The following is a 278,613-nucleotide window of genomic DNA, read 5'->3' as shown; positions in this document are numbered from 1 at the left end:
GGAGCAGTTCCTGTCCCCACGCCCCTCAGTACCCTCCCAGGTGCAAGGGGCTGCCCCATGGGCCAGTTCAAGTCTCTGTCCCCACAAGACATGAAGGCTTTCAGGAGGGCCAAGGACGCCTTGGTGAGTCTCCCCACTGCCCCACCTGCTGTGGGCCAATCTCCACCCTCCCTCTGTGGGTTACCATGGTCCCTGGGCTCAGGGTGGACCTGTGCCCTCCCCTCCCTGGGCTGCCCTGCACTTTGGCACAGTGGGCTGAGTCCTGCTGTTGCTGCATTGGACTGACTCCTGTTCTTCTGCAGTGGAGATGCCTCCACCCTGCTTTTGGAAGTTAGCCCCCCTCCTTATGTCGTTAGTCTCCCTCCAATCCCACTGCAGGGGTCTACCCTCAGCCCTCCCTCCAGCTGTGCACTCACCCTGCCCTTGCTCTCCAGGAGGAGTCACTCCTGCTGAAGAACTGGAGCTGCAGCTCCCACCCACTGCCCAGGACCCGGGACCTGAGGCAGCTGCAGGTGAGTTGGCAGAGTGAGGTCCAGCCCTGCCCTCACCTGGCTCCTTCCTGGCTTCTTCACCTCTTCTTCTCACTTGTCCCCATATTGACCTCCCACCCTGTCCCACTGACCTGTTCTCATCAGCCCACATTGGCTGTGTCCTCTCACCTGTCCCGACCTTGTCCCTTTACTGTTCCTTCCTCAGTCCTCCTCACCTGTTTCTCCCTCATATCCAGCTCTCACCTGTCTCTCCCCTCCTCAGGTGTGGGAGCGCCCAGTGGCCTTGGAGGCTGAGCTGGACCTGACACTGAAGGTCCTGGAGACCATGGCTAACTCCACCCTGGGGGACATACTAGACCAGCCCCTTGACACGCTACACTACATCCACACCAAGCTTCAGGCCTGTGTGAGTGCTCTGGGCCCCTAGGCCATGTCTGTGGGCTCTGACTCCACCCCTACCCTGTAGGTCTCCTTCTGTCCAGGCCCTGCCTCACATACCACCCTCCTCTGCCCACAGGTCTCAGCCCAGGACACAGCAGGCCCCAGACCCCGAGGCTACCTCCACCACTGGCTGCACCGCCTCCAGGAGGCTTCAAAGAAGGTGAGTGACCAGGGCGTGACCCATGTCTGGGGACAACTGGGTCTCAGATCGTGGATAGTCACTGACCCATCCTGTCTTCCTCACAGGAGTCCCCTGGCTGCCTTGAAGCTTCTGTCACATTCAACCTGTTCCGCCTCCTCAGCCATGACCTGAAATGTGTCGCCAGTGGAGACCTGTGTGCCTGACCCCGAGGCCCACCCTCAGGCTGCCCCATCAGGAGAGTTTATTTGTGCACGTGACACTGTTCTTAAGTTATTCCCAGCCACCCACTATTTATGTACTTGTGTGTGTGAATTCTCAAACTCAGACTCGATAAAATATTTATTTTTCTACTTTTTCTAATAATTTTTTCAATAAATGATAAGAAAGACATGCCTCCTGTGCTGTGAAACTGCATCTGTGTGAGGACTAGTTTTCTCTTGCTGCTGGAACAAGGCACCCCAACACCGCCTCTGAAACAGCCCAAGTTTATCATCTCACAGCTCCCGGGTCAGAGCTCCGGGTGGGCTCTGCCTGTGTCTCTAACCTGGGCCCCTCAGGGCTGGAATCCACGCCTGGCCAGTGGGGTTCTTACACCGAGGCCTGGAGACAGTGCACCTCCAGCTGAGGCAAACTGTTGGCAGGATTCTGTCCCTGGCTGTCGTCACCCTGAGGTCCCCGTTTCCTGCTGGGTGCAGGGCTCCTTCTCAGCTCTGCCAGCCTCTTTCTGGTCCTTGCTGCTGGACCCCACATCTCAAGGCTGGTGGCAGTGTGTCAGCGTCTTCTCGTGCCGGGAATCCCTCTACCTTCCCCTTCTGCCCACTTTCTCTTCTACTTCCAGGTGGAGAAAGCCTGCTGCTTTTTAGGACTCATGGTTTAGAGGAGGGCCTCTGGGCTAAACCAGGACAATGTTTCTATTTTGGCATCTATAAGGGTTGGTTACATCTGCAAAGTCCCCTTGCCACATCACATGGGACAGTCACAGGTTCCTGGGATTGGGTTGGGTGCTGCATTGGGCTGACTCCTGTTCTTTGCAGTGGCGACACCTCCATCCTGCTTTTGGAAGTTAACTTCCTCCTTATGTTATAGTCACCCTCGCATCCCACTGCAGGGGTCTAACCTCAGCCCTCCAGCTGTGCACTGACGCTGCCCTTGGAGTCACTCCTGCTGAAGAACTAGAGCTGCAGCTCCCGCCCACTCCCCAGGACCCGGGACCTGAGGCAGCTGCAGGTGAGTTGGGAGAGTGAGGTCCAGCTCTGTCCTCCCCAGCCCTGCTCCTCTGGCTCCTTAGTGTCCCCTTCACGTGGTCTCACTTCTCCCCATCTCCTTGCCCTCTTACACAGTCCCCCTGACATGCATGTCTTTCCCTCACATGCCCGCATTCTCTGAGTTCTTTCACCTGTTCCCTGATGTTTTACCTTTAACTGTTCTTTCCTTAGTCCCCCTCACCTGTTCTCTGTCGAAGATAGCTCTCATCTGTCTCTGTGTCCCCTCCTCACGTGTGGGAGCGCTCCGTGGCCTTGGAGGCTGAGCTACCCCTGACACTGAAGTTCCTGGGGACTATCACTAACTGAACCCTGGGGGACAGCCTGGACCCCTGGGTCGTTGCCAGGAAGCCCCTTCAATTCTGTGCCACATCCAATCCACACCAAGCTTCAGGCCTGTGTGAGTGCTCTGGGTTCCCAGGCTATGTTTATTGGCTCTGACTCCCTCTTATCCCCTGGGTCCTTCTTTCTCCCAGGTTCTACCTCACACACCACCCTCCTCTGCCCACAGGTCCCAGCTCAGGCCCCAGCTGGCCCCAGGCCCCCAGTCCATCTCTGCCAGTGGCTGCACTGCCACCAGGAGGCCCAGGGAAAGGTGAGTGACTGTGGAATGACCAGTTTGGGGGATAACTGGGAGCCCAGATGATGGCCAGCCACTGTCCTGTCCCATGTTTCTTACCAGAGTCCCCTGGCTGCCTTGAAGCCTCTGTGACATTCAACCTCTTCCGCCTCCTCACCCGTGACCCGAAAGGTATCACCAGTGGAGACCTGTGTGCCTGACCGGAGGCCCACCTGCAACCTGCCCCAGCATCTTAGATTTTATTTATGCATTGCTCACTTTTATTAGTTTATTACCACCCATCCACCATTTTTGCATTGATCTGTATGAATGTTCAAACTCGTACCCAATAAAATGTTTCTGTTTTTACATTTTGTACAAGTGGTGCAAATAAACAGTGAGAAAAAGATACTGTTTGTGCAGTGGGGTGTGTGCGTTTCATGTGCATTTGAATTTCTAGGGTTGGTTCGGAAGAGTCTAGGGTCTGACTGTTGGGTCTGACTGAGGGTCTGTCCTCTTTGGTGCTGACCCCATGGACCATCAACCAGTCCTATTTACCCCCAAATACCTCTTTTGACGTTCTGTGAGTCTCTGGCTCTCGGCTCTCCCCTCCTGAGCACGTCTGATTTCTGAGGGATTTGGGGAGTCCGGGTGTCCAAGTTCTCAGTTACAGTTCCATGCCACCTAATCACTGGAACAGGTTTTGCTAAAATTATTTCTAGATGAGTTCAAAGGGCAAACTAAGAGGGACTAGAAAAGTTGCAGAAGGATTGTGTACGTCGTAAAGGGTCTGTGTAAGTCAAAGAGTGTTTGCATAAGTCGAAGAGGGTTCATGTGAGTTGAAGAGGGTCCACGCAAGCTGAAGAAGGAATGTGCAGAGGAAGAAAGCAAAAAGAGAAGGAATTGAGGGAGTCCAAAAAAAGGTGAGAAAGGATAAAGGAAAGAGACATGCAGGAAGAAAAATCACTGGAGAGGAATTCTCGAGAACTGAAATGGGAATGGAAAAGGAAGAATTGAGGAAGAAAAAGAAAGGCGCGTAGAGAGGTGTAAAGCCAACCGATCATTTTAATGACGAGTGAAAAAACCAATAGCTCTCTTTGATTTTCCAAAACCAATGGTTATTTCCCAGTAGAAACCCAGGGATAATTAGACAGTGGAGAACAAATTAGTAGGTTTCTTAGTCTGATATACTTTCATTTGTAATTTTAAGTGTTATCGTAAAATTTATTACAGAAAAGCAAGTTTCTTTGTCAATTGTAATCAGCCCTATAACCATGTCATTTAAAATATTTTTGAGGTCAGTTAGAGACTCTCATTAGTTTACTTTAGTGAATCTGCAAAAGTGTTACATTATCTGATTTATTCTAAAATATGAATTTATGAGAATGAATTTTTAGCTCAGACCTTTGGAATAGATGGGGATTTGTGAGGCTGGGGGGAATAACTCAGTTCACAGAGATGCTGGCAGATAATAGATATAAACAGGAATTTACCGTAGGACTGAATGAACTGAGGGTAATTATTGTTTTGTGACTTTGTTCAAAATACTGCTAATTAGAAAAACTTGTTTGATTTCTTAGAGCAATTTGGTAAATTCTAACCATATTGATACACTTATATTTTTCTTTCTACTTGATCCCTCCAGAATTTAAAAATTCTTAATGAGTATTGTTATTTTCATGGCAATACGTTTATTTGCATGAACTCAGTAGGAATCTGATTTCTTCCAGTTTGCAATTGTGGTTTTATTAACCAAGACTTACTGGCATGTCATATCTCAGAGAGATATGCTTAGACTCTGGATGTGAAAAAACCTTCAAGAAATAAAGGCCGACTTTGACCCTGGCTGGCATAGCTCAGTGGATTGAGCATGGGCCTGCAAACCACATGATCGCGGTTCGATTCCCAGTCAGGGCACATGCCTGGGTTGCAGGCCAGTTCCCAGCAGGGGACTCATGAGAGGCAACCATACATTGATACTTCTCTCCTTCTCTCCTTCCCTTCCCCTCTAAAGATAAATAAATAAAATCTTAAAAAAAAAAGATTGACTTTGAACCCAACAAAGGCCTCTTGGAAAAATGGCCTGGTACCTTGCTTTATTCATATGGTCCATGGCAGTCTTTCCAGGTAAGAAACAAAAGTTGCTTTTTTGAGAGATGGCAAGGAAGAACAAGACATTTTGGGGACCTGGAGAACTTGAGGAATTTACCAAAACCTCAAGGTTTTGCAGTCAAAGGCTTATGGCAACTGTGTGGCTTAGCTTCTCTGCCCTGCGGAGTTCAGTAAAATTCAATCTGAAAATTGCTTGTAACATTCCAGCAAAAAAAGATTTAAGAAAACCTACACGATTATTGCTATTCCTGTTGTGTTTATACAAATAGGCCAAATTGAGACTGGACTTAATACAGTAAATGAATTGGTCTTCACTGGGCTCTAATTAAACTGGGGATGATTTTAGGAGAAAAATTGTGTTTCAGTAAAATCCATAATACACGGTTATGAATAATAAACCCTAATTCAGTGACATGGCCATAAAATTTTATTTTCACCTATGAACGAAACTGAATCCTAGTTTTCGGAAACATTTTCACCAAAACCTTCTAACTTCCATAGGAATGAAAGAAAAATTGACAGTGGGGATTTGTCACAGTGGAAAATCGTAACGGGGGCAAGTCATAACCCACCCACGATTCTTTTGACATTGTTCCTCTAAGTACTAATCCTGACTAATATGTAGCTTGTAGGCGAACAGCATGTTTGTACAAGATTCCTAGGAACAAATTCAAAAGATATCGATTTCAACCTTCACGCATCCCAGCTCTGGGAGATTTGCTGACCTTCATCCCGGGAGCCAGGATGACATGAAACCAGGATAATGAGAAGCGGGAATGATGCACACGGGGACCATCCCTTGCCTCATGGGAATGGACTGTGCTCGTTTGCTCGTAGAGAACTTTTCAACTCCTTCGCTTGATCTCTTTGTTCTGTTTTCCTCTCCATCCTCCCTGAAACCCCTGCCTCTACTTAGAGGAAGAGATGGGCTTTGAGACCAGACTTGCCCACCTTCCAGGTGGCTGGCATTTGAAAATAAGCCACCTTCCTCTATATCAGCGCCTGCCTCTCGAGTATTGGCTTTCACAGCAACAGGCAGCCACCTGTGCATTCAGTTGCAGGATGATGGTGAGTTTGACCTCCGTGAGGGAGAGATACAGGATGTGTATTTATACCTTTCGTGGAATAGGCAAAACATACGCAACACAATTACCGCCTCACCTGACATGTGGAAGTATGTCAGGAATCGTAAGTAGGCGATGTGGTTGCGGTGGTTAGAAATGTAAGCTCTGACGACAGAGAGATCTTGGAATTTCGATTTCTGCTCACTGAACCACTGTGTGACTTTGGGGAAGTCACTTAAACTTCTAGTTTTCAATGAGTAAAATAGTTATAACTTCCTTCCCCAATGGGTGGCTGTGTGAATTAAATGTGGTAAATCATGTCAAGGGCTAAGGCACAATTTTTGGCACAAAACGGGACTCAGTATTAAACCAATTAATCCTCATCGAAAGCTCTAATCTGTGAACTGTCAGATACAAGAGGAAGCTTTATCCCTTTCTAAAATGGATAAAAGAGACACAGTTGTTGCCAGCCACACAAAAATTTCTCACTTCCTTCCTTTTGGCAGAGCCCCTCCCCCACACCATTCCTGGTGAATTTTGAGTGGCCTAAGCCAATCACAGGATTCCCATTCTTCCTGGTAAGGACGTGTGTGGGTGTGACTATGTGACTGTACCAGCCAGGGTCCCTGCAGGAGACCAATGTCACCATCAGATGGGGTAAGGGACTTATTTAAGCAGCACTGGACAGATGTGGGCATGGGTAAGGAACACCAGCACAATGAAGCAGCCCAGGCCCAGCAAACAGCCAGAAGCTATTAGCCTTCCTAAACCAGAAAGGACACAGCAAGGAGTGGCCACTACTTGCCAGGCAGAGAGATTCTGCCAGTGCACAGCCCAGGAGGGAAGGAGGCGGGAGAGTACAAACAGTGGACGAGAAGAAGGGGTTCTGTGGAAAGGAACCTCACAGGGGGATCTGATTGTAAACTCCTAACTGGGGAGGTCAAGGTGGGCAGTCACGCCCCAGGCCTTCAACTTCTTTCGGCAGAGGCTTGTAAGCCAGCTCTGTCCCGTTTTTCTTGTGCATCCAGCTTGACACACCTTTGAGATGTCAGAAGTAACACCCCTGGAAGGCACAACCACCCTTAAGAAAGCTCAGAATCTTGTTAACTGGCCTGTAATCCCATCTTCACTGTGCTTTCTCCCACCTTCAGGTGATCTTCCTTACATTCACACCTTAATTCCAGAAACTGCAAACTGTCATTCTCTGCAGCATTTGAGATCTTGGCATAGATCTTCATTTTGGCTCAGAGAGATTCTTATCAAGAATCTTTGCTGTTAACAATACCCAGCTGCTCATTTCCGCGCCCCCCCCACTCAGTGTTCTGCTAACGCCTCCCACGGGCTGAACCCAGCTGGGAGAGAGAAGGCAAGGGAGTCCCCGCTGGTGTCCAGATCCCTGGACCTAGGGCAGAGCAGACAGTGACTGCAGAGGGAAGGAGACAGCATATGCACGAGGATCCCATGCTGGCTAATGAGGGGGAATCAGGCTTGGGGGCGGGGGGTGCTCAAGAAAGCTTTTGTGTTGATGCCTGTGGCAGGCTGCAGAATGGCTCTCCAAAAGATATCCATGTCCTGATCCCTAGAACATGTAAATGTCACCTTATTTGCAAAACAGGTCTTGGCAGAAGTGCTTGAATTGAAGATTCTGAGGTGAGGATAGACTGGATTATCGGTGTGAGCCCCGAATGCCATGGCCAGTGTCACTGTAAGAGAAAGATAGAGGGAGATAACATACACAGAAGAGGAGGAGGCCAAGGCTGCAGGGATGGGGCCGCAAGCCAAGGAGCGCCACCAGCCACCAGCCACAGGGAGAGGAAGGGAACAGGTGTCCCCCTAGTGCCTGCAGAGGGAGCATGGCCCTGCTGGCCCCTCATTTTGGCCCAGTGATGCTGATTTGAGACTTCTTGTCTTCAGAACCGTGAGAGAATACGTTTCTGTTGTTTTATGCCACGGAGTTTGTGGTGATTTGTTGCAGTCACCATGGCATATCAATACAATTCTAGGTCATTTTTGCAAAAAAGGGTCCATTATAGAGTGTTCGGTGTCAGGAAGGCTGAACAAACAGGCTGTGTGTTGACCATTTAGGTACAACTTCAAGAGCCAAACTATAAACCTGGGCTTTTGTCAGGCCCACTTCCTTTCTAGTGAGAAAGACTGACTGGAACTTTAAGAAGATACACTCAGTTGGTCTATGGGATGAGGCTGGGCTTGTGGATGGTCTCACACTCTAGGCTATCACAAGAACCCTACATGCAAGAACCCTTCAGGAAGTCTCTGTGTTCTAACTTCCCCTCCCCTTGTCTTCCTTTTCCTTCTATAAATATTCCTCCTTCTTGGCATGCAGTCCAGAGTGCGTACGTGGCTGTCAAATCTACATGCACTGGGTCACAGCACTTTCGTTTTCCCAAATAAGTCCTTGTTAATAACAAAACACCTAGGCAATATTCTTTTTCAGTTGACAGCAGGATCAGGATCTTGACGGCACATTAGGAAGTGGCTTCTACCACCATGAAGAGGGAGGCAGCTCCACCAGGAATTTGTCACAGTTATGGGACAACTGCCACCAGGAAACTGCTGTAATCAGAAAGACCACCACAGAAAAGTCGACCCTTCCACAGCAGTAGAGTCAGGAGCACAGCCTGCAGGGAGGCTGAAAGGTACGGTTTTTAGCTTTTCAGTGCCAACAAGCAGGAAGGCAGACAACAGGGAAGCTGAGATGGATGCTGGGCACCAACCCAGCACAGCCCAAGCAGGTCTCCTGGTTGTCAGAGGAGACACCAGTACTCCCCCGCACGAATGGCTGGCATTGGTAAGATTGAGGGCGCACTGGAAACCTTGTGCCCTGGCACATGCTGCCAGTTTGGCTCAAATAAACTCATAAAAATTTTCTACAGGTTTATATGTTTCTTACACTGTCATTTAATTGGCATAGCTGGCAGGATTCCGAATAAGCCCACCCAAGGTCACCCTGTGGACCCGGACCTGGTGCTGGGTACAAGCAAGGGCCCATTGTACCCCACTGGCTCTCTGCTTCTCATGGGGTGAACTCGGATGACTTTCTCTCAGAATTGTGGGCCTCCTTGCTTTAAGTAGCAGACCATGCCTTTATTTGAACTGTTGTTAGAAAATCCTGTATTTTCTGGTAGCTCACTGTGAGCTCTTTGAACTTCCTGATCACCAGTGCTTTGAATTCAGTATCTGGTAGTTGACTTGCCTCTATTTCTTCTAACATTCTTTCTGAGGTTTCCTCCTTTCCTTTCATTTGGGGATTGTTTCTTTGTCTTCCCATTGTTTGTGAGACTCTTCATGCAGCAACATTTTTACTGATATGTCCCCTAGAGCAAGGGGCATAAAGGGAAGAATAAACAAATGGGATCTCATCAAAATAAAAAGCTTCTGCATGGCTAAAGAAAACAGTATTAAAATAAAAAGAGAACCAACTGTATGGGAAAGCATATTTGCCAATGATACCTCAGACAAGGGTTTAATCTCCAAAATATACAAAGACCTTACATGACTCCACTCTAAGACAAGAAACCCAATTAGAAAGTGGGCAAAGGACTTGAACAGACACTTCTCCATGGAGGACATACATAGGATCCAGAGACACATGAAAAGATGCTCAATATCACTAGCTATCAGAGAGATGCAAATTAAAGCTACAATGAGATACCACTTTACACGGGTCAGAATCACCATCACAAACAAAGCAACAAACAACAAGTGTTGGAGAGGTTGTGGGGAAAAGGGGACCCTAGTTCACTCTTGGTGGGGTAGCAGACTGGTACAACCACTCTGGAAAACAGAGAAAATGAGAAAACTAAAAATGAGTCTGCCTTTTGACCCAGCAACTCCACAGCTAGGATTATATCCTAAGAACCCTGAAACACCAATCCAAAAGAACCTATGCACCCCAATGTTCATAGCAGCACTATTTACAATAGTCAAGAGTTGGAAGCAACCTAGGTGCCCATCAGTAAATGAATTGATCAGAAAACTATGGTACATATACACAATGGAATTCTATGCAGCAGAAAGAAAGAAGGAACTCCTACCCTTTGCAACAGCATGGATGGAACTGGAAAGCGTTATGCTGAGTGAAATAAGCCATGCAGTGAAAGACAAATACCATATGATCACACCTTTAACAGGAAGCTAAACAACAAAACAAACAAGCAAGCAAAATATGACCAAAGTCACTGAAATATAGAACAGGCTGACAGGGACCAGAGGGGAAAGGGAAGAGAATTTTCGGGGAAAAAGGTAAGGATTCATGGGAACAAGTATAAAGGACACACGGACAAAAACTAAATGGGGGGGCAATGGGAGGGAGGTGGGGAGCACTGTGGGGGGTGGGCTGGGATGGGAGTAAAAGACTGAAAACTGTACTTGAACATTAATTAAATAAATAGAAAAAATGAAAAAAAAGAAAAAGAAAATCCTTGAGGTGCATGAGGGATGAGAATAAGAGGGAAAAACAAAGATTGAAAGCAGCAAGAGCTGGAGTTTAACAGCAACTGGACTAAGAACTCTGTGGGATCTGTGTTCTCTGGGTCACACGGTGTCCCACTGCCACCGTGTTCAGAGCCTGGCACCAAGTAGGGCCTCAGTCGATATTTTTGAATAAATGAATTAAGTCCTTTTGGAGGAAATTTTTTTGGGGTGCTGACTGGGGTTCCCTTCTTATCCTGGACGTTTCTGTGTCTCCACATCATGCTGGAACTTCAGCAGCCATCTTGGGACCAGAAGGGTCTGAGAAGCAGCCAGCCCTCTAAGTCCAGCAGATCTGAGAGGTGGAAGCAATCTAAGCTCTCCTTACTTCCTTGATCTTCTAAAATGCACTATCCTCTCTCCAGAGCCACCTACATTTATGAGTTCTTAATTGTGACAAAATGCACTTCCCTTCATGCTTGAGCCCAGGTGAGACAGGGTTTTCAGTTATCTGCAGACAAAGTCATGCTTTGTCTTTGTCTGGTGACTTGACACATATATTTTCTCTGTAGAAACAGAAGGGCCTTGCATGAAAATAGCGTAGTTCTTTTATGTGGACATTTATCAGTTTGTGTCTGTCCATGCACTGGTCACTAGAGACACAGTGATGATAAGACAGACCCTTCTTTGTCCTCATGGAGCTTCACATTATTTCTCTTCATCCCTTAATATCTACTTAGATCCCCTATTCCTCTGAGAGGCCTTCAGTGGTCCCACCAATGTCATGTCCACCACTCTTTCTACACACTTGGTGCATGAGTGTATGGACTCTTGGTTAATGTGGACTCTGGGCCCTCAGTGCATCCCATTGGATTCCAGTTTCAAAGACCCAGGTGTGGACTCTGTTGGTATCAGAAATATACAATTAGTGGCTAAAGGAACTGACCAACAACTACTGTGAGGCCATCACCCCTGAGGTGGGACATTATCTCAGGGGATTTCCTGGGAGAGGGGATCCAACTGCCCTCAGACCCATCATTAAGAAATGTCTTCTGAAAGCATTTGGTCTGTTTATTCAATAAACATCTGCTAAGCACCTACCCAGTGCCTGGCCCTGAACAGGTGGCAATGGGACACAGTGTGACCCAGAGAGCCCAGGTCCTGACCTCACAGAGTTCCCAGTTTAAGTTGCTCTTAAACTCTAACACTTGTTGTTTTCAATCTTTCTTGATTATAGCAATTCAGAAAGTGAGTAATGGTTCCTCATGGTTTTAATTTACACTTCCCTAATGACTAATGATGATGAGTGTGGTCTCATACTGTCATTTGCAATCCATATATCTTCTTTGGTGAAGTGTCTGCCCAAAAGTTTTGCTCATTCTAATTGTTTTTTTGTCTTATTATTGAGTTACAAGTTTTAAAAATATATATTCTGGATAAGAAGACTTTATTGTATTATTGTGTAAATGTACTATAGTTTTCTGATCCACTTATTTACTGATGGACACCTAAATTGCTTCCAGCACTTGGCTATTGTAAATTGTGCTGCTAGCCCTGGCTGGTGTAGCTCAGTGGATTGAGCGGGGGCCTGCGAACCAGACGATCGCGGTTCGATTCCCAGCCAGGGCAGATGCCTAGGTTGCAGGCCGGTTCTTTGCAGGCCAACTACCAGCAGGGGACGCACAAAAGGCAACCATACATTGATGTTTCTCTCCTTCCCCTCTAAAGATATATAAATAAATAAAATCTTTATAAAAAAAATAAATTGTGCTGCTATGAACATTGGGGTGCATAGGTTCTTTTAGATTGGTGTTTCAGGGTTCTCAGGGTATACTCCCAGCAGTGGAATTGTTGGGTGAAAAGGTAGTTCCATTTTTACTTTTCTGAGGAAATTCCATACTGTTTTTCACAGTGGCTGCACCTGTCTGCAATCCCACCAATAGTGTACTGTGGTTCCCTTTTCTCCACGACGTCACCAGAACTTGTTGCTTGTTGACTTGGTTATGATATGGTCATTCTGACTGGTTGGAACTGGAGAGTTCCAACCAGTTATGAAGTTGGAACTTCATAAGAGTTCCAACCATTATGCTAAGTGAAGTAAGTCAGGTGGTAAAAGACAAATACCATGTGATCTCACCTATAAGCAGAACCTAATCAGCAAAACAAACAAGCAAGCAAAATATAACCAGAGACATTGAAATAAAGAACAAACGTGCGCTAACCATGGGGGAGAGTGGAGGGAGATAACGGGGGAAAGAAGGGAAGCGGGCATCAGGAACATGTACAAAGGACACATGGACAAAGCCAAAGAGGGTAGGATTGAGGGTGGGAGGTAGGGTTGGGTGGGGTGGGGGAAAGTGTTGGCGGGAAAATAGAGACAACTGGATTCAAACAACAATAAAAAATGTATTATATGTAATAAAATATATACTAAATATAATAACATATCATTTAAAAGTTAAAAAAAGGCTTTATTGGGTCATTGTTTTACGATTATTTTCTCCCCACTTATGGCTTGGCTTTTCATGTCTTAACCTTGTCTATCTTACCTATAGATTTATTGAGGTATAGTTGACATACAATAAACGGCACATATTTAAGTTTCCAATTTGATCATTTTTCAGATCATGTATCATTTTCAGATCATGTACATTTTCACAGATCATGTATCTGTGAAACTATCACCACAATCAGAATACCAAACACGCAGTTGCCCCTAAAGTTCCTCATGCTACTTGGTAATCCTTCTCTCCTGCCCTTCCTTGTTTATTTACCTACTCCTGAAATAAGCCAGAATGGGGCCACATCCTCTGTGATGCTATTTATAGGGCATTATGGAAAAGACAGAATGGTAGGGACACAAGTCAGACCCGACTGCTAGGACATCTTCTGGGTGGGCCCACCCTGACCCCAGAACCCCCTCAGGTTGGGCCAGTTATGCCTCTACAAGTTGACAGTGACATAAATGGAGATCACGAGGGAGGGTAAATGCCCACCTGTGGGGTTTTTTTTTCTCTTATTTTATTAGTTTTCTATTGCGGCCATAATAAATTACCACAAATTTAGCAGTTTAAAACAGTACAAATTCATTAGTTTACAGTTTCCATACATGAGCAATTTGGATGGGTTCAACTGGATCCTCAGCTGAGGGGCTCACAGGCTCAAATCAGGGTGTTGTCAGGGTCTGCCTTCCCTGCTTGTAAGCTCTGGGGTACAATTCATTTATAAACACATCCAGGTTGTTGGCCAAATTCTTCCTCCTCCCTGGGTGTCTGGCACAGATGGCTTGGATTTTTAAAAAACTATTTAAAAATTATAGTTGACAGCCCTGGCTGGCGTAGCGCAGTGGATTGAGCACAGGCCTGTGAACCAGATGATCGCGGTTCGATTCCCAGTCAGGGCACATTCCTGGGTCGCAGGCCAGTTCCCTGCAGGCCAACTCCCAGCAGGGGATGTGCAAAAGGCAACCATACATTGATGTTTCTCTCCTTCTCTCCTTCCCCTCTAAAGATAAATAAATAAATTTTAAAAAATTATAGTTGACATACAATATTGTATCAGCTTCAGGTGTACAATGTGGTGATTAGGCATTTATGTATCTTACAAAGTGATCACCCTGTTAATTCTAGTCCCATCTGACACCATAGATAGGTACTGCAATATTAATGACTCTATTGCATATGCTGAACTTTGCATCCCTCTGACTATTTTTATAACTGGTATTTTGTCTTTTTAAAAATATATATTTTATTTTTTAAAACGGGATTTAACTGGGATTACAGTTGTCCCATTTTTCTCCCTTCATTCCCCTCCCCCCTGCAGACCCCTTCCCCCACCCCCCCTTTAGTTCATGTCCATGTGTCACAAGTTCTTTAGATTTTACACTTCCCATACTATTCTTGCCCTCCCCTCTGTCTATTTTCTACCTACCGTCCATGCTATTTATTCTCTGTACCTTCTCCCCCCTTCTCCTCCTCCCACTCCCCTGTTGCTAACCCTCCATGTGATTTCCATTTCTATGTTTCCACTCCTGATCTAGTTGTCCTCTTGGTTTGCTTTTGTTTTAGGTATGGTTGTTAATAACTGTGAGTTTGCTGTCCTTTCACTGTTCATATTTTTCATCTTCTTTTTCTTAGATAAGTCCCTTTAACATTTCATATAATAGGGGCTTGGTGATGATGAACTCCTTGAATTTGAACTTATCTGAGAAGCACTTTATCTGCCCTTCCATTCTAAATGAAAGCTTTGCTGGATAGAGCAATCTTGGCTGTATTTGGATTTCATGACTTGGAATACTTCTTTCCAGCTCCTTCTTGCCTGGAAGGTCTCTTTTGAGAAATCCGCTGACAGTCTGATGGGCACTCCTTTGTAGGTGACTGTCCCCTTATTTCTTGCTGCTTCTAGAATGCTCTCCTTCATTTTAATCTTGGCTAATGTAATTATGATGTGCCTTGGTGTGTTCCTTTTTGGGTCCAACTTCTTTGGGACTCCCTGAGCTTCCTGGATTTCCTGGAAGTCTATTTCCTTTGCCAGATTGGGGAAGTTCTCCTTTATTATTTGTTCAAATAAGTTTTCCACTCCTGGCTATTTCTTTTCCCCTTCTGGTACCCCTATAATTTGGATATTGGAACATTTAAAGATGTGCTGGAGATTCCTAAGCCTCTCCTCACTTTTTTGAATTCTTGTTTCTTCATTATTTTCTGTTTGATTGTTTCTTTATTCCTTCTGGTCCACTCCATTGATTTCAGTCTCAGTTTTCTTTTCATCATTATTGGTTTCCTGTGCATTTTCCTTAATTTCACTTAGTGTAGCCTTCATTTTTTCATCTAATTTGTGACTAGAATCAACTAGTTCTGTGAGCATCCTGACCACCAGTGTTTTGAACTGTGCGTCTGATAGGTTGGTTATCTCTTGGTTGCTTAGAAGTATTGACTCTGGGGCTTTGAGCTGTTCTTCTGTTTGAGCCATGTTTTGGTCTATTCATGCCTGTTACGTATGAGGGGCGACAGCTTAGGTGTTCACTGGGGTGGGTCAGCTCAGTCACTGGGTTGTGACTGGAGGTGGGGTCATACAGGGAGCTATGACATTTTTTTCTGTGCTCTCTGGAATTTCAGTTCCCTCTGCTGCTTCCCACAAGCAAATTTGGCTCTTCTGGTGTTGGTTTCTGGGTGAGTGGGCTTGTGTTCATTCTAGGACCCTGTGGGTCTCCCCAGTGAACTCTTCTGTGAAGGTAGGAGCCTCTCCTGGAACCTCAACCACCGAAAGCTTTCCCGATTGGTGCTTTTAGGCTTTATTTTTCACCATTGGGGCCCTGGGTTGTGTGGTCTGTCTCACTGACCATTTTGAAACCTGCCTGGTTTCTCTGTGTGCAAATGTGAGTCCGCAGTCAGCCAGCTGCCTTGGGAGGCTTACTGGGTTTTTGTCGGGTGACTGCCTGGGTCTCCAATCACTGTCTCCTACTGCCAGGACCCCTCTCTGCTGGCCGCTGACTCTGCTCCTCTTACTGGTCTGGATGAATGGTTCATTGTCGGACTTGGGTACAGTTCACTTTATGTGTGTGTTTTTGTTTCTAAATCTTTGTTGTCTTTAAATTTGGTTGTGCAAGGAGGTACAGTATTTCCACCTACGCCTCCATCTTGGCTGGAAGTTATAACTGGCATTTTGTATTTCTTAATCCTTTTTCCTCTTTTCCCCCAGCCCCCACACCCTCCCATCTGACAACCATCAATTTGTTCTCTGTATCTGAGTTTGTTTTGTTTGTTCACTTATTTTATTTTTCTTAAATTCGTTTATTTATTTTTAGGCAGAGGAGAGGAGAGAAACATCAATGTATGGTTGCCTCTCATGCACCCCCTACTGGGGGCCTGACCTGGCCTGAAACCCAGGCATGTGCCCTAACCAGGAATCCAACCAGTGACCCATTGGTTCTCAGGCTGGCACTCAATCCACTGAGCCACACCATCCAGGGCTATTTATTTTGTTTTTTACATTCCGAATATAAGTGAAACCATATGATATTTTTCTTTCTCTGTCTGACTTACTTCACTTAACATAATACCCTGTAAGTACATTCATGTTGTCTCAAGTGGCAAGATTTCACTTTTTTTATAACTGAGTAATATTCCATTGTGTATAAGCACTACATGTTCTTCACTCCTTCGACAATTGGTGGACTACCATACAACCCAGCAATCCCACTTCATCTACCTTAAGAAAACAAAAACTCTAATTTGAAAGATATACCCACCCCTATGTTCATTGCAGCATGGTTTACAATAGCCAAGATATGGATGAGACAGGTCTTTACGCCAAGTGGCTGCCTGCATTCCTTCTCATGATTTCCACACAGCCCCGCCCCCTGCCCTGCAGCCCTGGGTGGAACTCCTCTCCCACTTTGACTCTAACTTCTCCCTCTGTTACAGCTCTCTGACTCCTGGAACAGAAAGTCCTGTGTTTGGAGGGGCTTATGTGATTATATTGAGCCCACCACTGAATTCAGGATAATCTCTGCATTTTATTGTCTGAAACCTTAATCACATCTACAAAGTCCTTTTGCCATGAAACATGCTTTTGTCACTCGCTTCTGTCTTCTCACCCACCCAACAATTCTCTCAGACCTTGCTTTATCTTTCAGACAACCTGGTTTTGCTCATGCTTACCTCAGCCTCTCCAAGAATCGAGACACCCATATTTGGGTGTGAACATGTTGCCTACCACACTTATTATTGAGTGTTAGAGTTCTTCATATGCCCTGGATTCAAGTCCCTGATCAGATATGGGTTTTGCAAATATTTTCCTAGTCTGTGGTTTGTCATACTACTTTCTTAACAGTGTCTATCAAGAGAAGTTTTTAATTTTGATGAAATTCACTTCATCAACATTTTCTTGAATAGTTTGTGTTTTCTGCATCCTATCTAAAAATTTCCTGCTTAACCCTCAATCACAAAAATTTCCTCCTAGAAGCTCCATAGTATAAAAATTTATATTTAGATCTCTGGTCAAAATGGAGGCATAGGTAGGCACACTGTACCTCTTTCCACAACCAAAATAATGACAACAATAAACTTAAAAACTAAAAAAACCCCAGAACTGACAGAGAATCAAACTGTATCGATCCAACACCAAGGAGTTAGAGAAGAAACATTCATCCAGACATGCAGGAGAGGCAGAGGTGGGCAGCTGGGCAAAGAGGACTATGGGTAAGTCAGTGGCTCAAGGATGTTGTGGGCAAGGCAGCTGGGGGTTTGGGTGGTCCCACATATGCATGCGGATAAATCAGGAGGAACAACTGGGTAGTGAGACAGACTGTACATGTAACTCAGGGTTTCAGAGCAGGGAAATAAAGTCTCAAAACTTATGACTAAAAAATGAATGGGGGTTTAGGCAATGCGAAAAACTCCCAGCCTCACAAGAGAGTTCATTGGAGAGACCCACAGGGTCCTAGAATGGTACACAAATGCACCCTCCCAGGAATCAGCACCAGAAGGGCCCAATTTGCTTGTGGGTAGCAGCAGAAGTGACTGAAAGCCAGTGGAGAGCTGAGCGGCATTGTTCCCTCTCAGATCCCTCCCCTATACACAGCACCACAATGCAGGGACTGTGGGTTGCCCTGCTCTGGCGAATACATAACGCTCCACCCCTTGCTGCATAACAGGCATTTGGAGACCAAAAAAATATGGCCCAGATAAAAGAACAGATCAAAGCTCCAGAAAAAATACAACTAAGCAATGAAGAGATAGCTAATCTCTCAGACACACAGTTCAAAACACGGGTAATCAGGATGCTCACAGAAATGGTTGAGTATAGTAGGAAAATACAGGAAAAAGTAAAGGCTATGCAATATAAAATGAAGGAAAATGTACAGGGAACCAACAGTGACAAGAAGGGAACCAGGACTCAAATAAACAATTTGGACCAGAAAGAAAAAATAAACAGTCAACCAGAATGGAATGAAGAAACAAGAGTTAAAANTATGGCCCAGATAAAAGAACAGATCAAAGCTCCAGAAAAAATACAACTAAGCAATGAAGAGATAGCTAATCTCTCAGACACACAGTTCAAAACACGGGTAATCAGGATGCTCACAGAAATGGTTGAGTATAGTAGGAAAATACAGGAAAAAGTAAAGGCTATGCAATATGAAATGAAGGAAAATGTACAGGGAACCAACAGTGACAAGAAGGGAACCAGGACTCAAATAAACAATTTGGACCAGAAAGAAGAAATAAACAGTCAACCAGAATGGAATGAAGAAACAAGAGTTAAAAAAAAATGAGAAGAGGCTTGGGAACCTTCAGGACAACTTTAAATATTCCAATATCCAAATCATAGGGGTGCCAGAGGAAAAGAAGAAGAGCAAGAAATTGAAAACTCATTTGAAAAAATAATGAAGGAGAACTTCCCCAATGTGGCAAAGGAAATAGACTTCCAAGAAGTCCAGGAAGCTCAGAGTCCCAAAGAATCTAGGCCCAAGAAAGCATACACCAAAGCACGTCATAATTACATTAGCCAAGATGAAAGATAAGGAGAGAACCTTGAAAGTAGTAAGAGGAAAGGAGACAGTTACCTACAAAGGAGTTCCCATTAGACTATCAACTGATTTCTCAAAAGAAACCTTACAGGGAAGAAGGGGCTAAACAGAAGTATTCCAAGTCATGAAAAGCAAGGACGTCCATCCAAGATTGCTCTATCCAGCAAAGCTCTCACTTAGAATGAAAGGGCAGATGAAGTAATTCCCAGATAAGGTCAAGTTCGAGGAGTTTATCATCTCCAAGCCCCTATTACATGAAATATTAAAGGGACTTACCTAAGAGAAAGAAGAAGATAAAAAATATGAACAGTAAAATGATAGCAAACTCACAACTATTAACAACCAAAGCTAAAAAAAACAAGAACAAAAACAAACTGAGCAAACAATAGAACAGAAACAGAATCACAGAAATGGAGATAACCTGGAGGGTTATCAATGGGGGACTGGGAGGAGAAGAAAGGGGAAAAAGTTACAGTGAATAAGCAGCGTAAATGGTAGGTAGAAAATAGACAGGAGGAGGTTAAGAATAGTATAGGAAATGGAGAAGCCAAAGAACTTATGTGTACAACCCATGGACATGAACTAAAGGTGAAGAATGCAGGTGGGAGGAGGTGTATGGGGGGAGGTGAATAAAGGGGGGATAATGGGACAACTGTAATAGCATCATCAATAAAATATATGAAAATAAATAAATAAATTTTATATTTAAACATATAATTCATTTGTGGTTAATTTTTTAAAAATATTTTTTAAAATTTATTTTTAGAGAAAGGGAAGGGAGGGAGAAAAGGGGGAGAGGAATATCAATGCATGGTTGCCTCTTACATGGCCTCCACACTGGGGACCAGGCCTGAAACCCAAGCATGTGCCCTGATTGGGAATCGAACCAGTGACCCTTTGGTTCCCAGGCTATTTCTCAATCCACTGAGTCACACCAGCCAGGGCTGGGGTTAGTTTTTGTATACAGTATGGGGTATGCTATAAAAGGTTTGGTTTGTTTGTTTTTATACAGATGCTTGATTTTTCCCACTCCTTTTGTTTTCCATTAAATTACCTTGACACCTTTTTCTAAAATCAGTTGACCATACACAAACGAGTCTGTTTCTGGACTCTATTCTGTTCCACTAATTTACATTATTTATCTGTCACCAATGCTACACTATTTTCTTGATATTTCTAGCCCTATTGTAAGTCTAGAAATCATATGGTGTAGATATTTTAATTTTTTCTTTTTCAAAATATTTTTCTTTGCTTTTCATGTAAATTTAGGTATCTGTGAGTTTCTTCAATTTAAAGGAGCATCCTATGCTTTTGAGCATCCTATGATTTATTTAGTAAGAACTGATATCTTAACAATTTTGAGTCTTCTGATGCATAAAAATATATATCTATTTTTGGATCTTCTTTGATTTCTCTCATTAATATTTCTTAGCTTTCAGCATATACATCTTGCACATATTTTGTTGGAATTATTCCCAAGTATTTCATATTTCTGATGGTACTTTAAGTAGAACTTGTATATTTTCAATGTTTAATTGGTAGCACATAGAAATATAGTTAATTTTCAAATAATGATCTTATTCTCTGTGACATTATTAAACTTATTAATTATAATAGCTTTTTTTTGTAGATTCTTCAGGATTTTCTATGTAGATGTCATATTGTCTGTGAATAGGCAATTTTTCTTCCTTTCCAATCTGCATGCCTTTTTCTCTCTTGCCTTACTGCACTGACAAGAACCTTCGAATGATGAGTAGGTCTGATGAAAGTGGACGCCTTTGTTTTGTCCCCAATCTTATGGGAAAATGTTTAGTTTTTTACTGTTAGGTATGATACTGATACTTCCTTATACCCGTACCCTTCCTTGAATGTGGAAATGATGCCTGAAGTTATGACAGTCATTTTGGTACTAATAAGAGAAAATCTGTTTTGACACACGGAGCCACTAAACTAAAGCAGCAGCTGTCTCCTCCAGATTTGTTGTTACGTGAGGGGGGAAAAGTCCCTACTTTGGGATATTCTATTTCTTGCAGCCAAAGGTGTTTCTAAGTGACATAGTCAGTGATTGCCAAGGATAGGTGAAAGCCATCAACTAACTCAGATAATTTGGGGTTGACTAGATATCTAGAATCAAATGGCTATTTAAAATTCTATGTGCTTCTGGCACCATTAGGCTGTTAATATGATGTGAAAAAAATCAAAATTTTGAAAAGCATATTTTGGTTACATGTGTATTGTTTTCTCTAAGGAAATTGCCCCTCTTCCCAGTTATCCATTCCATGAGGGCAATCATCAATATAATAGATATAGATATAGATAGATAGATAGATAGATAGAGAGAGAGAGAGAGAGAGATTTTAAGGAATTGTCTCACATAATAATTATGGAAGCTGGCAAATTCAAAATCTTCAGGATGGACTGGGAAGCTGGATACACTGGTAAGTGACAACGTTGCAGTTCAAGTCGACAGACGTCTGGCAAAATTTCGGTCAGTCTTTTGTTCCGTTCAGGCTTTCAACTGATCAGATGAGCTAATCACAGGATGAAGGGAAATCTACTTTACTCAAAGTCCATGATTTCCATGTTAATCTCATCCAAAAACACCCTCGCAGAAGCATCTAGAATCATGTTTGGTCAAATATCTGGGCATCATGACCCAGCCAACTTAATACATAAAATTAACCATCACAGTCAGTGCCTAATTCTTACTATAAAATTCTTTTCTGTTTAGAATAGCTAGAGCAGTTTATTTCTCCTACAAATGAACCCCGATGGATATAGACATCAATCTTCTTGCAAGATATTTTAATTACTTATCTTTGCAACATCTCTTTGTTAAAGTTGAAGGGAGTCGGAGAGGTAACCTGTGGCGAGGTCTGGGCTCAGGTCCCAGATCTGCCAATTACTGGGTCTGTGACTGATTGGATCATCTAACCTCTCAATACCTCACTTTCCTTGAATATAATGATAAAAATAGCACCTGCCTCACAAGGTTATTAAAAATATGCAGTTGTTAAATACCTAGGAATTACTTAGAATAATTCTTGGCACATCATCAGTGCTCAATATATGTTAACTCCCTTCACTGTTGTTATCACTTCTCAGTTGCCCTGAAGCTTCATCATACACTTGAGCTTAATTGTTTCTCCAAACACTAGGATATATGGGCTCAGGTCAGTCTTTCCAAGGAATTCTAAACCAGGAGAGGGAAAAGGCAATAGGAATAAGGAAGGGAACAGAGCTAGGCAAATAGATTCAGACTGTAGGGGAATCTAGCTACCAAAAAAAAAAAAAAAGATTTCAAGAAAAAGAGCAAACAGACTTATTTCTATATTATTGTCAAACAACACCAGAAATACCGGGAATTTGTCTTCTTGATGGGATATTTGGGCTGTTTATATTAGATCCATAGTTGATACTTCAGAATCCTCCAGGCATGTTGTAACCACCCACGAAATCACTGATTCAGATAAGGATCGTCCCTGGATGCTAAAACATTTGGGTGAAAAGGTACTGAGAAACAGGACATTCATGCGGTCTCTAGGATCATTCCATAGCTGGCGGATGTAAAGGAAGGCAACCTGTACAGTGGAGAAACCTAGTGGACTCCACCTTAACCCAGCCTCTGAAAAGAGACACACTGACATCCAGTTCTCGCGGATGTGATGCACTGAGAACACAGCATCATCCGTGGATCACTCCTGGCGTAAACACTGAACCTGAATATTAATCGTGGGGAAAGAATCCGATAACTCCAAGCATATTCTACAGAACAATGGGCTTGGGTTCTTCAGAATGTCAATGTCATAAAAGAAGAAAACAAAACAAAGGACTGCTCTGGATCAAAGGACAGAAAAAGACGACTTTGGCGTCTAAATGCAATGCACAGTCAGTCCTTGGCTGTAGTGGATCTTAAAAATATATATTTTTGAAGAACGATTCTATTATTGGTATAACTGGATAAATTTGAATGTGGAGTACATTTTAGGTAATATAGTGTTGATAATGTTACTATAATGTTAAAACTTTGGAGTATTGTGACTTGTGTAGCAGAATGCCCTTGTTTTGAGGGAATTTCATAGAAAGTATTGTGGTGCTTGCAACTTTTTTTCAAGTAGGAGAGAGAGAGAGGGAGGCAAAGGTTAACACTCATGTATGTAGGTGAGGGGCAAATGAGTGTTCATTGTACTAACTTTTCTGTAAGAGTGAAAATTTTTAAAATAAAAAATTGGGAGTAAACCAATAAGTATTTCTTTTAAAAAACTTCCATAATGTTCAAAAACTTACAATGTTTTTTCTGCACCTTGGAGTACAGCCAGGGGTATATTTAACAATTCGTTCAGTCCTTATGGAGTGCCTATTGTGTGCTAGGCACTGAGTAAGTAAACAGTGGTGAACAAAACACAAAAATCCTTGTTCTCATAGAACTGGCATTCTAGTGGAAAATGCTTCTCAACCTGACATTTCTGGTATTTTCCACACTGGTACCCTCACCATCTGGCTATAGGTGTGTGGCAAAGACGACCAGTCTGTATTCATGCTCCACTTCTTTAATAGCAGAACCTTGATTTAACTGCAGGTGGCAATTCACTCAGCTAAAAGATATTTACCAACCTTCTTTGCAGCTAAGACAGCTAACACAAAAAAAGCTCATGTCATTGGGTGGGGTTTCAGGAAAGTTTCTTAAAGAAAATAGGCAGCTGGCAGGTGCCTTTATGCCCTTGATTCCTTCCTGCTTTGAATATGGCTTGGGCTCAAACAGCCCCAGTGAACCAAAAAATAATCTTTTTAAAAAAACAAACAAAAATCCTTTTTATATATGGAATATTATTTTACATCAACTCCATTAAAACCAAAATTAATTTGCTGTACTCAGGTTAGGTGGCATAATGGTATTCGAGTTAAGCCGGAAGTCACAGGATTTGCACATGCATATGAATGTAATGCAAACCCTGAGACACGAAGCATTCACAGTCATGGGTTAGCTGCTGTTCATTTAACAGTAACTGCCAAGATAAATTATTTTGTGAAAAAAGCAACCCACCTTTTGGTCTCATTTACAGGCATCCAACATTTTAGTTGATCAATGAATTCTATACATTTATTATACAACATACTATATTAAAGAATAAAAGATAAGGCTTGCAGATGTATTTTAGCAGTTATAAGAATAAAACCCAAGGGCACAAACTTTTAATGCTTTCCATATAAACTTCAAAAGCACTGTTAAATTGAGACTGAGAGGCAACAGAAATCCGCTGTTAAACCAGAAGGTTTGTCTTGTCAAATTTATAAAAAACTCAATTCAGAGTTCATGCTTCAAAAAGACTGCTTGTAACATTACAGTGGATGTTTATGGCAAATCAAATAATGAAATTTCTGACCTACTGCAGCAGTGACCATCTAGAAGCTGTATTCTGTTACAACAGAGTATTACAATGTGGAGTTCAAAACACAATGGACAGGGAGAAAGGATGAAGACTTGGGTAATAAAAACCAGGACTTCCAGCCAAGATGGAGGAGTAGGTGGAAACACTGTGTCTTCTCACACAACCGAATTTAAGGACAGCAAAGATTTAGAAACAAACAAACAAAAAAACCCCCAGAACAGACAGAAAATTGAACTGTATGGAAATCCGACAACCAACCATTCATCCAGACTGGTAAGAGGGGCAGAGTCAGCGGCTGGTGGAGAGGGGTCCAGGCAGGAAAAAATGGTGGTTGGCAGACCTGGGTACAGGGAGAAAATGAGCAGCCCCAACCCTGTGAGGCACGCAAGGAGGTTGGCTGACCAGGCGGTCACAATTTGTGAGCAGATAAACAAGACAAAACCAGGCAGTGAGAGAGACTGAGCAAACCAGGACCCCAGCAATGGGAACTAAAGCCTAAAACCACCAATTGAAAACACTTGTGGGGGTCGAGGGGCTGGGAGAGGCTCCCACCCTCACAGGAGAGTTCATTGGAGAGACCCACAGGGTCCTACAACATACACAAGCCCACCCACCTGGGAACCAGAACCAGAGGGCCCAATTTGCTTCTAGGAAGTGGCAGAGGGGACTGAAATCTGAGACACAGCAGAGCAAGTACCATTGTTCCCTCTCTGACCTCGCTCCCACATACAGCATCACAACCCAGCCACTGGATTGCCCCACCCTGGTGAACACCTAAGGCTCCACCCCTCATACATAACAGGCATGACCTAACCAAAAAATTATAGCTCAAACACAAGAGCAAATTAAAGCCCTGGAGCCAATACTTCTAAGTGACCAAGAGATAGCCAACCTATAAGATGCACAGTTCAAAAACCTGGTGATCAGGATGCTCACTGATTGATTTTGTTAAAAATTAGATGAAAAAATGAAGGCTATGCTAAGTGAAATGAAGGGAAACGAACATGGAACCAATAGTGATGGAAAGGAAACTGGGACTCAAATCAATGAAGTGGACCAGAAGGAAGAAAGAAACAACCAAACAGAAAAGAATGAAGAAACAAGAATTCAAAAAAAAATGAGAAGAGGCTTAGGAACCTCCAGGACTTTAAACATTCCAACATCTGAATTATAGGGATACCAGAAGGGGCAGAGGAACAGCAACAAGTGGAAGACTTATTTGAACAAATAATGAAACAGAACTTCCCCAATCTGGCAAAGGAAATAGACTTCCAGGAAGTCCAGGAAGCTCAGAGAGTCCCAAAGAAGGTGGACCCAAGGAGAGACACACCGATGCACATCAGAATAACATTAGCCAAGATTAAAATAAAAGAGAGAATTTTAGAAGCAGCAAGAGATAAGGGGACAGTCACCTACAAAGAAGTTCCCATCAGATTATCAGCAGATTTCTCAAAAGAGACCTTACAGGCAAGAAGGAGCTGGAAAGAAGTATTCCAAGTCATGAAAGGCAAGAACCTACACCCAAGATTGCTCTATCCAGAAAAGCTTTCATTTAGAATGGAAGGGCAGATAAATTGCTTCTCAGATAAGGTCAAGTTCAAAGAGTTCATCATCACCAAGCCCTTATTATATAAAATGTTAAAGGGACTTATCTAAGGAAAAGAAGATAAAAAATATGAACAGTGAAAGGACAGCAAACTCACAGTTATTAACAACCACACCTAAAACAAAAGCAAACTAAGTGGACACCTAGATCAGGAGCAGAGCCACGGAAATGGAGGTCACATGGAGGGTTAGCAACAGGGGAGTGGGAGGAGGAGAAGGGGGGAGAAAGTACAGAGAATAAGTAGCATAGACGGTAGGGAGAAAATAGGGGGAGGGCAAGAGTAGTATGGGAAATGTAGAAGCTAAAGAACTTATGACACATAGACATGAACTAAAGGGGGAGATTTTGGGGGCGTGTGCAGGGTGGAGGGGAATGAAGGGGGGAAATAGGACAACTGTAATGGCATAATCAATAAAATATATTTTAAAAAGAAGAAAAACCAGAAGAAGTCACCTTGATTTACTTAACATTATTCAGTAATAAGTGCTTGATGATTGCTCAATTTTATGTAACTTAGGAACATTTTTATGAAAAGGTATCTCATTACTATCTGACCCCTTTCCCTCCCCTTAAAAAATAACTGCATAGAATCAAGAAAACCAAGAGCAGGCACTCTGCAGTCAGAGGTTTATTTTTCAAGGGAGTTTAAAGATTGTTTGGAGTCTTGTATGTATGCAAGGTTTTCTCTTCAGAATATTTTCAAATTATACATCATGAAATAGTTTTTAACTTAGGTTGTCTCCCCATCATCAAATGTTCATTGTGGATGAAATTTAACATCTTGCCTGTGACAGTCCTTTATTTTAGGATTAACTGTGCTTAGTTTTGAAAAGTCTCCATTTTCTAACAATAATTTAAAATAATCTCTAGCCCTGGCTGGTGTAGCTCAGTGGATTGAGCGCGGGCCTGCGAATCAGACGGTCGCAGATCGATTCCCAGTCAGGGCACATGCTTGGGTTGCAGGCCAGTTTCCGGCAGGGGCCAGTTCCCTGCAGGGGATGCACGAGAAGCAACCATACATTGATGTTTCTTTCCTCTCTCCTTCCCTTCCCCTCTAAAAATATAAATAAATAAAATATTTTAAAAAATAATCTCATTTATGATTTCTATTTATACATTCATTTCTGACTATAGTTGACCAAATTTAAGAACCATTGAATTTACAGTGTGATTTTTTTAAACTTCAAGGGACACCGCTGAAAATGAGTCAGGTGGTCCACACATCTGAACCTATGGCCAGTCACCACTGGAACAGCACCATGGGAATGGAGCCCCTTTCAACACATTGATCTCAAGAACTATGCTTGACATTAACATCTTCTTTTTTATATATATTAATATAGGCAAACTGGTATGAACTTGTAAGGTAAAAGTGAGTCTACAATTCCTAAACTAGAAATGATTAAGCATGATTAGTCACTGCAGAGTCTTTCAAAATTCTGGTTTAATATTTCACAGCAAACCAAACCTTTCTACTTGATAGAGGAAAACAAGTAATTGTACCAGACCATGATTTTGTATTTGTGCACACACCACACACACATACAACAATTCTGTCTTTGGTGGTTCAGTTACAGGAAAAAAATAATATGAAAATCTGAACACTGCTTGCAAAGAAACTGTGAAATAGTGGTCAAGAGTAGCATTGTCTGTGTGCTTTTCTCATTTAATTCCATTTATAGGTCTATATTTTAAATTAAATTAAATTTAATTTAAAAATTAAATTAAATTAAAAACTTAAATTTAAAAATTTAATCTTTATTGTATTTTTTCCATTATTTTTTAGTCCTCTTATAGCCCCCTCCCCCAGCAACTACCATACTGTTAACCATACCCTCTTTTTCCATTTAGCTCAATCCCTCCACCCCCCTCACCTCCCCCCACTAGCTGTCATCCTGCTCTCCATCTATGAGTCTGTCCCCATTTTCCTTGTTAGTTCAGTTTGTTCATTAGATTCCACATATGAGTGAAATTATATGGTATTTGTCAAAGTTTAACATTTAATCCAAAAGATTTTTTGGCCACATTTTGAAATAATCCAAACCTCTTCCAGCCATTATATGTTCAATCCTGATCTTGCTCACAGCAGTAGCATCCACTTATTCAAATGCCCATGAGCTTTTTCCTTGGTTTAAATCATTAGACTTTTGTGTTTTCATAAAAGTTTGGGGGCTAAATTAGTCATCCAATAACACCAGATAGTTGAGGGGAAAACATGTCATTATACATTTCCTAAAAAATGCAAGGCAAAGAAAAAGACAAAATACATACCCCCAAATCCCATCCTGTTTTCTCATTTCCTCATCCACGTAAATAATGGCGACCACATCTGTGTGCAAAGTACTCAGGTAATGCAGAGTGCTCTCCAGGAAAGGTCCTACTGTGTGATAGTTCAGTGCTGGTGGTTTCATGTCCACTGCCTGCCATGGACATTCCACCAGGAAAAAAGCCTAGCATGAAAGAAACAAAAAAGAAAACAAAACAAGACAAAACACCTCTCGTTTATAATAGAGTGCCTTTTTCAAAAAACTAGAAAATTAGATAGCCTGAAAGCTTAACTAAAAATTCAAGCCACAACTAATATCACTCTGCAATTATCAAATGCCAGCAAACTATTGGGTTTCCATGGAGGGGGCAAAACAAATTTTACTTAGAATGACATAGAAAGCATCAGCAGACCAAACACTGAGAGGAAGAATGCAAAAAAGAAAGAAAAAAATCAAAGAAAATGTATAAGAGTTTATAACAATTCATTTTAAAGGCACAATTTTAGTTTGTTCATTTGCACCTATATTCAAATTACTACAGCTTTTCAACATTAAAAATAAACCCTTATGCCTTGCACAGTGGAAATGACTAGCGACATGGTGCATGTCTATATGCCCAAATAATTGTAAGTTTCATTATTTAAAGTGCTAATATTTGGGTAAACCAAATTACATTTGGCATGTGGTATAACTTTGCAAAGTTATAACTTCCACTCTTTTCCAAAAGTTCGTCTCCACAACAATAAGGTGAATTCTGGCAAAATTTACTTATGGTAACAGTTGTCCTGTCTTGTTTTCTGAAATGCTACATTTGAGACCAAATAAAACATAATTGGTTCATTTGAAAAAAGGAACTAGAAATATGGCACAAAATTATTTCTACAGTGTGTTTTGTAGAAATAATCTCTAGGAGAAGTTGCTTCTTTTTATACACATATACAAAATTTACACATAATCACAGTGAGGACATTGGTAAATACACCAATCTGTAGTATAAATACAAACTACAAAGCAGCTTTCCAAGAGAACAATGCTTACACAGCAGGCAGAGCTGGTCCTTTCAATAGCAAACACCAAAAATGTCCTTGCAAAAGCAGACAGTGCAAGAAAAGCAGCCTGCACTTTAATACAAACAGCAATTTATGGCTAATGGTTGACATAACTGTGGGACCCGTAACTCTTGTGGTGCTATGCATACAGTCCTAGGACATCTGTTTGTTTTTCTACCACGTCACAAACTTGTCCAACAAAACTGGCCATGCTCCATCTTTCTTATAGTCCCTGAGGTCAAGATTAATTGTTTTGCTAAACTCTAGTACATTGCATCACTGGTCTTTGATAATAACTTTGTATTTTGATTGCTCTAACAATTGGTGAAAAGCTGGAAAAAAGGGCCAGATTTTTCCTAATAACAGTCCCAACATGCACTTGGCAAAATATATGTCTCCGCTGTGCTGGCCCTTTTCCTGTGCAAAGTCAAAAACATATCTGTATATAAGTTTAAAGTTTGTAGAATCACTTAATAATGACCTTAAGCAATCCAAAGTATTTCCAAGTGTTACTGTTGTAACACATTGTAGAGAAGTCATTCTTTTTAACCACACCTGGAGAGTAAAGTAACCGGTATTTTGTGCATCCAATTTCCAAGCTTAAACAAGCATACCTCCATTTTCTGGTTCAATGCCAATGTCTTCACAAAATTTTGCCATGCCTTCAGGACCTGCATCATCAGTACCTGCATATTCATAGAACTACTCTAAGCACCTCTTTCTTGATAAAGATTCTTCTTCAGTCTTATTCTGGTTGAATCCTATTTTATTTTTAATACATTTTATTGATTATGCCATCACAATTGTCCCATTTTTTCTCCCCTTTATTCTCCTCCACTCTGCACCCTCCTCCCGCAAGCATTCCCCACCTAGTTCATGTCTGAGGGTGATACATGTAAGTTCTTTTGGCTTCTCCATTTCCCATACTATTTTTAACCTATCCCTGTCTATTTTCTTTTCTTTTTTTGACATTAAACTTTATTTATTGTTTTTAAAAAAGTATTTTAAAGTAGTTTTTATTGATTACTCTATTACAGTTTTCCCCCTTTATCCCCCCTCCATCCAGCCCTCTCAACCCTCCAGCTTTCTGCCCCCTCTTAGTTCATGTCCATGGGTTGTACATACAAGTTCCTTGAGTCCTCTGTTTCCTATACCATTTTTTCTCTCCCCATCTATTTCGTGCCTACCAATTATGCTTCTTCTTCCCTGTACCTTTTTCTCCCTATTCCTCCCTTCCCCCTCTCCACTGAAATCCCTATGTGATGTCCATTTCTCTGGTTCTGTTCCTGTACTACTGGTTTGCTTAGTTTTTGTTTTCATTGTTTTTCTTTTCTTTTAGGTTCATTTGTTGATAGTTGTGAGTTTGTTGTCATTTCACTGTTCGTAGTTTTGATCTTTTTCTTAGATAAGTCCCTTTAACATTTCATATAATAATGGCTTGGTGATGATGAACTCCTTTAACTTGACCTTATCTGGGAAACACTTTATCTGCCTTTTCATTCTAAATGATAGCTTTGCTGCATAGAGTAATTTTGGATGAAGATCCTTGCCTTTCATGACTTGGAATACTTCTTTCCAGCCCCTTCTTGCCTGCAAGGTTTCTTTTGAGAAATCAGCTGATAGTCTGATGGGCACTCCTTTGTAGATAACCGTCTCCTTTTCTCTTGCTGCTTTTAAGATTCTCTCCTTATCTTTCATCTTGGGTAACTTAATGATGATGTGTCTTGGTGTGTTCCTCTTTGGGTCCAACTTCTTTGGAGTTCTCTGGGCTTCCTGGACTTCCTGGAAGCCTATTTCTTTTTCCAGATTAGGGAAAAATTTCCTTCATTATTTGCTCAAATAAGTTTTTAAATTCTTGCTGTTGTTCTTCTCCTTCTGGAACCCCTATAATTCGGATATATTGGAATGTTTCAGGTTGTCCCAGAGGTTTCTAAGTCTCTCTTCACTTTTTTTAATTCTTATTTTTTCATTCTGTTCCAGTTGGATGTTTATTTTTTCCTTTTGTTCCAAATCGTTGCTTTGAGCCCTGGTTTCCTTCCTATCAGTGTTGATTCCCTGAATATTTTGCTTTATTTCATTACGGGTATCTTTCATTTGTTGACCAAGCTCAATCAGTTCTGTGAGCATTTTGATTGCCAAGGCTTTATTTTATTTTATTTTTAAAATAATTTATTTATTTATTTTTAGAGAGAGGGGACAGGAAGGAGAAAGAGTGGGAGAGAAACATCAATGTGTGGTTGCCTCTCATGGGTCCCCCACTGGGAACCTGGCCTGCAACCCAGGCATGTGCCCTGACTGGGAATCAAACCAGTGACCCTTTGCTTCACAGGCCCATGCTCAATTCACCGAACTACACGAGCCAGGGCAAGATTGCCACGGCTTTAAATTCTCCATCTGATAGGTTGGCTATCTCTTCATTGCTTAGTTCTCTTTCTGAAGTTTTGCTCTATTCTTTCATTTTGGCCATATTTCTTTGTCTCAGCACACCTGTTAAGTTGTAAGGGGTGGGACTTAGTTATTCACCAGGGCAGGGCAATCCTCTTTGCTGTGATGCGATGCTGCCTGCGGTGCAGTCTGTCTTGCTCCCCAGTTGTTCCTCCCAATTTATCCACACGTAAATGTGGGACCCCTGCTCCAAGAGCTGCTGCCTCACCCAATCTGCCAGCCACTGCCTTGCTTCAAGTCCTCTCCACCCCTCCTACCAGTCTGGATGAATAGTTCTTTAACTCCTTGGTGGTCAGACTTTCATACAGTTTGATTTTCTGGCAGTTTTTTTTTTAAGTTTGTTGTTGTCTTTCTTTTTCTTGTGTGAGGAGGCAAAGTGTATCTACCTACACCTCCATCTTGGCTGGAAGTGAATCATATTTTCTACACATTCTATCATGTCTACTTTTCTTAGCAGCTAAATCATCTCCAGGGAAAGGTCTTCTCTTTTTCCTTGGTGGCGTGTCTTTACTAAATAAGTCTGAAGAACTTCAAGGCCACAGGCTTCCTGTTTGGTGATCATCTAGGCCAATGTCTTTTGGTAGATTTAGCTTATTAAGGGTGTGTTTGATTTTATGGATATTTGCCAGTATTGAGAGATGAGAATTCAGCTAAAAATTGACAGCAGCAGCATCTCAGTACATTTTCAGACAGCTCACACCCCACTAGCTGCCCAGGATCCCACATGGAATCCTCACTGGCTTCAAGAAATAATCTTGAGAATAGAATCCAGGGACTGAGATTGGCAGAGCAGAAGGCTGAAAGGGGCCTGGAATCCTGGTAATCCTTAAATACTAGTCCTACCTCTGGATTAGTTTTACATGGGGGGAGGGAATAAACCTGTATCTAGCAGCAGCTCTGTGTCCTAACAGTCAAATGTCATTCCCAACAGACAGGAGAGCAGTCAGGAACACCAACAAATTAGCCAGGGGTAATGGGGGAAAGTGGTAACAATGGCCATTGTTTACCGAGTACTATTACATACCTGGCATTAAAGTATTTTGCATGCATTAACTTATTTAATCCTTACAACAACCCCATGAAATAGGTGAATATCAACCCGTTCTACAGGTGAACACACTGAGGTAAAGAGCAGCTGAGTCGTTTGGCCAAAGTCACAGAGCTAACAAATGATAGAGCCAGGCCATCTGACACGTGAGCCCATTCTCATACAGCAATCTACACTCCCTTGAAAACAAGGGGGAGCCCCAGGGCACGGTTATGGGCTTACCTGGGCAGCCCTGACAATCCACTCCTCCCAGAAGTCTCTGTGTAGTCTCCTCCCACATTGACAGTGGCTTGGCCATTTGGCTGGCTTTGGTCAATGGGGTATTAACATAGAAACTTGATTAGTGCTTGTGTACTGGGGCTTGGGTACTTGAAAATGCTCTTACCACAAAAGGAAGCCTGGCCAACACTACTGATTGAAGGCCACCAGTAAAGACAGACGCAGCCATGAAGCACCTCAGGTTCCCCAAGCACCCAGCCAGCCCACCAGCTGACTATAGCCTTCTGAATGAGCACAGGAGAGATCAGGAGAAGAAGCAACCACTGAGTCAACATTGAGAATCTCGAGACATAATAAAACTCCTGTTTTTATCTAACAAAGATCAGGGTCATTTGTCTTGAATCATTGAAACAGGTCAAGAAATACAGGAAGTGACCTCAGGAAACACATAGACAAGAGACGATTAAATTCCCCAACCATTTGTTGTAGGCCCCAGGGAAAGCTAGGCAGGAAACAAAAGGTCATCAGAACACCTAAGGAATCAGACATCCCTGCCCTTGAAGAGCTGACATTTCCTGGTCCCAGAAGATTCCCTTCCAGGCTTTACCGACCAGATGCATCCACAGGATGCTGGATTCCAAAGTGAGCGCAGGCTTCCCAGCAGTGATGGCCTCCCCACCACAACACGATGTTCACTAAGGACCTCCTTCCCTCCTCAGAAGAGGAAACACAAGAAGCACCCACTGCAGAGCCCTGCTTCCTACTTCATGGGTGAGAAAGCCCAGGACCCTGTAAAATCACCACCACTGTCAGCCATGCTTAGACGGTAGTTATGTGTGTTGGCTGCTCCACTGTCCTGTCGGCCTCCAGGAGGAACAGCAAGGCTGGCAGGGGATGCTCCTCGAGAAGGAAGCAGCACTAAAGCACCTGAATCAAGGTGAGCGGGCCACCATCCCCGTAAACACATTTTGTATTCAAAAACAAAGTGAGTCACAATACCCATAAGAAATAAAAACGTACATCCACACAGAAACTTGTGCACAAATTGATGAACACAAATGTTCATGATGGCATTACTTATAATAGCCAATGAGTGGAAACAACTCCAAAGTCCATCAGCTGATGAAGGGATAAACAAAATGTGCTATAGCCATATAATGCAATATTATCAGCCATAAAAAGGAATGAAGAACTGACACGTGCTACAGCAAGGATGAACCTTAAGACATTATGCTAAGTGAAAGAAGCCAGACATACAAGACCATGTCTTGTATGAATGAATTTGCATGAAATGCCTAGAATAGGCAAAGCCATAGAGAAAGAAAGTAAATTAGTGGTTGCCTTCGGCTGGGTTCAGGGAAGGGGTCAGAAGAAATGAGGAGTGACTGCTTAAGCATATAGAATTTCTTTTGGAAGTAATGAAAATATTCTAAATTTATTGTGGTTGTGACTTCACTACTCTGTGACTATTTAAAAACCCATTGCATTGTACACTTTATTTATTTATTTTTACTTATTTGTTTATTTATCCTTAGAGAGGAAGGGAAGGAGAGAGGGAGAGAAATATCAATGTATGGTTGCCTCTCGTGCACCCCCTGCTGGGAACTGGCCTGCAACCCAGGTATGTGCCCTGACTGGGAATCGAACCACAATCCTTTGGTTTGCAGGCCCACACTCAATCCACTGAGCTACACCAGCCAGGGTGCATTGTATACTTTAAATGGGTGACTTATATACTATGTGAATTATATCTCAATAACGCTGTTACCAACTATATATATTTGTATATATAATATACCAATTATATATATATAATACATACATTTGGTAATATATAATATATATGTATTATATAATATATATTATATAATATATAAATTATATATAAAATATATTTGCTGTATATATATACAGTGTGTGTGTGTGTGAAAAGGAAATGTGATTATAAAATATGTAAGGCAGAGTTAAGAATGAAGCCTGGCTTTTCCTTACAAATCCTTTGATCTTGATTAAGTTGCTTCACTTTGCTGATGCTCAGTTTTCTCATCTATAAAACTGAGATAAAAATAATACCTACTTCATAGAGTGATTGTGAGAATTAAATGAAGCAAATAACAGTAGCTGGGAGATAGTAAGTCCTCAATAAATGTTCAGTGTTGTAATAGAAAAAGTGAGACTTGGCCTGTGTAGCTCATTTGGCTGGGGTGTCATTCATAGACCAAAAGGCCATGGGCTCAATTCCTGATCAGGGCACATGCCTGGGTTGCAAGTTAGGTCCTAGTTGGGGTTCCTGTGAGAGCCAACTGATTGATGTTTCTTTCTCACATCAATGTTTCTCTCCCTCTCTTTTCCTCTTTCTAAAGTCAATGAGCATGTCCTTGAGTGAGGATTTGGAAAAACAAAAAACAACAGTGAGCCACAAGAAGTGGCCACAAAAATGGAAGCCAGCTGGTGGATTCTGAAATAGAAGACTCTTGTTCTTTGGGGGAGATTGTGAAGGAGCTTCCCAGAGTCTGGTCCTAATCCCCAGCGGTTCTCAACAGCCAATAGAGGGAATGCCCCCACTCCCCAAAGAGGCCCTTGTGGTGTGTTTGGGTATTACACCAAGTTATTAGCTTAATAATCCACCTCTCTGCCCTCTCTGATAATCTATGAGAGTCCCAATGTCTTTAACAGGATGTCTGTACTGCTCAAACAAGCCACTGTGGATTCTGCTGTTTCCATCTAAGAGCCCTGATGGATATAGGTAGGAAGGGGCTTGTTCAACAGACAGCAATGAGGCCATGTGGTGGCGGAGGGGGAGTGAAGAAGGAGATGAAGTTAGAAGGCTTGAAGGGGCCAGACCTCAAAGGGCTGTGTACGTCATGGCAGGGAATTTAGATTTTATTCTGAGTGAACTGGGAACCATGAGAGGAATTTGAATAGAAGTTGGACATAATCACATAGTCTCTGATGGTATGTGGAGAACATATTAAGCAGGGGGGCAACCAGGGTGCAGGTTGCTGTGACCATTTAGGTAACCAGGATAGGGGTGTGCAGAGAATGAGGAGTGAATCTGGAAACACTTTAAAAGTACAGCTAGCAGGATTTGCAGATAAAACTGAAAAGTGTGTGTGTGTGTGTCGGGGGGAGAGAATGAATGAAGTTGATCAAGGATGACTTAGTGGGTAAACTGAAGCCTCAAAAATGCATCAGCAGAAAACGGAGAACAATACTTACTGCACAGGATCATCATAAGGAGTCCATATAATTGTGGGTATAAAGCACTTACACATTTATGAACCACTGTCATCATTACTTCTTACAGAGTTTTTGAGAAAACTCATCCAAGCCCATCTTCTTTGCTCTGGTCCCCCCAAATCTTATGTGTGTGAGTCTCCCAAGATTTCAGAAAAGGCCTCTCCCATGCTCCAATTTCTTCAAAAACATCTGCCCTCTTACAAGAAAAACTGGAGTGACTCAGGGCAACTTTCTCCCCACCCCGCCCACCATTCTGTGGGTTCTAAGGACTTGCTGGTCCACAGGTCTCTTCCCGGAAATCCAGGCTCTCTGCTCCAGCCCACCTTTCTGTTTCTCTTTCAAATTTAGTTTCCTATCTGTCATCTCCTGGCCACTGGCTACCTGGACTTCCCCAGACTTGCCCAAACCCCGCGGCAAATTCCAAATTTAGGTGATGTATTTGTATTACTTACATAGAATGAGATAGTCCCCCTGGCCAACCCAGCCCTTCACAGCCTTTACTTACTTTACAATCATGAGGGGAACTCTAAATATAACAAAGTCTGGGCTGTAGTCCCAGAGATGTGATTGGTCTCTTAAGTTTACACTCTGTTAGTGGTTCTCAGACTGTCAGATGTATCCGAATCAGTGGTGCTCTTGCTAAAACGTAGATTGCTGGACCCCATGCTCAGGATTTCTGACTGGGTAGCACAGAACATTTGCATTTCTGACAAGTTCTCGGGTGAGGCTGATCCCGCTAGTCCAAGGCCCACACTTTGAGAACTGCTGTCCTGTACCAAGAGGCAGTGATATGTAATGATTCAAACTCTTGCTCCTCACGTGACCCACAGGTCCTTGGCATCACCTTGGGAGAGTGTTAGAAATGCAGAATCTCAGGCCCTACCTGCAACTTCCTGATCTGGAGAGCATTATGCTAAGTGAAATAAGCCAGGAGGTGAAAGGCAAATACCATATGATCTCCCTTGTAAGTGGAACCTAATCAACAAAACAAACAAGCAAGCAAAATAGAACCAGAGACATTGAAATAAAGAACACACTGACAGTAACCAGAGGAGAGGTGGGAGGGGATGATGGCGGGGCGAAGGGGGAAGGGTTGTCAAGGAACATGTACAAAAGACCCATGGACAAAGCCAAAGTGGGGTAGGATTGAGGGTGGGAGGTGGGAACGGCTTGGTGGGGGGAGTGGCGGTGGGAAAATGGAGACAACTGTACTTAAGCAACAATAAAAATAAATAAATAAAATTAGTTGCTTAATTAAAAAAAAAAGAAATCAACATTTTAGCAAGATTCCCAGGAGATCTGTACCCATGTTAAAGTTTAAGAAGCACGGGGTTCAATCCCAGTTCTGCTGATTGTATTTTTATTGTCATTCAATTACAGTTGTCCCCATTTTCCCCCCATTACTCTCCTCTGACCTACTCATCCCCCACCTCCCACATTCAATACCCACTCCACCCCCCACCCCCCTTCGCTGTTGTCTTTGTCCATGGGTCCTTTATACATGTTCCTTGGCTTGATCCTTCCCCTTCTTTCCCCCATTATCCCTCTCCCCACTCTGCTCTGGTCACTGTCAGTTTGTTCTTTATTTCCATGTCTCTGATTCTGTCTTGCTCACTTGTTTTTGTTGATTAGATTCCACTTATAGGTGAGATCATATGGTATTTGTCTTTCATCACCTGGCTTATTTCACTTAGCATAATATTCTCCAGTTCCATCCATGCACTTGCAAAGAATAAGAGTTTCTTCTTTCTTCCTGCTGTGTAGTATTCCATTGTGTCAATTTACCACAGCTTTTTGATCCACTCATTTACTGATGAGCACTGATTAGGCTGTTTCTAGCACTTGGCTATTGTAAATAATGCTGCTGTGAACATTGGGATACATAGGTTCTTTTGAATTGGTGTTTCGGGGTTCTTAGGGTATAATCTCAGTAGTGGAATTGTCAGGTCAGACAGCAGTTCCATTTTTAGCTTTTTGAGGAAATTCCATACTGTTTTCCACAGTGGCTGCACCAGTCTGCATTCCCACCAACAGTGTACTAGGGTCCCCTTTTCTCTGCAACCTTGCCAGCACTCGTTGTTTGTTCATCCGTTCACGGTGGCCACTTTGATTAGTGTGAAGTGGTATCTCATTGTGGTTTTAGTCTGCATTTCTGATGGCTAGTGATGCTGAGCATCCTTTCATGTCTCTGGGCCTTCTGGATGTCCTCCTTGGAGAAGTGTCTATTCAGGTCCTTTGCCCATTTTTTAATTAAATTATTTGTCTTCCTCATGTGGAGTTGTGTGAGTTCTTTATATATTTTGGAGATCAAGCCTTGTCTGAGGTATCATTGGCAAATATATTTTCCTACACAGTTGGTTCCCTTTTCATTGTGCTAATGTTTTCTTTAGCCATGCAGAAGCTTTTTAATTGGGTGTAGTCCCATTTGTTTATTCTTTTCTTTATAACCCTTGCTCTAGGGGACATATCAGTGACAATATTGCTGCATGGAATATCTGAAATTTCCCTGCCTGTGTTCTCCTCTAGAACTTTTATGGTGTCATGACTTACATTGAAGTCTTTTATCCACCTTGAGTTTATTTCGGTGCATGGTGTAAGTTGGTGGTCTAGTTTCATTTTTTTGCATGTAGCTGTCCAGATCTCCCAACACCATTTGTTGAAAAAGCTATTTTTACTCCATTTTATGCTCCTGCCCCTTTGTCAAATGTTAATCATAGAGACATGGGTTTATTTCTAGGCTCTCTATTGTGTTCCATTGGTCTATGTGTCTGTTCTTATGTCAGTACCAGGCTGTTTTGATTCTAGTGGCCTTGCGATATAGTTTGATATCAGGTATTTTGGTACCTCCTAGCTTCTTCTTTCTCAAAATTGCTGCAGATATTCAAGGTAGTTTATGGTTCCATATAAATTTTTGAAACATTTGTTCTATGTCTGTGAAATACACCATTGGTATTTTAATAGAGATTGTGTTGAATCTATGAATTGCTTTGGGTAGTATGGACATTTTGGTGGTGTTAATTCTTCCAATCCATGAACAACGTACATGCTTCAATTTACTTGAAGACCTTCAATTAATGTCTTTCTTCAGTGTTATGTAGTTTTTTGAGTACAGGTCTTTTACCTCCTTGGTTAGTTATGTTTCTAGGTACTTCATTTTTCTTGTTGCTATAGCAAATGAGATTTTTTTCCCTATTTTCTGTTTCTCATATTTTATTGTTGGTGTACAAAAATGTCTTCAATTCTTGAATATTGACTTTGTATCCCACCGTTTTGCCACATTCACTTATTAGGTCAAGTAGTTTTTTGAGGGAGTTCACATGGTTTTCTATGTACACTATCATGTCATCTGCAAACAGGGACAGTTTCATTTCCTCCTTTCCATTTTGGATGACTTTTATTTCTTCTTCTTGTGTGGTTGCTGTGGCTAGAGCTCCCAATACTGTGTTGAATAGAAGTGGAGAAAGCAGACATCCTTGTCTTGTTTCTGACCTTAGTTGGAAAGCTTTTGGTTTTGCCTGTTGAGTATGATGTTGGCTGTGGTTTCTCATACATGGCCTTTATATATTTATTTATTTATTTAAATATATTTTATTGATTATGCTATTACATTTGTCCCATTTCCCCTGCTTCATTCCCCTCCACCCTGCACACCCCCTCCCACCCACATTCCCCCCTTTAGTTCAGTCCATGGGTCATAAGTTCTTTCGCTTCTACATATCCCACACTATTCTTGCCCTATCTCTGTCTATTTTCTCCCCACTGTCTGTGCTACTTATTCTCTGTACCTTCTCCCCCTCTCTCCTCCTTCCACTCCCCTATTGCTAACCCTCCATGTGGTTGTGTTCCTGTTCTAGTTGTTTGCTTAGTTTGCTTTTGTTTTAGGTGTGATTGTTAATAACTGAGTTTGCTGTCATTTCACTGTCCATATTTTTTCTCTTCTTTTTCTTAGATAAGTCCCTTTAACATTTCATATAATAACAGCTTGATGCTGATGAACTTCTTTAACTTGACCTTATCTGCCCTTCCATTCTAAATGAAAGCTTTGCTGGATAGAGCAATCTTGGATGTACCTCCTTGCCTTTCCTGACTTGGAGTACTTCTTTCTAGCCTCTTCTTGCCTGTAAGGTCTCTTTTGAGACATCAGCTGACAATCTGATAGGAACTCCTTTGTAGGTGACTGCTTCTAGGATTCTCTCCTTCATTTGAATCTTGGCTAATGTAATTATGATGTGCCTTGGTGTGTTCCTCCTTCGGTCCACCTTCTTTGGGACTCTCTGAGCTTCCTGGACTTCCTGGAAGTCTATTTCCTTTGCCAGATTGGAGAAGTTCACCTTATTATTTGTTCAAATAAGTTTTTCACTTGTTGCTCTTCCTCTTCCCCTTCTGGTACCCCTATAATTCGGGTGTTGGAACATTTAGAGATGTCCTGGATGTTCCTAAGCCTCTCCTCGTTTTTTTTTTTTTTTAATTCTTGCTTCTTTCTTCCTTTCTGTTTGGCTGTTTCTTTCTTCCTTCTGGTCCACTCCATTGATTTGAGTCCCAGTTTTCTTTCCATCACTATTGTTTTCCTGTGCATCTCCCTTCATTTCACTTAGCATAGCCTTATAATTATCAGCTTCCCTGTTGTTTCTAATGTTCATTCAAGGTTAGAACACTAAGCAAGGCTGAAACCTGTCCCTAGGGCCCCAGGAGCCACAGAGATGTCAATAAAAGTGTAGAAGCAGACTGAACTGGAAATGTAGACACCAAGAAAGAGACCAGAGCCTGAAAACAAGACAGCATCATAGAGCTAGATAGAGACTGAGACCCAAGAAATCGAAAGCTGAACACAGTCACTCATTGTAGGAGAAGCCTGGCTTTCCCACCTACAAATCCTTTGACCTTGAGTAGGTTAATGCTCAGTTTTCTCATCTACAGAACTGGAATAAAAATAATACCTCCTTCATGGAGTAGTTGTGAGAATTAAATGAAGCAAATAACAGTAGCTGGGAGATGATAAGTGCTCAATAAATGTTCGGTTTTGTTGTTTAAAAAAAGCAAGTTCTGGCCAGTGTGGCTCATTTGCTTGGAGCATCATCCCATGAAACAGAAAGTCCCAGATTTGATTCCTGGTCAGGGCACATGCCTGGGTTACAAGTTATGCTCCTAGTTGGGGTTCCTGAGAGAGGTAACTGATCAATGTTTCTCTCTGACATCAATGTTTCTCTCCTTCTCTTCTCCTCTCTTTGAAGTCAACTAGCATAGCCTTGAGAATTTTTAAAAAAGTGAACCACAAGAGGAAATGGCCACAAAAATAGAGTGTAGTCAGCTGGTGGTTTCTGCAATAGAAGCCTCCAGTCCTTTGAGGGAGATTGTGAAGGAGCTTCCTGGAGTTTGGTCCTAATCCCCATAGGTTCTGAGCAGCCAATACAGGGATTTCCATCCCAACCCTGGGGAGGCCCTTGTGGTGTGTTTGGGTATTATTCCAGGTTATTAGCTTTATAATCTACCACTCTGCCCTCTCTGATAATCTATGAGCTTCCCAACGTCTTTCACTTGATATATGGTGTCAGATGGTACGAGACTTATCAGGAAGATCTCTTAGTAAGTTATGTAATGTTAATCACTGGGTTTGAATCCCTGAAACTAATATAATATTGTTTGTAGAGTGTAATTAAAAATAAAAGGTTAGTTAGAGACAAAACAATTATGCTTTCGGTATCAAGTCTAAAAACTCTGCCTAACCCTAGTCATGAAGATTTTCTATGTTCTCTTCTAAAAGTGTACACTTTACATTTTACATGAAGCTCTATGACCCATGTTGAGTTAATTTTTGAGTAAGGTATAAGGTTTAGGTCCAGGTTCATATTTTTGCCTGTTGATGTCTAATTGTTCCAGCACCATTTTCTGAAAATACTATCCTTCCTTTATTGAACTGCTTTTGCATCTTTTGTCAAAATCCATTTGGCCATGTTTATGTGGCTCCGTGCCTGTATTCCCTATTCTGTTCCCTATTTCCTATCTATGTATGTGTCTGGGCTTTCCCCAGACCCACACTGTCTTGATTACTGTTGCTATCTAATAAGCCTTGCTATCAAGTAGTATGGTTCTTCCAACATTCATTCTTCTTTTTAAAAATGATGTTTTAGCTGTCCTAGTTCCTTTCCTTTTGCATGTAAATTGTAAAAGAAGATTGTGTGCTTAAAAAATAATGTTGTTGTGGTTCTGATAGGAGTTGCATTGAATTATAGACCGGTTTGGTGATTTCAGCATTACAGTATGTTCCTATTTTTATTTAGGTTTCCTTCGATGCCTTTTATCAGGATATTATAGTTCTTAACATACAGATCCTATTTACATTCTGTTGATTTATACCTAAAAAGGTTTTTTTTAGCAATTAAAAATGGTGTTGTATTTTCAACTTTAGGTTCAATTGTTTATTGCTGGTGTAAAGAAATGCGATTTATTTTTTATGTTCACTTTGTATCTTGTGTACTTGCTAAACTCACGTATTGATTCTAAGAGTCTGTAGTTTTCTGATTGTTTTTTTACATAAACCTCCATTCTATCTACAAATAGGAAGCTTTATCTTTCCCCTTTAACCAACAAAATTTCCCTTTAAGTTTTTTTAAAATTTTATTTATTTATTTATCTTTAGAGGGGAAGGAGAGAGGGAGAGAGACGTCAGTGTATGGTTGCCTTTTGTGCATCCCCTGCTGGGAGTTGGCCTGCAGGGAACTGGCCTGCAACCTGAGCATGTGCCCTGACTGGGAATCAAATCCCTTAAAATTTTTATGCCATTTATTTGTTTGTTTATTCTTTTGTACTGCTTAGGATATCCAGTATTATGTGAAGTAAGAGTTGTGAGACTTCACACACATTAGGATGGTTACTATTTAAATACACACACACACACACACACACACACACGCACACACAGAGTCCTGGCCAGGTGGTTAAGTTGGTTGTAGCATTGTCTTGTACACCAAAATGTTGTGAGTTCTATTTACGGTCAGAGCACATACCTAGGTTGTGTGTTCCATCCCCAGTAGGAGTGCATATGGGAGGCAACCAACCGATGTTTCTCTCTCACATTGATATTTCTCTCTCTCTCTCTCTCTATCTTTTTTTTAAAGATTTTATTTATTTATTTATTTATCTTTAGAGGGGAAAGAGAGAGGGAGAGAAACATCAATGTATGGTTGCCTTTTGTGCATCCCCTGCTGGTAGTTGGCCTGCAAGGAACCAGCCTGCAACCCAGGCATGTGCCCTGACTGGGAATCGAACCGTGATTGTCTGGTTCGCAAGCCCGCGCTCAATCCACTGAGCTACGCCAGCCAGGGCTTCTCTCTATCTATCTTTATTTCTCTGTCTGCCTTCCTCTCTCTCTAAAATCAATAAACATATCCTTGAGTCAGGATTTAAAGAAAAACCACGGAGCACAAGAGACAGCAAGGATGTAGAAGAACTGGAATGTAAAACGAGAGCAGCCACTACTTGAGGAACCACTATGCAGTTCCTCAGAAACTTAAAAATACTATGTCACCCAACAATTCCACTTCTGGGTATATGACCAACAAAAGAATTGAAAGCAGGCTTTCTAACAGATATTTGTGTGCTCATGTTCAGAATAGCATTATTTGCAATAGATCAGGGGCGTCAAACTCATTTTCACCAGGGCCCACATCAGCCTTGCAATTGCCTTCAAAGGGCCGAGTATAATTTTAGGACTGTGTAAATGTAACTACTCCTTAACAGTTAAGTGAGAGCTTGGTGCTGCCAACAGGTAGAAACAAGGTGCCAGGCTGGATATAAAAATGTGGAGGGCTGGATCTGGACTGTATGCCTTGTGTTTGCCACCTGTGCAATAGAAAAAGATGGAAACAACTCAAGTGTCCATTGACTAACTAGTCAATGGATAAGCAAAATGTGATAGATACATACAGTGGAGTATTATTAAGCCTTAAAAAGGAATGAAATTCTGACATGGCTACAACGTGAATGAAACCTAAGGACATTAGACTAAGTGAAAAAAGCAAAAGAACAAATACTATATGATTTCATTTATATGAGGAACTCAGAATAGTCAAACTCATAGAGATGGAACATAGGAGGGTGATTTCTGGGGGTTGGAGGGAGAGAAGGGATGGGGAGTTACTGTTTATAAAATACAGAGTTTCAGGTTTGCAAGATTAAAAAAGTTTTGTGGAGGTTTCCAGTCAAGATGGTGCCGTAGGCAGACATGACTTGTCTTTTCACACCACCACATCAAAATTACAACTAAACTATGGAACAACCATTACTCAAAAACGTCAGAAATAGACTTGCATAGAAGTCTGACAACTATGGAATTACAGAAACCACATCCACTTAGACCGGTAGGAGGGGCCACAGATGTAGGACAGGCTGGTCTCTTGTGTGCATGTGGTGGATAAAGATTCAGGCAGGATACCTCAGGAGGGAGGAGCCCCAGCCCCACACTAGGTCCCCTAGCACAGGGTTCCAGGGCCAGGACAGTAAGTCCCCACAACTCTGGCTGCAAAAACCAGTGGTGATTGAGTCAGTGGAAGCAACTTCTGGAGCCCCAAGCAGTTCTTGAACAAACCCACACATGAACTCACCTACTCAGACTCACTCCTTCTGAGCCCCAGTTCTAGGGTGGTAGCTTGAAGGGCACCACTGGCATATTGTGAGAGGCTAAAGTGTCTGGCATTGGGGTAAGCAGAAGCTATTGTTTCTTTTCTCAGCCCTCCCTCTGCAGAACCATGAAACCAGCAGGCTGGTGCCATATTTGAGACTCCATCATCAGGCTAACGTTGCTTGACTCACCATGGAGATCCTCAGAGACACTGCCCCACCCAGCTTACAGGCTCAACCAAATTGCTTTCCCATATGAATAACTTGTCTTGGCTCACACTTCACAGCTTCCTAAATCCTATCAAACAAGCAACAGCTGGCCTTGGTGAGCTCCAGGCTGGGCATTACCAGAAGCCAGATTAGTTACACAGGTTGGCTTCACCTGGGGAATCTCCAAGCCCAGCACAAGTATCAGCCATCTGCAGATTTCTTTATAGATCAGGCAGGGTGGCCCTGGGCAAAACACAGGTGGGGCCTGACCTTGTCCTACAACACCTGGGAAACCCCAGGGCTAGCACACCCAGTGGACAGCTATAAAGCACTTCAGAGTACCACCACCCAGACTCTGCACAACTGATCCTCCATGGAGAGTGGAATTTTATGGTCAGTGGTCACAGCCAATTTTTGCAGCTTACTGGCCTGGGTAAACTCCTCTCATTGATCTTCCAATAGCAATCAAGGCTCAGCTATAAGAGGAAGGTGTACTCAGCCCACATGTAGGGCACACCTGGAGTATCCAGCTTGGGTGAGAAGGGAGGCTGTGCCACTGGACCGTGAAGGACACATACTATGTTAGGTCACACTACCAAGACACAGAGTCAAAGAAGTTCCAGCTAATACATAGAAATGAATACAGGGTGGCTGCCAAAATGAGGAGACAAAGAAAGATGTCCTAAATGAAAGAACAGATCAAAACTCCAGAAAAAGAACTAAACAAAATGGAGATAAACAATCTCCCAGATGCAGAGTTCAAAACACTGGTTATAAGGATGCTCAAGGAACTAAGTGAGGACCTCAGCAACATAGAAAAGATCCAGTCAAAAATGAAGGTTAACACTAATTGAAATAAAGAACAATTTGCATGGAATCAACAGTAGAGAAGATGATGTCGAGAATCGCATCAATGATTTGGAACATAAGGAAGCAAAAGTCAACCAATCAGAACAATAAGAAGCAAATAGAATCCAAAAAAATTAGGATAGTGTAAGCAATAGCTGGGACAACTTCAAGAGCTCCAACATTCCCATCATAGGGGTGCCAGAAGGAGAAGAGAAAAAGCAAGAAATTGGAAATCTACTTGAAAAAAAATAATGAAACAAAATCTCCCTAACTTGGTGGAGGAAATAGACATGCAAGTCCAGGAAGCATAGAGTCCCAATCCAGTTGGACCCAAAGATGACCACATCAAGACACGTCATGATTAAAATGCCAAGGGTTACAGATAAAGAGAGAATCTTACCAGCAGCAAGAGATAAGCAGATAGTTACCTGCAAAGGAGTTCCCATAAGACTGTCAACTGATTTCTCAAAAGAAACTTTGCAGGCAAGAAGGGGCTGGCAAGAAGTATTCAAAGTGATGAAAAGCAAGGACCTTCAACCTAGACTACTCTGGCAAAGCTATCATTTACAATTGACAGGCAGATGAACTGCTTCCCAGACAAGGTGAAGTGAAAGGAGTTCATTGTCACCAAGCCATTATTACATAAAATGTTAAAGGGACTTACTTAAGAAAAAGGAGAGATCAAAACTATGAAGATTAAAATGACAACAACTAGCCCTGGCTGGTGTAGCTCAGTGGATTGAGCATGGGCTGTGAACTAAAGGGTCACCAGTTCGATTCCCAGTCAAGGCACATACCTGGGTTGCAGGCCAGATTCCCAGTGGAGAGGCACCTAAGAGGCAACCACACATTGATGTTTCTCTCCCTCTCTTTCTCCCTCCCTTCCTCTCTCTCTAAAATAAATAAATAAATAAAATCTTTAAAAATAAATAAATAAAATGACAACAACTCACAACTATCAACAACTGAATTTAAAACATAAAAACAAACACAAACTAAGCAAATAAGCAGAACAGGAACAGAATTATACGGGAATCATTTGGAGGGTTATCATCTGGGAAGGGGAAGGAAGAGAAAAGGGAAAATAGTACAGGGATCAAAAAGCATAGTTGGCAGGAACAATATAGACAGGGGGAGGTTAAGAATAGTATAGGAAAGAGAGAAGCCAAAGAACTTACATGTACAACTCATGGACATGAACTAAGGGTGGATTGCTGGAGGGAAGGGGGGTACCAGAGGGGCAAAGGGAAAAAATTGGGACAATTGTAACAGCATAGTTAATAAAATATATTTATTTTTTAAATATTTTGTTTATTTATTTTTAGAGAATGAGGAAGTGAGGGAGAAAGGGAGAGAAACATCAATGTGTGGTTGCCTTTTGCACGTCCACTACTGGGGACCCGGCCTGCAACCCAGGCATGTGCCCTAGACTGGGAATGGAACCAGGACCCTTTGGTTCACAGGTCCACACTCAATCCACTGAGCTACGCCAGCCAGGGCAAAATATACTTTAAAAATAAGTAAAAGAGCCCTGGCTGGTGTAGCTCAGTGGATTGATCGCGGGCCTGTGAACCAGACAATCGCGGTTCGATTCCCGGTCAGGGCACATTCCTGGGTTGCAGGCCAGTTCCCAGCAGGGGACTCACAAGAAGCAACCATACATTGGTATTTCTCTCCTTCCCTTCCTCTCTAAAGATAAATAAATAAAATCTTTAAAAATTAAAAAAATAAAAATAAGTAAAAGAGTTTTGTGGATAATTCCCCCCCTTCATTCCCCTCCACCCTAACACTCCCTCCCCCACCATTCTCTTAGTTATGGTAAAATACATATAACATACAATTTGCCATTTTAACAATTTTTAAGTGTACAATTCAATGACATTAAGGACATTTCAAAATATTGTACAACGATTATCACTGTCTGTTTCCAAAAGTTCTTCAACACCCCAAATAGAAACTATGTGATGGGAGTACAAGACAGAAAACTGTACTTGAATAACAATTAAATAAAAAATTTTAAAAAATTGAAATAAATAAAAGAAACTATGTACACATTAAGCAATAACTCCCCCTTCTCCCATCCTCCCAACCCTAGATAACACTGTTCTACTTCCTGTGTCTATCACAGACCAATCCTATGTATTTCCTGGAAGCACAACAGAACCATACAACGTTTGTATTTTTGCACCTAGCTTATTTCACGTAACATAATGTTTTCAAGGTTCATCTGTGTTGTAGCGTGTATCAGAATTTCATTCCTTTTTGTGGCTGAATACTGGACACTTGGCTTTTTCCAACCTTTGGCTATAGTGAGTAATGCTGTTATGAACATAGGAATAATATCTTTTTGAGTCTCTGTTTTCAACTTTTCTGGGTATATACTGACCTCTTATGTATTTTTTCTTTTATGTATTTTTATTGCTGGATATAATTTGCTAATTTTGGACGTGGATTTTTTTACTCTACTCACGAGGAATGCTGGTCTACATTGTCCTTTTCTCTTTTCTTTCTTTATTTTTGTTCTGTCTTTACTTATTTTTGGAATGAAGGTAAATCTGGCTTCATAAAGTGCATTAGAAAATGTTGCCAACTCATACCATTTGGAAGAAGTTGTGAAGAACTGATGTTAATTTCTCCCTAAATTGATGTTTGGTGGAATTCTTTCTTGGAATTTTTTAAATTGCAGATTAAATTTCTTTAGTAGTTAATAGAGTATTCATATTATCTATTTCATTTTAGGTGAGCATTGGTAGTTTGTGGTTTTTGAAGAATTTTTCCATTTTGTCTATGTTGTAGAATGCATATGTACAGAATTTTTGTAGTTTTCTCTTCTTTGTTTTAATGTTTGCAAGGGATATAGTGATATCTTCTTTTTAATTCATGTTAGTGGTCATTTGTGTCTTTTCTCTGCTTTAATTCTTTCATCTTGCTATAAGCTTATCAATTTTATTAGTATTTTCTAAGAACTAGTTTTTTTATATTTTATTAGTTTGGTTATTCTGTTTTTTTCAATGATTTCACTCTTTCTTATTTCTTTCCTTCTGTTTGTTTTGGGTTTGTTTGTTCTTCTTTTCCTATTATTTGAGGTAGATGCTTAGATTATTGATTTAAGAACTTTTCCTTTCTCAAGATAAGTGTTGGGTGCTTATAAATTTCTAAGCATTGCTTTTAATTTTTTATATGGTTTATTTTTATTTTCCTTCAGTTCAGGGTATTTTTTATTTGCCTTGAGATTCCTGCTTTGACGCATAGGTAGCTTAGGAGTACATTGTTTAATTTCTAAGTGTTTGGAGATTTTTCTGTTGTCTCTTTGTATTGGTTATATAACCCAGGATGTGGTCTTATTGTTGAATGTTCCATACGTACTTGAAAAAAAATGTATACTCTACAGTGTCTGGGTAGAATGTTCTGCAAATGTCAACTAGATCCTGTTGGTTGATTGTCCAGTCTACTATATCCTGGCCAATATTTTTTGTCCAGTTATTCTGAGAGAGGGATATGGAAGTACCTAGCTATAATTGTGCATTTTTGTTTTCCTCCTTTGTATTCTGTTGGTGTTTGCTTCATGAATTTTGAAGCTCTATTATTTGGTGCATACATATTTAAAATTGTTTTGTCTCCTTGACACATTGAGCCTTTTATCATCATATAGTGTCTTTCTCTGTCTCTGATAATTTTCTTTAGTAATTTCCTCAAGCCTACCTTATCTAGTACTTGTATAATCCAACTTCCTCTTGCTTGTTATAAATACTTCTATCCGTTTATTTTTAACCTACCCATATTCTTATCTTTGAAATAAAGTTTCCTGTAGACAACATATGGTTTTTATAAACATATCCTGCCATTCTCTTTTTACATGTACATGTTCTACATTTAATGTAATTGTTGATCTGTCAGCATTTAAGTCTGTCATCTTTTTTCCTTCTATTTCTTTAGTTTATTTCTTTATTTATTTATTTTTAGAGAGAGGGGAAGGGAAGGAGAAAGAGAGGGAGAGAAACATCAATGTATGGTTGCCTCTCATGTGTCCCCTCCTGGGGACCTGCTCTGCGGCCCAGGCATGTGCCCTGACTGGGAATCGAGCCGGCGACCATTTGCTTCACAGGCCCATGCTCAATCCACTGAGCTACACCAGCCAGGGTTCCTTCTATTTCTTTTATTTTTCATTCTTCTGTTTCCTTTCTCCTGACTCCCTGTGGATTCCCTAAACATTTTATAGTGTTCCATTTTGTTTTATCTACAGTGTTTTTGACTATATATCTTTGTATTTTTTTAGTCTTTGCTCTAGGATTTCAATGTACATATGATTTATCACAATGTGATAATATTGACATATTACCACTTCACATAAATTCAGGAACATTATTGCTATTTAACTCCTTTTATACTCTCTGTTTTATAAATATATAAATATCTTTTTAAATACATGGAGAATAATATCAGATAGTAGTATAATTTGCTTTCAAAAATCTAATATTGTTATTAAAATGAGAAGAGGATATTTTATTGTATTTATCTACATGTTTCCTCATTCCATAAGCCTTTCTTCATTTCTAATGTTTTAGGTTTCCTTTGGCTTTAATTTTCTTTCTGTTTGAAGAACTCAAGCAATTCTTTTAATACAGATCTACTGGTAACAAATCCTCTTAGTTTTCTTCACTTTAAAATGTCTTTATTTTGCCTTCTTTGCTGAAGAATATTTTCACTAGATAAAGAAGCCTGGGTGGATAGTTCTTTTCCTTTAGCATTTGAAAAATGTGCCACTCTCTCCTGGAGAACTCCACTGTCAAACTATTGACCCTCTATAAAATGTAATGTGTTGTTAATGTCTGGTTCCTTTCAAGATTCTTTCTTTGTCCTTAGTTTTCAGAAGTGTGTATAAAAAAGGGGAGGCCCACATGGCAGGCCTGATAAACTCAGAGACCAAAAAGTAACTACAAAAAATGGTCTGAACATAAAACTGTGAACTAAAAGCAGATCATGGCAGGTAATCACATCCCAGGCCTATATCTTCCTTCACAAAGGCCAATCTTTACATTGAGTGAGCTTGTCTATTATTTTTTTGCATCTAAGATACCTTTGGATAAGATACCTTTGGAATGTCAGAGTGATCTTCTTTTCCAAACCCCTCAGGGCGACACCCACTGTCACCCTCACTGTTATCTTATTCCTCAAATACCACCTCTATGAACTGTAAACATTTATAATTAACTGTACTGTACCCACCAATGTAGAATGAGTATGTGTCTTATCATGTATTTTCCTTCTTATTCAATTCCAGAGATTTCCCCTCTTTGCTTTCTCCTTCCTCCCTAATCTACCATCAATGGATTTCTTGTAATCTTTATGTCTCCTCCTTTGATTCTAATGTATAAAATAAGCTGTAAAACTGACATTCTGCAGAGCATTTTCTCAATTTGTTGAGAATTGGCTTTCCAAAAATTGTCATTATTTTGGCTCAAATAAACTCATATAAAATTCTCCACATGTTTGGACATTTCTTACACCAACAGAAGTTTGGTTATGATGTGCCTGAATATGGACTTTTTTGCATATATCTTGTTTGGGATTTATTCAGCTTTTTAAATCTGTAGGTTTATATAGTTTGTCAAATAGGGGATATTTTCAGTCATTACTTCTCCAAATATTTTTCAGACCCATTTTCTTTCAGTTTCTCTTCTGGAACATCAGTGATGTGAATGTAAAATCTCTTGCTATCATTCCAAAGATCCCTGAAGCTCCTTTTGTTCTGCAAGTTTTCTTTTAATCTTTCAAAATCAACTTATCATTTGTGCAGACTTCAATCTATGTACTCTCTGTTGTTCAGATGGGTTGATTTCTATTTCTATTATGACAATCACAAATTCCTCTCTCCTCTCCATTTTTTTCTGTTTACTGAGTTTTATTTCAGTTATTGTATTATTTAGTTCCAAAGTTTCCATTAAGTTCCATATTTCTTTTGTTGTTAATGATACTCTCATTTTTTTCATTTGTTTTCAGAGTATTCATGATTCTTATTGAAGCAATTTATTTTACTTTATTTTGACCTAATTGATTGTTGCTTTTTATCAGATTTTTTTATTGTTGTTCAAGTACAGTTGTTTACATCACTTTCCCACATCCCACTTATCCACACCTCCCACCCTCCATCCTATCCCGCTTTGGCTTTGTCCATGGGTCCTTCATACACGTTTCTTGATTGCACTTCCCCTCCTTTCTGCTGTTATCCCTCTTCCTGCTCCCGTTAGGTTACTGTCAGTTTGTTCTTTATTTCAATGTCTCTGGTCATATTTTGCTTGCTTGTTTTGTTGATTGGGTTCCACTTATAGGTGAGATCACTGCCTGGCTTATTTTACTTAGCATAATGCTTTCCAGACCCATCCATGCCGTCGCAAAACAGGAGCTCCTCCCTTCTCTCTGCTGTGTAATATTCCATTGTATAAATGTTCCATAGTTTTTTTATCTATTTATTTACTGATGGGCACTTAGGTGCTTCCAGCACTTGACTATTGTAAATCGTGCTGCTATGAACATTGGGGTGCATAGGTTCTTTTGAATTGGTGCACCAGGGTTCTTAGGGTATAATCCCAGCAGTGGAATTGCCAGGTCAGACAGCAGTTCCATTTTTAGTTTTCTGAGGAAATTCCATATTGTTTTCCATAGTGGCTTCATCATTCTGCAATCCCACCAACAGTGCACTAGGGTTCCCTGGATGCTATACCTTATCAAATGTTTTTTTCTACATGTTTCAATATGACCATGTGATTTTTTTCTTTCCTTTTGTTTATGTGATGTATTACGTTTATTGATTTGCCAATATTGTACCATGCTTGCATCCCTGGAATGAATCCCACTTGATCATGGTGTCTGATCTTTTCTGGATGTGGTTTGCCAGTATTTTGTTGAGGATTTTAGCATCCATGTTCATTAGTGATAATGGCCTGTAATTTTCTTTCTTTGTTGTGTCTTTATTTGGTTTTGGGGTTAGGATGATGTTGGTCTCATAAAAAAAAGTTTGAAAGTCTTCCCTCTTTTTGGATTTCTTGGAATAGTTTGAGAAGAATCGTGGTCAGGTCTTCTGCAAATGTTCAATAAAATTATCCTGTAAATCTGTTTAGCACAGGGCTATTGTGTCCCAGGAGGTTTTTTGATTACTGCTTCAATTTCACTAACTGATATCAGTCTATCGAGGCTTTCTGCTTCTTATTTACTCAGTTTTGGAGGATTATATGTTTGTGCCAAACATATAATTGAGTGCCAAAATAATCTATTGAGGCTTTCTGCTTCTTATTTACTCAGTTTTGGAGGATTATATGTTTCTAGAAATTTGTCCATTTCACCCAGGTTTTCCAATTTATTGACATATAGTTCTTCATTGTAATTTCTTACAATCCTTTGTTTTCTCTTGTATCAGTTGTAATTTCCCCTCTTTCATTTCTAATTGTATTTATTTGGGTCCTCTCTTTTTTTTCTTGATGAGTCTAGTTAAAAGCTTGTCAATTTTGTTTATCTTTTCAAAGAAACTTCTCCTGGACTTATTGATCCTTTGGAGTATTCTTTTAGTATCTATGCCATTTAATTCTGCTCTGATCTGAATTAATTCATTCCTTCTACTTGCTCTGGGCTTTGTTTGTTGTTGTTCCTCTAGTTTTTGTAGTTGTAGGGTTAGGTTATTTATTTAAAATGCTTTTATTTCCTTTAGGTAGTCCTGCATTGCTATGAACTCCCCTTTCAGAACTGCCTTTGCTGTGTCCCATAGGTTTTGGGCTGTTTTGTGTTCATTTTTATTTGTTTCCAGAAACTTTTTGTTCTTCCTTGATCTCATTCTTAACCCATTCATTGTTTAATAACATGTTATTCAGTCTCCATGTATTTGACTGTTTTTGAGTCTTTTCCTTGAGGTTAGCTTCTAGTTTCAAGCCATTGTGATCTGAGAAGATGCTTGATATGATTTCAGTTTTTTTAAAAATTTGTTTGGGTTTGTTTTGTGTCCTATCATGTGGTCTATATTTGAAAATATTCTACGTGGATTTGAAAAGAACGTATATTTTGCTTCTTTTGGGTGAGAGTTTCAGTATCTCAGTTAAGTCCTTCTGAGCTAGTGTGCCGTTCAGTGCCAAAATGTCCTTGTGGACTCTTTGTTTAGAAGATATGTCTGTTTTTGACAGTGGGGTATGAAACAGCCCTACTATGAGTGTGTTGCTGTCTATATCATTTATTTACATATAATACAAATGCCCTATTAACAGTTGAACATTATCCCCTGGGACCATGTGGCCCACCTAGACATTCAGGACCCAGGTGCCAACTCAACGCAGCCTACAAGCTTCTCACTCTGACTCCAGAAGGGTGAGCATGTTACCCTCATGCACAGGGCCTTTCATGTTGTGGGTGATGGAATGGCTCATGTTGTCCATAAATTCCACATGTATCTTCATGCACTGTCCCTGCAAGCCAATCCTGCCCAGCACCTTGGGGACCCTGGCTAGCTTAGTAGGTTGCACACGACTCGTGTCCATGATGGCAGCAGTGGTTCAGTGGAGAGGAGTCCTATATCTTTCTTGAAATCCTCCAAAATTTTCCTTATATATTTGGGTGGTCCCATGTTGGATGCATGTATGTTTACAATGTTTATAGTTTTCTAATGGATCTTAGAATTAAGAAATGACCTTGTTTGTCTCTTTTTATGGCCTTTGTTTTGAAATCTATTTTGTCTGATATTAGTCTTTCTGCCCCAGCTTTTTTTTTCCAACCCTCCACTTTCAGTGCATGTAGGTCTTTTGTTCTGAGGTGGGTCTCTTGTAGGCAGCATTTATGTGAGTCATGTTTTCTTATTCATTCAGCTACCCTATGTCTTTTGATTGGAGTGTTTAAGTAATTTACATTTAACGTTACTACTGAAAGGTGTTTATTCATTGCCATTTTTTCCTTTTGCACTTGTGTTCCTCTCTCTCTTACTCTTTTTCTTCATCTTCTTAAAGCAGTCCTGTTAGCAATTCTTGCAATACTGGTTATGTGGAGAGTATTCTTTTGGCCTTCTTTTGTCTGGGAAGCTCCTTACTTAGCCTTCCATTTTAAGTGAGAACCTTGCTGGGTAGAGTAGTCTAGCTTGCAGGACTTTGGTTTTCATTACTTGGAATATTTCTTGCCATTCTTCTGGCTTGGAGCTTTTCCACTGAGAAGTCAGCTGCTAGCCTTATTGGGGCTCCCTTGTATGTTACTTCCTGTTTCTCCCTTGATGCTTTTAAGATTCTCTCTTTGTCTTTAGTACTTGGCACATAATTATGAATGTGTCTTGGAATTGGCCTCTTTGGGTTCATCTTGACTGGGACCCTCTGTGTGTCTGGAACCTGCATGACTTTTCCCCTCTCTGGGTTAGGGAAGTTTTCTATCATTATTTGTTCAAGCAGATTTTCTATCCCTTGCTCTTTTTCTTCTCCTGGTACTCCGATGATTCGAATGTTGTTGCATTTCATGTTGTCCTGAAGTTCCCTTAAGCTATCCTCATGTATTTTTAGTCTTTTTTCATGCTGTTGTTCTATCTGGGTATTTCTTTCTAACTTGTCTTCCAGCTCACTAATTCTACCCTCTGCTTTATCCAGCTTGTTTGTAATTCCTTCTACTGTATTATTTTTTATTTCAGGTGTTGTATTCTCCATTTCTTCCTGGTTCTTGTTTATAGTCTATCTTCTTTTTTGTGCCATTGTAGTTCCCACTCAGTTCCTTGTAGTTGTCACTGAGTTCCTTGAGCATTCTTATAACTAGTTCTTTTAAATTCTATGTCTAACAGGTTGCTTGCCTCAATTTCATTTAGCTCTTTTACTGGAGATTCTTCCATTCCTGTAGATTAGGGGTTATTTCTTTGTCTCCCCATTTTAGGTGACTCTTTTTGTTTGTTTCTGCATCTCAGGGTGCACTGTTTTGCCAGCTATCTTCTTGGGGTGAAATCCTGTAATAGGAGTTCTGTGGAACTCAGTGGTGCAGTCTTTTGATCTCTTTGTCTGAATGCTCTAGGGTTGCCCTTTGTTCTATTTGTGTGGACTCTCTTGTTGTACTTGGGCTTTACCTGTTGGTGGATTCATTGTTTTTGGGTTCTTGCCTCCAGTGGACTTACTGATAGTCACAACTCCCACCTTGTCTCGTATGCTGTTGTACAGGTGTTGGTTAACAAAGCAGTATTACCAGACAACTAAGCCTATGCTAGCAAAAAGAGCCCCCCTACCATATCAGCAATCTCAACTGCAATTGAGTAAAGATTAATAAAGTGAAGAGAGATTATGGATATTATAAGATAGGACAATGGGAATATGAGATGACTAAAAAAGGGGGAAATGTTACTGAGTGGTAAGAGGAAGGAGAATTGATAAGAAAGGGAGAGTACAAAGTTTAAAATGTAAGTAAAACATGAAAGGGCAATGGGAACAATGGTATAAGTAGAGGGAAGAGTAAACTATGAGGTTTGAAGTAAAATTGAAAAGATACTGGATGAATGGGAGCAAAATTGGAGAAAAATCACATCAGGGTCAATAGCAATGACACTTGAATGAAGTTTGATAAAGGTGGAATGGGAACAAGAATATTGCACAAGAGCAAAAAGTGAATATAAGATGTCTACAGTCAAGAAAAATGATTTTGAGAGGATGAGGGAAGCAAACTAATAACAGTAAAGGGTTGCCCTGGCTAGCGTAGCTCAGTGGATTGAGCGCGGGCCTGTGAACCACATGATCACGGTTCGATTCCCAGTCAGGGCACATGCCTGGGTTGCAGACCAGTTCCCAGCAGGGGATGCAGAAGAGGCAACCATACGTTGATGTTTCTCTCCTTCTCTCCTTCCCTTCTCCTCTAAAGATAAATAAATAAAATATTTTTTTTAAAAAGAGTAAAGGGTAAAGCCCAGATTGGGGGTGGGGGGGAGAGAAAAAGTGAAATAAAATTCCTCACTCAACTGATGAGGGGCAGGGGGAAGGCAAAAAGGAGTAAGTCAGGGGAAGAGTATTCTATGGGATTTAAAGTAGAAACAAATAGTGAACAAAAGGAGCCCTATTGGAGAAGTACAGCAATAACGGTGGCATTTTGCCCAACTAGCCACTGTTTATAAAAGGTGGAAAAGAAGTAAGACTCTTATAAGAGGGGGGAAAGAATGTGAGCTGCCAAGAAAGAAGAGCATTTATGTGAGGTTAGATGGAGGAGAAATAGTGAGAGTAAGGGGTAGGAAGTCAGCATAGTGTGAGAGCAAATAAGTTTGCCATAATAATAATAAAGCTCAGAAAAATGGTGAAATGTATTAAAACCAGGGAAGAGTGCTGTGTGGGATTTGGAATAACAATAATATGATAAAAATATACAATCTGAATAAGAAGAATAAAAAGTAAAAGACCAAGAGTAGTGAGTTATTTGAAATACGAGTGAAGTGAAAGAAGAAAAATTAAAATGCAATATGAAGGGGAGAAGAAAAACTGAACAAGAAAACAGACTAAATAAACAAAAAGAAGAAAAATTTGTTTAAAACATGCAAATTCTGATTGTGGGCAAGGAGAAATTTGACTCAGCTGTTGGTATTCACCCTCTGACTTCTTTCTGGATCTGTCTCTGGTTTTCTCTCATGTCCAGGTCTCACTTTTGTTTAAAAAAAAAAAGAAAGAAAAAGCCACCTGCTGATTGTTAAGCTTGCCCAACCAGTTTTGCAGACCTTCCAGGCCCCTGCATGCAGTGGGCGGTTGGCCTCTGTCTTCCTTTTCCTGTGGTTTGGCAAGGATGGGGGTTCAGCCTGGGCTAGAGTAATCACAGGTGCCCGGTTTCCAGTCCACGACCTCAAGCACTGTGCTACCCGCAGCCTCCGCTCCACACAGTTGCTCTGGGCTAGTGCTGATAAACCACCTCGCACTGCACCCCTTTGATCAATCTGTGAGGTGCACTGAGTGGGAGCACATCACGCTCACAATCCTCCCTCCTTGATAGCCGGGCAGATACGCATCTGTGGTCCTTGCCCAGTGCCCCTTTTAAAAAAAGTCTCTGGGTGCTGCTGCTGCTCAGAGCCACTGTCCAGCTTTCCACACACTTCTACTGTCTGGCAAGCCCAGGGTCTATCTCAGTCATGGCCAGTCACGGCCCACCTCTTCTCCCAGCTCCAAGTGCTGCCAGAATCCCCCCTGCTCTCTGGCACTGTCCCAGCCAACGACCTCTGCCCCAGCTTGGGTGCACCACCAGCTGTGTTTGTGCCTGTGTACTTCCCCCTGCCCCGACCTGTGACTTTACATGTTCAAGTCTCTCATGGCGTAGGTCTGCGATTTGCCTGCCCTGGAGTGGAGCCATTAGGCCGCTAACACTGACCCGGCTGTGCTCTGATGCTGTCCCCACAGCAGCCACAGTTTCTGGCACCATGCAGGGGGGTTGTGGGGGTTCTTTCCGCATCTGTCTATAAAACCTCCTTCCTGCCTGTTTTGAAGCTCCTTCTGCACACTTTGGCTTCCAAACTTCATATCAGCTAAGATTCTGTTGACTGTTCACTTTGTTCTTCAGAAGATCAGCTAAGTGTCCCAGTTGGGCGCATGAACAACTGGGCTCAGCTCCTACCTACTTTGCTGCCCTCTTCTCTCCAGTCAATGAAGTATTTATCAGCTTTCCTACATTTGTCCTTTCAGGGTTCTGGTCTCTACTGATGAATGGGCAGCACTAGGGTAGCAGGTCATTGGCCACTGCAACTAGTCCTGATGTCGGCCATGGTGTCACTTATCTGGTTTTGCTGCATTTCTGGACCTGGAGCTGAACCACAGCTAAGGCCTAGGTGTTATCTCTAGTGTGACCAAAATTCTCTCTGTACTTAACAGACCTGAGACGTGGTCCTTAAGGTTATTGGGCCCTGGCAGGTGTGGCTCAGTGGATTGAGTGCTGGCCTGTGAATTGAGGTGTTGCCGGTTTGATTCCCAGTCAGGGCACATGCCTGGGTTATAGGCTGAGTTGCTGGTTGGGGGTGTGCGAGGGGCAACTGATTAATATATCTCTCACACCTCTCATACATCGATGTTTCCCTCTCTCTCTCTCTTTCATTCTCCCTAAAAATAAATTAATTAAATCTTTCTTTTAAAAAGGGTTATTTGAGCCCTGACTGGTTTGGCTCAGTGGATTGAGTACTGGCCTGCAAACCAAAGGATTGTAGGTTCAATTTCCAGTCAGGGCACTTGCCTGGGTTGTGGGACAGGTCCCCAGTAGGGGGTGCATGAGAGGCAAACACACATTGATGTTTCTCTCCCTCTCTTTCTCCTTCCCCTCCCTTCTGTCTAAAAAACAAATAAATAAAATGTTTAAAAAAAAGGATTGTTTGATGTGTTGCAGAACCTCATTGTCCTACGGGCTTAATGATTAAGGGAGTGATTGTGCAAGGGCTTGCCTGGGAGTCATATGAGGCTGTTCTCTGGCCCTTCTTTCTCCTCTAACAATATGCCAGGGGAGGAAAGGTCATCCTGAGGGTGAGGTCCCAGCCCAGTTTTGCCCACTGCTAAGTACCCAGGGCTTTCCACCCTCATGACCATTTCTATTCTGCTCGTATCTGTCTAACCGCCTAATGTATATATACACGCACACATACATACACACACAGTGGTGCCTTGGTACTCATTAATTCGTTCCAGTGAGTGGCAAGCAAGTGACCACTGATGAAGCATTTTCTCTTGTGGGGTGGTGTAGTGGTTCATATAAGTTCTAAAAAGTATGAGGAGTGGTGAGCAAGCACCAGGTGCTGAAAAATCTGTTGATTTTTCTTGTAAAAATATGACGAGTACCAGATTTTATGACAAGTACTGAGGTACCACTGGGTATGTGTATGTGTGTGCACATATACATATATATAAATGTGTATTTGTACATAAAAAGAGAGGTTAAATATATAATTCTTTTGTTTCCTGGGTTCAGAGGCATGGGACCAGTGGAGTAAAAATGGCCACATAGGATCCTTGGTGGGTGGGGATTAGAAGGGACAGAGCCCCAGCCATGGTTTGGGGAACCTGTGAGCTGGGCTGTGTGTCTGAAATGGCCAAGTGGGGATGGGAGCATGGTCATCTCAGGGAAATCACAGCAGCTGGCTTTCCCCAGAGTGAGAGTCTCAAGAGAACCAAGCAGAAGCTGCCTCAACCTTTTCTGACTCAGGTTCAGAGGTCAGGCAGCACCTACAGTTACACATGACCCACGAAAGCCAGCCCAGATTCAAGGGAAGGGGACAGACCCACTTCTCAGTGTGGAGAGTGTCAGACTTTGAACACTTATCTTTAAATTACATAGTGTTTCCCCTCTAGTCACTTAGTATTTGCATTTCTTTCACATGCAGACTTCACTCATCTTTTCCCTTAATCTCAAAAGTACCATCTATTTTGCACCAGGTTCACTGACAAGGTTCTGGACCACATCAACTCAATTAGATCCTGTGTTGAGGAGGCTGTGCCATTGGGGTAGATACAGGAACTGTCCGGCACTTCCGGAGAGAGAGGGAAGCAGGTGCCACCATGTGGGAGAGCAATAGATGAGTACTCAGACCTGCGCTGCCCTTTCCGGTAGCCACCAGCCACGAGTAGCCATTCACTTAAAGGAGAACGAAAGAAACTGAACATTCAGTTCCTCCATTGCACTACCAGGTTTTAAGCACTCAACAACCATACATGGTTGGTGGCTACTGTGCTGGACAGCGCAAATGTAGAACACTTCCGTCATCGCAGGAAGTTCTGTTGAACAGCCCTGACTAGACAATACAAGTGCAGGTTTGCGCTGTGGCCCAGAAATCCTATCCTGAATACACACACACACACACATATTCAGGAATATATATAAGATATCTACCTATCTATCTACCTTAGTTTGGGGATCCTATTGCTAGTATCCCCAATACTAGCAATTGAGGATTTGATTCCTGAATAGGAATATGTATATATATTCAGGAATATATCATTCATATATATATATATATCTTAGTTTGGGGTCTCCCAAAAGCATGCCTTGAGCCAAGGATACAAGTGGTTTATTTGGGAGGTGACCCCAGAAAGCAGAAGTGAGTGAGGAAATTGGGATTAGAAGAGAAAAAAAAGCCAAAAAATAGTGCAGAGTCTGGACTACAGGGAGGCAGGTGAGGTACCTAAGGCACTTGCCTGAACCTGAAAGTGAGGGCCTCCTCAGGTTTTGAACACAGACACCTTGGCTTTTCTGCCCTAGTCCCTGCCTCCAAAGGTCACTGCTATGAGGAACTAGACCTGGCCATTCATACAAGGGCTCTCCAAGGACTTGAGGAATCATGGAGAACACACCTCAGAACTGACCCACTGAGGAAAAGGGGAGCAGAGTTTGTTTCCTGGCTCCCCACCTACATGGATGTAAATTGCCTTTGAGGAATTAATCCTGGTGCTTCCGACCTGTTCTGCAGGCAGACAGGAGAAAGAATTCGAAGGAGAAGCAGAACAACACCAGAGCACGAGGTGGGAAGCTATGGACGTGTGTGGGAACTACCTACCATGTCTACACGCAAGTGAAAAAAACAAGCTGAGGGAATGTGGTGGGGGGGGGCACCAGCTGGGGTGCTCTAATACACCCTAGAAAATTCCCCGCAGAGAGGACGTGTGTGAGCCTTATACTAATGGGGAGCTGAAGGCAACTGAAGTGTGCCTCACTGGGGAACTAGATAAGAACAAATAAAACTTGGGTTGGCCAAAAAGTTCATTTGTGTTTTTTCATAACATGAAAGACACATTTTTTATTTTCACCAATAACTTTATTGGTTTGCATAGTTTGAGTATGTTGGCTGCCACCTTCATAGTACAGCATTGATTGTTCTCCATTAATGCCTCTATTTGATCGCTATCCACTTCCACTGGTCTACCTGACCGCAGAGCATCGTCCAGTGAGAAATCTCCAGCACGAAACTTCACAAACCACTTCTGACACCTTTGATCAGCCACAGCCCCCTCTCCATACACTGCACAAAACTTTTTCTGCATTTCAGTTGCATTTTTACCTTTGTTGAAATAATAAAGCATACTATGCAGAAATGTTGCACTTCTTCCACCTTCAATATTAAAATAGCTACACAAAAATTCACCAATTTTAATAAATTTTTAGTGCATGCCGATATGACAGCCATCACAATACAATCTAACAAAATTGTTTTGAATGAAGTTAAAGCCAACTAAGCGCTCCTAGAGCCGTTGTATGGGACACAGTGCAGCCGTGGGTGGCAGAGAACTCGTGCACACAGCTATATAACACCTGAGAAATGTACTGCTAAGGTTTTCTTTTTTAAGAAAGAAATAGCCCTGTCTGGTGTAGCTCAGTGGATTGAGTGCAGGCTGCAAATCAAAGGTTCAAGTCCTAGTCAGGGCACACGCCTGGGTTGCAGGCCAGGTCCCCCGTGGGGGCCATGTGAGAGGCAACCACAACACTGATGTTTCTCTCCCCCCTTTCTTCTCTCTCACTTCCCCCCTCTCTAAAAATAAATTAAAAAGAAAGAAAGAAGAGAATAAAATTTATAACACAATCCTATTGATGTAAATTGGAAACACATATATGCACAAGATTGCAAATTATAAAAATACACCTTTGCAGCTATATATCAAGTGCATTAAAATGGGTACCTGTGAGGGGAAAGGATGGGAGTGGGGATTGGGCATGATGAGGGGGGCGGGCAAAAACCCAGAGGGTCCCTCAGGGGCCTGTTGTGATTCTGTTATAGCTGAAGGGTATGATTTATAATTTTCTGTACTTAAGAGCCAAGAAAAAATAAAGTAATGAAAACTAAGGGCCCACACATCAGAGCAACTGTCTGCCTGCTACACACATATTATTACCATGGCGGAGGGGGGCGGGGGGGCGGGATGGAAAGTGGCGGGGGCTGATAGCAAAGCAACCAGACTCCGCCTGCCTTCTGCACGCCCTCCTCAGGGTCTTCGCCCCCCGGCAACCCCTCCCATCCCCAGCAAGCACTCTTCACCCCGGTGAATGAGGAGCTCCCCACCCCGTCACGCCACCCAGAGGGAGGGAAAAGAGAGTTAGCTGCCTGTGACTCACAGGGCTCCCCAGCTTCTACTCTGACCACGTGCAGAATAGGGGGTATGCACATGGGACTCCATTCAAAGCCCAGCTCTGCCGTGAACCAGCTGGGGGACCTCAGGCAAGTCACTTTGCCTTCCTGTTCCTCAGTTTCTTCATCGGTAAAATGGGGGATGATCCTGACAATAACTACAGTGGTCGTCTAATAACCGTGTTTCATTCAGTCGTTTCGTCATAATGGTTGTCGATGGAAAACAAAGTTGAGCCCCCGCTGGGGTCACTGTCTCTGGGGACACAGCAGGTTCTCCCCACGCCTGCACGGGTTTTCTCCAGGGACAGGGATTTCCTCCCACAGCCCAGAGATGTGCTTATCAGGTGAATAGTCGTGTCCCACCTGAGTGGGAGTGAGTGTGTGAGAGAGGCCCCGCCATGCAGTGCTGCTGTCCTGGGTGGGCACTGCCCTCTGCCCCAAGGGGCCAAATGGGCTCTGGCCATGCCACCTGGGGCAGAAAAGAGTCTGAAAAGATGTTATCTGGCCCATTTTTATGAATCTTTCTGAAACGATGTACAGCTCACATTTTATTTTGGTGTTTAATATTAGAAATGCTTTGGGTCTTCATTTAGAACTTTGGGGATGTCTTGTGACCAGAAACTTGCTGTAGGAACTTAACTCTCATGTATGTCAATCAGCCAGTGGTCAGATAGGTTTTGTTATATGACTTACAAGAACCTATTGAGGACATAAGTGAGGACTTCCTGCACTCAGGGATGTTTGGAGCGTGAAGTGAGTTAGTGGAACACGCTTAAACCAGTGGAGGAAGCTCCCTGTCTGGCACTCAGGCATCCTCACCACCATACACCCTGGCCAGTCCCTGCCCTGCTGGACAGCTGCCCATCCTTCTTCTGGCCACAGCCTCAGTTAGGGGCTCCCCAAAGTCCCAGGAACTCTTAAACTAGGCTCGGGGATTTCTCAGGGTCCCTCTTGGGATTGATTTCAGTTTCTGTTTCTTCCTCGTAGAGCACTGGGCTCACCTGGCGCTGCCCACACCTGTGAGCTCACCTGGCTCAGCAGCGGGCCCCACCCACTCATGCCTTTTCAAGTTGCAATTCCATTTGCACATTACACACATTGGCCATGATTGCTCATTTAGCGTGGTTAAAAAGCGGAGCCATGCAGCAGGGGAGGCAGTCGCAGGTGGGCCATGGCTGCAGTGTGGTTCCTGATGATGGTGGCCTCAGGCCTGGGCTTGGCCAGAGCGGGTCCTGTCCCCGCCTCCAAGCCCCACTCAACAGGGAGGGGCTGTGATGTTGGCAAGTTCGAATATCTGCTACCAATGGAGTGGAAGGCCTTCAAGAAAGCCAAGGATGCCTTGGTGAGTACCTATTGGTTTTCTTTTTCTTAACAGAGGTACAAATGATATACAACATTATATTAATTTGAGGTGTATAACACAATGATTTGATAATTGTATATGTTGCTAAATAATCATCACCGTGCCTAGTTAACATTCGTCACTGTACATAATTACAGAATATTTGTTCCTGTGAGGAGAACTTTGTTTGAGGGCTTGAAGCTAATCCTCTTGTTAAATTCCCTTATTAATGCTAATAGTTTGCCATAAATTAATTTAGTTTTCCCCCAAATAGAGATATTTAAATGCAAATAACTATTTTATTCTTCATTTCTTTCTTTATACCTCTTATTTATCTCACCTTATTAAACAGACTATAAGTCCAAGGTGTGTTGAATCGAAGTGTTAGTAGTGAACTTCTTTGTCTTATTCCCAAACTGAGGGAGAAAAGTGTTATTTCGCTATCCACTCATCTGTCGACGGGCACCTAGGTTGTTTCCATATCCTGGTTATTATAAGTAGTGCTAAGGTGAACATGGGGTGCATGAGTCTTTTCAAATTAGTGGTTTGGTTTTCTTCAGATAAATACTACATATGGAATTGCTGGATTGTATGGCAGTTTTATTTTTAATTTACTGAGGAAATACCATACTGTTTTTTATACCGGCTGCACTAATTTGTAATTCCACTAACAGTGCACTAGGGTTCCCTTTTCTCTATATCCTCACCAGCGCTTGTTGTTTGTGAACTTACTGATGATAGCCATTCTGGCATGTGTGGTGATATCTCATTGTGGTTTTAATTGGCATTTCCTTGATGATTATTAATGTTGAGCATCTTTTTATGTCTGTTGACCATTTGTATGATACCATTTGGAGGGTGTGACCCAGTTGGTTGGGGTTTGTCCCACAAAGTGAAGGGTCGCCCGTTCGATTCCCAGTGAGAACTCATGCCTGGGTTGCGGGTTCAGTCCCTGGTCAGGGCACATGCAAGAAGTGACTGATCGACGTGTCCTGCATCAGTGTGTTCCTCCCTCTCTACTATCTCCCTTCCCCTCTCTCTAAAAATAAATAAAATATTTCATTTTTTTAAAGGAACTGTCTATTCTGATCCTCTACCCATTTTTTAATTACATCGTTGTGGTGAGGGCAGGGCTGTTGTAAAGTTATCTGAGTTTCTTATATATTTTGGATCTTAACCCGTATTGGATGTATCATTTGCAAATATCTTCTCACATTCAATAGATTATCTTTTTATTTTGTTTAAGGTTTCCTTTGCTATGCAAAACTTTTTAGTCTGGTGTAGTCCCACTGTTTTTTTTCTTTTGCTGCCTTTGCCCAAAGGTGATATAGCCAAAAACATACTGCTAAATCAATGTCAAAGAGTTTACTGCTTATGTTTCTTCTAGGAGTTTTATGGTTTCAGGTTTACATTTAAGCCTTCAATCCATTTTGAATTTATTTTTGTATGTAGTATAAAAAAGAAGTCAAATTTTATTTTTTTGCATGTATCTGTCCATTTTCCCCAACACCACTTATTGAATAGACTGTTTTTACCCCATTATATATCCTTGCCTCCTTTGTCATAGAATTATTTACCATGCAGGTGAGGATTTATTTCTGGGCTTTGTATTCTATACTATTGATCTCTATATATCTAATTTTATGCCAATACCCATTTCCTTTTTTAAACAATATATTTTATTGATTATGCTATTACAGTTGTCCCATTTCCCCCCTTCATTCCCCTCCACCCTGCACACCCCTCCCACCCACATTCCCCCACTTTAGTTCATGTCCATGTGTCATAAGTTCTTTAGCTTCTACATTTCCCGCACTATTCTTGCCCTCCCCCTGTCTATTTTCTAGCTACCATCTATGCTACTTATTCTGTGTAGCTTTCCCCACCTCTCTCCTCCTCCCACTCCCCTGTTGCTAACCCTCCATGTGATCTCCATTTCTGTGGTTCTGTTCCTGTTCTAGTTGTTTGCTTAGTCTGCTTTTGTTTTTGTTTTAGGTGTGGTTGTTAATAACTGTGAGTTTGCTGTCCTTTCACTGTTCATATTTTTTATCTTATTTTTCTTAGACAAGTCCCTTTAACATTTCATATAATAAGGGCTTGGTGGTGATGAGCTCCTTGAACTTGACCTTATCTGAGAAGCACTTTATCTGCCCTTCCATTCTAAATGAAAGCTTTCCTGGATAGAGCAATCTTGGATGTAGGTCCTTGCCTTTCACAACTTGAATAATTCTTTCCAGCCCCTTCTTGCCTGTAAGGTCTCTTTTGAGAAATCAGCTGACAGTCTGATGGGAACTCTTTTGTAGGTGACTGTCCCCTTATCTCTTGCTGCTTCTAGGATTCTCTCCTTCATTTTCATCTTGGCTAATGTAATTATGATGTGCCTTGGTGTATGACTCCTTGGGTCCACCTTCTTTGGGACTCTCTGAGGTTCCTAGACTTCCTGGAAGTCTGTTTCCTTTGCCAGATTGGGCAAGTTCTCCTTTATTATTTGTTCAAATGAGTTTTCCACTTGTTGCTGTTCCTCTTCCCCTTCTGGTACCCATATAATTCGGATGTTGGAACATTTAAAGATATCCTGGAGATTCCTAAGCCTTTCCTCATTTTTTTTGAATTCTTGTTTCTTTATTCTTTTCTATATGGTTGTTTCTTTCTTCCTTCTGGCCCACTCCATTAATCTGAGTCCCAGTTTTCTTCCCATCACTATTGGTTCTCTGTGCATTTTCCTTCATTTCTCTTGGCATAGCCTTCATTTTTTTCCATTTAATTTGTGACCAAAATTAACCAATTCTGTGAGCATCACCAGTGCTTTGAACTTTGCATCTGATAGGTTGGCTATCTGTTTGTCACTTAGTTGTATTTGCTGTGGAGCTTTGATATGTTCTTCTGTTTCAGCCATTTTTTTTGTCTTGTCACACCTGTTATGTATGAGGGGTGGTGGAGCCTTAGGTGTTCACCAGGGCGGGGCAACCCAGTAGCTGGATTGTGATGCTGTATGTGGGGGCGAGGTCCGAGAGGGAATAATGGCGCTTGTTCCACTCTCGTATTTCAGTCACTTCCCCTACTTCCTCCATGTAAACTGGGCCCTTCTGGTGCTGATTCTCCTGTGGGTGGGCCAGTATACATTCTAGGACCCTGTGGGTCTCTCCAGTAAACTCTCCTCTGAGGTTGGAAGTCTCTTCCTGGGCCTCAGTTTCCACAGGGTGTTTTCCATCGGTGTTTTGAGGCTTTATTTCCACTGTCTCGCTCCCCAATTTTGCCTGGTTTATCTGTGCACAAGTGTGGGACTGCCCAGCCAGCCGTACACCCTGTGCGCAGTGCCTCCCTTCACAATCACCACCTCACTGGGTCTGCCGGTTGCCACCCCAGGCCCAGGGTCTGCCAGCCACTGCCTGCGCCCCCAGGGTCCACCCTCTGCTGTCCACCCTGTGCCCGAGGTGCCTTTTCCCTGGTGCCACCACTTTTTGTGCTGCAACCCCTCTCCATCCAGCTGCCAGACTCTGCTCCACTGGTCTAGATGAATGTGTCTATTTTAACTCCTTGGTTGTCCAACTTCCATACAGTTCAATTTTCTGTCAGTTCTGGTTGTTTCTAAATTGTTGTTGTCCTTATTTTGATTGTGTGAGGAGGCACAGTGTGTCTACCTACACCTCCATCTCGGCCGGAAGTCCCCAGTACCCATTTTCTTTTGATTATTTTTGTTTTGTAACATGGTTTGAAATCGGGGAGCATAAAACCTCTCATTCTGTTCTTTCTCAAGGTTTCTTTGGCTATTTCAGGTATTTTGTGGTTCCACGTAAATTTTAGGATTAGTTGCTCTAGTTCTGAGAAGGAAACTATTGGTGTTTTAATAGGAATTGCACTGAATCTGTATATTGCTTTAGTCAGTAAGGACATTTAACAATATGAATCCTTTCAATCTCTGAGCATGTCACATCCTTCTATTTATTTGTATCTTCAATCATTTTCTCCAATATCTTATAGTTTTCAGTATACAAGTCTTCTACCTTTTTGGTTAAATGTATTCCTATTTATTTTATACTTTTTGATGCAATTGTAGTTGGGATTGTTTTCTTACTTACTCCTGATCATTCATTATTGATATATAGAAACACAACAAATTTCTGTTTGTTGATTCATATTCTGCAACTTTATGAAATTTACTTACTTCTAATAGTTTTTGGTGTGTTATTTAGGGTTTTCTATATATAGCATTATGTCATCTACAAATAATGAGAGTTTTACCTCTTCCTTTCTGATTTGGATGCCTTTCCTTCCTTTCTTTTTTAAATTTTTTTTCCTGTCTGCCTGCTGTGGCTAGGGCTTCAAATACTATGTTGAATAGAAGTGATGTTAATGGGCATCCTTGTCTTATTCCTGATTTTGGCAGAAAAGTTTTCAGCTTTTCACCATTGAGAACAGTATTGGCTGTAGGTTTATTATGTATAGCCTTTTACTTTGGTAAGGTATGTTTCTTCTATATCCACTTTGTTGAGAGATTTTATCATAAAATACCCCTGGGATAAATTCCACTTGGTCATGGTGTATGACCCTTTACTGTATTGTTGGATTCAGTTTGCTAATATTTTGTTGAGGATTTTTTGTATCTATGCTCATCAAGAATATTGGTCTGTGATTTTTTTGGGGGGGTAACATCTCTGTCTACTTTTTTTTATCAAGGCAATGCTGGTCTCATAGAATAAATTTGGAAGTTTTGCTGCCTCTTTATTTTTTTGAAATAGTTTTAAAAGGGTAGGTATTAGTTCTACTTTAAATGTTTAGTAGAATTTAGCTGCAAAGAATCTGGTCCCAGAGTTTTATTTGTTGTGAGATTTTCTGTTACTGCTTCAATTCTATTGCTACTAATTAGTTTTTTAGATTTCATATCTTTCTGGTTCAGTCTTGGAAGGTTATAGACTTGTGGAAATGTATCCACCTCTTCTAAAGTGTCATGTAACCATTCATATTTTATTTTTTAATTTTTAAACCCATTTCTAGAGAGAAAGGAAGAGAGGGAGAAAGAGAGGAAGAGAAACATCGATGTGTGGTTGCCTCTCATGTGTCCCCTACTGAGAACCTGGCCTGCAAAACAGGCATGTGCCCTGACTGGGAATTGAACTGGTGACCCTTTGGTTCACAGGCTAGCACTCTGTCCACTAAACCACACCAGCCAGGGCCTACTGTTGATTTCTTCTAGTATATTTTCCATTTTGGTAATGGTATCCTTCAGCTCTTTTGGGTTCTTTATTATACTCTCTTAGTCTTTGTTGAAGTTCTCCCTGAGGTCTTCTACTCCACTCTTAAACTGGTGAGCATCCTTATGACCATTTCTTTTTATTCTTTATCAGGCAAATTACTTATCTCCATTTATCTTAGGGTTTGGGGGGTTATTCTTCTTGTTCCTTTATTTGAAAGACATTCTTCTGTCTTCTCTTTTGGTTTTAGTTTCTATGTTTAGATGAATTAGACAAAATAATTATCTTTCTCAGTCTTGAAAAAAATGTACAAGAAACCTTGGCATAGACTACTGGTTTTGGTAGATCAGCTGGAGCCAAGAAGGTGCCTATGGCATCCAGGGAGCTAGCCTACTGAGATGGAGCTGCTCCAGGTGGGGAGGACAGGTGCATGTGGTAATGCCCCGTTGATCCTGCTTGCTCACTTTCTCTGGGGGAAATAGGCTCCATGCAGCGTTCCTTGGAACATGGAGCAATGAGCCTGCAGGTAGGACAGAGAACCCAAATGAAGTTTCCACTTGCCCTATCAGGATGGAGAGGGACATAACTCATGGAGCTCACTGGGCACCTCCAATCCTGGAGAGTTCCCATAGCTCCCAGAGAGCTCCCAGTTTCCCAGCCTTCTCTACTCAGTCTCTTTCTCTAGTTTGTTGTTCAGAAGCTGCTCAGTCAGCCATCAGTTGTGTGTCAGGAGTAATTGCTCCTTATATAGGTGTATATTTCAATGTGGTCCCAGGAAGGGAAGAGTTCAGCATGCTCCTGCACTGCCTCTGATTGGACCTGTGAGCTCCTGTTGTTGTAGACTGGGCCCTAACCCTCCTGCTTCAGCCAAGCTGCAGCCCTGCTACTGTGGGCTAACATCTGTCCTCCTGCTGTAGTGTAACCTCTAGCTTTTCAGCTATGACTCATCGCTACCTTTCTGCTGTCAATTAAACTCAAGTTCTTCTGCTAGACCTTCCTCCTTGCTGCTATGGTCCAGCCTCCTACTGTGTTGTGCTCTGACCTCTGCTCTTGCTCTCTAGGAAAACTCACTGAAAAACCAGAGCTGCAGCTCCTGCCTCTTCCCCAGACCCTGGACGCTGACACAGCTACATGTGAGTTGGAACTGAGGTGCCCTTACCCTCTCCTGGACCCTCTCCCTGCCTCCTTAAGTGGCCCCTCACCTCCTGGATCTCACCAGTTCTTCCCTCTCTCTTGTCTCTCCTTGCATGTCCCTCCACAAGTGTTCCCCTGGCTCTGTTCCTCCCCTGGGTCCCTTTTAGCATTGTTTTGCCTGTTCCTCACACCTCCGCTCTTACTTTCTTCTCATTTCTATCCTCCTTTCTCTCCCAGGTCTTTGCCCCTTGCCCTGCCCAGTTTGTCACTGTTGATTCTCAGTAGTGATTCCCGGTTCCCCTCTCACCTGTTCTCCTGGCCACTGACTCCCACCTGTCCCCCTCGTCGTCATTGTTCTTCTACTGATCTCTTCCCAACCTACACTCCTCCTTCATCTACCCTTCTTACCTATGCATCTAATCTTCCCCTTCTCACCTGCCTCCATAACCTGTTCTCTTCTCATCTGTCCCCATCCCTTGTCCCTCAAACCTCTGTGACTGACCCCCATGGGTCATCTTTCACTTGTCCCCATTTCACTTTTTCACCTGTCCCCTAACCTGTCTGCTCCCCTATCTTTGTGCCCCACCTGTATTGTTTTCACCTACATCCTTCTTTATGTATTCCCTCTCACCTGACCCACCACTTGTCCCCCTCACATGTGCCTTTATCACTCGCCCTCCTTCCCTACCTGAGCCTTCTTGCTTACCTTTCTCACCTTTCCACCTTACCTGCTCCCTTATCTGTGCTTTTTCACTCCAGGTGTGGGAGCGCCCTGTGGCCTTGGAGGCTGAGCTGGCCTTAACACTGAAGGTCCTGGAGACCGTGGCTGACTCCACCCTGGGGGACATCCTGGACCAGCCTCTTCACACGCTGCACTACATCCACTCTGAGGTCCAGGCCTGTGTGAGTGCTTGGGGACTCAGGCCATGTCTGTGGTGTATGTCCCCAGCTGTCCCAGGCCCTGGTCACACAACACCCTCCTCTGCCCATAGGTTTCAGCTCTGCCCACCTCAGGCTCCAGGCCCCTCCTCCAGCACTGGCTTAACCAGCTCCAGAGAGCCCCAAAGAAGGTAAGTTGTTGGAAGGGAGGATGGATGCCTGGGATCTGGGTACAGGGAGGGGCTGAGGATCTGGGTAAGGGGATGCCTGGGATCTGGGTAAGGGTAATGTTTGGGCAATGGGAAACCATGTTCTCATCTCTCACAGGTGTCCCAAGAGTGCCTTGAAGCCACTGTCACATTCAACCTCTTCCGCCTCCTCAAACAGGACTTGAATTGTGTTGCCAGGGGAGATCTGTGCATCTGAGAACGTGGACCCACCCCCAGCTCATCTGGGAGCCCAAAGCTTATTCATACACTAAGCCCCACCCCTGCCTTAAGTTATTTCCATCCGTCCCTTATTTATGGAGATGTAGCCCTGACTCAGGTTCAAAGGAAATATTTGTTTTTCTGCTTTTGTACAATATATGTATATGTTCAGTAAACTATAAGAAATTGGAACTTCCATGACTAGTGAATCCTTGAGTGTGTGTGTGACTGTGTGCCTGTACTGAGCACGGATGTCTGTGTGGTGCAGGTGAAATCAGTGACTGGTTGTGTATAATTATGTGTGCCGGACTTCTGGGACTGTGCGTATATGTATCCAAAAGAGTGTCTACATGAACCTGAGTCTAACTGGATGTGCATAATGGTGTATTTATGCCCACATCTGTGCAAAAGTGTGTGTGTACATGCACAGGTTTATATCTCTCTCTGTCTCTTCCTGATTGTGAACTGAATATCTCTCTTTTCCATATGGACCTAGGACAGAAAAAGGTCTATACCAGTCAGGATGCTTTACATATAATAATAAAAATCAAAAACCAAACTCAAATAAGTACAACAAAATGAGTTTATTATCACACATAAAATGTCAGTTGGCAGGGAAGTTCTAAGACTCCTTCTTTCATTCACTCAATAATGTCATTGGGACACCAGATTCTTTTCCTTTCTTTTGACTGATTCTTGTTCTGGTTACCTCATGGTCTCAAGATGGCACCCACAGCTCCAGCTGCCACATATAAACAACATCCTCCAAGTAATAACAGAATACCCCGAACAATGGAGCAAAACAATAACCATCTTATTACACTCACTGATTCTGTGGGTAACGAATTTGGACCAGGCCCAGTGTGGACAGCTGGCCTCTGCTTCACAAAGTTTAGGGCCTTGATTCTTCCTCAGTTTCTAGAAGCAAAGGAAAGCATTCACAGAAACTCCCTGTGGGATGTACTGGCTTGTCTCGTCGGCTAGAATTTAGTCATAAGCCAAGGTCTAACCCAATCACTGGCAAGGAAGATGTAACTACAAAGATAATGTTAGACTAATCAAGACCCCTCTCTGAGGCTAAGGGAAATGTGTCCCAGGGAGAGTGAGTACCTAAATGAATTTTAGAGTTCAGTCAGCAGGGGAAAAGTGAGAGATGGACCTAGGAAGCAGCCTAAAATGGCATATGGAGGTTCCAAGGTGATGAATCTCTTGCAGGACTGAATGCAGTGGCCCCCCAATGGGAGCACTGTTTCTGTTGTTAAAATACTGAAATGCTTTCATAACAGTTGTCAAATAGCTATTTCCCCAGTCCCCCTAAGCAAACCCACCTGCCCCCTGAAGCCCTTACACCTCCCCATGATTCGGAAATGAGAGAATTATGACTTCCGGCCAAGATGGAGGTGTAGGTGGAAATACTGTACCTTCTCGCACAAACAAATTTAAGGACAACAAAGATTTAGAAACAAAACCAGAACCAGAACGGACAGAAAATTGAACTGTACCAAAGTCCAACAACAAAGAACCATTCATCCAGACAGGTAAGAGGGTGAAGTCGGTGGCCAGCAGAGAGGGGTCCCAGCAAGAAAAAGTGGTGGTTGGTGACCAGGGCGGGGAGGAAACGAGCTAACTGAGTAGGGTATGTAAGGCGATTGGCTGACAGTGGACACACATTCGTACGCAGATAAACCAAGCAAAAAAAAAAAAGGGCAGTGAGAGACTGCACAACCCAGGGCCTCAGCGATGGGAAATGAAGCCTAAAAGAACCAACTGAAAACACTTCTGGTGGTTGAGGTGCTGGGATAGGCTCCCAGCCTCACAGGAGAGTTTGTTAGAGAGACCCACAGAGCCCTAGAATGTAAACAAGCCCACCCACCTGGGAACCAGCACCAGAAGGGCCCAATTTGCTTGTGGGAAGCAGCAGAGGGGAGCAAAATCCTAGAGAGAGTGGAACAAGCGCCATTGCTCCCTCTCTGACTCTGCCCCCACATACACTATCACAATCCACCTACTGGGTTGACCCACCAAAATAAACACCTAAGGCTCTGTCCCTCATATGTAACAGGCACAATCAGACCAAAACATTATGGCTCAAACAGAACAGATCAAAGCCCCAGAGGTAATATGTTTAAGCAATCAAGAGATAGCCAACCTATCAGATGCACAGTTCAGAACACTGGTGATCAGGATGCTCACAGAATTGGTTGATTTTGGTTGCAAATTAGGTGAAAAAAATAAAGGTCTCACTAAGTGAGATGAAGGGGAATGCACAGAGAACCAATAGTGATGGGAAGAAAACTGGGACTCAAATCAATGGAGTGGACCAGAAGGAAGAAAGAAACAACCAAGCAGAAAAGATGAAGTAACAAGAATTCAAAAAAATGAGGAGAGGCTTAGGAACTTCCAGGACATCTTTAAACATTCCAACATCCAAATTATACGAGTACCAGAGGGAAAGAGGAAGAGCAACAAGTGGAAAGTTTATGTGAACAAATAATAAAGGAGAATTTCCCCAATCTGGCAAAGGAAATAGACTTCCAGGAAATCCAGGAAGCTCAGAGAGTCCCAAAGAAGGTGGACCCAAGGAGTCATACACCAAGGCACATCAGAATTACATTAGCCAAGATGAAAATGAAGGAGAGAATCCTAGAAGCAGCAAGAGATAAGGGGAAAGTCACCTACAAAGGTGTGCCCATCAGACTGTCAGCTGATTTCTCAAAAGAGACCTTGCAGACAAGGAGAGGCTGGAAAGAAGTATTCCAAGTCATGAAAGGCAAGAACCTACACCCAAGATTGCTCTATGCAGCAAAGCTTTCATTTAGAATGGAAGGGCAGATAAATTGCTTCTCAGATAAGGTCAAGTTCAAGGAGTTCATCATCACCAAGCCCTTATTATATGAAATGTTAAAGGGACCTACCTAAGAAAAGGAAGATAAAAAATATGAACAGTGAAAGGACAGCAAACTCAGTTATTAACAACTACACCTAAAACAAAAGCAAACTAAGTGGACAGCTAGATCAGTAGGGGAGCCCCAGAAATGGAGATCACATGGAGGGTTAGCAACAGGGGAATGGGGGGAGGAGAAGGGAGGAGAAGGTACAGAAAGTAAGTAGCATAGTGGGGAGAAAGTAAACAGGAGGAGGGCAAGAGTAGTGTGGGAAATGTAGAAGCTAAAGAACTTATGACACATGGACATGAACTAAAGGCGGGGAATGCGGATGAGAGAGGGTGTGCAGGGTGGAGGGGAGTGAAGCAGGGGAATGGGACAACTGTAACAGCATAATCAATAAAATATATTGAAAAAAGAAATGAGAGAACTATTGCCTGAGAAGGGGTTGGGGGAGGTGTTCCATGATCTGCTCCCATGTGTGGCCAGTGTGCATTCTAACAACAGTGTAGTGGGTAAATACTTTGCTGGCATCTCCAGCTCATGTAGAGTATGTGTCTTTGAAAACTGGCCACCAAGTCTTTGACATTCCTTCCTTCAAAAGGTAGAGTGAATGCTCTTCTGTCATTGAACATGAACTTGTGACTTCATTCAATAGAGTGCAGTGGAAGTCAAGTCATGGGATTTCCATCATCGAGTCCACCTAGCACTCTCGGAACACACATTCCCAGACTGCCCCCCTGGGAACCCACCCTGCCTGCTGCAAGAAACCCAAACCACAGGGAGAGGCCACAGGAGCACACTCTGGTTGGCAGTCACAGCTGAACTCAGCTTCGTGGTCATCCCAGCTCAGTAACCAGACACGTGAGTGTAGAAGCGTCCATGATTCTGGCCATCTTCTCCACTGTGCCGTGATCAAGTTCCTGACCCACAGAACCTGGGAGCACAGTAAAGTAATTTTCGTTCTATGCCACTAAGTTTGGATTTTTATGAGGCAATAGATAATTGCTAAACTGTGACAGCCACCGGCCCATCACAATCCCTCATGAGCTGTATCACAAGAAATTTATTACCAAGAGTGACCCACTGAAGTTTCTGAGTGGTTGAACATTACAGGGGCTTCAGAATCATCCCCATAATTCTATGACTGTCACTCCTTTGCATTCTCATGTTTTCTCAATTAGGGGGTAAAGGTTGGAGTATGGCCATGCACTGGAAATGACATACAATTCCACAGCCACTCCCACGGCAGTGTATGGATTGTAGGTGTCAGAACCCCAGTTTGGTTGTGAGTGGCAAGGTACCCAGCACAGGGCATAAAATTATTCCCTCTCCTTCACCACGTGCTTCCCATGCAGACTTCCTTGCAGTTTGGAGTGGCTTTAGGATTTAACAGCTTCAAAACTAAGTTAATGTATGTAAAGAATAAACCAATTGGTTAAGCCTCGTATATGTATTTATTGCTGTTACTCTTATTATTTTAGAGTTTTTTTCTTCTTTGACACAAAGAAAACTTCCATTTTCCCCTTCCTTCCTACTTAGTTCTTTGGTATGAGGATGTGAAGCGTGGGGCTGTGGTGGCCATTTTGTGACCTTGAGGCAACAAGCCTACAACCTGACTCCATCCTCCGGGAAGGCAAAACTGAAGGGTAGGAAATGGGCCCTTGGTGACGTCAATAAGCCATTACAACAAACCTCCAAACCCCCTAATTCCAGAATTCTTATTAAATAAGAACAAAATATCTTCAATCATGTTAATTGGGTTTTCTGTTTGCAGCCAAGCGAATCCTCACAAATCCATCTTTACGTGCCCAGCACTGAATCCAGAGAATGTGGTCAATCAATGCTTGATTAAAAAAAAGTTTGGCTCATATAGGACATGTCTGACTTTGGGCAAATGACCCCCTTCAATATGAGTGCCATAATGGAAATGAGATTGCAAATCTCCACGTGGAGAAGCAAAGGTCTAGCAAAGAAATTCTGAACTGTATACATTTTGGGTTTTCCTGCCCCACCTCCATTTCTCCTGCTAAAGCCCCCTCTCCCAATCCTTCATTTGGGTGGACAGAGACTCAGACTTGCTCAGTCAGAGCAGTCCATGGCAGATCACAGCAGCAAGCCTTCCCGAATCCTCCCTCATGACTTTGCATGAGCTGTTTCCCCTGCTTGGAACACACCCTGCCACTCTCCACCACCGCCATGTCTTTACTTGGCTCATTTCCACTCATCCCCTAAGTCTCAGCTAATACCACCTCCTCTTCCAAACACCCTTCGGAGTGGTCCACTGGGATTTCTACTACTTTTACAGGCCCAACAAACTTTCATGTCTGACTTTGCTGGTGAATTTTAGGATCAAACATATGAAATTGCCAATAATTTGCCATTTCTGACCTACAAAACTGGCAATTTCATATGTTTCAACCAATTTTTATTTTAGCCACCCTCCTTCCCCAGACCCCCAACCCAGACACCTGAATACTGAGGGCCAAACCAACCCCTACCTGGCCAGTCGAAGCATTCCATTCCATGCTGCATTCCATTCCATGCTGCAGCCAGTGCAAGGGTGGCTGGCCTGAGACACTGATTGGGCCAATCCGAGCCCTTCCCTGGGATTTTTTTTTTTTTTTTTTAGACAGGAGATTTTGCAATTTTCCCACTGGGCTACGGTGCTGGAAGCATTAAGTCTGTGCCTGCAAATAAATGTCCGTTCTCCCAGCACACACAGTTGGAGAGATAATATGCGCTGAGACGGTGAAGTGAGTAGGAGAGTGCCTTGGTGGGGTTGAGTCTGAAGTCCAGTCTCTAAGGCCAGGTGCCTTGTAGCTTTACCTTAAATCATCACCTTCCTACCTATAGGAGCCAACAAACACCTGCTTTCTATGCCTCTTCTGTTAAGCTATGTTCTGTCACTTGCTACAAAAAGGCTCTGACTAACGCATGTCCCTGAACCTGCAGGTGGGATCGGGCAGCTCCTCTGGGCTCCCACAGTCTCCTTTTCTTCTCCCATCACGGCTGTTTTGTCATCTGTCTGTCCGGGAGGGCTGGGACTGGGTCCGTCTTGGTCAGTGCCATCCACAGTGCCAGGCACAAACCAGAGGCCCGAACACTCCTCCTGGAACATGCCATGCCCTCTCTCACTGGTGTACCGGTCCCTCGGGTTTAAAGCTCTTCATTTTGAAGGAACAAGCACACCGCCGGTGCTGATTCTCTGTTCAATGAAGGGCCTGGGGTTACAAGAGGAGGGAGGTGGTGGGTGTCCTCCAAAGGGCTAAACCAGGGACTGTGTGGGCCCCACATATGTCCATGGATGGGTGTCATGTTCTGGGATGGCAGTTCCTGACTTCGTTTTGAAGGCAGGCGCACCCCACTCCAAAGCTGGGGTTTCCACCAAAACCAGACCATATGTGCTCACCGCTGACAACCCTTCATTGTCTTCCCATAACTCTCAGAACAGACTTCACTCTTTTTTTTCTTTCTTTTTTTCCCTGTGGTGCCCACTTCTCCCTAAAATCTTGACTCTTGATCACAGTCCACGAGGTTCTGCACAATCTGCTCCCCGTTCGCCCCTCCCACCTGCTCTCCCCCACCGCCCCCCACTCCAGTCCAGGCACACTGCCTCCGACACACCAAGCACAGTCCCGTCTCACAGCCTTCGCACATGCTATTTCCATCGCCAGGATGCCGTTCCCTGGCTCTTCCCACAGTGGGTTTCTTCAGCTCCAATATCACCTGTGTTCACCCACCCCCACTAACCTGAAGCAGGTCTCTCAGTCATTCTGTCCCACCAACCTGTTTTCACTCCTTCATTCATTTCATGGCACTGATTTATCACCAGATGCTCATGACATGTTTACTGCTTGTTTCCTGTCTCCCCTCAACAGGCAGGGGTTTCCTGTCTTGTCTGTTTTGTCCAGTGCTGTATCCCCTGCACAGGACTAGGTACACAGTACATGCTCAATTAAACTTTGTCAGGTGACTCAGAGACAACCTAGTCAGACGATTAGGTGTGCACAATTTGGAGGCAGTAAACTTTCCAGTCACGGCTCCGCCCTTCACTGGCTGTCTGATCGTGGGCACCTTCCTTAACCTCTGAACTGTTTCCTCACCTGGAGAAGGTGCAGAGTACAAATGCGATCGTGCTTACTATCTGAGTGACTTCACTTCGTGAGCGTTATGTGCCCAGTGCTGGGTTGCATGCTCTCTTTTCACACATCAGGGAGGGTTTGTGAGCTCAGTGCCTGGTGTGTGAGAAGCCCTCAGTGCCCAGGAGTCGTGATGACTGAAACAGATAAGTGTGGCTGGGTCACTGGGTGAGGGAGCCTCCTGGCCTGTGATTCTCTGGTGCCTCTGTCCTTGCTGCCTCCCACCCTGTTTGCCCAGATCATTCCCCTCCCTCCTGCTCTGTTTCTATTTCTGTCTTTCTCTCCTCCTCCCCACGCCTCAGGGGGCCTCAGACTGGCATGAAGCCTCTTCCTTCTACTCCAGGATCAGAAAGTTTTCAGTGCAGGGCCCCCCAACCAGAGTTCGGGAGCCCCGCAATCAATTTTCCTTCTCCAACCACTACCTTACCTTACCCCTCCCCACATCATCCTCTGTGCCCCCAGCAAATCCCTCCCCCACTTATGATCCCTCCTATTCCAGCCAGAACAACCAATGAGCTCTTCCCCTCATCCCCTCCCTCCCCAGGCTGGCTCTGGACACTGGCGCTCAGCCTGAGGTCTTTGGGGCCCTTCCCCAGCCCCACAAGCAACATCCTGCAGTGGTAAGGAACAGACAGACACTGAGACCCAACTGCCAGCTCCACACTTTCTTGGGGATCTTTGGGCAAGTGACTTCAGTCACTTCTCCCTGGTTCAGATTTCTGCCTGTAAAACGGAACCAAAGATATCTTACCTTGGACAGTTGCCCAACCCCAGACAGATGAGCTGGGCTTAGCACAGCGCTGGAGTGGGGAATGAGCATTCACTAGCTGCTCAGCAGTGGCATTCTGTGGTTAAGAGGACAGACCCAGAAGTCAGGCTGCCTACCTGTTCAAAACTCAGTTTTGCCACCTTCTGGTTCTGTGACCTTGGGCACGGTGCTTAACGCTTCTGGGTGTCAATTTCCTCATCTGTGAGGTGGGATAACTGTAAATGTTCTAGGGTTGTTGTGAAATTTAGTGATTTAAGTTTTTGTCACATAGTAAGCACTCACTAAATGTTAACTATTATCATTTTATTATTTCCCACCTCTAAGTCTCTCAGAGGATAGGAAATTGTCTCCAAGTCTCCCTGGTCCCAGTTAGCCATCCTTCCTTCAGTCTCAGTCGTTATGGTATAATCCAGGTCATACACACACCCCGCAGCCCCCCAGACACAAGGACACACACAGACATCAGCAGAGGGCCTCGGACACAGAAAAAAGTTTAATTCTGCTGCGGCGGAGGGTCCTGGCTCCGGTATGGAGGAGGACTTTGTTTTGGACTTTGTTCATGTGGGGATTTATTCTGGGAAAGAGGAAGGAATGGGGAGAGTCTGGTCCTTCCAGTGGGACCTGCCCGGGAGAATGTGTAGTGGGGTTAGGTAATCGGGAGAGACCTGGAGACAGGACAAAATATGAGAGGGCATAAGGAGAAGAGACGATGGAGCAGAGGAAAAAAGAGACAAATAGGAAGGAACAAAGACATAAGACAGAGAAGACAGAGGCGGATCAGTGACGAATGATGGGGAACAGAGAAAAGGGGGCCCCAAGCCAGACCCGACAGAACCAGGGAGGTGAATGGGGTGGAGGTGGGGGCTTTGGAGGCCGCCGCGGGACAGAATAGGATCTAGTCCAGCCAGATACAAGAAATGGGCCCCTCGCCCCCGCCCCGGGTCCCGGGCGGGGGGAGGGGGCTCGTGTCTCAGTGCTGCAGTGTTGGTGGGACCCTGCCCCTCCCCGCGCTTCGCTGTGTAAGGCACCGGCTCCAGCGAGGTCCGCGAGTGCGCGGGGGAAGGGCAGGAGTGGGCGAAGAGTCTTTGGGGGAGGAGACCCTGGTGGCCTGCCCCGTAACTGCCCAGGACAAGGGGGCGTGGCCTCGAGCCTTAGACCGAGGCAGCAGCGCCCCCTCCAGGGAGGAGAAGGACCTGTCTCCCACCCAGTCAGAGAGGTCTCGACGCTGTGCTTTCTCCCCCAAGTCCTGCCCCCGCGTCCAGACAGCTGGGCGTTTGTCCACCGCGCCCAGGCGTCCCGGCGCCCGCCCGCCGCTCACACGGTACTCTCCAGCATCCACTCGGTGCTGGCAAAGGCCAGGCGTGCCCTGGCTACACCCAGCCCCAGGTCTCCGTCCTCCCCGGCCGCGCCCCCTCCAGCCACGTCCAGGTGTGGTGTGGACCGGTGGCGCTTTGTCCGCCGGGCGCGGCGCGGGTAACTGTGGCTCTGGAACAGCGCCCCATAGTCCCCGTCGAACGAATAGCGCTGCTGAGGCCTCGGCCGGGCCGGGGCTCCCCCAGGAACCAGAGCTAGAGTGGGAGGCGCCGAAGCTGGCGGCCCAAGGGCCCCGGAACGGCTCCTCCGAGGACCCACTGCGTCCCGAGACTCCCCCCCGGAGATTTCCTCCGAAGGCAGCAGACACAGCGAGGTGACAGAGCCGCCCAGGGAGCGCCCCAAGGCCGCCTCCGGCTCTGCGGAAGTCATCTCGACCGTCATGGCCTTCGCTTCGACTGCGGCCACAGCCGGCGTAGCCACCTCCCGCAGCGCCTCGTAGCGGTCTTGCGGTGGCGGGGGCAGGGCCTGCGGCACGCCTGCGCCGTTGGTCTGTGAGCACACGTGGCTGACCCGCGGGGGCGACCTGAGGCCCTTGACGCGGCGGCCGTCTCCGTCGCCATAGACCTTGTAGCGGATCATGAGCAGAACGATGAAAACGAGGACTGAGGCGACGATAACGCCCCCGATGGCAATGATCATGGTGCCACCCAAGAAGTGGGCCCTTAGCGGGCGGCAGGGCGCCGGATCCCCAGCCGTGGTAAACTGCACACAGCCCACCACTCGCGTGGCTGGCAGCGCCGTGGCCCCGTCGTCATAGACTGCCAGCACACATAGGTCGTAGGCTCGGCCCGCTGCCAGATCATTCACCAGGAAGGTCTGGCTGGTGGAGGGGATCATCCTGCGGGGGGTGGAGGGATCAGTGAGGGGTTAGCTCCACTCTGAAGGAAGCCATTTCACCTGCACGCCCCACCTGTGGTGACCAGTGGGGGAAACCAAACCACGTGTCCCTACCTGTTTCACATTCTCTACTGGGACAACAGCGGCCACTCAAGCAAGAAACGTCCAACCTCTCAGGATCATGGCTACAGGCCACACCCTTCATGTGTGTGCCTTGCCCTCAGACCACTCCCCCCCTCCACACCCTCTCCATAGGACAATATGTCATTCATGTTCCCTCATCTACATATCTTAGCCCCAGCAGGAGAGGAGTGCTATGGCTTTTATGTCTTCCCCTCAAGGGACATGATCCTTTTGCTGTGTCTCACCATAGTAAGGACAACAACTACCATCCAAGGTCTCTCATCTATACATTTCCACCCTTTAAGAGGCCCTATTACTACAGGCCACTCCCACTACCAGCATGCCCTAGTGGGGCAACAGACGCTTTCCTAGTTCCTTTTCTTTTTTAAATTTGTATGTATTGGTTTGAGAAAGAGAGAGAGAGAAAGAAAACCAATTTTTGTTGTTCCACTTATTTATGCATTCTTTTTTAAAGTTTCTTTATCTTTAAAGAAGAAGGGAAGGAGAGAGGAAGAGAAATATCAGTGTATGGTTGCCTCTTGTGCACCCCCTGCTGGGAACTGGCCTGAAACCCAGGCATGTGCCCTGACTGAGAATCGAACCGTGATCCTCTGGTTCGCAGGCCTGCACTCAATCCACTGAGCTACCCCAGCCAGGGCTGGTTGATTCTTGTATGATCCCTGACTGGGGATCAAACCTGCAAACCTGGCTTGTCTGGATGATACTCCAGCTGAGCTACCCAGCCAAGGCCTCTAGTTCCTCGTTTCTACAAATTCCTGCCCCTTCAGGGAAACCACAGTCCAGGCCACTCCCTTTATTGGCATGCCCCACCTTCAGGTAAACACATCTAGCTGCATCTGTCTTCTTAGACAATTCCCAAGCCCCTCTACATGTTCCCGTGCCACACTTCGCAGTGGCACACTGGGCAAGGGTCCCCTGCTGTGCCTCTCTGCATGTCCTGAGACTGCTCTGTATGCATCCCACCCTGTGCTGGCACAAGCCACCAGATCACACCCCCAGGTAGGTCTCATCTATCACTGGGCCAAACGTAGCCAAGCAAGCATACCCTTTTGTGGCTCTGGGCATCTGCCCTCAAACTAGGGGCAATGCAAAGAAATGGTTAAGCTGACAAGTCTGGGGGCCAAACTGCCTGGATTTGAGTCTCTCTTCAGCCACTTGCTAGCTGTGACTTTAGACAAGTCTCTTAAACACCCTGTGCTTCATTGCCTCCCCGCCCCCACCCCCACCATGGGATGTTAAGAATTAGCACATCACAGAGATGATGTGGAGTGTGAAGGAGTTAACATACCCAAAGCCTGGCACTTCATAATTTCATCATGACTAGCTTGCCTCCCACCCTGTGTTGGCCAGTACCCTTTGCCGTGGCTCACACTCTACTGCCAGTTGTACCCCTCCCTGTCTATCAGACCGGCCCCGCCAGGCCCTGCCCCTTCAGGTACACCCTTCCACTCTGTTGGCCATGCCCAGCCTTGGCTAACCCGGGACTGGCTCATCCACAGGGAGCTGCACTCCCAGCACTCAACCTCACAGGCTCTCCCCTCCTCCAAAGGCCTTCGTGGGGCACCAGAGACAAGGCCCGCCTCTTCATCTGCATGGGGCCATGATGCAGGAGCCCTACCCCCTCTGAGAGGCCATGCCCCCATCTCCATCGGCCTCTTGCCTCTCAAAAGGCCACCTTTCCTCCAGGCCACCTTTTGGTCCTGAAACCCACTTCAGTTGTCCCACCTCCTGGAGGTTCCCCACCCCCCGCCACCACCAAGAGCCACCCTCCAAGCCAAAGACTTCAAGTGAGGGTCTTAGCCCCTCAAAAAAGGCCCATCCACTTCTCCAGCTCTCCCTTTGCCTTCCATTTAACAGATCACCCCCAGCCCTTCCCTCCCAACCTTGGTCCCTAGGCTGTGTCTTCCTTTTCCTCCCGTTTCCCCTCTCCGAGAGACTTGGATTCCTCTTGTTCCTTTCCCTAAAAAAAAACAGTTGCTAGGGGCTCCCCCCTTTTCAAGGACAGAGGCTGGCTCCTTAAGAAAGCTTAAACCCATGTGTCTCTAATTGGCTGCAAGACCCAAGCAAGCAGCTGAGCAGGCTTCTGATTGGATGTCACCTCTGCCCATGGCAGCAGTGAGGAAATTAACCCCTGTAGCACCACAGCACAGGCATCTGCAATGGGGGACAGAGGACTGGAACTGTGGCCCTCGGGGAAGGGAAGAGGCCCCAGGTCTGTGGGCCTGGCTAGGGACAGAGGGCCACCAACATCTGAAAATATGCAGGGTCTGGGGGCCTGCAAACCTCCCTGCAGCCCACTATGTAGTGGCCATAGGTTTAAGAGAAAAAGAAAGCAACAGAGAGGTAGAGAGTCACAAACCAAGAGTTATTTACAGAAATGCGTTATCCGTCTCCACTAATCCCTGCTTTGCAAACGGTAGGTGCTCAATAAATGTGTGTTCACATTAAAAGGGCAGGGTTAGGAGTTAGAAGGGTCAGAGCTGGAATCCCAGCTCTGCCAAACTTTCTGTGTAACCTCGGGCAAGGGACTTCCCCCACTGTGCTTCAGTTTCCCCATCCGTGAAATGGGAGGGGGACCATTGTCACTGCACAGCAGAGCTGAAGAGATCAAATGAGGTAGCATCCTGGGTGGTGCCTTATCAAGGTTTTTGTTGTGTCCATTCATTTGCCCTAATGTTTGTAAAACTGGGCCGGTGTCTGATGTACCTCGGTGGCCCCAGGTCCAGTATGGAATCTGGCACGCACTAGGCGTGTATTCGGTGTCTGGTAACCAGACTCTAAAATGGAAGAAAATGAGGATGACAGAGACAAGGGAAAAGAGAGGCATTTCCTCATTCAGCCAACAATGGGAAAGTGCCTACTGTATACCAGGGCTGTGGCCGAGCGAACCCTGGGAAAGGTGAAGATGGAGGCCAAAAGGCAGGCTTTTTGGCGCAGGTCTAAGCACCCCCAAGAGCCAGGGCATTCCCAAGGGAAGTCAAACACAGGATTAAGCATTCAGCAGGTGGTCTGCAGTGTGCGTGAGGGAGACAGCTAGGGAAAAGGAGAGCCATTCACGAAGCCAAGAACCACTTATCAAGTGCCCACTGTGTCCCAGGTCCATGGCTGTGAGACATACTTAAAAAGCTACCAAGATGACAGACAGTGCAAGGCCAAGGCAATAAGTCAGCGTGTGCCCAGCACACGGGCCCAGCACAAGGCAGGGGCTCAGGGACTAACGAGGGCAGGAAGGAGAGAGGGGACAGACAGAGACAGATGTGAACGTACGAGAATAAGAGAGATGATGGGAGAAAGTAACTTTTTAAGTCTGTCCACACCATACGAGTCTGTCCACACCTGGACAATGGCTTCTAACGCAATGGACAGTGAAAATAACATATCTATATACTTTGGTTTTCTGTTGTATAATGTACCCAATGTGCTAATACAGTAGCACTGGCATATAATTTATGAATATAAATGTAACTGTTAGGGCCCTGGCTGGTGTAGCTCAGTGGACTGAGCACAGGCCTGCGAACCAGAGGATCGGGGTTCGATTCCCAGTCAGGGCACATTCCTGGGTTGCAGGCTGGTTCCCTGCAGGCCAACTCCCAGCAGGGGATGCACGAAAGGCAACCATACATTGATGTTTCTCTCCCTCTCTCCTTCCCCTCTAAAGATAAATAAATAAAAATCTTTTTAAAAAATTTTTTTAAATAAATAAATGTAACTGTTAAACACACATGGGTGTGTGTATTTCATGCTCCAAAATGTTTAACTGGCAAGGTCCACAATCAAACACCTTTGGTGAGCAAGGATGTGGCTCATGAGTCCGAAGGGCGTAGAGATGGTGCTGGGCAGGGTCACTGTTCAAGCCCAGTGCCCAGTCTGGCTCATGTGGGTGCTTAACAAAGATTTGCAACATACGTGAAAAACAGAAAGAGGCAGTGAGACAGGAATAGAGACAGAGGGAGATAGGGTAACTCTGCATGGCCATCTAGAACTATGGCTGAACAAGAAGGCCAAGGAAGTGGGCAGAAGGGAGGGAGGGTCCTTGGGAAAGGACGCAGCCCTGGGACTGAAACACCTACCTGTAGACTAGGGAGTCGTCCGCGGAGCTGTTATACTGGACTTGGTACATGCGGATGCCGGGCACCGGTCTCTGCGCTGGCCAGCGGATGAGCACAGAGCTGGACGTCAGCTCCGCTGCCACCAGCCGGCGCTCAGCAGCCGATTCGTTGGCACCAGGGCGGCCGGGCGTAGCAATGTCAGAGGAGCCAGGCTCAGTGAGAGGTGGTGGGGCAGCCGGCGGGGGCGCCATTAGAGGCAGAGGCACCACGCACACCTCCACGGGTGCTGTGGCTTCCCCAGCGGCATTGGAGGCAATGCAAGTGAAGGTGCCGCTGTCCCGCAAGGTGGTGATGGTTACATCCAACGTCCCATCCCCTCGGACCCGGGTCCGGCTGGAGTTCCCCAGCAACCGCCCGTCAGGTGCCACCCAATGCACCACCGGCTCTGGGTCACCCACGGCCCGGCACCGCAGGCTGACCGCCTGGCCCTCCACCACCAGAGTCCGGCCCCCCGCCTGCCGTGTGATCAGCGGGGGTTCACACAGGAACTCCTCTTCGGGGATGGACCAGAAGTAGCGATCAGTGAGGTGCTCAGGGGTGGCACATGTCTCCAGGTCATCCTCTCTGGTCAGCCGCCGGAGCCAGAGCAGCTCACAGTTGCAATGCAGGGGGTTGCCACCAAAGCTGACCGTGAGTGGCGTGGGCGGCTTGGGCCCGGGGCCTTGAGACCTCAGGAAGAGCCCATCGGGGGGCAGTTTATGGAGGCGGTTAGAGGTCATGTCCAGGCGAACCAGTTTGTGAAGCTGAACAAAGGTACCTTCCGCGATGTGGTCGATGAGATTGTGGTCCAGAGTGAGGGTGTTCAGGTTCACCATCTGGCCTACGGCCTCCCAGGGCAGGGCCTCGAGGTTGTTGTAGGACAAATCCAGGTCCTCCACGGTGGACAAGAAGGCATCGAAGGCCGCCGACTCCACCCGGCGGATCTGGTTGTTGCCCAGGATCAGGTGGCGGAGGTTGCCCAAGCCGCGGAGCTGGTCACCACGAACCTCGGCTAGTCGGTTACTGTCGAGGTGCAGGGCCCGGAGGGCACGGAGGTCAGCAAAGGCCCCGGCTGCCACCTGGCCGATGGTGTTACGGGAGAGGGTGAGGTGCACCAGGCTGGTCATGTTGGCGAAGTCTCGGCGGCGGACTGCTGCGATGAAGTTGTCGGTGAGCCGCAGCTCCACCACACGCCGGTCGATGGCAGGCGGCACAAAGAGCAAGCCGGTCTTGGCGCACAGCATGGTCAGTGTGGGCGCCACGTTCTGGCAGATGCAGCGGCCAGGGCAGGGCTGGCCACGAGATGCCCCCACCCAGAGTAGCAGCAGAAAGGACAGGGCAGCAGGTGGTGGCGAGAGCAGCGCTGAGAAGGGGCCTGGAGCCATGGTGCAGTGGGAGAGCAGGAGGAGCAGACGGTAAGACCTGAAGGAGAGGGAAACGGGTCACCCAAGCCTAGAGCTTGCTTGCCAGGCTGCCCTCCCTGGGAGGTTCTGCGGGGAGTCTGACCCAGCCCCTCCCTTCCTGACAACGGGGTGCGAGAGGGCAGCAGCACTGACCATCAGTCGCATGCACTTGTGAGCAGAGAACCGCATCTCAATCCTGCTTGGTGGATTACCACTGTCCCACCCCTGAGGGTCCTGTCCCCATCTCTGCCCCTCCTCTAGGGCAGGGGTGCCAAACTCGTTTTCCCATCCGCCTCAGGGTTGCCTTCAAAGGGCTGAATGTAATTTCAACTCCTTAATGGTTAAGGATTAGTTACATGTAACAGTCTTAAAATTGTTTCGGCCCCTTGAAGGCAACCACCAGGCTGATATGGCCCCTGGTGAACATGAGCTTGACACCCCTGCCCTAAGGGCTCCGAGATCTCTCATAGTCCCCAACCAGAGGCGGGACGCGCAGCCCCGCCAGGGCCTGCTAGTGCCCACTAAACATTCTGAAAAATCACTGCTAACTAGGATTTCAAAGCCATATTCCCTGGATTCAGATTCCAGCTCTGACACTTACTAGCTGTGTGACCTCGGGCGAGTGTCTGAATCTCTCTGAATCTCGGTTTCTTCATCTACAAAATAGAGATAAAAAACAAGCCTTACCTTTGTGAGGGTTAAATGAATCAATACCCATGGTGTACTACTGAGGAACGGTGCCTAGCACAAAAAATGCGTTCAATACATGTTAGTAGTTATTATTAGGGTCATCAAGCACCCGTTACATGCCAGGCATAGAAGTATGCACTACCATTAAAAGCAGGTACTTTGAAATTAGACAGACTCAGGTTCAAGTCCTGTTTCCCCCACTTGCTAGCTCTGTGACCCCAAACCAATGATTTCCCCTTATTAGGTCATACTTTCCTGTTTTGTAAAATGGGATAATTGTACCTTCTTCACTGGGTTGTTGCAAGAGTTCAGTGAACTCATTTATGGGGACCCCTAAGCACGGGGCCTGGCACACAGTAAGTATTCAACAAATGTTAAGGATAACAGCCCCTACCCTCTATCAGAGGCAAAGGATGTCCGGAGGTGGGAGAGACCGAGAAAACCACATCAGTCTACCTGCTCAGTCTTTGGAAGTCCTCCTCGGAGCCTGGTTTCCTCCAGGGCTCTCTGAGTCTCCCAGAGGAGACTTTTGTGCTCACATCAGTGGGCACACACAAGGTCCCATAAATGCTCATACACACACACACTCACACACTAATGCTATGCCTCTGCTCCAGGCAAAACCTTCCAGCAGGGATTCCCTCGTGGCGGCTGCAGCCCACGACATGTCAGCTCCCATCACAACACGGGATGGGTGGGGGGTGAAGAGGAAAGGATAGGAGGGGGGCGTCCCTGAGAAACTGTTTTCACCCCACCCTGCACCCTGGTCTCTGCTGGCCCACCTCCCAGGAACCTGCAGTTCAGGGCTGTGACCTGATGTGGCCCTGATCCTTCAGCCTGTGGGGAGGGGGGATGTACCTGTGGAGGGGAGGGACCAAGAGTGTCAGAGAGAGAGGTGAGAGACAGCGAGAGACAAAAGCGAGGGAGAGATGGACCGGCAGAAACAGAGGCAGACTGAGAGAGAGGAGAAAGGAGAAAGGATCTAAAAGAAAGGTGAAGAGACAGAGAGCAAGAGGCAGAAAAAATGAGTGGAGGAGACAAGAAATGAAGACTGAGACATAAAGATGAAGAGCGGACGAGAGAGAGTCAGAAAGAGAGGGAAAGAGGGTTATAGAGACAGACAGAGACTGAAGGAGACCGAGACCGGGCTGAAGAGAGAAAAGAGGCAGGATCAGGGTACCCAACCATCTCTGAGGCCTCTACCGCTCTGTCTTGCACCTCCTCTGGGACACTGTATTGGGCAGAAAACCCTGGCCTGGAAGGAAGAACTCCTGAGTTCCAAGCCCCTGCACTACACCTACCTGGCTGTGGGGTATCTAGGGCTCAGAACCCCGATCTACAGTACAGAAGTACACAGCTCTGCTTCCCACAGCCATGGTGGGACTCAAGTTGAAGGAACAACACTAGCGATAAAAGAGCTAACGTCTATTGAGAGGCAGCGCGGCACTGCGGGATAGAACCTGGACCCGACTGCCCAGGTTCACCCCCCAGTTCCCTGCTGCATGACTCTAGCGAAGTGACTGCCCTTCTCTGTGCCTCAGTGTGTTCCTCTGTGACATGAGGGCAAAAAAGAGCACCTACCTCATCCGGTGGTTGTGAGGGTTAAGTGAGATAATGCAGTGTAACGTGATTAGAACAGCTCCTAACAGAGTAAACAGCACATGTGTCAGCTGCTATTATTATTAGCAGTAGTAGTAACTTTTTTTCCTCTCGCTCTCTCTCAGCCACCAGCAGACTAGACCACCAGGAGATCGTCCCATGTACACGCACATGCACACACAAAATGGTAAACCACACTCATGCCGTTCCCCAAATGCATGGGTCATTTCATGTCACGAAACTCTCTTGCACCCTTTACTGATGTCATAAGGAAACCCCTCTCTCCTGACCACCTTACCCCTCCTAAGAGGGGATGCCTCCAGGCCTGAGACCCCTCCCCCGGCCACCTGCCATCCATGCCCTGGCTCTATCTACCATGAGGCCTTACCCAAACATGATGATCCTGACTTTGTCACCACTCCACCCCCAGCCTTGGGTGCACCTGGCCCCTGAAGACATTGCCATACCCTGCACTTACGAAGCAGGGCTCCAGGCCTCCAGCAGGCTCAGAACAAAACCAACCACTTTGCATCTCTCTCCCCAGCCTGAGGCACCCCACTCACCTCTCTTCAGGGAGTCAGGGCCTGGGCCAGTACCTGCAAAGGAACAAAACGACCCCGTTAACATCCTTCTGGTCTCTCTCTGGAGACCTGCCTCGGAGACCCTCTCAGCCAAGGAAGTCCCTGGTGTGATCACACTCTCACCACTCCTGCTTCTGGCTCTGTGTACTCTCAGGTGGACCCAGAAAGTCATCTCTGGAAACCAAGGAGTCTTGACCTCAGGACTGCTCACTCTCCAAAATCCAGGAGTCCAGGACTTTAGCTCTTTGTCCTCTGGGGTTTCAAAAGGCCAGTGACACCGGCACCCTCCTCCCTCAAGGCCCCAGAGTCTGAGACCCCACCCTTCTTGAATCCTTCAGACTCAGGAGCCCAAGCCTCAGTCCTGTCCATTCTCAAGACCCAAGAATTGGGCCCCACTCTTCTCCTTCAGATCCGGGATTTGGGGCCTCCTTCCAGAGTTCATATCCCAGTCCCCCAACTCCAATGACATAAGTGGTACTAGGGAAGGTTCAGAGGTTGCCATGTGACATCACTGTCACACCAGTACACACGGATGTGTCAAAACTCACAGGGGCCCACAACCCAAGTCTCTATGTCTGGATTTCCACGGACACATCAGCGTGATCTCTGTGCCCCCCCACTCCCCGTACCCCACTGGCTCTTGGCCTGCGATGTGGCACACTTGTGTGCATGGACCCCTGGCTGAACCCCAGCATATCACAGTTCATGCCACATGGACCCCAACTCACTGGGCCCAGAAATAAGGTCAGCCTTGTGCCAGGGACACAGGCATGTGTGTGCACACAATCTTGCACATATATATGTTTGAATGTACATAACCCTACTCCTGAGAGACCAACACTGACACATAAATGCAGTCATAACATAGACAGACACATACCCTCAAGGCTGACACACCTGCATACAACCACACATGTACAACATTGACTTCTTGCACATTCACACACAAAGATGCACACAAACAAAAACTCATGTACCTGCCTTCGCAGAAAACCAGCTACATGCACCTACAACAGATATCTCTTGCATACTCACCAACACACAGAGGCACACACATATAACAGATATTCACTTGCACAATCAAAGATACACAGGTACATGCTCTTTAGTGCCCAAACACACTCAGACAGCTTCACATATACCCATGATGCATAGTCACAACGCTGATATAATCCTACACCAATAAGTGCAATATGCACACACTAGCTGATACACACCTCACACACGTACACAGAACCACAAGCATACATGTAGATGCTTACAAGGCTGATACACACTCAAACAAGCACACAGGCACAAAAGATCTACCTTTGCAGAGAGACTCCGAGATGTTAACTCATAACAGACACATGCTCACACAACAGCCCTGTACAGGATTTACACACTTACAAATGCACACAAAATACTAAACTGCACTGACATGTCAACAGATTCACACTCACACACAGACATGGGCACACATCTCTCCCAGCCCGAAGGCACCCTTGCCCCACCTACTTCGGAGGCCAAAGAAATCCTAACATCCCTCATTCCCACCACCATCCCCACCCTCACCACCAGAGCACTAGCTAGGGCCAGAGGTCAGAGTTCAGCAAGTCGGGTCTCAGAGGGTGGAGGAAGCTGAGTCCTAGAGCACCGGTCCAAGGCAGTCCTCTCACCGGCGGCCCAAAGTTCCCCCAGCCCGGCCATCTGGATGCAGGCAACTCTGGCCCTATCTGCGGAGATCTGGCCGATGTGGGGATTGGGGTGGGGTGGGTGGGGAAGGGCCGGGTCTGCGTGCCTCCCCTCGGGCCCATCTGTCCATCCCTCAGCCTCTCATCCCTCCATCTGTCCACCTACCAACTGCCCATCCCCCCCCACCCAGCCACCGGGAAGGGGAAGACATGGCCGTCTCCCCCAAGGACCGCTGAGAACCCCCCCTCCGCCGCCCAGTTGACAGGGACCCAGGGAGCGGCAAACTCCCTTCCCCCAAACCCACACAGAGGCCTGGACCTACAAGGCTCTGAGTCCCAGCCCTCCCGCCCCCCCTCCCGGCCCGGAACCTTACGTGGACGCACAGACACACACCCTCGGAGACATACAACCCGCAGACACACACGCAAAAATGAACACCCGAACGGGCACACCCGGCTACACAGACCCTCAGATGGACATCCAACCCGGGCACAAACACCAAACACAGCTAGGCGAGCACACACACTGGATGGGGGTGAGGGGACCCACACCTGGGCACACAACCCACGCACACACACCTGCACACAGTCCCTCCGATGGGCACGCACCAGCCCCCCAGAACACAGCCGGAGGGGCAGCCACTCGGGGGCACACACACGCACGGCCGGCCCCAGCACCTCGGCCCGACCGCCGGCACACACCCGGATGGCCACACAAGCAGCGCCGCACACGCCGGCGCCGGGCACACACAGGGCCGCGCGAGCGCACGCCCGGCCGCCGCAGCGCCGCGGACACACACTCACAGGCTCGCGCGCTCACACCCGCGTTCACACCGGCGCCCCCTCCCGCCGCCTCCCGGGCCGCTGCGGGCCGTGCTCACCCAGCCCGCGGGGGCCCCGGGCCGGGCCCCGCCGCCGCCACCTCGCTCCGCGCCATGGTGGGGGGAGGGCCGGGGGAGGGGGCGCGGTGCTGCGGGGCCGCCTCCCTCCCGCCTCCCTCCGGAGCCGCCGCCGAGCTCCGCCCTTCGCGCCGCCCGCCGCCCGAGCCCCGCCACCAACCAACGCCGCAAGGGGGGAGGGGGCTCGGACAGGGCCTGGGGCCTCCGCAGACCCCTCTCCGCTGCGGAGCCGCCGGCCCGCCCCCGACCTCTCCCCAGCCCCACCTCCAACCCCGCCGGCTTCCCGAGAGACCCCCCAGACCACGCCCCGATTGGCTGGGCACCCCGGACCTCCCAACGGAGACCTGGGATCATGTCCCAACACCCAGGGGACCTCAGACCATCCTTCCTTACCTCCTTTAAGCATCCAGAACATGTTCTACAGCTACTCCAGGACCACAGACCGTGTCCTACTCTCCTTGGTGACCTCAGACTCTGCCCCACAGCCCCTCAAGGACCCCAGACCATATATCCCAGCATCCAAGGGGATTCAACCACCCCTTTCAGGGACACTAAATCATACCCCACCACTCAGGTGGACTGCCCAGACCACACCCATCCCCCAGGGACCCCAGACCATATGTGAAAACCCAGATCGTGCCTCACTCCCTTTGGGGACCCAGCCCATGTCCTATAGCTACCTAGGGCCACAAACCATATCCTGCTCCTTGGGAACCCCTAGCCATGCCCTTCTCCCTCTCAGACCTCAAACTATTCCCTAACTCCCAGTAGGGATTCCAGACTATGTCCAAGTTCTAGGGGGCCCAAATACGTCTCTTGTCCCCATAGGAAACCCTAAATTTCCCTCATGATCCCCATTAGACCCAGGCTGTTCTCTCCTCCAAGGCACTCCTTGGTTTCCAGAATCCCTGATGTGCCCCAGATTCCTTCCCATCCTCCCCACCAGTCTGACCCTCCTCGGGGACCCTGCCTCCTCCCAGTTCCTATTCTCTCTCTTGAGCTCTGCAGAGCCTTCCCCTTCCCTGTGACTTCAGTGAGCCCAGGATTCATTGCTCCTCCCTTGTCCAGACCCGTTATCCCAACTCCTACTCAATGAGCCCTGGGCCGTCCCCCAAGTCCCACTGAGGATCTCAAGCCATTCTTCACCTCTTTCTGAGACAACCACTGTGCCCCTAAACCCAGAAAGCCTTCACCTCAAAATCTGTTTTATTGCCGTCCCCTAGATCCCTGGAGGCCCAAGCCCTTAACCATTTTGGATCCCACTGTATCCAGGTCCTCCCCCAAACCCCTTCTCTAAATTCTTCCTTTCCGTGTCAGCACAGGAAGCCTGCCCTGCTCTGCAAATCAAGGGCACCTCTGCAGAGCCTTCCTCTTGTGAACTTTGGGCCCCCTCACAGCCATTAGCTACCCCCTGCCTACTCACAATCCCCCCACACACACGTACCAGTCTTGTCTCCAGGTCCCACCCCCCACCCTGGTTCCTGGTGCTACCGGCCAGGGCACGGAGGTCCGGGGCTGGGAAAACAGAAGTGGGAGACTTATAACAACAGCAAAGCTCTCCAGCACCGCTCATGCCAGGAATGCTTCTAAGGCTCCATTCACTCTTCACAGCAGCCAGATGAGGTGTCATCACTATCTCCATTTTACAGAAGAGGAAAATTGAGCCTTAGAGATGTTTAGTCGCGTGCCTAAAGCCACACACACACACACACACACACACACACACAGAGTAAGTAGCAGGACAAGGTGGAAGTGAAGGAGAAAGAGGGTGAGGGCCGGCCTGGGATGGAAAAGGAGGGTGAGAAGAAAGAAGTAAGAGAAACAGAGACACACAGAGATGAGAAACGGAGAGGCTGCGCCCGGTCAGGGGCAACCTCACTCACAGCATTTCTGGCCTCGTGAGCTCCTGTCCTCAGGCCTGACCCCTCTTGTCTTTGGCCTCGGGGATGGCTTTTCTATTCCTTCGACACACCAGCTCATTCCAGTCCTTGGGTAGTTGCAGTTATTCCCCTTTCATGGCTGATTCCTTCTTTTCATAAAAGTCTTCATTCAAATGTAATCTCTTCAGAGAAGCCTTCCTTTCCCACCTCCAGTCCGCACGCCCGCCCCTACTGATGGTACTGAGGTCTGCAAATTACTTTGAAATACACACAAAATAAGATGGGTTGATGGACGGATAGATGGGTATGCGATAAAGCAAATGCAGTGAAACGTTAATGGTGGAATCCAGGTGGTGGGTATATGGGTATTCACTGTAAAATTATTTTGACTTTGCTGCATGTTGGAAATGTTTCAAAATAATGTTGGGAGAGAAAAAAAGCAGGAGGACTCTTCTAGAGATTAAAGAGGCAACCAAAAATAGCCCCAGCAGGTCCCACCACTCCTGGCACATCACCTCATTTGATTTCTCTTGTAGCACTTACCATTCTCGATAATGACCTTGTTTGTTTACCTACTTATTGTTCACTTATTTATTTATTGCTTACTGTCCAGTCGTTGAAATGTAAGCCTTCTGATGGAAGTGGTGTGGGCACCAATTTTCTCCAGTGTTTAAAAGGCCATTTGACCCCGGTGGGTGCTCAGTAAACGAGTGTTCTTGAATGCCTCTTGGGGAAAGGACCTGGGGGCCAGTCTACTACGGGCTCACTGTAGAGACCGCACTGAGGAACGCGCATGCTCGCAGAGCCTGAGGTCATTAGAAGGGGAGGGCTATAAGCCAGCAGCTGGGCTGTGCCCCGTAAGGTCAGGGGGTGTGAGTTGACCTGGAAAAGAGGGCAACCAGTGGAAGTAGATAGTGTGATTATTTCCCAAGGGTCCTAATTTCTGCCCTCGACCTATCTCATTCTTTCACAATTTAACAGTTGCCCCTCAACCCCATCTCTAAGACTCCAACCAAAAGCAAAAACCCCAGCCTTATCTGACCTAAGCAAAGCCTCTCGGTTCTAGGTCCCACCCTGAAGCCTAAGCCCCACACCATAGACACCATCTTAAAATGTATAATATTCAGACTTTTAAAAAAGATTTTATTTATAGACAGAGGGAAGGGAGGGAGAGAGTCAGAGAAACATCAATGTGTGGTTGCCTCTAGTGCACCCCCTACTGGGGACCAACTCAGGCACATGACCTCACTTGGAATCAAACCGACGACCTTTGGTTGGAAAACCGGCACTCAATCCACTAAACCACACCAGCCAGGACTGGACTGTATTCAGACTTCTTTAGCTAGCTGTACCCCTGCCCCTTCTCAGCAAAAGCCCCACCCTTCTATTTTAGGCTCCACCCCCTAAGCAGCCAGTTTTCCCGCCCAGACACTGGGCCCTCCTGTCAGAGCTCCACTCTCACTCAGCTCTGCCTAAAATGCAGTCTCCACCTTTGCGACCTAAGCCCTGCTTATATTCTAGGTTAGCTCCGAGAAGTGCTCAGGAAAGCCTAGCACCAGGACTCAAAAATTAGGGAGCCTGGGTCTGTGGGACCCTAGAGGGGAGAGGTTGGTGAAAAGAGGGGAGGCAGTCCCTGGTTTGTACCGCCCCTGGAAGGAGTGGCCCCAAACCCAAAGCCACACCCCAACGTGCTGACTTTTTATTGGATAGTGTATTCTGTTCTGGCTTCTCTGATTGGTCTCTCCATAATACTTCTTGTCAAACCTACTCTGCATTGAGCTGCTCCCTCAGAGTCACTCTCTGATTGGTCCTTGCTTTCCAAACTTCCTGCTCCTGATTGGGCAACTCCGTGCACACGCCTCTTTCTGATTGGATTGCTTGCAATCATAAGCCTGGATGCCGACAAAAGTTCAACAACTGGGGAGGAGGTAGAACTAGGTGGGAGAGGAGGAAGAGGAGACGGTTCCCTTAATCCCCTGCCTAAGAGAGGGACTGGCCACTGGCCACAGAATAGCCTTAGGTAAAAGTTCTAACGCTACAGAATCCTAGCTGTGGGACTTAAGGCAACCATGTTTAGTTCCTGTTTCTTCGCCCGTAGCGGATAATGTACCTTCTTCATGGGGTAGTGTAAGGATTAAATGAGTTAATACCTGTAAAATACTTTTAGAAGTGCCTGGCACCTAGGAAGCCCTCAGTCAGAGGGTTAGCTATTATTAATTTTATCATGTAAGCGCACAACCTTGAACAAGTCTTTTTTGCCTCTCTGACCTCTGCAGGCCAGAAATTGCTTGACCTCTTAATTGAATGACCTTTCCTGTCCCCAGCAGAGTGAGGTGGTTCTGGCTGGGAGGGCTAGGGAAGGACTGGAGCTAGTGAGGGGCAGCCCAGGCCTGAGGTCAGTACCACTGTTACCATGGCAACAGCCACCTCTCCAAAGGGAACCTGGAAAGGGGGGGGGGGGGGGTGGAGCTCCTAGATTCCTGAATCTGGGGGTTGAGAGAGGAGCTGAGACCCGGAGACACAACAAAAGAGTGATTTATCTCTGTGAAGACCTGTATGTATCAGAATTTTCAGAGCTCAGAACACTGTTGATGCTCAATCAATGTCCCTCAGAGATGAGAAACAAAGAGCCTGAGGGAATCAAATGCCCAGAGATGCCAGAAGAAAGAAGACTCTCCGGACAGGGACAGGTAGGATGCCCCTTTCCTCCTCCCTCGACTTCATACCCCTCAGGGGCCCACTAAGGATCGTGGATCCTCCTTGTCTTCCCCAGCCCTCGGACCTCAGGTCTACACAACCACCCAAACCACCCACCCCGGCAACTCCTGAGCCCCTGAAGCAATTAAGTTTGATATTTCAACAACTTTTCGGCCTTTAAATTCTTTTTGCTTCGGGTCCGAGAAAAGTAGCAATTGGTGCAAGGTACTGCCTGCTAGTCCCTAGAGCTGGGATGGGAAGGGAAGAGGGGAAACAGGCATTCTGCCTCCTTGACTCGCAGGAACCTAGGGATCCTTGTTCCTCTTTGGAGTGGCCCCTCCATGAGTTCAAATATTTCTCCAATTCCTCCAGGAGACCGGGACTCCCCCATACCCTCCAGGAAACCCCACAGGCTTCTTTTCAGAGAAGTACCCTCCTGGAATTCAGTGGGTATCCACTTGGTCTGCCTGCCCTCTGCTGGCCGAAGGCTGGTACTGCAGGGACTGTCAATAGCGCCCAAAATGAGAAACAGAAACCGAGCCACACAACAGGTCTCTAGTTCTTGTATTTTAATTTCTTTAGGGTCTTGAATGTTCAGATCCTAGGAGTCAGAGTCCCCAGTTACTTTGGGGACTCAGACACCAGGAACTCATCTTCCCCAGCCCAGAGATCAACGGAAAAAGGACAACTTCTCTTGGAGCCAGGCCTCGGTGAGGTCATCAGTGGTGCGGATTTCAAACACCTGGGCAGGGAGTGTTCTCATTATAATCCACTCAGGAACTGAGATAGCAAGGACTCCAGCCCCTTCCTCCCTCATACCAGGAGTCCAGGCCCCCAGACCCCTCCTCCCTCAGGCCCAGGAATCCAGCCCCTGAACCTCCTCTGCCCTCAGACCCAGAAGCCTAGACTCCAAGACCCCTCCTCCCTAACACTGTGGGAACCTCAGCCCCAGGCCCAGACCTTTGTGAGCTCTGCCGTTTGTACCAGTCTGTTTTTACTGCCTGCATACATCATCTGTTGTTCGGGCTTGCAGCCTGCATGAAAAAGAAGAGAAGGGAGCGTAACTGGGGGACCCTGGGGTGTTCTCTAAGGCTCCAGTGATGTTCTGCAGGCCCTGGAGTCTTCTAAGGGTCCTAGGAGCTGTTCTAAGGAGTCTCAGTTTCCAGTTTTGTCTAGGGGCTTGAGATTATTCTAAGGGGCCCTTGAGATGGTTTATGATGGGCCAGGCAGGAGTTTCTGGGTATGAGGAAAAGATGGGTTTACTTACACGTCTCAGGACCCAGAAGGATGGGTAGGTTCTTGAGGAATCTAAGCCCCCAACTTCCGTCCCACTGCCCTCCCCGTATTCAGACACCACATACTCCACTCACTCACGTTCTTACCAAGTCACACACACGCTTTCACACATACTGCACTCGCAAACACACTCTTACACACACACACCCCCACACAGAATCTAAGACCGTGTTCTCAGGATGGGTAGAGCTGTGTCTCACCCACAGGGCTGGAGAAGATGAAACACAAGGGGTAGGACACTCGGCCGTCTGCATGCACATACTTGTAGCTGTAAACCACGAACCTACACCAGTGAAAGGAATTCAGACTCAGGACTTCAGCCTGGAGCCCAGGCCAATGCCCATTCCCTGAGTCTACAACCTTGAAATCTGCCTGAGTCTAACAACCTAGGGTTAACAACTGAGACTGAAGGTACTGACCTCAAAAACAGTAACTGATTAAAAATGACAGCCCTGGCTGGTGTAGCTCAGCGGATTGAGTGCGGGCCTGAGAACCATACCAGTCAGGGCACATGCCTGGGTTGCAGGCCAGTTCCCAGCAGGGGACTCACGAGAGGCAACTATACATTGATATTTCTCTCCTTCCCTTCCCCTCTAAAGATAAATAAATAAAATATTTTTTAAAAAAAGAAGAGACAAAAAACAATGATACTAAGTGCTAGATAGAACTACCATATTATCCAGCAATTCCACTATATATATATAAAATTCTGACATTAAAAAAATTGGAATCTCGAGGGCCTTATACCAAATGAAATAAGTCAGAGAAAGACAAATACCATATGATCTCACTTAAATATGGAATTTTGAAAAAACAAAACAGAAACAAACAAACAGCCAAGCTCATAGATACAGGGAACAGGTTCGTGGTGGGCAAAATAGGTGAACGGGGTCAAAAGGTACAAAAATCCTGTTCTAAAATAAATAAGTCATGGAGATCTAATGTACAGCATGCTGGCTATAATTAACAATACTGCATTGCCGGGCCTGCGAACCACACGATCGCGGTTCGATTACCAGTCAGGGCACATGCCTGGGTTGCAGGCCAGTTCCCAGTTCCCGGTTCCTGGCAGCGGATGCATGAGAGGCAACCATACATTGATATTTCTCTCCCTCTCTCCTTCCCTTCCCCTCTAAAGATAAATAAATAAAATCTTTAAAAAAAAAACAGTACTGCATTGCATATGTGAAGGTGGCTAAGAAAATAGACCTTAAAAGTCCTCCCAAGAAAAAAAAATGTGTGGTGACAGATATTAACAAGCCTTATTGTGCTGATCGTTTGGCAATGTATACAAATATCAAATCATTATGCTGTGCACCTGAAACAGTAATGACATATACAGTAATGTTATATGTCAAGTATGCCTCAATAAAAACATTTTAAAAAGAAAAAATGGCGTCCAAAAATAGTCGGTGCTGATTTGACACACAACAACCTTATGACGTGGGTGCTCTCACTATCCCCATACTACAGATGGGGAACCTGAGGCCCAGAGAGGCGAAGTCACTTGCCCCCAAGGCTCATGGGTAGATTTGAACCCCGGAAATTTGGTGCTAGACTGTAAGTACTCAGCCACTATGCAGTTTCTGGGGAAACTGAGGCCCAGAGAGGCGAAGTCACTTGCCCCCAAGGCTCATGGGTAGATTTGAACCCCGGAAATTTGGTGCTAGACTGTAAGTACTCAGCCACTATGCGCTCTAGAACCCTGGGCTGAGACCAGGCTCCACTACGCAACTTGCCAAGCTCAGTGCAACATGGAAATTTGGGGCCTCTTGTTCAAAAGGCAGAAGAGATGCTTTCCCCTTTCTTCCGCCTGTCTTGGCTCTGCTGTCTTGGACATGGGGACTTTTGAAGGGGGAGTGCACATGCTTACAAGCACACCCTGGAACTGGTCATTCTGGGGGTTTCTGACCCTGACCTTCCATGAATCTGCACTCAAGCGCCCTGCCTGGGACAGAGGGCAGCAGCCATCACTGGGCAATACAGGGAACCGGTCCAGGGCCAGAGGTGGGTGGGCATGTGAGCCAAGGGAGGGTCCAAGCCCCGCACATGCTCTGTTGTCCCAGAAGAATCCACACACAACATTAATTCAAAAATAAAACTGTAAAGAATCTCCAGGCAGCAGGCAGCTGCAGAGCATTATCTCCCACGTTCGAGGTTCCCTTCTGCGTGGGGGGCCCTGCGGACGGAGCTGGTTCCGGACGGGACGGAGACTCAGAATCCTCAGCACCCAAAATTCATCCCTGGCAAGATGGAAAATCTAAACAGACCAGTTACCATAAAAGTATCAAAGAGGTCCTCTAGCCCTGACCAGTGTGACTCAGTTGGTGGGGTGTCGTCCCACAAAGTGAAATGTGGCTGGTTCGATTCCGGGTCAGGGCACAGACCTGTTGTGGGTTTGGTCCCGGTCAGGGTGCATAAGAGAGACAACTGATGGATGTTTCTTTCTCACATGAATGTTTCTCTCCCTCTCTTTCTCCCTCCCTTCCTCTCTCTAAAAATAAATAAAATCTTTTTAAAATATTTTATTTATTTATCTTTAGAGGGGAAAGGAAGGAGAGAGGGAGAGAAATATCAACGTATGGTTGCCTCTCATGCGTACCCAGCTGGGAACTGGCCTGCAACCCAGGCATGTGCCCTGCCTGGGAATCGAACCGCAATCGTGTGGTTCTCAGGCCCACGCTCAATCCACTGAGCTACGCCAGCCAGGGCAAAAATCTTTTTTTTTTAAGTTTAAAAAAAAAGAGCTCCTCCACACCCAAAAAGCACCAGGCTCATGCAGCTTCACAGGGGACGCTCCCAAATCGTTAAGTCACCTCATTTCTTTTTTGCCCAAAGTATTGCCCAGCATTAAAAAAAGAGGGATTTCTTTCTTTCTTTCTTTCTTTTTTTCATGAAGCAAGTGCAATGTTAAGGCCAAAACCTGAAAAAGTTTGTATTTTAAAAAAGCAAGCTCTAGCCCTAGCTGGTGTGGCTCAGTGGCTTGATTGTCTGCCTGCGAACCAAAGGGCTGCCAGTTCTATTCCCAGTCAGGGCACATGCCTGGGTTGTGGGCCGGGTCCACCGTTGAGGGCGTACAGGAGACAACCACACATTGATGTTTCTCTGCCTCTCTTCCTCCCTCCCTTCCCCTCTCTAAAAATAAGTAAAATCTCTTTTTTAAAAAAGCATGCTCTAATGTCACATATGATTATCAGTGTAAAATTCTGCAATAAGATATGAGTCTATTGTACAAAAAGTCCTAGGGTAAGAACTCTTGGCAAACCCAGAGATCCCAAGCAGACCCTCAGTCTCCACCTCCATCATCACCCCTCTCCCGGTGGCCAGAGCCTCCCGTTCCTTGTTCCTTCCCCCAGGGTACCTTGGCTGTCTCTCTGGCAACTCCATTTTCAGTTCCTCTGGAGAAATGTTCTGGGGGGTAGGGGGAACCAGAAGAAAAGAAAATACTGCCATTAAGCATGCATTTACTATGTACCAAGACACTGGTCTAAGTAACACACATGGGTTAACTCATGGCGCTCTCCCACCGGCCTGTGGGCTAAGTCCTGTTATTATCCCTGCTTTACAGGTGAGCAAGCTGAGGCCCAAAGGTATTAAGACACTTGCCTAAGATGCACAGTAGCTCTGAGCAGAGGAGTTCAAACTTGAATCTGGGTTTAAATCATAACCGCTTCATTATACCCTCTTTCAGAAGACCTGAGGGAGGGACCCTAGCGCCTGGCCAATCCCCCTCCCCCGTCAAACAGCCTCAGTCTCCATATCCACTACCCGCAAATCCTTATCACAACACTGTGAAGTAAGCCTCATTATCATCCAAATATTACTGATACAGGGAGTCCAAACGAGGGTGAGGTCTACCCTTTTATAAAGGATTTCCACTAGCTCTTTGTTAATTTATCTGGAAATTCTTTCATTTAAGTGCCAATAAAGTATTATTACCAGCATTATCATTTTATTGAGTATATGCTAAGTGCCAAGCCTTCTTCTAAACCCATTACAAACATTAAATCATTGAATCTACAAACCCTATGAGGTTAGTACCCTTCACGTTGCCATACGGGCAACGTCTCTTGCCTAGGGTCCCAGCTGAGCTGGGACTTGACCTCCAGTTCTGTCTGACTCCCAATGCCAGGTTCTTAATATCAGTTCCAGACCCTTGGGCCTCCCACTCCCACCCTGTGCTTCTTGGAGGCCCCATCCACCCCTCACCTGAAATTCTTCCTCCAGCACCACCATCTGCCGGTCCTTGTCCACCTTCACTGGGGAGGGAGGGCACACAGGGGTCAGGACACCCCTTCCAACTCAGTGACTCTAGCCAGCCCTCCCCATTGGTCCCCACCGCCCTCCTGTCCTTCCACAGGGGAAAATGACACTCACTTATTATGGCTGCATTGTCTGTCTCTTTCCGAAAGCGAAATTGCCTCAGCTTTTCCTTTAGCTCTGGGTCCACCTCGCACACCACCAGGGAGTCAGACTACAGCAGAACCCAAAAAGAGGTGAGCTGGCCTGGCCTCAGCCCCCGCCCCCGCCCCCTGCCCAAGCCTCAGTTTCTCCATCTACTAATGAGAAATGCCTTGATAGCCCATACAAGACCTTTGTGCACAGGAGGAAAAGGCATCCTTTCCCCAAGCAGATGCTGCCCCTCACGAGAGCACACACACGGGTTGCAGAGCAGAGGCCAGGCTCCAGCCCTCCCGAGGGCACCCTTGGACAACAGCCGAGGAGCCCCAGGGATGCTTGCCTGGGACTAAACCCGGAACTACAGTCTTGCTTCCCCCAGCCTGGTCCTTTGCCACAGTGGGGGACTTCCCAGCCTCTGACCTCCAACCCACAGCCTGACCTTCACTCAGGCACCCTACCAGCCCCAGACCCACCCATACGACCCCTGACCCTCAGACCATGACTTTTCTGTCCACAGGCTTCTTCTTTCTCAGTTCCGCTGTCTTTTAGGGGTGGGGACCAGGGCTGGGGGAAGGAGGGCGGGGTGTAGGGTAGGGGAAAGGTTTTATCCAACACCACATCCTGTTTATGCCCATTCTAGGACAACTGTTGCAGAGGACTCCTCCCCCTCCTTCCTTCCCCTTATCTACAGGACCTCCCAGCCTTTGCAGTCACCTAGACTGGGGTTTGACTGCTGCCTTGCTGTGTGACCCCAGCTAAGTAACTTTACACCTCTGATTCAGGATTACTGTGAAGATAAAATAACTTCACATGTCTCCAGGCATGGTGGACATGTTCAATACACAGTAGGTATCTCCCCTCCCCCAGGAAGCCTTCCTGGATTTCCCCCCAACTAGAATATTAAAACTCTAGAGCCAAAAAGGGGAGTTGCTGGTCAAACTACCACCTATTGTGTTGATGGAGAAATGGAGAAGAGAGAGAGGAGACAGACACCACAGCAGCGGGATAATGGTGATTTTTTTTTCCTTGAAGTTGTTTGGCCTCATAGGCTTTATAATGGGACCTACAACAACGGTGTTCGTCTTGTCAAACCAGTACCCCCTTTTTATGAAGAGCATTTTGTATTACTTCCTGTCTCATCCTGAGATGAAATTCCTAAATAATGTACCCTACTTATACACATAAATTTTTTGAAAAATCAATATAATGTTCTAAGTGCCATATAAAGGAGAAATGAAAAAGAAGTAGTTTATAGGAAAGCCCCATGTATTTCAGTGAGAAAATACAAGCAAACAAGAGCATTGTTGCAGATTCCAGGCTCATAACAGCTTCTTCCCTCCGTGGTGGACAACAAGCCTTTGTTGACCCCTCTTCTCCGCACTGGATCCCACCATGACCTAGTCAAGGGCGTCGCTGCAGCTGTTCCCCCTCTCCCTACGTCAGCCACATTCCTATCTCCACTGGATCTTTTCCTCATATAGGCAGTGTTATTTCTTCCACCTTAAAAACTAAAAACCGCCCTGTCTGGTGTAGCTCAGTGAATTGAGCGCAGGCCTGTGAACCACAGGATCGCGGTTCAATTCCCAGTCAGGTCACATGCCTGGGTTGCAGGCCAGTTCCCCGCAGGGAACTCACGAGAGGCAACCATACATTGATATTTCTCTCCTTCCCTTCCCCTCTAAAGATAAGTAAATACAATTTAAAAAAAAAACTAAAAACCCTATCTCCTGCGCAGCCACTGCCCATTCATTTCCTTCCCTTTTCAGCAAAGCTTCTCAAAAACATCGTTTACACTGCCTACCTCCAATTTGCCCTCCCAATTTCCTTCTCCTCTGCCCAGCAGACTCTCACTCCCGTCCCTCCCCACCAACAGGGCCACCAGTGTGACCTGTATGGTGCTAGGCCTGATGGCCAATTCTAATTCTCCACCTGACACCATCCATTGCTCCCTGCACTCTGAAACATTTTTCACTTTGCTTTCGGGACACCACCCTCACCAGGTTTTCCTCTGACTCCTCTAGCTGCTCCTCATTTTGACAGTGGGGTCCCAGGTCTCAGTCCTTGGTCCTCTCCTCTTTTCCATCTACCTTCCTCTATTTCTGATCCCATCAGTCTCTTGCCATTCATAAGAGCTACCTTGTTTGTCCACTGGGCATCTCCCTGAACGCTAGACTCACATCCAGTGGCCAACGCGACATCTCCACCTGAATGCCCTGGAGCCATCCTTCACCCTGCTCTTTCCTTTGACAACATACATCAGCTCAGACTTTGTAAAGGGAACCAGAACCTGCCCACTTCTCCCCCACTATAGCCCACACCCTAGTCCTGACACCTTCATGTCCTTCCTGAACACTTCAAGGAGAGAGAAGTCCCCTCCTTTCTCTCTCTCTCCTCCACACTGTTTCCTTGCTCCCCTCTCCCCACACTCTATTCTTCATGGGAGTACCAGAGAGACCCTAGTAAAACCCAAGTCAGTTGACATATCTCCTCTCAAAACCCTCCCACGGCTAATCCTATTATTGGGGTAAAAGCAAACGTCCTTACAGTGGTCTTTAGAATTAAATTATACAGCCCTGGCTGGTGTGCTCAGTGGATTGAGTGCCAGCTCACAAACCAAGGGGTCACTGGTTTGATTCCCAGTCAGGGCACATGTCTGGGGTGTGGGCCAGGTCCCCACTGGGGGTGCATGAGAGGCAACCACACATTAGTGTTTCCCTTTCTTCCTCCCTTCCCCTCTAAAAATAACCTTTTAAAAAATTATCTGCCTTTACCACTCCTCCACTACCTCTTGGACCCTGTCTTTCACCTCTTTGCTCACTTCAGTTGCATTAGCCTTTGTGTTTCTGTGAATGATCCTGCCCCTGGGCCTTTGCACTTGCCATTCCCTCTTTCAGGAACCCTCTTTCCCTCATGGTTCACCCCTTCATTCCTTCAGATTTCTGTTCAAATCCCACCTGGTGAAAGCTCTTTTGCTAAAATAGTACTGACCCCATTTCTCCATCCCCTCAGCTTGTTTCATTTTTCTCCACAGTACTTATCACCATGTTAGATCATGTTTATTGTTTGTGCCCCTCCCCAGGAATGTGGGCTTCATGAAGACAGATAAGCTTTGTCTGCATTCTTCATTGATGAAATTCCAGTAACTTGAGCAGTGCATGCACATACAAGGAGGGGGACACCCCAAAACACAGAATTTATTAAAAATTTTGTATTCTTACATGTTTAAACTTCAGTCACGCTCCAAGTACTCTCCATTTGATGTAATACACCTATTGAGATGGTTTTTTCTACTGCTCAAAAGTTTTTGAACTTGTCGATTTTGATGCCTTTTAGTACTTCTGCCATTTTTGTTTCACCCCTTCCACTTCGGCAAAACGTTTCCCTGTGAGGACTTTTTTCATCCAGGGAAACAAAAAACGTCACTTGGGGTGAGACTGGGTGAATAGGGAGGGTGGGGCAAGGAGGTCATGCTGTTTCTCGTCAAAAACTCATTTCTCGTAAAAACTCAGTGCATTGAGCGTGGGCCTGCAAACCAGAAGATCGCGGTTCGATTCCCAGTCAGGGCACATGCCTGGGTTGCAGGCCAGGTCCTGGCAGGGGCCAGTTCCCAGCAGGGGATGCATGAGAAGCAACCATACATTGATGTTTCTCTTCCTCTCTTCTTCCCTTCCCCTCTAAAGACAAATAAATGAAAATAAAAATAAAAATAAAAATAAAAATAAAACCTCAGTGCAGTGTTGGCAGGTGCGCTTATAAATCACCATCATGAAATGAGAAAATGCGTTGAAGAGCCTTCAAAAAAAAAAGCTCCCAGAGGCCAAACACTGCCTCTCACAACAATACAGTTGGTACACTGGTGCATATGGGTTCCTAGAACACTCACCTAGCAGGGGAAGCCTGTTCTACAAAGGGCCTGCGCACTAGAAAATTCCAGCAGGTTTTTGGGTCTCCCTTGTATTAGGTACATAAGAAAAACTGTTAAATGAGTAAATAAAGCAGCATCCATGGAGCACAATCACTCTATATGATGTGAAAGTTTTTGCCTCAATGTAGGGGCTAGTAGACGGAGTTTGTGCCATCCCCCACCCTGGCTTGAAATGGCCTTTCCACACAGCATCCATGATGCCACACTTTCCTCGTTTCCCTCCTCTCTGCTGCTCCTTCTCAAGAAATCGTTGTCCATTTCTTTGCTCAAATCTTCCATGTTCCCTTTTTTCTCAGTGTCCCTGTCTCCATTCATATCCCTCATACCCTCCCCAGGCTAGGTCACTAATTCCCACAGCTTCAATTACCATCTTTGATGATCCTCAGATCTTGGTTTCCAGCCCAATTTCTCTCTTAAGCTCCGGACACAGGGGCTGCGCAGACTCCTGGACCCTGCTGCTGGGTGGCCCACACTGGGCTCAGAATCTTCAAAACCTGTATCTTTCCTGGGTCTCCTTCTCAGAAATACCCCCCAATCTCCCTATCTCCCAGCCAGAGGGCCTTACATTAGATATCCCCCTCTTGCCGTCTGCAGCCAGCCAGCCCCAGAAAGGGCCAGCTAGTTCAGCATCCTGGGCTTTTCTCCCACCCGTACTTCCTCCCCTTCCCACGGTTCCACTCTGGTGCAAACGCCCCTTTCCCATCTTTGATGATTCCTTTTACTCACGGCCCCCCTTTCTCTTCCCTCTAATACATAAGCCAGAGACATCTTCCAAACCCCCAACTCACCGTGACTCTTCCCAGCTCGAAGCCTTTCCACGGCTCCGTAAGTGCCCAAGAGACAAGTCCAAACTCCCTCAAGTGGCCAAACATCTGGCTGCAGCTCATGTCCCACCACTCTGTCTTGAACTCTACACCTCCACTGCATTTACTGAGTTCTTCTAACAAGCCACGTCTCAGTCATCTGAGGGCCTTCTGAGCGAATACCCCGATTCTAAGTTCACCCCGAGCCAGGGAAGTTCGTGAATGAACCAACAGATAACAACAGCAGGAGCAAAAAATCCCATTTATTGATGGTTTCCTTTGTGCCCAGCGCTTTCCATGCATCGTCTCTTTCAATCCTATTCCATTTGAGAGAGTAAGCTACAGGCTCAGATGGGGGTGTGCTGAGAAAGCAGAGACTCCAAAAGCCTGAGCGCCAACCTGGACAGTCTAGTGCACCGACGGGCCAGGGCTTTAGGCGGGGCTCATCAAGAGGTGGGCAGCTGGCTTTGAACGCCAGAATGAAGAATTGTGACTTAGCGCGAGGCCGTTGAGCTATGTGCGCACGAGACTGCCCCCTGCGGGCCAGGAGGCCCAATGCTGGACTCCGCCGGGCCCGTTGCCCGTAGCAACGTTGCGCGCGCCCCGCCCCTTTCCCTCCTGACCGACAGCCCCGGGATCGACCAATCCCACGGAGCAAGGGGCGGACCTCCTGGCCCTTATCCAGCCCCCGTCGCTCTCCTCGCCTCCTGGACCCGGCCTTCCTCTGCGCTCACTGCCCGCCCTTCCCGCTGCCCTCGCCGCCCGTTGGTGGTGTGCGATTCGTCACTGCGGTGTCTGCTAATGCTGGCGCGCGGCAGCTCCGCCGGGGCGGGGCCAGGGGCGGTGACGCACGGCGCGGTGACGCAGCGCGACGGCGGCAGTGGCGGCGGCGGTGGTCGGTGAGGGAGGAGGGAGGGGAGCTCGCGGGCTGGAGAGGGGGCGACGGCTGTGGCGGTGGCCTGAGGAGGCCCGAGCGGAGGCGGCGGCGGCCGAGGCGGTGAGTCGCGGGCAGAGTTGGGCGGTTCCGGGGCAGCGGCGGGTCTGGGCGCTCGGGGCTCACCTAAGGGCGCCCCAGGCCGCGCGGGCGGCCCCGCCCCCTCAGGGACCCCGAGCCACGGGCGGCGGCGGGCTCGGAGCGCGGGCCTGAAGGGTCCCGACCCTTGAGAGGAGCCCCTATTCCGGTCCTCCGGATAGCTTTCACAGTCCACTTCAGAAGCGTCCTTTCCAGATCCCCCTCACACCCTCGGGATCGACCCCGCCGTCTACCTCAGACACCTCCTTGGAGGGCGGTCCCCGGCGACCTCAGAGACCCCCTGAAGGCCCCAGGCCATCCCTCCTCCAACAGACCCAGGTCTTCTCAGGAGCCCACCCCTTCCATTCCCACAGGCTTATCCAGAGATTGTCCCATGTCTTGGAAATTCACCTCAGAGAACCGTGCCCAAAATCCCCATCTTCCTTCTCTTTACAGAAATATTCCCCTGTCCACTTCTCGGGTATTCCAGCAATATGTGTCAGGTGTCTTCTCCCTCTGAAACCCTGAAAACCTCCTTCACGGTTTTCCTCAAATCCCTTCCAGACCCGGACATTCCCGAAATCTTCCCCAGGGGTTGATTTTGAGACTGGGCACAGCCCCCCAGTCTCCCACAGACTTCCCTCTCACTTTCACCCATATACCAAAAATCACCCTGGAGATTTTTCCACTCAGAGCCCCACATCTCAAAACCTCTGACCCCAAATCCTTCAGAAAGCCTCTGATGTGCCCTGAAACCTTCCTTAGAGACTCCATGAAATGTATGGTGGACTAACTACTCTTCCACATTCTAAAAGCTCCTTCCAAAACTCCCAAATCTTTCCTAGTAACCCACACCTAATGTCCCAAGAATTGCTTCTGAATTGAAAAGATTTATGGTTTTTCTCTATAACTTCCCCCACCCCTTCTAAACCTACTTTTAACTGAATTTTCTAACATCCTCCTCACGACCACTGTAAACCCTGAGACCCTTTTCAGGACCTCTCTGAGGTGCAGTTTTTCAAAATCTCACGTCTTCTCAGAGACCCCAGCAATCTCCTTGAGCTCTCCTAAGGTGTGCCCTTGAAATCCCTCCCAGAGGCCCTTCAAACCACCACCACCATACTCACACACACACACACACACACACACATACACACACACTCTGCGGAGCCCCTTGAGAGACCTCTTGCCTTACTGAGAGACTTTTCCTCCCTGGGCTCTCCCTCACAGGTTCACTCAAATCCTCTAGAACCCTCTGTAGAAAACCCCCACTGCCAATCTTCCCTCAAAAGAACTCTGAGCTCCTGCTCTTAGAAAGTCCCAGAATTCTTTCTGAAAAGCCCTCTACCCTGACATTCCCACATTCCCCTCAGAAGACCAACCTTCCCCGTATATCCTTTTGAGGATTTTCCTCAGAGGTTTCTCCTCATCTGAGCTCTCTAAGGAGTTGTTTCTAAAAAAGACCTCTGTCATCCTGCCCTAGTGCATCTAAGATCTCTCTCAGTAGACCATACCTCCCAGAGACCCTTCAGAGAATTTTCTCCAATATTGCCCTGCATTAACAACCCAGCCCCCAGCACTTAATGAGATTTCCTCAGAACTCTCCCTCAGATTCCTCCTCTTACATCCCCAAAAAAACTTTATTGAAAGGGGACATGGGGCCTCTTTTTAATTTTTTTTATTTATTTATTTTTAGAGAGAGGGGAAGGGAGGGAGAGAGGGGAAAAAACATCAGTTGGTTGCTGTCAAATGCCCCCAACTGGGGACCTGGCCCACAACCCAGGCATATGCCCTGGCAGCAACTTTTCGGTTCACAGGTCAGCACTCAACCCACTGGGCCATACCAGTCAGGGCTAGAGCCTGTTGAGAGGGTTGTCTGAAGGATGTTGGGGGCCCATGACAGGATAATGGGGGAAAGAGGCTCAGATATGCAAAGGATCTCTAAATTGACTCCAGAGGAAAAAGAATGGAGGAGATGAGAGGGCATAAACAGGGGTTCTAAAAGGGGTAAAGCTGATAAGGTCCTGAATAAAAAGTTTCTCAGGAGACACTCTCACCACTTGAAATCCCAAACCTCAGAGGCCTTTCTTTCAGACCATTTTTCTCAGGTTCTATCATCATAGACCTCCTCCTGCCTCCAGAGATACCCTTAACACCTCCTTAGAGACTACTTGAGGACTCCCCCCACCCCCATTTTTCTGTCAGAAGCCTTCACCTTCCTTTTCCCCTATAGTAGAGGGTCTCGTGTGGTCCCTTGACTAGCATCATCTGCATCACCTGGGAACTTACTAGAAATGCAGATTCTTGGATCCTACCCCAAATCTACTGAGTCAGAAAACCTAGGTATCAGGGCCAGTAGAATGTTTTTAGGAACCCTCCTGGTGATTCTGGTGTATGCTCAAGTTTGAGAACCACTTTCTTATAGGAAGATTTCCTTTTTCCCGCAGAAAGCCCCCAGAAGATGCCTCAGGGTATAAATCTGTTCCCTACTCTCATTTTCCTGGGAGTACCCTTTGTGAGGTACCCATCCTCCAGAAAGAGCCCTTACTCTCCTCCTAACTTCGCCACAAAGTTATCACACCTGAGCATTATTTCAGATTCTACTTCTAAATGATTCCTTTTCAGATCTGCCTTAGCACTCTCTCCTTCTGGCTTCCCCTCCACACCATCCTCCAGTCTGCAGTGCTTCTGCTTCACATTGCTTCCTCCTTGATTACACATGTACATCTCTTCTCATCTACTCCTCATCTGTCCTTCTCCACATAGGCACCCTCCCCTTAAGGCACCTGCAAGTCTTCATTCTCTGTCTTACTGCCCAGAGCCCTTCATTGTGCTTCTTAGAGCACCACTCAGCTTCTTCCTTGTAGTTTTTCATGTACTTGCCCACTTACCCACCCTCCCTAAGCTGGGAGTTTGGAAAATACTCTGGATATGTCTTATACCTCTCTGAATCCCACAAGGTGGGATCATCTCTCTGTAAGTTATTGGGAATCATTGGCTCATTGGCAGTTCTTCTTGTGTTTGGCTGGAAATCTCCAGGTTTCTCAGATCTCACTCCCCATTCAGGTTCAACATACCTTCCCACACCTTGTTCCCATCTCCCTCTCTTCTCTCTACCCAGCCCTTTTTGCCTCTTCTCCAAGGAGATGCTGTCTGCCTCAGCTGCTCCTGTCTGTGGGGCTTTTCTTTGTATTTCCTCCTGATTCGAAGCTACCCCAAGTCCTATTCCTGGTGACTTGCCTCATCCCATCCTGCTTGGCTTCTCAGCCCTCCACAGGACTCTCAGCTTTCTTTAAGGGATTCTGTTTCTTTCTGGGGTCAAGAAGAGGAAACATCACGGTGTAAATACTGGGGCCTGCCTTCAGGGAGCTCTCAGTACAGTAAAGAGGTTGGGCAGGTACACAGCGCAGAACATGAGGCACAAATTTTATGGTGTGGAAATTCAACAATAGAGAAGGAGCACTTTATACTTCATAGAAACGAGGTGTTTGGGCTGGATGGTATTCTACAGGAGTTTGGACAATGCTGAGTAGCCTTCGAGGCAGAGGAAACAGCTTATGCAATGGGTTGAAGACAAGAAGGTATCTTCATCTTTTCACCCATGACATCTCTTCTCTTCTCCTAAAGAATAGAGATAAAGGAAAAGAGATCTTCCATCTGCATTGTATTTGCTAGCTGCACTTTAATGAGCCAAAAAGTAATAATAATGACTACTGTTCATTGAATTATTATTATTTGCCAGTCACTGTTTAAGTGTTTTACATGTATTAGCTCATATTCACAGGACCTATAAGGTAGGTAAACTACAATTATCCTCATTTTGAAAAGGATGAAATTGAGAACAGGTAGCCCAAATAGAAGCTCTCTGGTCCCTGTCTGTCCCAAGATGATAGTGTCTGAAGTCAGAGTTAGATTTTCTGTTCTGATAGAGTTGGGAGCAATGGGGCATTGTAATATAGTACTTAAGTGTGCAGACTTTGGAGCCAGACAGGATTTGCATCCCGCATGTCACCAGTTTTGTGACCTAGGACAAATTACTTAACTTCACTGGCCGTCATTTTTTAGTTAAAAAAATGAAAATAATAATAGTAATATCCTACTTCATAGAATAATTCTAAGGATTAAATAAATTAATACATATAAAGTACTTAAAACAATGCCCTGCACATAAGTTCTAAGTGTTAGCAAAAAAGAAAAAGTTCCTATCAGCAAGGATTCTAAACACAGAAATGGTAGAACCTTAGCTCAAACTAGTTTAATCAAAAAAGAGAATTAGCCCTGGCTGGTGTGGCTCAGTGGGTTGAATGCTTGCCTGGGAACTGAAAGGTTGCTGGTTCAATTCTTGGTCAGGGCACGTGCCTGGGTTGCAGGCAGGTCCCCATTTGGGGATGTGCGCAAGGCAACCGATCAGTGTTTCTCTTTTGCACTTAGAGATGTTTCTCTCCCTCTCTGTCTCCCCCTCCCTCCCTCCCTCTCTTCTCTCTAAATAAATAAAATCTTTAAAAAGAGAGAGAGTATTAATTGATTCATGTTACTGAAAAGTCCAGAGCTAGAATGGCTTCAGAACTAGCTGCATCCAGTTTAAACAATGCAGTGATCTCTCCCTGTTTCTCCACTGACTTAGCTTCATCCTCTGTGGGTTTCTGCTTTGTGGCAAAAAAGACGGCCCTCAACAACCCCAGGCTCAAGTCCTACCTCTTAGCAGGCTCGGTGGAAAGGAGAATCTTTCCTGAGAGTCCCAGTTTGAAAAGTTTTTTTCCCTGAAAAAATGTGAGATGATTACGGAGATCCTTAGTGACATGTTTTAGGCTCTTTACCCTGGAAGTATCTCTCTTGCTGAGCTAGATAAAATTGATGACCTTTCTGAGCATTGATGATAGTCTTTCTCCTTATTGTTCGCCTAGCTCTGATCTATGATTGTTTTGATTTAGAGAGAGTATATGGCTGGTCTGACCCATTCAGACTTTCCTTTGGGATCTCACTGGGAAAGATAGAAGTGAGATGACTGGCTTGATTGGGTGGTAGCCTCAAGGGAGAGGAATCCAGCAGTACTGGTGTTCAGTTTCCTACAATCAGCTTTGGGTTTCCAGGGCCCAGAACTTTGGAATATAGTTAAGTAATGAGTAGAGTTGTTTTGTTTTGGTGTAAATTTGTTGAATAGAGTCTGGTTGAGGGCAAGTCACAGAACAGCAGTATACAGAGTGTGCAAATCTCAAATGTCTCTAGCAATTAAACTACTTGCAGAGATACTTTTCTAGATAATGGAGATACCACAGTATATGAAAAAGTCAAGGTCTTGGATCTCATGAATCTTATATTCTGATGAGGGAGAGAATATATAAGCAGATACAATTAGATAGCTATATATGTGCTGTGAAGGAATTAAAACCGTAATGTGAAAGAGAGGGTGAGGATGGCCACTGTACACAGATAGTCAGAGTTGGCCTCTTTAAGGAGTGACAGTTGAGCCTGGTTACCTGAAAGATGAGAAGGCCTCAGTTGTGGACGATCTGGTAGTGAGGCACCCTAACCCTAGCATTGTTACGTGTGGGGAAAGGACTGCTGCAAGGTGGGGAAATTTTTCACAGATATTTATTGAGAATCTGTTAAGTTCTAGGTGCTAATGCTAAGAGTTGAAAATGTAGCAGTGAACAATACAGCCACAGTACTCACTTCCCTCATGGGTCTTATAGTCAAGGAATTTCTGGAGGACATGTGGCCTTTGAAGACCTTTTGATGATGGTACCAGACCAAAGACTCCTTCATACTGGGGAGATGAATAAGTGTGGGGCACACATATACCTAGATCTGATTGATAAGAAGGAACCAGCCACGTGATGATCTGGGGAAGAGCATTTCCGGTGGAGGGGTCAGCAAGTGCAAAGCTCTAAAATGTGTTCAAGGAATAGCAAGGAGGCCAGTGTGGCTAGAGTAGAAGTAAGGCAAGAGGAGCAGAAGGGTTAAGAGAGGTTGACAGAGGCTACATGAGAGGATTGGAAAACTATTGGAGGATTTTTAAAGCAAGACAGCGACATAATCTGATTTTTTTTTTTTTTTAGAAAGTTCACTGGTTTCTGCAAAGAAAAGGAACAAAAATGGAAGCAAGAGACAGGTTAGGGGGGACTACATTTATCCAGATGAGAAAGGATAGTGATGAGTATAGTGTTGGTGGTAAAAATGAAGAGAAGCTGATACATTTTGGGTATAGAGAAATCAGAACTTGATGATAGCAGTAAAGAAAGAGGAATCCAGAATGATGATAACTCTTTGAGAATATTTATGCTTCGCAACTCTATGAGAATAGGTATTATTGTTAAATACATTTTATATATGAGGGAACAGGTACAGCAAGGTGAAATCATTTGCCCAAATTAAGGGCGGTAATAAGTGGTAGGGTTATATTTCCAACCCAGGCAGTCTGGTCTCAGAGCCACTTAAGTTTTGGGAAAGAGAAGAGGAGGGCATGTTTAACCAACATTAAGACTGAAAGAGTTGTTAGCCCTGGCTGCTGTGGCTCAGTGGATTGAGTGTTCTGCAAACCAAAGCATTAATGGTTCGATTCCCAATTTAGGGTACATGCCTAGGTTGCGGGCCAGGTCCCCAGTACGGGGCATGTGAGAAGGAAGCACACATTGATGTGTCTTGCCCTCTCTCCCTCCCTTCTACTCTCTAAAAATAAATAATTAAAATCTTTTTTTTTTAATTTATAAAAAAGAATTATCAAGATGAGATGATTAGCCCTGGCTGGTATAGCTCAGTGGATTGAGCACATTCTTGGGTTAGGTAATAGCATACATGTTTTTTGTATATATTTCAGGAGTTTCTGAAAATACGGGTTGGTTTTTACACAAGAGAAGTTGGACTGCCTTGACTTCTGACATTCAAGTGTTCTTTGGTCAGGATAGTGAGTTATCCTTAGGTAACTAGTCTATTACCTTGTTCATGAAGTGTGAGTTACACAAAGGCCTAGGTGGGTGCTGTAGAAGGTCTAGGAATGGGCAGGGAGGCTAATAGGAATTCCTCTTTTATCCAGAGATATTGGTGTTAAAAGGATGTACCCCTTCAACCCAACTTTCTATAGCATTATTCTCAGGAACAATCAAGAATTCCAAAGCCATACTGCCTGGCCTTGAAAATCTCAGCTTAGATGTGTGCAGCCTTGGATAAGTGACTTGGCCTTCTACAAGCCAGTTTTTCCATGTGTAAAATGTGGATATTATATACATATACATATGCGTATATATATATAAGGTAGATATAGAATATATAGTTTTAGATCAAATGAGCTCACTAAAAGCTATTAGCATAGGGTCTGGGACCTGATACTTAATGTATAATAATATTGAAGACATGCTAAGCATCACGCTAGGCATTTTTCTATACATTTTTTCATTTCATTCTTACAAGATTCACTAAGGAAGAAACTGAGTTATTTACCCTCTGGATCAACACAGCAAGTATCAGCAGGAGAGCCCCGATCTCAGGTCTGGCCGACTCCATGGTGCTGCTCTGAATGTGGAGAGTGGACTTCCAAAGGTGCCTCCTGTCTGTGGGGCACTTCTTACTCTTCCAGGCCAAGGAAGGAGCCTAGTGGGCACTTTTCCTGGAACCTTTTAGGCAATTTTTGGCTTCATTTCCTACCCTGCAGGATTGGTAGATGCTTCCCAAGAAGGTTACTTGGTTTCTCAGAGACCAAATATGCCAGCAGTATTGTTGGGCTTTTTGAGACACTCCGCTATAGGGGTTCCACTCTCATGTCCTCAGATGCAGGGAGTCATTTTTGGTGACTTGGAGACAGAGAGACCAGAGCAGTGGTGAATTGTCTTATATGGGAGGAATCAAGGCTTTTTCAACCTTAAGTGATAGAAACCCAACTCAGATGGGCCAAAAAGAAGTTTATTGGTCCATGTAACTGAAACATTTTCAGGCTGGGGAGGGGCTTCATGCTTGCTGTTTCCAGGTCTTCAAGTGTGAATAGGTCTCCATTTTTTTCACCTAATTTGTTGATTCTGCCTTCATCCCTGCTAGCTTCATTCTAAGGCAGGCTGTCACTGAGAGGTAGCAGAGGTGGCAATCAGTAACATTAGGAGATGTGTAATCTGAGCAGCCCTAACCAAGAACTTATTTCCCCCAGTAGTTCCAGCAAAAGTTGAGGGAGGACTTTCCTTGTCTCTGCTTTACTCTGTGTCTCCTCCTAGATTCAAGAAAGGCAGTTAATTCTCCAAAGGAAACTTAAGGGATTGGTACTAGGAGGTAAGAATGGATATTTGGCAGTCAGATCCACCAAAATCTACCACAGGAAGATGCTACCACAGTAAGATGCCTCAGAATAGTCAGTGTGATGCCTCTTCACCAGCCCATCTCACCAGCCAGGTCTTCCTTTCTCACTGTAACTGGCTCTTTGATGGAAGAAGGCCGTTTGGTCCTTTCCATTTATCATCCAGACTAGCATCTTTCTGTCCAGAGCATAGGGACCAGCATCTTTCTAAACAACCAGCATCTTTCTCTCCAGAGCATAGGGACCCTTCCTTTAGGGCTGATTTTTATTTCTTCTAATAGTACAGTCTTAAAACTGACTGGTAACCTAAAGCCCCAGTATTTGCTAAGGACTATCTGACCTGTCCCTAGGCACTAGATCCTTTTTTCAGTAATGTTTCCTGAACAGTAAGGGTGACTTGAAAGTGTGAACCAGAGAGGCCTGAGGGAGGGATAATTATCGTACTTCCTGTCTTTTCCCAGTATATGTCTATATGGTTAAAGGACCACAGGCTACAGGCTTTGTTTGTTCTGTATAGTGGCTATTTTAATGTGAATTAATTTCTAACATTTAAAAATAGGGGATTTTAAAAAAAATAAAAATAGGGGAATCCTATTTAAAATTCCAGATTTCTGTCTCCTCTTTAAGAAAAAAAATCTTAAAACCTAACAGCACCAGACCCACATTCCCACGTGGCAGCAGTTGATTAGAGCTAAATTGTGACTTCTCCCTTTAGACAGGGTATGTGGTTTCTAGCTCATCGTAATTTTCACCAGCCTGCTATTTAAAACTTGGCCTTGTAAAGCATGTTTGAGACCCTGCTCTGTCCCAAGACTTTCTGCTAGCATTTGACTTGGGGAAACAAGCTGGGTTAATGTTTAGTCAACAATTTATTTGGGGGAGACAGTGATGTTGCTTAGGGAAAGTAACAACTTAATAAAAAGAGTTTATGGAAAAGAGTGTGCACAACTTTGGTCTGTTTGTGGGTTTGGTCATCCTTTGCAGTAAACGCTGTTGGCATATCAGACCTCCCGTCACAGATGTTCCCTCCAAAATAGTAACATGTCCTTCTATCTTACTAGTTGCCACCCAGTGAAGGAATCCTTCCCACTCCCAAGGGATGTTCTTTCAGCCTCCACTTGACCACTTCCAGCAGCCAGAGAGCTTATTACTTCCTCACATGGCAGCCAGTTTCATTCTTGGACAGACACATTATTTTAAAATTTTTCCTTATGTTGAGGCTGCTGTTGTATCCTTGGGACTAAAAGCCACAAAATGCTGGGACTGGGAAGGGAAACAGATATTTTTTCACTTCTTGTGAGCTACCACTTACCCATCCTGCATCCAGGGGAAACACTGATAATCACTCATACTACTCTTTCTCACTGAGCCAGAAAGTGGAATGTACCTTTAAACATTTTTTAATTTCTTTAAAATTTATAGAAGATGTGTTCACTTACAACTGTGAAGTAGTAAAAAAATATGTAAAGAGTATTAGTAATTGCTCCTTCTCTCCAAGGTAGTCAGTGTGAATAGCCTTAGGGTATATCCTTTGTACATTTCACTATACACACATACACATTTGTGTAAATATATTCAGATATAAGATATATTATGGTTTTCGTGCATGACTTTTTTTTCTTTTTACAATTATGACATCACATTGTACATATTACTGTGCAGCTTATGGACATCCTCCAGGTCAGTGAAGATCAAATACTATATTAGAGATTAAGATGTTTTTTAAAAATTCTGACAGGATCAAGCATGTTTTTAATAGCTAAATAATAGCCCATTCTTTGAGAGGTGCCCCTGTTTATTAATTATTCACCATTGCTTCATGTCTTCAGGATCCTTCTAACCACAGTACTCCAGGCTGCCACTGCCAGTCAGTTGGAATTAGCCTGAGAAATAAAACCTGTTTTTCGTGTGCAATCCAATCTAGCTACTTACCTCACACATTCTAGAGAAGAGAAGCAGGCGGGCTCAAAGATTAAAGTGAATCCATGGCTGGGGCAAACTAAACTGAATTTTCTTGACTTTCAACATTTCCTATGTCCCATGATGCCTCTCACATAGAGCTGTTCGTCCAGGTTCTTCTCTGGAGTAACTAAATAAATCTAATTCCTTTTCTGTGTGATACTCCTTCAGATAGTCAAAGTCAGCTATGCAGTTGCTCCTGAGTCTTCTCTTCCCCAGAAGAAATTTCTTCAGTGCCTTCAAATTTTTCTCTTAGGATTTTCAAATCCCTTTGCCATCCTGTGGTCCACTTTTTTGTCTTCTCCCCCAGGACTGTAGAAATCCCAAGTGTGATTTTCATGCTCACCTTTTTTATTCATTCATTCGTGAACACATATAATGGCACCTTCTGTGTGCCTGTCATTATTCTAGACACTGAGCAGCAACAGTATAGCTTGTATTTTGGTGGGAAGAGAAAAACAACAAACAGAAATAAGTGATATTTGAGGGTGTTGAACTAGATAGAAATGGAATACTGTTAACATAATAGAGTGACTAAGAGCGAGACTCCTTAGATTGGTCAGGGAAGATCTCTCCAAGGAATTGACATGGAGTTGAGACCTAAGTGACAAGTAGGAGCCAGCCATAGATAGGTCTGGGGCAAGAGGATTCCATTAAATAAGAAAGGACTAGGTACAAGATGAGGTTACAGAGGCCACAGGAGTGTTGCAGTGTCCTGTAGGACAAGAAAAGTTCAGGTTTAGTGTAGATTTTATTTAAGTACAATGGGAAGTCATTGAAGAATTTTAAGCCAGGGAGGCAGCATTTAATTTCCCTTTTAGGAAGATTTCTGGAAGGCCTGTTTAACTTGGAGCAAGGTTTCATTTTTCCTCTACATTCGCTTCCTAAGTCCAAAGGGACTGGTAGCCAAGCTGATTTACTCTGTTCAGGTGTCCCACAGGGGCTTAGTGAGGTTAGTCACAGCCATTGTCAGGTGTGCCTCACAGCCCTCCTCAGCAGGAGCATGGAATTTCGAGGAGATAGCAGTACCTCCCTAAGACCTGAGGTTCAATGGGTCTTTGTATGGAGTTCTCAATCCTCTTGGCAGCCAGAGGAGGATGGAGTTGAATGTGTTGTGGGGATGGAGCCAAGGGCACTGGTTGCAGGAAAGACAGACAGGAAATGTGATTGAAGACCTAGAGCTGGGACACTTAGAAAAAGGTTTTAGAGTAGTGTCCAGAAACCAGTCAACTGAAGAACAGGCCTGTTGTCTGCCCGGTTGACATAGCTTCTCTGTAGCTCCTGCAAGAGAAGAATTTGGACACTTTCTTGCTTGAGAGTTTTGACTTCTAATATGTCCCCCTTGTCCTCAGGTTGGCATTCTCTTGGCTCTTCCGTGTCTCTAGATTACAACCTTGGATCTCTGGAAGCCAAAGGGACTTCTCAACCCAGAAGACTTGGGTCAAGATTAGTCTTCAGAGGAATGAAGAAGAGGACTGGGAGAGATTTCACCTCAGAGTGTAGATTGATGGGATCTTAGACATTATAGCTGCACCTTTTCTAGAGTGGGTGAGCTACATTGGAGGAGGTGAGATCCCTCCAGCCTATTGGGGATCTCCAAAAAGGCCTCTGTCCACACGCTTACCCTTAGGCACCCAGACAATTACTCATCAGAGAGCTATCCACATACCTGAGATCTCTGCTGGGGTTACTACCTCATTACCCACCCATATTAGTTAGCTTTGTGAGTCTTAGCTTGAAATGGTATGAAAAGTCCATAGGGTCCTTTTAGCAGGCGATCAGTCACTTTGTTCAGCTCTCAGAGGAGGTAGTCAGAGACCACTAAGGTCAGGGCATGTGCTTGCGGTCATATGCCTGCTTAGTCAAGTAACCTGGGGCCAGGTTTCCATTAATTCAGATCCTTTTCCTGTAATGTATAGCCTCTCCTATTTCCCATTTCTGGAAAATCTTACCAATCTACTCTCTGCCTTAAATCCATATCCTTTGGCCCTGTGATAGCCAGGCGTGAGGGGCAGCATCCTTTCCTTTGTCTAGTGTAGGTCTCTCTCTGAATCTGAAGATTGGAGGGAGAATTGGTTTAGTATCTGTTGTTGGCTTCACCTTTCTCCCAGGAGCTCTGCAGAGGCCTCCTTACCCCCTCAGTACCAGGTCAGTTCTAGCCCTTTCATTCTATCTGACCCCCTTGCTTCCTTTTTCAGGAGCCTGGAGAGGCGTGGCTGGACCAAGACCTCCCCCGATGTGAGCAGGTTTCGTCCTCTGCCCACCACTTGTTGCTACCACGCCAGGGACCATCCTCAAGCCCTGGCCTTCAGGGAAGAGGTAACAGGAGCCCAGAGCCGAGACCATGTGACGGCGCTGGCCCTTGCCACCGCCGTCCCCCCCACCCTGGCCCCAGGCCTGGCACCATGATGTTCCGAGACCAGGTGGGCATCCTCGCTGGCTGGTTCAAGGGCTGGAATGAGTGTGAGCAGACAGTGGCCCTGTTGTCGCTTCTGAAGCGGGTCACCCGCACCCAGGCCCGCTTCCTGCAGCTCTGCCTAGAGCACTCCCTGGCGGACTGCAATGACATCCACCTGCTGGAGTCAGAGGCCAACAGTGCTGGTGAGTCTCCACCCCCAGAGGTGGGAGCAGGAGGGAGACCTGGAAGAAGAACACCTGTCAGATGGCTGAGGAGGCCTACCCAACAATGGTGCTAAGAAATGTGGGCTCTAGACTTGGGGAGTCCCTGAGGAACCATCCCTGACCTCCCAAGTTATCATGGGTCTCCTGGGGCTTTGTTGCCAGATATCCTCAGGCATGGAATGAGAGGTTCCTATGGGAGGGCAGTACAAACTGGAAACTACCCATAGCAAAGGAAGGCTCACGTAGGGTAGCTTCTCTGAGCAGCTCAAAGGAACAGACTAGTCATTACTTATGAAAAGAGGATTGAAGGTGAGCATTAATTCATTTCTTAAGCTCTAGGAAATTAGAACTAGGAAGGTATTTTAGAATTGTTTCAAATTTATAAGTCATCTTATACTGTCTTTAATACCTGAAAGATAAGTTGGATTTAAAGCATAAACAACTTCAAGAAAGTTTTTAATTTAGATATAGTTCATATCAGTTCCCTTAACACTCTGTAGAGAGGGGCTCTGTATCCCATGAGGTGTGCATTGGGGTGGATAAGCGAGATTTCTCTAGAACCTCTCCCTAGGGCCCTGGGGAGGAAAAGGAGTCAAGCCAGAGAACCATCTCAAGAGGCTCTATTGAAGCCATTCTGGCCTTCTGGGTCCCCACAGGCCTGGATGAAGAGCTGTTGTCCTTGGTGACAAGTAGGAGGTATGGAGGTCAGTAAAGAGATGGAGTCGTGTGCTCCTGAAAGCCAGCTGGAGAGAGGGACCCCATGTAAAGTATGTTTAGACCCTTCCCACTTTCTTTCCCACAATAGTAGTTCACACTGAGCCTTTGTAGCAAGCCAGGTACTGGCTTTACTTGTGTAGTAACTTTGAAAGCAGTGTTCTTTGGTGGCTGTAGAGTCGGACTGTCTAGGTTTAAGTCCCAGTTCTGTCACTCGCCATATGACCAAGTAACATAACCTTTCTGAGCCTTGGTTTTCTCATCTTTACACTCAAGATGATATTTGTGCTTACCTTCTAGGGTCATTGTGAGCTATGAGACTAGTGCCTGGCATGTAGTAAACACTCAGTAAATGTCACCTTGTTTTTATTGTCACGTTATAACTCATTTAGCCCTCACAACAACCCCATGAGGTAGATATTGTCATTATTCCCATTATATAGGTGAGGAAATCATCAAGGGCTGCTCGAATTGGGATTTGGGGAGCCACAGAGCTGCCTGGCTTCTCATCTCCCCAGGCCCACTTGCCTTAGAAATAGTCACCTTTATTTTACCCAATTTTTAGGTACAAGTCATAGGAGCTCTATGGTTATAAGAGAAGATGGTCCCTCGGGCCAGGAGTCACACCAGCTTAAGTCCCATTCTGGTGGACAGTGAGTAGCAATAACCCAGCTTGGCTGCAGCAGGCCCAGAATTCAGCCATTTGATACCCCATCCGCCCACTCCACCAGGGAGAACTTTCCTGTGCTCTAGCGGCAGAGCAAGAGTTCAGTTGTAATATGGTTCTGCCCCCAGTGTGGGGGTTCCTTTGGGGCAGGTTTTATACCACTTTGTCACATGTCCCCACCACCCCATCTTGAGCAGGCAGTTGGATGAGCACTGGGTGCTAATATTGGCTATATAGCAGATTCACCATAGTGAATACTACTGTTTATTAGAGCATTTTTAGTTTGGGGGTTTGTTTTCAAAATTCGTGGTAAAATCAAGCCATGTGAAAGGTGAAAAGTCAAGTCTCCCTTCCAGGCCTCCATGTTTCCCGTTTGTGTGTATTCTGTGAGACATTCTGTGCAAGGATGAGCACAGCAACATTCTACCTCCAGCTTTTTCATTGTTTTGATTATTTTTTTTCCTTAAGTGAGTTGCTCTTTTTTAAAATATTTTATTTATTTATTTTTAGAGAGGGGGGTAGGGAAGGAGAAAGAATGGGAGAGAAACATCAATATGTAGTTGCCTTTCATGTGTCCCCTACTGGGGACCTGCCCTGCAACCCAGGCATGTGCCCTGACTGGGAACTGAACTGGCGACCCTTTGCTTCACAGGCCCGCGCTCAGTCCACTGAGCTACACCAGCCAGGGCTGTTTTGATTATTTTAACACATAGAACACTATGCATATTAACCAGTTTGCTTTTTTCCCACTTAACAATATAATGAGGATCATTCTATATTTAACACAGGAATGTATACCTCATTGTTATTAATGGCAGCTTGGTAGTAAAAATAGGAAATGTTTATAGAGCCCTACCTGTGTATCAGACAGTGCATTACCTTATTCATTTATGCTCACAACAGCTCTGTGATGTAGGTCTTACTATTGCCTCATTTTGCAGATGAGGAGACTGAGGTCTGGAAAGGTTTAGTGGCTTGCCCAGAGTCATACTACTAGTCAGAGATGTAGCTGGAATTTGACTTTAGACCTCTACTGAACGCAATTACTCTTTGGTCTTACTCTTACAAACAGTGCTATTATAATGAGTACCCTTTAAGCATCTCTAGGATAAATTCCTAGAATTCTCTGGGACTTTGTGTTTGAAGTTATGTTCATTTACAGTATTTGTCGTTGCCCTCAAAGGACATGGTTCTTTATACAAAGAACCTACAGGAACAAGTATAAAGGACACATGGACAAAAACTAAGGGGGGTGGAAATGGAAGGGAGGTGGGGAACACTGGGGGGGTGGGCTAGGAAGGGAGTAAAAGACAGAAAACTATACTTGAACACTAATTAAATAAAAATATATATTAAAAAGTAAATAAATATAATGAAAGCAAAAAAATGATAAATCCAAGGATACAGTTTTCAAAAGGAAAAAAAAAAAAAGAACCTGAGGCCCATCCAAAACAGTTTGCATTGATATGTCAGAGGTAATGCCTTAGCTAGGAATGAGAATTGCTGTGGAATGACTGGACTAATGAATGAATATATGATCAAGATTTTATCCTCAGTCCCATGTCAGATGGTGAGAATGTAATAAGCTGATACTTAGGTGAATGGAGATGTAGGGAAAACTGAGAAAGAGAAAAGAAAGGGAGGGCCATGGTGTGTTCCAGAGTTAGCAGGAAGCCTAACAGGATTAGGGCAAAGCATGACTAGAGAGAAATTCAGTAGGGTCTTGAATGCCTCATTCCTAAAAGGTAAATTTTATAGGGCCTTGAATACCGCTTTCCTAAAAGATGTGGGGGCTCCAAGACTAAGGAGGTCTTTATCTCCTAACTCGCTGCCACCCTGCTTTATTTGTGAAAGAAGGAACTACTTCCTAAGCCTAGAGGCTTGCCTTGTAAAAAGAGCTGTGTGCATCCTTTGTTACTTCTCTGCTCATGGCCTTCCCACTCCCTTGCGTTTCCCAAACTTACATCATTGACAGAATCACCTGATGCGGGAGGAGGTGACTTCAAATTCAGATTCCTGGGCTCTTTACCCACACCCACTAAATTAGAATCCTGAGGGGACTAGTACTCAGGGTCTTTTGCTGACCAGGCAGTTTGAAAGATGAAGCCCTGCTGGGTGATTCATTTGTCGTGAACACCCAGGAGTTCCAGATCCAGCTCTTCCACTTACACCTCTTGAGACCTGGGCCGGCCACACCCCTCTTGGGCCTGAGGATCCCATCTGGACAGTGAAGAGGTTGTTGTAGATATTCTTCCAGTACCTTCTGGGCTCTGGAAGAATGTGCCAAAGAAGGCAGAGTTGCAGTTCTACATGTTACTTTGTTCGGGAGCCCAGCACATTCTTATAAAGCAGTGGTTCTTAATATTTTATGAGATGGGCCCCCAGAGAATCTGTCCCTCCTCCCCACCGAGATGCACACCTTCGCCACAAACTAAATCTTGACTTCAGTCCACCAGTTCCCCGATAAGAGCTGCCTATTACAGAGTCTAGGTTCTTCAGCTTCAGGTCCCTTCAGACCAGGAGGGCTGAACAATGAGGGAGGTCCTCTACTTTTCTCTGGGTTTATACTCCATGTCTTACTGCCTCCCCCCGAATCCTGCTACTTCCTCCAGTTCTCCCAGGGAGATCCTGGATTCAGGGTTGGGTTTAAATCAGAGCTGCCCACCCGCCCATCTCCTCAGGAAAGGTGAGGAATGCAGAAGGCTTGATTTAGGCAAGTGGGTTCTACCTCTGGCTCCATGTCAGAATCACCCAGGCTCTTTATCAAATGAGCCAGAGGCCTGGGTCTTCTCTCCAGAGATTCTGATGTTTTTTAAGCTCCCTAGTTGGCTTTCGCGTGCATCCAGTGAAGAACCCCTTGTCTTGACGCTGACGCTGATTCTGAGAGGACCTAGAAAGGTGACGAGGGTACTGTTCTGTGACCTGTGGGGCCAACCTCTTCCTCTCCAGCAACTGGACAGCCCCTCAGCACAGGCAGCCAGCCTTGGTTTCACAGAAGGAGAATCTGAACAGGCAGGGAGAGGCCCCAGGTAGTCCCTTGTTGTCTGTGTTCCTTCTCCCAGTGCTGTCTTCCTTTCAGTGCTGTTTGGAGTTACAACAGTGATCCTGTCTCTCTTTTTCCCTGATGCCAACTTGGACCAGAAGGGTGGGGCCAAGGAAGCTGAAATCTCCTTCCCTCCCTGGTATTATAGTTTCCTGGGTCACATTTCCTGCATTTCTTTCCTCCTCCTGTCCTCTGAATCTGAGTCCCCATATCCATCAGGTTTAAGCACCTCCCTCTCTGGCTCACTGAATCTGGGTGGGGAAACTGAGGTGGGGGGAGCGTTGCTGAGTGAGTCACGAGAGCTCAACTCTGATGACTCTACACTCCCCTTTCAAACTCCACTGACACAGTTCATCAAACAAAAATGTGAGCCCCTGGCCTGGCCCCCATATTTGTGTGAGCAGGAGTGAGGCAGAGAAGGGCATGTTTGGAGCCAAATCCCAGCCTCTCTAACTGGTGCCTAAGGCTGCCATAATTACTGCAGCAGCCCAGCACATAAAAATGGGTTTGTACTTATGGCAGTCTCCAAGATATATTTGGTTCCTGTGATTTGCCAGGACCCAGGGTCATGACCTACTTAGCTCTGGTCACCTGACCAGAAGGGCACTCGTATGCAGTCTCCCTCATCTTGCAGCTTGGTGAGGAGTTGGCATCATGACATTCCTCAGTCCCCACCCCCATCTGCCCAACTCCAGAATTTCATCATTGCTTGTGCTTCTAGCTCAAAAGAACCAGAGACATGTGTGTTTTGGTAAATAACTGTGTGAAATTTCCCCACCCCTGTTGGGAATTTTAAGGGGAAGGCTCAGATGGGCCCTCCGATGTGAATTGTTCCCCTCAGTCCCAAAACAGCATGGGCTTCAACCAGGACCAGCAGTAACAGTTAAAATATTTGGAACACTTTACACATGTTAGGTGCTGGCCACAGTTGTCTCATTGAATTTTTATTATATTCTTGTGATGAAGGGGCTTCTATTACCCCCATTGCACAGAAAAGGAGACTGAGGCTCAAAGAAGTTAAAGGACTGGCCCACAATTATGTTGACTTAGGTCATGGAAGCAGAGCTGGATTTTTCGAATCCAGGCAAGTTTGCCTGTTTGACTTGTGCTCTTAGTGTACTCGGCTGAAACACAAGCCGGGGTAATCTGAGGTCAGGGGGATCCTAGAGAGGGCACATTACACACATGTAGACACCACTACCTTCCAGGGAACCATCTGGGTCCAGTTGTTCAGGTATCCACTGGGCTCCTGCTGTGCCTCAACTCTGAGCCAGACTTTACTCATCTGGGCAGGAAACTAGAAGTTCCATCCCCACCCGTCATCTGCAGCCCCAGCTGAGTTTACCCCAAGGGGCCTGAGGCTACGCAAATTCCTTGGACCGGTTCCAGTGCTCACTGATGCTTCCCAGTCATGGGAGGCCCGCCCTCCCCAGCACATTGCTACACAGACACATGAACACACATTTCCCTAGAGTCAGCCTCCATTTATCCATAACCACTCTCCCCTTTCTCTACAGTAAAACAAGGTCCTTCATTGAGCCCTACCCTTGGGGCTGATCTGTCACGTCCCCTGGCAGTACCAGAGGAGAATCTGTGTCCCTTAGCCTTGGGGTCCTGGCAGTACCCAGGGTGGGGGAGGGACTAGACAAGGCTTCTCTCTGTCCCAGATGCTTCTGGCTACCATGAGGGCTTCAACGACAGCAACTGAGAACATCAGGATAGGGCTGAAAGGATTGGCTGACTGTTGGAGAAGGGAGAGAAACACCAATCTTCGCGTCACATACTAAGTGCTCACTATGGGCAGACTCTGTCAGGTGTTTTCCATGGATTGTCTCCCTAAATTCTCCGAGCAGCCCTATAATCCGTCTTTTTACAGGGGAGGACACATATTGCCCTGCAACTGAATGACACAGCTTGGATGCAAGTCCTTGGTTTTCTATCCCTAATCTTAATCACTCTATTCTTCCTCTTATCAAGAACTAAAAAACAACAAACTCAGGGACTAAGTCGGGGAAACGGGGTGTCAGGAAATTTCTTCCCATGTGATCCAGTGCCAGATGGAAGTGGGAGGGTAGGAAAGGTGAAGGCTCCCTGACGGCAGGAAGGCCTGTCTCACCTTGGGAATATCTTTAGATGTGGAGATGACCCAAGAGAAAGGTTTGTGGTCATGGAAGCTGGTTCAAGAGAAGAGACAGAAAAGATGAGGTTTCCTAGCCTTGTGTGGTGGGTCCTGAAGGGACTCTGGAAAGCCAGGAACAGGGAGGAAGAAGAAGAAGAAGAGACCTGGCACTGGAGAGAGAGTAGAGGGTTATGGGTAAAGTTCCTCCCAATCCTGGAGGCAGACAGCCCTGGGTTTAAATCTTGGCTCTGTCACTTTGGAGAAGTAGCTTCATCTTTCCAAATCTATTTCCTCCTCTACAAGATAGGGATGCTAAAACAGGGTTTGGGTGAGAATGAAAAACAACCATAGCGTCTGGCACATAGTAAGTGCTCAATTATTACTATTATTGTATAGTATGGTAGTCCCCCCTTATTTGTGGATTTGCTTTCCATGGTTTCAGTTACCCACAGTCAAACACAGTCTAAAAATATCAAATGGAAAGTTCCAGATAATCACTTAGCCTTTTGGCTAAGATCAAGTGAAAATTCCAGAAATAAACAATTCATAAGTTATAAATTGTGTGCCATTTTTTATATTATTGATTTGAGAGAAAGAGAAATATTGATTGTTCCACTTATTTATGCATTCATTGATTGATTCTTGTATGTGCCCTGACTGGGGATAGAACCCACAACCTTGGCATATCAGGGCAATGCTCTAACCACCCGAGCTACCTGGTCAGGACCAAACTGTGTGCCATTCTGAATAGTGTGGTGAAATTTTACACCATCCCATTCCATCCCACCTGAGATGTGACTCATCCCTTCATCCAGCATATCCGTCTTGTATACACTACCCTCCCATTAATTGCTTAGCAGCCATCCTCGGTATCAGATTGGTTATCAGATGTTTTGAGAGAGACAGAGACCACGTTCACATAACTTTTAGTGGAGCGTATTGTTATAATTGTTCTGTTGTTGTTAATCTCTTACTATGCCTAATTATAAATTAAACTTTATCATAGGTATGTATATATGGGGGAAAATAGTATATATAGGGTTCAGTACTACCTGCCGCTTCAGGCATCACCTGGGGGTGTTGGAACGTATTCCCCACGGATCAGGTGGGGAGGCGACTGTATTACTATTCTGTTTTAGTTGGTACTGTGGGTATAGTGTGAACTGATGACTCTGAATAAGTGGATCCCTGGGCACTTTTAACAGGGATTCGCTAGGAAGCTTGGAGCAGAGAGGCCCAGGCCAAGACAATATGCAGTTAAACATGGCCAGGAGTTGGGAGCTGTGTGTGTCATATTCATAGAGCTACCAATTTAAGCAGAATCAGAAGTTTATGTGAGTTCCTAGCCATAGATTTTCAAGCAGGTCATTAAAAGAGAGATACAAAAGGATTTTTTTTATGCATAGCTCTCAGTGGTCAGGTGTCAGCCTGTAGTGTGGACAGGGGAGACCAGAGGTCCCTAGAATCTTAAGCCCTAAGGAAATTGTGTTGAGACACTATCAGGTGCAGAGGGATCCAGATGCCCAGAATTCTGAGGCCTTCCTTATATACATGCCCATTTCCAGCCTCTCTGTTTCCTGGGCCAGGAGTTGGTTTATGCCAACTGGATATTTAGAAGAACGGAACCATGCATGAGCCCTGACTGGTATGGCTTGGTTGGGTGTCATCCCACAAAGTGAAAGGTCACGGGTTCGATACCCGGTCAGGGCACATGCCTCGATTGTGGGTTCAATCCCAGACTGGGCCTCTATAAGAGGCGACCAATGGATGCTTCTCTCTCACATCAATGTTTCTCTTCCTCTCTTTCTAAAAAAAAAATAAATAAAATATTTTTCTTTTTAGTAAAGATTTTATTGATTTATTTTCAGTGAGAGGGGAAGGAGGAAGAGAAACATCAGTGAGAAATATCAGTTGGCTGCCTTCCACATGCCCTCAACCAGGGACTTGGCCTATAACCCAGGCATGTGCCCTGACTGGGAATCAAACCAGCAACCTTTTGCTTTTATTGTATTTGGGGGGGGGGTATTTTATTGATTATGCTATTACAGTTGTCCTATTTTTTCCTCCCCTTTATCCCCCTCTGCCTTGTACCTTCCCTTCCAGCACTCTCCCCACACCCTTAGTTCATGTCCATGGGTTATACTTACAAGTTCTTTGGCTTCTGCATTTCCTGTACCATTCTTAACCTCTGCCTGTCTATTTTGTACCTACCAATTGTACCTCTTATTCCCTGTACCTTTTTCCCCCATACTCCCCCCACCCCACCTCTCTGATAACCTTCCATGTGACTTCCATTTCTGTGATTCTGTTCCTGTTTTAGTTTTGTTTGCTTAGTTTTGTTTTGGGGTTTTTTTTTTTTTAGGTTTAGTTGCTGATAATTGTGAGTTTGTTGTCATTTTACTGTTCATAGTTTTGATCTTCTTTTTCTTAGATAAATCCCTTTAATGTTTCATATAACAAGGGCTTGGTGATGATGAACCCCTTTAATTTGACTTTATCTGGGAAGCACTTTATTTGCCCTTCCATTCTTTTTTTTTTCTTCCTTCCATTCTAAATGATAGCTTTGCTGTATAGAGTCATCTTGGATGGGGGTCCTTGTCTTTCCTGACTTTGAATACTTTTCAGCCCCTTCTTGCCTATAAGATTTCTTTTGAGAAATCAGCTGATAGCATGAACTCCTTTGTAGCTAACTGTCTCCTTTTCTCTTGCTGCTTTTAAGATTCTTTTTACCTTTAACCTTGGGTGATATAATTATGATGTGTCTTGATGTGTTTCTCCTTGGATCCAACTTTTTTGGGACGCTGAGCTTCCTGGACTGGCATGTCTAGTTCCTTCACCAGACAGGGGAGGGTTTTTTTTTTCATTTCTCATTATTTTTTCAAATAAGTTTTCCGTTTCTTGCTCTTCCTCTTCTCCTTCTGGCATCTCTATGATTTGGATGTTGGAACATTTAAAGTTGTCCCAGAGGTTCTAAGCCTCTCCTGATTTTTTTGAAGTCTTTTGTTTTCTTCATTCTGTACCAGTTGAATGTTTATTTCTTCCTTTTCCAAATCATGAGTCCCAGTTTCCTTTCCTTCCCTGTTGATTCCCTGTATATATTTTTTAAGTTTATTTTTAGAGAGATGGAAAGGGAAGGAGAGAGAGGGAGAGAAACATCATTGTGTGATTGCCTCTCATGCATCCCCTACTGGGGACCTGATCCACAACCCAGGCATGTGCCCTGACCAGGTATCAAACCAGCGACCCTTTGATTCACAGGCTGGCACTAAGTCCACTGAGCCACACCGGGCAGAGCTAAAATCTTAAAAAATAAATAAATAAAAGCAAGGAGCCATGGTAAGATATAATAACTGATGCTAGAAATAGCAGCTAATGTTTACTGAGGACTCACTGTGTGCTGTGGTCTCAGTTAATTCATAGCAGCTGTGCCAGGTAGGCATAGTTCTGAGCCCTACTTTACAGATAAAGTAGAGCTTAGTGAAGGGGTCATATTTGCTTAGAGTCAAATGGTCATTTAATGGGAGGGAAGAAACCTAAAGCCATGTCTCTTTCTTTTCTTTTTCATCACCATTCCCTGGAGAGGAAACCCAGCTTCTTTGCCCCTTTTCAGGACCTTACTAATAGCTCAGAGCTCATCTCTCAGAACAGACTTGTTAGGTGTTTGCAAAATGTTGCCTTGGCTGCCGTATTAGCTCAGTTGCCCAGGAGTAAGGGCAGAGTTGGCTCCAGTCCTTGATCATTATCTCTTTTCTCAAGTATTGGTATTCTTTGTCACTTTTCTTTGCCCTGTCAGCATTACCCCTTATCCTCTACTGAGCTACTTATGGAAGGACTAACAGGTTTTCAAGGATGGGACAGTGAGACATGTAACAGTTCCTCCAAAGCCTCCTGTATTTAACCAGCCTGGGCCTTATTCTTAGGGAGCTCCCTTCTGGGTCAAGGCAGGAAACCTAGCTCATCTCCACAGGACAGATTCAGGCCCACAGACTGTGGGGTTGGAAGGAGATAGCACCAGATCGCTGTGGCCTGGAGTAGCCAGGGGAGGCTCCCCAGAGGAAGGCAGGTTTTGGCAGTCATAAAAGACACAGGAGGACCCTGGCTGGTGTAGCTCAGTGGATTGAGCACGGGCCTGGGAACCAAAGGCTCACGGTTCGACTCCCAGTCAGGGCACATACCGGGGTTGCAGGCCAGTTCCCAGCAGGGGACGCACGAGAAGCAAGCATACATTGATATTTCTCTCTCTCTCTCCTTCCCTTCGCCTCTAAAGATAAATTTTTTTTAAATCTTCTTTTAAAAAAAAAGACACAGGAGGAAGGAGATTGCTGTAGGCTAAAGCCTTGAATCTTAGCCTGAGTGGAAGCTTGGATAAAAATAGGCATCGAGAGAGGCTCAGGGAAGATGGGGTTACCCTGAGCTGAGTCTTTACCTGGAGGAATAGGAGGTAGCGAATGCCCTGGAAATGATGGTGATGTTAGGGCTAGGACTTCTTGAACTTGAATCTGTTGGTGCTGGTTACCACTATAACCTCCAGGTCAGAAATAGGACATCCTGGTGTGCTTTAGGAAGATACAGTTCATCTCGCTTTATGGGACAGATTGGAAGGGGAAAGTATAGAGGTATAGAGATCAGGTAAACAACAGTGAACATTCATTAAATATGTTCTATATGGCAGGCCACTTTCCATTTTTTATCAGCTGTTGAATCTCAAAGCAACACTGAATTGGGTACTGTGAGGAAATCAGTGCTAGTGAGGTTCAAGGTGACACACTCAAGGTCCAGCTGGTAAGTCGAAGGGATCATGTTATGTGATTCTAGATCCCAGGCTATTATGCCACTTTAGACAGAGGGGAAGGGAGGGAAAAAGAGAGGGAGAGAAACATCAATGTGTGGCTGCCTCTCACACACACCCCCACTGGGGACCTGACCTGGCATGCAACCAGGTATGTGCCCTGACCGGGAATCGAACTGGTGACCCTTTGATTCTTAGGCTCAATCCACTGAGCCACACCAGCTAGGGCAGGCAGGAGGCTGTTTTGATAGGGAAAGTGGGTAGGGGCTGTGAAGAAAAAGCATAAAAAGAGTAGGCCCTGGCCCTGTCTGGCGTAGCTCAGTGGATTGAGCGCAGGCCTGCGAACCACACGATCGCGGTTCAATTCCCAGTCAGGGCACATGCCTAGGTTGTAGGCCAGTTCCCAGCAGGGGACTCACAAGAGGCAACCATACATTGATACTTCTCTCCTTCTCTCTCCTTCCCTTCCCCTCTAAAGATAAATAAATAAAATCTTTAAAAAAAAAAAAAAGAGTAGGCCCTGGAGATAGTAGAAGGAGCTTAGATCAGATTATAGAGTGTCAAGCTTGGCTCATGGGGAGCCACAGCAGGTTTTTGAAAATAGGAGTGATGGAACCAGGAAAATTTACTCTGGAAGCAGAGTGAGTGTGTTTGACCTTACCTGTGTAAGGATCAAGGTTGGGGGGTATGAAAAGAGAAGGCAGAAGAGATTGGAGTTGAGGCAGCAGTCTACAGGCATCTCTCTTAGATTTATAGGAGGAGTTCACCACTTTGGCTCCCTTGACATTCTTTCTTGTCCTCTCTGCAGCCATCGTCAGCCAGTGGCAGCAGGAGTCCAAAGAGAAGGTGGTGTCTCTCCTGCTCTCCCACCTGCCCCTGCTTCAGCCACGCAACACGGAGGCCAAGTCGGAGTACATGAGGCTGCTGCAGAAAGTGCTGGCCTACTCGATCGAGAGCAATGCCTTCATTGAGGAGAGCCGCCAGTTGCTCTCTTATGCCCTTATCCACCCAGCCACCACACTGGAGGACCGCAACTCCCTGGCCCTTTGGCTGAGCCACCTGGAAGAGCGTCTGGCTACTGGCTTCCGCACCCGGCCTGAGCCCACTTACCACTCGCGCCAGGGCTCAGATGAGTGGGGTGGGCCTGCAGAGCTGGGCCCTGGGGAGGCAGGGCCAGGCTGGCAAGACAAGCCGCCCCGAGAAAATGGACATGTGCCCTTCCATCCACCCAGCTCGGTGCCGCCAGTCATCAACAGTATTGGGAGCAATGCGAATGCAGGTGATGGTGTAGTGGGTCTCAGAGGGCCATACATACCTGAAAAGGGACAGGCTGGGCTTTTCTTGCTTTGTGATGCTGGGCAAATCACACAACCTCTCTGGGTCTCACCTTATGAGGCAGTGCAGGGGTAGTGAACTGGCATTCCCAGAGCCATATCTGGCCTGTAGACATGTGTTACTGAGTCCAGACTCAACAGCACTTTGGTTTTGATTATTATGTTTTTAAATAAATTTGGTAATAGAAGGAATCAGAAGTTTTCCCCTAAAGATCCACAATTTAGGTTCTCTTAAAAAGTCAAAAGCTATGGCAGCTCAAGGCCTGTATTTCTGGTGGCAACAGTAAGATGCAGTTTAATAGTCACCGCCTCTCTACATTCTACGCGTGTGCCCAGGGGAGCTCTGCCTCCGCCACCCCCGCCCCACCGTTGGTGGTATCTGATATCTGCCCAGCCTCTAAAGGCATTAAGTTAATGACCATAATCGGAGGGTGCTCCGAGCTCAGACATTCTGATTTTTGTGTCTAGCCTCGGCTCAAAGTGTTGTTTCTGAGAAATCTGTTTTCAGCCTGTTCAAATAAGCTGTCACTCAGGCTGCTGTGGGTTAGTAATGGTAGGTAACACTGCTGAGCATTGACTGTGCTTGACACTCTTTTGTAAGCGCTTTTCACACGTTATCTCATTTAATTCTCGTCACAACCAAATCATTAGCCCCATTCTACAGATGAGGACACTGGAAACTCTAGAGGTGAAGTCACAAGCTCACACACAGAACAAGAGGAAGAACTGGCCAAGGTTCGGACCCTGGCGGTCTGCCACCAGAACAGAGCCTGCCTCAGGCCACTGCACTGGCCTCCAACTAAGTGGTTTCAAAAAGTCTCTCTTACTAAGCTCCCTGGAGGCTGGGGGAGCAGGAGGAGTTTGGTATTCCAATGAGTTTTTGAAATGAACAGGATAGGAGAGGTATTTCCCAGGATTGATAACATGACTTGACTCAAGGCAAGAGATTTCTAGGATTTGTCTACAGTGTGGCTGGTCCCCTTTGGTAGGCACTGGTTAAAACAGGCTAGGAAAGAGTGACAGTGAAATGTCATCCATGCCAGTGGGTGGGGTGAGCCCTGGGTCTCTGGTGCACAGTTGTATGGCACTTGGTACACTTCAGTTCCCCCCGAGCCCCTTTCTTCTCCAGTTAAATGTGTGCGTCCTGGTAGCCGGCCTCCCTGCCAGGTGCTGGCGAGAATCAGAGAAGACAGAGGGATGAGGGCCATTTCGAGAAACTGAAGGGAACTCAAGCAACTGAAGGTGTTTTTCATTCTCAGAACATGACAATTTCTGGGTCCAGGTTGGGAGGATATACTAATAATGATAATGGTAATTAAAATATATTAAGTGTTTAATCTTTGTCAGGGGCTATTCTTAGAACATTATACAAAAGCATTCATTGGCCATCACAGGAAAGTCACCTGTCCCAGGTGCTGTAGCCAGAATTTAAATCCGAGCAGTCTGGCTCCACAGCTTACATTCTCAACTATGGTGTTATGCTGCCTGCACCTAAAAGTGACTCCTAAAGATACTCGGACCTCATCAAGAGGAGGGTGCCCATACATTGCTTCCTCACGACGGGGTCCAGCTACTGCAGGGCCAAGCTGAGACGATGCTGGAGGGGGGGTTGAAGCAGAGAGAAAGGAATTGCACATTCCAAATAGAAGGCACGGCATGGATTGAAGGCATGGGGGTGGCAAATTGGAGGAGACAGTATGCAGACAGGTTTGGCAGGGCTGGAGAGGTGCAAGGATTTAAATGGGTAGTAACTGTAGCAAGCATTGGTGTTTATCCTGTGCCTGCCCCTGTGCCAAAGACTTCAAATAGACATGAAGGTGGGGAGCAAATGAAGTGACTTGCCTGGGATTGTATAGTTAATATGTGGTATAACCAGGATTTAAACTCCAGTCTGTCTTGACTCCCAGATATCAGCATGTTAGGGCCACATTGTGGGGGGCCTTGAAGGATAGGGTGAAGCTTTTCAATTTCTAGCAGTTGCAGGAAACAGGAAACCATTAAAATATTTTTGAGTGGGGAGCAAGGATTGGCCTGTAAGGGCAGGCAGGGTAGGTTTGGGGTGCTGCCAAGGACAGACCGAGGTTTCTTGGAGAGAGTGAGGCCCTGGATCTCCGGCCGGCATTCCTGTTTTTATAGTTCTCATGCTGTGGTCAGCCTCCACCCCAGTGTGGGGCTAAGCAGGGCTCCTTAGAAACTGCACAATCATTCCAGTCAGGATAATTTCTTTCCCTCTCTGCCTTGCCTACCTCCTTCTTGGCTGAGAAGGGAGGGAGAAAGAGGCCAGAGGTACCAGGACAGGCATGAAAAGACCTGTACTGAGGGTTCTCCAGCCCTTCTGGGCCCAAAGTGTACCACCTTTTTCTAGGAGTTCAGAGGCCTAGAAGGAGCTCTGAGCAGAGGATCCCAGAGGTAATAGGCAGGGCTGGAGGCTGGCCTTAGGGAGTGGGTTAGTGCACTGCCCTCTCCCTCAGACAACTTCCTGGCTAGAAGCGTAGATAATGTCACCGACGAGAGAATGTGCTTAGGAGTCTGTACCAGGCTGGACCTCCTTCCTGGGCTGGTGTCAGTGGAGTGCTGGCAGGAATCAGCCTTTCCATGAGAATTAAAACTAGGGTTTTTCTGCTTTGCCTCCCAACTCTATGGTAACTGGGGCAAAAGGGCTTCAGTTCCCTGGGCTTTGATGTTCTTCCCTGCCTAAGATGAGACGTTCAGCTTTGTTTCCTTCCCTTTTTCTTGGATTTGAGCTACTCCAGAGTCACTGTGTCAAGGTCAGAGGCCCTGCTACCACCCTTAGGGTCATTGGGGCCCTACTTTGAGGGCTCCTCCTGATCCTGGGGATGCAGTAATGATTGGGCAGGGTTGCCATTCCGTACAAGCCCAAAGTCCAGTGAGAGACAGGCAGGCTAGTGAAGAGGGCAGTAGGTGCGGGGCTTGAGATGGCAGCTGCTCTGGGGCCCAGGGAGTGCAGAGGACGGAGCAGAGGCTGAAGTGGCAGGCAAATGAAGGCGGAAGAGTGGTGAGCGAGGCAGAGGGAATAACGTGCATGAAGGTCCGGGAGCTGTGGGAACCTGCCCTGGCTTGAGAAGCGTAAAAAGTCAAGTTGGATTCCTCTTCCTGCCTCAGGAATGGGATGGATGGATGGAGGGCGTGCAGCATCCTGTGGAAGTGGGCCTGAGTTCACCCTGATTTGGGCTTAGTTCAAATCCGGAGGAGGTGATGAAGCCCAAGGATAGGGATGTTGAGGGTGTATTTGATGTATTTCATTAGGTTACAGGTACTTCTGAAGAAACTCCTCTGCTCTTGGCCCCACTAATTACTGAGGTTACAAAGATACCTAGGACAGGCAGGTCCCTGCTATCACAGATCTGTTGCGTCAGAGGCATATAGTAAATAAGCAAGTAAACAGATAACTAGATAAGATGATTCCAGGTTGTGATAGGTATTGTAAGGAAGACAAGACAGAGTAATATGACTGAGTAACCAGGATTGGCAGAGACAGCTACTTCATATTGAGGGTTCATGGAAGGTTTTGGAAGAGGTGACACTTGCTGAGATTAGACCTGAGGGAGCCACCTGCTAAAATCAAGAGGACAAGAAGAGCTAAAGCAAAACTCCTGAGGCTGGAACAAGCTTCTGTGTTCCAGGAACAAACGGGGTTGGGGGCAAAGGCTAGAAAGGCTTGACCAAAAGGTGAGTAGAAAACAAGAGGTCAGAGATGAATAGGGCCCGGGTCCTGCAGGGCCTTGTAGTGATGTGTGTGAAAGAGTTTGAATTTTATTCCCAGTGTGAAGGAAACCACGGGTAGTATTTAAGCAGAAATTGACTTGGTCAGATTTGACCAAGAAGGATCAGTGTGGCTGCTGTGAGGTGAATGGACCGTGAGAGGCAAGAAACCAATGGGATGCTGTGGCAGTAATTCCAGTTAGGGATGCTCTTGACTCAGACCAGGTTGCAAAGCAGAGGAAGTGCAGAGGTTCAGAGAAGTAGCTCACAGCATGCTGATGGCTTGGGTGTGAAGGATGAGGGAACGGGCAGCATCTGGTAGGCGATTCCCCTCAGACGCCAGGGTCCCTTCTCTTTAATTGGATTCTGGGGCTGAGCTGCCATCCATGGCACTCACCAGAGCAGCATGGTCTCCTGTGATCAAATCCCCAAACCTGACATTTTGCTTCTCTCCCCCTCTGGCCAGGTCTCCCCTGCCAAATTCACCCCAGCCCGCTGAAGCGCTCTATGTCTCTCATTCCCACAAGTCCCCAGGCCCCTGGTGAGTGGCCAAGTCCAGAAGAGCTGGGGGCGCGGGCTGCTTTCACTACGCCCGACCACGCACCCCTCTCACCCCAGAGCAGCGTGGCCTCCTCTGGTAGTGAACAGACGGAGGAGCAGGGCTCCAGCCGGAACACTTTCCAAGAGGATGGCAGTGGCATGAAAGGTACAATGGTCGGGAGGGCAGCACTAGGACGCTTCTGTAGAGCTCAGAGGACAGAAGGGAGCTTGTGGCTACTACCCTACCTATCCCATCCCTCCAGCCCCCAACTTCTCCCTTCCAGAGAAGGGGAGAAGCCTGCCCTTGGGGTTCATGCTGATCTGAGAGTCCCCCACAGACCCTGGTATGATGGGGGAGAAGTCCCTGCCCTCGGACACCCCAGTCTGATAAGAAAGCCAGGAAACAGGTAACTGGTGGAACGACTCCTGACCTTATGCCCTCCCTCCTTTTCCACAGATGTGCCCTCATGGCTCAAGAGCCTCCGCTTGCACAAGTACGCAGCCCTTTTCTCACAGATGAGCTATGAGGAGATGATGACACTGACTGAGCAGCACCTGGAGTCTCAGGTAAAGCTCAGGAAATAAATCATCAGGGCAAAGTTGGGGGTAGTACCATTTTGATAGTACCCTTGTGGCCTGAGCCTCCTCTGTATCTCTAGGCCTTGTTGGGGAACCCCCAAATACCTCAGCTTCCCATTTCCAGCTCCCTGTCCCCTTCTGCCCTACCACAGAATGTCACCAAAGGTGCCCGCCACAAGATAGCTCTGAGCATCCAGAAGCTGCGTGAGAGGCAGAGCGTCCTCAAGTCCCTGGAGAAGGTGAGGACCTGGTATCCCCATCTCCAAGGTCAGCTGGGTGCCCAGCAGTACCAGTACACTGAAGGTTCTGGGTCATCCTTGCTACCCATGTAGCCTCCCCTCAGGACCTCCCCAGCCCTCAGGTCTGACCTTCAGTGACCCCAGCCTTAGGGAGCCAGACTCAAGTTCAAATTGCATCAGAGGCCTCGCTTACCTGTGGCTACGAGGCTCCCCTCCCTGTCTGTCCTGGTGTGTGTCCCCAGAGTGCCTCTATCTGTTGACTTAACCTCTCCTCTCCCCTTTCATTTTCATTTCTGACTAGTCTTTCTGGTAGATCAGAGTGTCTCCCTGGGTGTGTGTTCTCTCCATTTGGTTTGTTTCTCATCTACGTACTTTCCATATATATCTGTCTCGATTTGCATTCCTTTACACCTTACTCTGCCTCTTGCCTTCTGTTTTTTCCCCACTTCGTGTCATAGTCCAGATCTCTACATCCAAATCTGGTTCCATCTTTGGTGGAACCCTAAGGCCCCAGGATTAGGCCACCTTTTGAGCTCCGTGGGACTCCACCTTGAAGGGGGAAGAGGGAATGTGTGTGTACAAATGTATGCTATGGGCTCGTGGTGCCTTTACCTGCCTTCTCTATACGCTGGAACCCAGGGCCCCACCAAGCACTCTCCAAGCCCTGTCTGACCCCATTTGTGTAATCATTCTACAAAAACATGGGGTTACCACGTGACCATGTCCTCCTCACGCAGGACGTGCTGGAAGGAGGAAACCTGAGAAACGCTCTGCAGGAGCTGCAGCAGATCATCATCACCCCCATCAAGGCCTACAGTGTCCTCCAGGCCACTGTGACTACCACCACCACCACAACCCCTTCTTCCAAGGATGGGGGTCGCGGGGAGCCACTGCTGCCTGGTGCTGAGTCTCCCCTGGCTCATCCTAGCACGGACAAGGGCACTGAGGCCAAGGACCCTCCAGCTGCAGAGAGCTACCCCCCTCCACCAGCTCCAGTTCCCACTGATGGCAGTGAGCCAGCCCCAACTCCCGTCGCCGACGGAGACATCCCCAGCCAGTTTACACGGGTGATGGGCAAAGGTGAGACCATCAGGGCCCAGCTTGGAGTTCTGGGGCAGAGATCCAGGTGAACCTAGACCTTAGGGATTAAATTCAAGTTAAATAGTGGAAGCAGAGCTTTTTTAATCAGCCTGGGGACTAGAGCACCACAGAGAGTGACTTGACACTGATGTGGCAAGGCCCCTGCCCTCAGCTGTGTCCAGGCTGGTGATGGAAGACTAACCCTTACCCTCAAAGCATCTCCAGCATGAGAAAAAGACAGGATAGTGTGTCACTGGAAACTGCATTCAGTACAGAGGGAACAGATAAAGAGAATTCTTTGATTCTCTTCGAGTTGACTGAAGGCCATGGGATGGGTTTGGTAAAACTCTTAAAGCACTTTTCTAAGGCAGCATGACAGGGCAGACTTTACACCTGGGTTCTAGCTCCTTTTGTCTGTGTGGCCTACAGAAGTGACTCAGCCTCTCTGAGCTTCAGGTTCCTCATGCTGAAAATGTGCATTGATGAGATTCTTGTAAGGGTTAGAAGGAGAAGAGGTACCATTGACTTTCTATCTGCCTTATGCCAGTCTCTATGCTAGGCACTGTATATATCTTCATGATAAGCCAGGTATCACGCTTGGCACATAGCTAGTACTTAACCAGCCTGAGTTCTTGTCCCTCCTTCTGTAGCAGAGGGCATATTGGAGGCTAACCTCCTGCCCTTTCCCGTGTCTCCCAGTGTGCACCCAGCTGCTGGTGTCCCGACCAGACGAGGAGAACATCACCAGTTACCTCCAGCTCATCGAAAAGTGCCTAACTCATGAGGTGAGACTTTCCCTAGAGTTCCCAAGAAGGTAAAGGTGATCCCATCCCTCTCAGAACCAACATTCTTTTTTTTTTTTTAACATGTTTTTAAAGGTTGTATTTATTTCTTTTTTAGAGAGGGGAAGGGAGAGAGAAAGAGAGGGAGAGACACATCAATGTGTGGTTGTCTTTCATGCACCCCGGTACTGGGAACCTGGCCCTCGACCCAAGCATGTACCTTAAACTGGAAATTGAACCAGTGACCCTTTGATTTGCAGGCTGGTGCTCAGTCCACTGAGCCACACTAGCCAGGCAGAACCAGCGTTCTTTATATGGCCTAGCTGGCTCCTGCCCCCCTCTCCAGCCCTCATCTCACCATCTGTCGACCCCTCGGCTCCCAGTTCAAACGTTTGTACCTCAAGGATGCCTTCACCAGCCCCTCATATCAGATCAGGTTTCTTGTGCCTTCTGTGCTTCTCCCACCCAGTGCTCATCACAGTTGTGTTATCTTCTCCCCAACTAAACATGTGCACGCGTCACCTCCAATTCCCCCGCATTGCCTAGCACAGAGCAGGCAGTCGATAAATATTTGAGCAAATGAACAGAAGGCAGATTTGAAAGAAGCACCCCCTCCTTGCTTCACTTCCCTGGTTCTAGGCTTTCACGGAGACGCAGAAGAAACGGCTGCTGTCCTGGAAACAGCAAGTGCTGAAGCTCCTCCGGACCTTCCCGCGCAAAGCTGCACTGGAGATGCAGAACTACCGGCAGCAGAAAGGGTAGGCGGGCAGCCCGGGCAGCAGGCAGGCAGGCAGGCCTTCTCTCCCTAAGCCCTTCTGGTTGACAGCTGGTGCTTAGAGGGGTGATCGCATTCTGGGCTGGGAATCCATGGGACTCATTCAGTCACTGGGTGACTTACACTGGTCACCCAGTGAGGACTTTTCCAGAAAAAAATCAAGATATTTTTACCACGAGAAAAGGGTAATAAGCTGGCAAAACCAGCTCATGTCCTGATAGCAGGCCCCTTGCCTGTCCCTTGTTCTCTTTATCTGTATGCAGAGGGCACGGAATCCCTTCTCACCATAAACAAATAACAGAAATACCACAGTTGAGTATTGAAGTTAGGAGAACTGCTTTGCTTAGGTGTGAGGAACATTTCCCATCTCTATCCTGGGGGTACCCTGGGCAGGAAGTGACAGAATGTATGATGTAGGAACTTGGATGGGGAGTCTTGGCTCAGGGAGATCTATGTTCTGTCTTGCCCGTTGGGATTATGGGGAGAGATGAAGAGTGGTGGACAGATGAGCGCCATCCACCTAAACTGACACTCTTTCTGCTCTTTCACAGCTGGGCGTTTGGCTCCAACTCACTCCCCATAGCTGGCTCTGTGGGGATGGGGGTGGCCCGGCGGACCCAGCGGCAGTTCCCAATGCCTCCCCGGGCCCTCCCGCCCAGCAGAATGGGCCTTCTGAGTCCCTCGGGTATTGGAGGCATCTCCCCCAGGCACGCCCTTACCAGCCCCAGCCTTGGACAGGGCCGACAGGTGAGCGACTGAAAATAGAGGACCTGGTGCTTCTGGGGTTGGGATGATGGTACCTGGGATGTGTGCGTCCATATCTTTGCATCGGGGTCTGGCTTAGAGGTGAGGGGGCTCCTTTGCCTGCTCCACCACTCCTGGGTCTGGGCCTCTTCCCCACTCACCCACTTTCTTTGTCCCCATGCCCTTTGCAGAACCTTTGGTTTGCCAACCCTGGAGGCAGCAACAGCATGCCCAGCCAGAGCCGCAGCTCTGTGCAGCGTACTCACTCGCTCCCAGTCCACTCATCGCCCCAGGCCATTCTCATGTTTCCTCCAGGTAAAGTGCCCCAGCACTTGGGACTCTGCTTCCACAGCACACTTAGCTGGCCTTTGGGGTCTCTTCTGTGTCTCATATGCTCAAGCACCTCTCCCCATCCTTTGCACCACTCTGCCTCCATCTCCCCTCATTGTGGATTTTCTTGTACTCTTCCCCACCCCCATCTCAGTGTTCTCTCTCAGGTCCTGCCTTCCTTTCTCTCCCTTCTCTAACCCCTTGCTTCCATAACCACATGTCCACATCTCCCTCCCTGTCTTAATTTTGGCATCCATGTTGGTGGTCTCTGTCACCATCTTTGTACTCAGTTTGGAGGGGGTTGAGGGGGATAAGAGAGCCAAAGCAGTGAGGTTTCTATGGAGGGAAGTCCTGTCCTATCAACCCACTAGCATTTCTTTTAGAAGCCAGGTGACCAGGCTGGAACCGTTAGCTCTTGGATCAGATTTTACATGAAAGGCTGTTTGAAGTAGAAGGGTTGTTGTCTGTGTTCACAGACAAGCCCAGAGATAGATCAAAATGAGGGGGAAGTGGACAGAAGGGAGAGTAGAGAAGCATTAGCCCTCCCTGCTCAGTGAGTGAGCATGACGCCTCCACCCCGTGCCAGGTCCATTGCTGGGCAACAAGGCTGCAGAGGCAGGTAAGGTTAGTCTGGGATGACTGCCTCTGGAGAGATCTCAGACATGCAGGTGATCTCAAGTCTTCATGTCATAAACTGCCAATCAGTAGGGATTCTTAATTTATGAGATAATGTGGGCTGCCATTTGTTAAAGACAGGAGACCCTGTCATTGTGTTTGTCCTGGCACAAAGCTTGACATCAATAAATGATGTTAAAAGACTGGATGGATGAACTACAGAACAAAAAATAAGACCAATTGTTTGTACTGGTATGCTGTTTGCCAGGTTGTTTGTCAGACATCTTTACTGCACTGTCAGATCAAACCTTCCTAATGCACACCAGGTCACTGATGTCATTCCTATCTGATCAGTTACCAGTCTAAGACACAAAGAATTGACTTGTTCAAGGTCAAAAGGGAAGGCACTTAGGTGGTCTAACACAGCCTGAGCTCAAGGTTCAGAGGGGATGTGATGAAAGGTGAAGCTGGAATTGAGAGCAGGGTCTTCCTAACCAGGTAAAAAGCTCAGGCTTCCTCCCAGAAGCAATGAGGAGCCCAGGAAAGGGGCTGTCTCCGAGACTCCAGAACCGGAAGCCCTCCCGAGAGGTAGTTTGAGGATAAGCCCCGTGGCTGCTGTCCTGATTTGTCCCATCTTTGCGGCCCGCCTGGATCAAATCCTGCCCAGAGGAGCAAGTCCAAGAGGGAAGAGTTCTGATTAAACTTCTGCAGAGCAGGTCATCAGTCAGGGAGCACAGGGCTGCCCAGCACCCACCCGGTAGATGCCCAGACTCTGTGCCCAAGAGTGTGTGCAGTGTATTTCCGAAATAGTCACAGCCTGTGTGGTGTCCAGGAAGCTCCCTCAGCTTCACATCACTTCCTCCGCCGGCCAGGTCCAGCTTTCTCTGTTGGACAAGCCTCTGCCCTTGCGGCCTCTGCCTGCTTTGTGGCACATCCAGGCCTGTCTCTGTCCATCACCACACCTTCTCTCCTAGTGTGCGCCTATCTCAGAACATTTCTGTTCTGCTCTGTTTCTGTCTCTCCCTCTCCCTCCTTTTCCCTCTTGTATCTCCCACCCTTTTCCCAGTGCCAGCCCATCCCATCCCATCCTTTGTCTTCCTGGCTCTATTTTCCACCCCAGTCCAGTCCTTAACACCTCCACTCTGCTCTGTCCCACAGACTGTCCGGTCCCTGGGCCTGATCTGGAGATCAATCCCACTCTGGAGTCTCTGTGTCTGAGCATGACAGAACACGCCTTGGGTGGTGAGCATTTCCTCTTTCCCTGACCCAGCTCCCACCTGCCCAGCAGCGTCTCCACCTCTGAACTGAGCAACTTAGAGTCATCCTCCTGAGGGGTCCCTAGGGGAGGCTGGACTTCAGGGAGGGCCTGACTGGGATGACAGGCTACCTGAGCACCTTTTCTCAAGCCTCCACCAGCTCCTGATCTTCCTCCCTTCCTCCCTTTCTTACCACAGATGGGACAGACAAAACCTCCACCATCTGACAGGACCCACAGCCCAGCGCACTCATAGGCTCCCCGGGCGGCGGGCGGGGGCCAACCCCCAACGGGCTTCTCTTCGACAGCGAGAGAGGGTGGGCTGGCTCAGCTATACATTCTAATATTTTTCTACTCTCTTATCCTTTTAATTTTTGTTTAACATTGGCACATGCCTTGCTCACTCCCAGGCCCATCGAGGGATCTCTGCTGAGGCCGGGATGGGGATGGGAGTAGGGGCAGCCAGAATAGAGGGCAGGAACTGGCCAGCCTGCCTGCCCCTCCTTCCCTCCATCTCCCACCTGGCCCCATCCCACCTCTGCCTCCTCCAGACCACTCACAACCTGCCCCTCCTGAGGGAGCAGCCTCCCCCAGGGACTCACTGACCCACTGTCTTGTGGGGCCTGCTCAGAACCATCTGGCATTTGGGGAGAGACAAGTGGGGCAGATAACCTGCTCTCCTGAGTGTTATTTTGAGAGGCGCTAATTAAGGAGAAGGCTGGTGGGGAGAGGAACCACTCTCCTCCTCGCCACCTTCCTCTCCTTCCCCTCCCATCATTCTCCCAGGACAGGAGCCACTGTCTTCTCACTCACCTCCTTTTGCCCTATCAGAGGTTCTCTACAATTAATTTCTTAAACCTATTTAAGATACATATTTATATAGTTCTTAACGGTTTTTCTCTGATCATTCCCTCTCATATTTAGAATCCCCAAGGCCTCTCTCTGAGCCAAGAAAGTGGCGGGGGGACCTGAATTTTATGAGGGGAGGGGGCAGAGCCCCCTCCTCCAGACTCCCTAGCCCTTCCCCACTCCCTCGCCCAAACCCAGCCCCGGCTCCCCAGATGCAGAGGTTGAATTGGGGGCTAGGACAGCCAAGTGAGGTCAGGAAGTCTGTTGCCTTAACATCCCCTTCCCCCACCAACATACACTCTTCTCCACTCCGGGTCTGGTTGCTGAAAGATTCGGGGATAAGGAATAAGGGAAAGGGGATTGTTTGGTTTTTGGTTTCTTTCCCCACCCCCTTTTCTTTCAACCTCCCCCGACTCCCTGTCATGTCCTCATTAAGTGGAACACTATATCATATCCCAGAGATTCATCCAGCCCTGAGTCATACAGATCCTCTGGTCCCTGTTCCTACTATGGGGTTGTACTGGGGCCCAGGTGGAGGGAAGGGGATTTGGGGATTCAGGTTGTGGGAGCCAGGGTCCCCTATTCCAACCCCTTCTACCCCCTCAACACCCCCACACTGGGACATTATCAAGCTTTTCACACCGAAAAGGGAAAAATGTTATTTTTAGATACATTTTATGAATAACTTTTGTTATGAATATGGCTGGTAACCATTGTGTATGTTATTAAAGATACAAAATGTTGGGAAAAAACAAAAAACCAAAAAAAAAAAATTAAAACCACTGCCCTCCCTGCACTCTCACCCCATCCCCCTAATCTTTTTGCCCTGCCCTCCTGGTCTGGACCTCCCTCAGCTCTCAGCCCAGGGAAGGGGAGAAAGCCAGGGGGTGGAATAGCCCTGGGGACCTGCTTCAGGTCCCCACCTCCTCTCCCAGTGCCGGGCTGGGTGGGGTGTCAGGTTTATTTATGTACCTCTTGCACACTCATCAACCTATGCAAGTCCCCCACCCCGGCCCCACCTTGTTTCTGTGCCTTTGCTCATTCCCCTCAAACTCCCAGGGCTTCTCCAATTCCCCTCCCACTAGCCCAGGGAAGTGGGATGGACAGGGGCCACCTCGTTTGGAATCAGCAGGGTGTCCCTCTTAAAGGACCCTCACCTCCTCCCAGCCAGACCTGTCTGGTTCACTATCCATCAGGGTGAGCTGGCTCTGCCTGGCATTAGGAAGTGGTGAGGGATGTCTACACACACACACACACCTGTGCAATGGGGGGCAAAAGCTGCCCCTCCCCTACCTGACCAGAGTGTGCAGGACGCAGGCGGCCCCACTCTGATGGGCAGGACCCTAAACCTCTCCGGTTCCAGCCCCTCCCTAGCCCCCCTGCCATGATTTCACACACCCCCCCCTTTCTCCCCAGCCCCACTGGCAGAATCAGCTTTGAGTAACTGTACAGTTTTTCTCGCTGTTGGAGATTTATTTGTTCGAGTTTCACTTGTTTAATGGTCTGGGCTTATTTTGGAAAAAAAAAAAGCAACAACAAAAAAGTCTTCTGACCTTTGTTATGCTACATTTCATTGAAAGCCTGATATGGTTCTGCCTCTGTGGCCTTTGCTTCTATGCCTCAAGCTGAGGCCACTGAGTACCTGAGGTTGCGGTGGGAGCGGGGAGATGTAGCCAGAGTGAGACCATAAGGCCTGTGATGGGAAATAGAGAAGCCGGCTTTATTAACAGCAAAGGTTTGGAACAGGGAAAGGCTTGCAAATAGACCAACAAAAAGTGCCTTCCTGCACATATGTCCGTACCAGCCCTGAAAGGACTCAGTCACTGTCACTGTCCGCTTCACTGGAATCAGAAGCTGCGGCTTCACTGCCATCCTCCTGGGCTGATCGTTCACTGCCACTGGGGAAGGGACTGGCGCTGCGGCTTGGGCTGGGGCTGCGGCTGGGGCTGGGGCTTGGACTGCGACTCCTCTGACCACCCCCATCGCTGCCACTTTCTGATTCATTGTCACTGCCATGGACTCGTCCTCTGTCCTCATCATCAGAATCAGCATCCTCTGAATCTGCATCGCTGCCAAAGATTTCCTCTTTGTCCCGGGCGGCTCGGGCCTCATCCTCACTGCTCTCATCCTCGCCGCTACCACTCTTGTCACTCGCCTCGTCCCTGTCACCGTCTTCCCGTTCACTCTCACTGCCTGAGCGCTCATCCTCACTGCCTTCTTTCTCACTGCTGCTCCCCTTCTCTTGCTCCTCATCTGTAAGGGAAACAAAAGGATGTGAAGACCCAGTTTCCCACCCTCCCAGGGCTGCCAGGGTTTCATCTATTCAGCTTTTACCTGAGCCCCCAGCTTCTTTTTCTTCTGTCTCCATTTCCTCCTCCTCTTCCTCCTCGGGTTCGTGATTCTCCAGCTGGGCCTTCCGTGCCTCCTGGCAATCAGCAGGGTTTAGGGGAAGAGCCAGTATTATATCAGGCTTCTGTTTCCCTCTTCACCCACCACCACACTCCCCATGGGTGCCCTGAGCCAGTGGTGCTTATTACCTGGGCTTCTAATTCCTTCTCATTCATGTCCCGGTGCTTGACCACAAGCAGGGCATTGGTACCCGACTGAACCCCAGCCTTGGCTCTGCGCTTACTCAGGCGGACCCTGCAGTGGGCAAGTTGGGGGGAGGGGTGTGGAAGACATAGTTAAAGACTCCCCCCAGTGGGGGACCTGGTTTGACTTGTTTCTTAAGTTACTCACTAATGCTTAGCCCAGAACAGACCAGAATAAATACAGACTGAATAAGGGAGAATAACTGTGGTTTGAGGCAGGGGAGGGGAAGGATAATAGCCCTCAAGATAGCAGCTCTCAAGATGGCATTTCGGTTGCCTGTGTGTATAGATTTTAACGTGAATTAGTTACCAACACTTAAAAACACAGAACCTAGACTTCTGGCTTTGGGAAAATATGAGTCTATGGCCCCAGTGGGCCTTTTTGCGTTGGAGTCCTTTGCTGGGCTGGGTCGTGGTGTCCCTAGGAGGCTGCCAACAGCTCTAGGTCACCCGTGTTCCACCAGCCCACTGTGCTGCCTTTCACATTTCCTGCCTGGCTTCCAGGATCAGAATTTGTCATTTCAATTTTAAAAAGAAATTCGAGGTCACGCTCCCCCACCCAACCTTTATACCAAAGGTCCCAGCCAACAGTAAAATTTTAGCCATCAGAGAGGAGTTTTTAGGATCACATTTTTGCACTTGGGTACCCAGCATTTCATTTAAAACATGCTAACTTTATGTGGAGTCCTAGACTTTGGTTATGTTTACTTTCTCATGAAGTCTCTTAATATCAGGAAGCTTTGATGGTCTACACAAAAGGTCTAAATTTCTCCAGCATTACATTAAGATCTCTGCGTGTTCTTTTGTTAGAAACAGATATAGCCCACATGCATGAGCAGGCTTCTGCTGCTCTTGCTTACAAATGCATGTGACAAATCCTTAGATACAAATGACCTCCAAGGTGGTATATCTATCCCAGGTTCTTGATCCTGAAGCACAGACCCAGACTAATCTGAGATAGGAATGCCCACTGAGTACCTGGTCTCCAGCTCATTGTAGTAAACTCCATCACCCTCTCGGAAAATGAAGAAGTAGTTTTCCTCATAACCCTTGCTAGCCTTGTTCTTCACATTCCAGTTGTATTCCCGAGCAATCTTGTAGTCATACCTGAAGATGAGGGGAACAGGGTCAGCCCCACTTACTCCCTAATGAGAGAGAAAGGGAGATACGCTTGTCAACCTCCAAAACCTAATCCCAACCCACATACACATCATCTGGTGCGTAGTCCATCTCCTCTTCCTGGTCCCGCTTTCGTTTCTTCAATGTCTCTTCCACAGGCAGGAAGTAGGCCACAAACTGGTTCCCTTCCTCATCCATCATGCCTCTGGTTGGGAGAAGAGGAGGAGCAGTGATAAACGAGGACAAAGGGCAATGAGGAACAGGGCCAAGGTTGAAAGCAGGGCCACCTACCTGATCATGGCCTGAGACATCATCTCCAACGCAGCTGCACCACTGGTGTCCTTGGGGGCCGGATCTGAGTCAAAGATTACCTGAGCGCATGGATTAATCCACATCTGGCGGGGGAGGGCATCAGAGTTAAAAGTGAGATGAGCAGAGATGGCAGGCTATCCCCCCCTGTCTCTTGTCCCAGATCTGACCTTAAAGTCTGGGAAGACAGGCATGACCTCCACTGGTGTCACTCGGGGCTTGCTATAATGCTGGGAGATCTGGCAGGGACAAGAACAGGATGAGGAGGAGGATAAAGAGTTCTGGAGCCAACTCCTTTTAATGCCTCTCCCCATCGTAGTCCCTCAATTACCGATTTTTGGGCATCCTCAAAAGTCTTCTCAATGGCTGTAATCTGGCTATCCCTGTCTTTATAGATTTCCTCCTCAGTAAACTGTTGTTTCACAGAAACGCCAATCCTACGGGTGAAGAGAGAATACTTTAGGGGACACTGGACCCACCTGAAATTTCCACCTTCCTTCCATACCCACAACTTACTTGACCTCAGGCTTCTCATTAGAGATGCCATAACGGTTGAACTCTGTGGAGATATACTCTGTCTTCCGCATCCACGGCACCACCTTCGCGTGCTGCTGAGACCTAGGGTACAGGATCAGGCCCTTCAGGACACCACCACCCTCCTTCTGTTAGAGCCAGTCCCCTCTCAGCACTCCCTCACCTCTTGGAGCTAGTGGGGGCCTGAATCTCCTCTTCCAGAAGCTTCTCATCAGCTGGGTCTAAGAGTACTAGAAGAGAGCAAGGAAGCAATAAGACCACCAGGGAGACCCAGGCCTGACCTTTGCTAGCTTAAAGCAGGCCCTCCATGCCTTCCTACATACCATTGGGGTCAATTCGGTAGGTGTCAGGGTTGATGAGGTCAATGGTGACCCCCAGGTCTGGCTCAGTCAGGAGATCATGTTTGTGCTGTTTTTCCAAGGAAGTTGCTTTGTACTGGACAAACCTGGGTAGGGAAAACACGCCCATTATGATTTCTTGATTCAGCTTTAACACTCAAATCTCTGCTTCATAGATGCTAAACTTGTAGTATAGGGAGGAACTCAAGAGTGGAATGTCCCCCATGTTGGAGTCTGAAGGCTGGTTCTCCTGCTGGGAAGAGGCTTGGACACTGCTTGCTCATCAAGTGTATCAGGCATCTACCACTACAGTATGTATTCAGTACTGTTCTAGGCCCTGAGGAGAGAGCAGTAAACAGAAGAGGTCCCTGCCCTCAGTTGTTTCCCATTCACAATCTTAGTCTCACCTGTTCTGGTCGAAGGGGTAGGTAATGAACTTGGGGTCGAAGGGGATGTCAGGGAGGCTATTGCAGTACTTGACTCTGCAGACCACTCCAGATCTGGGAACACAACAGCTCATTTAAAAAGCTACTATGAAAGCCGAAAGAAAGTATCAAACTTAACTCTACTTTTGTGAGCAGACACACAACACAAAAAGACATAAAACATCAATAACATAAAATGTAGAGGGGGGAGTAAAAATGTAGTTCTTATGAAATATATTTGAACTGAAATGCTAATCAGCTTCAAAATAGACTGCTAATGATACCCCTAAACTTCATGTTAACAACAAACCAAAAACCAACAAAAGATACACAAATAATAAAGAAAAGGGAACCCCAACAAAACTAAAGAAAACCAAACCTCAAGAAAGGAACAGAACTATAAGAAAAAAGAACAATGAACAAAATGGCAGTAAGTACATACTTATAATTGAAAGACGCAAAGACTGAAAGTGAAAGGATGGGAAAAACATCCCCCCTTTCTCTTTCTAGCCCTTGAGTATGCCTGTGCCTCTCCCCACCTGCTTTTCTCCACCCCCCCCATCCTTCCCCTCAGGGCACATAGCTTTTCTTTTTTCTAAGCTTCAAAGACACACCCTCCCCTTTTTTTGCCTCTTGCTTCCTGAGTCCACAAAGCCTAGCTGGGCTCACTTCTTCCACACCTCACTTCAACTTCTGTGACTTTCTAAATAAACTTTTGCTTGTACTTGGAAAGTAGTAACAAGATACCCCATGCAACTAGAAACAAAAATAAAACTGGAATAGCAATACTTATCAGATAAAATGGACTTTATTAAAAAGTGTGAAAAAAAACCTGGCTGGTGTAGCTCAGTGGATTGAGCACGGGCCTGCACACCAAAGGATCGAGGTTCAATTCCCACTCAGGGCACACGCCTCGGTTGCAGGGGAGTTCCCAGGAGGGAACTCATGAGAGGCAACCATACATTGATATTTCTCTCTTTCCCTTCCCCTCTAATAATAAATATGAATGAATGAATGTCCTTAAAAAATTAAAAAAGACGAGGACATCCCTGGCTGGTGTGGCTCAGTGGATTGAGCATTGGCCTGCAGACTGAAAGGTTTCGGGTTCAATTCCAGTCAGGGCACATGACTGGGTTGCAGGCCAGGTCCCAAAATTGGGGGCGTATGATCACCTCAATAGAAGCAGAGAAAGCATTTGCCAAAATTCAGCATCATTTTATGATAAAAACTCTCAACAAAGTACATATAAAGAAAATATCTCAATATAATGAGTGTTTATGTATGACAAACCCACAGCTAATATACTCAGTGGTGAAAAACTGAAAGCTTTTCCTCTTGTTCTGAGGAACAAGGATGCCTATTACCATAGTATTGGAAGTCTTAGCCACAGCAATCACACAATAAGAAACAAGGCATCCAAATCAGAAAGAAAAAAGTAAAAATCGTTATTTGCAGATGACAATACTATATGTAAAAAACCCTAAAGAATCCACCTCAAAAAGTTTAAATGAATTCAGTAAAGTTGCAGGACACAGAATAAACAGAAAAACCAGTTGCCTTTCTATACAATATTTACAAATACAAGGTTTTGATTGCATCAAAAGGTGTAAAATATGAAGGAGTAAATTTAACCAAGAAGTGAGGGACCTGTACTCAGAAAACTATAGAACATTGAAGAAGATGTGGATAAATGGAAGACACACCTTGCACATGGACTGAAAGGATTAATATTATTAAAATGTCCTTTACCTAAAGCAACTTACAGAAGCAATGCAATCCCTATTAAGCCAACAATGGCATTCCTCTCAGAACTAATCCTAAAATTTATATAGAACCATACAATACCCTGAATAGCCAAATAAATTTTGAGAACAAAGTGGGAGGTCTCATGCTCCCTGATATACTATGCTATGAAGTTACAATAATCAAAACAATATGGTGCTGGCACAGAAATATAGATTAATGGTAGAAAATAAAGAGCCCAGAAATACTTATATGGTCAAGTTATGACAAAGGAAGCAAGGATATACAATAAGATAAAGATAATCTCGCCCTGGCTGGTGTAGCTCAGTGGATTGAGCTCAGGCCTGTGAACCAGAGGATCGCGGTTCGGTTCCCAGTCAGGGCACATGCCTGGGTTGCAGGCCGGTTCCCTGCAGGCCAACTCCCAGCAGGGGACACACCAAAGGCAACCATACATTGATGTTTCTCTCCCTCTCTCCTTCCCCTCTAAAGATAAGTAAATAAATAAAATCTTTTAAAAAAAAGATAAAGATAATCTCTTTATTAAGTTGTGTTGGGAAAACTGGACAGATACAGGAATTGCACTTTGGACCACTTTCTTATACTATACACAAAAATAAACTCAAAATGGATTAAAAACTTAATCCTGAAACCATAAAACACCAAGAAAAAAACAGGCAGTAAAGTCTTTGACATCATTCTTAGCAGTATCTTTTTGAATACTTCTCCCTAGACAAGGACAACAAAAGAAATAAATGGGACTACATCAAACTAAAAAAATTTTGCACACCTAAGGAAACCATCAACAAAATAGATAACCTACTGAGTGGGAGAAGATATTAGCAAATGATACATCTGATAAGTGGTTAATATCCCAAATATATAAAGAACTCATACACCTTAACACACACACACACACACACAAATCCAGTTTAAAAATAGAGGACCTGAATAGACGTTTCTCCAAAAAGAACAAACAGATGGCCAACAGACATGAAAAGATATTCCACATCACCAGGTAAATCCAAGTTAAAGCCACGAGACATCACCACACACCTGCCAGGATGAACAAATAAGTGCTGGTGAGGAGGCAAAGAACTCTCCACACACTATTGGTGGGATTGTAAATTAGTGCAGCCACTATGGAAAACAGTACAATTCCTCAAAAATTAAAAATAGGTCTGCCATATAATCTGGCAATTCCACTTCTAGGTATTGGAAGAAAACCAAAACCCTAATTGGAAACTGCATATGCACCCCATGTTCATTTGCAGCATTACTAGTAATAACCAAGATACATTAGCAATCTAGATGTCCATCAACAAATAAGTGGATAAAGAAAAGCTGGTGTTATTCAACAATAAAAAAGAATAGATTTTTGCCATTTGGGACAACGCAGGTGGACCTAGAAGATATTATGCTTAATGAAGTATGTCAGAAACAAATACGACATGATTCCACTTACATGTAGAATCTAAAAAAACAATAAATGAATAAATGAAACAAAACAGAAAAAGACCCAAAGATAGAGAACAAGCTAATATTTGCCAAAGGAAGGTGGGAGTTTTGGGGGAAAAAATAAAAACCACTGATACATGGGGGCAGACAGGGGGAACCGGGCCCTGCTGCCCACCTCTGCTTCCAGCCCCCATCAGCCCACCCCTCTTATGAGAACATAATTGCGGGGGAAAAAACTTAATGAGGCTCACCTCTCAGGCAGAGTCCGGTGGGAATTGGGCCTGGTAGGTGTGAGAGAGAGAGAGAGGCATTAGTAGAAAGATGGAGAAGATGGGATTGACAGGAGAGTTAAAGGCGCCCTCTCCACGTTTTTAAAGGGCAATTTTTTTAGTATGGGTGCTTCAAGTGCTTTAATAGAGGAAACCAATTATTCAATTCATTTTAGAGAAAACTGTCCCTCGCTGCTTAAATGAATGAAGCCAAGTACTCAATCCCTTTTCAAGGGGGTGTCTTCAAGTGTTTAATAAAAATAACAACGTACTTAATTGTTTTTGGAAAAAGGGATGTCCAGACCCTTGACTGGAGACATAAAGGCTCAATCCCTTCTGAATAAAATCTCCAAGAGCTTAATTTCTGAATTGCATGGCGGAGAGAAGGGGAAACACCCCATCCATGAAGGAACCACTCTCCATCAAAGGTGAGCGCTCCATGACGTCACGGGGAGAAAGACCTGAGGAGCTAGTGACATTCTAGGTAGATACTCGAGCCCGACCCTCCGCCTCGCCGAAACTTGGATAAACGATAGAGGAAAGCAGGGGAGTCTTACCTGTGACCATCTTCCCGCTGGGCCTGGGTCTGGATGGTGGGCGCCATGGCGACGAGGCGACGACGGAGGTCCGGACTGGGCCCCGACTGAGCTGCGGGGAGACAAGGTGGGGAGTGCCGACTTCAACGGACACCACTCCGAGGCAGTGCTCGGGTTGGCGCCCCTGTCCGTGTGGAGTTAGCGTCGGAAAGAGGTGGACTGATGAGAGGGATTTCAGGGAAGACTAAAGCAAACTCGCACCCGCTTATCCTCAGCTGCTAACCCACCAACGGCCGGCAGGACAGTGAAGCACGAACTACTCCACTCGGGACGCGAGGCCTTCTGGGAAATGGAGTCCGAGTTGACCTCACACCCGGATTGGCCAGGGACTGGTTGGAAGGGGCGGAGCGAGGGAAGGGTCTTTGGTGATTGGTAAGTAGGTTTCAGTCCAGACGTCGGATTCGAGAGTCGTGTCGGAGAGGCGGAGGGCCTGCTTTCCTCCCATTGGCTGAATTGTTTGAGTGGAGGTACCTAGCTAAAGAGGCCTAAAACTGAAGACGCTGAAAACAAACCTGGAGAGACGCACTTGTTAACGCACTTCCGGCGGACTACGTGAGAAAGATGGCTGCGTCCCAGCAGCAAATTTCTGCGGCGTCCTCCGCTGCTGGTGTGTCGGGACCCGGTTCGGCTGGTGGCCCGGGTACCCAGCAGCAAGCGCAACCACCGACACAACTTGTGGGGTCTGCCCAGAGTGGGCTTTTGCAGCAGCAGCAACAGGACTTCGACCCTGTGCAGCGCTATAAGATGCTAATCCCACAGCTGAAGGAGAGTCTTCAGGTGATTCGCCAGGACCTTCTGGAAAGTAGCGGGGTCTGGTTCTCTGACTCAAAAGGGGGCAGGCGGAGGGGATGCTTAGGCAGGGAGCGAGCAAAAGAAGCCTTAGGCAGGGAGAAAGAGTTAGACTTAGTCTTCGTGGGAATAGCCTGGGATTGGCCGGAACTCGACTGGGAGGGAGTTTAAAAGAGAAACCGGTCTCTTGTTAAAGCCTGAGGCAAGAACAGAGATTCTGCTAGTGATTTGGTGGGTGGGAGAGGCTTCTAAGGTATGTCTGGAAGTCATTGGCAAGAACCCCAGGTGAGAGTGGACCGCTGGAAAAATACGAGTGGTTATTGCTATAGAGCAGGAGTGTCAAACTCATTTTCACCCGGGGCCACATCAGCCTCCGGGTTGCCTTCAAAGGGCCGAATGTAATTTCAATTCCTTAACAGTTAAGGAGCAGTTACATTTATACAGCCCTAAAATTATTCCAGCCCTTTGAAGGCAACCACGAGACTGATGTGCCCCCCCCCCCCGTGAAAATGAGTTTGGCACCCCTGCCATAGAGGAGTGGAAGCGGGGGTTACTCGGGAGTTACAGGAAGAGAGGTGTCAGGTGAAGATGAGGCCTGAAATTTATTGGATCTTAAGGTAGAATGTAGATTACCAAAAGTGTCCTCTTCTGTTTCTCCACCTCTGCATCTTTCTTTCCCCCCTTTTTTTTTTACTAGACTTTGATGAAGGTCGCAGCCCAGAACTTGGTTCAGAACACTAACATTGACAACGGACAGTGAGTGTAGTCCTGTAACCCAGGGTGGCCTCCTGTGTCCACCCTATTCGTCCCCCAAGCCCCACCCACCCACCCTCCTATTTTCAATCCAGGTTCCCTAGCTCCCAGCCTCCTTCTTTCTGCCTCTTCTACAACTACCAATCTCCTACCTAGTCCCTGTCTCAGGGCTCCAGGGCCTTTACCTGGTTTCCTGGTAGATACTTGGCTGGATAGATGCTGATGTACCAGAAATTGGAAATCCATTCCTGTCTCCTTCTCCTGGTCTGTAGAAAAAGCAGTGACGGACCCATACAGCGCTTTGACAAGTGTCTGGAGGAGTTCTATGCCCTCTGTGACCAGCTGGAGCTCTGCCTGGTAAGAGACCTCCTAAACACTGGGTGACCACAACCCTGATTCATTCCCTGGGTCTTCAGGAATTTTCAGTCAGTCAACACACACGAGCACCTCCCTGCAGGCCAGACCTGTGCTTCAGCCGATGTTGGGGACACAGTGATGGCTCAGAGTGTCCCCAAGAGCTGTGGTGGGAGAAGCCCAGGCCTCAGAGGTCAAGACTTAGATGAGGGTGGGGGCATTTAGAGAAGTCAGCATTAAAATGAAGGAAGCTCAAGGAGCTGTGGAAGCCCAGAGAAGGTATCTGACCTTACCTAAGGTGGTTCTAGGGAGAGATTGGCTCAGGGAGCACTATTGGTAGAGAGCACATTGGAGCTAAGGCAGTAACAAAAATCAAAGAGGGGGAAGAGAGCAAGTGGTTAAGAACACAGTATCTGAAATCAAGTGGACCAGCAACCTCTACCTTTGAGCCTTGGGTTCCTCCCTTGGAAAATGGATTTTCAGGAAAGACTCAGCAAGTTCATGCATGTAAAGTACTTAATATGGTACAAAGCACATAGCAACCATTTCCTGTAGTATCTTAATTGTTATCATTGTTTTCGTCGTATTGTCATTGTCAAGATTATTTTGAACCAGGTTTTGAAGGAAAAGTTGGAGTTTGAGAAGCCTGGTAGTCGTGGAAAGGTATTCCCTTTAGAGATGTCATGAAATACAGTCCAGCTGAGGTGTACTTGCCATTGGACTTGTTGGATTTTTTTTTAAGTGCTATGGTAAGATTTATTAGAACAAAAACAAAGGAAGGGCTTAGGATAGAAGAGGGAAGATCACAGCCATGAGAGGAAGTCTAGACTGGGCAGTTTAGACTCAGGAAGGAAAGACAGAGGCAAAAGGAGACTCTCTTTGTTGTTGTTTTTAAGGTTCTATTTATTTATTTGTAGACAGAGGAGAAGTGAGTAGAAAGAAAGGGACAGAAACATCAATGTGTGGTTACCTCTCATTCGCCCCCTACTGGGGACCTGGCCCACAACCCAGGCGTGTGCCCTGACTGGGAATTGAACAGGACACTTTGGTTCACAGGCCGGTGCTCAATTCAGTGAGCCACACTAGCCAGGGCCAAAAGGAGACTCTAAAGCCCACTTCTCCCCTGGTTGCAAGTCTCACGGGGACCCTTTAGCATTTAGGGGGGAAAAAGCAAAGTATGGTCTGAAGGAAGGAAGGTGGGGGTTGTTGCTGCCAGGTTGCTGAATTTTTAATAAGCCCTGAGGGGGCTGGGGTCCCATCCATGGTTTCAATCAGGGAAGAACATGGACCCATTGCTTTTTAAAAAAATACTCCTTTGGCTTCCAAATGAAGGATGAGTTAAAGGGGCCAGGAGCAGAGGCTGGGAGTTCAAGGAGACAGCCATGACAGGATTCAATGGACAAGGTTCCATCAAGGCAGGGTCCTGAGGAAGTGGGAAAAGGCAGTGGGAGAGACCATGGAACTGACAGGTTGCTGTAGGAGGAGCCTCCAGGATGAGGCCCATGGTTCTAGTCAGAATGACAGGGCCATCCCTTAGACAGGGACCTAGGATGGGGACCGGTTTTGGGGGAGAGTATGAAAGCTCTGGATTCCAGAACCCATGTTCTGTCATCAGTGCAGAGGTGGGTAGTGAGGTGGGCACTGAGTGGTATGTGGGGATGAGACAGCCACAGGAGGGCATGAGAATGAGAGGAGAAGATGGACCATGGGAATTGCTGTATTTAAGGCTTGGGTAGATTACGTACATAGAAGGAGTTCAGAGGCCAGAGAGGTTACCCTAGGCTGGCCCTTGGGGCAGGGTTCGTAATACCCTGAGTGAGGCTGATGCTGTACCTTGCCTGCCTGTCCACAGCGCCTGGCACATGAGTGCCTGTCACAGAGTTGCGACAGTGCCAAGCACTCTCCCCTACTGGTACCCACAGCCACCAAACCAGATGCAGTGCAGCCTGACAGTCAGCCCTACCCTCAGTACCTGGCGCTCATCAAAGCCCAGATTGCCTGTGCCAAGGACATTCACACTGCTCTGCTGGACTGTGCCAACAAGGTCACGGGGAAGACTCCTGCACCACCTACAGGCCCTGGGGGCGCCCTGTGAGGTGGAAGGGCGTGGGGGCAGGGCGGGCAGGCTGTGGGAGAAAGGGACTGGGGGAGGGAATGAAAAGTAGCCTCAAAGCAACTTTGTCTCTGACTTTTATTCTGGCCTAAGCTCTTGGTGGCAGCCAGCAGGGGGCAGCAGAGGCCAGTAGGGAGCACAACGGGAAGTGGGTAGAGGGAGCAGCTCTGAGGATCGACCGCCTGCTCTCCTCCCTAGGGAGGGCAGACTTTGGACTGCGCCTGTGGAGGACCTCTTTCTGGGCACTTCTCCTACCAGCACTGGGTATGGAGCCCTAACTGGCCCCCTCTCCCTCCATGCTTACCTGATTCTGTCTGAGTATGGGCATGGTCTCTGCCTCTGCACCTTTTCTAGCTGTTCCCTTGAGTGTCTCTGCTGCATGTCTGTTGACACTCTCGTTCAGTCTCTTTTTGCCCATGTGTCTCTGCCTCTGTGGTCCTATGTCTCCCTGTCTCTGACTCTCTCTTTTAGTCTCCTTTGCTGTCTTCTGCCCCCAACTCCTCACTGGGACTCTGTGTCTATGAAGGAGACTAGATTCTGGGAGCCAGCACCCCTGGGATACCTAAGGATAGGAGAGGGAGCTTCAGTTCCAAGGGCTATAGCCAAGCCCAGAGATCCCAGGCACCTCCCATGTCAGCCCATCCCCCAGTATCCTTGGCCCAGGAAAGGGGAAGTAAAGGGGTCTAAGCCCTGACCTCAGCATGCCCGGTTGGGGAGCAATTGAGGCCCCCACCCATGCACAGGGCCTGCGTCAGCAGTACTTAAACTAGGGGTGTTGTGCAATCAGTGGTGAAGCCTGGCCCAGCTGGATGCCTGGGTCCCTATATTTTTAGCCCCAAAAGAGAAGTGAAAAGGCCCCAGAAGGGGTGAATCATCAGTCCTGGGGAAGAACCCAGGCGTCTGGGCTCCAGCTCCAGGAAGCAGACCTTGGGGAGGGGGCTTTGGGAGTGCCCACTAGGCTCCCCACTTCTCTGAGAACAAGCTTTGGAGAGCCCAGCCATGGCCTTCAGGCCTGGGCAAGTGCAGGGTGGAGCTACCTGCCCAGGCCCAGCTGGTGGGTGTGAAAGGCCCAAGTGACTCATCCTGGTCCTGGGGACTGCCCCACCCAACACCTTCTGTGTCCTGATTCCCATGTCACCACCCAGAGGCCTCCCGTTGTGGACCCCACAGCTGCAAGGAAACCCCTGGACCATAGAGACCCATGATCCACCCAAAGCCCGGGTCCCCACACTGGAGTCCTGGGAAATGGCCAGCTGTGTGAGAGTGTGTGTGTGTGTGTCAGGCAAGTAGGACAGGCCCGCAGGAAAGGCAGCTGGCCTCTGGGTCACTAGCTGAAGCTGCTGTTCACAGGTAGAATTTCTTCCTCAGGGAAACCACATGTCTACCCATTTACTCAACTGAATCAGCTTCCCTGACTCCCCAGATCATTGTCTAAGGCAGGGGTGTTCAAACTTTCGGCATCTCAGGGCCACACTGGAAGAACTGTTGTCTTTGGCCACACATTAAATACCTTGCAATACAATCACAAATAAATTTCATCATGTTTTAAGTAAATTTACAGTTTTGTGGTGGGTCCCATTTATAGCCATCCAGGGCCACATGCAGCCTGGGAGCTGTGGATTCCTTTACTTAAAGTGAACTGATTAGGACTTTAATCACATCTACAAAATACCTCCAACAGCATCATCTAGATTAGTGTTTGAGTAACTGGGGACTGTAACCTCACCAAGTTGACATGTAAAACTGACCATTGTAATCTAGCCCCTGTTCATTTGGCAACCATGTACATCTCAATATTAAATATAAGAACAAAGTTGTAGTCCCACCTAACATGATGCAATTATCTATGGACAGCCTTTATCTATGGAATAATGCACTTTTCCCACTGGCTCCCAGCTGTGGGGTACGTGACATGTACTAGTGAGATGTGTCCCACCATAGGCATACACACTCAAGACTGAGGTACAGCTGGCCCTGTGAGGTACAGTAGATAACAAACTGAAAATCATAAGGAATAAAAATTCATAAAGTATTGAAAAAAATCCATGTATATATAAGTAGATCTCACAGTTCAAGGGTCAACAGTATATCAAAGAGAAGTTCCAAGAAGAAAAATAGACCAGAAAAGTAGGATCAAAAGTGAAGAAGCCCTGGCTGGTGTAGCTCAGTGGATTGAGCTCGGGCCTGCGAAACACACAATCGCGGTTCGATTCCCAGTCAGGGCACATGCCTGGGTTGCAGGCCAGTTCCCGGCAGGGGACTCACAAGAAGCAACCATACATTGATGTTTCTCTCCTTCTCTCCTTCCCTTCCCCTCTAAAAATAAATAAATAAAATATTTTTTTAAAAAAGAAAAAAAAAAGTGAAGAGAGCACCAGCCGGGTGGCTGGGCTGGAGTGTTGTCCTAGACACCAAAAGTTGGCAATTTGATTCCCAGCCAGGGTACATACCTAGATTGCCAGTAAATGTTTCTCACATTGGTGTTTCTCCCTCTCTAAAATCAAAAATTTTTTTTAAAAAAACATGAACCCTGGCTGGTGTGGTTCATTGGATTGAGTGCCAGCCAGTGAACCTAAAGGTCACCAATTTGATTCCCTGTCAAGGCACATGTCTGGGTTGCAGGCCAGGTGCCCAGTGGGGGGTGCACAAGAGGCAACTGATTGCTGTATCTCTCACACATGGATATTTCTATCCCCCCCTTTCCCTTTATCTAAAGATAAAAAAAATTTTGAAAAATTGGAATAGAAAAAAATATTCAGGAATAATTGTAACAAATGCAAGAAACAGATTAGGTTGGGTAGTAGTTCATGGGTATCGTTATTATGGTCTGTAAATAGATGTTACATGTATTTATTTGTTAAATAGATAGCGAGGTTTGTTTGTAATTTTTAAATCCTTGAGAGAAGATATGATGGCCTCACTGAAAAGACTTACTTGAAGTAGAATTAAGTCATGTAGACATTGGGGAAAAGAGCATTCCAGAGAGAAGAGATGGCAAGTGCAGAGACCCTGAGGCAGGAAAGTGATGGTATGTTTATAGGACAGTGTGGAGGCCTGAACCACAGTGAATGGGCTGGGATAAAGTCAAGCCAGGTTATGGAGGACCTTGGTTTAGATCTTTATTAGATTTTCAACCCAGAGGGAGAGATTGTACAGCCTGGTACACAACCACACACTTCAGGAAAAGTACGTGAAATGTGCAACCACACAGTAAAACAGGGTACACAAGGACTTACCATACCCAGCAGAGGATACCGTAACCCACCATCCTACAGTCATGGTGTCCCCAGGGTCTCAACATAAGCCCACAAACAGACCAAAGGAACAATTCAACATGTAAATACGTAAACAACCCTCTCCCAGCTAACCTGCTATCTATCTCTCACCCCATCTCAGACTTTGCCTATCATAGGCTGACTCAGACCTGCCCTCAGCTCAACATTATCAAAAGCAGCCTTGGCTGTGGAGAGATAAGGTTTCCCAGGTGCCAGTGTGTGTGCTTGTGTGTGTCGGTCTGCCCACAGAGGCCACAAGGAACAGTGACATAAAGTGGGATGTGCGCCAGCCGCCCTCCCCATCTTGTGCGTTCTAGACGTCAGGAACCAAAGTTCACCAGTTTCACTACCTTGTGACTGGCCACAGAGAAACTGCATCCAGACAGTGATCTTGCATGTTCTCAGAAATACCCCCAAATAAAGACACATAACACTAAAGACACATTCACTACACACACTGAGCAGCAGGGACTTTGCGCACAGCCACAGCTGCCTACATCTCACAGATACTTAAACACTCAACTTTGAAGTATGTGTGCACAGATCTTCATCTCACAAGATGTCAGTCATACCCTCACTAGGTTCCCTCGAGGAGTGACACATAGTCACTCCAGACCCCACTGTGGTTCAGAACCACACACAGGCGTGTATGTGGTTATGTAAGTCACATATTCTCATGAATGCTGCCTCAAAGACAGGGTTGAGTATTTACACCCATACCCCAAGGTAGTTAAAATAAACAATATAATCAATCACACAGGCCCAAGCAGCTTCACACATTTATTCACAGGCATGTCAAGTGGGATTGGAAGACACAAGCCTCACATAGGAAGGTAGGCTGCAGATCTCACCCAGTCACACTAGGGCGCACACCTTTACACCTACAGCGCCCACACTTCACACAGTGGCACACATGCCAGAGGCCCCTGCGGTTGCAGCGCCCTCCCTACCCGCTCATGCTCTGTCAATCCCGCCAGGCGCACACCCGGCCCTGGCACACGTGCCGTGAGTACACGGCCCAGCTCGCCCTCGCACTCGCACTGGCTCTCACACCCCCGCGTTTCCCGTCCTGACTTGTTTTTCTGGAAACTCTGCTCTCCGTTCCCCTCCCCCCTAGGCCGGAAGTGCTCGCTGTATTTTTAGCCTCTCTGGTTTCCGCCCCCTCCCCCCTCCTCCTGCCGGCCCAGGACCTGCCCCACCCCCCGGTACCCCAGGGTACCCCGGCCATCCCCTTCTCCACCGTCATTCCAGAGGGGATTCCCGGCTGCTGTTGGTGCCACGGATTTTCCCGCTGGCTACGTGGGGAGTGGGGAGGAACCCAGCCCTTAACTTCCTCCAGGGCTGGGACGCCTGAGGGCAGGACCAGGTTGGAGGGGGGATGGGAGCTGGCTGCTAAATTGGAGGGAAGAGGGGCTGGGGTCTCAGACACTGAGGTCTGATGAAGGAAGGAGTTGGGGTCCCGCTATCATGCGTCTGAGTGTGGAGGTGGCCTGGAGACTCGGACCCCAGATCTGAGCAAGGAGGGGCAGAAACCCTGGCTTCTGGGCCCACCGGCCTGTGTTTCGATGGGTGGGCTGCCTTGCCCACACCCCCTCCAATGTCTTCAAGTCTCTCTTTCCCGAGCATCCTGGCTCTCAGGCCGGTGACTCAGCACTTGGGGGAGAGGCGGGGGTCGGCCTGACTCAGGGATGGGAAATGCTCCCTATCTCCAGGGAATCGAAACTAGAGTCCCTCCTCCAGGATTGCGGCCGAAGCCAAGCTGGGCTCTGGGGATCCCAGGGCGCCCCCCATCTCCCGCTTTCCCGCCGCCTTTGTCCTATTAGCGGCCCAGGAATTTGGAGCCTACCCGGGGGCGGGTTCCAGACACCTCCCCTTTCACCCTTTTCCCGTTGTCCTCCAGCCTCTGTTTACAGGCGACAGAAGCCCTGGTTACAGGAGAGGAACCTGGGCGTCCGGGCTGAGCCTCCTCGTCACGGCTTCCAGGAAGCCCCCTTCCCCCGCCCCTTACGAGTGAGTCACGGGCGAGCGGGAGGCTGCAACCGTGCCAAAGCCGCCCGGCTCACGAGACCAGCCGGGAAGGCCCCTGGGCCCCAGAAGGCGCGGCACCAGGGATTCCCCTGAGCTCTGTCCGAGGAGGCAGGTCCGAGTGCCCGGCCCAATCTCCCCACCTCAATACAAACCCGTAGTCACAGCTTGCAAAAATGAACTTTGCACCATTATAATTGCATTCCCTGGAAATGATTTCTGCCCCTGTATCTTCACTCAGATTAGCCATCTTACTAAGGTTCCCTTTAAAAAAAACAACTAGTTTTCTTCCCAGATCTTAAAGGTCTCACGCAGGACAACCCCCTGACCACCGTCTTGCGAATGTGAGGAGTGAACGTAACAAATTTAAAATTCCCTCAAGGCACACCCCTTTATGAGACCCATCCGACCATCAGTTGGGGGTAACCCATTTCCATTTCAAAGCAATTCTTAAGGCAACCCACCACTGTAATAAAATGTCTCATCCTTCTCAATCTTGAGTTTTCTCAGAGGGCAAACTCTTAGCACGATTTAACATCCTTGGTGTTAGGCTGCTGCCATTTATTTAAACAGAACTAGGCGAGTAAGTTGGTCTCTATCCCTGGGTTTCCTCTTGTGTAAAACGAGTACAATAACCCCTCGAGTTAACGTATGTAAAGCACTTTCACACCGTGCCTAGCCCAGAGGAAGCCATCAGAAATGCCACTGTGTGTGGGAGGGTGAGAGGCTACAGTAGCTCTGAAATTGGCAAAGTAGGCACCTTTCCAGTCTTACCAAATATCAAGGACCCCATCCTTGTGAGTGTGGGTAGGGATGGTCAAGGTCTCTGGATCTGAGCTGTTCGAGAGCGAGACCAAGGCAGGCGGGCAGGTCTCACAAGAGAATTCTCTGCCAGGCCTATTGGTCTCCTGTTTAGCTCTTGCGGACTTTTGTCTTGAGGGTGTTTGTTTCTCCCTTTTTTTTTTTTTTTTGATGTGTCTTTGTGACCTCCCCTCTAGCTTCTCGCTCTGAATTTGTCTCTTGGGATTGTCTCTTCACGTTTTTCTGTCTGTCTCCCCACCTCTCTTTCCCTCTCTTCATATGCCTCTACTTGAGTGTGTCTACCCTCCCTGTTTTGTGGTTTTTGTTTCTGAGTCTCCCCATTTCTCGCTCTCTCGCTCTTTCCGCGCCTCTCTCCTCCCTCGCGGGTCTCTCACGCGCACGCCCACTGCCTCGGCCTCTGCCCTTGTCAGTTCTCTCTGGAGCCCTGCCCCCACCTCCGTCCCAGTTCCCTTCCCGGCGCCTCAGTCTCCAGCCTTTAAAATTCGGCCGACACTCCCACCCCACGCACCCCCCCGCCCACGCCGGGCCGCGGCCACCAGTGGGCACAGCTTTGGCGCGTCCCGGCTGGCAGCCGAGAGGAAGAGGACTGGTCCCAAGCCTAGTGGGCTGCTCTGCGGGCACGCGTCCGGGAAGCGCCCCTCCTGGCCCCGCCCCCCGGCCCGCCCCTCCTGTCCAGGCCCCATTGGTCTATAAAATCACCGGCTCCTCCAGGCAGACGCAGCGAGTCTCCTGCGTTCCCACTTTTGCTCTGGTTCTCCTCAAGTCGGCCATCCGCGCCGCCATGGATCTCACTGCCATCTACGAGGTGAGTCCCCACTGTCCGGCACCCTGGGGTCCCCAAGCCCCACTGACTCCCATCTCCCCAGTGACTCCCTAGGCCCCTCTGGGGCCGCAAACTCCGGGCCGGGACCCGTGGCTCCCTACTCAAACTGGAGCTCCTTAGCGCGGCGCGCTCCAGCCAGGGGTCCCGTCTCCTTTCTCAGACCAGTGTGACTCTCTGGAAGTGAAAAATGGAGCCCGTGACTTTCGGGTCTCAGCCCAAGCATGAGTAGGGTGGCCCTTAAAGATGGAAAGCTGTAAGAGTTTTTTCAGACTAGGGCTGTCTGGAGGCGGAAATGGCCCCACACCTGGCTTCCCCCCAGTAGTTGCTGAGGGCGCGGTTTTGCGCGGAGGCGTTTCTGGGGCTCGAGTCTTTGGGGTGAGGGGAAGGCAACTTCTGTCTTCACTCCCAGACCCAAAGGAAGACTTTAGAACTCAAAAGCCAAAGATATTGGACTTCTAGGTTAACTTTGCCGGCCCTCCAGTTGTGAAACTGGAGAACCCGATGCTCAGAGTCAGATCCCGAGAAGCCCAGAGGCTCAAAATTGGTGGAAGGTTGTGTGCCCTGAGTCAGGGAGCCAGGAAGGATTCCTGGGTTCCATCATTGCAAAAAAACCTCAGAAGATCCAGGTCCGGATCCTGGGATCCCGAACCCTTGGGTTTCTGCGGGCGGGTGGGGCTCAGAACAGGAGCCACAAACCGGATTGGCAAGCTCTTCGGTGCCCTGCAGGTGGGAGGGGCGTCACCCAGCATTTTCCGTGTCTTAACCAATCCCCGTACCCACAGAGCCTCCTGTCGCTGAGCCCTGACCTCCCATCCGACCATGGAGATACTGAGTCCAGTCCCGGCTGGGCCTCCTCAGGACTCTGGAGCTTCAGCTCATCCGACTCCAGCCCAGCTGGGGTTGCTGCCCGTCAGCCCGGCCGGTCCACCAGCCTGGTGGAGGGTCGAAGCTGTGGCTGGGTGCCTCCACCCCCAGGTTTCGCACCTCTGGCTCCCCGCCCAGGTACTGAGCTGTCACCTTCACCTACTTCGACCCCCACCACCTCATCCCGATACAAGACTGAGCTGTGCCGAACATTCTCGGAGAGCGGGCGCTGTCGCTATGGCGCTAAATGCCAGTTTGCTCATGGCCCAGGCGAGCTGCGCCAGGCTAGTCGCCACCCCAAGTACAAGACGGAACTCTGCCACAAGTTCTACCTCCAGGGCCGCTGCCCCTATGGTTCACGCTGCCACTTCATCCACAACCCCAGCGAGGACCTGGCTGCCCCTGGCCACCCCCATGTGCTGCGCCAGAGCATCAGCTTCTCAGGCCTGCCCTCGGGCCGCCGATCCTCGCCACCACCAGCAGGCCTGGCAGGCCCTTCCCTATCCTCCTGCTCCTTCTCGCCCTCCAGCTCCCCACCACCACCACCTGGGGACCTTCCACTTTCACCCTCTGCCTTTTCTGCTGCCCCTGGGACCCCTGTGGCCCGAAGGGACCCCACACCAGCCTGTTGCCCCTCCTGCCGTAGGGCCACCCCCAGCAGCGTCTGGGGACCTGTGGGTGGCTTGGCTCGGAGCCCCTCTGCACACTCCCTGGGATCTGATCCCGATGAATACGCCAGCAGCGGCAGTAGCCTGGGAGGCTCTGACTCACCCGTCTTTGAGGCTGGGGTGTTTGGGCCACCCCAGCCACCTACAGCCCCTCGGCGACTCCCCATCTTCAATCGAATCTCGGTGTCTGAGTGACAAGTGCCTGCCCAGTACAGATCAGCTGGATCTCAAGGGGGCCATTTCTCTCTTGCTGTGGGCTCCACAGGAGCCTGGGGGCTTGGGGAACTGGGGGGGGCTCGCTCTTAAGTAGCCCCACTGCCTTGCAAAATGCATTAACCCACTCCCCTGACCCCATGCTGGGGCAGGTCCCCAGTGTGCAAGCTCGGTGTTCATGGTGATGGAGGAAGGAGTCTATTCTGGAGTGTTTTTTCTTTTTAAAGATGTAGCAAATTTGAGGGTGGCAGTAAGCCATAAGCCCTCTCCACCCCACTTCTCCCTTTCCCAATGCTGTGAATAATAATCCCCTACTATCCCACCCTTGTTTTTCCTAGACCCCTGAGGTTCTGGTGACTGGAACCTCCTGAGGGTCAACCCTGGTGCTCAAATTACCTTTGAAAAGCAAGTAGCCAAAGTCATTGCCAAACCCCCCACCCCCAGCCATTGGGCTCTATTTATGACGACTTTATTTATTCTAATAGATTTTATAGTATTTATATATATTGGGTCGTCTGCTTCCCTTATATTCTTCCTACTTTTTTAATATTGGAAACAATGGAGTAATTATTATGCTATAATATATTAATATATATTAAAATTTATTTTTGTGTTTTGGAATTTTTAAATAAAAGGCATCTGTGTGTAAACTCGAATCCTGGCTTTTCTGCGGTCTAGAGGCAGTGACATGTGGGATGGATGGTGTTGCCTTATTTTGAAGCGCGTAGAATTGATCCATAGCTCCTACAAACCTTTCCGAGCTGGGCCGCCCAAAGGCGCTTACCTGGCAGGAAGTGACGTCACCTGGACCCGCCGTTTACCTGAGGGGGCGGGACCAGGTGAGGTCACTGGGTAGGAACCAGGAGAGGCAGTCGGCGGCGCGGGTCCAGGCGTTTCAGGCGTTCGCGTCTAGTCCGTCTCTTTGACCCAGCCCTCGGCGGGGCGGCGGGCGAGAACGAGTTGTTTCCGTCCCCGCGGGCTGAGTGGGGAGGGTGGGGTGGTGCAGGGAGGACGGAATGTGCTGGGGCGCCGGCCCTGGGCGGGCGGGGGCGGGTCAGCCCGGAAGCCCTGACGTCCTGGGGGCCCACCACCAAGTCTTCCAGGACTTGCGGAACTGGGGCACTCAGACACTCGCGATGTGGGTGAGGCAGCTTTAGAAAGTCTCGGGATTCTGGTATCGCAGCTGTTGGTGAAAGGGGGGCACATACTACACCTGACAAACTCAGGGGAGGCCTGCATGGCAAGCCTTACAAACTCAGAAACCTAAAGTAACCACGTAGGATATGGTGTTACAATTTTCTACCTAAAAGTGAGTCGTGGTGGATGTGTCTCTTGACTAAGGTCAATCTTTGCCTTAACTGAGCCTGCCCATTGCTTTTCTGCATCTACAATAACGACAGAATAATGCCCCTTTTCCAGACACCCTCAGGGCACAATCTCCCACCAAAACTCTAGACCACAAAACCCCCCATTATTCTTACGTTATTTTGCTACATACCATCTCTATGTGCTGTAAATGTTCATTGTTAACTATCCTGTACCCACCAATGTAAAAGAAGTATTTGTTTCTTCATTTTACTTCTGGTCCACTCTCAAGACATTCCGGGCTTTGCTTTCTCTTGCCTCCCAATGCGCTTTACGTACCCCCTTTACGCCTCCTCCTTTGTACCGTACAAAGTAAGGTGCAAATCTGTCATTCTCGGGAGCATTTTCTCAGTCGGTTGAGATTTTGCTTCCTGGTAATTGTCGTTAGTTTGCCTCAACTAAACTAAAAAAAAAAAATTTTTTTTTACAGGTTTGGACGTTTCTTAGGTGGACGTAACATTTTGGGATCTCAGAGCTGGTCTCCCGGCCACTGAGAATTCTAGGTCCTGGTGTCTCAGCGCGTTAGGTGAAGGGCGGAGGCGCAGCTTCTGCCTTTCCGGGACCCAGGACCTGTGAAAGTACCCCACTTCGGACTGCCAGTTGAGAAGTTCAGGCTTGCGGGATATCGACCTTTCCGCCGAGGAAGCGGGAGGCCCGGGTGTGTGGGTCACAAGCTCGTGGAGGCAGGGCCCGGACAGCTGTGTCCTCGGACCAAAGAAGGCAAGAGGCGGCCAGACCCACCCTGGGGCGGGGAGCCCGGAAACAGCTTCGCGTCAGTGCCCACGCCCCGCCCCCCTTCCACTTCCCCGTCGACCCCTCTTCCTTCTTTACTCGCTCTTTTTCCTCTCCTCTCCCCTCCCCGCGACTCCCCTCGGTTCTCCTCTCCACACCCGCACCCCTCCCCTCCTTCTCTGTCCCACCTCTTTACCCCTCTTTTCTTTCTTTCCAGTTCCCCTTATCCTCCCCCTTCCCCCCGCAGCCCCCTACCCTCTCCTTCCTTTCCCTCCCTCCTGCCCTCATTCTTCGTTCTCCCCTCGACTCCACCTTCCCTCCCCACCCCTCTGCTCCCTCTGCCCTCCTCCAGCCCGTTACCCAGAGTTAGCGTTCTCCCTCCCCTCCTCCCCTCCTGCTCCTTCCTCTTCTCCTTTCCCACCTCCCCTCCCGGCCCTCCCCCCCTTGCCCAGGGGCAGGCCTTTTGATCTTTTCCTGGAAACTGCCCCTAATGTGGCAAAGGGCTGTGGTCCCCAAACAGAGGAAAAGAGAGCTGGGAAAGATAGAAACGAAGAAACCTAAAGACACTGGGGAGGCCAAGAGGAAGAAGCAAACCTTGCAGAGACATTTACAGATACTGAAAGAACAAGAAACAGACATCTCTGGTCCTTCTCTTACCAAAAACACATTCTGCCCCATCTCAAAAAAATAGTAATAATAATTTTTTTAAAATGGCACCTACCACCAGCTACAAATGCCAAACACCTGGGAGTCCCCTTGACTTGTCTCTCAAATCCACACCCCAGTCCAACAGCAATCCTCTTTGATTCGCTTCATCCTCTGGCCTTTACCCTAGTTCTATCTCCATCATCTCTAGCCTGAACCTTTGCCCTCAGTCTCTCTCCACCGCCCCACTAGACAACCAAAGGGAACCTGTCATGACACCTGAGTCAGATCACACAAAAGCCAAAGTCCTAAATTCTTACCAGTTTACATGGACTGACTTTCTCTTTGGTCAGTCTTGCTGTAGCCACACTGTCTTCCTAGCTGCTCCACCAGTAAGTGTATCTGACATGCTTCAGCTGCAGGGCCTTTGTGCTGGCTGTGGCACTCTGTCTGGAATAGCGCCCCCACCAGGTGCCCCAGTCACTCTCTCCCCCTCTAACAGTTCTCTGTTCAAATGTCTCCTCAGTGAGAGCTCCCTGACCCACACCCCACCTCCCATTCCACCATCCTCCTTACCTTCCTGTACTTTTTCCATGACGTTTATCGCCACCTAACGTATGAAATATACTTGGTTCCTATGTGTATAGAAACCTGCCTCCCCCACTAGAATGTCAAGTCCTTAGGGACAGAGACTTTGTCTTGTGCGCTGCAATAGTATCACTAAACCCTAAATAGCAGTTGGTCATAGAGTGGATATTCAGTATTTGTTGAAAAACACAAATTGATTCGGAAATGGGGAGGGAAAGAGTTAAAATTCCAAAACACACAAGAAAAGAAATTAGCAACTACTTAAGGTGACGGGTGTTAACTAAACTTATTGTGATAATCATTTCACATTTTATACATAAATCATGTTGTACACCTTGGACCAATACCGTACAGCATTATATGGCAATTATACCTCAGTGAAACTGGAAAAAGAATTCAAGACAGAGAAGGAAGCAATGCCATAAACACTGTTTGCAGAGGACCCACAGACACATCTGCACAAGCCCTTTTTTAAAAAGTATAATCTTTATTATATTTTTTCCATTACCATTTAGTAATGGAAAAGTAACCCCTTATACACCCCATCCCAGCAATCACCACGCTGTTGTCCACATCCATGAGTCCTTACTGTTTTGCTCAATCTCTCCACCCCCCCAACACCCCCCACTAGCTGTCATCTGTTCTCCATCTCTGAGTCTGTCTCTGTTTTTCTTGTTAGCTGAGTTTGTTTGTTAGATTCCACATATGAGTGAAATCATATGGTAGAAAGACAAATACGTCTTTCTCTGCACAAGTCTTAAACTGAGATTTGCAAGTCCAATGAAATGTGCAGGCATCTTGGAGGCAATACCACCCTCTGGCGGCCAAGATAAAAATGACACGTCCCCCTCGATACAAAACACTTCTTAGCCGCTGGTCGCCAGAGTCCCGGGAGTCTTTCCAGCCCGAGTGAAATGTTCATTTCTTTAAGTAAGATATATTTCTGGTTGATTTGTAAAATGTCTACGTTTATAGAGGCTGATGAAAGAAAACTGAAACTGCTCCAGGTGAGGATCGAACTCACAACCTCGGCATTGCTCCGCCATGCACTGTCTTATAAGTACCGCGCGCTAACCGATTGCGCCACTGGAGCTCCGGCCGCACCCTCTTATCGTGGGGTCCTTCAGTTGCTTTTGGCCACGTGACCTCCCCGGACAGCTCCGTTTCATATTGTATATGCAAATCAAAATATTTCGGTTGACCAATAGGAGAAAGGGATAACCAGTTCCGTATTCTCACGCCTCAAAGGTCTTTGCTGAAAAAGGGAAACGTCCGAGAGGCATTTGGAATGTGGGAGTGTAACCTGCCCGGGACTCGCCTTCTCATGAATATTCAGAATCTAAAGAGGTTTTAACTCTTCCCTGGCTGGCCAGCCGGAAGGCGGCCCCTCCCCCCTGCGGGCGGGAACAGGATGTGAGCCCAGGCGCCTAGGGGGAGGGTAAGCCCCAGTTAACCGCCCCCAGTCTCACAGCTGGGATCAGACTCTCCCTCTGCAGAAGTGGCGCTGGCACCGCAGCCGCTTTAGCCGGGTGCCACCCATCCTGCAGCCTCAGGGGTCCAGAGTCACGGATTCCGGCTTTCCGAGTTTCTGCACCGCGTCCTGAGAGACCCCGAAGCACAAGCTATCGCGTGCAGGTCAGAGGACCCCAGATATCCAGCTTCCCAGCGCCTTCCCAGGAGTCCGGGACATGAGCCCCGAGCGACCCTGGAGGTCGAGCTCTTTGCACCCCGGTTTGAAGAATTTAGGATCCCCTACCAGAGAGACCATCCAGGAGTTCCCAGGAGAAGCTTGTACTATGGGCGTCTAGCACCCCAGCAAGTTTGTTTGGGGTAGAAGCGCCCAATACTTCAAAGGGACTCAGGAATTTGGGACTCCCGTGCACTCCCGCCTGGAGGTGGTTTAATTCCTGCTCTTAGAGTTAGGAAAACTCAGGAATCCGGGCTGCCTATGGCCATATCTGGAAGTCCCAGGATTTGGGTCCCCAGCATCCCCATCTGAGACTCAAGAGTCAGGCTTCCAGCACTCTGCATTTAGAGAACCAAGAAATTCGGACCGCTGCTCCCCATTTTCCAAGAGACCTCGGATTCTGGTCCTGGAGCCCTCCCGCCCCTGACTTTCAGAGACCCAGGGACCCAGGAGCCAGCTCTACGCCTCCCTGGGGACCATGCTGAGGGTCGAATAGTAGCTGGGTTGCCTCGGTTCGGGGCTGGAGACTCCCGGAGAGGTGAGGAAGGAGGCGAGAGGCCCGGACCGGCTGGGGGAGGGGGTAGCACCGCTGCTGCTAAACAATGAGGGGGCGTGCCGGCGGGGGGCGAGCGGAGGCGCTGGCGGGAGTTCGGGGCTGGCGGAGATAGGAAGGCGCTGGGGTCAGAAAGCCGGTCGTAGGGGGACTGGCTGCAGGGAGATCGAGGGCTCAAGGCCAGCGTCCCACCTCACAGCTCTCGGTGGGGGAGGGAGCCGTCTGCCGGACCCCGGCATCCGGTCCCCCGGCCTCCTCCGCCCTCCCCTGGGACCCCGTGGCCTCCCGCCCACGGCTTTTCCCAGCCCTGCCCCTAGCCTTAGGCTCCAGCCGGAGTCCAGCCGAAGTCCAGCCGGAGCCCAACCCTTCCCAGGATCCCTGAGCCTCCGGCCCCAGACTGACCAGGCTGCTAGTTTCAGCGACTCTTGCTATCTTCACTCTTCTTTGTCTCGATCTTTCCATTTCTTTTCTATGTTATCTCTTCCCCCCCCCCATCCTTCTATCACTTTGCCTCTGTCTACCCCATGAGAGGCCCCTCCCTGGATTTAGACCACACCCCTAGTTCTCAGCCCCCAGTTTGTGAGTGTGGGCGGCAGGGAAGCCTACGGGGTCCTGATATCCAAGAAGGGGGTCTTTCTGCAGAAGCCGTTGAGCCACTCAGCCATGCCAGAGGGAGCCCGTGGACTGAGCCTGTCCAAACCCAGCCCTCGCCTTGGCCCCTGCCGCAGAGGTGAAGTGTATGACTGTGCAACTGTGTGTGAGACTCAGACAGGTGAGCACGCAAGGGAGGGGCGGAGCCTGCTGGACATTCATGCCTTTATTCAAGACACAGTGCAGCGCTCTGTGGCTGGCCCGGTGCCGAGTTATGCTGGCAACGCAGAGTGACCAAGACAGCCCCAGGCCTGCCTGCACAGAGCTGCAAGTCTGGTGGGGGAGATGGGCCCATCTCTAGACAGCGAGAGTACAGAGGGGTATCCCAGGGCAGAGTGATCAGAGCTGGGATTGGGAGCCTAGCTGGGGAGGTCAGGGGAGGCTTCCTGGAGAAGAGAACATCTAAACTGAGAACAGAGCTCTGATCCGTGTGGCTTGGTTTGTTGGAGTGTGGTCTGTAACTGAAGGGCTGTGGGTTCACTCCCTGGACTGGTTGGGTACGATCCCAGGTCCAGGCGCTGACGGGGGGCAACCAATGGATGTTTCTTTCTTGTTCCCCTGCTCTCTCTCTCTAAAAAGCAATAAAAAATTTTCCTCAGATGGAAACTTAAAAAAAGAAATTAAGAAATATGTATAAATAGACTGAGGATAGTAAGAATAAGCATGAATTGGGAAAGGCAGGGAAGAGCATTCCACACAATGAGACCAGTGTGTGCAAAGGCCAAAGAGGTAAGAAGAGGCTGCTTATTTAAGTAACTGAAAGAAGCTAAGTGTGACTGGAGACTGGAGTCTAGAAAGTGGCCAGGCTGTGGGAAGAGCGCGTCCCAGAAAGGTCTCTAAAGACTGCCTTGCACAGTCTTCAGGAGTTTGCGCTTCATCCTGAGGGCATGAGGGGGTTATACTCATGGGAGTGACCGAGTCAGACAGGCAAATTAATAAAGATATCCTAGGCTGATGTGTGGATATGGATTAGAGAAGCGGAGGCCAGAAGCCCAGAGAGGACCCTGATGGGAGAGGACGGGATTGGACCAGGCAGCACAGTGGGAAGAGGAGAAGGGAGCCTTGGGAAGGCTACTGAGTGTGGGTGAGTATGGGGGCTGAGAGCACTCACTTTACTCGGCCGGGGAGACCCCTGACCTCCTGCTTCATGTCCCCAGCAGTTTCCACAACCCCTGCCATGGCCTCCCCACGAGGTTCTGGGAGCTCCACATCCCTGAGCACAGTGGGCTCTGAGGGGGACCTGGCCCCAGGGCCCACCCCTGCCTGCACAGCCTCCAGGCCAGAGCCCCTTCCAGGACCCCCCATCCGCCTGCATCTGTCGCCCGTGGGGACCCCTGGGTCGGTGAAACCCTCAAGGCTGGAGCGTGTGGCCCGTGAGATTGTGGAGACAGAGCGGGCCTACGTCCGAGACCTCCGCAGCATTGTAGAGGTGAGGCAAGAGGGCACCTGAGCACAGTGGGGACCCAGGCCGGTTCCTCTGCCCCAGTGACCCCCAGTCATCCCCACAGGACTACCTGGGCCCCCTGCTGGATGGCGGGGTCCTGGGGCTGAGTACAGAGCAGGTGGGCACGCTGTTTGCAAACATCGAGGACATCTACGAGTTCAGCAGGTCAGCAGTGAGTGGGCTGGGCAGGGGTGCTGGCTGGTGGACCAGGGCAGGAGGGCTAGGTTCTAACCCAAAGCTTGGAGCCCCGCAGAGCCTGGTCCAGGCTTGTCCATGGGGTGTTGAGACATTAGGCAGGGATCACGGTGGGGAGGAAGGACCCAGGATGGTGGAGGAGTGAAGGGACAGAGCCCGAGGATCCGGGTGAGGTCCAAGTCCAAATAAGAAGACTGACCCAGGCATCGGGATGGAGCTCAACACTCAAACTTGGGAGCACAATGAATCCAAGGCTCAGGTGGGGCCTGAAGATCATGACAGTGTGAGCATGTGTGTCCTGGGGACCCCTCAGTCCTAGACAAACCAGGATGGTTGGTCCCCAGTCAGGAGGACGCTGGACTCCCAAGAATCAGGACGCCTGAGTGTCTTGGCAAGATCGTGAGATTATTGCCTGAGGTTCGAGAGTCAGGACAAGATCTCCAGTTTGCAACAAGAGCTTAAGATCATCACATCTCTGAAGGTTATGACACTGCTGTCCCTGGGTCATGACATGAGACACCCAGGCTCAGGCCAGCTATGACAAGATTTCAGGCTGAGGAATGTGACCAGTGCAGCCCGAGGAAGTCGGAGTGTGTTACAATGTTCCTCGTAGGCATCAGAGGACTCTTCCTCAGGACACGGCATCCCCTAGAGAGAGCCTGGCCACCACCAAGCCCCCACCCACCCTCCCCGAGACCTCCCCTGGGGGCACTGTGGGGCAGGGCAGCTCCTCACCCTTTCCTCTCCCTACAGCGAGCTCCTGGAGGAGCTGGAAGGCAGCAGCAGTGCAGGGGGCATTGCGGAGTGCTTCGTGCAAAGGGTGAGTCTGGGGGCCAGTGCTCAGTCTGGGCTGGCCCCTGGGTGAGTGAGGAGCAGGCCTGTGCAAACGGGTCACGGAGAGTCTGAGGTCTCCCTAACTCCCCTGTCACCCACAGAGCGAGGATTTTGACATCTACACATTGTACTGCATGAACTACCCGAGGTAAGGGGTCCCAGGTCATGCCCATGAGCTGAGTATATCACCCAACCTCCCTCTATCCAACTCATCCAGCTCCAGCCTCTGCTAGATGGTGACAGTACCTGAACTCCCTAATCTGCCCCTAACCCCTGCCAGCCTCCAACCCCTCCTAGCCCTGCCCACCAGAACTGCCAGCCACTCTGACCTGTGCTGTGCCCCCAGCTCCCTGGCCCTGCTCCGGGAGCTCTCGCTGTCTCCACCAGCAGCACTTTGGCTGCAGGAGCGCCAGGCCCAGCTCCACCACTCGCTGCCCCTGCAGAGCTTCCTGCTGAAACCTGTTCAGCGCATCCTCAAGTACCATCTGTTGCTACAGGTTCGCTATGGCCCTCAGGGGGTTGCTTGATGAGGGGCCAAGTCCTGCCCATGGACCACCTGGTGGTACACCTGGAGGGTGAACCAGGACAAGCTGGGCAAGGCCTGGGGAGGCGTGCGGTCCCTACGCACTGGGTCAGTGCTTGGGGTGGGTCTTGCTGGCAGTGGCTTCTGGCTTCAGCTGATACCATTTTTTCCTCCTGTTTGTCTGTCTTTGTCCCTGGGTCTCCCTCTCTGCCTCTACCTTTCTGTTTCTCTCTGTCTCCTATCATTATCATTCTTTCTCTTTTCCTCCCTGGGTGCCCGGTGGCTGCCTGGCAGGAGCTAGGCAAGCACTGGGCGGAGGGCCCGGACACGGGGGGCCGTGAGATGGTGGAGGAGGCCATTGTGTCTATGACAGCGGTTGCCTGGTACATCAATGACATGAAGCGCAAGCAGGAGCATGCTGCACGCCTCCAGGTGCCTCCAGGGTGGGCTGGATGGGAGGAGTGGGCATGTGGGCCATGGGAGGGGGGTGGTCAGTACTTCAAAGGTAACCTCCGAGGGTGTGATTAGACAGCACGGCCTGGTTGTTAACCCCCTTGTGTTGGCATGTATTTGCTGCCCTTCGGTGCGTTTCTGTGTCCTGTGCACCTGGCGGGATCCCGGCAGGAAGTGCAGCGGCGGCTAGGTGGCTGGACCGGCCCGGAGCTCAGTGCTTTTGGGGAGCTGGTGCTGGAAGGCTCATTCCGAGGTGGTGGAGGGGGCGGTCCCCGACTTCGAGGGGGTGAGCGGCTGCTCTTTCTCTTCTCACGGATGCTGCTTGTGGCCAAGCGCCGGGGGCCGGAATACACCTACAAGGGTCACATCTTTGTGAGTTCAGGGATGGGGGTGGGACTGGAATGTTACCTACAAGCTATGTTCTATATACCTGTACCTGCACCCCTAAAGGGGTGGCCAGGGGCAGGGTCTCCAAGGAAGGACAGCCTGGCTTAAAAGAGCCACATACTCTTGAGTCTGAGGGTGGGGCACGGTGCAATAAGGAGGGGTGAGGCCAGCAGGATGCAGAGGGGAGGGACCTGGATTTGCCCACCAGGCAAGTGTCTTCAAGGGGAGGAGCACATCTCAATCCAGATGAGGGTGGGGAGGATTGGTGAGGGAGAGCAGAGCCCATCCTGGGGAGGGGTCAGTGGAGGGGAAAGGACTCCCATACAACCATACAGGAACCCACATACAAGAGGCGCATTGCTGGGTCCAAGGACTCTGAGCCTGCCGCCCCTTCTGTTCCCCCTTCCAGTGCTGCAACCTGAGTGTGAGCGAGAGTCCTCGTGACCCTCTAGGATTCAAGGTGGCCGATCTGACCATTCCCAAGCATAGGCACCTGCTCCAGGTGAGCAGAGGGCGGGGGGGGAGCCGGCAGGGTTCCCTCCAGCCCCTACACCTTACACCTAACTCTGTCCCCACCTACCCCCAGGCCAAGAACCAAGAAGAGAAGAAGCTGTGGATCCACTGTCTCCAGAGCCTCTTCTTTGAGAACCACCCTGCCTCCATCCCAGCCAAGGTACAGCTGCCCTCACGGATGGCGGCCGGCAGAGTGCCGGAGACACCCGCCCCCCCAGCAGTTCTGGAAAACCCTGAGTTCAGGGGACCCTCTTAGAACGTGACAGTTAGATTGTAGAGTAGGCTGCCTGGGTTTGAATCCCAGCTCCACCACGTCCCTGGCTTTGTGACTTTGAGCAACCTCTCTGAGCTCAGTTTACTAACCAGGAGGGGTAATAGCATCGACCTCACGGGGCTGTGGTGAGGATTAATTGTCATCAGTCATATAATATGCCTGTCACATAGCGTCACCCATTACTGGGACTAGGACTGGGGTGCCCAGAGACCGGCCCATAACCCTCATCCTTGTGTCTTTCAGGCAAAACAAGTTCTCCTTGAAAGCAGCCTGTACTGTGAGTTTGGGCCTTGGGTGGGGAGGTGTGGAAGTCAAGGAATTACTTCCAAAAGAACATAGGTCTGTTAGCCCCAAATCTCTCCCCACAGGTGCTCCGAAAAGTAAGCCTGTCCCAGAGCCCGTGACACTCCCACTTGGGTCTCCCCGACCTCGAGACGCTAGAAGTTTTACCCCTGGACGAAGGAACACAGGTACAGGGGATGGAACCCTGAGTCGCACTCCCTGCATCTTCCCCAGGACTCAGGAATTGTACCCCCACCGCCCCCCTCTCCCAGAAGCTTGGGGCTGGGCTCCTGATGAGGTTCTCCTCTGCCTCTTCCACAGCCCCGTCTCCAGCCCCCTCCACTACGCGGCGTGGCCGCAGACAGTCTGGTGAGTTCCCCCCACCGAAAGATCAGCTAGGGATTGGGGTGGGAGCTGGGCCCCTAACATCAGTGTGTCCCCTCCCCAGAGCCAGTGAAGGACCCATATGTCGTGTTTCCACAGAACAGTAAGTGGCCGCCCAGCCCAGCCAGGTCCAGTCCTGCCTCTGTGTGTGTGTGTGTCTTCCCAGGGGAAACCCAGTTTTCATGGGGGAGGGGTCATCGGGGAGCCCATCATCCACAAGGAGTAGCAGTTATTCCTGTCTCTCACTCTTTTTCTCATCTCTCCATTCCCAGCTAAGCCTAGACTCAAGGTAAGCAGTCTCTCGGGACAGGGTCTTGGGACCCAGACTTGGGCCTGGTGGAGGGGGAACCTGAGTTCTAAACTCCTGGGTCTGAATATGAAAGGGGCTGGGGGATTGGTTCCTCCATCTGAGGGATAAGGGGCTGGGAGCCCTCGGTGCTTGCCTTCCATCCTTTCCTTCCTCGTAGCATGCTGGCAGTGAGGGGGAGCTGTACCCTCCCTTAGAACCTCAGGTACGGGGCCCAGCTTCTGGACCCACTGAGGACTTGGAGGACACTGGACCTCCCACGCTGGATCCCTCTGGGACGTCAATCACTGAAGAAATCCTGGAACTGCTGAACCAAAGAGGCCTCCAGGATGCGGGGGTGAGCTGGGCCTCCCGTCACCGTGTCCTTGGGGCTCTCCTCATGGGCAGGCACAGACCAGGGACCAGGGTGGCCAGCCCACCGTGATCTTTGGTCTCTTCCCCAGGGCTCGCTACAGCCACCCCCCAACGACATTCCCAAGTTCCCAGGAGACTCCCAGGGGCCAGGTGATGGCGAAAGCTTTGCGTTCCCAGCTCTGCCCAATCAGGACTCTTCAGAGGAGGAGGAGGAAGAGCTGGAGATGGATGAACGGGGCTCTTCCCCACTCCACATCCTAGAGGGACTCGGAAGTCCCAGTGCAGCTGAAGTTCCTGACATTCCTGGCCTTACCAAAAACCCTGCTGTGCCCAACCTCCCTGAAATTTCCAGCCTTTCTGAAATTCCCCCACTTCCCCGCCTTCCTAGTCTCTCTGACATTTCTAGTGTTTTCGAAATGCCCTGCCTCCCAGCCCTACCCAGTGTGCCTGACATTGCTGCCTCCCTTCCCTGTGACGCCTGGCTGCAGGGCCCTCTGCAGGAACCGGGCGAGGCCCTAGCCACCAGGAGAGAACTGATCTCTGGAGGCAGTTCTGGAGAACTAGGAGGGCCTTCCTCAGGCAGCCGAGCAGGGCAGGAGGAGGAGGAGGAGGAGGAGGAAGAAAAAGGGGTATCATTTCCAGATTTCCAGCCCCAGGATGGCACCCGAGATGAGGGATTCCAAGATGAGCTGGAATTTCGTTCTTGCTCAGAAATCCGGAGTGCCTGGCAGGCTCTGGAGCAGGGGCAGTTGGCCCGGCCAGGTTTCCCAGAGCCGCTGCTGATTCTGGAAGACTCAGATCTTGGTAGAAGCAGTGGGAGTGGGAAGGCTGGAGTCCCCAGTGCGGAGCGGGCCGCGTCCCGCGTGCGAGAGCTGGCCCGGCTTTACAGTGAGCGGATCCAGCGGATGCAACGTGCTGAGACCCGGGCATCCGCTAATGCCCCCCGCCGCCGGCCGCGGGCTCTGGCCCAACCCCAGCTGTTCCCTTGCTTGCCCCAGGAGCAGGCTGAGCCAGGTAAGGTCCAAATATGTGGCCAGCAAAGGTGGCTCACTGAGATTCCAGTCCTGATTCATTTCTTCCTTTGCATACAGGGCCCCTGCCTGCCTTTGGACATGTGCTGGTATGTGAGCTGGCCTTCCCACTGACCATGGCCCAGGAGTCTGTCCCTCTGGGCCCTGCTGCCCACGTTCAAGCTGCTGCACCCCTGTCTAAACAGGCAGGCAGCCTGGGTGGCCAGGGTCTAGATGTTTCCAATTGGCCTGAGCAAGACCATCAGGGCATCCAGATTCCAGCTGCTACCATTTTGCCTGAGCAAGATCTCTGGGTTCCAGCCGCCACACCTTTGCCCAAGCAGGAAGACCCGCCATGTGTCCAGGTTCTGGCTATCGCAGCTCCACCTGATCAAGAAGGCCACCTGGAAATGCGAGTCCCGGTTACCAGCCCTTTGCCTGAGCATAGAGGCCACAAGGATATACAGCTTCCAGCTACCACCTTTTCCCCTCAGCAGGGATGCCAGGTGGACATCCAGGTTCCAACCACCCCAGCCTTGCCAAAGCAGGGAACTTGTTCTCATGTCCCAGTTATAGTCACCAGTCCTGTGCCCAAGCAGAAAGGCCACCTAGACCGCCAGAGCCCAGACAACACCCCATTAACTAAGCAAGAAGGTTCCAGGGATGTTCAGTCCCCAGCCACTGCCTGCAGCCAAGCCAGCGACCCTTTGCTTCCAAGTGGAAGCAGTCTGGACCCTCAGATCCCAGCCAGCAACGCAATGCCCTTGGAACACGACCTCTCAGACATCCAGCTTCCGGATACCTCACCTTTGCCTGCCTGTGGAGGCCACCTAGACTGTCAGGCCCCAGCCGGCGCTTCATTGTCTTTGCCCCAGGACCTCCCAGACGTTCGGGCTCAGGCTGCCACAGGTTTGCCCCAGCCCCAAGGCATCATGGACACAAGGGAACAAGCATCGCGGCCTTCGCCCAAGCAGGGGGGCCTGCCAGACCCCCCGGGTTCCACTGCTGTCCCTTTGCTTCAGGAGCAAAGCCTCACAGACCTCCAGGCCCCCAAACCTGCACCTCAATTGGAGCAGAAGGGCCTCCCGGACACCCGTGTTCCAGCTGCCACACCTCTGCCTGAGCAAGGAGACTCTTGGGACACTCCAGGCCTGTCACCCACCCCTACTCAGACCACTGTGATTTTGTCCAAACCAGGAGGCCACTTAGCCTCTCATGTTGCCAAGTCAGAGTCTTCAGACTTGACTCCACCTCACAGCCCCCCACCCCCAACCCGTCAGCTCCTGGGCCCCAGTGCAGCTGCTCTGTCAAGATACCTGGCGGCCTCGTACATCAGCCAGAGCCTAGCTCGGCGGCAAGGGCCTGGGGGAGAGGCCCCCCCAGCCTCCCGGGGTCCTTGGTCCTCTGCCCCCACGTCCCGGGCACCATCACCACCACCTCAGCCCCAGCCCCCACCGCCTCCGGCCAGAAAGCTCAGCTATGCCACCACAGTGAACATCCAGGTCGGGGGTGGTGGACGGCTGCGGCCAGCCAAGGCCCAGGTCAGGTTGAACCACCCTACATTGCTGTCCTCCACCCAGGAATCTGTGGGCCTTCGCAGAGCCCAGGGGGCTCCTGATGCCCCTTTCCACATGTGAGCCGGGATATTGGGCTTCTTGAAAAGCAAGGACTTCAACCACATGCTGCAGACTCGGAACTTCACTTGGCAGTTCAGACACTGAACACAAGCCTAAAACTGCCACAGCTTCCCCCTCTTGGGGTCTGCTTTGCCAAATGGGCCTTATTACTTACCCTGATTAATTCAACAGGATGGGGGAGGAGTGTCATTAATATTTTGTTAATATTATGAAATTACGTCTTTTCCAATTCTGGAGATGGGGGGGGCAGGTAACGGGACAACAATGAATGGGATGGGAAGGTCTGTCACAGCACAACTGGGTTCTGAAAATTTGGAGAATCTCACTCGTGAGATGCACTGGAAACAGGAGCCATTGCAAATTGGTGTATGATTTCAGAGGGTTTACGAACCGCGTGATGCCCATCTAGAAAAGCCAAGTTAGGAGACTTTGTTCCGAGGAGAAATTCATTCCCTTAGCAGTTCATCCAGTCCATGTGTTCCACCACCATCCATTCAACTCAGCCACTCAGCTGTCTCCTCATGCACCCATGCCGCTGTCTCCATCTTCTTCATCCGTCTTCCAGTCCATGTCACGCATGTGCCTCGGTTCATTCGTCTCCTTCCTCTCATCATCCTACTGCCCCATCCAGTATTCAGCTCTTTGGTAACCCATCGACCCGTCTCATCCCACCCGTCCATCTCCCCCCAGCCCTTCCCACTCAGCCACGTGTCCCTCCGTATCTCCATCTCTGTCAGCCATACATATTCACACAACCATCACCTAAGCCATCAAGGCGACCGTCTCGACCACCTCCACCCTTAATTGGAGTCTGCTGGGTCTTGGTAACTACAGAAGTTCAGAGACAGCTCCATGCTAACGCTGGAGTGGATCAAGTTTTGAGATTCTGAGAAAAGTCTGTCCCCATCTGTCTGACTTCCCACCCTCATGAATAGCCCAGTTCCTGTGCGCACCCACATGCTCAGATCCCTTCCCCCCTTCTCTAGTTTGAGACCTTTACAAAGTGCCTCATGGTGCCCACACACACGCACACAAGTTCGGGTCATAGAGACGGGTGTGGTTTTTTTTTTTTTTAAATCTTTAGAGGGGAAGGAGGAGAGAGGAAGACAATATCAATGTACAGTTGCCTCTGGTGGGTCCCCTGCTGGGAACTGGCCTGCAACCCAGGCATGTGCCCTGACTGGGAATCGAACCACGATCCTCTGATTCACAGGCCCGTGCTCAATCCACTGAGCTATGCCAGCCAGGGTGAGACAGGTTTTTATATCGGGATCCTGTGCCCTCCCAGCCATGGCATACCCCGTGAGGAGCATAACTTAATCAGTCTTTTTGGTTATACTACCTTCTCTCATTGAACACTTAGCCCCTTGTGCTTCAGCTCGTCATCTTATTGAACCTTCCCTGTGTGTCTGAGGCAGCAGTGTCGTGGCTGAGCTCCAGGCCCAACTCCTTGGTGTGTGACCACCTTCTGTGCCCGGTTTTCTCCTGTACAATGAGGACAAGTACTGGTCTTACAAGATCACGGTGAAGAGTCGGGGGATCTCCAATCCCGAGTGTCTGAGCCTCTGACGCACTGGTGCACTGTTTGAGTCACAGATGCCCCAGAATCTAGTCCAGTTTGTGGCCTCAGAACCTCCGAGGCAGGAACCTTAGGAATCTCAAGTTTCAGCAAACAATTAGCAGCAAAAAGCTGAGTTTTATTGGTAATATCGGCATATCATGGGCATTAGTCACTTCGTATGAACTCATTCACTTTGTGGCCCTAAAAGGCAAGTGGGGAATTTAATCCCCACTTTAAAGATGAGGGAACTGAGGTAAAGATTGGGTAAGGGACTTGCCCAGTCATACAGGAAGGGGCAGAGCTGGGAATCTGTCCCCATAGCCCGGGCCATCCATACTTAATGAATGCTGATCCCATGCCAGGCATTGTCCTTGCCACCGGGAGCCACAAAGAACACTGCCCTGCCCACTTGAGGCACAGGCTGGCGCTCCAAGGGCCTTAGGTGATAAGGTGGCCAGGACAAGGCCTGGCTCAATAACTGTTCGCTGCTGGCTTCTATTCACTTTGCCCTACAGCTGGGTTGGGCCTGCTCCGCTGCAATCTCCGAAAGGTCAGGATAGATGCTGGCCCTCCCCTCCTCCGCCCCAGCTGCACATTCCCAGCCACCCCCAGCTGCACATTCCCAGCTGAAGGAAAGTTCCCAGCCTGACTTAGGCTCCCAGCGGCGCCGGAATTCCCGGTATTTGAGGAGGCGTCAGGGAGGGAGAAAGGGGCTGTCTACTCCAAGGCCTGGAGCGGGGAAGGAGAGGCAAGTGCCCTGGCTCCTCCAGATGCGTCCCAGCTGTGCCTCTGGGAAGAGGCCAGGAGCCTCAGGGAGGCGGGGGCTGTTTCTGGGTCCTGTGGGAAAACCCTGGGTACCACCAGGCTCGCCTTAGCCCCTCTTGGTGTCTACCCATGAATTCTCTCTGTCCTGCCTGCAGAAATAATCTCTGCTCCATAGCCCAGTCCCAAAGCCTCCTCAGGAAACCCTTTCTTGTTTGTCTGCAGCCTGCCTGTTGTAAGCACACCCTTTAGAGCTGCAGCAAAATCAGGCTCAAAGAGGAAGGGGTGGGTGGGTTGGCTGCTGCCCTCCATGGGAGGGTTAGGTCAATGCCAGTCACCCGAACGCCACTTCCCATGCAAAACTTGGTGAGCGGCATTTTATTTTGCTACTAGCCTCATTTTCTCATTTGCTAACCAGACACCTGCCCGACACCAACTTCGAAGAGATACTGTGAAGATACGTCCAACAACGCTTTGCCGAGCACCTAACTGGTGCTCATTTAACCCACTCAGCGTCACCAAGGACTTGACAGTAACGTGCCACATAAGGTTTCCGTGAATGGCGGACCGCACATAAATTGGTAGTCCCGTAAGATTATAAAGGAGCTGAAAGATTCCTGTTGCTTGATGTAGCCTTTGTAATAGAGTGCAACGCAGTCCTCGAACACCATTGTTACAATTGCCTACAGTATTTGGAACAGTAATATATCCGCTAGGTGTGTAGCCTAGCGACTGGGGAAACAGAATTTGTCACCTCAAAATATGCCTATTTGGCATAACGTTTATTTTAGGCTGGTAAATTTTAAGAAACAGCAGGCATAGGGAAAGGTCTGAAAACCACGTTACTCTTTTCGAAGGGCCTTCACATAAGGGAGCTCTCCATTTGTAAGGGGTCTCCCTCACTGTACCAGGAGAGCAGGATGAACCCATCCACGCGCAAGACAGGGACTTCACACAGAGTTAACCTCACCTTTGGTTACTGTGCTTTCTGGTAATCTCCCATAACCCCTCCCCACCCTTTGTATTTTGTCTCCAACTGAAAAAGGTACTAAGTCCGCTGGATGATGTTCATGTAACAAAACTGCCTGCCACACATTTTTCACTAACAAAGCAGGGCACAACTTGGAAGGAAAACGTTCTCAACCGTGCAACCCAGCTCAGTAGCCACATGGAGCTGCTGGGTAGGGCAGAGATACAACAGGGCAACTGGACAGTAAATCTGTTTCTTCTGCTATAAAAACGTAACTTCACTGCTCAGTCAACATTCTAATGCGGTAAAATGTTGCACGTACTCCCAGCAGGGGGAAGATAGCGGGACTCCACCCAGCAGACATCTGGGATACCCAGGTTGGCTGCGAAGAAGACTCGTGTGGAAGCAGAGATGCCTTTCCCAGAGCGACGGAGCTCACTAGCTTCCAACAAAAATGGAAAGAAAAACTAAAGGCAACTAATTTCACAAGCAACACCAAGTTGGCCCCTTGTCTATCTGCAGGTTTTGAACTCCCCAACGTGGAACTCTGCATTGGAGGTGGAGGGCTAAGGGACTTGAACACCCCTGGATCTTGGTATGTCGGGTGGTCCTAGAACCACTACCAGCTCTACCTGTACAGCAAGTTTCTCTGCGCATCCCAGAGAAATTTCCTCCATGGTGGCAATGTTCTGTCACATGCTGTAGCCCAATGGTAGCAACTGAGAAGCCGAAGCCACCACATGTTGGCTTTTATTACACAGCAGACACACCATCTCAGTCCTCAGAGCCACGTTCTGAGCCCCATGGCGGTTACATTGAACATAGGGACTCACTTTAAGGATGCCAGGGGGACCTCCCCCCAGACCGTAGTGTTGATATCCGGGATGAAGCCAGTCAAGGGGAATCCACCCCACTCCCCGACCCTGTGGGTTTCACGGACCTTAGTTGCTGACTTCAGACTCCACCCACAGTTTTTCCTTTCCATTTTTTTAAAGATTTTATTTATTTATATTTAGAGGGAAAGGGAAGGAGAGAAGTATCAATGTATGGCTGTCTCTCGTGAGTCCCCTGCTGGGAACTGGCCTGCAACCCAGTCATGTGCCGTGACTGGGAATCGAACTGCAATCGTGTGGTTCACAGGCCCACGCTCAATCCACTGAGCTACACCAGCCAGGGCCCTTTCTTTGTATTAAAGATTATTGATAGTACACTTCCCCTGCTTTCCCCAGTAACGCAATTTAAACAGCAGCAAAGAAACGGACAAAGATAAAAACGAAGTCATAAGGACACCCTACTCAACCAGTGGCCCAGAACCACCCCCACCCTGGCTGTGCCCGCAGGCCGGACTCCACCACAGGTGCAGGGAGAGACCAGGCCCACTCCCACCTGCCTTCCCACCCACACCAAACCCAGAGTAGGGGCTTCTGCCTTAAAATCCAGACCAGCAACGGGCTCAACACATCTTTTATAATTCTTTTTGCCGAAGACCCACCACAAAAGATAACGCAATCCATGAAACCATAAAACCCACGACCATTGTTTATTATAAAGGTGAACTCTGATGGGCTTATCGGTAGGATTTCTGGTAGCGAGCACGGGCACCAGGACCTCCAAACTTTTTGGATTCGCAGCGCCGAGGATCGGCTACAAGCAGGGTCCGGTCATACTGGATGAGGATGTCTTTGATCTCCTTCTTCGAAGCCTCATCCACATCTGGAGATGAGAAATGGGGAAAGATTCAGACAGCTGCAGAAGCACACACCTGCTCTCTGAAGCTAAATGAATGCCAAGGCTGGTCCTTGATTTGCCCTCCGCCCCCCACCCACCTATTGGGAAGGACCCATTCCCACTCACATTTTTGATAATAGGCCACCAGAGCTTTGGAGATGGACTGGCGGATTGCTGTAAGGAAAACATACAAAAAACGGTGTATCAGTTTTGTGACAGTCCAAGGGAAGGGCCTTGCTCTCAGAGCTACCTCCCACTGACGTGTCCAGTTCCTGGGACTCACCATAAATCTGGGCCACATGACCACCACCCTTCACGCGGACTCGGATGTCCACGCCAGCAAATCGCTCCTTTCCCAGAAGCAGAACAGGTTCCAGTAGCTAAGGAACGGGGGGCGCAACAGGGTTTAGATCACAGCCTGGGCTGCTGAGTCACCTTCCCGAGTATCCGCCTTACCTCTCTCCAAGTAGCTTCTGCCACCACTGACCTCAAAGTACTAGTGGAAGAGGGCTGCGCTGTTACTGCGAGGCCCTCTTACACAGCCAGGAGCAAGGAAGATTCGAAGGCAGATGTGACTGTTCAAGGCAACCTAGGCTGGGGTCTCTCCCTGCGCCTGATTCCCCACCTCAGACTGGTTCTTCAATTCCTGGCACTTCAGCTCAATAGTAAGGAAATTTTGCAGTCTCAAAGCTGCCTCTAACCCTGAAAGACACTTTTGGGCTACGTCAGGTGCCTTTTCTGGGTTCCCCACCTGAGCTCTCCGTCCTCCCTTTAAGCCTCACAGATTTCGAGAGAAATGACCACCACACTGTAACCCAAGCCATGCTCTCGCCTTGTCAGCTACAGGCCTTCTGCACGTGCCTGGACGCTTCTTTTACCTACTTTAGGCCTCAGCTCCCAAGTCCCCGCCCCCCTTCAAAGTCTCCCCTGACCCTCCACTCAGATGGCAGAAGCTTTGCCTGGGCTCCCCCATCTCAGCCCCAACTACTCTGGAGCAATGCCTGGCATTGGATCCATTGTGTCTCCCCAAGGAGACTGAGAGCTGTGACGGCAGGGCCTGGGGCCATCTGGGTCACTGCTGTGTCTCTGGCCCTCACAGAGGCCCTCACAGAGTACGCAAACAACACCTTCAAATACACTGACAATAAGAACAAGCCACAATACTCAATGTCTGCTACACTACGGATCTCAGACCCTATCTTATTAAGTTCTAATTAACCCTGAAATTTAAAATAGATTTACTCTGGCTGGGTAGCTCAGTGGGTTAATCATCCCGATACACGAAGGTTGTGGGTTCCATCCCTGGTCAGGGCACATATGACAATCAACCAATGAACGCATAAATAAGTGGAACAACAAACTTATGTCTCTCTCTCTCTCCACCCCCTTTCTCTTTCTCTCAAGTCAATTTTTAAAAACAACATTTATTTGCTTCCTTAAAAAACAAAACAGGCCCTGGCTGGTGTAGCTAAGTGGATTGACTGAGCTTGGGCCTGTGAACCAGAGGATAGAGATTCAATTTCCAGTCAGGGCACGTGCCTGGGTTGCAGGCCTGTTCCCAATGGGGGCCGCACAAAAGGCAACCGTTCATTAGTATTTCTCTCCCTCTCTCCTTCCCTTCCCCTCTAAAGATAATTAAATAAGACCTTAAAAAAATAACAGACTTTACAGGAAACTCTAATTATCCTCACAACAGCCCTTCAAGGTAGAAATTATCCCCATTTTACCCAAGGACGAGAAGTTACCTGCCTCAAGTAACACAGGCTAGCAGAAACAGAAATCAGACTCCAATCTCTTTCCGTTCTGAGCCAAAGAAACTTAGGCTCAAACAGGGAAGACAGGAGCCCCTCACAACCACACACAAAAACCCAAATTCCCTTCCCGTTCTTTTAAAACTTAGTGAATTCCTACAATGTCCAGGAGTGGAAAATGACAGTCAGTTGTAAACACGACACATATCCCCTAAGAAAGCAGGCTGCAAAAACCCTGGTAAGGCTCTTGTCAACTGCCCCCAAAGGAGTGGGCCCCCAATATCCCAGTTTTCAAAGCACCCTCTTAATCTTCAACACCCGGGTGACATTGGTAAATAAAATTACACTAGGTGTACAATCAATCCTATAATACGTCATCTGTATATCGAATTGTGTTCACTACCCGAAATCACGTCTCCTCCCATCACTATGTATACCCTTTATCTCCTCCTACCTCCTCCTACCCTTCCTTTACCACCCACATTTTCACTCTCACCTTAAGCTTCTATCACATCTTCTGTATCCCCCAAACCGACCACCACCGCCAAATACTCCATTTTTCTGGCCCCAACTCAGCTTTCTAAACATCCCATTAATACCAGGTCCCCCCGCTTCCGAAATCAACGTACTCCAGTAACCTGTTTACTTCAACGCCCCTGTCCCAAAGTCCCAAAGTCCCAAACGCCTGTATTGACTCCCAGCACCTTGTACTGAAGCGTGCGGGGCTCGATCATCTCCAGGGGCCGTCCGTTCACCTTGATGAGACCGTTGCCCCGTTTGCAGTGCGCCACCGCTGTGGCCGTCTTCTGCAGAAAGCAAGGGGGAAGAGAACCAGGCCTCGTGAGCTCAGGACTCCGGCTCCCATGTGTTCTACCGACCGCTGCCCCATCAACCTCTCCCAAACCCCGGCCTCCCCCCGACCCCTCCCATTTAGTTCTCGGCTCACCTTGCGTCCGAAGACCTGCACGGACTGCAAAGGACCTTTGGATGGCATTGCTGCGGGCGCGCGTGCACAAGCGATCCTCACTGCGCGGAGCCCACACCGGAAAAGGAAAAGCCGACACCACCCCGGCGATTTTTCAGGGTCTGCGCAGGCGCATTGAGCGTCGCGTCGCGACCAGAAGCTGCTTTACGGCTTGTGTTGTAGCCAGGGGGCGGGCCTTCGGATTGGCGGCAGGAAGGTGAATCCCAAGAGCGGTGGGCGGGCCCGAGAGCGGGCAAGGGGCGGGGCCCGGGCGTGGAAAGGGGCAGACAAAGAAGGGTGAGGAGTAAACGCGAACAACCGCTTCTCACTTACATTCGGCTCTTTAATAATTTCCCTCCGCCCCCTTCCCCACTCCCCACTAAAATAGATTCTTAACCACTTCTTTTTTCTTAACCCCTTCTAAAGAGGCCCTTCTTAACCCCTCACTATCCACGGTCGTCCTCCCCCCTAGATTGTCGCCTCCTCCACCGGAATCTTCCCTAGGGAACGCACAGCAAGAAGTTAAGCAGATTCCCAGATTTAGGATTTGTAATCCTTTTATTCCCTACCACGCCCCGGTCATGCTTCCTCTCCCAGAGTTCTTTTCCTCTTAGAGTTCCCTCCCTCACAATCTACCTTTAAACAAGAGTTGCTTGCTTTTAAAGTTCCCTCTTCCTAAAATCCTCGCAGAAGTTCACTCCCAGATCTGCCTCCTGGCTAGACTCCTTTCCCTGAATCTCCCTCCACTGAAGGGCCTTCTCCCCAGTCATTCCCCCGAGAGTCTTCCTCTTCACAGGACCCTACCTTCCGACTCTAGCTCTCCAATACACCTTTCCCCAAACCACTCCCGTAGAATCCCCTTTCACAAAATCTTCCTCCGTTTCAGAGCCCTCTCCCTCAAAATCTACCATTCCTAAGAATTTTTTTCTCTTCAGAGCCTTTCTCCAGCAACTACCTGGCCTGGAATCTTTTCTAGAATCTTCTGCTCCATAGAGACCCTCCCTCTAGAATCGTCCTCTACCCTAGAATCCCTACTGCATCCCCTAAATCATCTCTTCGTTCTCTCCCCCAAATCACTTCTCTAGACCCCTCCTACCCCCTACTCAGAATGTTCCCCTCCCAGTCAAGAGGCTTGTCTCTCAGGGCTGCAGGGTGCCCACAGTTGCCTCAGTTTTTCTGGCAGCACTTGGTCTGGGGTCCAATGTTCAAAGGGTTTTGGTGACTCACCCTGTGCCTGGAGGCCTGAGACAGGGTCATAGGTTGGTAAGCGAGTCTGAGACAGAAGGAGGATCCTCCAGCCACAGTCCACCTCCAAAAGGGTGAGAGAGGGAGAGGGGAAGGGGGATGGAAGAAGGGAGCACCCACAGCCTGCCCTGAGGGACTCCAGACAAAACACAACACGAGAGAGAGAGAGAAAGAGAGAGAGAGAGAGAGAGAGAGACACGCACACATGGAGGAAAAAGACACAGAAGGGGCAAACGGAAAAGAGGAAAAAGGAAAGACACCGTGTCAGTCTGAGACAGACCCTGAAAACCCAAGCAACGGAAATTCAGAGGCAGGCCAATGCTCAGAAAAAGAGATAGACAGGTATAGGCAGGAATGGTGATTCCAAGATACTTGAAACAAGTAGAAGTAGAAAGGAGAGCAAAGACCCCCAATTATGCACCTGAAGACACTGATAAGACCTAGTACAGTGTTTTCTAGTGAGAAGACAGGCCACAGAACACGCATACTCTCACACCACATTCTACTACCTTATGGGCCTGTTGGGTGGGTGTGGAAGGCTTCCAGTGTCCAGTGTCTCCAGGATGATCCTCACACCCCTGCCAAGTCTTCTAGCCTCCTTGGGGGGAGGTGGGAGAATTGTGTCAGTAAGTTTCCTGACTTAGGCCCTCCCTACTTTAGGGTCTTCCCCTGCCTCTTGGAGAACATTCCCTGTGTATCTGTGGATTGAGTGGAGCTGGACAGGAAGGGAATGGGGCAGTTCCCTACACTCCCTGCAGTTTTTTGTTTTTTTTTTAAGATTTTTGAGCCCTGGCTGGTGTAGCTCAGTGGATTGAGCACGGGCCTGCGAACCACGGGATCGTGGTTCGATTCCCAGTCAGGGCACATGCCTGGGTTGCAGGCCAGTTCCCCGCAAGGGATGCACGAGAAGCAACCATACATTGATGTTTCTCTTCCTCTCTCCTTCCCTTCCCCTCTAAAGATAAATAAATAAATATTTTAAAAAATAAAAAAAGAATAACTATTTTTAAAAAAAGATTTTTATCACCCTGGCCAGTGTGGCTCAGTGGATTGAGCCCCTGCCTGAGAACCAAAGGGTCACCAGTTCAATTCCCAGTCAGAGCACATGACTGGGTTGTAGGCCAGGTACCCAGTAGGGGGCACTCAAGAGGCAACCAGATATTGATGCTGCCCTCTCTCCCTCCCTCCCCCTCTCAAATAAAATCTTTAAAAATATTTATTTTTTAAAAAGAGATTTTATTTATTTATTTTTAGGGAGGGGAAGAGAGAAACATCAATGTGTGGTTGCCTCTTGAGTGCCCCCTATTGAGGAATCTGGCCTGCAACCTAGGCATGTGCCCTGACTGGGAATGGAACTAGTGACCCTTTGGTTCTTAGGCCAGTGCTCAATTCACTGAGCCACACCAGCCAGAGCAATCTTTTTTTTTCTTTCTTCAATATATAAATATATAGGTTTATGTTATGCAGGAGAAAGTGGAAATAGTGTCTTTATTTGAAAATTAGGGAAATAGAGCATAAATCCCACATGATTAAATGTCTCAAAGAAGGCAATATTTTGCATCTCAGATGGGAGATACAGTCTTTTGACTTGCTCCCTCTTTGCGTACCTTTGCCTTCCAGGACCCTGGGCCACTGAGATCAGAGAAAGCCTGAGGGTGGGCAGGGTGCCCATGTAGCCTCTCTGGATCATCCTCCTGCTGATAAGGCCTTGGGGGGGGCGGGACCACCCCTCTGTCCTCAGGAGCCTTTCTACTTCCCAGTCACCATCATGAAGAGGCTGGTGAGGAGCGGGAGAGGAGAGCCAGCAGACAGGGGCCGGGAGGGGGTGAGGTGGGGGCGTGTTTGAGGAAGGTCAGGCTCTCCCCCTCCAACATCTGATTCTCTTTCCTGCCCCCAAATTGTAGGAAAACAAAAATGATGGCACTCTCTACACCCCAGATGATCTCTCAGTAAGTATTTTATTAGCTCCCTAGTGAAGCTGGAAGTTTGGGGAGAATCCACTAGGCTTGGATGCCTTGAATGTTAGGGGCAGGAGGCAGTAGGGCTGGTGTGTAGATGTCCAGTCCCCACCCCAGCCCCCAACCTTGACAAATATATTTTGTTCACTGTTCTCTCTGAAACCTAGAACAGTGACTGGCACATAATAACAACAAATGATGACGATTATAGCCACACATAAATAGCACTTACTCTGTGCTAGATACTATCTAAATGCTGTAAGCGTATTAGCTTATTTACTCTTCACACTGGTCCCGTGAGGTACACAGGGCCACCGAGTATGGATATGAAGGTTGTATACGGCACAAAGGTCCCACATACACAGGGACAGTGTTCACATCCTGGATGTGTTTGTCAATTTCCAGCATATGGCAGTAAAGCATTTTTTTAAAACAAAATAGCATTTAGAACTGTGTTAAGGAATAAATGTCTCTTTCTAACTTACACAGGTACAGTGTGGGCTAGCGTAAGCCCTCAAGATAGGGATTATTCAGAGCTCCATTTTACAGATGAGGAATCGGGTGCCCAAAGAGGTGAAGAGACTTGTCCCATGCCCCAAGTCAGAAAACCTGGGGATGGGCATTTGGGATCAGGCCCTTGCCCAGAGACACCAAGTCACCCTGTCCCCACAGGTGTGTCCCACTGAGACTAGGCTGCTTCCGGCTGGAGCTGTCTGTGATTGGGTTTGAGGAGGGCCCATCTGTGGGGACTGCTATATTCTGGCTACAGCGCCTGCTGGATGCCCTGGGGTCCCAGCTGTGGGTAGCAGCCGAGGGGCATTGTCCACCCTGTGAAGAACATTCCCAGAGACCTGTCTGTCTCTTCCTGGCCAAACTCTTGGAGTTATTACAGAAGGCTCGTGCTCAGCACCTGCCCTAAGCATGAGCCTTGTAGGATGCAGACTCCCTGGTACTCCTGGAGAAAGTGGGTGAAGACAGGGAGAGGACACTTGTTCTCCAGCCCCAGCTCCCAAACCCTAAGCTTTCTCCTTCTAAGCCAGAGATGCCCCTGGAGCCTTAGGAGCCAAGGGGAGGAAAAGGGAAGGAGGAAAATATGGTGAGATCTGAAGTCTGAAGATTTTAACCTACGGGACAAGGGGTTGGATGATTGGCCCCAACTACCTCTATTCTCCCTCTTTCAGAAACTCCCTGCTCTCTCTCTCCCAGGAAGGGACTGAGTATTGCCCAGGTGTCTATTAAACTCATCCCCACCCCTTGAGGACCAGGAGAGTCTTGTGGTTCACATCCCTGGCTGCAAATAATTGCCGCCTGGAGAACTTTCAAGTAATACAGATGGCCAGGCCCCAGCCCAGAGAATTTGATCATTGGTCTCTGAGGGATCTCAAACATCTATATTTTTTTTTATCAACTTCACTGAGGTGTAATTTACATGCAGTAAAAGGTGCCCATTTTAAGTGCACATTTCATTGCGTTCTGACAAATGTTTAAAACACAAAGCTACATTTCCCTTGCCCCAAAGCAATCTTCATGCCCCTTTGCAGTTAATCTCCACCTTCAGTCCTAGACACAACCTAATCTGTTTTCTGTCTGTATAGGTTAATTTTGCTTCCCTAGAGTTTCATATGAGCGGAATCCTGTTGTACATATCCTAGCGCTGGCTTCTTTCACTCAGCATAATGCTTTTGAAATTCATTCAAGTGTGTATCAGTAGCTTGTTACTATTGCATTTCATGGATGTGCTACTCCTCCTGATGGCATTGGTTGTTTCTAGTTTGGGGCTATCATGCATCTATCTCTCTGTTACCTTCTTAAGTATTCTGATGTGCTGCCGAGATTGAGAGTTGAGAACCAGATACACCAGGGAAGAACTTTCCATGGGGAGAAAAAGGACTGTTCCCTCTCTTTCCTGGAGTAAATGTCTTTCTGCAGAAGTGTCAAGAGGCTGTTTATATGTAGAATCCTATTGTAAACAGCTGCTGTGTACAGGGATCAAGCTTATAGGAAGAGGAACATTTCTATAGGGTGCCAGACCCTCCCCAGTCTGTCTTGGGTACAATTTTGGGGATTGTTGGATTGGGGAGCTTGTGCTTATGCAAAGGTGTATGCTCTCTATGCTCTCTCTGGTAGCTGCCTTGGGAGCCTGCTGCCAGCCCAACACCACTACATTTCCCTGTGACTAACTAGATACATATTAAATTTCCGTAAATTGAATCCAGGGGTCTTTTTTTTTTTTTTTTTTTAGAGATTTATTTATGAGGGGAAGGAGAGAGGGAGAGAAACATCAATGTACGGTTCCCTTTTGTGCATCCCCTGCTGGGAGTTAGCCTGCAAGGAACCGGCATGCAACCCAGGCATGTGCCCTGACTGGGAATCGAACTGCGATCGTCTGGTTCGCAGGCCCGCGCTCAATCCATTGAGCTACGCCAGCCAGGGCAAGGGGTCTTAATGCTTATGGGAGAATTAGCAATGTGTTCTAAAGCTTCAGAATTTTTTCCTCATCATGTTAATTGTTCCTATCACTCCCACAGGCCTGGCTGTCTTTGCCATCTCTGACAAATAATTATTGTGCTAATACAAATATTCACATTTAATGAATTTGGGGACAAGGGCTTTGGAGTCACCGAAACTTGGGGAGGAATCTTGAGTCTGCCACTTTTCAGTTAGTTTATTCTCCCGATGTCAGTTTCCTCATCGGCAAAATTTCCTAGGGAATATTTTTTAGAGTGTCTATAAAATAAAGTATGGCTTATTTGCTAATCCCTGCCTCCTCGTGGCATGGCATGCTGCGTTAGTGGTCTGGACTAAATTCAGGCACTTATTTCGGCTAAAAAAGACCGGGTCCTAGAATGAATAACTTTCCCTACCATTTGACTCTTCCAAAATGTCGACTCCACGTTTCACATTAACACAGCCATGCCACTCTCAATATGGCATTCTAACAGCGTGTCGTAAGGAAGAAGCCCCGGGAATCTCGCGTTAGGCAAGGCCAACGGCAGGTTCTCGCGAGAGGTTACGTCAGTCTCGGTCAGGCGTCGTGTGAGTCGCAGCTGGCTCTGAGGGCGGAGGCGGGACTGGAGCGGTGAGGAGTGGGTTGGGCGCTGACGAAGCAGGCCTGGGGGTCGCCGGGAGCCAGGGTGGTGCAGAGACCGGATTTAAGGACTCTGGGGGTGTAGCGGGGGGTGGTTAGGGGGTCTTCTTTCGAGTTCACGGTTGCCAGAATGAGACGGCCGGAAGTGCGCTGAGAGGCTTTTCTTTCCGAGTACCGACGAGGAGACTGAGGCTCGGGGTGGGTTCGGAATTGGGGCGTGCGGTGAGACCGCCGTTTTTCCCCTGCAAGAGCAGAAGATGTCGGACAGCGAGGACAGCAACTTCTCTGAGGAGGAGGACAGCGAGCGCAGCAGTGACGGCGAGGAGGCCGAGGTGTGTGGCTGGGATGCCGGCGGGGGGGTAGGCATTGCGTCCGGGGGCCGGAACAGGGCAGAAAGACCCGGTGGGAGCTCGGAAGGAATCAGAATGAGCTCCGGCCTAGGGGAGCTTCCAGGCTGTCGGGAGAGAGAAGTAGGCGAACCCAAGTCAAGCAGAGAGACAGGTGCTGCTGAAGGCCAGGGATGCTCCAGGGACAGTGAGATAAGAGGATGTTGTAAAGACCTGGCATATAGTAAGCACTCATTACTAGTTTTTATTTTTAGCTATGTCCAGTCAGTCCAGAAAAATACTGGGTTGGCCAAAAAGCCACTCCCCCCCGCCCCACACTGGCTCCGAAAAGGGTTTAGTTGTCTTTAACTTCATTCGAACAGTTTTTTAAAAAATATTTTATTTATTTATCTTTAGAGGGGAAGGGAAGGAGAGAAGGGGAGAAACATCCATGTATGGTTGCCTCTCGTGAGTCCCCTGCTGGGAACTGGCCTGCAACCCAGGCATGTGCCCTGACTGGGAATCGAACCGAGATCCTCTGGTTCGCAGGCCCCTGCTCAATTCACTGAGCTACACCAGCCAGGGCTCATTCAAACAGTTTTGTTGGATTGTACTGTGACAGCCGTCATATCAGCGTGCATTTAAAAAAATCAAAATTGGTGGGTTTTTGTGTGGCCATGTTAATATTGAAGATGGAAGAAATATGCAACATTTTCGGCGTCTTATGCTTTATTATTTCAAGAAAGGTAAAACCGCAACTGAATGTCAACAAAGATTTGTGAAGGTGCTGTGACTGACAGAACGCGTTAAAGGGATTTGTGAAGTATTTTGGTACTATTGACATTTTGGCCAAATAATTCTTTCCTGTGGGGCTGTTTTATGCATTGGAAGATGTTTAGCGGCATCCCTGGCCTCTACCCACTAGAAGCCAATAGTGGGAGATAGCTTGCATACTCGAAATATCCAAACAATAAAGTTGTTGGTGAAAATGAAAAACCGTCTTTTATTTTATGGAAAAAACTAAAAGGGCTTTTTGGCTAACCCAGTAAAATGGCCAGGGAGAGAGTGAATGGAGGGAGAAGCAAAGTGGGCCCTTGGCTGAGCCCTGGTGATCGAAGCCAGTGTTTGAGATGTGAGCTGAGTAAGAGAAACCTTTGGAGGAACAGTTGAAGAGGTTGGAGAAAAGCCTGGAGAGCATGATGTGATAGATGTCAAGGGAAGAACATTTTCATAGGGAGGGAATGGCATGAGGTGTCTTGCAGGTAAGGACCAACCAGAAAATGTCCACCAAATTAGCAGCAAGAGGTGGTTAATGACCTTGAGTACTGAGATGTCTTTCACAGCCAAGGGAGTGGGTGTGATGGCCCAGGGAGTTGTAGAGTGCAGAGAGACCAGGGCCAAGGACCATTCCTCATGGAGCTATCAAATTTAAAGTCCAGGCTGAGGCTAGCAAGAAGATCTAGTGGAAGGAGTAGTCCACATCAGCTCCCAGATGTTGGTAGGGTAGATAGAGGTGCTCTCACTGTTATGGGATAGCTACCAGAGAGACCTGGCCAGGGCTGAAAGAGTGCACACACAGAGCAGAGTTGGCTGCAGTTAGTTTGGGGGTAGAGAGATTAGTGTCTGGACTTTGGGGTACAGGACTCTGGTGATCCATTCCTACCTGACCCTGCAGGTAGAGGAGCGGCGGAGTGCAGCAGGCAGTGAGAAGGAGGAAGAGCCTGAGGAAGAAGAAGAGGAAGAAGAAGAAGAAGAATATGATGAGGAAGAAGAGGAGGAAGATGATGATCGGCCTCCCAAGAAACCCCGCCATGGTGGCTTCATTCTGGATGAGGCTGGTATGTCACAGGGCTGGAGAGTGCTGAGCAGAGGCTGGATTTCCACCTTCAGTTCCATTTCTTGAATGTACTTAAAAGAATTATGGTAAATGTCAAACACATAATAGTAGGGTAGTATGTGGAACATTCATATTCCATTGCCTTTTGTCAACAGTTAACAGCTTATACCAACTCATTTTGCTTATTCCTTCTCACTCCCACCCACCAGTGGGTGATGTTGAAGCAAATCCCAGATATATCATTTTACCCCAAAATATTTCTGTATATACCTAAAAGATAGGTCCTTTTAAAACACATACTCACGCCCTGGCTGGTGTAGCTCAGTGGATTGAGCGCGGGCCTGTGAACCAGATGATCGTGGTTCGATTCCCAGTCAGGGCACATGCCTGGGTTGCAGGCCAGTTCCCGGCAGGGGACACATGAGAGGCAACCATACATTGAAATTTCTCTCCCTCTCTCCTTCCCCTCTAAAGATAAATACACTCTTTTTAAAAAATAAATAAATAACTAAAAAACAAACTTGTGCTTGTCATGGAAAGCTCAGATGACCTAGAAGTAGACAATAGGACAGAGTAGTGGAGGCTGACATATTTCAGTCCCTCCTGGTCTGGTTCTGCTCTTTTTACAAGGGGGGGGAGAGAACACTTCTTCCTACTTTAGCTAGGATAATTTGAGGATTTGGGGCACCATTATGTAAAACACATTAGACTGATGGCAACCCAAACTGTAATGCCCAACACAGAGTAGGCCCTTAGATAGCAGGGTGGCTATTAGTTTGCATTATTATATAGGCTCATACCTGGCTTATACGTACTTTCTATAAACTGCATTTTTCACTCAATGCTTGTGGAGGTGGACATAACATAGATAGTTTAGGTTAAATAAGTTAATTCATGTGAAAGTTATCTGAAAACTTGTGGCACCTAAGTCCGCAACGTATATGTTAGCTGCTATCATCATCACCATCAAAATAGCTATTTTTTCCAGTGGCTGCATAGTGTTCCATTACGTTTTATTTAACCAGTCTCTTGTTGGACATTGCAGTTGTTCATATTTTTCACTATTTTAAACAGTACTGCCGTGAACATCTTCATATATATTTAGATACACATATGCAAGATACTATGTAGACCAGGGTTCTTAGCCATTTCTGTGGCCCCTTTTGCAGAGTAATAAAGTCTGTGGACCCCCTCTCAAAGTCGTGTTCTGAAATGTGAGATGAAATACATAAGATTCCAAAGAGAACAGTTATATTAAAACACAGTATCAAAATATTAAAAGAACGTAATAGATGTACTTCTTTATTAACACATTTAAATGAGATTTAGTGGAGGGACAGCTGGTAAGAAGCTAATTTTGACATAGCAAAGATATCTGCAGCTGTAATGTGCCAAGAAAATACCAGCTTTCACTGCTAACACTACTGTGGATTGTTGTCAATATTCATAATTAATGGAAATGCTAAATTTCAGAGATTAATGAAAACGAAGTTTGGGTTTTTTTTTAAAGATTTTATTTATTTTTTAGAGAAACGAGGAGGGAAGGAGAAAGAGAGGGAGAGAAACATCAATGTGTGGTTGCCTCTCACGTGTCCCCCATCGGGGACCTGGCCCGCAACTCAGGCATGTGCCCTAACTGGAAACTGAACCAGCGATCCTTTGGTTCGCAGCCCTCGCTCAATCCACTGAGCCATACCAGCCAGGCACGAAGGTTTTTTTCCCCAACATATGCCTCACAGATTTTCTACCTGGTAAATTCCTTCAAGTCAAGCTGCTATGCAAAAAGGAGGCATATGTTTTTAGAGCTTTTGATATCCGTGGCAAAATACTGGCCCCTAAAAATGTTACACTGGTTGCTGCTTCCACCAGTCATATGTGGGAGTGCTTGTTTTCCCCACATCCCTGTAAAGGGGAGTGACTTGAAATGCCAGCCTCCATTTTCTAGGGACCCTCTTGCCCAGGGAAAGAACAGAGGGGCCAGGAGATGCTCTGGGTGTTCCCGGTTCTCACAGAGCTTCGGCCCTTTCTCAAAGGCTGAGGGGCAGGGAGTCCTTGCTTAGCTAAAAACTCTTAGATAGCGGATGGGCCCAGATCAAGAGAAGAGATGGATAATACTCGTATGCCATCTGACCAAGACATGGTCCACTAGGGACACTCATGTGTTGGTGACGGGGGTGTTATTGGGCACTGCCTATTTAAAGGCTACGTATGTGGCAGTACCCATTGGCACTTAACATGCAGGGACCCTTTGATCCAGCAATTCCTCTTTAGGAGTTTGCCCTACAATTAGACTCACACAGGTACATAAAGACATGAGGACAAAGACACTTGCTGCAATCCTCATTGCAGTTGCAAGTGTTGGTGGTTTAAATGTTCATTGATGATAGTGCCTGGTAAAATGAGTTATGGGACAGAAATCAGATAGCTTATGAGGCATGTGTTGGTACAAAGAGCTCCAAGCTAGTGTTACGGCTTAGAAAAGGGGGATGGTAGAGAACAGTTTGTTAAAAATTGTGCCCTGACCAGGTAGCTCAGTTGGTTAGAGCATCATCCAGATATGCCAAGGTTGTGGGTTTGATCCCAGTCAGAACACATACGGCGATGAATGCATAAGTGAAACAATAAATAAGTGTTTCTCTCTCTCTCTCTATTTCTCTCTCCTCCACACTTCCTTTCTCTGAAATCAGTAGGCCCCCTGCACAATTTAAAAAAAAATTTAAATTGTGCAGGGGCTTAGAGTGAACAGTGGTGGAAGGTTTGTATCCATTTTATTAATATATGCACAGATTACCTCTGGACAAGAAGCCACAGAAGTGCCTCTGAAAAAGAACTAGGATGGTGGGGTTAGAAATTCGGGGAAGACTTGCTTGTACACTTAATGTTACCTGTACACTTTGGAGTTTTTCATCATGTGCTAGTATCACTACCATCTAAGTTTTTAGCATGTGTTTATGTGTATTTTAAAGATTTTACTTATTAATTTTAGAGAAGGGAAGCAAGGGAGAAAGAGAGGGAGAAAAACATTGATACGAGAGAAACATTGATCTTTTGCCTCTTGTGCACCCCCATCTGGGGACTGAACCCACAACCCAGGCATGTGCCCTGACTGGAAATTGAACTGGTGTGTATTTTGCTCTGTGGGATGGCACCCAACCAACTGAGCAACACCAGTCAGGGCAGAGTTTTTAGTGTATATTTGATGCATACAAAAAGGTATTTGTGTCCTGGCTGGTGTGGCTCAGTGGATTGAGTACCAGCCTGTGAACCAAAGGGTCGCTGGTTCAAGTCCCAGTCAGGGCATATGCCTGGGTTGTGGGTCAAGTCCCCCAGTAGGGGACTGGTGAGAGGCAACCACACATTGATGTTTCTTTCCCTCTCTTTCTCCTTCCCTTCTCCTCTCTCTAAAAATAAATAAAATCTTTTTTTAAGGGTATTTGTAACATAGTGAAGAGGTTAAGTGCATGGACCCTGGAGGCCAGGCTGCCACTTAAGTACCAGCTGAGAATCTTTGGGCAAGTTAGATAACCTCTCTGGGCTTCAGAGCCCTTGCTGTAAAAGTTGGAACAATGATACCTCTTGTAGGGTCGCCAGGAAGATTCAGTGGCAATCTGTGGCAAGTACTCAGGACAAGGCAGGGCACATAATACGATTTCAGATGAGATCGGGTGCGTACTGGGTGGTGAGGCCATAGGTACGTAGTACTATTTCAATAAACATTAGCTGTTATTAATGTAAGAGAATAATAAAACCAACCAAACTTGAACCCTGTTTTAAAAAAAAGAAAGTCTGCCCTGGCTGGTATGGCTCAGTGGATTGAGCTCGGGCCTGCAAACCAGACGATCGCGGTTTAAGTCCCAGTTAGGGCACATGCCTGGGTTGCAGGCCAGTTCCTGGCAGGGGACCCACGAGAGGCAACCATACATTGATGTTTCTCTCCCTCTCTCCTTCCCTTACCCTCTAAAGATAAATAAATAGTCTTAAAAAAAGTATATATACCTATCTTCGCATGATAGTTGAGAGGGAACTTTTCTGCTTGCTTATTAAGATGTTGTTTTCTAAGATGGATCTGTGGGTGGCATTGCAGGGAGGGGTGATTTAGAGCCAGGTGGATCTGCGCAGGTAACCTGACCTGCTGCTGGGAGCAGCTTCGTGGCCCTGGGAGAACCTCACCTGTCTTGAGCCTCAGTCTCCTAATCTGTGAAGTGGGGGTTTGTTGTGCCCAGCTCCCAGAGGAGGTTTCCTAGAAGCTGTTATCGTGAGGAACCTTTTCCCCTGCTGCCCCTGACCACTTGGCCTTCTTGTTTCAGATGTGGATGACGAGTACGAGGATGAGGACCAGTGGGAGGACGGAGCAGAGGACATCCTAGAGAAAGGTGTGTGTGGGCCTGCCTCTGGAAGACCACTGGGGGATGCGACCCAGAGGGTCTTGAGAGCCCATCCTGCACCCCCATGCCCTGACCACCCCAACCCCCACCCTCCTCACCTTGCTTCTTTCTGTCCTTGCCAGAGAGATCAACGCTGTACCCTTTTCCTTTGAGGCCCATGAGTTGGGGGGGCAGGGGCTGTGGGGTGGTAGGTATTATGGGGAAAGGACTCTGGGATCCCAGGGCCCCAATAAATCCCTTCTAGGGGTTGTGGGGTGGGTGGGCTCTGTCCCAAGATACCCCCCACTTCCTGGGCCAGTGCCCCTTCCCTGTTATTTTCCGTTTTGTGCACCTCATACATTTCGGCTTCTCCCCCAAACACCTGGTGCCTGGCCTTTATTTTTGATTTTCAACCTTACTGTGTCCTTCCCTTCCCCTTCCCCCAACCCATTGGTTGATTTTGCTGCTATAATTTGGCTCATACTTTGTCTGCCCTCGCCCACCACCACCACCACCACCACCACCACCTCCTCTTCCTACAAGTAGAAGAGATTGAAGGTAAGAATATGAAAAGTGTGATTCCCCAACCCTCCTCCCATATCCTGGCATCTCCTTCCTGCCCTTGGCACCCTCCCTCATCCCGATCCCTGTCCAGCCCTGGGGTCTCTAATTTATGTTAGGGTCCAGAGTCAGAGGGTTCTGGGGCCAGGCCTCCAGCAGTGGTTGGCCTGGGAAAGTGCGTGTGTATGTATGTGTGTGAACTTTGGCGGGGGGCAGGGGTGCAGGGATGTGTGGGATGGGATGGAATTCAGTGTGTGCTTAGACAGTGGCTGTGACATGGGGGACAGCTGGATGTTCCCAGGGGCTGGGCCCCATCCCCAAGTCTTTCCATGAGAAGCAGAAACCTGAGCAAGACAGAGAGGGTGAGGGATATGGGTTTCTTCAGTGAGGTATCTCCTCCCCAAGGCCCACCTCGGGTACTCTTAGCCCACCACTTTCTCCAGACCCCTGCTCTTTACATCCCCTTACTCACTCCATCTGCCCATTTCCCCTGCAGCCTCCAATATCGATAATGTTGTCCTGGATGAAGACCGTTCTGGGGCTCGCCGCCTGCAGAACCTGTGGAGGTAAGTGGGGCGGGAAGAGTGGTGAGACTGGTTCCCGTGGGAAGGTTTGGGGGCAGGTCAGCCCACCTCTTCTCCTCAACCTTCAATTCATGTTTACTTCCTCTGCCCCTCACACTCCAGGGACCAGCGAGAAGAAGAACTAGGCGAGTATTACATGAAGAAATATGCCAAGTCATCTGTGGGAGAGACGTAAGGGCATGGGATGGGTGGGTGGGGAACGATTTGTGGGAAGGGTCAGGGATCTGACAGAGCTTCACCTGTCCTTCCCAACTGCCCTTCTCTCTCCAGGGTGTATGGAGGATCTGATGAGCTCTCTGATGACATCACCCAGCAGCAGCTGCTCCCAGGAGTCAAGTAAGGGGGTGGGACAGGAGTGCTGAGATGGGACTTTTGTACTGTACCAGGGTTATGTGTCCATATGGGTCATTCCATGAAATAAATCAGGACAGTCACCCAAGCAGAGTGGTGGATGATAAGGGAGAGGAGGGAAGGGCAAGATGGCACTTTTTTTCTTTCCTTCCTTCTGCTTTTATGTGGGAGAGGGTATGGAACGAAAGGAAGAAAGATGGGTGTGATTATTTGAATGTTTCATGATGAGAAGACAGTTTCACTAAAGGGCCTTCTTTTCTCTCCTGTCTAGGGATCCAAATCTGTGGACTGTCAAATGTAAGGTGTGTGTTCCGGCCTCATGGCCTGGGGGAGGCAGGCGGGAGAGGGAGGTGGCCTCCTCTGGGAGATCTGTTCATGTGTCTCTTCTGGGTCTTGGCCTGTCAGCCTCTTAGTCATCCTTTTTCTGCCTCTCCATCCTGTCTTTCCTCCCCCTCACTATGTCCCACCTTCATTTTTCTTGCTGGTCATCCCTCTCAATGTATCTCTCCCTCTTATGTTCCTGTCCTACTTTTTCTTGCCTGATGAATCTGTCTTTCTTACTATCTCCTGCCTCCTTTCATGTGTCCTGCCCTCAATTTCATATCTCTTAAATTTGCCTGTTTTCCAGATCGGGGAGGAACGGGCCACAGCCATTTCTTTGATGCGCAAGTTCATTGCCTACCAGTTCACAGACACGGTAAGTCTAGGCAGGCAGCTTGGGGATGAGAGATTGGCCAGAGCCCAGAGGGAGGGAGCGGGTAGGTTCAGGGTGCTACTGCCTATTAAGAGAGCTGTTTCAGCTAGAAAACAACCACTCCCTGGACTGAGGCTTTCTTCTGTGCCTGTCAGAGGTATTGTCTTTGGTCTTTCTCCATGTCTGACTGGGTTCCCAAGTGTCTGTAGCCCTCTGGAAGTCAACCATCCAGCTTCCTGAGGCTTTTCTACGTGAGAGACACCTGTGCCTATGTACCAACCCTGTTCAGTAGCCTTCACCCTCTCTTACTATTTGGAAGGACAGTTTGGCTGGGGGGTCAGGGAACAGGCCTGTCTGTAGGAGAATTCCTTCCTTCTCTTTCACACAGTCAGACGTGTGCTGAGCCCCTTCTGTGGGCTGGTCCCTGAGCTGGGAGATGCTGAGAATGCAGTGGTGACCGTGCCAGAGCTGGTCCCTGCCCCCTCAGGGCTCACTCAGCACACAAAACACAAAGTAATGCCACCTGCCTGCAGGGTAGCAAATGCTGCACTAAGATCACAGGTTCAGACTGCCAGGGTTCGAAGTGTCCCTGCCACTTGCTAACTGTGTGACCTTGAAACCACTTTCCCTCTCTGGGGCCCTTCCTTGCTTGCTCCTCAGCATCATTAGTGTTAAATAGCTCAGGATGTGTCCAGCAGCTTGTGTTCAATAGATGTAATTCCCAGTTTTGAAACCAGGGTCAACCTTATGAAAGGTGTCCTCAAAATTTGTGAAACATGGGGCTCCTATTAACTGAAAAGTGGGTGGTAATTTTCTCATTTTATATGATTTGCGTTCAGCTGAGTGCATTGCTTTTACCTGCCGAAGCAGTAGGCCTATGTTAGTAGGCCAACTGTCAGTGGACAGTTGTAGGGCTTGCAGATTATGATTTTAAGTGTGCACAGACTTCTACATTGTGCCCTGGGCTAAATTCTAGTGACCTGTTTGAGTTATGACTGATTATTATTTTTGGTTTTTGTTAAATATATTTTATTGATTATCTATTACAATTATATCCTTTTTTCTCCCCTTTATTCCCCTCTGCTCTGCACACCCCCTCCCACCCCCATTCCCCCACCCTTAGTTCATGTCCATGGGTTATACATACAAGTAGTTTGGCTTCTAAATTTCCTGTATGTTCTTAACCTCCCCTGTCTAGTTTCTGCCTACCAGTTATGCTACTTATTCCCTGTATCTTTTCCTCCATTCTCCTCCTGCCCCTCTCCCCCCCATAACTCTCCATGTGATCTCTGTTTCTGTGATTCTGTTCCTGTTCTAGTTGTTTGCTTAGTGTGTTTTTCATTCTGTTTTCTTTAGGTGTGGTTGTTTATAGTTGTGAGTGTGTTGTCATTTTACTGTTCATAGTTTTGATCTTCTTTTTCTTAGATAAATCCCTTTAACATTCGTATAACGAGGGCTTGGTGATGATGAACTCCTTTAACTTGACTTTATCTGGGAAGCATTTTGTCTGCCCTCCGATTCTAAATGATAGCTTTGCTAGATAGAGTCATCTTGGATGGAGGTCCTTGCCTTTCATGACTTTGTATCTTTTCCAGCCCCTTCTTGCCTGTAAGATTTCTTTTGAGAAATCAGTTGACAGTCTGATGGGAATTCCTTTGTAGGTAACTGTCTCCTTTTCCCTTGCTGCTTTTGAGATTCTCTCCTTATTTTTAATCTTGGTTAATGTAATGATGATGTGCTCTGGTGTGTGCTTCCTTGAGTCCAACTTTTTTGGGACTCTGAACTTCCTGGGTCCTGGAAGTCTATTTCCTTGGCTAGATTGGGGAAGTTCTCCTTCATTATGATTTCAAATAAGTTCTCAATTTGTTGCTCTTCCTCTTCTCCTTCTGGCACCCCTGTGATTCAGATGTTGGAATGTTTAAAGTTGACCCGGAGGTTCCTAAGCCTCTCCTATTTTTGAATTCTTGTTTCTTCATTCTGTCCTGGTTGAATATTTATTTCTTCTTCTGTTCTAAATTATTGACTTGAGTCCTGGTTTCCTTCCCTTCACTGTTGGTTCCCTGCATATTTTTCTTTATTTCACTTTTCAGAGCCTACACTTTTTTCTCTGTTTTGTGACCATATTCACCTAATTCTGTGAGCATCCTGATTACCAGTGTTTTGAACTGTGCCACTGATAGGTTGGCTATCTCTTTGTGGCTTAGTTGTATTTTTTCTGGAGCTTTGATTTGTTCTTTTCATTTGGGCCTTTTTTTTGGTCTCTGGCACCTGTTATGTTGTAAGGGGCAGAGCCTTAGGTATTCGCCAGGGCCAGGCAACCCTGGTTATTGCGTTGTGGGGCTGTATGTGAGGGAGGGGTCCAAGAGGGAACAGTACTGCTTGTTCAGCTCTCTGCTGACTTTCAGTTACTTCCTCTGCTATACAAGCAAATTGGCCCCTTCTGGCGCTGGTTCCTGGGCAGGTGGGTTTGTGTACTTTTTAGGATGCTGCGAGTTTCTCCAATGAACTCTTTTGTGAGGTTGGGAGTTTCTCCCACTGCCTCAACCCCCACAGGTTTTTTTCAGTTAGAGATTTTTTTGTTTTTTGTTTTTTTAAGATTTTATTTATTTATCTTTAGAGGGAAAGAGAAGGAGAGAAATATCAATGTATGGTTGCCTCTTGTGAGTCTCCTGCCGGGAACTGGCCTGCAACCCAGGCATGTGACCTGACTGGGAATTGAACCACGATTGCATGGTTCACAGGTCCGCGCTCAATCCACTGAGCTACACCAGCCAGGGCTAGAGGTTTTGAGGCTTTTGTTTTCCCTGATCTGGAACCCTGGGTTGTGGCGTCTGTCTGGCTCCCCAGTTGTTTCCAGGTTTATCCACACACAAGTGTGGACCACCCACTCCACCAGCTGCTGTCTCAGTTGGTCCTCCAGCCACCACCTTGCTAAGAGTCCTTTCCACACAGCTGCTTGTCTTCATCCCTCCTACCGGTCTGGCTGAATGTTTCTTCTTTAGTTCTCAGACTTCCATACAGTTTTTCTGTTAATTCTGGTTGTTTGTTTTTAAATTTGTTGTTGTCCTTCTTTTGATTGTCTGAGGAGGCAAAGTGTTTCTACCTACACCTCCATTCTGGCTGGAAGTCTTCACATTTCATAAATTGATGGTCATGGTGTATGATCCTTTTTAAGTATTATAGAATTTGGTGCTCTACTGTTCTATTAAAGATTTTTGCATTTATATTCAGAAGGGATAATGATCTGTAGTTTTCTTATAATGTCTTTGGTTTTGATATCAGGGTAATACTGGATTCATGGGATGAATTGGGAAATGTTTCCCTGTTTTCTAAAAAGAGTTTTGTGAAGGATTGTTGTTAATTATTTAAATATTTGGTAGAATTACCAGTGAAGCCAACTAGTTCTGGGCTTTTTGTGTTTGTGTGGAAGGTTTTTTATTACTAATTCATTATCTTCTTTTTTTTTTTTTAATTTTTAGATTATTTATTTATTTATCTTTAGAGGGGAAGGAGAGAGGGATAGAAACATCAATGTATGGTTGCCTTTCATGGGTCCCCTGCTGGGAGTTGGCCTGCAGGGAACCAGCCTGCAACCCAGGCATGTGCCCTGACTGGGAATCAAACTGCGATCTTTTGGTTTGCAGGTCCGCGCTCTATCCACTGGGCTATACCAGCCAGGCTATCCTTACTTCTTGGGTGTCTTCAGATTCTCTTTCTTTTTGAGTTAGTTGTAGTAGTTTATCTTTCTATGAGAACATTCATTTGATTTAGGTTATCTCATTTGTTGGCAGGTAGTTATACCTGGTATTGCCTTGTCATTCCATAAGAATGGTAGTAATGTCCCTTTTTTTTTTCATTCTTGATTTTAGTAATTTGAGTATTCTCCTTTTTCTCTTGGTCATTCTGATAAAGGTTTGTCAAATCTGTTAATTTTTCCTAAAGAACTAGTGTTTGGTTGTAATGTATTCTCTTATTGTTTTTCTTTTTAAAATGATTTTATTTATTTATTTATTTTTAGAGAGAGAGGAAGGGAGGGAGAAAGAGAGGGAGAGAAACATCAATATGTGGTTTCCTCTCACATGGCCCCCACTGGGGACCTGGCCTGCAAGCCAGGCATGTGCCCTGACTGGCAATCGAACCAATGACCCTTTGGTTCAAAGCCCATGATCAGTCCACTGAGCTACACCAGCCAGGGCCTCTTATTGTTTTTCTGTTTTGTATTTTATTTGTTTCCGTGCTGAACTTTATTATTTGTTTTTTTCTGCTTGCTTTGGGTTTAATTTCCTTTTTTCCAGTTTTCCAATTCTTAGACGTGGAAGATTAGGTTATGGATTTGAGATTTTTTTTCATTTTTAAGTTGACATTTACAGCTATAAACTTCTGAGCATTACTATTTTCATGTTATAATAAGGTTTTTTAAAAGATTTTATTTATTTTTAGATAGGGGAAGAGAAAGAGAAACATTAATGTGTGGTTGCCTCTCATGCACCCCCTACTGGGGACGTGACCCACAACCCAGGCATGTGCCCTGACTGGGAATTGCATGGATGACCCTTTGGTTCTCAGGCCAGGACTCAATCCACTAAGGCACACCAGCCAGGGCACATTATAATAAGTTTTATCTTAGTATGTATGTTTTTATTTTTATTTGTCTCAAAAATACTTTCTAATTCCTCTTGTAATTTCTTCTTCAACCCATTGGTCATTGGCACCACAAGTACCAGTGAGGAGGGCCCAGTTGGAGAGCACGCTCCAGATGCCTGATTATGACCTTTGCCCAGCTACTTGAATCCTTCATACCCTAATTAATACCGAATAAAAGATGACTGATAAAAAAATAAAACCCCAAAAAGTTAGTGTTTCGCATGTTGGTGAATTTCCTAAATTACTTTGTGTTACTGATTTCTAATTTAATTTCATGGGTTTGGAGAATATACTTTATATGATTTCAGCCCTTTTATGTTTATTGAGGCTTGTTTTATGGCCTAACCTTTGGTTTTTCCTAGGGAGTGTTCAGTGTGCCTGTGAGAGGAATGTCATCCTGCTGTTGTTTGAAAGAGTGTTCTATATGGATGTCTGTTAGGGCTACACAGTGTTTATAGCGTTGCTAAAGTGTTCTATTCCCTCGTTGATCTTCTGTCTAGTTGTTCAGTCCATTGTCAAACATGGGATATTGTAGCCTCTGATTATTATTAGTCAATAAAAATTAGTCAATTTCTCCCTTAATTTCTGTTAATTCTTTGTATATTTTTAAATTTCTTATTATTGTTGTTCAAGTACAGTTGTTTGCATTTACCCTCACCACTCCTGCCCCTCCCGCCCCACCCCAGCCATCCCCACCTCCCTACCCTGCTTCCACCCCACCTTTGTTTTGTCCATGTTTCCTTTATAGTTGTTCCTTCTTCATGTATTTTGAGGCTCTGTTGTTAGGTTCACATATATTTATAATCTTATATCTTTTTGATGGGTTCATCCTTTTATTATTATAAAATATCCTTTTTTTATTTCTGGTAGCAATTTTTGTCTTAAATCTGCTCTGCCTGCTATTAGTATAACTCCTCCAGCTTTCTTTGGTTCTAGTTGCTTTTTTTAAAAAATATTTTATTTATTTATCTTTAGAGGGGAAGGAAAGGAGAGAGGGAGAGAAACATCAATGTATGGTTGCCTCTCGTGCGTCCCCTGCTGGGAACTGGCCTGCAACCCAGGCATGTGCCCTGACTGGGAATCAAACCGCAATCCTTTGGTTCACAGGCCTGCACTCAATCCACTGAGCTACTCCAGCCAGGGCAGTTCTAGTTGCTTTTTACACATAACATATGTTGGCTTTCTTTCTGTGTCACTGTATAGATTCATCTCATTGTTCCTTTACCTGCTACATTTCATGATATAGTTAAGCCATATTTTAACAAATTCTTTTTGGGGGGCGTTTACAATTTCTAGTCTTGTTTGTTTGCTATATTATATAACTCTGCAGTGGACATCCTTGTGTCTGTATGTATCATTGAGCCGACATGTTTCTGTGGGATGAATTCCTGGAAGAGATACTGCTGAGGTGGCATCGTTGCTGTTATTAGCAGTTGTGTCTCACTGTCTCCTTTCCCGGGCTTGGCCCTCTAGCCCCTACAGATTAAGTCAGTAGTGGCACCAGAGCATGTGAAGGGCTACATCTATGTGGAGGCCTACAAGCAGACCCATGTGAAGCAGGCCATTGAGGGCGTGGGCAACTTGCGGCTTGGGTACTGGAACCAGCAGATGGTGCCCATCAAGGAGATGACAGATGTGCTCAAAGTGGTGAAGGAGGTGGCCAACCTGAAACCAAAATCGTGGGTCCGCCTCAAGCGGGGCATCTATAAGGATGACATCGCACAGGTGACTGGTGGGGTCGGGTTGGGTGGCTGAGGGGGTCAGGACTCATGTTCACATTTCCGCTCCTCTCTCCTCTCCTTTCCTTTTGACCTTCCCAGCCCCCTTCGTAGTGGAGAGAGCAGCACCCCACTCAGATTAGGAAAATCAGAGCCTAGGTTTTGTTGTGAGCACACAGGAAATGGATGACCATCTTCTATGTGTGATGAAAGCAGCGTGTGAGTAAAGATCTGAAGGCGGAGAGGGAGTGAGCCATGTGGAGTTACGGGGGAAGCACATTGTGACGAAAGGAGCAGCGTGTGAGAAAGAACTGTCTCTAGCTGAGGCAGGACACGAGCCCAGGGAGGCCCATCATTGGGCTTCAGTTTTTACTGGAGTAAGATGAGAAGTATGATTTTGATTTTAATAAGATTACTGTGGTGACTGGTTCTAAAGCAGGGGGGCTGTTGCACTCAGGGAATATTTAGCAATGTGTGGAAACATTTTTGGTTTTTTCAGCTGGAGAGTTGATTCTGTCTAGTGGATAGATGCCAGGAATGCTGCTAACATTCTACAATGCATGGGACAGCCCCCCACAACAAAGAATTGCCTGGCTGAGAAACCCTTAAATAGAAAGTATGGGACCACATGAGCAGAGAGACCAGCAAGGAGACAGACCGGTGATGCTTTGGTAAAGGTGGCCAGTGATGGTGGGATAGGACTAAGGTTGGAGCATCAGAGGAGGGGAAAAAGATCAGAGTTTTTGAAAGCACAGCTGACAGGATTTGCTGACAGATTAGATATAGAGGTAAAAGAGAAAGGAGTAAAGAATGACTCCCAGGTAGCCCTGGCTGGGTAGCCCAGTTGGTTAGAGAATTGTCCCAATAGACCAAGGTTGTGGGTTTGATCTTCCGTCAGGGCACATAGAAGAAGCATCCAGTGAATACATAAATAATCAGAACAAGTGATGTTTCTGTCTTCTCTCTCTCAAAAAAAGCAATAAAAAAAATGACTCCCAGGTGTGTCTGAGCAGAAGGAAGAATGGAGTGGGAAGAGATTGAGAGAGCAGGTTTGGAGGAAATCAGGAGGTTAGTTGTTGTTGTGCTAGTTTGAGGGACCTTTTAGGCACCTAAGTGGAGGTGTCAAGCAGGCCATGAATAGTCAATTTCAGAGTTATGGGGAGACAGGCTGGGGAGAGAATTTGGGAGTTGTTAGCTTAGCAGTCAGATTTCTTACCCGTCACCCTCTCTCTCTTACCCTTTCTGGTATCTCTTTGCCTTTCCTATGTCTGGGGTCAGGGATGGAGGGACAGGCCCTTTCCTGACCACTCACCTGTCCTTTTCAGGTGGATTATGTGGAGCCCAGCCAAAACACCATCTCTCTGAAGATGATTCCACGCATTGACTATGACCGTATCAAGGCCCGCATGAGCTTGGTACCATGGGGCTGTGTGTGGGAGAGAGAATGCTTTATCCCAGCTGGTGGCCAAGCCCTCCTCCCTCATCCTTCCCACCCATGCCCCTTTTCCTCCACAGAAAGACTGGTTTGCCAAAAGGAAGAAGTTTAAACGACCTCCACAGAGGCTGTTTGATGCTGAGAAGATCAGGTGAGTGACCTTGGGGACTGGCTGGGTTGAGTCCCCAGAGCTGTGGTGCAGATTGTGCCTTTACAGTTTCCCTCACAGAAACGAAACCCTGACAGGTTTAGTTGGGGAGTGGTTAGCTGTCGGTATAGCCTCAACTACGTTACTTAACATTCCTATGCCTCAGTTTCCTCTGCTTACAAAGATTGATGATGACAGCCCCTGCTTCCTTGGATTATAGAGAGAATTGAATAAATTAATCTGCATGTAGTAAGTGTGATTAATGGTATCATACATTGAAAAGGGGTTTATCAATGTGTCAGGCTTTATAAAGTCTCTCCCTGATCTCCTGATGCCTGGACAACCAAGATGGGGCTATAGAGCTCCTTTTCCTCAGGATGTCTCCCTCAATCTCCCCAGCTGGATAGAAAGCAGAGCAGCTCAGGGATTCCAGTATTCCAGGCCTACCAGGATTTCCAACAGGAAGGGCAGGAGAGGGGGAGGTAGAGAAACAAGATTTGTCAGTGACACTTTTCCTCTAGTCTTGTTCTGGTACCAGTTGGGAGTCAACCAGACAATTTTTAGATTGAAGAATGTGCTTTTCGACTAATGCCTCCTGTGCCCGAGGTGGGCCCATTTACACCACTGTTTTCCACCCGACTGGACTTCCCCTTACTGTGAGGGAGAGAACAAACCAGAGTGACCCCTCCCAACCCCCAAGTGAGCTGAGGCATCAGTGCCCTAACATACCCAGCAGAGTATGCTGGTCTGTCTCCAAGATTCACCATGTGAATGAGAAAACATTTGAATGAGCAGCTCTTACTTGCATTTTCCTTTTGGGGAATGGGGGAGACTTTCCCTCCCCACTGTAGAAGCATGGGGCAGGAACCCCACCCCACCCCACATGCAGAAGAGTTAAGGCACAGGCTTGGGAGTCCCTCCGCCTGTGTTTGAATCTGACTCTCAGACTTGTAGTTGGACCATGTGGTATGCCCTCTTCGAGCTTCATTTCCTCATATCACTGATGTCACAGGCTTTGGGGAGGAGTCAGTGAGGTGGTATGTGTCTAAGCCAGGCAGGGGCTGAGTGCTCTGTGAATGTTAACTCCGATACTTTGTCCAGTTAGTATTGACTGTCTATGATGTGCAGACACTTACAGGGGAAAGATAGAGAAAAGATAAGTCCCTGCCCCTCTGGACTGCCATCCTGGTTAGGGAGATGAATCAAACAGTAGTCCACTGGAGGGTGACGTGTGCTGTGTTGAAAAGAAAGCAGGGAGCGGGCATGGGAGTGCAGAGATGTGGGGTCAGCGGGCCCCTCCTTTGGGCTCTGTGAGAGGTCCCTCTGCCAAGAGGGTGTGTGTTAGGATGGGACGGATCAGTCATCCTGAGGTCTTCTGCCCCGCTTGCCAGCAAAGGAGGCAGGTGCAGCAGATTCTCTTTTTTTTTAAATTATTTTTTTGGCGTTGGTTGAAAATCACCCTCGGCTCTGTCCGTGACCGTGGGTGAGATTCGGCGCCCAGAGTCACCGGGGGCCTCAGCTCACCGCCCACTTGGTGTGGGGAGGTGAAACCCAGGCCCCGACACGTGTAAAAAAAATTATTTTTAATTAAAATCCAGATCCTCTTCTTAACATACCCTTCCAATTTTTTCTCCCTCACTAAATCCCAGGTCCCTGGGGGGCGATGTTGCCTCTGATGGTGACTTCCTCATCTTCGAGGGGAACCGCTACAGCCGGAAGGGCTTTCTGTTTAAGAGCTTTGCCATGTCTGCTGTGGTGAGGGTCCCGGAGGGGTTCATGCTAATGGCAGTGGGGAATGGGGAGGCCAGGTTTTCCCTCCTGTACCCTGAGCCCAGAGCAGTGGGTTATCTGGGTCTGTACTGGGTAGTCCTCAAGTCACTAGTGTCCCTAGGGTAGTAATACTCCCTGTCTCTTTAGCCCACTCAGCTGGGCTGTGTGACACTGACCTTTGTCCACTTCCTCTTCCCCTTGTCTCTTGGGGCTTAGATCACAGAGGGTGTGAAGCCCACACTCTCTGAGTTGGAGAAGTTTGAGGACCAGCCAGAGGGCATTGACCTGGAGGTGGTGACTGAGAGCACAGGTACTTGCTCTTAGCTGTAACTTAGGCCAAGGAGGAGCAGATGGCCCAGGGCAGGCAGCTCCCAAATCAGCCCCATGTCTGCCCCTGCAGGGAAGGAACGGGAACACAACTTCCAACCTGGGGACAATGTGGAGGTTTGTGAGGGTGAGCTCATCAACCTGCAGGGCAAGATTCTCAGTGTGGACGGCAACAAAATCACCATCATGCCCAAGCACGAGGACCTAAAGGTGGGCACCCTACTGTCCTCCCCATAGGTACTGGGTTAAGGGGGTGATGTTGTCACCATGAGTGATCCAAAGTGGCTACTGGGTTTAGTTTGTCTAGTCTGGTGTCATGTCTAGGAGACAGACTGGCTCTGTGTGGGGTGAAGGGTTGTCTAGGCTGATGTTCTGTTTGAGGTCAGCTGTCTTTGGGGCAGTCTGAGGATTGTCCTGGTGGTCTAAGGTGGTCTTTGGTTCGGTGGTGTGAGCCTGGAGTGGGTCTTGGCTAGGGCTTTTTCTGAGAACTGAAGTGGATTTTGAAGATGGATGGGGCAGGTGATTTGTGGTAGCTTCCTTCTCATCTGCTTGTTGTCCCCACACCTGATCTCTAGGACATGCTGGAATTCCCAGCCCAGGAACTTAGGAAGTACTTCAAGATGGGGGATCATGTGAAGGTGATTGCTGGCCGATTTGAGGGCGACACAGGCCTAATTGTGCGAGTAGAGGAAAACTTTGTCATCCTCTTCTCCGACCTCACCATGCATGAGGTAGGTCAGAAGAGTGAAAGGTGAGCAGATACACGCAGAGGAGAAAGCTCAGGCAAGGCAGGCCAGCCACCTGGGTCCTGCTTCACCCTTCCCCCTTTCCTGGCAGCTGAAAGTGCTCCCCCGGGACCTGCAGCTCTGCTCGGAGACAGCATCAGGTGTGGACGTTGGGGGCCAGCACGAATGGGGAGAGCTGGTGCAGCTGGACCCCCAGACCGTGGGTGTCATTGTGCGACTAGAGCGGGAGACCTTCCAGGTGCGTGTGCTGTGTTCAGTGGCGGGGCTTGCTTTTAGGGGCTTCCTCTCTTTCTCAAGCTCCCCATCCTGGGAGGTGGCAGAGCATGGTGGCCAAGATCCCAGATTGCTCTGGGTTGCAGACCTGCCTCTGTCACCCACAACTGGCTATGTGAGATTAAGCAAGCAGCAAGTCTGTTACCCTTTCTGCCTCAGTTCTTTACCCTGGAAAGTGGAGGTAATGGCAGCTTTACTTAATTAGTTGTAAATGAATCTCTGAGGTCAGATATGCACCCTGACATTCAATGCTTGCTAAGGGTGGGGTGCCACAGGTGCCCCCTTCCCTTCTCTGCCTCCTCAAGGATGTGGTAGCTACACAGCATACATAGTGCTTAGAACCCTGGACTTTGGATTCGCATCTCAGCTCTATTACTTTGGTGCAGTGTTACCCTGGGCTGCCGACTTGCCCTTTTGGGGCCTGAGACACCTCCTGTGTAAGACGGGAATCATGACAGCATCCATCTCAGAGGGAAGTTTGGAAGCTTCAGTAAAATCTTAAATGAAGAATCTAGAATGGGGCCTGCTTGGTACAGAGTGATGGGCAAACATTAGCTTAGTTAATGTTTACCCATCTCTGCCCATCTCTTCAATCCCTGATGTTTAATCAAGGAGGTGGAGTCTCCTCCCAAATGATGGGGAACATTTTTGGTTGACCCAGTGCCTTGGGGTTGGCACTCTGACCTCATCTGCCCAAGGCTCCCTGCAGGCTCTCGCAAGGAAGGACCATCTCACTTTAGGGAAACCCTACTCCGTGTCATCCTTTCCACTCTTACCCCTTCAGTATCCCCCCACCCCCCCATAGGTGCTAAATATGTACGGGAAGGTGGTGACTGTTAGGCACCAAGCTGTGACCCGGAAGAAGGACAACCGCTTTGCCGTGGCCCTGGACTCGGAACAGAACAACATCCATGTGAAAGACATCGTCAAGGTCATTGACGGCCCCCACTCAGTAAGTATGAGCTCCTGCCTATCAGCTGTGTCTGAAAGAACAGGGGTGGCACATGGCCACGAGAGTGACCGTTTTTGTTCCTCCAGGGTCGGGAGGGCGAGATTCGCCATCTTTTCCGTAGCTTTGCCTTTCTGCATTGTAAGAAACTGGTGGAGAATGGGGGCATGTTTGTCTGCAAGACACGTCACCTGGTGCTGGCTGGAGGCTCAAAGGTGAGGTGGGCATGGTGGCACTCTGTGTTAATGGGTACCTGGCTCAGCTTTCTGGCCTTCCCTGACCCCAGGAGTGACAAAAAATGGGCAGATGTCAGTGTCCGGTCCTTGGCAAAATGTAAAAAAAGGTATATTGAGTTTCTGAGCTATTTCCCAAATCATTTATTCTTTCCTGTGGTTTTATTGAGCACCTACCTGTTAGGTGCCAGACACCGGAGATAGAGAAGTGAACAAGAGGCAAAGCTGCCCTCCTACAGCTGCTGCTTTGGAGGTCGGCAGACGGACAAGTACATGCATGGCACTCCATGCAGTGTGGGATGAGGAGAAACACAGGAAAATAAAACAGGAAAGGGAGGTAGAGAATGATGGGGACGGGGTGCTGCTGTATTTTATTTGTTTTTAAATACATTGTTAATATGGTATATTTCACTTTCATTCTACATTACTTTCTCTATGTTTGTGAGAAAGCCCAAAAGAATCTTGTTGGTATTGAAGAGAAATATGTCTAATTGGCATTTGTACTGAAAGTTTTCCTAGCTTCACCCTCTACCCCCCACACACCCCTCCCACTTTTTAAACTACTGTGAGCAATAAAGGATAAAGATAGGGGAGAATGATGGGGGCCACTGCTTTAAACAGAAGTTAAAGAAAGGCCCCTTTGAAGTGGTGACATTGGAGCAGAGCCTGAGTGAAGGGATGGAGAGCCATGAATATCTCAGGAACAGCAAGTGCAAAGACCTTGGGATAGTACTTGTAGGAAGGTTGTGTAGAACCAGGTAATTTCCTTAACCAGGTAAAGGAAATCAGGCCTGGGATCTGGGTAGTTGGGACCAGGAGGTGGTTTCCTTAGGACCTCGCAAGTGGGGTGATGAAATCGTGGCATGCAGCTTTTGTGTCACTAGGGCACAGGTGGCAAACACAAGGCCCGCAGGCCGAATCTGTCCCTCTAGCTTGTTTTATACAGCCTGGCACCTTGTTTCTACCCAGTGGCAGTGCTGATTTCTCGCTTAAATGTTAAGGAGTACTTACATTTATACAGTCCTATTACATTTGGCCCTTTGAAGACAACCATGAGGCTGATATGGCTCCCAGCAAGAATGAGTTTGACACTCCTGCACTAGGGGATTTACGTTCCTACCACATTTTAGTACCACTCGTTGCCCAGGGCCTCTTGTTTAACAGGCCCACAATGGCATGGGGTCGTGGCAGTTTCCCCAAAGGGAAATTGAGGCATTGTCCCCGGAAGAAGGGATTGATGGCTGCCAGAAGCTTCAAACAGGATCTGTTCCCAAATGTGGGCAGGCAGTTTGGCACAAGAGTCTGTGAATCAGTCACCCAGCCTGCCAGTTCACTTCTTATCCCTCTTCTAGCCCCGAGATGTGACCAACTTCACCGTGGGCGGCTTTGCTCCTATGAGCCCCCGGATCAGCAGCCCCATGCACCCCAGTGCTGGAGGTGAGGGGGAGTCGGGCTGGGATGTGTGTGGAGATGGGGGAGGAAGGTTGTTCAACCCACAGTCACTGAGCACCTGCTCTGGGCTGGCTCAGCCCTGATGGGGCCACAGCCCACTGGAGACCAGACCTCACTCCACAGTGACAGCCCAGCGTAGTAAGGGCTGTAATGGGAAAGCCTAGAAGAGGCTCTTAACCCAACAGGGGAGGGGGAGAGTCAAGCAGGTGAAGAGAGTATTGTGACTATGGGCACAGAGCCCTGGCCTGCGTGGCTCATTTGGTTGGGTGTCATCCCACAAAATGAAAGGTTACTGGTTCAACTCCTGGTCAGGGCACATGCCTGGGTTGTGGGCCAGGTCCCGAGTTGGGGGCTTGAAGGACTGCGAGAGGCATATGATTGATGTTTTTCTCCTCTCTTCTTCCCTTTCTTCTCCTCTCTTTGAAAATAAAATCTTAAAAAATAGAAGAATATGAGAAGGCACAGCTCTTGGGACTGATGATGTTCTCTTCCCTCCTCAGGTCAGCGTGGTGGCTTTGGTAGCCCAGGTGGCAGCAGCGGTGGCATGAGCAGGGGCCGGGGGCGGAGAGACAATGAGCTCATCGGCCAGACTGTGCGCATCTCCCAGGGGCCCTACAAAGGTGATCTTCGGTACCATATGGAGACCTGGGGAGGGGCATGGTGAGGGAGAGCCCCACTCGGCCTGACCTCCTGCTCCCTACCAGGCTACATCGGTGTGGTGAAGGATGCCACGGAGTCCACGGCCCGAGTGGAGCTGCATTCCACCTGCCAGACCATCTCTGTAGACCGTCAGCGTCTCACCACAGTGTAAGGCTGGGCCATGGCAGGGCACGGAGGGGGTTGTCAGGTGGTGAGAAGGCCCTACTCACCCCTGTAGTTCTCTGTGTGCACAGGGGCTCACGGCGCCCGGGTGGCATGACCTCAACTTATGGGCGGACGCCCATGTATGGCTCTCAGACACCCATGTATGGCTCTGGCTCCCGCACACCCATGTATGGCTCTCAGACACCTCTCCAAGATGGTGAGCACTCCCCAGGAGATAGGGAGGAGGGGTGATTGGGGTGGGGGTTGGTGATGGGAGACAGGACAGAACGGATGGATACAGCATCTCTTCTGTCACAGGCAGCCGTACCCCGCATTATGGCTCACAGACACCCCTGCATGATGGCAGCCGTACTCCAGCCCAGAGTGGGGCCTGGGACCCCAACAACCCTAACACGCCATCACGGTGAGGACCAGGAGATTGGGGGGCAAGGTTTCCTGAGCTACTGGGGACGTGTTGAGTGGTTGTGCTGGGTGTCTGGGGAGTAGAGGGGTCTATATGGCCCACCCCGAATTCTCTGCTCCCAGCTCCAGGCTGGTGTGTGAGGAGTAGGCTGGTGTTAAAATAGTCTCTCTGGCCTAACCACAGTAGCACACTGTGGTTAAAACCTGGGTTTGGAGACAGAGTGTGTGACCTGGGTCATGTGACAAGGCGTGTGACTGTGGGCTGGCATCCTAATCTCTGACTCCCAGTCTCAGCTGTGAAGTGGAAGCCTTTGGATGAGGCTGCCGTGAGGGTGAAGTTGCCTCAGTTTGACTGGCTACATGATGTTCTGGGAGAATTTGCTACATTGCTGTGATCACCATTCTCAAACTTCTTTCCCCAACAGGGCTGAGGAAGAATATGAGTACGCCTTTGACGATGAGCCCACCCCATCACCACAGGCCTATGGGGGTACTCCCAATCCCCAAACACCTGGCTACCCAGACCCCTCATCCCCACAGGTTAACCCACAGTACAACCCGCAGACGCCAGGGACACCAGCCATGTGAGTACACTGGGGCTAGCCCTAATTAACCCCTGCCCAAATTCCCTCTCGGCCACCACCTCTTCGCCAGTCCCAACAAATGCTCCCTTCTCGCCTTGTCTCTGCAGGTACAACACGGACCAGTTTTCCCCCTATGCTGCTCCCTCTCCACAAGGCTCCTACCAGCCCAGCCCCAGCCCCCAGAGCTACCACCAGGTGGCACCAAGTCCAGCTGGCTACCAGAACACCCACTCTCCAGCCAGCTATCACCCCACGCCTTCACCCATGGCCTATCAGGTGCTGGTCAGCTGGCATACCCTTGAGGTGGTGGGCTAGGGTGGGCCTCAGGCCTTTAATGACAGCCATGCTAAGTGATCTGTTCCCAACAACACTGCACCTAATTCCCTTACAGGCTAGTCCAAGCCCAAGCCCTGTTGGCTACAGTCCGATGACACCTGGAGCCCCTTCCCCTGGTGGCTACAACCCGCACACACCGGGCTCAGGCATTGAGCAAAACTCTAGTGACTGGGTAACCACTGACATCCAGGTGAAGGTGCGGGATACCTACCTGGATACGCAGGTGGTGGGGCAGACAGGTGTCATCCGCAGTGTCACGGTAAGTGGGGCCCAGGCTGGTGGATGGGCAGGCATCTTCTCCTTTGGGGTTCCCAATCTCTGTGGTTATTGTTTGTCTTTCTTTTTTTTAATCGTCTAACCACATCTTTCAGTACCCATTTATAGCTGGATATAAAAAGATGGGGAAAGGTTTGGCAGCAGGTTCCACGAGGCTGGGATTTCTGCCTGTCGTGCTCATGACTGGGGTCACAGCTGCCTGGGACAGTGATTGGCATCCATGAGTATGGTAACTTCATGACATACTCCTCTGAGATCAATTCAGTAACACAGAGTGATTGCTCCATTGTGCCAGGCTTCAGCTTAGTCCTGGGTACCCGCAGCCCCTAGGCTCTGCCTGCAGCAGCGCTACTTGCCTCTCCATTTTCAGTTACCAAGTTCCCTCTAACCTTAGGACCTTTGCTCATCACCTTCCTCTGTCTAGAAATCTCTTCCTTTCATTCTTTGTCTAGTTGACTTCTGTTCATCCTCAGGGAGGCACCTAGGCTACTTATTTCAGGTCTGTTTCTTATAGGTCCATGTAATTTTTTTCATGTTATCCACTTCTGCCTAAAGGCTTAGTTTGCCCTGGCGATTCTTTGAGTACTAATACTGTGTTTTATTCCTAAGTAGTCCCAGTTCCTAGACAAGGAACTGGCGTCTCGTTGGCCCTCCAGTAAATATTAGTTGAGTTAATTAAGCATCAGAGACCAAGAGAGCTCCAGGCCCTGCCCTCAGGATCTCACTTTTCCAGTGGGACATATCTCCAGACATGCCCCTGACACTGGCAGCCTGAGTGGCCAGACCTGGGATACAGGAAGCCCCAGAGGGCAAGAGGACATATGTAAACCCAGAGAAGGCATCTTACCAATTTTTCAGGGGATCAGGGAAGACTTCTGGAGGAGACACCTGACTGAGACCTGAAGAATAGGAGTAATCCCAGAGAAGTGGCTGGGGTAGGGGTTAAGTGTGTTCCAGATAGAGGGGACTCACAGAGGCCTAGAGGTGAGGGAAAGCCTGGCACATCTGGGGGAGTTGAAATATGTTCATTGTGGCTGGAACATAAAGAACCAAGGTGGACTGTGATGAAGCCAGAGAAGTGGCTGGAGCCAGGACACATGCCAGCTGGGGAACGTGGACTGTGTCCTGAGGACACTGGGAGGTCATGGAAAAAACTAAGCAGGGATCAGATATATGGTTTGGAATTAATTCATCATGTTGCTTTATCAGAGATGGGTTGAGGTGGTGACACTGGGGGCTGGAAGCCTGGGGGAAGCTCAGGCTGCACTACAGGGCCTGAGGAATAGAGAGGGGAGGGAGGGAGGTGGGAGAGATTCTCAGGAGGCTGTATGGACAAGCCTCACTTGGAGGTTGTCAGCAAAAGAGCTGACCAAGACAAGGTGCAGAGTGCTGGCTGGGGATGGGAGGAACAAGTGCAGGGAAGAAGCTGAAGCCAGTTTGGGATGTGAAGGTTTAAGTGCCTGAGAAGCATCTTCCTGGTTGGCCTGAGCTTCATTCTGGTGCCTCCCTTCCTAATCTAGTCACCCCGCCTCCACACACCATAGACTCCATCCAGCCTTGGAACCTGGCCCAGTCTAGGCCTTTCCTGCTTTATGTCACCTTGGGAAAGTGACTTCTTAGAATGAGCCCTGAGCCTGTGTCTTAAGTGTGAGTATCAGTCCTGTGTTGGGGGCAGGCCAGGCTGACTAGGCTGTCCCCACCCTCAGGGAGGCATGTGCTCCGTGTACCTGAAGGACAGTGAGAAAGTTGTCAGCATCTCTAGTGAGCACCTGGAGCCCATCACCCCCACCAAGAACAACAAGGTAAGGAGGGGCAAGGGGTTGTGGGGATGCTGGGCTGTTGACATGGACTCTGACTCCATGTCCCCCTCTCCAGGTAAAGGTGATCTTGGGTGAGGATCGGGAAGCCACAGGTGTACTGCTGAGCATCGATGGTGAGGATGGCATCGTCCGCATGGACCTTGATGAACAGCTCAAAATCCTCAACCTCCGCTTCCTGGGGAAGCTCCTGGAGGCTTGAGGGAGGCCAGGCAGGTGGACCTCAGTAGACATTTGGCAGAGGGTGTCCCTCCTTCCTTCCCTGGCCCTTGGCCGTGACAGAGGATCTGGGTGTGGAGTAGGCCCTAGCCCGGTTGTTCAGGATTTCTTTTGTTTTCCTTTCTGGGTTCCTATCTTTCTCCCTGATGTTCATGGGAATGAGTAGAGTCTGGGGGAGGGTCCCCATGTTCTTGTATTTCCCCTTGACCAGCTTGCCTTTCAAGGCATGTTTTTGTCTTTCAATAAAAAGCTATCCAAAAGTCCTGTGTGTGTGTGTGATTTGTCAGTGGGGTACTTTGTAGACCCCACTTCCTTGTGTGTGGTCTTGTGGACTAGGTCCTACTTAAGCCTCAGTTTCCCTATGTAGAAAATGGTACTGCCTCCACCAGAGGGCCCTTGAGAGGAATGTCCGAGAAGACATATAAAGAAGTTGTTGGAACAGAGCCTGCCATGTGATGGATGAACTTACCTCTTAACTCACACTTGAGTTGGGTGAAAATCAGTCTGTCCCCCAGGAAACCCAAGTCCCTCCTGTGGTGGGGCGCAGAGCATTTGATGGTCCTTTCTCTTGAGCCCACCCAGCAGTGGCCCCAGCATTGCGGTAGCTTGTCTCCCAGGATGGGGAACAGTGTAGAGAATGGCACTTAGTGCCTTGACCTTCTTCACCTTGCTCATAGTCATGTCTTTTTACAAATGTAACAAAAGATATTATAAAATATTTCCGATGTTCAAAAAAAAATGTAAGGACCCCTGTCCCCACCACCCAGTTCAGGAAACGTGTACAAGATAGGACCCACTTTGGCGGCACTGCCAGTCCATTCCCTTCCAGAGGTGTCCACAACCCTTCATTCCACTCGTCTTTTGACCAATTTGTTGCTTTAATACTTTGTACCATAGTATTTATCCCTAAATGTTACATGTTCTTAAAGTTTACTAAAACAATGTCAGCCTTTTTTCCCCTCAAAATAATTTGAAGGAGCTCCATCGTGGCTACCTGTGGCCTCCAATTCATTGATTGCGAACACTCCCGACCCGGCCCGACACAGCCGCTGTTCCTTTGGCCGGTCGCCATGAAATGACTGGCGTCCCAGACCCTTAAGGAGACGCTCGTGGGCGGAAGGACAAGAAAGGGCTCTGAGACCAGGAAAGTAGATACCTGGGCTTCCCGGCTCCGCGTTGAGGAGGCGAGATCGTGAGGGCTGCCAGCCCTGGGATTCCTTCCTTACGGCCTCAGCTTTACCGCTGAGCAATGGGCGTCAGCCCGGTCTGGTGTCCGTGGAGGTGGCGTGCGCTAGGGCCGAGTGGGGCGTGGCGCAGGCAGACTCTCCCTGTCAGCAGGCGCGCGGGGACCCGCGAGAGAATAGCGCCTCAGAGGAGCACGCCCGCAGCTGTCCGTCCGAGGTCCTTTGTCTCCCTCCGGCCGCCATCCACCTGCCCCGCCCCTGCATCTCCATTGGTCGAAGCTCTGGAACGGGACTGTCGAGAAGGAGGTGAATGGGCGGGGCCACGTGGCGTCAGCACAAGATGGCGGCCTCAGCGGCGCTGGCCCTGCGCTTGCGGAGCGGGCTCCGGCTCGGCGCGCGGGGGTTGTGCGCGAGGCTGGTGACGCCGACCCCCCGGGCTTCGGACCAGGTAAGCCGGACAGTGGTGGGCTCCGGCCGCGGAGGCCCCTTCCTGAAGTTCCTGGGAGACCGCCGCCGCTTCAGGGTTCTGGCATGTAGCACTTCAGGGTGCTGAATGGGATGCCGTCCGCGTTTCGGGGGCCCTTCCCAGCCTCCCGGGGTGGCCGACACTTGCTCCCCAGGACTAGATGCTGGGGGCTCAAGTACGTCCTCTGGACTCCATCTCTTTTGGACACCACGTGGGTGCCGGGGGAAAGGGGTCACCTCCTTATTTCAGTGACCGCTCAGGTAATAACTTGAGGGGAAGGGACTCGGGACGCTGGGGTCCCAGCCTGGCCTTGAGGGCATTTTCCCCGCGGTGGTGGTGAAGTAGATGTTCGGGCCCTTAATTTGACCCGCCGCATGTTGACTGAGAACTAGCCCTTCCGACCTCCAAGTCCATCACTTCCGTGCCCTACTTTCCTAAAAGCCCCAGACAAATGATTGTCCCTCTACCCCACTCCCAATCCCTTCCCCGCCATATCTTGAGTCCCAAACATCTGGATACGTTAACTCGTCGTTGTGTCCCCTCGTGTGTCCTCCACTGCCTTGCTCTCAGCATCCCAATGTCCCGCTACGCTCCCTGATTTCATCTCCCTGCCCTGCTTCTCTGGGCTCCAAGTTCTCCAGGCCTTTGCCTCCAGGATCCTGGGCACCTGGCCTATCACCTTTTGAATCCTTGGGATCCTGGAGCCGGACAGTATTTCTTGACCTTTCTGAGAGACCCAATCAATCTCCTTGTCAGCTGCCCCACCAATGACAGCCCTCGAGGCTATGTGGGTGATTGCTTCCCCGTGCCATCTTGATTCTAATCTGACCAGGATATCCCAGGCCATCCTGACCTTCTCTCCTCTTTTGGCTAACCTACCCCTTCTCAATTGTAGGCCAAGGAGATTGGGAGCCAACCCAGCACTAAGGCCCAGGCACAGGGGTCACAGCAGCAGCGGGGCAAGGAGGGTCCCAGCTACGCCAAAAAAGTTGCACTTTGGCTTGCTGGGCTGCTTGGGGCCGGAGGAACCGTGAGTGTCGTCTATATCTTCGGTGAGGGACATATCCCTGTCCTATGGTTTTGTTTTGTTGTGTTTTTGTTTTAGTGAAGACTGTTTCCATCTTTACCCTAAAGGCTTCACCCGTCATCACTCCCTGGCTCCTCCCACAATCCAGCAGCCAACTAGAACATCTGCCTTGGAAAGGGGGAAGTCTCCTTCTCCCTTCTACTCCCTCCCTGTGTGCAAGGTTCCACTGTTTCTAGTTGGTTCCTGCATTAGGCTATAGAGAATCGTGGGGAAGAGGGGAAGAGGGGAAGGATAGGGTTGGACTAGCCTCCTAAGTTTCTTCTTTCCTCTGCACCCAAAACTTCATTCTTCCCCTAGTCTCTCTTTCCCTCAGAGACCCAGGAGACTCAGCCCCATCCCCTGTTTTCTCATGGACAGAGGGATCCTGGCTACCAACTCTCTCCTTTCTCAATCTTAGGAGAACATGGTTTAATGTTCTTCCCTTACACCCAGGAGTCCAGGCCCCCTTCTTTCTTCCTCCCACAAGACTGGGTCTCAGTTCTTCTCATTCATCCCTGTCTTTCTTGCAGGAAACAACTCTGTGGATGAAACTGGTGCCAAGGTGAGGGGGAAAGAGACACAGAGGCCTTGCCAGGGGTCCCATCCTGTGGGTATCCTCCCCTTTGGTCTGTTGAGGCTCATTTCTGGTCTGGGGTGAGTCTCACCCTCTCAGGCATCTTCGCCTGCTCCTTCCAGGGCCCCAGAGAGTCCTATTTGTGGGTGTGATGGTGTTTTGCCTCTGCCATCCCAAACCCTCCATTTTTCTCTCTACCTCATAGATTCCTGATGAATTCGACAATGGTGAGTAAACAAGCATGAATTCTGGGGTCCCCGGACCCACCCCCTGCTTTGCTTTGCTTTACTTTGCTTTGCTATTTGTAGGGATGTTGCCCTGGCCATCTGGTGGCCCTAGCCCCTCCCTCTTCTACTGGGGGGTAGGGGAGTCAGCAGCTGGATGGCTTGGGCAGAGGGGCACTACAAAGCCCCAGTCCCCTTTCCTGGCCCCTCAGCCCGAAAGCAGATGGTCAGGAACAGATGGGGGAGGGGAGTCTGGGATGGAAGTGCTTGGGGATAAGGCGCTAACTGTGCCAGACACATGGCTTCCTGTGCCTTAGATCTGAGCATATGCAGTCCCTAACCCCCTCCTTTTTATGACTGCCTCTCCCCCCAGCCCTTACCCCACCCAGCTCCTCATTTCCAAAACAATGCAGTCCCCCCTCCTTTAGTTAACCAGCTTTTGGTGGGGAATTTCTGACAATCGTATAGTAGAGAGTAGTTGTCCATTTTGTTACACCTGGCCCTTCCCAGGAGAAAAATAACAATTGATGGGCCCAGAAAGCCACCTGTTTGTGCTGGGGATATTTGCAAACTGAAATGTTGATTCATTGATTGTTTTAAACTGGGTAGGCGGGTAAATAGCAGATTTTAACTGGGCAGAAGCTGAATCATACTGGTTTAAACAAATCAGTATACTGATTTAAACCGATTAGGTAAAGAAACTGTTTAAAATGTGTTCACTTGCTTAACTGGTTTCAGTGTTTTGGTTTCTAAAACTAAAAAATACTGCATTGAAATAGGCAGTTATAAGTTTCCTGCTTGAAACTGGATTTAGTAAATTCACTTAAACCAGGGTTTTTCAGTCTTGGCCCTAGTGATACTTTGGACCAGATACTTCTTTGTTGGGAGGGAGTGTCCTGTGCATTGTAGGGTGTTTAGCAGCGTCCTGGGCCTCGATCCCACTAGATGCCAGTGTCCTGGCAATCAGAAATGTCCCCAGACATTGCCAAATTTCCTGGGAAGAGGAGGAGACAAAATTGCTCCTAGTTGAGAGCCACTGACTTAAAGTACACAGATGTGGGTATATTGTCGGTATTTTTAACTAGACTCAGCATAGTGGGGTAAAGCAGGCAGATCTGGAAGGCTGAAGTTCCAAATGGACTAAATACAGTGATCATGTCAGCAGTTATAAGTGGGTTTGAAGTGGGCAGATACATAAACATTTTATTTTATATCTGGAGTAGTGTGCAGAAAGAAGTGTTTAAGTTAAAACTGGACAGGTGAATAAAGGTATTTGTTCCTGTCTGAGGATTATGTCATTACCTTCTACCTTTGGACTTAAAAATGTGCTGGTTCAAACCAGGTGGATATGTATACTGTTTGTATCTAGTAGATAAGTAAAGCCCTGGTTTTTCCAGAGGTAGAACAGTGGTTTATCTTGGAATACTTTTGTGCCCTGGTGTTCTCCTAGATCCGATTCTGGTACAGCAGTTGCGCCGGACATACAAATATTTCAAAGATTATAGACAGGTGAGTAGGAGCCCTGGGCCCAGTCCCTATCCCTCCATCCCCAGCCCCTTTGTCTGATGCCCCTGTTCTGCCCCTGTACCACAGATGATCATCGAGCCCACCAGCCCCTGCCTCCTCCCAGACCCTCTGCGGGAGCCCTACTACCAGCCGCCCTACACACTGGTCTTGGAGCTCACTGGTGTCCTCTTGCACCCTGAGTGGTCGGTGTGTCCTGGGGAAGGCAGCGGGTTGGGGACACTGGATCAACCTGGGTGGCCAGAACATGGTGATGTGGCTAGGAGCATAGACTCTGAAGCCAGGATGGGGTTTAGCCCATGCTCCGCTGTGATACCCCCACCCTGTAGATTGTCACACGTGTGCCTTGGCACGCAGTAAGTGCTACGGAAGAGCCTGCTGTTGTTCGGGGACCCAGACCCTTCAGACTCCTAGGCCCTCAGTCACAGCTATATACTTCTGAACCCCCAAGAGCCATAAAGACAGGGAGAACATTCTGGTTCTGGGAGTCCCTCAGGCTGGGTCTTTGTTCTCTTGGGGGATTTGGGGCCTTCTGGGTCTCGGTGTTTCACTGTTCTTACTGCCTCCCCAGCTGGCCACTGGCTGGAGATTTAAGAAGCGTCCAGGCATCGAGACCTTATTCCAGCAGCTTGCCCCTTTGTATGAAATTGTCATCTTTACGTCAGAGACTGGCATGGTGAGGCCCTGGTGTAGGGGAGGGATGGTTGACGTGGGGGAGGTTTGAGGGAACTGCAGGGCTAGGGCCCAGCCTGACCTTGTTCTCCTTCCATCATACCCTAGACTGCATTTCCACTCATCGACAGTGTGGACCCCCATGGCTTCATCTCCTACCGCCTCTTCCGGGACGCCACGCGATACATGGATGGGCACCATGTTAAGGTGCCATGTGGGGGCCATGGGTGGATCTCTGGAATTGGTGGAGGGCTGGCACTTCCTGAGGGAAAGAGGACCCAGCTCTGAGCTCAGTGTCAGCCCTGCTTCTGGTTCTTCCCAGGTCTGATTCTGTCAGGACACCAGCCTGCCCCAAGTTGGGCTGGGCTTCTAGGCCCTTCTCTGTTTCCCAGAATCTGGCAATGGGAGTGGGGAGACATTGGGTTTTCCCCAAAGAGGGGGCAGGGTAGGGGCATGAAGTTTAGAAACCATTTTTGTTTATCTGTAGTCTGGCCTGTGTACTGAGAGTGTTTTATCTGAGACCATGTTGGGGTTTGTTTGATCTGGGGTCTGTTGCTGTTGGCAGCAGCATCTGCGTGGGTCCAGGAATTCATGGGTTTGTGAATGGGTCTCTTTGAGGGTCTGGGTTCAAGTTCCCATGTGTTCAGGTGTCTGCTGTTTTTTTCACTGTGTGTTGGTGGGTCTACGTAGTCGGTCAAGGTTCAGAAGGACATGGACCGTGACTGAGAATGGGTCTGCTTGAAGGGTCTTTGAAGGGTTTGCTTCTTGGTACCTGTCTTTGAGTGACTCTGGCCATAGATCTGTCTGCATCTCTTTATCTGCTTGAGAGGGTCACAGACTTTGGACATGTCAGTCACATGGGTCAGTGATTGAACACACAAGTGCCTCGTTCCCTCCCCAGGGTCCGGGTCCGGGTCCGGGGATCAATGTGACTTGCTCCATGGGGGATTTGGTGTTGTCATTCCAGCCTGGTCTTTGGGAGGCTCAGTTGTGGTGATCACAGACAGCAGTGCTGTGTGTACGTGTGTGAGTGTGTGTTTGTGTCTGTCTGTCTGTCTGTTTTTCTGTGGTTCCTGGTGGGAAGGGGAGGAGCATAGGCCTTGATCTGACCTGTCACCCCTTCTAGGATATTTCCTGTCTGAATCGGGACCCAGCCCGTGTGGTAGTTGTGGACTGCAAGAAGGAAGCCTTTCGCCTACAGCCCTACAATGGTGTTGCCCTGCGGCCCTGGGATGGCAACTCTGATGACCGGGTCTTGTTGGATCTCTCTGCCTTTCTCAAGAGTGAGGCTGACCCCTGACCTGGCCTCTGACCCAGCCTCTGACCCCAGGGCCTTTGACACTCAAGGGAAATGATAGCCATTTTCTGGCTTGTTTTTCATGTAAAACTGAGTAGTTGAGATGTGGGAGGTCTATGAACATGTTAAAGTCTTTAGAAGCTTCTTAGAATGTTTGGGGTGCTTTTTGGGAATGTTCAGGGGAGCCCTTTAAAGTGTTGAGAAGCATTCCAGGTAGCAGCAACTGCATGCTGCGCCCCCCGCCCCCGTATCTGACCTTTGACCTGTACCCTCATGGGCCCTGCCTGCCTCTGGCCTGCCTGGCTGACCCCCACCTGCTTTCCCCACAGCCATCGCATTGAACGGTGTGGAGGATGTCCGGACCGTGCTGGAGCACTACGCCCTGGAGGATGACCCCCTGGAGGCTTTCAAACAACGGCAAAGCCGGCTAGAGCAGGTGGGTATTCAGATCCCCACCCCTGGTGTGGGGCATTATAGCAGTTTCCCTTTGGACTGTGTGACCTTGAGCAGGTACCTTTGTTCCCACACCACCTGTCCCATAGGGCTCTTATAACAACAGACAAACTGACTCTGCGCCTGCTCTGAGAAAAGGAGGCAGGAAACACCAAGCGTTTGAGATACGTCTGGGGGAGAGGTTGTCCTTGATGGTCTCAAGCTGGTGTGGGGGCCCCGGTTTACTGTAGACTGTGGATTAGATCAAGTCTAGGAAGAGGGATCCATGGACACTTGGCCCAAAAGTCTGGGCAAGGAGTTTGATGATCTAATGTGATCCCAGTGACGTGGAAGAGGGGCAGAGAGTGTGGGTTGAGTCTGGGAAAGATCTAGGCTGAGGTTGACTAGATCCTGAGTGGGGTTCCTGGGAGTAGGGCCGGAGTGCCTGGTACCCAAAGGAGGAGTCCCTGGAGATTGGGGCCTGAGATCCCCCTGCATCCAAGACAGGTCACAGGGCCTAGGACTAGGCACTGGAGGCCTGGGGAGCAGGACAGTGCAGTGTGGTAAAGGGCATCGGGTCTCACCAGCGTTCACGTTGGGGCAGATAGGTTCCCAGGACTGAGGAGAGGGGCCCTGTGGGAGCTGGGGAAGGGACTCGTGGGGGTCCTGGGATTTGAGTCCGGGCCCCTGTGACTCAGAGGGTTTTGGGAGCTTGGGGAAGGGGGTCTGGGCTAGGCAGAGCATTAAAGAAGGCAGCCCCCGGGCTGAGGGCTGGGTACCTGGGAGTCTGGGAAGAGGCCCTGCCCACCCCGCTGACACCCCCCCCCCAACCTGTGCCCCAACACCAGGAAGAGCAGCAGCGCCTGGCCGAGCTCTCCAAGTCCAGCAAGCAGAGCCTCTTCTTCAGCTCTCTCACCAGCCGCTTGTGGCCTCGCTCCAAACAGCCCTGACCGCTGGGCCTCCTCAGACTCGGTGCCTGGGCCCTGGAGCCCAGGCTGCAGTGCTCCCAGACCACGGCTTGGACAGCCACATGTCCAATAAAGTCCATCACAGATGCCATACTCCTGTGTCCGGAGATTCTCCAGATGGGGGCATCAGGGTGAGGTTCGAGTGGCTGATCAGCTGCCAAGCACAGAGTGGGTGCTTGGGTGGGTCAGGGCTGGTTTTTAACCCAGGCCTCGGAATCTGAAACCCTGAGTCCCTGCTCTGGCCATCTCCCCGATGTACTGCTTGATCTGCAAAAAGTTCATCTCCCTTTTCTGGCCTCAGATTCCCCATCTGTGGCCATCTGTGGAAAAGAGAAGAGGACTGCCCTGGGGGTTTAAAAGCAGGTAGCTGCCAGGTTGCTGTGTAAATATGTGAAGCAGGGGCTCGGTGGGCTCTGGTGGACAGAGACCGGCCGTCTCCAGAGGGCAGCTGCTGCTCAGCTCTGCCAGCTGTGGCCCCATGGAAAGGTGGGTAGAGAGTTGCTTCATCTTATGATTTTTTTTACATCTCTTTTTTTTGGAGATTTTATTTATTTATTTTTAGAGGGGAAGGGAGGGAGGAAGAGGGAGAGGAACATCAATGTGTGGTTGCCTCTCATGCGCCCCCCCTACTGGGGACCTGTCCCACAACCCAGGTGTGTGCCCTGACTGGGAATCGAACCAGCAACTGTTTGGTTCATAGGCCAACACTCAGTCCACTGAGCCACACCAGCTGGGGCAGTCTTCTGGTTTTTAATGGAAGTCAGAAATTGGGATTTGTGTATTAAGTCTTCCAATTTTTAAAATGTTGGCTTCTAGTTAAAATAGGCAGGCTATAGCAGCACTGTCGCTGGAACTTTCTGCGATGTTGGTACTGTTCTAAGTCCGCACTGGGCAGTGGCTGCAGGAGGATGTTAAGTACTTGAAATGTGGCTGGGCAACTGAAAAATGGAATTTAAAATTTGTTCTATTTTAACTAATTTTAATTTAAATAGCCACATGTGGTTTCTGAGTCTTGCATTGGATGACACTAATTAAAGACTGTGGGTTGCAGACTGTCTGAGTTCAAATCCAAGCTCTACCACTTCCCGACTGTGTGATGTTAGGCCAGTTACTGCACTTCTCAGTGCCTGCTCAATTTCCACATTTATAAAACAATAATAACAGTGCATGCTCCACACTACAGGGGCATGTACTGTTACCAGTGCCCAACAGTACAGGCTTGCGAGCTGAGTGAGGCATTCCATGAAGGCACTCACCTGGTAGCTGTGTGAACTTTGGGCAAGGTACCTTTCTCTCTTAGTTTCCTCATCTCTGAAACGGAGGTGATGGTAGCACCTGTCTTAGTAGATTAGCTGTGTGGGGTGCACGGGACAGCCCCTCTTCAGGCCGAGTGTGGACGCGCACGGGGCTTGTTGCCAGGTCATGCTGCTCATTCACAGATTAACGTGTACAGTGGGCAGCCCTTCCGAGTTGTACTGCCAGTGACACAGGGAAGGTTTGTCACATCCTTAGGACTCCCTAGCTTGATGAGAACCTCCGTGGAATTGAGGGAGGGGACTGTGACTGCTTTTTGTTTTGCTCTTTTTCATATCATATTTAAGAACTGGAGGCTGTCTTAACCAGAAGGCTTATGTGTTTGGGCCGTGTGACCCTGGGAAGAACGTGTGTGGGTGGAGGTAGAGCCACCACAAATGTGTGCTGCCTGCCTCATGGGTGACACATTCAGTCCCACAGAACCTGAGGAGCCTGTTGAAATGGAACTCAGACCTGCCTGCACAGGGCATGAGAGGAAGTGTGTTTGCCCCTTGGCCCCTGTCCTCCAGTGGTCAAGAGTGGCCACTGGGAGTTAAGGCTCTGGCACTCTGGGTGGTCCATGCTTCAGTGCCCAGTGGGTTCCCCAGGCCTCTCCAGCCTTGGTGCTGGCTCAAGGGTGGTGCTGTCAGGCCACACCTGCTCGGGGCCAGAGGGCAAGAGGGCAGGAAAGGGTTTGACCTGTGCACAGGTGGCTTCTGAGATGCTGGTTAAGTTGTACAGCTTCCGGTGTTGTCCTGAAATGCTCTAGGGCTGCGTGGTGGCATCACCCATAAGGCAGGATTGGGTCAGTGTTAAGGCACACCCCGTCAGGGTCTGAATTCCCATGTCACACCATTCACAAGCCCTGTGACCCTGGACAAGGTCTCAAGCTTCTCAGTTTCCTCCTAAGAGGTTAATGCCTCCCTCATTCATTCCTTATTTTCTAAGCTCCAATTGCCAGGCCTTGATCTAGACCAGGAGTGTCAAACTCATTTTCACTGGGAGTCACATCAGCCTCACGGTTGCCTTCAAAGGGCTGAATGTAATTTTATGTCTGTGTAAATGTAACTGCTCCTTAACAATTAAGCAAAAGCTGGGCACTGTGGCTGGGTAGAAACAAGGGCTCCGTTGGACCCCTGTGGTCTAGGCACTAGGGTGTGTCAGTGCCCAGGTTAGATGAAAAACTGCCTTCATGGAGCTGATAGTCTCATAGAGGAGCTGGACAATGGTCACATATTTCTCTGGGTAATAAGTTCTTAAAGAAAAGTGAAGTATAGAAAGGTACGGGAGTGGTTTAGGCATTCGAGGTGCTGTTTTGGGTGGGATGGAACCGTTAGGAAAAGACTGGGTGGTGTATTTCAGCTGAGGCCAAAAGGAAGTGAGGAAAGCCATGGGGATGCCTGAGTGTGCCAGGCACGGCCACCTCAAAACCTCTGCGTTTGATACTCCTCTGCCGTGAATATTTTCCCCCAGGAACCCCGTGGCTTACTCCACTCCTTTAGGTCTTTGCTCACTTAAGCGCACTACCTGCGGGCACAGGAGGAGAAGTCCCGATTAGACAGAAAGCAGCTTAGAAATACTTTAAAGTACTTCGCACACAGATGTGAGATGCTGTTACATGCCTGGCATAGGCCCTCAATAAAGGCTGGCTGTTTTTATGATCTTTAGAATTCAAGACCTGGAATGTTAACCTCCCAAGTTGTTATCCAGAGCCGGAATTTGCTTTTTCCACTGCTGGTTCTAATGGCTGCCCAAATTGCATTTGAATGGCTCGTGATGGGAAGCTCCTTCTACCTACCCCTAAAAATGGGGCCTAATTTGCCTCACAGTAACTGGCCCATGAGGTCTGGCACTACACTTTCGGGGCCACTGACCCGTTTGACTAAGGGTGATACGGAAGAAGGGCCTCAATGTCAACCTTAGAATCGAAATGTGTTTCGGAGGCACTGGGGAGCCATGGGAGACTGTGCAGGAAAGTGACATGGTCATATGTATGCTTAGAAAGACACCGTAAGGTCAGTGGTCAGGGTTGGGCTAGAGGACTCCCGGGGGACTGGGAACCTGGGAGGTGCCTGGCCTGGGAGTGGCGGGGAAGGCCTCCCCCAGGAGGTGAAGTCTGAACAACGGCGAGAACGAGTAGAGGGAAAACCTGTGCGAAGGAACCTGGGGTGTTCTGCAAAATTTGGCCATGGTCCTCTGCTCAAAGTCCATGACTACCATCCTGAGAAAACGCTTTGGGTTGAATTCTTTCATTAAAAACGACTAAGCACTTACTGTATGCCCAGCTCAGCTGAGCTATGCTTTATTGTTCACTGTGGCATACTTCACTAAAAGAAATATATATATACAAGTTGGACTTGTATTTTTTTTTCCTATGACTATTAGGTTCTAAGATTAAAGTTTTTATTCTAGTGGGGGAGGGGTGGGCTAAAAAGTTAACTCCAACTAAAGAGCTTTGTTCAGCACCTGTCACAGCGAGTGGGCTGGACATCTGCTCCTAACTGGCTGTCCTTGCCTTGGTCCTGAGGTACTGAGGGGTTTCTGGAGGGCCCCTGGAGTTCCCTTCCACCCCCTCCATTCACCCTGGAGTGAGGGAGCGGGCCCTTGATATGTGAAGATGGAGTTTCCTGCCCATTTGCCCCTCACACCTTCTGGAGGCCAAATGGGTTGCCCAGCTGCAGCTCTAAGGGGGAGGGGCGCCGCCGCCCGGCAGATGGCGGCATTTACATACAGCTGGGAGACCCCCTCCGAGACTCCAGACCGGAGCTCCTTGCCTTGACGTCTGGTGCATCCGTGACTCGGGTCTGGGAGTATGGCTTTGTCTAGGGGAAGGGAGACATTCACAGGTCCACAAAGAACCCGAATCTTCATTGTATTCACACGTGGCTACACCCATGGGCCTGCCACACTCAGTCTTTCACAACGTTGCACAGACCTTCCCTCACCCCCTCCACACGTCCACCTAAGAGCCACCTGTACAGACCACAAAGTCACGGGTCTGTAACTGCACCCAGCGGTCCAGCATCTCCCATATACTTTTATACATGAGCGGAGAAGCAGCCACAGGCAACCAATCTCAGTCACATAAACATGAGGTCACATACGCCTCCACTCTTAGGTACGGGTGGGCGTGTGGTATACAATCTTAGAATTACAGCCTCACAAACAGGCCTAACCATGTAAAGTGTGGGACATACGTGCAGTCGTAATCTCACCTAGACACTATCAAAGTCATGAACACCCTCCAATAGCTCTTGTTCACGCCACGCACACAGAATCTTACATACAACCCCCTAACCCCACCCCATCCTTAGCCACGTATAGTTGTGCGCACAACCACACACAAGATCATACATGCTCACTATATTGCCTGTACCTACGACCCAAACACGGTTTCTTCAACCTCCTCCCCTAGGGTTCCCCCAAGTCCCGCGGCTGCCTGAAGGGGCGGAGCCGCCCTCTCAGATATAAGGCTCGGGAGCAAGCAGCTGCGGCTCCTCAGATCTCCGAAAGGAAGGCCATGGTCTGCCCTTGGATGCCCCAACTGCTGTCCCGGACGGCGATCCTGGCGCTCTTTTTCCTTCCCCAGGTCAGAGCAGAGTAGAAAGGAATGGATGGGAGGGGGTGTGAGCTGGAGGTCTTGGAAAGCGCCCCCCCCCCCCAGGATGGAACTCCTGGGTATGCGCGGTCGCCTCACCCTTTGCTCCTTCTGCTCCAGGCACGGCTGGCCGGTGTTTTTGAGCTTCAGATTCACTCTTTCCGGCCGGGACCAGACCCGGGGGGCCCCAGGTCTCCCTGCAGCACCAGGCCCCCCTGTCGCCTCTTCTTCAAGGTCTGCTTGAAACCAGGGGTCTCTGAGGAGGCCGCGGAATCTCCGTGCGCCCTGGGCGCGGCGCTGAGTGCGCGTGGACCAGTTTACACGGAGCAGTCCCGGGCTCCAGCGCTTGACCTGCCACTGCCCGACGGCCTCATGCGCGTACCCTTCCAGGAAGCCTGGCCGGTGAGACCCGGCTCCGGGGCACCGTCGTGATGGAGTCCTTACCTAAACCTTGACCCCTTTCTGCCCTCCAACTTCCAAGTTCCCAACCCTGTTCCCCTAATTTGAAATTCCGAGACCAATAACTACCACCTGGAATCCCCCTTTCTGAGACCCACAAACCCTACTTACTGTGGACCCCAAAATTTCTGACTCCACTTGCCCACTAGTTATCTGAAATGTTATCCCAGCCCCGCATGCTTGGGACCCCAAATTCCTGGAACCTCCCAACTCACCCTCTGAAAATTCATAAATTCACAGAACTTTACCTCTATTCCTTGGGGATCTTAACTACTGGGATTCTTATCTTTATCTCCAAGTCTCCTTGTACCTGGGGATCCTCCCACACCCTGTCTTGGGGACCCACAATCTCCTCTCACCTTATCCCTTCTCAGATCTTCCGATTGGAGCCTGTATTCATGACTCACCTCAAAAATCCTATCTGACATCCCATAACCCCAAAAGCACAGAATTGAACAGACCTGTATTTGAATTCTAGACCCTTGTTCTTTTGGGCAGGTGATGTCCTTTTCTAGCTTCAATTTCCTCATCTGTAAAACGGGGTCATCATGGTATTTCACAAGGGTCCCTTTGGAGGAATTCAGCCAGGTTGAGTGTAGTCCTTCCCATTTACAAAGCACTAGATAAAGAAGGCCAAACTTGCCATTCCTTCCCTGGGCCAGCCCCTCTGGAAATTCCCTTGCCTGCCTGGTGCTTGGAGTGGTCACCCCTAAACTCTGGCCGCCATTGAGTACTCACCCTGACCACTGTTTTTCATTCTTTCCTCTCACCCTTCCAGGGCACCTTCTCTCTCGTCATTGAAACCTGGAGAGAGCAGCTAGGAGAGCAAATTGGAGGTGAGTGTCTTTAGTCTCAGGACGACTGTGTAGACCGAGTGCGGGAGCCGGGAGTTGGGGTCTGATGTGAGGTCCAGGAGAGTGACATGGGGCTGTGTGTTGGGTGGGTTTTGAGACGCATGATGTCATCACAGCTCCTGGAGAGCGATGCTGGGTGCTGACAGCTTCGGGGCTCTTGGCACGTTGATATCTGAGTGTCCTGGCACTGGATGTGGGAGTCCGTGGTCCCAATGCCAGGTAAAGTGGAGGAAGCTCTTACTGCCTTACAGTTGAAGCCACCAGGACAGGACAGAGCACCTCACAGCAACAGTCCTGCGCTGTCACCATTTGATTTTGACAACCAGGGGTACAATATGAGTTACTTCTGGTTCTTATACGTGGAGCTGTATCACCGTATCCACGTAGAGGTCCCAGGGAGCCTGGCTGGGATGTTGCAGTTTTATCAACATATTGAGCAAAGGTTTCAGGGAGAGATGTGGGATGATCTTTTTTCAATTTATTTTACTTATTCTTAGAGAGGGGAAGGGAGGGAGAGAGGGAGGGAGAGAAACATCAATGTGTGGTTGTCTCTCAAAGGCCCCTACTGGGCATCAGGCCTGCAACACAGGAATGTGCCCTGACTGGGAATCAAACTGGTGACCTTTTGGTGCACAGGCCAGCACCCAATCCACTGAGCCACATTAGCCAGGGCGGATATGGGGAAATTTTATCCTTCATTTGAGGAGACTTTGGTGTCACGTAAGGCCCACAGTGGGGGTTCTGTCATCATTTGGATAGAGAAAGCTGTGGCACAGGGTTGGGGTGAGACAGCCTTGGTAGGGGGAAACTACTTTCCTGGTATCCCAAGATCTCAAGCAACAAAGGTAATTTATGATTTAGTAATCGGGGTCTCTGTCACCATTTTGACTTAGAAAGATCCCTGGGTACAATTTGGGGGTATTATGACATCACTTCAAAAAGACCCATTACTGTCTCTTGACCATATAAAAGGTATTAAATGTCACAGGGTGTTAGAAGTCTCATCACTAATAAACGAAGATTGTGGGGCAAAACATTGGGGCATTTTGGCTTCTAAGGAACAACTGTGATCATCGTGATGGTCACTAGGTACTAGATGGGATCGCACCATCGAAGGTCCCAGGATGCAATAGGGGAGTTGACTGCCCAGCTAAGAGGAAACTGCCGTTGTCTGAGCTGAAAAGGGATGTTTTGGCTTCGCAAAGAGGGACGGGGAAGAGTGCGAGTGGGCATGCTCGGCTCTGTCCGGAGACTGAGCGTGGCTGGGATCCTGCCCAGCTCATCCCAGTCGTCTCTCCCTTCTCCCAGCAGGGCCCGCCTGGAGCCTGTTGGCGCGCGTGGCCGGCCGGCGCCGCCTGGCGGCCGGGGGCCCCTGGGCTCGGGACGTGCAGCGCGCAGGCGCCTGGGAGCTGCGCTTCTCTTACCGAGCGCGCTGCGAGCCGCCAGCGGTCGGGGCCACGTGTGCAAGCCTCTGCGGCTCCCGCAGCGTCTCCTCGCCGTGCGGCCCAGGACTGCGCCCCTGCACACCCATCGAGGATGAGTGCGAGGCACAGCGTGAGTCCTGAGTAGCCCCAACCCATTCCCAGCCCTTCTTTAGCTCCACTCAGCATCTCTGAGCCCATTTTGCAACCTGGTTATCCTCTTCGGGGAACTGGGGACTGGAGAACCTTCCCCAGGTACCCCAGACACCCCACTCCAGGAAACTAGGGCATGCCGTTGACTGCTGCCTATGTACCCCCAGGCTCTGCTCTCGTTTCATTCATGAGCCTTGGCTCCCTCCCACGGACCCACTACTGGTACACTGAGGCTAGACTTTTCTCCAGCCTTCCCCGGGCACTCTTGTTGCCCCAACTAGAAACCCCCTCTCCCCTTTCCAGATACTAGGACCCCCAAAGCTCTTCTAATTCTGGAGCCCTCTCTACACCCACCCAGGTGCTATGGAAATCCCTCTGATCCCCCTCCCCCCTCCAAAAAAAAAAAAGATCCTTCATCCTACCTGCAAATGCAAACCAGACCTTGTTGCTTTCTAATGCTTGGGATCCCCGACCTCCATCCAGGGTACCCTCAGACTGCTCCCTAAGTTTCTGAGCCCTCCAAGGCTCCTGGGACTCCAGGCTTATCCAGAATCTCCCAGGCCTGCCCTAATCCAAGGTTCTCTTGTCTCCCCTGAGAGGCCAGGGACCCCTCCCCAATTTACAGGTGCCCTTCCCTCATTCTCCCTTCTCTAAGCTCAGACCTGCGAGTCCCTGCTCCATTCTTGATCTGGGACCAGTGGCCTGGGTTCAGTGCCTCACTCACTACTTCACCTTCTGGCTGGGCGAGTCATCCCACCTCTCTGGGCCTCCGTTTTGCTGTCTGTTAACTGGGCTTTGCAATACCATCCAGCCCAGAGGGTTGTCTGTCGTAAGGAAGAAACAAGTCGGGGCATAGAACGTGCTCGGAAAGGCCTCTGATTTCTGTCCTCCCGCCTCTGCCCTCATTGACATTCCTCTCCCCTCTGCCTCTTTGTCCGCCCCAGCGGCCTGTCGAGCTGGTTGCAGCCTGGAGCACGGCTTCTGTGAGCAGCCTGACGAATGCCGATGCCTGGAGGGCTGGACTGGGCCCCTCTGCACAGTCCCAGTCTCTGCCAGCACCTGTCTGAGTTCCAGGGGCCCATCCTCCGCTGCCGCTGGGTGCCTCGTCCCTGGTCCTGGGCCCTGTGATGGGAACCCGTGTGCCAACGGGGGGAGCTGTACTGTTAGTACCACGCCCTCCCACCTCATCCTGACCAGTATTTTACCCTGGGAGCTCCCACCACCCCCTGCTGGGGCTCCATGAGATGACAGTGGGGGGTGTGTGCTGGGGATAGCTGTCAGGGGTGGGCTTCCAGGAGGCGTCCAACCTGCATGGAGGATGAGGTTCTAGGAGTGGGATTGGGGAGAGCAGGCCCGGTGGGTGGCACCTAAGGGTGTGGTGTGGGACTGATGCGTCCTGTGGGTCCACAAACTGTCCTTCCTGTGGGACAGAGAACAACTCTGGACTGAAGGTAGGTGGCATGGGGATTTGGGACTGGGGCCCATCAGAGAGGGCTTCCTGGAGATGCGCCCGGTGCTGGGGCTTCTGAAGTCTGAACTGGCTGAGGGGAGGGGCCTGGCGAGGATGGACCAGGAGGGTGGCCTGGGCTAAGCAAAGGTGTGGCTGTTGGACTGAGCCTGGTGCACACTGGGATAATGCAGAGTCCAGAGTAGGTGCCCTGGACACTGCCAGCATGGGACAGGGAGACACACTCAGGGTTCAAGTTAGGGGTAGGGCCTGCTAAGGGGGGGATCCAGGGAAGGCTCCACAGAGAGGGGAGCTCAGAGCTAGGAGTTCAGAGTAGGATTGGCTGTGCAGTCAGAACTGGGGAGGGCAGACTAAGCAGGCAGCGACCGGTAGGCAAGGCAGTAGAGGTGGGAATTGGGCCTCCAGAGCCTCCTCCCTGTGAAGTTGGATGGGCAGAAAGGCCGAGTGGAGGGAGGGCTTGTCTTGGGAGGACTTTCCAGGTGAGGCGCCCCATGCCGGGAGGTGGGGTGCGACGAGGAGCAGCTCCCATAGTCAAGACTAAGGACAGGGGAGGGATTTTGCTCCGAGGAAAACTCAATCTGAAGTCCTCTTGCCCTTGCCCAGGAGACACCCGGGTCCTTCGAATGTGCCTGTCCCCGTGGGTTTTACGGGTTGCAGTGTGAGGTGAGCGGGGTGACATGTGCGGATGGACCTTGTTTCAATGGCGGCTTGTGTGTGGGAGGTGTGGACCCCAACTCTGCTTACATCTGCCACTGCCCGCCCGGGTTCCAAGGCTCCAACTGTGAGAAGAGGGTGGACCGGTGCAGCCTGCAGCCGTGCCGGAATGGTGAGGTGGGGAGACCAGAGGGTCGGGGGTGGGGGTGGGGATCCCTGCGTGGTCAGTGGGCAAGAGCAGGGCTTGGTTCAGACAGTCCTGGGGGGAAGTCCTGGCTTGGCCTCCTTTGGCCCTGTGGCCTGGGGAAGTGCTCCTCCTCCCAGCCCCAGTTTATTCTTTTGTCAAATGGGTGAGGTGATACTCCTAACTCACAAATGTCCACAGAGCATCTACTGTGCACCAGACTTTGTTGTAGGCTCTGAGGATACAGCAGGGGATGAACCCAAAACCCCTGCCCTAATAGAACTGATAGGGCAGTTAGAGAGTAAACAAGATAAGTAAGTAAATTATGTGGGAGGTTAGATGGGGATAAAACCTAAGACAAATAAAGCCAGAAGCAAGTGGAAGGGCAGGTTGATATTTTAGCTGGACCGGTCAGGGAAGACCTTGCTGAAGGTAGTGAGGGAGGAAGCAGTGGGGGGATCTGGGGGGGGAAGGTCATGCTGCAGGCAGAGGGATCAGGAAGTTGTAAGGAGCCTGAGGTAGGAACATGCGTGGCATGTTGAGGATCACAGGGAAGCCTATGGGGTTGGGGTAGTGAGTGAGGGGAGGAGGGGAGAATGGGAGAGATGAGGTCAGGGAGGTGACCAGGATAGCTCTTTTGGGACTTCGTGGGCTGTAGGGTGAGTTTTGGTTTTACCCCAAGAAAGACAGAGCCATAGGAGGTATCTAAGTGGTGAAGAGACCTGATTTCAACTAGGTGTTAAAAGTTTAGACATGATGTAAAGGGCCTGGTGCATTCTCTGAATTCTCACCGAAACATTCCCTGAATATGCATTCTGGGCTGAGTGGTACTAGGGACACAACACTGACCGGGACAGCTCTGGTTCCTGCCTTCATTGGGGCTACCAGCCCAGAGAGGAAGACAGTCTTCCTCAGCTAGAGTCCGGGGTAGTCAGGGTTGTGACAGGGGAGTGGCGGAGGAGTCCCCGGGGGCTTCCTGGAGGAGGGGGAAGCATCTGAGTGGAGACCTGAAGATTGACTTTGGAGGGGGAGAAAAGAAGGAAGCGACAAAGGAGAAGGCATGGGCCAGGTAGTTCAGACCCACCGTTCTGAAATCGTTAATTATTTAAGTGCGGTTGAAGTCTAGAGGAAAAGAGCCAACGAGGTGAGGCTGAGTTAATCCAAGACTTCACAGCAGGCAAGAAGCTCCAGGCACACTCCCAGAGGCTGGCCCTCGAGTTAGATGGACTCAGAGGGATGGGAACGGGAGAAAAGGGGTTTGCAGAACCGGGGAACTAGCCTGGGCGGGTTGTGGGGACCGCCTGCCCCTGATGCTGCTACCCCCACAGGTGGGCTCTGCCTGGACCTAGGCCACGCCCTGCGCTGCAGCTGCCGTGCTGGCTTCGCTGGGCCGCGCTGCGAGCACGACTTGGACGACTGTGCGGGCCGCGCCTGTGCCAACGGCGGCACGTGCCTGGAGGGCGCTGGCTCGCGCCGCTGCTCCTGCGCGCTGGGCTTCGGCGGCCGTGACTGCCGCGAACGCGCCGATCCTTGTGCCGCTCGGCCCTGCGCCCACGGTGGCCGCTGCTACGCCCACTTCTCTGGCCTTGTATGCGCCTGCGCTCCCGGCTACATGGGCGCGCGCTGCGAGTTTGCGGTTCACTCCGACGACAACGACGACAGCGCAGGTGCATTGCCCGCGGCGCCACCCGGCCTACGGCAGAGTGACCCACAGCGCTTCCTTTTGCCACCAGCTTTGGGGCTGCTGGTGGCCGCAGGCTTGGCCGGCACAGTGCTTTTGCTGGTTCACGTGCGACGCGGTGGCTCTGGCCGACATACCGGGTCTCGCCTGCTACCGGGGACTCCGGAGCCATTCGTCCATGCACTCCCGGATGCCCTCAACAACAGGAGGACGCAGGAGGGTTCCGGGGATGGGCCGAGGTGAGGGGCTGGGCCACAGAGGCATGCCTTGCTCCTTTGGGCAGATTGCTGTCAATCTCCATTGTGCTATAGGCCCAATTCCTTGATGGGCCTCCCTGATCGTCCCTTCCCGTTATCCCTGAGCCACCCCCCTTCTGATGGGGTCGTTCCACAGTTCCCCTGGTTGGCTTTGGGTTCCCCTCCGTGGTTGGTGAGGAAAACGAGATCTGAAAATTTAAAAGAGCCTGGGTCCTATTCTTTTTTTTCTCGCAGCCCGTCTGTAGATTGGAACCACCCCGAAGATGGAGACTCTCCTGAGATTTACGTCATATCAGCTCCTTCAGCCTACACTCGGGAGGTAGCCACCCACCTCCAACCTCCACCCCCCCTGCAAACGTCGCGCGCGCTGGGCGGAGGCGGCCCCTGCTTGGCCTGCAGCCTTCCTTTCCTGTGTATCTGTGAAGTCTGGAGGATAGGGGCTTCGGAAGGTCCGAAACCCACTTTTCGGCCCTGACTCAATTTAATTCTATCAGTAGCCCCCTTGCTGCCCTTTTGAGCTGCTTGCTACCTTCTCTTTGGAAGACCAGTGGCCCAGCCCGAGCCTGGAGCGACCGCCATGGGTCTGCCCTCCCTGGGGAGAGGGGGAGGGGGAGGAGGGGCAGCGCTTTCTAATGCCTCCTCCTCATTTCCTTTCCAGGCCTGACCTGTTCCTTCTCCGTCAGCACCTGGAGACGGAGCCTGGATAGTTTGTGTTTCCTTGACGGTGCCCATCCAGTCTTGGCCTCAGGCACTTTGGAGTTCAAGCCGGAAGGGGTGGCTGGGAGAATTTTACCGTTGGAAGTACATAATGATTATGTCATATCTTTTTTTTCTCCCCATGTCCAGAGACGTCTGTAAAGACTCTTATTTTGATCAGTTTTGGCTCATCACACTGTGTGCTTTGTATCTGGTGTTGGGGCTGCTCCACATGGTTTTCACTCTGGGGCTGAGGCTAAGAGCAGCCTGTCTGGCACGTTTCTGGGCAGCATGGGAAAGGGAATAGGGAACCATGTGCTGAGGCTCTTAACACTTCTGCTCACATTTGATTGGCTGAAGCAAGCCACATGGCTGAGTCTCGTGTCTATGGGCCCCTAAGTCAATCCCCTGTGAGGGAGGGACAGTGAACATTTTGAATGGAACAGAGTCTGCCACAGTTACATACCCAGGGGAGAAACTGCTTGATTTTAGGGCCTAGCTCCCAATTTCACCAAATATTGACAAACTGCTCCCTCAGGCCACACTCCCACCCTGATGTACAAGAATTCCTGGGGAGGCCGCCTTTTCTCTGTGCACACCTTTGTTCTCTGTGAAAAAATTTCCCATGTATACATCTTATTGTTTTGGAAAACCTCAGGAAGGTCCCCCATGACATCACCAGATGACGACTTTGTCTTTCTCACTGGCAGCGCAGACAATAGGAGGCTGATTCCTGCTGTTGTCCCAAAGGGAGGTGCACTAGGATCTGCTCAGATCAAAAACGTTGGATGTTGGCAATTTGATACAGTTCAACGGACTATCAATTTACAGGAAATGTTACGTAACACATTGGGGATGAGCAAAACCCAGACCGGGGGTTCTATGGGATGCATGATTGGCTTCTACAAGAAATAATTAGCCTTTCACTTCCCACCTCCTAGAATGCCTGCACTCACCGTGACAGACAAAAACAAGTGTTGGCAAGGATGTGGACAAATGGGGACTGTCACACCCTGCTGGCAGAATGTAAAACGGTGAAGCTCCTTTGGAAAACAGTTTGGCAGTTCAAAACAAAAACAAACACATAGAGCCCTGGGTGGTGTGGCTTAGTGGATTGAGTGCCAGCCTATGAACCAAAGAGTTACCAGTTGGATTCCCAATCAGGGCACAGGCCTGGGTTGCAGGCCAGGTCCCCAGTAGGGGGCGTGTGGGAGGCAACCACAGATTGATGTTTCCCTCTTTCTCCCTCCCTTCCCCTCTCTCTAAATATAAATACATAAAATCTTTTAAAAAGTTAAACATAGATACTATATGACCCAACACATCTACTTTCAGGTATCTACCCAAGAGAAAAAGATGTATGTATAAAAACTTGCATGCAAATGTTCACAGAGGCATTATTCAGCCAAAACGTGAACACAACCCAAGTGTCCCTCAATTGGTGAGTGGCTACACAGAATACAGTCTATCCCTTCAGTGGGATCTCATTTAGCTGTAAAAAGGTGTGAAGTTTGGGGCATGCCACCATATGAATAAACCATAAAAACCTGCTCAAATGAGCCCTGGCTGGTGTAGCTCAGTGGATTGAGCGTGTGCCTGTGGACCAAAGGTTCGCGGTTCAAGTCTTAGTCAGGGCACATGCCTGGTTGCATGTTCCCAGCAGGGGATGCACAAGAGGCAACCATACATTGATGTTTCTCTCCCTTTCTCCCCTTCCCCTCTAAAGATAAGGAAATAAAAATCTGATTTCCGGCCAAGATGGAGGCGTAGATGGGAACACTGTGCCCCCTCCCACAACTAAATTTAAAGACAGGGAAGTTTTAGAAACAAAAACACAGCCAAAACAGTGAAAATTGAACTGTACGGAAGTCCGACAACAACAAACCACTCAGCCAGACCCGTAAGGGGCTGAGTCAGCGGCGGAGCAGGGTCAGGCTGGAAAGATCGTTTGGTCTGACCGACCCAAGAGCAGAGGTGGAGGCGGTTGGTGGATCCCAGGCATGGGGTGGCAACGGGTGGACCCAGTGAGGGCGCAGGGCGGCTGGCGGACTGTGGTCACACATTCACGTGCAGATAAACCAAGTGAAGGAGCGAACAGTGAGACAGACCCTGTAGGCTAGGGCCCCAGCGATGGGGAATTAGAGCCTGAAAGCACCAACTGGAAAGACTTTCTCAGGGTTGAGGGGCTGGGAGAGGCTCCCAAGCTCGCAGAGAGTTCATTGGAGAGACCCACAGGGTCCTGGAGAGTACACGGGCCCACACACTTGGGAACCAGCACCAGAGGGGCCCAATTTGCTTGTGGGAAGCTGCAGAGGGGACAGAAATCTGAGAGAGCAGAGTGGAGCAAAGAGCCATTTTTTTCCCTCTCTTGACCCCCACCCCCACATACAGCATCACAACCCAGTGACTGGGTCACCTGGCCCTGGTGAACACCTAAGGCTCCGACCCTCAATACATAACAAGTGCAAACAGACCAAACATTATGACTCAAGAATAGCTCAAAGCCCCAGAGCCTATAATTCTAAGTGACCAAGAAATAGCCAACCTTTCAGATGCACAGTTCAAAATACTGGTGATCAGGATGCTCACAGAATTGGTTGATTTTAGCCACAAATTAGAGGAATATATGAAGGGTAAACTGATTGAAATGAAGAGAAATGCACAGGAAACCAATAGTGATGGAAGGGGAACTGGGACGCAAATCAAGAGAATGGACTGGAAGGAAGAGAGAAACAACCAAACAGAAAAGAAGAAACAAGAATTCAAAAAAAATGAGGAGAGCCTTAGGAACCTTCAGGACATCTTTAAACGTTCCAACATCCGAATTATAGGGGTACCAGAAGGGGAAGAGGAACAGCAACAAGTGAAAAAGTTACTTGAACAAATAATAAAGGAGAACTTTCCTAGTCTGGCAAAGGAAATACATTTCCAGGAAATCCAGGACTCAGAGGGTCCCAAAGAAGTTGGACCCAAGAAGGAACACACCAAGGCACATCATAATTACATTAGCCAAGATTAAAATGAAGGAGAGAATTCTAGAAGCAGAAAGAGATAAGGGGACAGTCACCTACAAAGGAGCTCCCATCAGACTGTCAGCAGATTTCTCAAGAGAGACCTCACAGGCAAGAAGGAGCTGGAAAGAAGTATTCCAAATCATGAAATCCAAAGACCTACAGCCAAGATTGCTTTATCCAGCAAAACTTTCATTTAGAATGGAAGGACAGATAAAGTGCTTCTCAGATAAGGTCAAGTTCAAGGAGTTCATCATCGCCAAGCCCTTATTATATGAAATGTTAAAGAGACTTATCTAAGAAAAAGAAGATGAAAAATATGAACAGTGAAAGGACAGCAAACTCACAGTTATTAACAACCACACCTAAAACAAAAGCAAACTAAGAGGACAGTTAGATCAGGAGCGGAAACATAGAAATGGAGATCACATGGAGGGTTAGCAACAGGGGAGTGGGAGGAGGAGAAGGGGGGAGAAGGTACAGAAAATAAGTAGCATAGATGGTAGGTAGAAAATAGACAGGGGGGAGGGCAAGAATAGTATGGAAAATACAGAATCTAAAGAACTTGTGACACATGGACATGAACAAAAGGGGGGGGAATGGTGGGGGAGGGGTGTGCAGAGTGGAGGGGAATGAAGGGGGGAATAGGACAACTGTAATGGCATAATCAATAAAATATATTTTAAAAATAAAAAATAAATAAAAATCTTAAAAAATACAAAAAAATCCCTGCTCAAATGAAAGATGCTGGTCACATATGATTCCATTTATCCTAAATGTGCAGAAGTAACTCTATAGGGACCGAAGGGAGATTAGTGGTTGTGTGGGTCTGGGGGAGGGACTGGAGATTAACCGTGAGTGGGCAGGAGGGATCTGACGGGGATGAAGAGAATGTTCTAAAAGTGATCCTGGAGGGGGTGCACAACTTGGCCAATTTACTAAAAATCTTTGAGCTGTACACTTAAAACAGGTGAATTTTATGGTCCGTAAATGATACTTCAGGAAAGTTGTTTTATAAAAAAGCAAATAATTATCAAGGGAGGAAAAGGAATGAAGGGTAAACCTATAAAAGAAACTGAAGAGATATAAAAGAAGCAATGATGTGATTACCACAAAAGTCAGTATACTGTCTTATTTACTATTTGTATTAGAGAAAGGAAGGGAGGAGAGAGATAAGCATTGATTTGTCATTCCACACATTTATGCATTCATTGTTTCCTTCTTGCATGTGCCCTGACCGGGGAACAAACCTGCAACCTTGGTGCATTGGGACAATGCTCTAACCACTTAGCTACCTGGCCAGGGCTCCAACATAATATTGATATGGTAGGGGAACTCTGGAAATTGTTTGGGAGAGGGTATGCAGAGCGATTACGAGAAGCTATTGTCTTCACATGTGGTGGTTGCAGGTCTATTTGCATGATAATATCACCATATTTTGTCATATAAGTTGTATTTTAAAATATATTTTATTGGTTATGCTTTTATATTTGTCCCAATTTTTCCCTTTTTCCCTTCTCCACCAGTGTCTGCATTCTCTCCAGTGGTACCCCACCCCTTAGTGCATGTCCATGTGTCATGCATGGAAGTTATTTGGCTTCTCCATTTCATATACTGTTCTTAACATCCCCCTGTCTGTTTTGTGCCTACCAATTTATATTTAATCACTGCACCTTTTCCCCCATTTCCCCCTACCCCCTCCCAACTGATAATCTTCCAAGATATCTATATGTATAATTATTTCTGTCCACTTGTTTGCTTAAATTGTTTTGTTTTTTAGGTTGAATTGGTGATAGTTGTGAATTTATTGCCATTTTAACGTTCATAGTTTTGATCTTCTTTTTCTTGTATAATTCCCTTTAACATTTCATATAAAAATGGCTTTGTGATGATGAACTCCTTTAGTTTTGCTGTTTCTGGGAAGTGCTTTATCATTCAATTCTGAATGATAGCTTTACTAGATAGAGTAATCTAGGTTGTAGATCTTTGCATCACTTTAAATACTTCTTGCTGGTACCTTCTCACCTGCAAAGTTTTTTTTGAGTAATCAGCTGACAGTCTTATGGGAACTCCTTTGTAGTAACTATCTGCTTTTCTACTGCTGCTTTTATATTCTCTCATTATATTTAACCTTTGGCATTTTAGTTATGATGTTTCTTGGTGTGGTCCTCCTAGGGTTTATCTTGTTTGGGACTCCCTGTGCTTCCTGGATTTGTATCTCTATTTCCTTTGCCAAGTCAGGAAAGTTTTCTTTCATTATTTTTTCAAATAGTATTCAGTTTCTTGCTTTCTCTTCTCCTTCTGGCACTCTGAAGATTCTGATGTGGGTACGTTTGAAGATGTTACAGAGGCTCCTTAGCCTACCTATCCTTTTTTTAAAAAATTCTTTTTTCTTCTTGCTGTTCTGACTGAATGATTTTTTTCTTCCTTATGTTTCAAATCATTGATTTGATTCTTAGCTTCCTCCACTCCACTATTGGTTCCCTGTAGATTTTTCTTTATTTCACTTACTGTAAACTTCATTTCTGCCTGGGTCTTTTTTTATGCTGTTGAAGTACTTACTGAGTTCCCTGAGCATCCTGATAACCAGTGCTTTGAACTCTGCATCTGATAGGTTGCTTATCTCCATTTCTTTAGTCCTTTTTCTAAAATTCTGGTCTTTCACTTGGACCATATTTCTTTGTATCCTCAATTTGGCAGCCTCCCTGTGTTTGTTTCTGTGTATTAGGTAGAGCTGTTTTGACTCCCTGTCTTAGTAGTATGGCCTCTTGTAGAAAAGCACACCTGTAAGTTATTGTATGGGGTGGAGCCTTAGGTAATCACCAGGGTGGGGTGGCTCTGTGTGTGGGGAGAGCTCAGTGAGGGGACAGTGCCACTGCCTGGCCTCTGGATTTTTGTCCAGGTGGAAGCTGTCTCCTGGCACTCACTCTGTTGCCAGTCACTTTACTTTCTCTCTCTATGCCACTGATGCCCTTACAGCTGTTGCCCTGCTGCTGAATCCCAGAGGGAGTGAGTCTGTGTGAGTCCTAAGTCCACTGCAGGCCATTTAAGAGGAGTTTCCCGAGCATGCTATAGTTTCTTCTGGTGCCCCAACCCCCAGTGGTTTTTACAGCCAGAAGTTATGGGAATTTATCTTCCTGGTGCTGCAACCCTGAGCTGGATGGTCTGGTCTGGGGCTGGGATCCCTCATTCCCGAGGCATCCGCCCCAATTTTTATCGACCACATGTGGGTAAGGGAGCACCCATTCCATGTCTCCATGCCTCTCTGACATCCAGAGTGGGATGGGGTAGAGACTTGCTTAGCATCACACAGAAGATTGGGTGTCTTTCTTGGTCCAAGGTTTAACCCAGGAAGGGCTCAAGGACTGGGAAGCACAGTGGTGGGTCAGGACTCTTCTCTTTGAAACCTGCCATGAATCTGAATAAGGTGTGCTGTACTTTGAAATATGGGACCAGTCTCAGCGTCCTGGCTTTACATCCTGTGGTACAGAAGATATCATTACTTATTTATATGTGAAAGTTACACAGGAATTTTCTGTGCTATTTTCCCCATTTCTTTATTTTTAAAAAAGATTTTATTTCTTTATTCGTTTTAGAGAAGGGAAGAGAGGGAGAAAGAGGAGAGAGAAACATCAATGTGTGGTTGCCTCTCACACGCCCCCGGTTCCAGGGATCCAGCCTGCAACCCAGGCATGTGCCCTGGACTGGGAATGGAACTGGGGACCGCTTGGTTCCCAGGCCAGCACTCAATCCGCCAAGCCACAGCAGCCAGGGCTATTTTTCCCACTCCTTAACATTTTTAAAAAAAATCTTCACCTGCACATATTTTTTTTAAATTCCTTCTAGAGAGAGAGAGAAACATAGGTACAGGAAGGAAGGGTTGTACTTGCCCTGATAGGGGATTGAACCCATAACCTGGGTGTGTACCATGACCGGGAATCAAAACCTTTTGGTCTAAGGGAGGATGCTCCAGTCAACTGAACCACACCAGCCAGGGCATTTCCCACTTCTTCTAAGTGTTAAGTTAAAGTAGTTTAAAATAAAAAGTGAACTATTTATTGCGCACCTACTGTGTGCTAGGCTTTATTCTAGGAGCTGGGGATTCGGCCGAGAACAAGATAAAATCCCTCCCGGAAGTCGCTCACAGGGTGGTAAGAGGTCTTCCTCAGCGCCGGGGCTCCGGAGGCCTGCGTCCGCTTGAATCCTGGCTCTGCCCCTGGGCATGTGTGTAGCACTTAGCATTACATAAATGTAAACCCTCTTGTGGTTATTATTATTTTTCTCCAGGTTTCTCAGTCGTCCCCTCCTCTAGGGGCCCTCTCTGCCCCAAACTGGTCTGGCGCCCCACCCTGGGATCCCACGGGTCCTGGTGCTTCCGCACCTCTGACCCCTCTCTGCCGTGCCTCCGCCGCCTCAGTCCTGACCGCAGTAGGTCATTGTTTAGTGAGGGTATGTCTCCCCCACTGGACGGGCAGCCTGACCCCTGGGCTGGGGCTTTCCTGATCGCTGCTCTGTCTGCAGAATCACCCAGCACGGGACCGTGACAGACACGCAATACACAGATACCGAACACATGCGGGAACTCTGGGGTAATCTGTGCGTTCCTTACCGTGGTGGTGGGGGTTAAGGAGATGGGAATCGCCAGGCGAAAAAGTGGAGGTCCGGCCACATCCCGCCCCGGGGCCACAGAACCTGCGCGGCCAGTGGAACCCGGTGTAACAGTGCCCCCTTGTGGCCCCGTCCGGCTGTAGAACCCCGGCGCGGCCAGGCGCTCTGCGGGCGGAGGGAGGGAGGCTGAGCTCCCTGCGCGGTTTCCCCGGGACCGCAGGCCCCATGAACAACCAGGCGCGGGCCTCAGCCCCCCTTCCGGCCCGGACCTCCTCCGCTTCGGTCCGGGCTCCGTCACCGGCCCGGCCCTCGATCCCGGTCCGGTCCTTGACACCGGCCAGGCCCTCGATCCGGGTCCGGTCCGTGACACCGGCCAGGCCCTCGATCCGGGTCCGGTCCGTGACACCGGCCAGGCCCTCGATCCCGGTCCGGTCCGTGACACCAGTCTGGCCCTCGATCCCGGTCCGGTCCCCGATCCCCACCCCAGTCCGGTCCCCGACCCCGACCCGGGTCCGGCCCCCGATCCCGGTCCGGCCCCCGACTCCGACCCCGGTCCTGGTCCGGCCCCCGACCCCAGTCCCGGTCGGGACCCCGATTCCACTCCAGGCGGTGCCTCGGGGCAGAACCCCGTCCGTGCTCCCGACCTTAACACCAATCTCGTCTGCGATCCTGGTCCCGGTCTTGGTCCCGCCCGCGGGCTCGGACCCGGAGCCCTCCCGGAGCTCCGCCCTGCCTCTGGGTCCGCCCCCAGAACCCGCTCCCGAGCCCGTTTCGCGGCCCGGTAAGGCTCTCGCGCCGACGCCGGGGCTGAGGTACGTCCCAGTGGCCGGCAGCGGATCCGGAACCGCACAAGAGCCCCTTCCTGCGCTCCCTCCAGCGGCCACTGATTTACTGGGGCCCACCCTCGGGTCCACCGCGGGGGCAGACCCGGTGGCCACGGCGTTGACAGATTCCACGGCTGGACCTGTCTCCACGCCCATCCTGGGGGCCATCCCCTTGGCCACTTCCTTACCTATTTCTGCCAACACGTTTGCCTCCACCAGCCAGTACTTTCAAGTGGACAACAAGATCCCAATTAAAGTGATCTACTGGTGAGGGGCCATCCCCACGCACACGTGCCTTGATCCCCATGGGGAAAAGGCAGGAAGGGCAGGTGCTGGGGCTTTGAGGGTTTGCAGGTAGGGTGAGGGGAGAAAGTCCCGATTGCCAGGTGGGAAACTTGGCTCCCCTATCACCTCCTGGGGGCTCCAGGTTCCAATTCCTACTCTGTTGCCAGAAATGAGTCCTAGCTCTAAGCTTCATTCTTCTTCTTCTTTTTTTAAAGATTTTATTTATTTATCCTTAGAGGAGAAGGGAAGGAGAGAAGGAGAGAAATATCAATGTATGGTTGCCTCTTGTGAGTCCCCTGCTGGGAACTGGCCTGCAACTCAGGCATGTGCCCCGACTGGGAATCAAACCGCGATCCTGTGGTTCGCAGGCCCGTGCTCAATCCACTGAGCTACACCAGTCAGGGCCCAACCTTTATTCTTGACTCAAATTCCTACCTCCCTCTCTTCCTCCCTTCATTACAGAGTGGTCAGCCTTCCATGGGCCAGGCCTGAACTGGGGGGTGAAGTGCTGAGCAAAGCCACCAGCTTTCCCCCTCAGGGGAAGCAAGACAAGGCAGACCCAAAGACAGAGTGCCCTGAAGGACGACATGGGGCGGGGAACTTCACATTGGGTGGTTAAGGACAGTCTTTCTTAGGAGGTGGCACTTGAGATGGGCCTTCACAGTGATGAGGAGTCTGCTAAGTGAAGGCTGGCTCAGACTTGGAATGTCTCTTTGTGTCAAGGACTACAGTGACAGAAATGGCCTTCCTTGACCTCCCTGAGATGCAGGACTGAATGTCCCTGAAGGAGGGACATTCCCTCAATCCCCACGCCTCTGTCCTGCTCTACAAGGTTTTCTGCCCCTATGTCTCCCACTTTTCCTCTCTCCTGTCTCTGCCCAGGGCTGTCTGTGCCTCCAGTTCATCTCTTCTCCTTTTCCCACATTGTGTGTGTGTGTCTCTCCTCCCTACTTGTCTCCTCATCTGCCCGTCTCTCTGCCCATCTCCTCCTTTCTCTCTCTTTCTATGACTCCATGGATTCATTATTTCGTTCATTCAACAACAACTATTTATTAAGCACCTCCCATGTGCCAGATCTACAAGGGACACAGCAGTGAATAAGACAGAGATTGTTGTCCTTGTGGTTCTGACATTTTGGCGTGGAATACGTATGACACATAGTACACCATCTAGCATCTTAGAAGGTGATCAGTGCTATGAACAAAGGGCATCTTGGGAGGGATCGCAGTTTTAACTGGGGTGGTCAGGAAGCCATCACTGAGAAAGCAACATATGAGCAGAGACCTGAAGGAGGGGAGAGGAGGAGCCATGCAGATACCAGAGAAACGGCACTCTGCAGAGGGAAGAGCCAGCCCGAAGGCTCTGAGCAAGGCATGCCTGAGTGCTGAGAGCAAGGCTAGGAGGCCCCTGTGGCGGGAGTGGAGCCGGCCCAGGGGCAGAGTGGGAAGGGCTGGGGCAGAGTGGGAGGAGACCCTGTGGGGGCTTGTGGATCCTGGGAAGGGCTGTGGTTTTCTGCCCAGAGTAAGATGGTGCTATGGAAGGCTTCTGAGCAGGGCAAGGATGTGATCTGACTCAGGTGCTCACAGGGTCCCTCTGGGCTCGGGGAGATACTAATGCAGTGTCTTCTGTCTCTCTCTGCCTCCCTCCTTTTGTCCTTGGTCTCCAGTGGCCTCTGAAGCTATAACCTCCGGGTGAGTAGTTTTGGTTTTGGAGGTGGGAAGAGCGTGGGATATGAAATCTGGGAGTTTCTGTTTCTACTCCCTGCAAGGTTTGTGACCCTGTGACCCTGTGATCACATGATTCCCCCCCACCCCCAGTACATTCTACTGAGAAAGAGTCTGGAGCAGCAGTTCCCAAATTGTCTACTCTTTGTGAGTGTGATGGTGGCTGGGGGAGTGGGGTAGTCAGGGGTCCGAGAGCCCCCAAGGAGCTTGGAGGAGAACTCTTAGCTTTCCTCCTCCCCCAATATTCCCTCCCCAGGAGCAGGACATAACTACACAGGCTACCGGGGAGTTTGAAGTGTTTGTGGATGGAAAATTGGTTCATTCAAAGAAGGTGATTCTGAGTGAGGGTCCCAGATAGGGCAGGAGGGTGGTGCTGGGTTCCTGGATCAAGCCACACACGTCTGTGCTCTTTCCTCTCTGTGTCCAGAAAGGTGATGGCTTTGTGGATGAGGCCGGGCTGAAGAAAATTGTGAACATTATCAGTGAAGAGATCAAGAAAATGTAGCGGGCCTCTGGTGAGCTGGAGGTGAGGAGGGAGGGGCACAGGCTGGCCTGTTGGGGAGGGGACGGGCAGGGGGCTGGATGGAGATGTCCAGCCCCAATCCTAGCTCAGCCAGTCCTTAGTGCTATCATCAGGACGAGCCATCCACACCCTTTTTGAGCCTCGGTTTTTTATCTGTAAAATGGGGGTGTTGAGATGATTCTGTGAGGTGCCTCATATAAGCAACTAAATAGTGCAGAGCTTAGAGTAAGGTTCAGGGTATGTCAGCTATAAATTTATTTTCAAAATAGCTTTAGATTTATTTGCTTGCTTATTTATTTATTTATTTATTTATTCATTCATTCATTTATATCTTTGTCTTTTCCCCTTCCCACTTCTCATCCCCACCCCCCAGCTAAATTCTAGATTTATTTTTTAAGCTTTTAGTTGTAAAGCTGAGCTATCCGATAACAGCACGTGGCTTTTCAATTTAAAATTAAGTTAATTATGTTAGTTAAAATGAAATACATTAAAAATTCAGATTTACAATCATACCAGACACATTTCAAGTGCTCCGTAGCCACACGTGGCCACAGGATTGGGCAGCACAGGCGCAGGGCGGAGCCGTCGAGGCCGAAGTGCTCTCGCTGACGTCATTGTCGGATGGCGTCGAAGCACATGCGCAGCAGGGTGTTTGCCACGGGTACTCAATTTTGAAGCCACTTAGTTTATACATATTTGCAAGCTGCTACTGATTTTTAAATTTTTATTTTATTTTTAAGCTGCTGTAAATTTAATACTTCATCTGTGGTGTATCTGTTTTTACATTTGTTTTCAGTTTTATTGAGGTGTGATATATAAGGAACAGTACATGAATTTTGACTTGTGAATTCCCCTGTGAAACGATCTCCAAAATGAAGATGATGAACATATCCTTCACCCCCAAAGTTTCCTCAGAACTTCTGTAATTTCTCCCAGCCTCTATCCTACCCCAGGACATGACTGATCTGCTTTCTGTCACCATACATTAGTTTGCTTTTTCTAGAATTTTATATAAATGGGGGCTATAATTTTTAAAAACTTTTTTGGTGGAAACACTTAGATATACACACTGGTTAAGAAACTAGCATAATAAACTCCATGAACCCATTACCCAGGTCAACTATCACCATCTTTCTCTTATCTCATTTCATCATTTCACCTATTCCACCCCCCCTTTTTTTTTATTGCAGGTAGTATTTGAAAATATATTCCAGACCTCATGTTATTTCATCTCCTGCAGAAGGTTCCTATTGGCCTGGTTTAGGTCATGTGTCCGTCCCTGAACCAATCACTGAGGCCCAAGGGAATGTAGTGCCCTCATTGGCCAGTCTTGAGTCATATGCCCATTCTTGGAGCTGGGGGTGGAGTTGGTCCCACTGAACCTCCTGGGAAGGGATAACGTGGGTGGGATGTTGGGTGGGCAAGGGCAATAATACTCCATGTTACAGATCTGGGGGGTAGTGCTGTCATTTACTGGCTGTGTGACTGGGGGCAAACACCTTAACCCCCCTGTACCTGGGTTTCTTCCTCTGTAAAGTAAAAACTGTTTATGATAGCTTTTACCTCAATGGGTTTCATTTTATTTGCTAAGGATGGACAATGTGCTGGAGGCTGTTCTGGGCTCTGGGGATGATACAGCAGTGAACAGAACAGATACAAACCGCTGCCTCATGGGGCTGACATTGTATGGGGGTGAGGCAGACAAGGAACAAGACGCCGGCAGATGAAAGTGTTTAAGAAGGAGATGAGTGGTGAGAGGAAAAATACAGCAGGGGAGGGGCGTGGGGAGTGCTGGGAGGTTTTTCACCTCTAAATTGAGCGGTCAGGGAGACTTGGGAAGTGCGAAGGTGATACTTACACACTTGAAAGAAGGTGTAAGTATTGGGAAGGTGATACTTACACCTTCGTTGGGAAGGTGATACTTACACACCTGAAAGAAGGAATCGAAGCAGGTGGGTACACAGTATTCCAGGCAGAGGGAGCAGCACATGCGGAGACCCTGTGATAGGTGTGTCTGAAAAACGGCAAGGACACACAAGGGGGCGCTGTAATCCACCGAAAGTGTAGAATGGTGCCTGACACAAAGTAAGCCTGAAATAGACGCTAATATTTTTTATTCTCACCCGAGGGCATTTTTTCCCATTGCTTTTAGAGAAAGAGAAAGGAAGAGGGGAGGTGAGAGAAACATCGACGTGGGAGAGAAGCACCCATCAGTTGCCTCCCATAGGAGCCTGGCCTGGGGATGGAACCCACAACCTAGGTATGTGCCCCGACAGGGAACTGAACCTGCAACCATTTGGTTACAGGACAACACTCCAACCAACTGAGCCACACTGGCCAGGGCAACGCTAGTATTTTATGGAGTTGTCATCATTATTGTTATTAATATTTTTTCTCCCTTCTCTTTCCATCTCAGGAGCCTCAGCAGGATGACAAGAAGGGCTGAAATGTTGCCGTCAGGGTCAGGTCCTTTTTTGACGGTGGCTGGGGCTGGGGCCATGTTGGGTCGGATGAAGGAGAAAATACAGACAGAGTCTGGCTCCTTAGTTCTGGTCTTACTGTGTCTGCGTCCCTGCGCTTGGTCATGAGGTCTGTGAAAGTGGCCTATCTCAGTGCTCCCAGCATCTCCCAGGGCTGCACCGTGGGGGAGGGGAGGCAGGGTGAACACAGGGCCGATGTGGCCCCCTGACAGGGTTTCTGCAGGAACGCAGGCCACCAGGAGCCCCTTTCCCTCACTGTCCCTGAAGACAACCCTGCCCTGCCCTTTGTGAGTTCATGAACTCCTACCCACACCCATGCTTCACAGCCCAATTTTCTTGTTCTTTTTTTAAGATTGTTTTATTTTTTTATTATTATTTTTTTAAAGATTTTATTTATTTATCTTTAGAGGGGAAGGGGAGAGAGGGAGAGAAATATCAATGTATGGTTGCCTCTGGTGTGTCCCCTGCTGGGAACTGGCCCGCAACCCAGGCATGTGCCCTGACTGGGAATCGAACCGTGATCGTGTGGTTCACAGGCCCGTGCTCAATCCACTGAGCTACACCAGCCAGGGCAAAATTTAACTTCAGTCTTTCTTTCCACCACCTCAGCTCATTCAGGCTGGACAATTGGGACTCTTAAAGGGGGCTGAGATGACTTCTCTGAAGCGCCTCTAGCTTGGCTACCACCCCCGTATGCTTTGCCCCCTCACCGCCCATTGTCTGGGGATTCTACAAGAAGGGAGTTTTGAGATTCCCCGGAAGGTCACTGTGTGACCCACAATTGGGCTTATCTACAATCTTTGGGAACAGGTTGGGGAGGGGGCAGGTGGGAAGGGACTCAGAGAGGGCCAGGTCTCCTTTCTCCTCCTCATTCAGATGCCAGGCCAGACAGGAGGACACAGAACACAGATGCAGCTTCCAAGCTGCTCACCCCACCCAAATAAGGAGTTCAGAGATGTGGAGGCACAAACACACATGCAAATCGGTGGGCTCACAGAGACACACGTCCTCATACCGGGCCCTGTCGCAACATGCACAGTGAGACATGTAAACACTCTCAGACACAGATGCCCATCCACCCATCCATCCATCCGTCCATCCATTCACTCATTCCATCCACTCAGCACCTTCTGTGAGCCATGCACTGTTAAGCTATGCATAATAAACTCCATGAACCCATTACCCAGGTCAACTATCACCATCTTTCTCTTGTCTCATTTCATCATTTCACCTATTTTCTCCCCCCCCCCTTTTTTGGGGGGGAACAGTTGAGGACATCACTGGACAAAAATCCCCACCCTGTGGAACTCACATCTCATGGGGGAATCAACGAACAACATACATAAGTGGCTGAAATTGAATGTAGAAAGTGCTTGGATTGAGCACGAGCCTGCGAACCAGACGATCGCGGTTCGATTCCCAGTCAGGGCACATGCCTGGGTTCCCTGCAGGCCAACTCCCAGCAGGGGACCCACAAAAGGCAACCATACATTGATGTTTCTCTCCTTCTCTTTCCCCTCTAAAGATAAATAAAATCTTTTAAAAAAAGAAAGTGCTGAGTTCTATGGGCAAGTGAGGGGATGAGAGAGGCGTCCCCAAGCCCTGGTGCACATGCAGTTTTGTGGGGCCATCAGAGTGTGACATTCTAACAAGCGAGGGAATGAGTCAAGCCCTTAATAGTTCTGTGAAAACAAGAACTCGGGCAGGCGTGTGGGTTTGTATGTTTCCCTGACACACTGTGGCAGAGGAGAAAACACTGTGAGCCTCGCTGACGTGGACAGACAAAAATGCTGCACATGGGTGTTGACTGGGAATGGAGAGGTGTCCACACCACCATCATCACCAGCACAACTGAGCCTCAGCCTGGCAACCGAGTGGGACCACACATTCCTTCTGGAGGGCGTTTTCCTGGGACTTGGCACTAGTGTTGTCTGAGGTTGTGGGAATCTGAAGATAGAGTCCTCCATCAAACAATACTTGCTGGGGAGGATTTTATCTTCACAGGGAGTGCAGGATACTCAAAGAGTTATGACTGGTCACGTGTCTCGTTTTACTGAGAGAGCGAGACCGATGTGCTTGTGGACATTCTCGTTTGAACTGAGGGCTCAGCAGAGCAGGTTCTCTGAAACGGCTGAATGACCAGACCCACATCTGCCAGCCTTGGTCAAGGTTGAAGACTTCCATTGTTGAAACTATACAGGCAGCCCTGGCTGGCGTAGCTCAGTGGATTGAGCACGGGCCTGCAAACCAGACGATCGTGGTTCGATTCCCAGCCAGGGCACATGCCTGGGTTGCAGGCCAGTTCCTTGCAGGCCAACTCCCAGCAGGGGATGCACAAAAGGCAACCATACATTGATGTTTCTCTCCCTCTCTCCTCTAAAGATATATAAATAAATAAAATCTTTAAAAAAAGAAACTATACGGGCTTTGGATAATCTTTTTTTTGTGGATAATTTTTTATCTTTACCTGGCAATATGTTTATTGATTTTAGAAAGAGAGGATGGGTGAGTAAGAGAGAGAGAGAAGAGAGAAACATCTATTGGTTGCCTCCTGCACATGCCCTGACTGGTGATTGAACTTGCAGCCGAGGTATGTGCCCTGACCGAGGGTCAAACCTGAAACCTTTTGTGTGCAGGGTGATGCTCCCACCAACAGAGCTATCTGGCCAGGGCTGGGTAGTTTTTGAGAAGGCACTTCTCTGAGGTAGATGTGCCGTGTACATATATACAGGGGAAGAGAAAGCCCTCTCCTGTTAGTGTTTCTTGGGAGAATCCTGACTAATATAGCAAACAAGCCTCAGTGTAGTTTTTCCCATCTATCAATGGACATACCCACATTCTTTACCTCGTGGCATTGTGAGAACTCATTCAGATACCACATATAAATCACCAAGATTTGTGCCTGGCTCACCATAAACTCTTAAGAGATGGCAGTGATGGCATTGTCTTTTGTGGTGGTCGGTTTTCAAATGGCGTCCAATGGGTCACAGCTCTCAGGACTCCCTCCTGCAGGTCATGCCCTTCCCTTGAATCAGGCTGAGCCTATGGAACCAACACAATGAGGCAGAGAGGCACTCGCTCTGCGCCTGAGCCTTAAAAAGAGCTGGAAGCTTTTCACCTTTGCGCTTTGGGGAGCCTGAGTCCATCCTAAAGGAGATCTGGCTACACGGTTGGAGACACCCTGTGGAGAGGCAGTGGCCTTGGAAAGACGCAAAGAAGAGGCTCCGCCTTCCAGTCCACCCCCACCAAGATGGCAGACATGTGAATGAGTGGCCCTGGGTGTCCCAGCCCAGCTGAGCTTCCAGCCGCCATTGTGTGGAGCAGAACTGCTCGGCTGAGCCCTATCAACCTTCAGGACAGTGCATGACAATAAAATGGTTGTCATTTAAAGTCACCAGGTTTGAGAGTTGTTTGTTACACTGCAATAGATGACTGAAACATGACTGTTAGCAGATAGAGACTCGTTTTTGTCAAATTCTTTTAAAAAATATTTTATTTCTATTTAGAAAGAGGGAAAGGGAGGGAGAAAGAAAGGGAGAGAAACAGTGATGTGTGAGAAGACACATCGACTGGTTGTCTCTCGCACGCCCCCTACTGGGAACCTGGCCGGAAACCCAGGCATGTGCCCTGACCAGGGATCAAACCAGTAACCCTTTGGTTTGCAGGCTGGTGCTGAATCTCCTGAGCCACTCCAGCCAGGGCAGAATTCTTTGTTTTTAATTCTCACCTGAGGACAACTTTACTGATTTTAGAAGGAAAAGGAGGGAGAGGGAGAAACATCAATGTAAGAGAGAAACATCGATTGGTTGCCTCCTGTCCACACTTCAATGGGTGACTGAACCTGCAGCCTAGGCATGTGACCTCACCAGGAACCGAACCTGTGACCTTCTGGTTTACAGGACGATATCCAAACCAACTGAGCCACACTGGCCAGGGTGCTATCAGAATTCTTTTTTTTTTCTAAAAAAGATTATATTTATTTAGTTTTAGAGAGAAGATAAAGGAGAAAGAGAGGGAGAGAGAGACATCACTGTGAGAGAAACATCAGTTACCTCAACAGGGGACTGAATGTGTGACCCAGGCATGTGCCCTGACTAGGAATCGAACCAGCAACTTTCTGCTTTTCAGGTGATGCCCAACCAACTGGTCAGGGCGAGGCCAGTATTAGTTTGAAAGAAACATCACAGTGTTGTAACTAATTTGGCTAGCCTTTGTCTCTGGTTCCCAGGAGGTAACTTGCAAATCTTTGGAATTTCCAGGGACAGGGGTGTGTCTGTTATGCATGGTGGGCACCTTGGATCACACCTAATAGTTTTCTTATTCATTTATTAATTTATGTATTTATTTATCATTGTTACCAGGACATTTTATTAAATATACATAGTCAAGAAACAAGCATATATTAATACAAATTATGCTCTGTTAATAAATGTCTATAAAACTAAGTAAATGTGCCCTCTCTGGCATGGCTCAGTGGATTGAGCACTGGCCTGCAAACTGAAAGGTCACCGGTTCGATTCCCAGTCAGGGCACATGCCTGGGTTGCTGGCCAGGTCCTCAGTTGAGGGAGGTAACTGCTCGATATATCTCTCACACATCAATATTTCTCTCCCTCTCTTCCAAATTAAATAAATAAAACATTTAGAAAAGTAAAAGCATTGTACTAAGTGCTTTTTCGCAATCGCCATGCCTGTAAGGAATTTGCAGGCACAGCGTGCCTGGTAGTTTTAGTGGGTTGAGGCTTTGAGGAGCCCTGTGGTATCAGTCTGACTGCAGGGCTCGGCGAACTTCCCTGGTTGACGACACTGCGTATTTTTATGCGTGGTTGAGGCAGGACAGTGATGCGTCCTTGAAGATGACGGGAGTGTCCTATTTGGGGCTCCCCCAGACCATGCTCTACGCGTCTTTCCCCTCAGCTGCCCAGGATTTGTATTCTTTGCTGTAATGAAACTGTATTCGTAACTATAGTGCTTTCCTGAGTTCTGTGAATCCTTGTAGCAGATTATTGAACCCGAGGCGGTGGTGGGAATTCTGGAACTTGTAGCTGCCTGGTCAGAAGTGAGAGTGGCCTGGGGACCCCTGGACCTGGACCTCGTGTCTGCAGTGAGGACAGTCTTGTGGAGGACTCTGTCCTTAACCTGCGAGTTTGGGTTAACTGGGGAGTTGGTGTAGGAAGTCTCTATCCATGCTGGTGTGGCCCCTTAAGTTGCTCAAGTTCCTGAAAACGCTTTGTGAGGTAAGAATGCTCCTGAGGTGAAGGGGGAAGAGGAGAGGGGGAGAAAACGTTGGGGTACAGAGAGGGTGAACGCTGGCCAGGTGGGAAGGCTGTGTCCTCCATGGGGTGACCCCAGCCCTGTGACCCCCTCAAGTCTCGATCTTCCCTCAAGTCTACAAAGTGAAGGGGTTTGTAGTGTGAGTGGGCTTTATCGGAAAAACGGGAAGGAGCCTGCTTTTGAACCCTGGACACTAGTTACTATTATTAGTCTTCTGTGCAGCTTCTCAATCACACCACACCTCACAAAATGACGCCAAGAAACACAGTCTCCCCTCACTCTCTGTCACACACAGCAGGGCAGTGCAGGAGTCTACATGGTCACTCAGATGCAGGAGGGGACTCACGCCGTCACACTCTCTAAACCAGGTGCTCACACCATCTCACACAACTAACCGTTAGGTCTTTTCCTTGGTCCTTTTGCTTCTGGGCCCCAGGGAAGGGAAGACTCCAGAAGGCACCCCGTGACATGCCCGGGTCTCTTCCTGAGGCTCACTGACTCAGCTATGTTGTGACTGTGTCTGCCACAAAGGACTCCCAGGAGATCCCACCTCAGGGAGGTGGATCCCTTTAACATTGAAATCCCTTTAACATTTCATCTAATAAGAGAGAAAGAGGAGGGAGAGAAACATTAATATGTGGTTGCTTCTCTCATGCCCCACACTGGGCACCAGGCCTGCAACCCAAGCATATACCCTAGACTGGGTATCAAACCAGTCACCCTTTGATTCACAGGCTGGCACTCAACCACTGAGCCACAACAGCCAGGGCTTTTGAGAAATATTTTTGATAGTCTTATGGGAGCTCCTTTGTATGTATCTGTCTCCTTCTCTCTTGCTACTTTTGAGATTCTCTCCTTATCTTTCATCTTGGGTAATGTAATTATGATGTGCCTTGGTGTGTTCCTCTTTGGGTCCCACTTCTTTGGGACTCTCTGAGCTTCCTGGACTTCCTGGAAGTCTATTTCCTTTGTCAGATTGGGGAAGTTCTCCTTCATTATTTTTTCAAATAAGTTTTCAATTTTTTGCTCTTTCTCTTCTCATTCTGGCATCCCTATGATTTGGATGTTGGAACGTTTAAAGTTGTCCTGGAGGTTCCTAAGCCTCTCCTCATTTTTTAAAATTCTTGTTTCTTCATTCTGTTCTGGTTCAATGTTTATTTCTTCCTTCTGCTCCAAATCATTGAATTGAGTCCCGGTTTCCTTTCCTCTACTGTTGGTTCCCTGTCTATTTTTCTTTATTTCACTTTTCATAGCCTTCACTTTTTCCTCTATTTTGTGACCATACTCAACCAATTCTGTGAGCATCCTGATTACCAGTGTTTTGAACTGTGCATCTGATAGGTTGGCTATCTCTTCATCACTTAGTTTTATTTTTGGAGCTTTGATCTGTTCTTTCATTTTGGCTATATTCTTTTTAGGTCTTGGTGCACCTGTTGCATAGTGAGCGGCAGAGCCTTAGGTGTTCTCCAGGGCGGGGCAACACACATCATCACTGTGTTGAGATGCTGTCTGTGGGGGAGGGGTCTGAGAGGGAACAATGCTGCTCATTCAGCTCTCTGCCAGCTTTCAGTCACTTCCTCTGCCACCCACAAGCAAATCTGGCCCTTCTGGTGCTGATTCCTGGGTGGGTGATTTTGCGCATGTTCTAGGACCCTGTGGGTCTCTCCATTGAACTCTCCTGTGAGGCTGGGAGTTTCTTCTGCTGCTGCAACACCCACGGGATTTTGGAGCCAGAGGTTTTGAGGCTCTATTTCCCCACGCCGGAACCCTGGGTTGCATGGTCTGTCTTGCTCCGCAGTTGTCCCTCCTGGTTTTTCTGCACACATATGTGGGACATCCTGGTCCTCCAGCCACCACCTTGCTGAGTGTCCTCTCTGTCCTGGCTGCCCATTTATGCCCCTCCTACCAGTCTAAATGAACATTTCGGCTTTAACTCTTTGGTTGTTGGACTTCCATACCGTTTGATTTTCTGGCAGTTTTGGTTATTTTGTGTTTTTAAATTTGTTGTTGGCTTTCTTTTGGTTGTGTAAGGAGGCAAAGTATATCTACCTACGCCTCCATCTTGACCAGTAGTTGAAGATCTATTACTTATTTTAGACAGAGGGGAATAGAGGGAGAAAGAGAGAGAGAGAGGAACATCAATGTGTGACTGCCTCTTGTGCGCCCACTGCAGGGGACCTGGCCTGCAACCCAGGCGTGTGCCCTGACCAGGAATCAAACTGGCAACCCTTTGGTGTACAGGCTGGTGCTGAATCCACTGAGCCACACTAGCCAGGGATGGCTTTTTTTTTTCTTTTACAGGAAAAAATAATAGAGAAGAGAATTAAACACATGGCCATGCAATTAACATTTTAAAAGAGGAGAAGATGAGAGTCTATAAGGAAGTGGGTTGGATCTACTCCTCCCAGAGGATGCAAAGCCTGTAATAAACGGCACTGGTGGAAAATCTGTCCTTACTGTGAACAGACTTTCTTGAAGGCTAAATAACTCATGTTAACCTCCGAAGTAAATCAGTACTTTTATGGGTGTGGAATAAAACCACCACTCAGCACCTGGCTTAGGACACCTGGGTAAGTCATGATATCATTCTGCATCTCTGTCCCCCTGACTACCCTAGGCCTATGTCCTTGGTGCACTGGATTAGCTGGTCTGTGTCATTGGTGGTGGACACAGGAGCTTCTTCCTCTGAAGTCTGACTGGGGGGATTTTCCAGATTTTTCTAACCTCTCCCAATTTATTTAATGCTGTGGTGATTTCTAAACGTGTTACAACTCGTGTCTCTTCCCCCGAGATTGTTACTGTGTTATAGTGATTACAGTTCGTTGCAATTACTCAATTGCAAAAGAGCCTCTACATCTCCACCCTCCCTGTGTCGACCCCCTTGTGCTATGAGTTTGCAGCTCCCCTCATCAAGAGGTAAATTTTCTTTCCTCACCCCTTGAATGTGAGCTGCTTATGCCTTGCTTTGACCCGTAGGACATGGGAGAAATGACAGTGTGTCAGTTTTCACACAGCCTCAAGGGGCATTTCCCGCTTGCGTTCTCTCGGAGACCCTGGTTTCTGCCGTGAGCTCGCTGGAGGGTGGAGCTGAGGAACGTGGTCTCAGACAAGGCGGTCCCAGATCAGTCAGTCCTCCGTTGAGTCACAGGCTAACTACATGCTTACGGCTTTATGTCACAGTTCTTTCTATGATTTGTTAGGCTACATTATCGTGGCAATAGAAAAGGGCTCCGGAAATTGCTACCAGATGTTGGGTACTGCCGTAACAAAGGATTAAAACATGTGGGGAAAATAGTGAGGAAATTGTTACTGGAGCAGAAAAATGGTGACCCACATTAGAATGTAGTGAAGTAACCCATAAACTGTTGCCTGTGGTCACTTAGAAGATGGAAAAATTCCCAGGTATTTGGCTAAGGAGATCTCTAGGCATAATGCTGGTTATTTACTTATGCATTACAAAAATTTTTGTTACAAAAACTTTTAAAGAAACTCTTTATTTTCCGTCAAGCTTCTTTCCATTCTGTTAAGAATTTGTGGAAGGCCCGCTTAAGACCACTCAGTGGTTGTTCCTACCCATTTAGTGGCTTGCGCAGTGGGGGCGGCAGACCCATCTTCAGTGGCAGCTGAGCACCCCAGTCTTCAGTGGGGAACTGCTGAATAGGCACAGAGGGCACCTGCGCCTTCAGGCCAGTCAGCGACCCCAGGCTGAGCAGTAGTGAACTTGGGAGCCAGAGCAGTCCGTTCACTCTGAAATTCCTTTCGGTCACAGCCTTTCCAGCAGTGGCCTGCTCTTCCTTTTCGATCTCTTCAGGATCTCTGTAGAAGTGGTGATCAGGCAGGACCTCCCACAGATGTTCCCAGGCGATGGTGCTGTGCATACCCCTGCTTCCCGGGCCAGCACGCACCACGTCAGAGCTGCCACTGTGTGGGCCTCCTGGCTGTTGCAAGGGAAGGCGATGTCGACCTAGTGCAGAGGACAGTCTGGGTTACTACACAGAGCAGTGGGAGGCAGATTAACCTTTGTGAGAGGCTGATGGTCAGCCCTGGGATCAGCAATCACCAGACGTCGTGGTGTTACACAACAGGCGGCAAGGGGGGAGGAGCTGAACGATATAAAAGACCCCCTCCTTTTTCTCCAGGGGTCTTTTTTCCGGGGGTTGTACTAGGTTCGCTTTGCCCGTTGCCAGAGGAAAAGACATCTCCCCATGCCAGAGATTGGTGAAAAGGAAAGGAATTATTACTTATGTAAAAGTTACGCGGACTCAATTTCTTTAGAATGGCCACAAACACACAGTCCTTCCTTCTCCCTCTGCCCAGTCAGCCTGGGGGACTGCATCTCAGGAAAGAAGTACAAGTCCGTGGTTCAGGCTCCCAGCACCATCCACGTGGCAGAAAGGGAGCACTTCCAAAGTGTGTGGTCCTGACTCTCGCCCAAGCCTGCGTGGTCACCACTCCGCCAAAGCCACATGGTCCCCGAAAAGATGTGTGGTCCCAAAAAGAGACCCCTAATGACTGCCATGCCTGGGTTTAAACTCCAGTGCCAATCTTCCTCTGAGGCCCCATTTCTGGCTCCTCCCACCATTGCCCGCAGCTGCCAGCATTCCAGGCACGTGTGGCCCTGTGGTGGGGAGCCAATCGTCTCCAAGCTCTTCTGGACCCCATTACAAATACCTACTTGGGGCCCCCCTCTTGGCTGCACCCTGTTACAATGGCTCCCGGAAGGCTGCCTGGATGTGCTTCCAGGAGAGAAGCAGCCAGTAACAGGAGTACCCCCAGGAACAGCAGCAGACTCCAGCACAGCTCACTGGCCAGTAGTCCTGGACACTACTGCATTGACATCAGCTGGGTTTTCTTTCTATTTTATTTATTTATATCGTTTTTTTATTTTTATTTTTTTTAAAGATTTTATTTATTTATCTTTAGAGGGGAGGGGAAGGAGAGAAGGAGAGAAATATCAATGTATGGTCGCCTCTCATGAGTCCCCTGCTGGGAAATGGCCTGCAACCCAAGCATGTGCCCTGACTGGGAATCGAACCGTGATCGTGTGGTTCGCAGACCCGCGCTCAATCCACTGAGCTACACCAGCCGGGGCTATATAGTTTTAAATATTTTAATTTTTTATTGTATTTTTCCACTACCATTTAGTCCCCTTACATCCCCCCTGCCCAATCACCACACTGTCGTCCATGTCCATGAACGCTTTTTCCTTTTTGCTCAGTCCCTCTGCTCATACCATTCCCCTCACCCTTAGCTGTCATCCTACCTAGGAGTCTGTCTCTATTTTGCTGGCTGGTTCAGTCTGTTCATTAGATTCCACAGACAAGTGAAATCATATGATATGGCATTTGTCTTTCTTTGACTCGATTATTTCACTTAGCATATGTTCTCCAGATCCATTCATGCTGCTGAAAAATGGTAAAATTTTATTCTTTTATATGGCTGGTAGTATTCCACTGTATCAATGTCCCATAGTGGTTTTATTCACTCAGCTATTGATGGACAGTTGGACTTCTTCCATACCTTGGCCATTATAAATAACGCTGCAATGAACATAGAGGTGCTTACATTCTTTCAAATTAGTGTTTTGACTTCCTTTGGAGATATTCCCAGAAGCGAGATTGCTGGGTTAAAAGGCAGACCCACTTTCAATTTTTGAGGTGTCTCAATACTGCTTTCCAGACCACATTCCCACCAACAGTGCAAAAGGGTCCCCCCTTCTCCGCATCCTCACCAGCACTTGTTTGTTGACTTGTTAAGGATAGGCCATTCTGACAGGTGTGAGGTGATATCTCATTTTGATTTTAATTTGCATTTTCCTGATAATTAGTGACTGCTGCAGTCCGGCCGCAGCTGGGTTCAGGGGTTCCTGAAAGGTGGGTAAGGCGTCGGCGATGGGAGACAGAGGACAACACGCCTCAAAGGACAGTGACGCTTTGTTCTGTTTATTGCAAGTACAAGCAGGTTTTTATATTTTCACTTTTGGTAGTGATTAACATTTGTGGTTAGGCAAAGCAGGAAATTTTCTACCTGGATATTAGGTCATGCTACTCTAGTGACTTATTAACTCAGACAATTAGAAATAGCTGTATGTACAGAGTTTGAATGTCTTATTGTTTCTTGAAGTTCTCAGAATTCGTCATGGGGCAAAAGGATACGCTAGGTTGAGCAGAGGCTATAGGAAATTTATTATAAGGCCTTTGTGATGTCTAACTTAGTTATCTATCTTTTCTGTCTACAATGTTTCTCTATGTACTATGGACTCTGACTCCCTGGTCATTGTTTCTACGTGCTTAGTTTGTAATAGCTAACCAGCTTCTCTTATTTCTTTGCCTGTCTAATTCCAATCGATATATATTCCTATTCAAGATAAAAGAGGGGCTGTTCCTCCAACAACATTTAGACATTCAGGGGCTATTGCATTAGAGGGGATTTTGTTCTCTGGTCAAGAAATTATTTTGTACAACTTCATTGGAATGATGCGAATCAATGAACCTGAAATACAGGTGTCAAACAATCCCACCCACCACCTTTTGATCATCAAAACAAACACGTAAGGAGAGAGAGAAAATCCAGCCACGCCCTGGCTGGTGTGGCTGAGTGGATTGAGCACAGGCCTGCCAACCAAAAGATCGAGGTTCGATTCCCAGTCAGGGCACATGCCTGGGTTGCAGGCCAGTTCCCGGCAGGGACCAGTTCCCAGCACCCTTGCTGGGTGAAGCAACCATACATTGATGTTTCTCTCCCTCTCCCTCTCTCCTTCCCTTCCCTTCTAAAGATAAAGAAATAAAATAAAAATTAAAAGAAAGAAAATCCATTGCAGATGCATCTCAACCGTCCCGACCTTGTCAAGGGACCGTTGCTGGTTGGCTCCTGACAAGTGTCAGTGAGCATCTTTTCATTTATCTATTGGCCATCTGTATATCCTCTTTAGAGAAGTGTTTATTCAGGTCCTCTGCCTATATAAAAATCTTTTTTTTGGGCGTTGAGTTTTGTACGTTCTTTATAAATTTTGGATATTAATCCCTTAGCAGATGTATTAGCAAATATGTTTTCCAATTCTGTGAGTTGTCTTTTTATTTTGTTGATATTTCCCTTTGCTGTGCAAAAACTTTCTAGTTTGATGTAGTCCCATTTGTTTATTTTTACTGTTGTTTCCCTTGCCTGGGGAGACATATCTGATAAAATATTGCTATGAGCAATGTCTGAGCTTTGGCTGCCTATGTTTTCTTCTAGGCTTTTTATGGCTTCAGGTCTAATGTTTAAGTCTAACCCATTTTGAATTTATTGCTGTCTGTGTTGTAAGAACGTGGTCTAGTTTCATTTTTCTGCATGTATCTCCTGAATTTTCCCAACGCCATTTATTGGATAAACTGTCTTTAGCTCATTGTGTGTGCTTGTTTCCCCTGTCAAATACTAATTGACTATAAAGGTCTGGGTTTATTTCTGGGCTCTCTATTCTGTTCCATTGATCTATGTGTCTGTTTTTATGCCAGTACCATGCTGTTCTGAATTCTATAGCCTTATAATATAGTTTGATATTAGGTAATGTGATTCTTCCAACATTGTTCTTTTTTAGGATCACTGTTGCTATGCAGGGCCTATTGTGGTTCCATATACATTTTTGAAATATTTGCTCTAGATCTGTGAAATATGCCATTGGAATCTTTAAGATTTTATTTATTTATTTATCTTTAGAGGGGAAGGAGAGAGGGAGAGAAACATCAAGGTATGGTTGCCTTTCGTGCGTCCCCTGCTGGGAGTTGGCCTGCAGGGAACTGGCCTGCAACCCAGGCATGTGCCCTGACTGGGAATCAAACCGAGATCCTCTGGTTCGCAGGCCCGCGCTCAATCCACTGAGCTACACCAGCCAGGGTATGCCATTGGAATCTTGATAGGAATTGCCTTTAAGCTCTAGATTCCTTTGGATAGTATGGACACCCAAACTTTTTTTGTTCAATTACAGTTGTCCCCATATTTCTCCCATTGCTCTCCCATGCCCTGCCCACCACCCCTTTCCCACATTCAATTCTCCCCTTCTTGTTGTCCTTGTTTATGGGTTGTTTATACATGTTCCTTTACTTAACCATTCCTCTTTTTTCCCTGCTGTCTTCCTCCCGCCTCCCCTTTGGTCACTGTCAGATTGTTCTTTATTTCCATGTCTCTGGTTCTGTTTTGCTCACTTGTTTGTTTTGTTGATTAGGTTCCACTTACAGGTGAGATCATGTGGTATTTATCTTTCACTGCCTGGCTTGTTTAGCTTAACGTAATTTTCTCTAGTTCCATCCATGCTGTTGCAAAGAATAGGGCTTCATTCTTTTCTTCTGCTGCGTAGTATTTTATTGTATAAACATACACAGTTTTTTGATTCACTTATTGATGGGCATTTAGCCTGTTTCCAGCACTTGGCTATTGTAAATAATGCTGCTATGAACATTGGGATACATAGGTTCTTTTGAATTGGTGTTTCAGGATTCTTAGGGTACAGTCCCAACAGTGGAATTACTAGGTCAAAAAGTGGTTCCATTTTTAGTTTTTTGAGGAAATTCCATACTGTTTTCCACAGTGGCTGCGCCAGTCTGCATTCCCACCAACAGTGTACTAGAGTTTCTTTTCTCCACGTCCTCATCAGCATATCTTGTTTGTTGATTTGTTAAAAATGGCCATTCTGCTATCATAAACAAAGCAATAAACAACAAATGTTGGAGAGGGTGTGGGGAAAAGGGGACTCTGGTCCACTGTTGGTGGGATTGCAGACTGGTACAACCATTATGGAAAGCAGTATGGAATTTTCTAAGAAAACTAAAATTGGACTTGCCTTTTGACCCAGCAATTCCACTGCTAGGATTGTATCCTAAGAACCCTAAAACACCAATCCCAAAGAACATATGCACCCCAATGTTCATAGCAGCACAATTTACAATAGCCAAGAGTTGGAAGCAACCTAGGTGCCCGTCAGTAAATGAATTGATCAGAAAACTATGGTACATATACACAATGGAATTCTATGCAGCAGAAAGAAAGAAGGAGCTCCTACCTTTTGCAACAACATGGATGGAACTGGAAAGCATTATGCTGAGTGAAATAGGCCAGGTGTTGAAGGACAAACACCATATGATCACAACTTTAACAGGAAGCTAAACAACAAAACAAACAAGCAAGCAAAATATAACCAAAGACACTGAAATAGAGAAAAGGCTGACAGTGACCAGAGAGGAGAGGGGAGGGAATTTCAGGGGAAATGGGAGAGGGATTTAGAGGAACATATATAAAGGATACATGGACAACAACTGAGAAGGGTGGAAATAGGAGGGAGGGGGGAGCATGGGGGTGGGATGGGATGGGAGTAATGGACAGAAAACTGTACTTGAAAAATAATTAAATAAAAAATTTGGGGAAAAAATGGCCATTCTGATAGTGTGAAGTAGTTTTAATCTGCATCTCTCTGATGGCTAGTGATGTTGAGCATCCTTTCATGTGTCTCTGGGTCCTCTGTATGTCTTCTTTGAAGAAGTGTCTGTTCAGGTCTTTTGCCCATTTTTTAATTGAATTTCTTTTGTCTTCCTGGTGTGGAGTCATGTGGGTTCTTTATATATTTTGGAGATCAAACCCTTGTCTCAGGTATCATTGGCAAATATATTTTCCCATATGGTTGGTTCCCTTTTCATTGTGCTGATGTTTTCTTTATCTGTGCTGAAGCTTTTTAGTTTGATGTAGTCCCATTTGTTTATTATTTCCTGTATATCCCTTGCTCTAGGGGACATATGGTGAAAATATTGCTGCATGGGACATCTGAAATGGCCCTGCCTATGTTCTCCTGTAGCACTTTTATGGTGTTGTGACCTATATTTAAGTCTTTTATTCACTTTGAATTTATTTTTGTGTATGATGTAAGTTGATGATCCAGTTTCATTTTTTTGCATGTAGCTGTCCAGATCTCCCAACACCATTTGTTGAAGAGGCTGTTTTTACTCATTTTATGATACTGCCCCTTTTGTCAAATATTAATTGACCATAGAGATTAGGGTTTATTTCTGGGCTCTCTATTCTGTTCTATTGATCTGGTGTCTGTTCTTCTGCTAGTACCAGACTGTTTTGATTACAGTGGCCTTGTAATATAGTTTGATATCAGGTATTGTGATCCCTCCTACTTTGTTCTTCTTTTTCAAAATTGCTGAGGCTATTTAGGGTCATTTATGGTTCCATGTAAATTTTTGAAATGTTTATTGTATATCTGTGAAATATGTCATCAGTATTTTAATAAGGATCCATTGAATGTATTTATTGCTTTGGGTAGTATGGACACTTTAATGATGTTAATTCTTCCAATCCATGAACATGGTATATTCTTTCATTTATTTGTGTCTTCCTTAATTTCTTTCTTCAGTGTTCTGTAGTTTTCTGAGTACAGGTCTTTTACCTCCTTGGTTAGGTATGTTCCTAGGTACTTTATTTTTTTATCACTATAGTAAATGGGATTTTCCCCCTAATTTCTGTTTCTGATATTTCATTATTGGTGCACAAAAATGCTTTCAATGTCTGAATATTACTTTGTATCCTGCCGTTTTGCAAAATTCACTTGTTAGATTGAGTAGTTTTTTGGTGAAGTCTATAGGATTTTTTATGTACACTATCATGTCATCTGCAACAGTGACAGCTTTACTTCCTCCTTTCCAATTTGGATGCCTTTTATTTTTTTTTCTTGTCTGATCACTGTGGATAGAACTTCCAATACTATTTGAATAGAAGTGGTGAAAGCAGACACTCGTATCTTGTTCCTGACCTCAGGGGGGAAGCTATTTATTTATTAAATATATATGTTTATTTTCTTGTTCATTTAACTGTCTTGAATTAGGTGATTCTTTTTTTTAAAAGATTTTATTTACTTATTTTAGAGAGATGGGGAAGGGAGGGAGAAAGAGAGAGAGTGAAACATCAATGTATGGTTGCCTCTGGCACACCCCATACTGGGATATGGCCTGCAACCCAGACAGGTGCCCTGACTGGGAATCAAACCAGCGATGCTTTGGTTCTCAGGCCTGCCCTCACTCCACTGAGCTACGCCAGTCAAGGCCAGGAGATTTCAGTTTTTGGCCGTTGAGTATGATGTTGGCTTTAGATTTCTCATATATAGCCTTAATTATATTGAGTTATATTCCCTCTACTCCCACTTTGCTTAGTGTTTTTATCACAAATGGATATGTCAAATGCTTGTTTAGCTCTCGATATGATCATGTGTTTGTCTTTCCTCTGTTTACATGATGTATTATGTTTATTGGTTTGCAATTATTATACCACACCTGCATCCTTGTGACGAATCCCAGTTGGTCATGGTGTATGATCTTTTTAATGTATTGCTAGATCCAGTTTGCCAATATTTTGTTGAGGATTTTAGCATTTATTTTCATTAGCAATACTGGCCTGTAGTTTTCTGTTTTTCCTGTGTCTTTATCTGGTTTCAGGTTTAGGATGATACTGGCCTCATAAAAAGAGTTTGGGAGTCCTCCCTCTTCTTGGATTTTTTGGAATAGTGCGAAAAGGATAGGGGTTAGCTCTTCCTTAAATGTTTTTTTTTTTTTAATTCTCCAGTGAATTCTGGTCCAGGGCTTTTGTGTGCCAGGAGTTTTTTGATTACTGCTTCTATTTCACTAGCTGTTATTGGTCTGTTCAGGCTTTCTGCTGCTTCTTGATTCAGTTCTGGAAGATTATATATTTCTAGAAATTTGTACTTTTCACCCAGGCTTTCAAATTTCTTGGCATATAGCTGTTCATAGGAATTTCTTTCAATCCTTTGTGTTTCTGTGGTATCAGTTGTATTTTCTCCTCTTTCATTTCTGATTTTATTTATTTGGGTCCTCTCTTTTTTTTTTGACAAGTCTGGTGAAAGGTTTGTTGATTCTTTAAAATATATTTTATTGATTATGCCGTTACAGTTGTCCCATTTCCCCCCCTTCATTCCCCTCCACCCTGCACACCCCTCCCCCTCCATTCCCCCCCTTTCGTTCATGTCCATGTGTCACAAGTTCTTTAGCTTCTACATTCCCATACTATTCTTGCCCTCCCCCCTATCTATTTTTAACCTACTACCTATGGTACTTATTCTCTGTACCTTCTCCCCACTTCTCCTTCTCCCACTCCCCTGTTGCTAACCCTCCATGTGTTCTTCATTTCTATGGTTCCACTACTGATCTAGCTGTCTGCTTAGTTTGCTTTTGTTTTAGGTGTGGTTGTTAATAACTGTGAGTTTGCTGTCCTTTCACTGTTCATATTTTTATCTTCTTCTTTCTTAGATAAGTCCCTTTAACATTTCATATAATAAGGGCTTGGTGATGATGAACTCCTTGAACTTTACCTTATCTGAGAAGCCCTTTATCTGCCCTTCCATTCTATATGAGAGCTTTGCTGGATAGAGCAATCTTGGCTGTAAGTCTTTGGATTTCATGACTTGGAATACTTCTTTGCAGCCCCTTCTTGCCTGTAAGGTCTCTTTTGAGAAATCAACTGATAGTCTTATGGGCACTCCTTTGTAGCTAACTGTCTTTTTCTCTTTCTGCTCTTGAGATTCTCTCCTTATCTTGGGGAATGTAATTATGATGTGTCTTGGTGTGTGCTTCCTTGGGTCCAACTTCTTTGGGACTCTCTGAGCTTCCTGGACTTCCAAGAAGTCTATATTTTTTGACAGAACTTTCCTTTTAGGAAAGTTCTTCTTCATTATGTTTTTAAACAACTTTTCCATTTCTTGCTCTTCTTCTCCTTCTGTTACCCCATGTGATTCAGATGTTGGAACATTTAAAATTGTCCTGGAGGTTCCTAAGCTTCTCCTATTTTTTTCTGAATTCTTGTTTCTTCATTCTGTTCTGGTTCAATGTTTATTTCTTCCTTCTGGTCCAAACTGTTGAGTCCTGGTTTCCTTCCCTTCACTGTTGGTTCCCTGTCTATTTTTTTTATTTCACTTTTCATGGCTTCCACTTCTTCCTCTATTTTATGACCATACTCACCATTTCTGTGAATGTCCTAATTACCAGTGTTTTGAACTGTGCATCTGATAGCACGGTTCAAAACACTGCAGAAAAATACAACTAAAACATACAATTAACTAATGAAGAGATAGCCAATCTTCATTGGTTAATTGTATTTTTTTTCTGCAGCTTTGATCTGTTCTTTCATTTGGGCCATATATTTTTTTGTCTTAGAGTGCCTGTTACATAGTAAGGGGCAGAGCCTTGGGTGTTCATCTGGGCAGACCAACCCCCGTTGCTGCCTTGTGGCACCGTATGTGGGGGAGGGGCCAGAGAGGGAACACTGCCACTTGCTTAGCTCTCGGCTGGGTTTCAGTTACTTCCTCTGCTACTCACAAGCAAGTTGGACCCTTCTGGTGCTGATTCCTAGGTGGGTGGTTTTTGTATGTTCTATGACCTGTGGGTCTCTCCACTAACTCTCCCACTGCAGCAACCTGCACAGGTTTTACAGTCAGAGGTTTTAAGGCTTTATTTCCCCATGTTGCAACCCTGGGTTGTCTGTCTCAGCATCTGTCTTACTCCCCATTGTTCCTCCCTGTTTATCTGCATGCACCTGGTCTGCCAGCCACTGCCTTGTCCACCCTAGTCCTCCAGCCAGCCTCTTTGCCAAGAGTCCTTTCTGGCCCTGCTGCCCATCTCCACCCCTCCTACCAGTCTAGATGAATGTTTCTTCTTTAACTTCTTGGTTGTTGGACTTCCATACAATTTGAATTTCTGGCAGTTCTGGGTTTTTTGTTTTTTAATTTGTTATTTTCTTTCTTTTGGTTGTGTGAGGAGGCAACGTGTATCTACCTATGCCTCCATCTTGGCTGGAAGTCCTCTAAATGGATCTTTTAGAAAAATATTTATTCTTAGAGAGAGGGCAAGGGAGGGAGAGAGAGGGAGAGAAACATCAGTGTGTGGTTGCCTCTTGCATGCCCTCTACTGGGGATCTGGTCTGCAACTCAGGCATGTGCTCTGACTGGGAATACAACCAGTACCCCCTTTAGTTTACAGACTGGTGCTCAATCCACTGAGTCACACCAGCCAGGGCCCAAATGGACCTTTTTTATGCTGTTGAGATCTTCAGTAAGTTTCTTGAACATCCTTATAACCCGTATTTTCTTCTCTGCATCTGATAGATTGCTTATCTCCATTTTGTTTAGCTCTTTCTGGAGTTTGAATCTGTTCTTTCTTTTGGGCTATGTTTCTTTTTTCTTTTTTTAAAGGTTTTTAAAAATGATTTTATTTATTTTTAGAGAGGGGGAAGGGAAGGAGAAAGCAAGGGGGAGAAACATCAGTGTGTGGTTGCCTCTCACATGCCCCCTACTGGCGACCTGGGCTGCAACCCAGGCACGTGACCTGACTGGGAATTGAACTGGTGATAGTTCAGTTTGCAGGCTGGTGCTCAATCCACTGAGCCACACCAGTCAGTGTGGGTCATGTTTCTTTTTCTCTTTGTTTTGTCAGACTCCATGTGTTTGTTTCAATGTATGGTAGAGCTGCTTTGATTCTGTGTTTTGGTGGTGTGAGATAATGTAGTAGGTATCCTATAGGGCCCTGTAGAGCACAGCCTTCCCTATCACCCAAGTTGGGTACTGGATGTGTGCCGTTTGTGTGGGCTGAGTACACCCTCCTCTTGTAGTAGAGACTTGATTGCTGTTGGCAGATCAATGGGAGGGATTTACCCAGGCCAGTCGGCTGTAAGGATTGGCTGTGACCACTGACCACCAACCTCCACCCTCTGTGGAGGATCACCTGTGAAGGGGCAAGGTGGTGGTGAGCCAATGTGGTCTGTAGCTGTCCACTGAATGTGCTGGCCCTGGGGTTTCCTG

General features: G+C 47.8%; 15 protein-coding genes, 1 long non-coding RNA gene, 2 other non-coding genes and 1 pseudogene across 43 annotated transcripts in view; 12 read left to right on the top strand and 7 right to left on the bottom strand.

The window, feature by feature from the left end:
* Positions 1–1,277, top strand: part of LOC118988122 (interferon lambda-3-like) — a 4,227-nt gene extending 2,950 nt beyond the window's left edge. The window contains exons 2-6 of the mRNA XM_037047535.1: positions 1–123; positions 435–512; positions 754–897; positions 1,009–1,092; positions 1,179–1,277. The exon at positions 1–123 is cut by the window's left edge and continues 59 nt beyond it. Of these exons, the coding sequence (XP_036903430.1) occupies positions 1–123; positions 435–512; positions 754–897; positions 1,009–1,092; positions 1,179–1,277 (528 nt within the window). The remainder of the gene's footprint in view (positions 124–434; positions 513–753; positions 898–1,008; positions 1,093–1,178) is intronic.
* Positions 1,278–29,497: 28,220 nt separating this feature from the next.
* On the bottom strand, positions 29,498–32,472 carry LOC118988119 (DCN1-like protein 4; annotated as a pseudogene).
* Positions 32,473–54,301: 21,829 nt separating this feature from the next.
* Positions 54,302–54,495, bottom strand: LOC118988118 (40S ribosomal protein S28-like). Its single transcript, XM_037047531.1, has one exon. The coding sequence runs from the start codon at positions 54,488–54,490 to the stop codon at positions 54,302–54,304; it is 189 nt and encodes a 62-aa protein (XP_036903426.1). The 5' UTR covers positions 54,491–54,495.
* Positions 54,496–64,195: 9,700 nt separating this feature from the next.
* Positions 64,196–71,998, top strand: IFNL1 (interferon lambda 1). Its single transcript, XM_037047530.1, has 5 exons — positions 64,196–64,366; positions 70,620–70,691; positions 71,452–71,595; positions 71,685–71,762; positions 71,899–71,998. Exons 1-5 carry the CDS (start codon positions 64,196–64,198, stop codon positions 71,995–71,997), a joined length of 564 nt encoding a protein of 187 aa, XP_036903425.1. The 3' UTR covers position 71,998.
* An 8,271-nt stretch (positions 71,999–80,269) lies between these two features.
* LRFN1 (leucine rich repeat and fibronectin type III domain containing 1) lies at positions 80,270–93,143 on the bottom strand. Of its 9 annotated transcripts, none has more exons than XM_037047506.1 (6): positions 93,066–93,143; positions 90,409–90,526; positions 88,788–89,973; positions 88,243–88,297; positions 86,221–87,660; positions 80,270–82,007 (listed from the first exon to the last, which is right to left on the bottom strand). In XM_037047506.1, exons 5-6 carry the CDS (start codon positions 87,621–87,623, stop codon positions 81,110–81,112), a joined length of 2,301 nt encoding a protein of 766 aa, XP_036903401.1. In that variant the 5' UTR covers positions 87,624–87,660; positions 88,243–88,297; positions 88,788–89,973; positions 90,409–90,526; positions 93,066–93,143; the 3' UTR covers positions 80,270–81,109. The 9 variants fall into 9 exon arrangements, with proteins under 9 accessions (XP_036903401.1, XP_036903404.1, XP_036903403.1 ...); XM_037047509.1 differs by having other exon boundaries at positions 89,913–89,973; XM_037047508.1 differs by having other exon boundaries at positions 90,494–90,526.
* A 5,071-nt stretch (positions 93,144–98,214) lies between these two features.
* Positions 98,215–103,957, bottom strand: GMFG (glia maturation factor gamma). Of its 4 annotated transcripts, none has more exons than XM_037047522.1 (7): positions 103,855–103,957; positions 103,334–103,430; positions 103,166–103,215; positions 102,318–102,367; positions 99,157–99,239; positions 98,621–98,694; positions 98,215–98,402 (listed from the first exon to the last, which is right to left on the bottom strand). In XM_037047522.1, the coding sequence occupies exons 1-7, from the start codon at positions 103,855–103,857 to the stop codon at positions 98,331–98,333; spliced, it is 429 nt and encodes a 142-aa protein (XP_036903417.1). In that variant the 5' UTR covers positions 103,858–103,957; the 3' UTR covers positions 98,215–98,330. The 4 variants fall into 4 exon arrangements, with proteins under 4 accessions (XP_036903417.1, XP_036903418.1, XP_036903420.1 ...); XM_037047523.1 differs by having other exon boundaries at positions 103,831–103,925; XM_037047525.1 differs by lacking the exon at positions 103,855–103,957 and adding an exon at positions 103,550–103,573.
* Positions 103,958–108,981: 5,024 nt separating this feature from the next.
* Positions 108,982–151,433, top strand: SAMD4B (sterile alpha motif domain containing 4B). 2 transcript variants are annotated; one of them, XM_037047517.1, is made up of 13 exons: positions 108,982–109,082; positions 121,533–121,935; positions 134,097–134,567; positions 138,812–139,051; positions 139,343–139,452; positions 139,617–139,703; positions 140,441–140,783; positions 141,483–141,568; positions 142,205–142,323; positions 142,892–143,087; positions 143,276–143,399; positions 145,188–145,271; positions 151,201–151,433. In XM_037047517.1, the coding sequence occupies exons 2-13, from the start codon at positions 121,740–121,742 to the stop codon at positions 151,218–151,220; spliced, it is 2,076 nt and encodes a 691-aa protein (XP_036903412.1). In that variant the 5' UTR covers positions 108,982–109,082; positions 121,533–121,739; the 3' UTR covers positions 151,221–151,433. The 2 variants fall into 2 exon arrangements, with proteins under 2 accessions (XP_036903412.1, XP_036903411.1); XM_037047516.1 differs by lacking the exon at positions 151,201–151,433 and adding an exon at positions 145,484–147,677 and having other exon boundaries at positions 108,984–109,082.
* PAF1 (PAF1 component of Paf1/RNA polymerase II complex) lies at positions 147,688–155,778 on the bottom strand. 3 transcript variants are annotated; one of them, XM_037047518.1, is made up of 14 exons: positions 155,477–155,773; positions 154,902–154,931; positions 151,432–151,524; positions 151,010–151,131; positions 150,850–150,916; positions 150,669–150,770; positions 150,484–150,589; positions 150,323–150,391; positions 150,135–150,238; positions 149,932–150,048; positions 149,703–149,831; positions 148,671–148,776; positions 148,468–148,558; positions 147,830–148,386 (listed from the first exon to the last, which is right to left on the bottom strand). In XM_037047518.1, exons 1-14 carry the CDS (start codon positions 155,521–155,523, stop codon positions 147,950–147,952), a joined length of 1,620 nt encoding a protein of 539 aa, XP_036903413.1. In that variant the 5' UTR covers positions 155,524–155,773; the 3' UTR covers positions 147,830–147,949. The 3 variants fall into 3 exon arrangements, with proteins under 3 accessions (XP_036903415.1, XP_036903413.1, XP_036903414.1); XM_037047520.1 differs by lacking the exon at positions 154,902–154,931 and having other exon boundaries at positions 147,688–148,202; positions 155,477–155,778; XM_037047519.1 differs by lacking the exon at positions 154,902–154,931 and having other exon boundaries at positions 155,477–155,774.
* Positions 155,779–155,969: 191 nt separating this feature from the next.
* Positions 155,970–159,561, top strand: MED29 (mediator complex subunit 29). Its single transcript, XM_037047521.1, has 4 exons — positions 155,970–156,292; positions 157,002–157,060; positions 157,330–157,414; positions 159,264–159,561. The coding sequence occupies exons 1-4, from the start codon at positions 156,077–156,079 to the stop codon at positions 159,504–159,506; spliced, it is 603 nt and encodes a 200-aa protein (XP_036903416.1). The 5' UTR covers positions 155,970–156,076; the 3' UTR covers positions 159,507–159,561.
* Positions 159,562–166,343: 6,782 nt separating this feature from the next.
* ZFP36 (ZFP36 zinc finger CCCH-type) lies at positions 166,344–168,609 on the top strand. The gene is made up of 2 exons (XM_037047505.1): positions 166,344–166,451; positions 167,252–168,609. The coding sequence occupies exons 1-2, from the start codon at positions 166,428–166,430 to the stop codon at positions 168,194–168,196; spliced, it is 969 nt and encodes a 322-aa protein (XP_036903400.1). The 5' UTR covers positions 166,344–166,427; the 3' UTR covers positions 168,197–168,609.
* Positions 168,610–172,543: 3,934 nt separating this feature from the next.
* TRNAI-UAU (transfer RNA isoleucine (anticodon UAU)) lies at positions 172,544–172,637 on the bottom strand. Its single transcript has 2 exons — positions 172,600–172,637; positions 172,544–172,579 (listed from the first exon to the last, which is right to left on the bottom strand). It is a non-coding gene; the product is annotated as a tRNA-Ile (tRNA).
* A 241-nt stretch (positions 172,638–172,878) lies between these two features.
* On the top strand, positions 172,879–183,246 carry PLEKHG2 (pleckstrin homology and RhoGEF domain containing G2). 10 transcript variants are annotated; one of them, XM_037047499.1, is made up of 19 exons: positions 172,879–173,769; positions 174,427–174,514; positions 175,596–175,864; positions 175,944–176,044; positions 176,828–176,894; positions 177,010–177,056; positions 177,255–177,405; positions 177,726–177,863; positions 178,056–178,256; positions 178,681–178,773; positions 178,858–178,944; positions 179,302–179,335; positions 179,427–179,528; positions 179,662–179,709; positions 179,789–179,827; positions 179,997–180,013; positions 180,192–180,368; positions 180,475–181,399; positions 181,477–183,246. In XM_037047499.1, exons 2-19 carry the CDS (start codon positions 174,448–174,450, stop codon positions 183,030–183,032), a joined length of 4,119 nt encoding a protein of 1,372 aa, XP_036903394.1. In that variant the 5' UTR covers positions 172,879–173,769; positions 174,427–174,447; the 3' UTR covers positions 183,033–183,246. The 10 variants fall into 10 exon arrangements, with proteins under 10 accessions (XP_036903394.1, XP_036903390.1, XP_036903389.1 ...); XM_037047495.1 differs by having other exon boundaries at positions 174,427–174,556; XM_037047494.1 differs by having other exon boundaries at positions 174,427–174,556; positions 175,593–175,864.
* Positions 183,247–187,838: 4,592 nt separating this feature from the next.
* Positions 187,839–190,870, bottom strand: RPS16 (ribosomal protein S16). The gene is made up of 5 exons (XM_037047493.1): positions 190,751–190,870; positions 190,509–190,610; positions 188,337–188,433; positions 188,180–188,227; positions 187,839–188,038 (listed from the first exon to the last, which is right to left on the bottom strand). Exons 1-5 carry the CDS (start codon positions 190,796–190,798, stop codon positions 187,893–187,895), a joined length of 441 nt encoding a protein of 146 aa, XP_036903388.1. The 5' UTR covers positions 190,799–190,870; the 3' UTR covers positions 187,839–187,892.
* A 163-nt stretch (positions 190,871–191,033) lies between these two features.
* LOC118988102 (uncharacterized) lies at positions 191,034–196,178 on the top strand. The gene is made up of 4 exons (XR_005066715.1): positions 191,034–191,065; positions 193,634–193,793; positions 193,918–193,962; positions 194,644–196,178. It is a non-coding gene; the product is annotated as an uncharacterized LOC118988102 (long non-coding RNA).
* An 806-nt stretch (positions 196,179–196,984) lies between these two features.
* On the top strand, positions 196,985–224,193 carry SUPT5H (SPT5 homolog, DSIF elongation factor subunit). Of its 3 annotated transcripts, none has more exons than XM_037047490.1 (30): positions 196,985–197,050; positions 197,314–197,391; positions 199,061–199,223; positions 203,530–203,595; positions 204,133–204,144; positions 204,644–204,713; positions 204,834–204,902; positions 205,002–205,067; positions 205,354–205,384; positions 205,711–205,779; positions 211,894–212,145; positions 213,464–213,553; positions 213,654–213,724; positions 215,371–215,476; positions 215,708–215,801; positions 215,892–216,028; positions 216,394–216,549; positions 216,656–216,802; positions 217,643–217,789; positions 217,876–218,001; positions 219,372–219,456; positions 219,972–220,091; positions 220,176–220,278; positions 220,365–220,492; positions 220,594–220,699; positions 221,124–221,282; positions 221,390–221,558; positions 221,674–221,877; positions 223,601–223,696; positions 223,770–224,193. In XM_037047490.1, exons 2-30 carry the CDS (start codon positions 197,317–197,319, stop codon positions 223,911–223,913), a joined length of 3,261 nt encoding a protein of 1,086 aa, XP_036903385.1. In that variant the 5' UTR covers positions 196,985–197,050; positions 197,314–197,316; the 3' UTR covers positions 223,914–224,193. The 3 variants fall into 3 exon arrangements, with proteins under 3 accessions (XP_036903385.1, XP_036903387.1, XP_036903386.1); XM_037047491.1 differs by having other exon boundaries at positions 196,995–197,036; XM_037047492.1 differs by lacking the exon at positions 204,133–204,144.
* On the top strand, positions 215,165–215,288 carry LOC118988124 (small nucleolar RNA ACA64). Its single transcript, XR_005066716.1, has one exon. It is a non-coding gene; the product is annotated as a small nucleolar RNA ACA64 (small nucleolar RNA).
* A 1,244-nt stretch (positions 224,194–225,437) lies between the features above and the next one.
* On the top strand, positions 225,438–232,430 carry TIMM50 (translocase of inner mitochondrial membrane 50). Its single transcript, XM_037047489.1, has 11 exons — positions 225,438–225,562; positions 226,476–226,632; positions 227,177–227,208; positions 227,426–227,447; positions 228,895–228,953; positions 229,038–229,157; positions 229,540–229,644; positions 229,749–229,847; positions 230,767–230,923; positions 231,267–231,373; positions 232,218–232,430. The coding sequence occupies exons 1-11, from the start codon at positions 225,455–225,457 to the stop codon at positions 232,317–232,319; spliced, it is 1,068 nt and encodes a 355-aa protein (XP_036903384.1). The 5' UTR covers positions 225,438–225,454; the 3' UTR covers positions 232,320–232,430.
* A 4,624-nt stretch (positions 232,431–237,054) lies between these two features.
* On the top strand, positions 237,055–245,223 carry DLL3 (delta like canonical Notch ligand 3). The gene is made up of 9 exons (XM_037047488.1): positions 237,055–237,219; positions 237,349–237,630; positions 238,466–238,523; positions 239,853–240,095; positions 241,060–241,277; positions 242,187–242,409; positions 243,750–244,341; positions 244,594–244,678; positions 245,018–245,223. The coding sequence occupies exons 1-9, from the start codon at positions 237,151–237,153 to the stop codon at positions 245,021–245,023; spliced, it is 1,776 nt and encodes a 591-aa protein (XP_036903383.1). The 5' UTR covers positions 237,055–237,150; the 3' UTR covers positions 245,024–245,223.
* A 7,676-nt stretch (positions 245,224–252,899) lies between these two features.
* On the top strand, positions 252,900–256,027 carry SELENOV (selenoprotein V). The gene is made up of 5 exons (XM_037047534.1): positions 252,900–253,765; positions 255,450–255,474; positions 255,601–255,654; positions 255,764–255,838; positions 255,935–256,027. The coding sequence occupies exons 1-5, from the start codon at positions 252,900–252,902 to the stop codon at positions 256,010–256,012; spliced, it is 1,098 nt and encodes a 365-aa protein (XP_036903429.1). The 3' UTR covers positions 256,013–256,027.
* The last annotated feature ends 22,586 nt before the right edge of the window (positions 256,028–278,613 follow it).

This window comes from Sturnira hondurensis, unplaced genomic scaffold (assembly GCF_014824575.4).
Source record: "Sturnira hondurensis isolate 20B ecotype Veracruz unplaced genomic scaffold, ASM1482457v3 Scaffold0005791, whole genome shotgun sequence".
Classification (NCBI taxonomy): domain Eukaryota; kingdom Metazoa; phylum Chordata; class Mammalia; order Chiroptera; family Phyllostomidae; genus Sturnira; species Sturnira hondurensis.
The sequence above is the reverse complement of the archived record's forward strand: the minus strand, read 5'-3'. Positions and strand labels throughout refer to the sequence as shown.

Coding starts and splice junctions, on each gene's coding strand:
- LOC118988118 (XM_037047531.1), bottom strand. CDS start 54,490: ATGGACACGAGTCGTGTGCAACCTACTAAGCTAGCCAGGGTCCCCAAG.
- IFNL1 (XM_037047530.1), top strand. CDS start 64,196: ATGGCTGCAGTGTGGTTCCTGATGATGGTGGCCTCAGGCCTGGGCTTG. Junction 64,367..70,619: donor AGAAAGCCAAGGATGCCTTG/GTGAGTACCTAT, acceptor CTTGCTCTCTAG/GAAAACTCACTGAAAAACCA. Junction 71,763..71,898: donor TCCAGAGAGCCCCAAAGAAG/GTAAGTTGTTGG, acceptor CATCTCTCACAG/GTGTCCCAAGAGTGCCTTGA.
- LRFN1 (XM_037047506.1), bottom strand. CDS start 87,623: ATGGCTCCAGGCCCCTTCTCAGCGCTGCTCTCGCCACCACCTGCTGCC. Junction 82,008..86,220: donor GACGACTCCCTAGTCTACAG/GTAGGTGTTTCA, acceptor CACCCCCCGCAG/GATGATCCCCTCCACCAGCC.
- GMFG (XM_037047522.1), bottom strand. Junction 103,216..103,333: donor AGACAATGCAGCCATAATAA/GTGAGTGTCATT, acceptor CTCCCTCCCCAG/TGAAGGTGGACAAGGACCGG. Junction 102,368..103,165: donor TGCTGGAGGAAGAATTTCAG/GTGAGGGGTGGA, acceptor CCTACCCCCCAG/AACATTTCTCCAGAGGAACT.
- SAMD4B (XM_037047516.1), top strand. CDS start 121,740: ATGATGTTCCGAGACCAGGTGGGCATCCTCGCTGGCTGGTTCAAGGGC. Junction 140,784..141,482: donor TACACGGGTGATGGGCAAAG/GTGAGACCATCA, acceptor CGTGTCTCCCAG/TGTGCACCCAGCTGCTGGTG. Junction 142,324..142,891: donor AACTACCGGCAGCAGAAAGG/GTAGGCGGGCAG, acceptor GCTCTTTCACAG/CTGGGCGTTTGGCTCCAACT.
- PAF1 (XM_037047518.1), bottom strand. CDS start 155,523: ATGGCGCCCACCATCCAGACCCAGGCCCAGCGGGAAGATGGTCACAG. Junction 151,525..154,901: donor CACCGGACTCTGCCTGAGAG/GTGAGCCTCATT, acceptor TTGTGTTCCCAG/ATCTGGAGTGGTCTGCAGAG. Junction 150,590..150,668: donor AATGAGAAGCCTGAGGTCAA/GTAAGTTGTGGG, acceptor CTTCACCCGTAG/GATTGGCGTTTCTGTGAAAC.
- MED29 (XM_037047521.1), top strand. CDS start 156,077: ATGGCTGCGTCCCAGCAGCAAATTTCTGCGGCGTCCTCCGCTGCTGGT. Junction 156,293..157,001: donor AGCTGAAGGAGAGTCTTCAG/GTGATTCGCCAG, acceptor TTTTTTTACTAG/ACTTTGATGAAGGTCGCAGC. Junction 157,415..159,263: donor ACCAGCTGGAGCTCTGCCTG/GTAAGAGACCTC, acceptor GCCTGTCCACAG/CGCCTGGCACATGAGTGCCT.
- ZFP36 (XM_037047505.1), top strand. CDS start 166,428: ATGGATCTCACTGCCATCTACGAG. Junction 166,452..167,251: donor ATCTCACTGCCATCTACGAG/GTGAGTCCCCAC, acceptor CCGTACCCACAG/AGCCTCCTGTCGCTGAGCCC.
- PLEKHG2 (XM_037047494.1), top strand. CDS start 174,448: ATGCCAGAGGGAGCCCGTGGACTGAGCCTGTCCAAACCCAGCCCTCGC. Junction 177,406..177,725: donor AGTACCATCTGTTGCTACAG/GTTCGCTATGGC, acceptor GCTGCCTGGCAG/GAGCTAGGCAAGCACTGGGC. Junction 181,400..181,476: donor CCAGGAGCAGGCTGAGCCAG/GTAAGGTCCAAA, acceptor CTTTGCATACAG/GGCCCCTGCCTGCCTTTGGA.
- RPS16 (XM_037047493.1), bottom strand. CDS start 190,798: ATGCCATCCAAAGGTCCTTTGCAGTCCGTGCAGGTCTTCGGACGCAAG. Junction 188,228..188,336: donor TCATGTGGCCCAGATTTATG/GTGAGTCCCAGG, acceptor TTTTCCTTACAG/CAATCCGCCAGTCCATCTCC. Junction 188,039..188,179: donor GGTGGCCTATTATCAAAAAT/GTGAGTGGGAAT, acceptor TCTCATCTCCAG/ATGTGGATGAGGCTTCGAAG.
- SUPT5H (XM_037047490.1), top strand. CDS start 197,317: ATGTCGGACAGCGAGGACAGCAACTTCTCTGAGGAGGAGGACAGCGAG. Junction 205,385..205,710: donor TGTGGACTGTCAAATGTAAG/GTGTGTGTTCCG, acceptor CCTGTTTTCCAG/ATCGGGGAGGAACGGGCCAC. Junction 219,457..219,971: donor CATGCACCCCAGTGCTGGAG/GTGAGGGGGAGT, acceptor TTCCCTCCTCAG/GTCAGCGTGGTGGCTTTGGT.
- TIMM50 (XM_037047489.1), top strand. CDS start 225,455: ATGGCGGCCTCAGCGGCGCTGGCCCTGCGCTTGCGGAGCGGGCTCCGG. Junction 227,448..228,894: donor TCCTGATGAATTCGACAATG/GTGAGTAAACAA, acceptor GTGTTCTCCTAG/ATCCGATTCTGGTACAGCAG. Junction 229,158..229,539: donor TCTTGCACCCTGAGTGGTCG/GTGTGTCCTGGG, acceptor CTGCCTCCCCAG/CTGGCCACTGGCTGGAGATT.
- DLL3 (XM_037047488.1), top strand. CDS start 237,151: ATGGTCTGCCCTTGGATGCCCCAACTGCTGTCCCGGACGGCGATCCTG. Junction 237,220..237,348: donor CGCTCTTTTTCCTTCCCCAG/GTCAGAGCAGAG, acceptor CTTCTGCTCCAG/GCACGGCTGGCCGGTGTTTT. Junction 242,410..243,749: donor CCTGCAGCCGTGCCGGAATG/GTGAGGTGGGGA, acceptor CTACCCCCACAG/GTGGGCTCTGCCTGGACCTA.